Below are 288,358 nucleotides of genomic sequence, written 5' to 3' on the forward strand. Positions count from 1 at the left end.
ACAGTACTTTTCTTGCAAAGATAATCTACCAGACGTGGTGAAATACTTGGCAAAAGAGTCGCGGATCCCTCTGGCCAAATCTCCCGGTTTTCTGGCCACTTTCTTGATGCTTGTGAAGGATGACATTGCACTCTGGTCATTTCTCCACGACCCGGGACAGATTTCTCCATCTAATTCGCTGTCAAACGTACCAAGAGGCGTATAGGATGATGACGACGATAGGCTTCGCCTCATCAAGTTATGTAGCAAAACGCACACCATCGCAACGTTGGTGGCTTTCTCTGTTTCTAGCAGCATCGGTTTTCTAAGAACTTGGAAAACGGATGCCATTACCCCGAAAACGTTTTCGACGACCCGGCTCGCGCGACCCAAACGATAATTGAAAATTCTCTCGGCGCTTCCTTTTTCCAAGACACAGGAGTATGGCTTCATCGTATGCTCTGTTAATGAAAAAGCAGCGTCACCGAGAAACACGTACGGTACAGTTATATCAGACGAAGGGAGCGTGCTGGCTGGCGGAAGCTCTAATTGTTTCGCTCGCAATTTCGCGAAGAACGAGAAATTCTTATAAACATCGCTTGTTTCACCTTGGCATCCAATGTCCGCGAAAGTAAAACAATAGTTTGCGTCCACTACAACAAAAAGTATCACAACATTGGGAACAGCCGGGCCTGTGTTCCTTGGACGTTGCACTATGATCTGCTTCCCGCCGATAGCACCTAAGCAATTGGGGAAATTCCAATGGTTTTCGCACTGCTTGGCAATGTCAATCCAGCCATTTTTACTCGTGGGCAACTGAAAAATATACAACGACATAGGATCATTATCACTCTTGATTGCAATTACAAAAAAACGATTTTTAGGCCATTTCAACTGCAGCATAACTGATCTCCCAAAAAATGTGTAACAAATAAATAAATTACTGCTGTAATAAGTACTGATAAGGTGATGCGTGCATGACCCCTATATTGAGGCTCCTCCATAGTAAGTCTCATCCCGAGTTATCGCTGCAGTCACTCCGAGTAATTGTGTTTGAAATTTAAAAAAAAAATGTCCCACTTTTTCCCGTATATATTTTTTATTCTTTATTGAAAAAAAAAAAATCAAGGATTTTCCCAACTTTTAAATTTATCTTATTATTAATTGGTCATTTGTTTTGGTGCAGTTTGACCTAATTGGTCTTTGTGCCAGTAAAACTATCCAATCCCAACTGATAAATTTTACAGGATGAACGAGAAGTCCGGGCAACATTTTTAAAATCAATAAAATATCAATCAATTGACATAAAAAGGTGAGATTTTTTTCACTAAAATGCTTATCATAGCCTAGAGTTTTTTTCTAATAAAATGAAAGTTTTATTTACAGGCAACGCCATAAAACGAAAACTCGACGTAAGACATAAAATGCAACACAAACAGTGCATAATTAATGTTTAATGACAATTCGCGTTACACATAAAACTTCCATATTTCAACATAAGCAAGCACCCATCACCTATATAGTTGTAGCTAAAAAGGACACTCATATTGAAATGTGAGTTTTATGCAATGCTAATTGTCATGTTTTAATTACGCACTGTTTGTATTGCATTTTATGTGTTAATTCGAGTTTTTTTTCGTTTTACAGTGCCACCTGTGAACGAAATTTAAACTTTTTTTAAAATTTATTAAAAACCAAAAGAACTTCAGACCATGGTAAAGCAATTTTGTGCAACACCTTCTTATGTCAGTTGGTTGGTAATTTTTAGAATGTATCCAGAACACTTCTCGTCGACCCTTTATCAGGTCGGTATTACACTTTAAAACCGGGTTTTCTCCTACGAGCAGGGTTTTCTGCTCCGCGTGAAGGGGCCATATTTCACAGAAACGTGTAACTTCATCACGCTACGTGTTTGTGTTTTTCTAGCCTGGTGCATCATCTCTTCTGTTCTTTGCACATCCAAATACACTGCTCAAAACAAGTAGGGGAGCAAGCAAAAAAAGTGGAGAAAACCGTGCGAGACAGCCACGTATTGGCATACAATGGATAGTACACGCGTATCAATGCGCAATACAGAAAAAAGACGTAAAAAAATTTGGAATTAAGCTTTAATTATTTGAAAATATGGAAAAAACATGAAAAGATGATTTAGGGCAACAATTTGGTTACATGTAAACAATAAAAAAAAGTACGGTTTAGACATGATGCATGAGTTTTAATAGGGCGTGTGGTCTCCTCGAACAGCTAAGACTGCTGCATACCTGTTTGCCATGGATGCGATGAGGTTATCGATCACACTTTGGGGAATACTGTTCCACTCCTCAAGAAGTGCAATCTGCAAGTCTCGGACAGTAACAGGCGGCCTTGGTCGCGCAGCAATGCGTCGTCCGAGCATGTTTGGGACATGTCAGGTCAGGAGAGCACGCTGGCCATTCCATACGCTGTATTGTTTCAGCTTCAAGCATGTTCTCCACCAGACGAGCTCTATGCGGTCGGGCATTATCATCCTGGAAAACAAAGGAATCTCCAATGGCTCCAGCGTAAGGGATGACATAAGGTCGCAGTATCTCGTCTGCATACCTTCCGGCCGTCAAAGTGCCATTCCGAATGATATGCAGGTCCGTACGTCCGCCTATGCTGATTCCACCCCATACCATCCAACCAGCTCGTCTGTATTGTGACCTTTCACGAACGAATGCGGGGTTATTTGGAGTGCCCCTGTCCCTCCATACCAGAACACGTCGGGTGTCACACTCCAGACTGAATCGGGACTCGTCTGTAAACAGCACTTGGCTCCAATCATGTTGCTCCTAATCTCGATGTTCAGCAGCCCATCTTCTTTGGGCCGCACGGTGGCGTGGGGTCAACGGAATGCAGACCATTGGCCTACGTGCATAGAGCCCTCCCTCATGAAGCCGATTACGTACTGTTTGGCTGGACACCCTTCATCCTGTTGCCAAGAGCAACCGTCTTTGCAGCTGCGTAGCATTCTCTGTTCTGTTTCGACGGGCTGTTAACCGTATATACCGGTCATCGGTTGCTGTAGTGACGCGTGGCCGACCTTGCCCTGGTCGACGTCTAACATTTCCTGTTTCTTGGAATCGATTCCACGGCCTTGTAACAACACTTCTGGCGACTCCAACAGCGTCCGCGACACTACGTTGTGTTTGCCCTGATTCCAGTCTGCCTATAACACGCCATGCCATGGATTCCGGTAAATCACGTTGTTGAGACATCCTCAAGTCAGTGGGCCAATCCAGGACGCCAATCACGCCCGGCGTAAAGCGCTGCCGTGTTGCGCTCTGTAGGAAAACAGTCGTGCCGCTTTTCCTATTGGTGAGTGGACGGCGTGTCGTGCTGGACGATTCACGTTGCACAGAAAACCAGCTCCTAGAAAAACCCGGCTTAAAAGGTGTTCTAAAAAATTTCAATCTCATCATTCGCCATATCTTTCGTAGAATTTATTTAGAGTCATTACAATGTCTAGTGTTTCATTTCCCGCCATTGGTGATTTTAAAGACATTTTAGTAATAAATGGCACCTTTAACAAAATGTTTGGTCCCGATTTCCCGAATTTTTCAATATGATATAGGATTATCCTGGTCATGTACTTTTTTTTTCTGAAAAAAAAAAATTTAATACTGTAAATTTGCCTTACACTAGCTCTATTTCTAACCCACCCGCAACTCGATTTTTTATCAGGGGCGTACAACCTTTTCAGTTCACAAGCCAGATATGCAGTATTTCTGCCAGTTCTGTGGTTCCCAACTTCGAGGCAGTGCCGTCTTAACGAATGGGCCCACCCGGGCGCCTCACCAAAATAAGAACCAGTTAAAATTTTCGAGAATTCGCCTGGTAGGGCCGCGGAAAAATCACTTGGCCGGGGGCCCATGATGTTCTTAAGACGGTCCTGCTTCGAGGTGCAAATGCGAGCCGATCTCCCCATTAAAAAGTTTCCGCAGAGAGAGAGCAACAGGCCTACAAAATAGTACAAGTATTCCGTCATTACACTTCACTCACTTTTGAAATATAGATCGCAGCACTGAAAAATCAAACACAACACTAGATACGCACTCAGACTGTTAGGTACAGACACTTAAACTTCCGGCACAACTCCCTAGGTAGTAAATTGTCCACGGCGATAGACCCGAGTTGTGCTCGGTTTGACAGAAATAAAAGAAAGTATTTCTGCCGCTCATGGGACAGAAGCTTTTGCATACAGGGCGACCATATAACCCATATTTTACGGAACATCCTCGTAATTTTAAAGCTAATTTTGTGTGATTTGTGGCACACAATTATTGCAATTTATATTGCAATTTTTTTCAAAATGTCCCATTTTCCCCTATTTTAAATGCAAATGCCACAACAGACAAACTGCCCAACGAGGTGGCTGAAAAGATGCCCGTAAAAAATTTGGATGTCGAATACATATGCCAAAAATACAGCAACCCAATAAGAACAATAAATATAATTGTGATAAAATATACTGCCCATAAACAAATTATGGTTGTCTCATCTAAGTACGAACACTTGTTTATTTATCGTATTTCTTTTTCAACTTGTCAATTGCGTTAGAATTCACGATCCCCGGAGGTGAGCTATTCCATTTATTAACAATCCTACTGGAGGAAAAACCTTGCTGAGTAACAACACACCCTAGAGTTGTCCCTTCCCAATCGAAAGGCTGAACTAAATTTGTGGAAGTAAAATTATTTTTATAACTTGAAAAAAAAATGCTTTATGAAGAAAGTTATGAAGATGCCAGCCCAATATATATTATTGATAATATAATAATGAATTGAAAAGTGATAGAAATCCAAGCAGACTTCGTTAAAATACGTGAAAAAAAAGGGACATTTTTTTTACAAAAACGTCAGGATGGCCAAAATTACGTGAATTTCCCGGGAAGAACAATCACACTATGCATCGCCAAAGTGAAAGTTGGCGCTGTCGTATCAGCGTGGCGACTAGGACTAAACACCTAAAAATTCAGAACGGAGTACGATATACAGTAGAACTACATTTATAACTACAATAGACGCGCATGAATTCGACACACAATACAAAATTACGTTTTTGACGACGCGAAATGAAACCGGCTATGTATTTTTAAAAAATATCGCCAATGAATTTACCCCATTGATGAAATACTCTCCGATATCATTGGTATTACGTATACGTACTTTGACTCGTTGGTGAAATGCTCCGATTAAAGCCTCGCACACTTCATCCACGCATAGGGAGATCGTTTGGACGGAGAATTTGAATAAGCGCGAAAGGCTGTCGTAGCTCTCCCCTGTTGCCAAAAAGCGAAGCGTCACCGCGAGTCTTTCGTGCACCGGAATGCACTCGGTGGCCATATATGTATCGTCATCGCTTAATGCTGCTATTGAGGGAGCGATTCTGCTCAGTATCTTCTCGAAGTCGCTCGCCGACATTCGACACAAATATTCGAATGTGCCGAGTGGCTCCATTCTCAAGTTGTCGAGGAACTCCCTGCAAATAATCATTACATACGCAGTTTGAATTCGATCATTTTCCCTTCAATGAGCGATGCATTAAATAAAGAATGTTATTATTATTATTTTTTAAATATTACCTGCTCTGGCGTTTACTCAATAACGCCATCCTTAACCGCATCCTGCGTTCAGCTCTCTTTCTTTTTAAATACTCACCACATAAAATTACGTTGAATGCAGCAAAACACGCGGCCATCGCATTCCTGTCCATTTTGAAATAATGATCCACTGTTTATTGTACAAACCTTGACTCAAGACCACTGTTACAAGCACTATTTAAATTTTTTTCACTTCGCCATTGACAAACTTCCCGCTTGAACTTTTTCGGGCCCGTCTAGGAATTAGGAAAAAAGTATAGTAAGAAGAAAGAAAAAGGGAGCTAAGAGAGAAAATACACGCATCCGAACTTGTGCTGTCATCTAGTGATCAGTATTTGAACTTGAGTTTCAACCACTCTTTAAATATCTTACCATTATTTTTCGTAAAAAATGAGAGACACATTTCCTCGAGGAAAAGCGGAAATACGAGAAATAGAAATAAGTAAGCGAAGTCGCCAGGGGCGTAGCCAGAAATTTCGTTCGGGGGGGGGGGGGACCACCAAGGTGACAGAACAATGGATTTGGCCATCTTTTTCCCTTATTTTCGGTCATTTTCTCACATTTCGGGGGGGGGGGTAAGTCGCCAATTACTGCTAAAATCCTAGAAAACTTCCCAATCACGGAAAAAAGGAGCAGCACTACTGCAAATTGTAGATTACGATGACTTTTATGAAATAAAACGTCTAACATAAAAAACATGAATTTTCATGGGACATCCATATTTGTTATGGGCATCTTTTTCTCAGCCACCTCGCTAGGCATTTTGCCTGTTGTGTTGTATTTGTATTACCATAAAAGTTTGGAAATAATTTTAGCCCCTGATTTTGAGCCAACAATACAATTTCAAATGGCTTTCTTGAAAACACGAGAGATTTTAACAGAAAAGTGGAGACGGCCAAAATTACGTGAAAATACAGGAATGTCCCGGCCAGTACTTCTCATATGGCCCCACAAGGGTGGAGCTGTCAGGGCCCGGGATAATTCTAATTTTCTACGTTGTAAATTAACTACAGAAAGAGACCGTGTAAAGTCTGTCCCCCGGGAGGGGGCCCTGCACGAGCATGTGGGGCCATGACTTCTCTATTTTCAACCTATGCCACCGAGCTTTACTCATAGCTCGGTGACCTACGCACTTCAAGTTTTAGAAGAGCTCTTTTATAAAACTTGAAAAATCCAACCAAGCGCATCGGTAACATTTGCTCGAATGTAACCGATGCACTTTATTGATTGGATTTTTTGTTTTGTAAAAGATCATTTATCAGATTTTATTTATTATTAATTAATCTCAGCTCGAGGGGAGGGGCGCATTAACTCTCAAAATTTCTCTGGAAGAGTTTCCATGTGTTTGCCTTCCCCCCCCCCCCGAGAATTAAAGCTCTAGGTTCCCGGCAAAATCTGCTTGATCATTTCCTGTTAATATGGGAAATCTCTCTCTTCTCTTTCTTGCGTCTTTATTCGACACTTTTAAACCTCTTCAAAATTATATATTTTTTCTTTTAAAGTTTTGTAAACAGACGTTGAGCAGCGATTGTTTTTTACGTACAGTGCACATTCCTGTTATTCCAAGACCATTAAATTTCTCAACTGCATGAGTAAAATTCAAGCAATGAAAATAATGATTACATATACAGTGTAGTTAAGTTTTTTTTATTCATCGTGTCACACACACAATAAAAAAGAATATTTTTTTATTCACACAGGAAAGTGTCTATCGGGCAACTTTTCTCAGAAGCACTACTACTTAACCATGTATGCATCTCATACACATTCCTGTGCAGAATTTGTAATGGTGCATTTCTAAATCAGTGCATGCCAGAATGTGTGTTCTAAGTGTAAGGTGTGGCCTCCAGGGGTGGCTTATGGACAATGCTGCCCCAAAAGGGCAAAAAAAAACGTTGTTGTCCAAAAAAAAGTATTCGGGATACGTCAGAAATAGGTCCCACACGGGTAGATTCTTTCTTGAGGCGCCCCTGGAGATCTTTGAGGTATTTATGTTGTCAAAGTTGCGCTTGTTCCATGTTCTTGCTGGTGCTGCCATCTAACTTCCATAGTGGAAGTGAAGATGATGAATGCTTGAATTTTCATGTTAAGTATCATGCTGTAGGTCTACCTGCTCTCTGCGGAGACTTTTTCAATTGGAAGACCAATTCTCATTCGTCCCTAAAAGTTGAAAAACCTCAGAAAACCAACTTCAGCCAACCACCACTGCGTCGCCAACAGGGTTTGAACCTGGGTCCTCACAGACCCGCTAATAAATTATAATTAAAAAGACAATACACATTCTGTGTCATTAGATTAACCCTTTCAGATCTTGGTGTCGCAAATGAGCGGGTTGCTTTTTTTCACTGCAGAATTATTTCTTCTGACCTAAGGGAGTTAAGCCCCGACTCAAAATTTAAAGCCTTGCTAACAATACAATTCTGGAAAAAAATTGTATGTGAAGATGAATATACATTGCATTTATCTTGGCTGAAAAATTTTGAACAAAGTGAATTACCTCTTAACAAAAAAAAAAAAAAAAAAAAAGATTTGCTGACGTTCATTTGTTTAATGCATTTTTCAAGTATCAAAAATACAAAAACATTTTGAAAATTCCAAAAAATAAATGCTTGGATCTGAAAGGGTTAATTAGTCACGATTGTCAGTCGGTCTTAGTCATCAATTGATATTTTTTGTAATAATTTATATAACAACTAAATTTAGAATAAAACGAGCGAGTAAATGAAACAAGAACAAACAATAAATGAAAGAGTCACTTGCCACACAGCTCTAAGTTACTAAGTTTATTTTCCTCTGTCTGACTAGCATCTTCCATAGGTTCAATATATATATATAATTTTTTTTTCTTTTGCACAACCAGATGAACAGGCTGTTGAACATTTTTCTTAAATTCCCATTAATGAACTAAATCTATTTTGTGCATCACAAAAACAAAAAAAAACCCTCATATAACATTATTTCACAATATTTCTTCATATCGCACGCTTAGACATTCTTTCCTTTTTTAAATATATTCATATATTTCCAGAACACTTGACCTCATCGATCCAGCTAAGGATACGTGCAAGAAAATTTATTAAGGTTTGCTTTCTATCGAAACAAGAAGCACTCCGTTTCACTCATACGAACACACACATATACACAATATATATATATGCACGCTTTCAAGTTATCACAATTTCCCACAAACTGCCCCCCATTCTCATTCACACGCTTACATCAATTATAACCGCGGCAAATTAAAAAAAAATTACATGAAATGCTTGTTATAAATTAACCAATTGTAAAAAGTTACTGATGTATTTTTACAGAATAATTGAAAATATTAAAGAGAAAATATAAATCCATGCTCGCAACATTAACATCAGAATTAAAGCGGAAGTTACTCTAAGCAAATAGCACATTTTCGCTTGTCAATACATTAGATAGTGGCTCTAAGAGAAAAAATATCACGCAATACCACCCAAAGGAAGAAAGCTCACACAGATTTCTGAAGTTTTTTAGCAAACAAAAATCAAGACAAATATTGAGGTATTGCAATCAAACATGCCCGAACCCATGAGAATAAGATTCATGAATGATTCAAAAGTTCACAAAATCTCGCATCATTTTATTTATTGCACTAAAGATTTCAAAATGCCAACAAGAAATAGAAAATTGGAGGCATTTTAAACTGTGTAATAGCATGTCAAAACATAAATTACTGAAATCCCTAGAGAATGGCATGATGCGAGAGTTATAAAGAAAGTAGTGGCAACCCGGGCTGGACAAATCTATTGCCCAACATATCCAAGCAGTGTTATTAGAGAATATAATTTTTAAGAATAAATTTTACTCCTCTGCAATATTTTAAGGAGTATTTTTGTGAAAACAGGGGGATTTACAGTCAGATCCCCGATGTAACAAATTCTGATTCAACGAATGCTTCGATTTGACAAATGTTTTTCCAAAATTCTGGTGAAATCAGAGGTCACACACACCCCCATTTAACAAATAAAAATCCTTGTTTAGATTTCAGAAAATAAAGTCACTTCCTGTCTTGAAAAGCAAAGAATGGCGGGTCATCTGAAGAGAAAACTTTTTCAGTTAGTAAAAATAATAACAATTTTGACAGAATTTGATAGAAATGTTGACCTTCCCATTATTATTCCAGAGAGATTTTTTTATGTATCCTGATTTTACTTTTAATATATACAGTGAAACCTGTAGAAAATGGAACGTCAACAGACTGAAATAATATTCAGTCTTAGACAGGTTTCACTGCATATATATTTCAATTGTTGTCAGAAATAAATTGTAACAGCAATTCTGAAACAAATAGCTTTAGAATTTGCTTTTTTCGAGTGTGTTTATGCTCCTGATCAATTTGACCAGATTCAAAAATTTCCTTGATTTAACAAGTAAAATTGTCTTTTTTTTTCCAATTCGTTAAATTAGGGTTCAATTGTATTTTTTTTACCAGTGAGAAATAACCCTCATTTAAAAAAATACATGAAATTTGGAGTATATATATATTTTCACTCTTCAATGAAATTTGGAGACATAAAATTGAGTTTTGATGCATTAGTCACAGATGTATATGCGTATTGGTGAACACTGTCTAAGCATTTATCTTTTCAACCACATGCTCAATGCTAGCAAATATTGATTTAGGCATGTGAATTTCCTGGGACCAGGATGTATTTAAGAGTACCAATTTTTTCTATTACTAAACCGTAAATATATGCATCCCGTAAACATTCATACCCATTTTCCTATATGACAATGCCTCTTTCTTTTGGTGACTGAGCTTTACCCGAGAAGGACACAAGCTTCACCCGTTTTAAAGAGCAACCGAGAGGATAGTGTTAATTAATCAGAGATAAGATCTTGCAATCAATATCACACTTCTCCATAGTGTTCTCCAAAATTGTAGAAGCCTATATGGCCCATATAAGGCATTCCCATCATATTTAGAGATTAGCCCTACATAAATCATGGCATTGATTTGAAAATTAATAGACAATGATTCAACATTGGAAACTCACCGACAACAATTTGCCGAAATGCAATTCACAGAAAGGAGAATTTATCGGCAAACAATTCAACAATGGTTAGTGAAGTGCACACACACACTTACATACTAGTAAGCAAGCAACTGTGTGTGTGTGCCAATGATTGCGAGAGTGAACAAGTGAAGGAATGGCTGAGCTCGCTTAAGTCACAGGCTCATTCAGTTGCTCACTAGCTTAATCACTCCATCATTCACACTCTTCTATTCAACTGTTGACGGTGTCAATGAATTTTTCGTAAATCATTTGGGAGGATAGGTCATGTCAAGTGTCTACAATCTCTCGTTTTTACCCTGCATGCCCATCAATGATCCCTTGTATCATATGTCTTTGGACACTTGACACATTTTCCTTAAAAGAAAGATGAAATCTCACTGACATAATGGAAGCATTCAAAATTTGGAAGGGTGTAACAGGGCCGAAATTTGAGGTGGGGGGCAAATTCCCTAGGCAGCAAATTTTAGGAAAGAACAAAAACACCATTTAAAATCATAGAATGTAGCAGTGGTGGGGGTGTGGCAAAAAAATGTTCCACAAAAATCAAAATCATAGTTACAGCCTTGGGTATAGATAAGACGAACTACAATATCAACCTATTATCAATCAGTTTCCTCAATTTTTCATTCTTATATATTGCTCCCTTCATAAATTTTTTTCTTTTTTCTCATTGCCCCCAACCTAGACGATCCAATATTAAACTCAAAGCTTCTACCCCCCCCCCCCCGGAACATTCCTATATCTTTTGGGGGGGGGGGGGCAATATTCTACACTTTTTGAAACTGGTATAGACCAATGAGTTATGAAATGAGGGGAACTGTTAAGACCAACTAAAGATAGGTCTAGACCAGTGATTCCCACTGCCCCCCTTCAGAATTTTCTTTCTCCCATCGCCCACCAATGCAATCTAACCCCCAGAATCCTATGTTATACTCTCAGCTTCTACCCCCCCCCCCCGGGGGCATTAACGCCCACGTTGGGAATCACTGGTCTAGACTCTGTTGTGGGTGGGGGGGGGGGGTTCCCCTCAAGCAGGACAGTAAATGATTGGAATAGTTTGCTATATAATATGACAGACTGCCAGTCAATAAATATATTTAAAATAAAGTATGATGAGACAACCAACAGGAGGACCAACAATCTTTAGACAATTAGGGAGAGATTTGCCTGTGTTTAATTTTTCTTCAGGGAATTTTGAGGAAGGGAGGGACAGTTTTATGTATAAAGTCACCTAGCCAGACAAATGACTTGAGACTACACCTGTGTCTACATCCACATACTGTGCACAGTTGTCAAATGGTTTGCTAAAATTCCCCATCAAACATGCACAGTTATCATGAAATATTTCATTGTCAGCCAAACAACACACACACTAGATGAATGTCAAACTTGGAATGATATACAGATGGTTAGCACATCAAAGAGATTTTCGTTGAGTCTCTTGGATTTTGTATAGCAAATGCTGTGATGCAACCGGGTTGTGCATAGGCGGGGGGGGGGGGGGGGGGGAAGCAAAAGTCAGGCATATTTTATTACTTCAAGGTCAAAGAGAATGAACATATGTAGATGTGCCTTTAAATATTGTATTAAAGAGAATGTAACTAATATCTGCAGATTGACAAAATAAGTATCATTCATGTGCGAATTGCCACTACTTTTCTTTTTAAAACCCTAGGATATAACAGAAATGCATTAATATCCAGAATTTTTTTGTTACGAGTTTACGAGTTTCCGCATGATGTAGATACAAACCTCAATCCATACAAGAAAGAAAATGTTAAAATTTTACGTAAATTATGATATACTAGAGCTGTTGTCTCAAGCAAACGAATGATAATTATGAAATGAAACCTGAGAATATTTTCCAGTTTACACCAACACCTATTCCATCCTATAGATCAATTAACACATGAACCTTCAAATACAGTGGAAGAAATTTTAATCACTCGGGCAGAATATTATTCTTTTTCACCAACATTTTCATGAAAGTGCCTTTTTTCTTTGTTTTAGATTTTTCTTTCTTCAAACTTTTATGTACAACATCACACAAATACACATATACACATTTATATAATATTATTTATAAAGAAGGCAACTTTCCCCAGAGTCATTAAATCAGTTCTGAGAGAGAAAAAAAACATTCACAAAATTATACGAGTGAAGTCGAAAACAAATGTGGTAAATGAATTTCTGGTCATTTTCTGAGACGACTCAGCACTTAAATACAACAGTCTGTATGTACACAAAAAAAAGCAAAAAAAACACATTATGATCATATAAATAAGATTCAGGATGCGGTAGAAACTTCAACAACACACACAAATGAAATTTAAAAAAAGAATCAACTGGAGAAAATTCCAGCAGCAATTAAGAACAACTATTTTTCGGTTTACCGTCCCACACAACAGTTTTTTCTTTAATATATTTTAATCACAGACTCTCTGTTCTTCACATCGGGCAACCGCAAAAAATCATCATCTTACAGGTCATCGATACATCACTTCAGTGTACATATATATATCACAAGGGCACATTTTTATTTTTAAATCTCACAGTATTCTTCTTTATTTTTGCGCCCACCCCAGCCATCCATAAAAACCTTGGCATTCGTGCCATAAAAAAAAAACAAAAAAAAAACTAAATATAATGAATGCAATATGTCTGTATGCCAGAGATAAAGGGTTCCATGTCAAAAAAAAAATTTTTTTACAAGAGAGAAACTTGAAGATTTTTTTTCTAGTATGTCTTTCTATGGATCCTCTGTCTTTCTATGGATCCTCGCTTGTTTCATAAAGGGGAATATCTGTTATTTACTGGAATAAGATTTAGTATACTATGTCTATGTGTAGTGTAATGAAAGTACTGCAAATTAATAACATTATCCCAATACTGACGAAAATGGAAATAGTGCCGTTTACCTCCAGCATACAGATATGAAGTGAAAAAAGTATTGTGATTACTGTAAATATTGAATTGAAAATGTTAACGGCAGATTTCTTCTAGGAATTATATATATATATAATTATATGTATTAATGCAGAATGTACACATATATATTCATCTTTTTTTAAATGTAAAAAAAACCTTATGAAGAGCATTACCCGCTACATAAAATAATATTTTTAGAACTAGTTATAAATGAGTAACTTTTGATGTCATTGGCTCAATATGATTTGAAAAGGTACCACAGTAGAGTCTCAATGTATTAATTGTTGCCATAGCAGGCTTGATCCCATAGATATGATGTTGGAAAGACAAAAAGAGCGTTAATCACTTTCTTCATTAGGTTTTTTTTTTTACGCTCTGCTGTTACTATGAGGGTTTTGACAGCTGGCTGATGCGAAGATAAATCCAAGAACAAAAATTCAACTATTCTTGCGGAAATCAAGCCAACATCCTCTCACTGGTTGGGTGAGCACCCACGACAATTAAACTATAAAGCCAACGAATCCTCTTTCCTTAAGCTTATGTGTGCTGAATAAACATCTATAGCAGAAAGCCTCCACACAAAGCTTTGATGTCACTGAAGATGTTCATTTCTCCTGTAGTCATTGGATAAAGCAGGCTGACGCATGAAATATCTTTACGTTTTTTTGCAGTATATCTAGTGATTATAGGTGAAATGGACTTCTTCAGAGATGTCACGAGCTTCATGCGGACGTTTTCTGCTATAGATGGTAATGGCTGAACGGGGCTTTACATGGACAGCCAGACTTAACTCAGATCAAAGCTCACATTGCTGACAATGCCACCAGATGGTGACTTATCCAATGAGACTGTCCATGCATGAGGAGAGAAATTAATTCGATTTAAAAAAAAATTAAGACCTTAAGTGGACTGTCATATTTTTATTTATCTCCATAATATCTCGTGCCACCTAGGGTGCCGGGACACACCGGTTGGGAAACGCTAGTCTGGAGGTTCCTGATTATCTGATGTTGGAATTTTACAAAATTCCTTCTCCTAGTGCTTTACATATTACTTTTGCTTGATTTTTCCGATGCATACAAGTTATTTCAGTTTTAAGGGGTTTTTCGTAAATAGTCCTATAGAAAATTTGCAGTGTAAAAAAATATATAATTCATATCAGCCTTCCCTTTTAAAAAGTTTAGTCTTGGCAGATAATCTTAATGAACTAAGCCAATGGTTCTCAAAGCGTGCATCGCAGGGATGTTCAAGAGTGGACTGATTAAATTTGATATTTTGCCCAGGCCTGTGGGTTACTAACCTATACTACTAAACCACACACACCTCGTACATATTCCTCTGTAGAACTTCAAGCAAATCGGTACATGCTGGAGTGTGTGTGTATACATGTTGTGAACCTATTTGCTTCTGTGTAATGCTTATGGTGCTACCACAATTTTATTTTTTTGAACAATGAGTGAAGTGTAATGATTGAAGATTTCGCTAAGCTATACTGCACACGTTATTAAAAGTGCTCTGTGGGGCACAGGTATATTGCCATCCATGCATTGAAAACCCCTGGTTTAGTGACCTCTGCTTTGAATTGTGGATATTTTCTAACCTATTCTAGGGAGCCGCGGGTGAAAAAAGTTTGAGAACCGCTGAATAAAGCATTGAATTAGGTAAAAAAAGACAGTAAGTACTTCTCTCTTCCCCTATAAGCTGTAAAGTTAAATGTAAAGTTCACGTTCAATTAAAAAAAAATAGTTTAAATAGTTAAAAATAAAAAATAGGAATAAAAATTTTATTATTCATTTTTTTTTTTTTTTTTTTTTTTTTTTGGATGATTGGAGTCAGATCAAACTCAGCTATCAGAGTTTTCCTCAGTCCCATTCACCTCAAATTATTGAGAGACTACTGTATCATTATTCATGTTTCCACTGAAGAAAGTTCTACAGAAGGTATCGAAACAGCGGTCTGGTACCTTTTCAACTCATTTTGAGCAAATTATGTTGGAAGTCACTCATCTATATTATCACCATGATATTCACACATACCAAAAATACCCCTTTCTGAATATTCTACTTAATGTTGTTCTCACTACTTCAACCAATTTAAATTTCTATGGTACCAAATAAAAAGTATTTCAGTATAAATAATTAATTTAGGAAAACTCATTTTACACCAAAAATTTAAATGGCTATCGGAAAAGGAGTAGAAAAAAGTCTGTCAACGACTAACAAGTTATTCTGAGATTTTGAACTAAAAAGCAAGTGAATACTCAATTTTGTTATTTGAACAAATAACTCTAATTAAAATTAAGTAACTTGGCATACATAGCATGTATCTACATTTGATCAATTCAAGACTCTTTGTAGTACGACCTGTCTGACCTAACTGAGACCAAAGTTCAGCCAGTTAAGAAAAAAAACCTGGGTTATTGAAAAAGGATATTGAAACCAATGTAAAATTTATCATGCATGTACCATTTTATATCAAACTGGCAGAATGCTTCATCAAGAAATATTGTATCAAATGAATATTCAAAGGAAAATAAAATTGTTTCATGGAGCTAAACGCACTTCCATATTAAAAATTACCATATTCCCCTGCACTAACCAGCATGCTGTAGAAATCAGGACACACCAGCATTTTGAATGTTTTGAGTTCAGTGACACGGTGTGGTTGGGTTTGGTTTTTGAAGCGGAATGTTGGACTTGTTGCTATTCCCAAAAAAAAGCAAGGTTTAATGGGGATTCCAGAATATAAGACCGATATCAGTTTATATTATATACTAAATAAATAGGAAAAAAATAAATAGTTTTTCACTATAAAAAACATGTTTTGCCCAGGAATTCAATAACGATAAAGAAAACTGAGCGTTTACTTATTGCTCTAATTCAGCAAATCTCAATTTTGTTTACAGAGCACTTAGGGTTTTGCGGCCAATTCAAGAATAATAAAATAAATCAGTGAATACATAAGAAAAAGAGGCCAAAAGAGCTACTAAATATGAATGATTTTAAAAGGGCTGTGCAAGTGAAAAAGGTTGAGACCACTGCTCAAACGTCATTCATTAAAAAAAGGGGATTTTAAAATGCAGAAAAGAGACAAGGTTCAAACTAGTCAATTCAATTGATTCTTAAGAGTCCAGATATTTAAGAATTATTAGGAATCTGACTCCAATTTCCGGCATGCTTGCTAATGTGGAGAAATATGGTAAGACATAGATTGTAGAAACATAATTGGATCACTTATATTATAAGGAACAAAACTTTTTTAAAGCTTGTTGAGAAACATTCTGGTTCAATAAGGCCCATTCAGAGAGCTTTTCTTGTACTGACTGTATCAATTATAAGACAGATCAAATAAAATTAATGGTGCATGGTACATTTCTACCTATACCATAAATATCAACACCTACAGCCGAATTTTTGGTGAAATGAAGACAATGATGAAGGAAAACCAACAGCTACCAGTATTACTTAAAAACTAAATAAGAAAAAGTTTTAATACAAATTTAAGTGAGAAAGGGTTGGAGTTTTATAGTGTTAATTACATCACAAATATCTTAATAAATTTTTTTCTTTTTAATGTAAAATGATATTAATCAAAGAAAATTCATGTCAACATGATTATGGCATCTTCCCCTATATGATATAGGTAACACTTGATATTAGTGTACAACCCACAGCCTAAACTATCCAATTTTTTGAAAAGGCACAACATTTCCATAGTATGTATTTGAAAATTACTGCCACAAAATAGAAAAATACCTGTTAAAAAAATATTGCAGAGATGCATCTCCTTGAATATGACTCTTTATTACTTTCATGTCCGCATTTTATTATTAGGAATGCAAGCGGAAAAAATATGTCAACATTAGCGACAAAGAGAACATTTCAGAGAGGCAAAGATGAAATAAATAATATGTAGCAAAATAATTAAATAGCAAAAATTTTTAGCACTTGATTCAATTTTTTTTTAAACCTGTAAGAAATAGAAATCTATTTCGTAAATATATAAAGTGGTGTTTTGTTTTGCGGTACTTTCTTTTAAAAAGTACAATACACAACCACCAACTTCGTGTTAACTGCGCATCATCAAATAAGCTACATACATAAATATTATTTCAAAAGTGTCTGAATGTAAAATTATACTACGAGAGATAGATATTTCTTAAAGGTGCCCATCTTAGTTTTACAAGCTCTGTCGATATACAACACGGGTATTATACAAATTCGAGTTAATTCTGGTAATAATAAGATGAAAATTCTATGTACTTGTGTTCTCACGATTAAATTTCATACTTGCGCATACACACACACACTCTATAACATTTCCAACACTACACATTTGGTCATCTGCATATACATACATATATATATGTCATTTGTTATATTATTAACTGCACTTTGCTCAGCTGTTTGCCGGAAAAAAAAATTAATTATTTACATCTACAGGCCAGTGATTGTCATCATGGAACAATTACATACAATTTCATGCAAACAGGAGTAAATAAAAAGTTAAAACGTTCTCCTAAATGATATAATTACCTTAAAAATTACTATTAGAAAAGCACCAGTTCCTTTAACTAAGAAAATAATTAAAAATAATTTCCGTTCCTTCCTATTGAAATAATGCTTCATAGTGATTAATTAGTCTCTTCAAATAGACTAGTTAAAAAACCTCTCTACAGCGACTTAACCTCAATGTTTCAAGTTTTATTACTATGCTTTCTTTAGGTGATGAGTAGTTTATATATATACCTACATTATAAAGAAAATAAAAACCAATATTTTACTGAAATGCCATACTTATGAGTATGGATGCATGTTTTTTACCAAGAACATTCTGTAATTCTAGACACGAACTAGAGCAACACAACGATAAAAAAAAAAGGATGGCTAGGGTGATTTTGCAAAACAAAACCTGAATTGCTAATTTTTTCATTTGTAATACAATTTCTTCTTTTTACTGGAACTTAAGAGGTGATGAGCCAAACGAGGCTGCCGAGGAATTGAGGGGAAATATAGCAGAGTCCATGGCGCATGACCCAGTGCTCGAGTGACTGCCAGAGCTGGACCGGGAATGTAAGGCTGTTATTGAGGAGGTAATCGACTGTGAAGACTGCGACTGAAAAACAGGAGGCCTTATTTCACTATTTCTAATGCTGTCACTATTAATGGAGTCTGTTTGGTTATTTTCTATCACAGCTTGACTCAAAGCAGAAGCATTAGTTTTCTGGTCTTCTTCTGCGACTGGCTCTTTCTCTAGTGGGTTGTCTCCTTCCTCATCTGCCATTTTAGGCTGCTGCTGACTATCTCCTTCTTCATCCGGTTTCACTTCCTCCTGCTCCTTCTTGGCAGATTCTTTCTCGCCGTAAAGCTTCAATGCAATCGCAAGATCATGCAGAATTTCTGTCTCTTTTTCATCAACGATCTTGAATCGATCATTGAACAAAGTGAAATGGGAGAAAAGACAATTGAGATGCGCATGTAGGTTTAGTAGTACTATCTCTTTGAAATGAATGTGGTATATGTGAGCCAGCACATGGAAAAGCAGCCTCTGAATTTTCTTCACTATTGACTCAAATGATGTCGGGAAATCATGGTCTGAAATACAAAAAAAAAAATTATCATCATCAGTGCTGAATTTTAACACAAATCGTATACAACATTGAAAGATTTTTCTGGAAAATAATTACATATGAAGAAGTTAAAGTCAGAGAGCTGATTAATCCTCATTTTGAGAAAAAGTAGGTTTCACTAGAATTTTTGTCATGGGTTCCCATGTTAAAGATTTTGTGATTCCACAATCTAGTGGCAAATTATTGAAGTTGAGACTTAGGTCACTTATTCTTTCAATAGTTTAGCACTTTGAGATTTCATTGCTAAACTTAAGTCAGAAATGTTGAGAATCTTTTACCCCCCCTCATATATTGATGAAGTATAGTAGAACTTCTCTACACCAGCCAAACTTGAACCAATTGCCAGCCGACTAAAAGAAAACCCAGTAGAATATTAAATTGAAACCAGTACAAAATTAATTATGTATGTATTGCATATTGAATTTCTTTGGAACTTCAAGAAATATTGTGCTAATTCTCCCGAGGGGACACTCATAGACTCGATCAAAAAAAAAAGTTCATAAAAAAAAAAATTCGAAAAACAATTTTTTTTTAAATAAATAAAGAAAAAGTTAAATTCTTCCCCCCCCCCAAGGCAGGTTCTGCATTGCCCTGAGAAGAATATAATTTCATGTCAGTCTTTCCATGCAGAATAGAGAAATCACATCTACATAATGTTCATAAAGTATAAGTGTTTCCCATGGCCCCCACATCCTGGAGCAAGGCCCCTAGGATGGAACCTTTGGCGGGCCCCCAGACCAGACTTTTCACGGGCCCCTTTGTAGTGAATTTATAGCGTGAAAAAACAAAAAAATGATGAGAATCGTTCCGGGCCCCAGGGCTGGAACCCTCTCAGCCTCCCCCTTGTGGGGGCCATGGTGTTTCCTTTCGTGGATGCTATCAGTGATTGATAATCTTGGGTATATGAATTCTTAAAAGCTTATAGCTGTATATAGTTTAAAGTTTTATATTTCTTTTCTGAAGATGTTTAATAGGAAGAAACAATTTTAAAAAATTCAAATTACAAAGCTGCGGACGAAAAAACGTGTTTACCGCACAGCTGTTAATGGAATACAATAACGATTATACAGGAATTTCGGCAACCAAGGTCATACCCATGATAAATGATTGCCGATAAACGCTACGAAAACGAAGTCGCGTCTTTGCCAGTTGCTTAAATGTAGTCACAGAGACTTTTTTTTACGGCTCTCCTCTATGGGTGTGTTCCCTAACGACGACGGTAATCATTGACGCCACGACAACATGAAAGCTCGCATAAAATCTAATTTTCTGCCAAAATCCGGAGAGCGGGAGGAAAGATGAAAAATCCGGAATCTCCCGCCTAAATCGGGAGAGTTGGCAAGTCTGCAATAGGCTTATAAACTACAATTAAAAATTATAAGACTATTTTTAATTAATACAGCCCATATGATTCCTGAAAAATGTGATATGCAAATCTAGGATGAAATGAGTTTGATCGAGAGATGGTGTCACAGGATATCTAAGAGCAAAACTTTAAAGACATTGTTGTATTATGAAATTTCTGGAATGCTATCAGAGTTGCAGCAAGATATTTGGAATTGTTATTTCATTTCCAAGGATGCCACAAGCACAAAGAATGTCAGCTATATAGGAATAAATACAAGAAATTACTGAACCCACATGAACCCCCCCCCCTCCCCCATTACTGCATATTAAAATTTTTTTTTTTTTTTTTTTAATTTTTTTTTTTTTTTGTCAACTTCACATTCATTTCCCAAATGTTTCGCAGATTTTAAATTCCGTTTTTTAAGTTGGTGCTTAAATTTCACAACTGTACTTCTCTGCCTATGCATGTGTGTACATACAGTGAAATGCCTATATAATGATACTTAACAAATCAGGAAAAACCTATCATTATAAAAGAGTTACCATTATAAATGGAATATATCAACGACCCGAGAAGTGCATCGGGACCAGAGAGCGCAGTGATACCTCAGCCTACAAAGATTTTTTTCTAATTTTTCTGTCTCCGCACACAAACATTTTTGTTGATATGAATGCAAATGCTAGCATAAAACAGCCGCATAGTGAGCAGAATTTTAGTGACAATCATCATCCGAGAATTATTGTTATTCAAGCCCAGTTAACTCATATTCACCTCGGAATATTTTTCCCGATGTACCTCCACTTCTCTTTCTGAACTTTTTTTAACCATTTCATTTGAAATAAAAGATTCAGCTAATAGACAATGCATTAAAAAAGAAGCCCTCATTTTTATAGCACACATTCTTTCAGTGCAAGAACATTAACATTCAACTAACTAAACATTCTGGACATTGTAGGAGCTTATCTTTTTCATCCACATGAATGAGACAGAGAAATGGGCTATGGTGAACCTACGAACCACAAAGCAGAATGTTTTGTCTTTTTCTGCAACAAGCCCTTGGCTGACTAGGAATGTTCTGCAGTAAAAATCACCATAATAGTGCTTTTTACACTTTTCCTTGCAATTCTTCTAGACTGTTCTGCAATAGCACTAATTGTTCTGTGATGTATGTAGCAGATTTAGACATATTATACTTTGGGGCTATGAATTTAACTGGGTTGTGTCAACACTAGCTTTTGTAAACTTAAGCTGGTGTTGGTTGAGTGCATGGTGTAAAATAAAAAGATCTTCAGTATTTTGTCTTCCTTTAAATTCTCATGTGTTAAATTGATGAATGTGTTATTATTTAAAGCTGTTCATTTTAGCCTTTGGTCAGTTTTTGTCAGATTTCTTATAGCGCTCCTAGACGTTTTAAAAAACTTATCTTTAAATTTGGCTAACAAACTATGATAATTGAATGAATTATATTCATTAGGCAAGGCATTACTGTAATATCGTTATATAGGATTGGCACTATATAATGAAACGATATATATATTTTTTTTTATTCTATAGATCAGGGGATTTGAAGACCCCCCTGAAGTGAGGGCCACTACCCAAATTCTTCTGCTATTGTTGTAAGCATCCATGTATTGAGGTAATGCCAAGCCAATTTTTCTCGGATAAAAATCCTCTTATTTATCTCCTTATATATGTATTATTCACTTTGTGAAAGTGAATTCTTCAGTCAAACGGATCAGAGGCTGGAAATATGAGGGCCAAGAAGAGGTGTTTATCAACATCTATTCTCGTGTTCTTATCACTAATTTTAAGCCCAGTAGGGTGCAGATGTCAGAACTTTCTGAAAGCACTAAATCCGCGAAAATAACATGGTCTTTTTTTCAGTTTTACTGATTTTTGTTTTACTTTTATTTTTGGGAGTAACTTCTTATTTTCTTGGTGTGCATATGTTTTGTTACAAAACACAGTGAAAAAAAATTACAGAACGCTAAAACTTCAGTAGTTGGAGAAATCATTTGAAATTGTACAAAAGTTAATAAACAATATGAATAATATTTATTTTCTGTTATTAAACATTGATTCCTTCGGTTTCTAATGGGACCAATATATAATAGCTACATCTAAATTTACACATATATCGAGTAGAGAAAAATTACTTTTTGGGCGAGACAATATACCATGGGAAATTGGACTAACTTAAGTTCTCTTATTATTTTGAGTCAAATTAAATTGGTTTTCCCTTAGTATATCATATATCGAGGGTTTCATTAAAAAAAAAAGACCCAAAAAATAAAATTATGCGGTCTATTCTAGGGAGCTAGTAACTGCAATATAAATCAGCAAGACAGCATTCCGCGCATTTACTCTTGGGTCATATACTGTTTGTATCGATTTGAAATTATTTCAGCACATGAGAAAAATTTGGTATCAGAAGGAAAGAAAAATAGTCCAAGTGATTTTCTAGTGTCTTTTCGAAAAACATCATCAACATCGCGGAAAAAATAATGTAACCACCACTCTGTACTTTTTGTTTTGTGCGGTATTGTTACGAACAAAAAGAAACCACCTTTACTTCCTTCTATGGAAGGCAGTAACTTTATGTTGATATATTCAGTCCATTCTCAAGGAACATTCTAATACTTCAGCTTTTAAAATCCCATTGACAGGGTGTTACAGTTGTCTTTTCAGTTCCCGCCTCTGACAAGAGCTTTCAGCTTCTTCCCCGTTGTTGAAAAAAGCCTCCAAAACATACCCATACCCTCTATTTGGGCCGACTTCGGGCGGTTCCGAGCATTCATATGCTCGGCCGACTTCCGCTGATCTGGGCGCTATAGAGTTCAGACGTGCCAACTTTTGGAATCCAGGAATCCGGAGATTCTCCCGAGGGGGTACCGCCCTCCCCGACAGACCCCACACGACCCAGGCTCTGTCCCTCCTGGGATATAAGCCTTTTGTCGTGCTGGGTCGTAGCACTCATAGACTTAATCAAAAAAAAATTTTTTTTTTAAAAATCAATTAAGGCAAAGTTCCATTATTTCCCCCAGGCAGGTTCAGCATTGCCCCTGAGCAGAATATAATTCCATGTCAGTCTTTACATGCAGAATGGAGAAATCACATCTACATACTGTTCATAAAACATGAGTGTTTCCTTTCGTGGATACTATTGGTCATTGATAATCTTGGATATATGAACTCTTAAAAGCTTTATATAGCTTTATATAGCTCAAAGTTTTATATTTTCTTTCTGAAGACACATTTAATAGGAGGAAACAATTAAAAAAATTTCAAAATACAAAGCTGCTGATGAAAAAAACTTGTGTTTACCGCATGGCTGTCAATGGAATACAATAACGATTATACAGGAATTTCAGCAACCAAGGTCATGATCCTTATAAATGATTGGCGATAAATGCTACGTAAACAAAGTCACGTTTTTGCCAGTTGTTTAAATACGGTCACCAAGACTTTTTACGGCTGCTCTATGGAAATGACCACAGCTGTCCTGCGAGTGTTTTCCACTAACGACGATGGCAGTCATTGACGTCACGACAACGTGAAAGCTCGAGAAAAATCTAATTTTCTGCCAAAATCCGGAGAAATTTTTACAAATCTGGAGAGCAGGAGGAAGGATGAAAAACTTGGAGTCTCCTGCCTAAATCCGGAGAGTTGGCAGGTCTTAGAGTTGAATGAATTCCAGAATAATTAGATTGAATTATATTCAACTCAACGAAAAGACGTTTCCCTCCTCCACATCACTACATTACATATGTTGTTGAGAGCAATTAGTTCTGGTGGTTTTCACTCATTAATATAATGAGTAAGTAACATTTGTTGTTTATGAGCAGAAAATAAAGCCTGAAGCAGCTTTTCAATCATCAAAATTTCATTCATTAGTTTGGTTTCATTATTATCAAACTTCACAGTTTGGAAATGAATAGAATAACGTCTGAACATTCTATGTTAGTTTGACCTCTAAGTTTTTTTTATATTCTTCAAATAATGTTATTCAGAAGAAATAAGTATTTTGATTGATATATATCTTTTTTATAATTCTATTATTTATTGACTCATGATTTTTTACCTTGGATTGTGGATTCTCGTCTTAACAGTTTTTAAAGGGATGCATCAAGTAATTAATTGCAGAAACAAAAACTGATTCATTTCCACAATGATCTTTTTATGTACATAACTTCTGAAAGTGCTGCTACAATCACACATTTCTCAAAAGTTCTATTTTGAGGCATGCATCCCAAAGCAGAATGTTTTGCAGTGATTATTCTGCAGATTATTCCAGCTTATTCTGCAATGAGCCCTTGGCTGACTGGAAACGTTCTGCGATAAAAATTCCCACGATGTTTTCTACACTTTTCTTAAAATTCTTCCAGATTGTTCAGCAGTAGCACCGATTGTTCTCTGTGATGCATATCACAGATTTCAGCATATTCGGTTTTGGGGAGCATGCAGCGCTTTTGTTAATGAAAGCTGAATGTTGATACTACTCAGTGTTCAGGATATCTCACCAGCTGTCCACATGCAACTTTGAGATAAAACAAAAAGTCAAGGACTTTTATATTATCAAAAAGAAAAATTTTATAAAAAAAAAAAAAAAAACACTATGAAACTAATTTCAGATCTGATCAGGAGATCTTTTGACAGGCGCAGTTTTTCTGATAATTTCAGGTGTTATTATGCAATTTTTTGCTTGTGCAACATTCCTGGTTTCTTCAGGACATTAAGACAATAAAAAAGAATGCTAATATGACGTCACTTTTGCTTTAAGTATGAAGAAAATACTTTTTTTCGAAATCATGTGTAAAAAAATAAATTTGAATTTGTTTTCCCATGTGATGAAAAATAGACGAGAAATCTTGATCTTACCAAATTTTGTAGGAAATATAGATTCATCATACAGAGTCCTTTGAGTGAAAGTCATGACATAGTCTATATATTGAGGAGCAGCAACTTTGCACTTCTTGCCCTTTTCATCAAACCATAGGTATTGCCTGTTACCGTGGAAACAAATCATAAATTTAAATAAAATGAACAAACTAATTATTGATAAAAATGCCAAAGTAATTTTTAAAAATGAAAAAAAAAAAAAGGAAGATTTTATTTAACAAGAAAGAAAAGTTATAACTACAATTTATTAACATTGTGAAACTGAATCTGGATTCAAGTCTAATTGAATGTATGTGTGTGGTGGGTACGAACTTCTAAAGAAATCTGTGCATTGAGGATTAGCCAAATCAAATTAAATTACTTTATTTGGCAAATTTCAATTGGCAAGCCAATTTTCAAAAAATTTTAATGCTTCTTATTGATAATATATATTCTATTCATGGTATATTTGCAGTAAGGACAAAGATATGAGGGAACCATGTTGATTGGTTGTTACGGTGCAGCAGCCTTCTAACCAATGTATCAAATTTATCTACAAAAATAAAAAACTTTGGTGGGCCAGACATATTGGGACACTGTTCATAATTGGATATTTTATGCACAGAAGTGAAGAGGCGCAGATTCTGTTATGGGGGTCTGATAGAACCTCTAAGCATTCCAAAGTTTGTCCATCTCTCACTAGTATAAAAAATTTTTTCCAATATAACCCTAGAATACTAACTACAATAAAAACTGTGAATATTACCTATATGGCAGACTACGTTTTTGAGATGCAGAGTAAGTATTCTAGGGTTAATAATTTCAAATTTAAATAAAAAAAACTGGTTTGAACAATATATAATTATTGACATTAACTTTGTACAAAATCATAGATGTGGAAAACTTCCATATATATATGCAGTTAAAGCATGATTCAGCCCCAAGATAAAACTGGAGCTTTTATTAATTAAATTGAAGATAAATGTTATATTGGGGTTGAAATCAACGCATACTGTTTATTCACACACAGGGACTTTAAAAAATTTATTAAATCAGAGTTTGTTAGATTATGTATATGATTTTTATCAACCTCTAAGACATTGGGGAACTATACTCTGTAGCGTAAAGATACTGTCTTCCTTTCTCTCCAATGAATCAGTACATGAAAGAATATGTGTGATGAGTGTATGTGTGGGCCTAACATTTACATTGTCAAAATTGAGTTCATTTTGTGTTCTTGCTGGTGCTTTTGCCATCTGACTTCCATATTTTGAAGTGAAAATGGTAAAAGCTTGAATTTTACGAAGAGAGCAGAAGGCATGCCTGCTCTCTGAAAAGAGACTTTTGCCAATGGGAGATTGGCTCGCATTTGTGCCTTGAAGGAAGGCACCAGCACAAAGCTCACACAACTGCACACAGCACCTTTTATATTCACTGCAAACTTAACCTCTAAGTAGAGAAAAGAGGGTAGAAGAACAGAGTAGCACAATAGATCTGAAGCAGCAGAAAATAATAATTACCTCCCATTCGGGCCATTCATATCTGGACAACCAGACATTGTACAAAATTCGGATATGGTTCCATACACTAAATTTGTGTGGTCGAAAAATGCTATAGCTGGAAGGTGAAACAAATAAGTTGTTATTTTTGTAAAATATAACATTCAAATTTCAATTGCACATAAACAATGAAACAAAAGGCAAATAAAACATTGAGGCACTTGGTTGGAGGAATATTTTAAATATTGGTCACATTTAGACTCCAAGAAGAAAAAATTAAAAGCTTCAAAAAAAAAAGTTAGTCATAAAGGGTAGAAAATTAATTCCTTGAACCTCTAAATCTCTTATACTGTACACAGGATATACAGGGTGCATAGTAACAAGGCGCATAGCATTTTACTGGCGAACAATTGTTCTTAGAGGCATACTTGCAGTTGGAAGAAGTATCAAAATAGTGTGTATTACTCATGTGTTATGTTGCAAGGGGTTGTTGTTATTAAAATATTTACTCTCTCCTGATGCCAATAAAAAAAATTCATGTTTCTAGGTTCAATATTCACTAAGATATTCAAATTTGAAAAATTGAGGAAATTTGGAAAAAACAGCATTAAATGCAGGTAAACTGTTTTACTCCCATTTAATGCTGTTTTTTCTCCGCCAGCAGTGTTTGTCCCTTCTTGAAAATTAACTGAAATATTCAATCCCATTAGAAGCCAAATTCGGCATTCTTCTTTCCCGATTGGTGCTTTTTTTCTCCATGTAGTGCAATAGTATAACCTTCTTATTATGTTTGGCTTACGTGCAATTGAGTGTTAGCTTCGGTAATCATGTTGGTGAATTTATCACCAGATTTGTAAAGTGTTAGCCAAAAAAGATCTATTTGAAATTTTTCTTAACCAAATCAACAATTTTTTGCCAAAAGGTGATAATTTGTTTTCCTTCATATTTTGAGGGAAGGTGCATACAGTGCTTAGTGTTTACTATGATCGTTTACTTCGATCTTTTTTTCTGTTTTTTACAGTCTTTTGAATTGAATCACACGTTGGTCAATAAAACAGGGCAATGTGTTTTGAGGAATTTTAAACTTTCATCAAAATGTTACCCATAAAAATTTTCAATTAAGAATGTGAAAATTGTAGCTTTTTGACGAAAGTGTGACTGGTGGAAATAGTGAAATAATAATGGTTCAGTCAGAAACTTTTAATCAAACTCATTATCTGAAATTTCATAGATATTGTAACGGTAAAGTAGCAAAACTAAATGGAAGGAAAACTGGAAATGAAAATGAGATACTAACTGTGTGAAGCAAGCCATTCATTGTAATCTAGCCCAGGTGGGAGGTCAACTACTTCTCTTAGTCTAGATTCAGGGACCGTGCATTCTAGCACAGCCTGTTCGAGGTAAAGTTTCGATTCTTCTTGGGGAGTGGCAACTGCATCTTTCTCTTTTCGTCGGGCCTTCCTGTAAGCATAACATTCTTTGATTAGCGTGAATTTCTCAAAAGCAAAGTATGTTACTTCAATACGTAATTTGATACTCTTGAAAGAACATGCAAAGTGAAAACTAAATTATCAAGACTGATGTAGGGCCAAATAATTGAACCCGCGAATGTAGCACACGTGTTGCATTCGCGTTTCAGTCACAACTTGGATAGCGAAACAAGGTATCCAAACAGCTAATAAAAAAAAAGGAAAATTTGTACATTCGTGATTCTGTCATGCAGCAGATGATATCAAGTTTCACAGGGTGACTTGAAGAGAATCACCATATTTCAAAATTGCACATTTCTTAAAAATTAAAAACGCAATAGAATAAGCGATATGTGGATATACTGGGGGGATGTGTCCATGTTTTATGAACAATTTTTTTAATGGTCAATTTCAAGTGTAGAATCATTTTGAAATCGAATGATTCTTTCTTAATCACCCTGTATACGAAAATCAAGGACCATACGCCTTGCTACACTTCCATACGGGACACTAAGTACATCAAAAAACAAAGTAAAAATTTATGATATAAAAAAAATTGAATACATTTGGAAGTCAATATCGCCTAATCGAAATAAGCGTTCCGAAAAGGGTTTTCGGGACAGCACGTTTACTGGCAAAAGATTGGAATGTTACAGAAAACTGGGACATATCGTCAGCCCATGTACGGGGTTGAGGGACATATAGTCAGCCTATGTAGGGGGTAACCAATAAATTTTTGGTCAAGGGGGTGGTCGTGTTTTTGCGCACCACTGCATTAGAGTATAGGCATTTCCAAACAAAGCTTGAAAAAAAAAATCATTGTGGAGGGATTTATTGCTATATAATCTAGTATTGTTGTAGTGAGGTTTCATTGTGTCTATTCTTTATATATGCTATTATAAAGTATACTATTACTATTCTTTATTTTGTACTATTCTTTATATTTTCCTCTAAATTCTCAAACTCAAAACTATCAACAAAACACCATAGCTGCTAACTTTTGAAAATGAAAATTCGGGAGATTTTCGCGCAAACCCGTATTTTATGCTAAAACCACTCCCTAATAAATATAATAGGGATTTTTCCAAATAAAATAGGGATTTTCCAAATATAAAAGTTAGAGCGTAGGGAATAAAATACCTACTCAAAAACTGAAGTCAAATTAAAATAGGGATTTTACACACATGGAAGTTAAACCCTTGGGAATAAAATTCCTACGCAAAAAAACAAGTGAAATTGGAGGCCAAAACTTCAATGATGTAAAAATAAATAGTGTTCAATCAGAAACGCTGTGAACAAACATTCTGAGCGAATGACCCCAAAATCATCGGAAGATGAAGGAAAACACCGTCAATTTTTGAAGAACACTGACTTTTTGTGACACTTGCTTGATGTTTTTTTTTCACTTCACGACTGATGATGGCAGTCTTTCCATGACCGATGTTTATGTCCGTAACACAACTTGTACAAAAAGGAAAAGTCGGCCCTCTTCTGGAACGTTTGATGAAAGGAAATTCATCGGAATAAGTATCTTTAAAATTGATTAAATATGTTTTTGCTTATCAGTATTCGTGTTTTGTTATATGGCACGTTATAACAAAAGAAATTTTGACCACATGCGCGTGACTATAATCTTCAATTATTATCCAGGACTATTGGCTGCTAAGCCATTTCCCTGCACGATAAGACAAACAACTTTCTTGTTACCATCAGAGGGTTTGTAAAACTTCCTTAAAAAGGGAATTTCCCCATTTACGACGTGTGACGTCATTTCGAAAGGGAAAAAAAGATGCCCCACAAGAAATTCCTTAGGGATTGTTTTCATAAGCGGGGATTTTTTTTAATGAAGTAGGGAATTTTAAGGGACAACTAGGGATTTTTGTGATTTTCGTAAAAATTCGGGAGATTTAAGAACTTTTCGGGATGTCGAGCGATGAAGCTAAAATTCGGGAGATTCCCGAAAAAATCGGGAGACTTGGCAGCTATGAAACACACACAGCCTCTCTTTTCTTCCATTATTGTTACTGTTTATCTATAGTACTAGTTGTTACTGGTGGCTTCCCTCCCGTGAATTTGGTAATCGGAAAATTCTTCCTTCAGACCCCTTTAGGGAGTGAATTTTGAGAAATCCCTTCTTATCGAATCTTTGCATCATAAAATGAAGATACTGACCAAATTTCAAATTTATAGTTTCAGCGGTTTTCACTCGGTATGATTTCTCTGCATAGCATTTCAATCCCCTTATGACCCCCCCCCCCCCCACAGGGATCGAATTTTGAAAAACCTAGAGAGTCTTTGTCATGAAATAAAGCAACCGACCAAATCTCATAAATATAGCGTCACTAGTTTCGGTTAGGCGTGATTTCTCTACGTAACCATTGAACCCTCTTATGACCCCATCTGGGGTAAAATTTTGTAAAACCAATTCTGAGTCGGTCTTTACATCATAAAATAAAACTACTGGCCGAATTTCATATTCATAACTCCAGTGGTTTCGGCTCGGCGATGACGAATCAGTGAATCAGTCAGTCAGGACATGTCATTATATATACAGGGTGAATAAAAACCGGAAAAATAACCAAAATAAAAAACGGTTTGCAAGGTTAGCATCGCTAGGTGAAGAGAATTTTTTTGACAGGGAAAAAAAAACAGTTGATAGGTGGCGCTGACATACACAAGTCAAAGAAAAGATACGCAAATAAGGAACAAAATGCCTCCAAATCGTTTATTACAGCAATATGTGTTCCAAATGACCAAACCACCACCACAGAGGATAACACATTGCAGGCGAGTTACAAATCCAGCAATGGCAGAGTGCAATAGGTCCACATACACAATTTATAACGGTGAAGTGGTTGTGGATTAGGAGAGCAAGTTCTTATAATCGTCAGTTAAGTTAGCGCTGCTAACAGTTTTTTATTTTGGTTATTTTTAAGGATTTTTATTTGTTTTTAAAGTTTCTACGGACTTTTGCCTATACAGATTGCATTATTGGAATGAATGTATAACACCTTCTACCATTAATGACAGGAAGAGAAGAAAAGCAGTATGCCATATAAGCTACATGAACATTTTTTTTATCTTCTAGCAATGTTTTTGGCTATGGTGTTAGAAATGTAGTTTTTTATAGATTTGGTCATACCATAATACTTCAAGGCACTTTGCTGTGAAGTGAAGGATATTCCTGATAAAAACTCAATAAAATACTGTAAAATATGCATCGATAAAAAAAGCGAGGTCCTTATAATTCTGATATACATGTTCAGAAACAAGAAAAGTGTTCCACATGATTTTAAGACATCCTTGTGATAAAGTGCGAAAGGAAAGAAAACAGGAGGGATCGAAGAATCACGTGGTTTTTCCCAACAAATTGTTTTCCTTTTCTTCGTGACGAAAAATGTGCACATGTTCTCCCTCCCATTTGAATACGTGTCCTGAAAACAAAACAAAGTGAATCGCATGACGACGAGAACCGATTCGTGGGCAGCAGAGCGGCATGAAGTAAAGGAAAAATAAAATAGTAAGTTTTTCTACTATTCCAATGTACACGACGAAGACGTTCTCACCATCATGCATAAGGTCTCCTTTAACGGTGCACGCACGCGCTCACATTTGAAATGCGGAAGAGGGGAAGGGGTAAAAAAAAGAAAGAAGCCATTCTTTCTTCTTTCGAAGAGTTACCTCATCTGCATATTCATGTAGCAGCAGCAGGCACCTTTGCATGAGAAAGAAAATAATACTGTATAATAAACTGAAATTGATGAGAAGACAGAAGACAGTCTTCCCTCGGAAAGAAAAGAACCAGTTTCCGAAAAAGCGGAGCCCATTTGTGAAAGATATCGGACTAGCCCGGGGCCCGACGGAAGTGGGGCACGTGGAGCAATTAAGGTTGTTAGAATATTGGCACAGACAGGCGGACGTAAAAATAAAACACTGCACCAGTTCAAACGATCACTTTTAGTCGATTTTCCCGCAAAGCATAACAAACGAAAAAACAGTTATCCCAGAAGCGGCTCGCTGCAGTGTTCAACAAGTCGGAATGCGAATGATTATCAAAAATAGGTTGCTACTCTCAATTAGCAAAGACTGGCAATTATCAGATGTTTAAATTCTGTACATACTGTTCATCGATTCAGCAGCGTAAGGGGTTGTAACATTGTCGGTTTCAGGTTCGAATCCCCACCTCACTACCTGAAAACTTTTTTTCCTGCTCTCTCATCTACGGGTTTTTTTTGACGCCGTTTGATTTATTTCTCTTCGTAATTTTTTTCAAACCATTGCACAACTGAAATGAGGTTCACTCTTAAATGCTGGCGTAACCAAGTTTAGGTTCACTAGTTCTCAAAGCTGATATTAAACGTCTCGACATCCCGGAGGTGGGATCACGATGCGCTTGCTGCGTGGGGTGACGGATTAGAGAGCCCGCCGCCCCGCGAGAAAGTTCGAGCTGTCATGACAACTAAAAGGATAGATAGATTCATTTATAATTACTGTACTTATATTCGGGGTGATGGGTCATGATGCGTTTACTGGGTGGGAGTGGTGGAACAGCGAGCCCACCGGCGCGAACCATCAAGAGTAATGACAAAATAAAAGAGAAATCGTACCGCCCATAATTTTTTTGTAGAGCGTTCATTCATCAACATTGTTTATTTCAGCGAAATCGCCAATCAACTCTCGCGTTTGGCGATAAGTTGCCAATCAAAACACACGTTCTACAGTGAGACTCGTGTAATCAATCACACCGAAAGCAAAATATGGACTGATTTACAGCTCTTCCCCCAAGGAAAGAAACCAACGTCCACACAACAAGGGTCTCGCAAAGATACACACCGTCTCACAAACTTCAAATCAGCCTGACAAGGACAACTTCATAACTTGTAGTCGCTGAGTGGGTATCATCCACAATCATACCTAATAAAATAAAATTATATTCATTAGGACTTGTTCATTTATTTTCCAATCTCTGAATGACTTACATGAGACTACAGTACCTTAACGATCATTTTCCCCACGGCCACCCTTGTCTTAACTCTTCTATAGCCCAAATGTTCTTCTTGCGGTAACAGTTATGCGATATTCGGGTATATATCGAGATATCTGGTATAACTCGAACACCCACTAGCCACCATGTAGGTGAAAAAGTTTGGGCACCCACCAGGAGCCACGACGAGCATTTTGGGAACCACCGCCTTAAGGCAATAAGCCGATTTATCACAGAAGCAATCACTGCATTCACAATTATGGTTACAATAAGATGTACAATCAGATCAACCTTTGAAGCCGATCTTGAACGTTTAAATAAATTCCATCATCTATTAGATTTGAACTCTGATGGTGAGGCAGTGCTACTCATTATGATTGCTCTATCTAATAACTTAAGTGAATAAAAATATTTCTCTTCTTTGAAAATTTCAATTGCAAAAAATTTAAGAAATATATTTTGTGAGGAAAACGCAGCTTTGAAGAAAAATCTGGTGCATTGTAAAAAAAAAAATCTGAAATTCTAGCTTTTCTGTTTTTGGTGGAAAACAGATTAATCCAGTAGATTAAGATGGTTCAATAGTTGCTTTATTTGGTACCCCCTCCCCCGCTGCTGCCCACAGATTAGGCCGTATCTCTCAGGCGGTTCGTATGGATTTGTGACCTTCAAAAGTCAATCACTCGCACGAGGGCGGGTTAGAGAATATTAATGTTGATAAAACTCATTCTGGAAACAGGGTTTAATCCCGCTCTGGAGCGCGAAGATTACGAGAGCAGCAAAGAACGAACCACGATCACGCAACCTCGAACTCGTAACCTTTGCGCGATCGCCTACTTACATGCGGTATGAAAAAGGAAAAAAGAAAAAGAGCTCACGCCCGAACGAGAGAAACGCCTCTTCCCGTCCATTGTTTCGCCTACTAGTTACTTACCAATTTGAACTCTACGTGTGGATCCAGTTATTGGACATAGTCGTAATGGAAGAAAGCTAAAACAATTGAGAGCAGGACACATATATACAATATACGTACATTTACAAAGGAATAATACATATGGCGCGATGGGGGGGGGGGGTCTTGAAGGCATGGCTCTCCAGCTATTCAATTCACCAGAAATTTACCAATTAATATCGCTTGATGGTACTCAATATAACTAGTACATTAGAACGTTTGGAGCTGGTGACCAGAAAAAAATTGATATTTTCAATGTGTCTCGCACCGTGATTGAAGAGACCAATAATATACCCCCCCCCCCCCAACATAAGAGCATTTCTTTTCGAGTTTAAAAGCAGAGACATTCGTCCGGGAACCCATACAAGAGAAGACAATCCATGGAATGTGTGTTTCAGAACGAAGCAAAAGAAAATTTTAGAAAATCTATACACCCCTATCGAGAGCGACTATGACAGAGATGCTTGACGTTTCCGAAGTCGGGAGCACCGTTTATATCCAGTATCAGAAGAAGAGCACCCATATATGTGACTCCTTCACATACTTGTTTTACAAATGCAAGGCCACAACACGAAAAATGCCCAACGAGGTGGCTGAGAAAAAGATTTCCATATCAAATATAGATGTCTTATTTCTAACACACAGCAACCCAATTAAAAATGCCATTATAAAAACTAAAAACGTTCTCTAGGGGTGCTTCAGTGAGTACCGCGAGCAATTGGTTGAGGATACATTTTATATACAAGTTGCAAAATTAATTTAATACAATGCCCATAAAAATTATTTATGGTCGTCTTATTCAAAGTATGGAAAGCTTCTTCTTGATTTACCCTATATCATGTTTATCGTATTTATTTTTTAAACGTGTCAATTGCGTTAGAATTCACGACCCATTCCATTATTAACAACCCTATCAGAGAAAAACCCTGCGACACCACAACCTGGAGTGGTCCCTTAGCAATCGATACTGATGTTCCCTTGTCGAGACAGTCGATTGACGGCGTATTAATAATTCATGATCCATGGTATCCATCCAATTGAAAATTTTGAACACTTCGATTATACATATGGAAATGTCCTCTCCACTTGTTAATACAAGATTCATTGAAAGACTGGTTATTTGTGGAGATGAAGATTAAAAGGAAGAAAATTCATCACTGCCCCTACGAGGACACGAACCCTGGTCTCTCGCTTGCAGGACGAGAGCACTCGTCCTTATCTTATATCTTCGTTAAATGAAGAAAAAATCTGGATAGAAATCATTATTGTTTTAATCAAAACCAGTCATTGACAATTTAAGACCAGAATTACACTATATTTATAAAAGTTATTTTAATATTAATAAAGTTTTATAAAAGTAATTTTATAAAGTTATATAAAAGTTATTTTGTAAAACTTTAAAATGCAACCAATAAGCTTATTGGTTACATTGGAGCAAATACAACCGATAAGCTTATTGGTTGCATTTGTCTAGTTTTTTTTATAAAAGAATATTTGAAAGAGTTATAAAATAATATTTGTGTCTAGTTTTATAAAACTTTTATAATTTAATCTCGGCTTAGAGCATAATTAAAAGTTTGCATCATTAATTTGGCTCATCAATTTACATTAAATCGAATTCATGTTAGAAAACTATTGCTCACATAAATATGTAGACGTGTGTGTTAAAAATACGAATTGTTTTTGTGTCACAAATCAGAAATAATTTTTCTACATTAACTACAATTTCGTCAATCGAAACTAATATCAAAAATATAGTTTTTCTATCTTGTCACGGCCTGCACCCAGCTGTTGGCCACCCCTGGGGTGGCTAAACGGCCTGCTATATAGGCTTAAACGGCCCGTGGACTTTCTTTCCCCCCCCCCCGACATTTGCCACTATTTCTATAGAACTTATAGAAATACAGTCAAACCTCGTTAGAGTCACTCTTGGGAAAGCAAAAATATGACTTAGTAAGCGGAGCGACTCGTTAAACGAAGTAAGCTATAGCTGTGCCAATTCCTGCCTGAGGACAATTGGGACTTCCAAAAAAGTGACCCAGTGAGCGGAGTGACGCGTTAACTGGGTGACGCACTAACGAGGTTTGACTGTATATTGTCTGAGAACCCCCAATATTTCTGAATCCTCACAATAATTCAAATGACTTTACGCCTATGAGATACTAGGTATTATTCAATGAGGGTGTTCATTTCGGTCATCGTAACTATCGTATAATGATCCGAAAGAAAGATAGAAACGGACTGGATATCCACAAAGCGTTTTATATACCACAGCAACTTGGACGCAGGTTGGTGGCACTGAAAACACATTATTACAAAGGGAAAGGAAAAACATGAAAGATTATTTTATTTCCTTGAAAAAACCGCAGAGAAAAAAATAGAGACGTAGCAAATAATACTGATAAAGTATGAAACATGACCAAAGAGGGGAGGGATACACTCATTTTTTAAGAGAAAAACTGAAGGTGGAAAAAGCACGGAATCGATTTTTTTTTTAAATTCCCCTCGAGGTTTTTGACCGGGTATAGGTAGAACGATAGCCAGGTAAGTGCTTTATTATTACACCCAAAAAACAAGAGTTTCTCCCCTTATATTTTTCATTATTATCCTTTGCATCATCTTTACGAACAAAAACTTTTTTTTTTCTCATCTCTATGCTTTCGCGAATTAAATGTTGTGGAACTCGACCATTGTGATGATTCTCGAAGGATATCACGAATGAGCAGATGGGAAAAGAAAATTCACGCACTGCCTGCCAACGAAAAACAAGACGGAAGTGTAAACAATAATGGTCATGTACACCATATAATGCATTTTATGGCAACTTGAAAAGATGGAGGAAGGGCGATAGATTTAATCTCGTCATACTTTCTCTCAGAATGTAGTATAAAAAAACTCCATGATAAATATTGTACAATTCAATCAACCGACAAAAAGCAATTTCGGAATGGCAATGGAATACTATTAAAAAACAAAGTAACTCGGATACGATCAAATAAACTTCGTTAATCCCTCTTCTCTACTGCACATCCGTTTGACTTCATATTCATCACCTTCACGAGAAGTAAATTTTGGAATGCATAATTATCTCTTATAAACAGCAGTCTACATAAGCGTTATACAAGGAAGTCACTGGGTGAACATGGACCAAAATTTTAAATGATTCATTCACGATCAAAACGAAAACTTCGAAATACCCCAAAACAGAATGTTTTGCGATGTTCTGCAAAGAGCCCTCGGCTGACTGAAAATGTTCTGCGGTAAAAATTCACATATACATAATAGTGTTTTTCTACACTATTCTTAAAATTCTTCCAAATAGTTCTGCAACAGCACTGGTTACTGGTTGTTCTGCGACGTACGTCGCACATTTTGGCACATTCTGCTTTGGGGTCGAAATATAACTAAGTATTGACTCGTAGTTACTAGTTGGATACAGAGGTAGATGAGGCTTGTTCGAATCAACAGAAATACGACTGGAATTGAATTCGAGTCTGTCGATATACCACTAGATACGATTATTATTATTTTTTTATTTAAAGCCGTATTCCCATACATGACAGCCAAGTATTTTAAATGCCCTTATTCACGGGAACAAGGGGTTTGAAATTTAGCACCCATGCAACTGTCCTCACGGTCGAAACCAAGCCTCACTTCAGATTAAGATTTATGAAAGATTAGATACACAGCATATAGAATAATACAACGAAATTCAACTGATATTACCATGTAAATCACAACGCGATTATTGTTCCGATCACTTTCACACACACAAACTTGTCTCGGCAAACTTTTCTAATTTTTTTCACCCAATTCTGCTAGGACACGTATTTTATCTGTGCAAAAATTATTTTCTCGAAATGAATTCGAGGATGGTCACCGTGATACTATGGAGAAATCAGGACATCGGAAAAAAATTTGTATAATATATATATATAGTATATATAAAGATGAAGTGTGCATATACGCATACCAGTATTGCGGAAAGTATGGCGCCCTAGAATGGTTGGAGCAAATCATGTGCAGTGTATATGTTTCCGCTCAATTATTTATAACGCCAGACAAAACAAATACATTATCCCGAGAGGAGAAAAAGGGGGGGGGGGTATCAAGGAAAAACAAAGACAGAAATAGTTTCATTTTGGTGTCTACTTTTCTTGGAATTCTTTTTTTTTGGGGGGGGGGGGTTCAATGTTCGAATTAAAAAATATATATAAGTACATAAAGTATGAATAATTCTGGAAAAAAAATTGCCTCCTCCAATTAAGATCCGAGAACTGTTTTTAGAGGAAGAAAATAAGCAGTAATTTGGTTCGTTGCACTTTCTAGGGATTGGCCGCCATACGTTATTTGCTCTCGATGCCAAAGATAGACATTCGACATTATCTGCAGATAAGAAAAACGGAGTGTCTACAAAAATATTTGCTGCAATTACACAGTTGAATGAATTCGAAATAACAGTGCAGCAAGCCCTATAGTGTGTTTATTCTTTAAAACAGTTCTTTAAAGGAAAAAAAGCGTGTTTAGTTTCACTGGATGCTTACGGTGATAAAGATTCGCAAAACTAACTTGTATATATATATGTTTGAAAACTTGAATGTTGGACATGTACTGCTAATATTATTCAAACAGAGAAATAACCCAGCAGTTTAGGCAACACAGTAGCTTGGAGACGGGAAGAGTATGGCCATTTCATTGGACATTCAAGTCCCAGTCGAAGGCCTAAAATGTTTATCCAAAAGAAAAAATCTGGCAAGTACTGTAGACCGATACCAGAACCGTCTTAAGAGCATCATGGGCTCCCGGGCCAAGTAATTTTTCTGAGGCCCTACCAGGCAAATTCTTGAAAATTTCAACCAGATCTCATTTTTCTGAGGTGCCCGGGTGGGCCCATGCCTTAAGACGGCACTGACCAGAAAGAGACAATGGCAGACATCCTGCGCGATAGAAAGGTAACGACGATGATAGCCGAAAAAAAGGAAAACTGCAACCAAGATTTCAAACAACTGAACTTTGGTATTCGGAACCAATAATGAAAAAATTGGTCGTAGACAAACTGGGCAGGCAATAGGAATACGTAATAAAAGTGGACGAGGAGGTAAAGTGAATTAAACTGAAAATTGATAAAATGAATAACGAACGAATTTTCTGTCACCGATAAAGAAAATTCAACATGATATAAAATATCACTTAATATAAATTCGAAATCGCCACTTTTGTCGGTTCTTCATAAGCATCGGCTTCTATGATAAGCCGAACAGGGCGTGGGGAAAAGGGCTTAATTTTTTGGCAACTTGCCCTCACGTCTATCCTATCAATGGCGGTTCCCCCTTCTTCCGCTCTGCTCTCCAGATTAATCTTCTCCCTTCCAAGTTCAGACTTGACCTTGAAAATACCAGATAAAGGGAAAACAAGAATCGTCGATCGATATAACCGTTATAGTACACACATACGTACATGGATAGCTCTTTCCTTCAATTGATGATCGTCATTTTCTTAAATATAGAATAAAAATAAAAAAACCCCTTCCGCAGACACGGGCATAAATATTCCTACTGAATAAGAGCAAATCCTCTATCGCAATAATTCTTGACCTGTATTAATTATTCATCCTTCAACATGACGACGAAACTCTCCTCGTGAAAACTTTTCACAACCAATAACATACAACGCATCGAAACTGGTTTTTTCCTTTTTGCAAAGACTTGAAGTGGAAGAAAATCGCCTCATTGGCAATAGAGAAGGGTTACTGGTGGTCGAAGGAGAACTCATACAACTTGATGATTCAGATATTTCTTCTCAGTCTACGTGAAAATCAAATCAACAAAAAAGACGCTCTTTTACGATTTCAATGATCAAGCATTTCGTTTCCATGTCGCTTCATTATCTGGCAGGAAATAATTAAAGCCGAGTCCAATTCGCAAGTGTACTAGCGATCGATGGCACGTGCTGCCTTCCACAGCGCCTGAATACTTCAATCAAGTTAAAGCGGTGACGGGCACGTAGACAAACAAATGGAATGTAGGTGTACGATTCGCTTAAGGAAAACATTCGAGTAAAACTGTGAATGCTGAACCAATACGGCGAGTCGAAATCGAATTTTGTCGGCGTGTCAATTCAGACACTCGTATCATTACGGCAGAAGCATTACAGTGTAAATTCTAATACCGAATACTATATTGAGATACGTGACCGGCCAGAACACTGTTTTACATTACCAGTTGCTAACAAGAGTTAGCTGCAAGTAAAACTAAACTTTTGACGGGTACAAACTCAGTTCACTCAGCCGGGTACAAAACCATGTTCTGAGAAAGCTTTTGATTCGAACGACAGGGTACAAATAACAAGAGGCATTTGTGGAACTACCATAGTTTCTACATGCACTGTAATCGATATAGCACAAACTCCGATACATTCTCCCTGAATATAAGATCTTATACTGTTGTCGAATAATTTTTTACAATATTTTCCAATCGATAGAATACAAGTAAATAAATAAAAATTCACTTTTAAAAACACGTGTGGCATATTCAGCAGGTTTGTGTACGCCCTAGTTTCGCACTGCGCCGCGCCTCTTTGAAATAAATAGCTAGCATGACTAGCAACCACCAACATCCATTTTAAATACCATTGGGCGAACACTATATATATTACCACCATTTTATTTTATTTTTTCTGCATTTCGATTCTTCCCCCTGAATAATTTGGGTCAGCGTCCCAAATCTCAGTGGTGCGATTTATTTTTTAAATACAGCGGCTTACAGGAAGTGAAATGAATAACGCTTTGACTTTCAACTTGTCACTAAAGAGAAGAATGGGAAGGAAACATAAAGAACGCCTAACAACGAAACAATAGCCGATGTAAAACACAAGTAACCGATTCGTACAATGTCTTCTCGCATTCGCGGCGAAATCCGTGCTACTGCGTGCTGCGGCCACCACTACTTTATTCATTATTTACTACGCAGTCATGCTCTCGACGTTTACTGTCAGAGATGGAGAAGACTCAGGTAGGGTGGGGGGAAATAATCCTTGCTTCCGCCTTTCGAAAGTGAAATTAACGAAACATTGTGAAATATAATGCCAGATAAAAAAGACAGCACATAGACTTTTGAGAGCGATTTATTAGTACTTGGGAAAAAACAGCTTCGTTATAAATTCGATTTAATGGGAGAAAAGTACTCAACCATCAACAGCACATACTCATGAAAAAAAGTTTTTCGAGATTTTAATGTTTTCTATTAATTATGAAATTCTATGTAATCAGAAATACATGAACCAGAGAAATGAAGATAACAATAAAATACACAAAAAGAGTCCTCACATTTGAACCAGTATCGATTAGTAAGAAGCAATGCGAGGTTATGGTGTCGCAGGGAATTTTTCTCTAATAGGGTTGTTAATAAATGGAATAACTTACCCCCGGAGGTAGTAAATTCTAACACAATTGACACGTTTAAAAAAGAAATACGATAACATGTTGGGGTAAATCGAGAAGCTATCTATACTTAGAATAAGACAACCATAACTATTCTTTATGGGCATTGTGTAATATTTTATCATGTGTAAATATTGTTTACAATTTTTGTTAATTGCATTTTTAATTGGGTTGCTGTATTTTTGAAATATATGACATCCATATTTGTTAGGCGCATCTTTTTCTCAGACACCTCGTTGGGCATTTTGCCTGTTGTGGCGTTGTTTTTGAAATTTCAGACCATAACTAGAATATTAGTATTATACCCACAAAACACTGGTCTATCCCCATTTTAACGACGACTTTGATTTTTTTTAAAACAAAAAATAATGAGTGGAACCACTTCCACCATTTATTGGCAAAGAAAAAAACTTAAAATTTAGAATGTCAAATTTTCTTACCAACCGGCGTTAATGAGCTAAGGTAGTTTACTACTGTTTCTCCCTCGAAAAGGTAAGTTTGCATCAGAAACTGAAAAAGCCTTAGTGAAAACAGGGGGGGGGGGCGTGAAGTCCCGCCATTCACCACTAGAGGTTGCTTCTACGAAAATTGTACTAAACTTAATTTTTATCAAACTGCTCAAAAGTTTCACAGCAGATTATTTAATCATCTTCACTAAAGGGTATGATGTTGAAATCTGAGTTTTTTGCTAGTAAAAGCATTGTGAACTCAATGATTTTGCACCAAAAGCTATGGCGAGACTTTCCTAAAGTTTCATGATTTTCTGATCGGTAGAACGGCTGCAGACAGCTCAGAATACGTCAGCTTTAAACATGGCATCCTGCATTTCGGCGTGGTACGTGTGGGGGGGGGGGGGGATCACACAAGCACTTTCTCTCTCTCACATACATTATAAAACTTTTCAAAATTTCTTATTTCAATTTCATTAGAGTTAAAGGCTAGAAACAGCCAAATAATCAGAAAGAATGCTAAATGACACAATTCACCAAACACGACAATTATTACCTTATTACCACAAAATTAGCATTGTTATTCTCTGACGAATGCACATCACTTATCGCAAGTGTCTATTTGGAGCTCACTTCATACACAAGTTCAATGTGCACTTGACCAATACTTTCCAGAGGAGAGAACCTTCTGCTCTAGAAGGTATTGACTTAATTGACCTGGAAGGATTGCCACTCTGGTCGAAGACTTATTTCCTGGGAGAGTAGCGCAAACACATTCAATGATTGAACACACCTATCTACAACAATCTCGGCGCCCACTCGAGGTCGGAAGGCAAACTATCACGATTTTCACCAACCTACAATACGATTTGAAAACAACACAACAATCGACATTCTGGCACACATAACGAGGGAGAAGATGTATATACGTATTACATGGTATGCTGCTATTCACCTCCTCTATCAAAGGAAATAGCCATTTTTACTACTCTATCCTCGCTAAACTAAATAAATGTCAACTGATTTCCCTACGTGTTCCCACAGACAACCTTCAAAATGTTATTCATCCAAATAAATTACACAAGCATGAAAAAAAACAAACAACCTCAACATGTGCAGAGCGTTTCGCGCGAAATATATCATGCACGATAAGCCTAAATATGAAGGAAGAGATGTTTATATTTGCAAAATTCAATATCAAATTTTGAAGCATTCATTGAAAATATAAATAAGCACCCCCAAGGTAAAATTTGTACTAATTTCTAAAAAACCTGAAAGACATCTACATAGCGTGCTAATGATGCTTATTGCATATAGAAATTTTATTAAGCTCTAGGACGGACCGAGGGGTTATGTCCTAAAATTAGGTCCCTAAAAGCCGTTACACAACTACTCTGACATGACGTGGGACCACGTAACGTCATCCCACGTCATGTCAGAGCCTTAATTCTCAGTCTCATTCAGCGGCTTTAAGAGCTGCATATATATAAAGTGTATGTATTATTTTTGTTGCATTCTTTTTTTTCTTGCATTGATGTGATTGTGTCGTTTTTGCAATAAAAAAAAAATTTGTTAGGATGCATCAATTCACTTCAAGTAAAACCTCTGTTTATATCAAGGATTATTTCGAAAAATAAAAAATACGAACAGGCATATTTACTCAACCAGGTAACTAGTCGTAGAGTAGTTTTGTATGTGTGACCGGCAACTAATTAGGGCGCAACAACGATAACCCAGATTTCTGTATCCACAACTTGATTGAAAAATGGCCACAACTCTTTTCTTTGTTTCACCCTTTATTTCCCCACATACAGGTGGAAGTTTTCTTTACCGCTTCATAAATCGTCATATATACTGTATATAATTTACCAGTTCGATATCATCCCACCCCCGCTGCCTAACAGTGCGTGTCTCGTTAAAGAAACTAAAAAAAATAAGGACAAACGTACAAAAAGAGGAGGATACATTAAGAGAAAGGGTCAACCTCATTCCTTCATATACATACGAACATATCTTTTTCCCTCTAATTTGTAAAGACGAAGCAACATGGGAGAACAACGGTCATTTTATTCGTACGGATGAATTCGATAAAGATCGGCTGCGAAACGGAAAATCTCTGAGGCTCATGAACGATAAAAAAAATTGCCAATGGTACAAAAGAGCATTAGAAATTTATTTCGAAGTCCAAAGACATGTTAATTTAATGTACAATTAATGCATTTATAATGCGATGTGAACGCATACATATAGGCAGACCTTCAAAATACTTACATGACAGGGAAAATCAGGCATTTGCCATTTTCACTTCAAAATATGGAAGACATGTGGCAGCATCACTCGAACTCGAAATACGCATAGCAAATGTATTAGAGCCACACATATACTTAGAACACACACACATTCTGGCATGCACTAATCTATATATATAAAATTGATTTTCTGTCTGTGTGTGTGTGTACGTTCTTTCTATACAAATCTACAATTTTAGATAGATCGTCACCAAATTTTGCATATATACCAAATGGGACCCGACTCGAACGATAGGCTACTTTAAAATTTTGTCAGAGCAGGGCAAGTGCCCCAAATGGGCAAAAAACTGTCGGGCCACAATGGTTTTTGGGCCTCAACAATCACTTTCGGAACGTTTACTTTGGTTACCGTGGTTCCCTAGCAATGCGTTTCAGACGTGTATATGCCTTTACAACGGTTTGTCACTTCTTTAATCCTGTTAATATATGTATAATAGTTAATGCCTTTATAATGATTTGCCACATGAGGCTTTTTGAATGACGTCATAATAATCATCATCAGCATCAGTTTGAGGGTCAGGCAAAGGTTGATTCTCATAGAAATCAGTGTTAAAATTGCCGATTTTACTGTAGAAATGCGGAAATTTGGTGGGGTATTACGCCCGATCAATAATTTTAAAAATTGTATTGAATTCTCGATTTTTGAAATGTTCAGTTCGCTTAGATATATACGAAGCCCAGGAGATTAAATATGAAGTAATTAGCCGGACCTACTCTTGAGTTGGATATCCATGCAATACCATTGATTTCAACTTTTTATTTACATCTTCTCAAGCATGAAAGTTAATGTCTCTGTATTGGCTTTTGATATATATTTGCATAAATTCATGTGGGTTAAGATATTTTAAAATTAGTTATGAGCCCGTAAAAAGTGCATCGAAAAATTCCACAGCTTAAACTAAGCATTTTTGGAAGCTGGAACAGGCAGATGGATAACTTGAAGTTCAGGAGGAGGGGGGAGGGTTTATCGAAATACCTAGCGCCTCTTAAAAAAAGAAAAATATGTATTCATTTCTACGTTTCTGTAAATCTAGATTTGTTTATTTCATGAATCGCGCAGGAAGTCGTCATATTGGTTAACTTGGACACGGTTTGTATGTCCCTCAAGAAAAAAAAGAGGGAGATATCACGTGATCAAAAAAAGCCTCATTGAAGAAAACCCGGGCAGCGCCGGGCATTATAGCTAGTTCTTTATAAATTCTCCAGAGTATTGTTTTTGAGGTGCGTATACCATAGAGAAGAAATAGTGTGAACTCGTACCCTTTCGTAAAAATATAAGAGAATGCAGATAAGTATATTCACAACACGTATTTATTGTGAGGCTACATCGTCGTGAGAAAAAAATATATAGTGCGGGTGTAGGTATTTAGGTTCTACAGTCATATTGAAAATAAAAAGACGACACACATCTGAAATCATCGGGCAATATGCATGTATTTTTCCCGAAAATACGACTGAAATTTGAAACGAATGTGCTTGTTACCTGCACAATCAATTAATCCAGGACGAACGTAATAAAAAATATTTGATCATCATTTATACTTGTTCAGATCGATTCGCTGAAGAATTCCGATTATTTGCGGGAAAAGGGGGCAGCAATAAGTTGCTTTCATGTACAGCAACCCGCATAATGTGATGGGGGAAAAAAATGCAATTTTCCCAACCAGCGTAACGGACACGTTTCAAGGACATGACGGGCCGTTGCCGCTTGAGAACGAGACGTTGCGTCGCCATCCATCATCACATACGATTACGCAATCCACAGATTTTTTGTGGCAAAATCACCCACCGAATTTCTCTCCAAAATACCCCTTATAAAATTCACGAGTATTAATTGTACTGAAATCACTAAGGAAAAAAGTGGACATGAACATACTAACACAAAATGAACCGGAACATGTATCAGTAAACTTCGGTACTTGCAGAAAGTTACCGATGTAAACACTTGAGAAATGACGAAACTTAGTTGGAGAAAGTGAAATCACGAAACTTTTCATTTTCTTTTCCCCACTAAATGAAATAAAACCTGTTTGAGATTTTTCAGAACACAGGTGGTTTTATTGTGAACTCAAACATCCTCCTGGAAATCTACTTCTTGTTGGAACTCGATTCAAAGAAATTGACACGAACGAGATCGATTATATCTGTGCTCAGATGGGTAAATGATACGTCACTTCTCCCAAAAAATTGAATTGTTCGCTTTTCGGAGTCTCGGTTGTTACAATTTTGCAAGGTGGAAAATTTTCACCTTTCTTTTTCAGTTTGAGGAAACAATGTGGGGCAAATTGTAACAAGTCAAAAAGTCACAAAAAACAGTTACATGTTGGCAAAATATTATTTACAAATTTCCCATCGCGAAATTTTAAAAAAAGCAGGGTGTGGAAAAAAAAGGGGGATTTTTTTTTTGATTTACTGCTTATTAATTAAAACAAATCTTGTTAATCACTAAGAGTGCATTTTTTTACCTAATCTCTCAAATTTATTTCAGCATTAATGAATAAACTATAAACAATGAACTACAAGTACAAAATGTGAACACCAAAAATATTTGTTTAAGTAACATGAAAAACTGTGAGCTCGAATCAACTTCGTAGATTAGAATTTTTCTTGTAGAGAAAAGTGCTTTATATTTATGAGGACCCTTCCTTGAAGTGAATGTCTAGTGGCAACTCAGTATCTTACATATTGTGCAGGTTTCTTCATTGACTCCATGTACAACCAAAAGTCCATTCAACATCAACTAAATAAACAACATCCTATTGACAAGACTGTTTCTTGAGCAATTGATGGATGCATATAGCACGATTGTTTCCCCACTTGCATGGTATTGCTTTATAATTTATACAGGCTTTTTTATTCTTTCATACATTTAATGAGTTTTTGTAAAAAACGAGTAAACTCGAAATTTTAATACGAAAAGCGAAAGTCTAAAAGTCGACGGTTTTAATGATGGTACATCTATTATTATTTTGAATCAGCAATTCATTCAAGCATAAAATTTTTCAGCATAGAATTCAAGGCTTTAAACAATTTTTTTTTTCAATCGGGGGAACCATAGTGCCACATTGTAATGCATTGAAAATACTTGGTGCAGTTTAGCTCTCTATATTTTTTTGCAATTTTTTTCATACACAAAATCTAGAAACAGAATAGCTTTTTCTTCTGCATTGTATCTTAGGGATTCAAGTCTGTATTTACGAAAGACCTCTTCTATACTTATTTTAATTAAGAACTTAACCATCCATAACATGAATACTATACCAGGTCACTTTTACTTCAATATCACTGTAAAGAAAAAAAAAATGAAATTTAAATTTTGTGATTTAAATCAATGATTTTAAAAAAAAACCCAAAGTGATTTAAACCAAGCTGATTTATAAATCGGCATATCTTGTAAAAAAAGGGACATAACATTTCGCCATCTCAGCACAGACATGATTTGACACCACAAAATCATCATACAACCAGCCTTTCGGGAAAGCAAGGAGAAAATTTTTATGTGAGAAATGCCAAAAATCATGCTCTTTCTGGTAAATACACAAAGAGGATCTTGTTTGCTATTCCCTGTGCGGCCAAGATAGATATCGTCGTGCCCTGAGTGACCAAATCCTTCTCCATTCTTTACTTGGACAAATCCTTTCTTTTGTGATACCTTGGTGAATAGAGTAATCTTTCGATTGGATTTGCTTTCTTCCTTTGTATTAAAACTTCCCTCATATCACCAATATAGGTGGTGGTAGGAATAGAGTTTATTTATACGACCTTCTTGAATATCTCCTTTATGGTGATTATGATTTTCACATTTATAAGAATGCGACTTTTAATGCTTAAAAGTCGTTTGAATAATATTCGCCGCACAAGTTGGACGTATGACGTCGCTAACAACAGAGAACAACAACTACGACGACGAAACTGGGAATAAAAATTTTCAACGTCAACTGATGAACTCAATGCTTGCCTCAAATCATCAACACTCTGGCACGAAGCTAAAAAATTATCATTATCCACCAACATGACCCTCAAAGTCGGAGCACCTATAATGAATGCTTTTAAGAAATTTGGAGACACCGATACTCTGCAATGGCAACAGACTCTGCGTGAAGAAATTGCACAATTACATCATTGAAGCAACGATTTTAACTTGGATGTGCCAAAGGAGAAGACGTCTTCATTCCACGTACCCCAATTATCACTGAAGAAATGGCATTCACTTTCAAGCGATTACAGTTCCCGATTCGTTTAGCTTTTGCCATGACGATCAACAAAGCGCAAGGCCAGTTGTTAGTAATGGCAGGTACCAACCTACATGAGCCCTGTTTTTCCCACGGACAGCTTTACGTCGCCTGTTCGCGTGTTGGTAATCCCAAAAAATTTGTACATGTACACACCAGATGGACAAACAAAAATATTGTGTATTCACAAGCGATTGCCTGAAGTTTTTAATTAAAATATTTAAAAATGAAAGTAATTTTTTCTTACTTAATGCAGAAATATTTTGATTAAGAAATAATTAATGAGCTATATATATGTAAATTTTTTACAGGGCGGGCAACGTCGCCGGGTATCAACTAGTTAGTTATAAACCGGTACTGTCCTTTGAAAAAAGAACGGTTGGCCATCTTTTATGAATATTTAGCAAAAAACCTCTGTTTTGCACTGGATGATACGAGTGTTTAAATGTGTTCAATTCAGTCAGGTATCTGATATTTAAGACTTATTTACTCTGAAAATTAAATTCACTTGGCACTCTGCGAACGTGCTCGGCATTGTTCACGAGGTTCCACAAAATTGAAATGTAGGGATGAGGGGGGGGGGGAGTTCCTTTTTTCAAATTAGAACTAGAACTTTAGTTATTTTTCCTTGAAATTAAAAAAAAACAAAAAAACAATAACGACGCTCACATAAGTAAAAACTAAATAATTTCAATTGAATGGACATCTTACTATTGGTTGGATATACTGTCATATTTATGTTAAGTTTTCACAAAACTGTAGCGACTCTTAATTGTAATGACTAATGACTGAGTTTTATCTATTTTATCGAAAGAGATGGCCTTTAGCGAATGTTTGTGAAACACTGAACGTCAACATCTCACCGAAATCGTCAAATATGACCGTATTTTAAATATAACGGTTAATAAATTTTCGACCCACTTTTTTACTAATTTTCATCAAGTTTTTATACTACCGCAAATGTCTTTGGAGTCTAGTGCGAGAACAGCTTGTCAAACGACGTGATGGGCTGAATTTTAAATATTGTGTTCTACACAGGAACTTTTTGGTGTGCGAAAATCCGAAGTTATGAAAAGACTATCTGAAGAAGGTAGCGCGGCAACCCTTTCTGATATCTAAGTACCCTAATTAACGCGACACATCGTTGGAAACTACTATCTTAATTGATATTACAGCCATACTTCGGTATAACGCCTCCCCCCCCCCGGGACCGAATAAAAATTACTTCATCAGCGGGGTCACTTAATAACGAATAAAATTTTTTATAAATTGTACTAGCAGGACCAAAAAAAATGACGCTATAGGCGGAATAACGTTAAATGGTCAACGTTATACTGAAGTCTTACTATATAATGTTACTCTCAAAATGTTTCGTATCACCCTGAAAACCCTGTCAGTGTATTTATTATCAATTGGATATCCAAGTTTTCGTCTCGATTAACTAAATTAAATTAGTTCATACAATTTTGATACGGTATAAAAAAATATAAAAACGATTTTAAATAAATTAAAAAGAAATTTTTTTTGCTTCCATCACATACTAAACTAAATGTTACATAATCTCTATAGTAGATTGATTACAGAAATAGAATAGCAATTCAATTATAATGCCACGACATGAGAGATGGCCCCTTGTTGTGGAAGTGAACAATAGAAAAGGATCTGGTCGCACAGGGTACGTATATATAACCTCCCAGAAAACCTTTCTCTCTCCAAGAGGAAAGAACAACAGCGAGAATGTACCAATAGCGGGAGGTAACAGCAGCGCTATGTTATTGATTTCTCCGGGTCTTTTCTCGGATGACATTCCATCTGAGCCGTTTTAAAGGAGAGAAATGGATTGCGAAAAAACCGTGCATCATTCACTGACTAGCGGCTAAAAATCCGACATTCCCTAGTGAACTCGACCAATCACAGAGGAGCGGGAATGAGTTACTCTCGAACCATAAATTTAGCGGCGTAAACACTGTAAGAGAAGTGTAAACAACAGATTGAAACCTTCCGAGCCGGAGAAAAGTTAAAATAGTTCCAGAAGGAAGTGGTTGGGCCGTAACTATAGGCCGTTCAAGTATTACTTAAGCAAAATTTTATGGGTTTTTTTTTTATCCCTCCCCCAACCCCACTTGTCAGCAAAATCAAGTAAACTGGACCAAAACCTTCTAGATTAGTACCGTTATTAACCAAGGGGACTTCGGCTGCCCTCCCCATTCTCGAGAGATACGCGGGGGGGGGGGGGAATATAATGATATATTGTATAATGGGTGACCCCAAGTGATAAAAATTGAATTTAAAAATTTAAATTCAAATAATTTTAATGAAATATCGTATAACAATATCTACTGTTTTCATTAATTTCTGTAAATTTAAAATGTTTTTTGAAAGCTTGTGATGAGAGGAAATATTTTACCCTGTACCCCCCCCCAGGTCCTGTGTAAGCCCCCCCCCCCCCGGGCCCTCTTTACTTCTCTTGTTGATCCAAAGCTGCATTAAGAGTCTTTCAAGCGGCTTTGTGTTGATCTGAAGCAACCTAGTAGAATAGATGGGGATTTCAGGACATTGCACTGCTGAGGTGAGCACCTCTACCAATCAACAAAACAACCATCAATTGACATTGTGCTTTATAATATTTTACTAACATCTTTTGCCAGCAAAACTAAAAAAATAACTTTTTGATTCCTTAATAGTGCATGTACATTTCGAATGCCCAGAAGAGCATCGATCAAGTTGGTTTCAAAACCCCTTTCATCTAAACCAGTGTTTCTTAACCTTTTTCAGCTCATGACCCCCCCCCCCCCCATGGATCACACTTTTTTCTTGTGGCCCCCCTGTCCTATCCAGGGCCCCCTCTACCCTCATCCAAGAGTGAGATACTCTTTATTTTTTATTATGAATGAAATTTTAATAAATCAGATCAATCTCTGGAATCCTGGCTAGGCACGGATTCAAATGGTGGATTATCATCTCTCCCAGGAGTCAAATTATATTGTAAAAAACGGTCTGTGTGAAATACAGGACCATTCAACGAACAAGCACGATAAATCGACCCTACCAACACATCAACCGTTGTTCTGGCGGCCCTCCATACTTAGCTTTAAGTAACATCTTACATATGAAAATCATAGTAGCAGATCCCATATAGTGCAGTCTCCCTCCCTCCATTATAGACATGAAGATCCGGGTCATGCCCACATAGACCCAAGGGTTAAGACGCCCCCTTCTATGGACGAATCTGATGGATTCTGAAAGTAGTAATATTTTTCAACTATGTTTCACTTTTAAAGTTTTTCTCTTCACAGCTCTCTATGACTTCACCACCTGTCATGTATCACCTTTCTTTTGATTTTCTCCCTTGGCTTTCCCCCCCCCCCACTAGAATATCCCAGGACTGCAAGGGGGTCATAAGGTCCCAGGTTGAGAACCACTGATCTAAACAATAATCTTCAATGCATGGTTTGCTGAGCTGTTTACTAATATGTGTAGCATATCTAAGTGCCCTGTGAGTTTCATTTCATTAAAATGTCAAATGTGGTCAAAATCTGGTCCAAGTACTGATGCATCATTTTCCAAATCACATATCAATGCTTTGATTAAAAGGATGAAAAATGATTCTATTAAAAATCTATATCATTGCGATGAATGCTCAATTGACAGGAAATTTTTGATAATTATGTCTTTAGTAGTATGAGATACTGTATTAGATTTGGTTGGAAATGAGGACAGGGCTGCAACTGGGGGGAAGACAGGCGGGTCTGGTGCCCTGGGTGCTGAACCAGAAGGGGCGCCAAATTCACTCTTTAACTGCTTCCTCTACATGCAAGAGGCGCCAAAATTCCAGCTTGCCCTGGGTGACAAAAGTATCTAGTTGCAGCTCTGAATGAGGATACAGTACTGTATGAAGAAATTCGCTCCAGAATCACTTTTGTTTGTTGAAACACAATTTCCCATAAGTTTCTATGGAATATTGTTTCATTTATTCCAGGTATGGCTCAAAATTTAAAATACCAAGGAATGTTATAAAGACGATAAAAACTGACCAAACGCTAAAATGAATAGCTTTGAGAGCTATAAATTAGAATTTATAGGAGTGTAAGATACAGATCTTTTTATTTTAAACTATGCACACAAACACCAGCTTTATTCTGCTTAAGCCAGTGTTAACACAGTCGAGTGTGTAGGTGTCCCCCATCCATTTGTGTTTTGGTACATCTGGAGAACAGATTACACAAAAGGGGATGTGAGTAAATCAATGTTCAAGTGACATTCTGACAATGATTAGCTTAAATTCATCTCATGATGCAGCTGATTTATGTCATTGCTTGCATTTGTATCAAAGAAAATGTTCATTAATCACATTCGTTAGCCAAGGCAGAAAAACTATGAAAAAAAAATTGTTAGCCAAGGTACTGTAGTTATATATCCTCGATAAACTGATATATTCAATTTTCTTCAAACCCGATTTGAAGAAAGCCACGCCAATATGTTCTCATCCAAATGCTTAGATAATCTTCATTCCAATCCCTTCCTTCCTTGCTATTGAAAGCAAATATAAAACCCTATTTTCCCCTATTGGTGCTTACGTAATATTTGAAAGGTTGTGAGAATAACAGAAATGTACAAATAATTATACACAGTGAGAGGGAAAAAATTTTTGAACACGAAATTTTTTATTAAGTCATGTTATTGAATGGCGTTTAACATAAATAAACAAAGTTGCACACACTATGTCATAGTCCCAAAGGCAATTAGAAATAAACACGATTTTATATATTTTGAAATTTAATTTTTTTAAATTGCTGCTTGTATTTCCATAGATTGAAAATGCTATTTTTCATAGTATTCTGTAATACTGTGCAGATGTACGTGGTGTTTTGAATTTTTATACATTATAGAATAAGAAATTTCCTGATATAGCAGAGAGGATCAGACCATCAAAATCAATACGAGATCAGACATTCTATTACGTTGAAGATAAACATATATATACAGTAGATAAACAGATATAAACTGTAGAATAAACAATTATTCTAACAGCCGAGCGGATAAGACCATCAATAAGACATTGCAGACACGATTCTACAATATTAAAAATAAACATGATCATGAATTAAATTTTTAATATTATAGACCGTGTTGCTCTGCCCAAAGAGACCTTTTTACCCTTTTAGTGGCAATCCTGAGATATCTTGTCAAACCTAATCTGCTTTATTTCTGTCACCCCGAAATATTTTGTCTTCTATTAAAATGCAGTGAAACTGTTTTTACAATAAAATGTTTTCCATTCCCCTCCAACCAATCAACTGTTAGTGGGCAGAGTTAGCTATTGTTCTAGGTTAGATAAGAAGAAGAAGCGAGAAAAAAAAAGAGAAATATATGCTCAATATATAAATAATACAAAAAGGGTTCTCTTCATAGAAAGCCACACACATAATGGCAAGGTTTTGCAATTCCAAATGTGGCAATTTCAAATGCTGATCAGGAAAATTTCAAAAACCACTTAAAGGGTTAAATGGGAGTTTGGCTTAGATTTGCACCTTAAAATTGAAAAACCAACTTGAGCTGACCATCCCAAACAGTGGGGCTAAAACAACTTTTAATAACTTACCACTAATCATGAGCTAATCCCAAAATATCGGTCTGAGGATGTGTTGTATCCACAGTGTGTACCAAGTCAAGAAAAACCTTAAGGGTTGTGGAAATGATTAGTTTTCTAAATTCAAAAGTCATAAGCTTGTTGCAAAAGTTCAGAGATACAAGCAGAAATTGTAGTAAACCACTTTGAAAGTGCTCGAAAAATGTTAATGAATTTAGACAGCTTTATTATTATTTTTTTTTTTTTGGTTCCTTTTTTTTTTCCCACATTGAATAAATCATGGAAACGACATGCGCGAAGAGACTTAGACATTGTAAATTCTATTTTATTTCATCCCAAAGATTTCTTTAATTCTATTGATTCATATTTAAAAGGGGTTGACAGAAATTAAACATATAGTTAATTACAGGAAAGCATAGGTGTACGTAGAATTTTCTCAAGGAGAGGATTTTCAGATTTTTTACCCTTCTTTGCAGGAAAGTATACTTACTGTAGAAAATATAATTACAAGAAAATGTACTTAATATGCAGGAAAAATAAGAACAGAAAGGTACATGTAGTGTAGGAAAAGTAGTTACAGGAAAATGCACAATGTAGGAAAAATTACAGGAAAATGCACAATGTAGGAAAAATTACAGGAAAATGTACTTTTAATGTAGGAAAAATTAAAAAAATATATACGTAATGTAGGAAAAATAATAACAGGAAAATGTATTTAATGCAGGAAAAATAATAACAGGAAAATGTATTTAATGCAGGAAAAATAAAAACAGAATTATACACAATGTAGGAAAAATAATTATAAAAGAAAAATCAATTAACCTCAAATACATGAACCCAAACCAACAGGAAATTGATGAAAAAAAGAGAACTATGTAGAAAATATTGATGGAAAAAAATAAAGATGAGCCAGAAAAAAAATGAGAAAAGAGCGCAGAATATTACAAAATTACGGAGAACGCGCTTGCGCATTGTAAGTTCCGAACAGTTTCCGAAGTATTTTACACGAAGTAACGACCAGTTCGAGAGTAACTCACTCCCGTTCCTCTGTGATTGGCCAAGTTCACCAGGGAATGTCGGATTTTTAGCCGCTAGTATTCACTGCTCACTCTATCGGCTTCATTTGCCAAACTAAGTGCAGCTCCACGGTCAAGGTCATAAAAATGAAGAACGACCTGTGCGCTCCGAAATGATTACCAAAATTTCCAAGGTCTGCTGCAACACGCAAAACAAGAATAATAATGTTAATGACCGTAAAATGCGTGAATTTACGATGTACGTAACGAAACAATTGATGCGATTCCGCAGAAAAATGGATGTCATTGGGATAAAACAGTGCCTATTTTTTTTGAAAAACTTTCATGCTTCACCTTCGAAAATGCAGTCCGATAAGTATTGATTCAGACTGCTCGAAATGTAGATCAGGCGAACAAACACCGATAAAATTCCCAATCCCAACTGATAGCGTCCTTCACGAAATCCCAAATCGTGAACATAAGCGAACCTAAGGTACATCTACGCTTCATACAGTCGATTGTCGTTTCAAGTCTCATACATCAAGCAAATGATTAGACCTTCGGAACTGATACGTGAATGTACACCAAGGACTCAGCCACCGGACTTATCCCGCCGCAGAGATCTCTTCCTGCCCAGCTTCGTGGCAGAGTCCGAAACAGTGTGTGTATGTGTACTTAACAGTTTGGGTGTGTATCTAGTGTTGTGTCTGATTTTTCAGTGACCGGAATTTCGCCACAGTGGTGGTCAGCTGAAGTTGGTTTTCTGTGGTTCCCAACTTCGAGGCGAAAATGAAAGCCGATCTCCCCGTTAAAGTCTCGCCACAGAGAGCAACAGGCCTACAACGATACAATTATTCAATCATTACACTTCACTCATAGTTAGAAAAATGGCAGATGGTAGCACTACACATAACAAGCATTAAACAGAACGTTAGGTTCACAACATGTACATTCCGGCATGTACCAACTCATTAGAAATTCCGTAGATGATCGTGCACGAGGTGCATGTACGTTGAAGTAGTAGTAGTGATCGGAATTGATACAGGAAATTTCGCAGAATTCCTATCATTATGAAACGCGGTTGACATTTTCAATGATCCCTAACCTCAGTTGAACGGGTGGAGAAATAGTAAACTATTGAATACAGTGTTATACAATCGTTTCACATGACTTTGAAAAAAGAAAAAAAAAATTCACATTTTCTCGCGCAGAATGAAAATAGTGGGTAAAATTTCCCACTGAAAGCGAAAAAGTCAACTGCCACCCAAGACTAATAATAACAATCGTTCTAAAAGGTTCGAGCGCCCGGTTCCGTGGGAGCCCGAAAATCTTGGAAAGAACGTCATGAGAATAAAGCAGCCGCACGTACTTCGGCCATAGTAAAGGACGGCGAGACTCTCCACTAAAGTTGGTCGGTAGCGTGTTCCAAAGAGCATTAGTCTGCCATTAGCATTTAAACCATTAAGAAAGCCGATGTCGACGCAACAGCAATCAGGGGCTTCCTGGAAATGATCTTCGAACACGGAAAGCGTTTCGCTTATTAACTAACATCTACGCAGCAAGAGACGGGTAAGAAAGGGGAGGGGGGATGCAGAGAAATCACAAACTGACTGTAAATGAATATACACGCATCATGCTATTCCGAGTTGAATGTCCAGTCTGCAAAATCGTATACTAATCAGGAAGAGATGAAAGGGGGAATCTACGAGACAAAGCCCATGACCCTGTGGACCGAAGACCTATAACAACTTCATTAAAAACCAAGCGCTTCTTCTATACCCCCCCCCCCCGACAAAAATAAATAAAAAATGTACAAGAGCTGATATTGTGTGTGTCTAAACAACGTCCGATTGACAACGAGATTGTGTATGATTTCTAAGAATCGATTGATTCTCATCAATCAAAAGCGAACTTACGGAGGAAAAAAATGAATAAAAGGAAACCCAACACTCTTAGGTCCGTATCACACTATAAAAGTTTGATAAAATCCCTTTTATAAAACTTGAAAAATCTAACCAATAAGGTTATTGGTTACATTCTAAAAAATGCAGCCTGTGACCTTATTGGCTGCATTTTTCAAGTTTTATAAAAGGACTTTTATCAAACTTTTATAGTGTAATACCGGCCTTAGAGAAGAGGATGATATAAAGAAATTCTGAAAATGGGAAAATCTAATCAGTTTATGAAAAAGCAAGAAAAAATGAAAAGGTTAATACATCTTTCATGATTTAAAAAAAAAACCATCAGTAAAAACTAGATACTGTATTTAAAACACCACCACCTATCGTAGCACTATAAAATAAAAAAAAAAAGCTATTTCTAATACTTAAACGTTGAATTACGCAAAAAGGTTTACTTACTTTAAAAATACTTTTCGTAAACGCCAATCATGCAAATATAAGCAGAATAAAAAGGCTTTATGTAAAAATTAGGGAGATGCAAATATTAGAATATATAAAAAAAAAAAGATTGAAGAGTAAGTTACGTCGAATTTGAAATGCCTTGATAGTTGGAAACAGTGCACGCAGGTTGCCAATTCTGCAAACCGGCGTCGTTGTTGATTGGTTAAAAACCTGAATTTCTAATTTTTCAACTAATTCGTAATGGCGCCAACTCGTAGAATCGGAAACCAGCGTTCACTATGTTCGTGCCCATACGTACAAAAACGAGAAGCGTCCATACACTTTACTTACGGTAAAGTTTTTAGAGAAAGTATAAACCCACCGATATCTCGACTGCAATCCAACAATTTTAAATTGTTCGACTATCGATGAATCGACAAAGATACGAAATTTATACTAGGGATAGGACGCATATCAATCTTCTTAAAATTCATAATTATAATTAAAATTTTTGTTTATGATTGAAAATACGATTATTGGTATTTTCAAATGCTTGATAATGAATTTTAATTATGCAATTTATTTAAATAAATATTTAAAAAACTGGTAATTAAAAGATTTTTCATTGCCATGATACTGACAATCACATTTTAACGATGAAATATTATATTTTAATATTACTTATAGAATAAATCTATTTTTTAACACTTGTCAGAATCTCACATCTAATCAACAAAATGCCAACCATTATTTACTGTGAACTAGTACTGCATCGTATAAAATTAACGACTTATTTTCTTTTTTTCCTCTTTAGATGTTCTTTGCCTCTTTCAGTCACTCAATAAGTTCGTCTATAGGTACATCCTTTAGGTAGTGAACTTGTGTAATTACAGTAGGATTCTATTTTCAGTTTCATGTTTTCACTTATCCAAAATTTCACCCTGCCATAACCCTTTTCTGCGAAAAATTCCAATTAATATCATTTTTAAAATTAGTTTTTATGCTCAGATTTCGGCCAAATAACTAAACATTATTCTGCAAAAGGGCAGAATACTAGCGAATATATGTCCCATCTCCAATTTACACTTTAGTACGTTGTGAGAAACATGGTGCAAATTATGATCGTGAATTTCTGCACTTGCTCGTCTAAGCCTTTCAACATTGAATTAACTAGAAAAAATATTTTTCACGAAAGCACTTTTATATTCTTGAAGGGGTGAAAATTCGCATTTCAATAACAAAACAAAAATCTTATTCATTTCACACAGCGCTCATGACATAAATTTAATTTTTTTTAAACGCTCTATTTTTAAAAAGGAAACAGTATTTTTTTCTCATGTATTTTTCGGTTGATATCTCTAAAGAATCAGAAAGGGAAATAAACGGGAAAAATTATGAAATCTATCCAAATCTGAATTCAGCCTGTAAAAAGTTAAATTCCTTGAATATACTCGTCTATATATGGCGATTCTATTACTCTTCTTGCCGCATTTTACTGGCGAACTGTTGATTCTGGAGGAAAACTTCTAATTAGAAAAGTATTCAAATAACGACTACTACTAAACCATACATGTACCTCGTCCGTATTCCTCTGAGGAACCTCTAACGAATTGGTAAATGTTGGAATGTGCGCGTACGTGCAGTGAACCTGGCGTGAAGTTTGTTTCTGTGTAATACTTGTTATGTGTAGTGCTGCCATCTGCCACCAGTTTTTTCTTACTATGAGTGAAGTGCATTGATTGAATAATTTCCAAATAACGACTAGAACTTGGATGCGTAATTCATTTTACAAGGGGTTGTACACTTATTTATGTATGAAAATCAACTTTTTATACGGACACCCTCAAGCCTGTCATTTGGGGGATAGAAGGGAAGGATTTACAAAAATCTTAAAAAATACAATAGAAATGGACAAACAAGGTGCAATATACTCCATATATATACATATAAACATACTCTGCCCCTTCCCTCGGGAAAAGTTGCCTGGACATTGTTCTCAAAACCCTTTAAAAAGTTGTTGTGTTGTCTCTTTTGAGATCAACACACACAAATTACACATTACAAGCGAAAATATCTGAATTCCAAAAGTGGAGGAAAGTTGTGAAAAAACATCAAAATAACGTTCTCCCCCCCCCCCCCCAGCGCTGTTCTTTCTCAACTTTTCTCCCCATTTTTGAATTCAAACACCACAGCGAATATTGTACTTAGAAACGGGGAATTTTCATCGTTGACCTCCGGAGAGAAAGGCCAGAAACTTTCTAACTGGGTTTCTGAAGGTTGGGTGCTCGTATAAAAAGTTAATTTTTGTATTTTAATAACCGTTCAACCCCTTGCAACATAAATGGCGTATCCAAGTTCTACACGTTATTTGGATACTTTTTCTAAATGGAGGTATGCCTCTAGGATGAACGGTTCACCAGTAAAATGCGACCAGAGGATATGAAATCATCCTATATATATACAGATGTTATAATCCTTCAATTCCCTTTGTTAAATGTAGTATTAAATCAGATGGATCTCTTGCAACCACACAAAAACAAGGTGCACGTTCTCAATGGAAAGATTTTTCTGTCATTGCACGACACTCGGCAGTTTAGAATTCTGAACTTTGCACGAGATCTTGGGATGCCTGCCAACAACGACAACAGAGAAATAAAGTAATGAATGAAAGGTGCGTGTAGTAGTAAGCAAAGAAAGTAAGGAGGGAGAAAACAGTATAGAACGTCGGCCTTTTCTGGCTTGCGCCATGTTTTTCTCGGTGGCGGTTAAAAATATTGAACGACGCACACGCTAGAGGAAACTAGCGCAGGCCCTTTTTAAAAATCCGATGACTAAGCGAGATAGATGCGTTTCGTAGAATTTTTTGTAATTCGTGATATTCATCAGCAGAATTACTAGTAGGTGGAAATCGAAAAGGTTGACGACCGCCTCCCGCGTGGCATAAATATATATATAAGTTCAAGACTTTATTCAAGATGTCCCGTGCGACATTGAAAGAACACAGTAAATAAAATTTGATCTTGCGTCTTCGAAGAGAAGAGAAAAATTTGATCTAAATTGGATTTTTTTTCCTTCCGATCTCTCTTCATCAAAATCCAAGATCATGCGGCTCGAATTCAATACACGCAACCCCACAGAACTGATCTGTGCGAGTAGTTATATTTCATGATGCATACGAATACACTCTGTGATTCTACCTAGCTATAGGTGTATACTAATCAGGCTTGTCTTCAAGTAACTGGGGGAAAAAAATCAAATGAATCAGAATTTTGGAAGTTAAAAAAAAATCTACTACTGCTCAATCAAATACTGTACTTATCTTTAGATTTTACAAGCTAAATAATGTAATTAATTTATAGGAAATTTGTTTTCTGGTTATATCTTCTGCATTATTTTATCCTATGTCTACCCCTAATTACACAAACAGAGTGAGGAGGGGGGAAGGACATTGTATATAATGGTGCAACAGCTAATCAGTAGCCGCAGGTGATTCATTGCGCGTGTGCTTATTTCTTATCTCCATAAAGACAGGAAAATGACGAAGGGAAGAAAGTTGTTTTACTTCGTTTTTTCTAACTTCCCGGATATATATAAATAATGTACATTAAATTTTAAAACCCACCGAGAAAATTAGTTTTTAAAAAAGCGGAAATTTAATGAGCCTGCTTCTCATCGAATTTCCTCCTAAGGTTAGTTTTCCATCGACTAACTTTGCTAACTTGTATTTCTGGCAATTCATTTAAAATGTGAGACCTCACCTCGATCCATAAAATACAAAACGACGGGGTAAAAGATGTTTTTGCTTAGACGTATGTGTGACAAGTCCCCCCCCCAAAAAAATGTCAAATTTTCCCTCCAATTCCTTCATACTTTCGCACTCAAATTGTTTAATACTTGCGGGAGATGTCAAGCATATTTTCATTTCGTAGGTCTAATTTTCTTTTTTATAATGTTGTTGTGCTGTGTGATATAGTCAACTCATTTCTCTCTTACTCACATGCAGATGGAAAAGATAAGTTCCTAGAATGACCACACTGTTCAGTTTGGTATTAAGAATTGCTATATGCACTAAAACCATTTAAGTCTAAGGCTTCATCTAATGCATTTTCTCTTAGCTCAATCATTCATTTTACATATTTTATAATGGCTCAAAATCTTTCTGAAAGAAAAGCGATTCCGAGATGGAAAATAGTAACCACTTTACGATCAAGGACGCAATATTGCGTCCAAACGCCAGTGGAATAAATTCAAACAAGTTTTCTTTATCACGAAACTTTGTTGCAACCCTGTGAAGAAAAAGTAATTCTTTTCATCTCCGTGATGTGTGAGGTAAAAAGCTTCTATTCTGAGGTTAAATAGATTCTATTATATACATGTGCATAAGAGGGGGTAGATGAGGGTGAAAAGAGAAATATACTTCATACCTCTACTACCTCTTATCTGCAAATATTATTAATAAAATAGAATAGTAATATACTATTTTCCTTTCATTTGTTTTTTTTTCTTACTTTTTTCCCTTCCTTTTTCTAACATACCATTACGTTAGAACAAGGTTATCGAAACTTGTATCGTATTTATCGCCGATTCGTCAAACAGAGATCATCCGAATTTCTTGCCAATCACTTGTGAGCGAAGCGGTTAATGTGGCTCAAGTGATAGTTACTTATCGGATTCATTTTGATTGGCACGAAAATTTTGTTCACCAAGCGATTGTTTTATGAGAGCTAATGCATCCATAACAATTAAAATGCCTGCTATCCGTATTCATTAGCCGAGATAGAGGAACAGAAAAAATTATTTTTTGTTAACTGAAAAGTTTGAAGCCGAGGTATCACTGTATCTTGCCTAGGAATATCCTTCAATTAGTGAACTTGTGTATATAATTCATACTCATTTCTACCATAGCAGGAATCTATTTTCAGTTTCACGTTTTCGTTTTCCTAGAAATTCACCCTGATATAACCTCTTTCACGGAGGGAATATACACCATATAGTAAAATATCTGTGGTGTTTGGTCAGAACACAACTCCAAAATCACATTTTTGAGATATAAGCATTTTCGTTGTCATTTAAAAAACAAAAATGAAGCATACATATAAATACCATACATCAGCATGTTGTTTAGCCGCACGCACGTATTTGTGCATTTATCTCACTTCTAATTAGTTATAATTAGCAAGACTTATACTTTTAGATCAAAAAGCCATTTTTTGGAGGTATAATGTTCTGACCAAACACCACAGATATAATCAGTAAATTTTTTAATTTATGGGATGTAAATTTTCGTTACAGTAGAAAGCGAATTCACCTTTTCGTATAGCTATACTATTTGACGGACAAATCACTTGAGAGGGAGGGGGCGGAGTGTATGTACATTTATTTGTAAATATATTTCAAGTTTTTGGTTAATTTTATGGTTTTTCTGCCTTTCAAATCAGCATGTAAATAATGCGGAAGTTTTCAAAATTGTTCGGGGAAAAAAAAATTTCTCCAAAATACTGAAAAACCCATTCTTCTCTATTAATAATATATTAGATATATTGTGCATCCAGCGTATTCTTTGTTGTTATTTTTTTAATATCACTGGAATTCAATGCATTCAAAGTATAGACTAACGCTTTGAAGAAATTTCATGTCAATGAATACATTACGCAACGAAGCAGAGTCTTTTCAAGCATGCATAAAGATATTTTTGATTGATGTGTAAGAAAATGAAGGCCACTATAAGAATTCTTTAAAAAGTACAACTTTCACACGGTAAGCAAATTCGATGAGAAGGTGCCAAACTCTTCTTTCAACGAGCATTAAATGTATAAATATTCAAAGGCTGAATGAGTTTTTGAATGAGATTAAAACGAACGTTGGTTTTTGTATTTATTTTTTTCTTTTACATAAGCTCAGAGACTGGTTTTCCTCTTTTTTTTTTGCCCAGAAGGTTGTTTCCTACGTGCCACTCGCGGGTAAAAGTCGATAATGCAAGGTTTGTGTTTTCCTCAGGAGGCCGCGAAGCGTGACTGATTTGATGTCATATAAATAGGCGAGCGCGAATTACGAGCTCGCACCGAACTGCCGTAAATATTAGGAGCCAGTTCGCCTTTTTTTCCTCCATCACGCCGAGCCTGTCATATCAAACGCCTTTTTCTCGAGATTAAAATAAAGGTTTACGGAACCGTTTCCAAGATGCCGCGACTGCCAAGTGATAATGCGGTTCAAGTGATGCGTGAACACTTTTCTTTCTACAACAACCTTCTCCTACTCTTTTCAATCTCCTGCCACATTGGAATTCAAAGGTTGCAAAATATAACTGCCTCTAAAAAAAGAAAGGAGGAAAAGATAAAGAAGCATTTCCAATCATTAACTATAGGCTATGAGAAAAATCAAGAGTAAATTACTTTCCCTGAAAGACCTAACTACTTCTTAGAAAGATGGAAACGCACTAAAAGTAAATAAATGAAAATAATGCGCAATATAAACTGCGTCTGATTGTTCTGCATTTTCTTTTGAATAATTCTAGCCTCGGAATATAGCCGATGAACGCTCATCTTCAAAAACAAATGACACACGTAGAATACACATTTGTAATACAAATAAAAATGTGTACGATGAGAAGCGAGGCATTGTGAGCATTGACGTACTCAGGAAGGGGGGGGGGGTTAGGATTATATACCCCCTCCCGAGATCATAGTGCTATTTTGCAATAAAAACCGTAACCCCTCCCCAAACTTCAAAAGACAAAAAAATTAAACCCTCCTCCCCCGATCCCTTTAGAAAATCCTGCGTACGTCTACGATTGCGAGAATCGACAATAAAATTGTGCAAATCGAAGTTCTGGAAACTTCTTTGTTCTACAAGTACATGCATCATCTGGAAGGGGTTATGCCGTATACTTTGGACAACACTAATGTTAATTATCGGGCAAACATTATATCATCAACAAGCGAGCTAACGAACCTTTCTCGTCACAATTTCTCCAACAAACTGAACGGAGAACAAAGAGGAGATGGCATGCAACGTAAGGAAAAACTGAGAAGTTGGTGTATACAATTTTTAAAAATTAAATCTGCAAGATTTTTCTTCATTCTTGAAACAGTGAAATGTTCTCTAAACGTCTTCCGCCATGTTGCACACACACGGAAAACAAGATTCATCCATCACAGCATATAAAAGAAACGGGCCACGAACTCGTTACGCGCGATGAGAAGAGAAACAGGTTTTTCGAGAGAGAGAGTTGGTTCAGGAGAGTCATAGGAAAACGTACAACCGCCCACAGCAAGAGCTGAACCGAGAGGACAAAACATTCAAGCTTTCTTTTCTTTTTCCACAGAAAAAAATTAGAAAGATTCTCACGGGCACTCTTAATAAAACTGAATAAATAACTTAATCTATTCTCTGATATTACATTAAAATATAATTTGCGATAATCAAGTTTAGCAATATTCAGTCATATGACGATTGGTCCTCTTTATGAAAATACAAACACGGTCGATAGGAAATTCAATTTGTTACCATCAAGTCAATATTCGAACTCACGACAGGCCCCTTAGCACGAGAGAATCTAATCATATTCATCGATTCGTGAAGTTCATTTTTTCGGGGGAAAAGAATAATCGATGAAAACAACTTCAGAATTTGCGATTAAACGAGTTCAGGTTCAGCTCTTCTTCACCCAGAGTAAATATGCAAGCATTTACAATTTTCCTTACATGTTAATTTGAAAAATGGGTGAAATTAACGGGTAGGTACCTATTCTATGCATGTTAATTTATATTGAAAACAAATTTTATTATTTCTCTTTCGTTACGGCAATGCTTATGGAGCGTCAAACCAACTGATAATTTATATCAATAGTCATTGAGATTAATTTGTTGTATTTTGTTAAAAAATTTATTTAGTGGTACCTCAGCTTTAGTAATAAGTTGCGCAAGTCAGAGTAATCTTAAGTCGCTAGCGAAACAAAAAAAAACGGAGCTACCAAACGAAGCAACATGATCACGGGATTGTCCTAAGCAACGTTCCCCCTTTTTATAGTGTTCCCCTTTTTTATAGCATCGGGGAGGGGGTAAAACTACAAATCAAACTATAGTCGTCCCTCCGCATTCGCGGGGGTTACATTCCAGGGGTGAACCTTCCACGGTAATTAATACTCGCGAATACAGAAAATCTGCGAATAATCCAAACCCTAAAATTTTGTTCTTTAGGCATCTCATTTTTACAGTACATATTTGCTTTGCGTGGAAGAAGGGGGTCCACAGTGATTCAAGGCGATGCTTTCTGGAAAGAGCAACATAATGTCTGTTAGTCGTTTCTTCTAAATTTCAGTTGATTTGTTGGAGTATAGTAACAAGGCTTTCTTTACCAATTTTTCTGCATGTGAAAACGTACCACAGATGGGTCTATTTCATGGAAACAATCCATTGCCGAGTTACGAAGCCTTTGCTATGTAGTTACCCAAAGCAGAATGTTTTGCATTGTTCTGCAACAAACCCTCGGCTAACTGGAAATGTTCTGCGGTAAAAATTCGCACAATAGTGTTTTCATGCACTTTTTCTTAAAATACTTCCAGATTGTTCTGCAGTAGCGCTCATTGTTCTGCGACGTGCGTCGCAGATTTTGGCATATTCTGCTTTGGGGATGTTGCTCATAATGAACTTTTCTAATTCTCAATCTCGATCATCTTCATAAGGTATCGCTTCGATTTCAGAAGCAGTCAGCTCGATTAATCCCCCCCCCGTCCTTTTCTGAATTGCTATTAATTAATTCTCTAATTTCTTTTATCTCTACATCAGTGAATTCTTCTCCATTAACAATCCGGGAAAAGTGTTTTCGTAGTCCAAGCTTTTCCATTGTTTATACAAAATACAGGGAGATGAGACATTCTTTTCATCAATACCCTACGAATTTGCAGATTAAATTATGATGGCTATCTGTTATGTAATACATAACTTGCATACCTTTTTTTATCGCACCCACAGAAAAGCACTTTCTACATGAGAGACGCGGATCCAGTGCTCTAAGTAGCAGGTGTAACTACAGCAACGGCTGATCGAATTTTAAGTTCTTACTTCTGGATATATTTGACTGTTGACTCATTGATGCCCCCGTAATAATGGGAAATTGAAGCAATGAAGCTAACCTTTGTCAATATTTCGAATTTTTCTTGAAAGTTTTTCACTTTTATAGAAACATTTAAATAAGTCTTGCATAAATATTTCAGAAGCACCAGAAAACCCATTTAAGAGGGATTTTTTAAACTTTTATTTAACAAGTGCAACCTGCGTTTTGTTCCGACACGAGAATTATTACCTCAACAGTAGTCTCCGAAAAAAATTAGGGAAGAAACCACGAATATCGCGGGCCGACTGTATAGTATCTGGTCTTCCAGGGTGCGGGACCCTACAACAGTACTCCAAATTTCCGGTGGAGGAACGAGTTCTTGCAATTAAAACAAGGATCAGGCCTCGTCCTGACAGGATCATAAAGTATGTCCGGATAATGCCCGATGGAACCAAATTTCTTAGACACAATCACAAAATCTATCTTAACCTTATCAAATGCCACAAAAGCGATGTCAGATGAATAGGGCCGAAATCCTCAGCATCATTTCCATTCACCTACGCGGTAACGTATCGAAATAAACGAAACGTTTCGAAACTGACCTACATAAATATCAACGAGTATTGCAGCAAAATCACAAATGTCGCAACGCCAACTACTACTACTATAAATTTAATTGCTTCAACCACACGTGCGTAAGCAAGAGTCGACGACATCCGGAGCGTAGATTGAAAATGATGCGCGAACACAACACACATACATACCGTAATGCTTGGTCACATTTTCTTATCTTCCTCTCTTAAGCAATAATAATGGAAAAAAAAAACAAGTTTGCTGTATACACAACATCCGACACATTTGAATTCAAAAAGCGCTCTCCAACACTTGAGCAACGTCTCTGGTGCCTTCTGGTCAAAAGCGACACACATTTTGCAAACAAAGCTTTATAACTTTCTCTCTAGTCGCATTGCGAAATATGAATCACCGTAAGTAACATCGGTATTGAAAGTAAGAAACGAATTTCGTATATATCAATACAAAATAGGACGGGAATTTCTTTCAGAGAGATTGTCCTAAAAACTGCCGATTAGAGATGGGACGAATAATGCTTAGGTATTCGGCCGAATATCTGTGCAAATCTAAGCGCAACAAACTAATTTTAAAAAATTATATTAGTTGGAATTTTTTGCATAAATTAACAATTTACAGATTATACTTTATTGTGTCGTGCATACCTATCCCTTTCTGTGGAACAGGTTATGTCAGGGTGAATTTCTAGGATAAGTAAAACATGAAATTTAAAATAGAATCCTACTGCAATAATGTGGAGAAAAGTGAGCATGAATTACATAAGATCACTAACTGAAGTATGTACCTAGACAAGGAAATGTATTTTAAGCTACTGAAAGGGGCACAGAACATAGAGAGGAAAAATAAGTTGTGAATTTTATGATGCATTAATACTTGGGGAGTAAATAATGGTCAGCATTTTCTTTTAATTAGACGTAAAATTGTAACAATTGTTGGAAAAAAAAAATTGATTCTGTAAGTACTGTGATACCTTGGCTAATCGTTTTGACGATAATTTCTCAGTGAAGCCTTGTGCGCTAATATTAGGTTCATATGTGCAAACAAATACAGTCCTCTCTAATCATTTCTACTCATGAGAAATGAAAAAAAAAAAAAACGAATGTACTGCGTTGACTCAAATGTGCACATTTTTGAAGTACCAAGTCTATGCTCGTTAAATGTACATTTTCCCATATTTAGCTTTATTTGTAAAACGATTCTTCTCCGCCCACGGAACTGTTTCAGACTCGGTCAGTTATTTGCGTAATATATCAACTATACGAATAGAAGGTGGTTGAAATTAAAAGAATAATCGAAGAATTAAAATCACACTTATTAAAAAAAAAGATTTTCTATTTCTAGCTCTCATTTTTCATATTTATAATTAGCACATACATTCTTGATTGTGATTAATTTTGCAAGGGTTTTCAAATCAAAAAAGGAATCGCATACAACTAATTTATTGCATTTGCAAGTTTAGAAAAATTACCGCAGATCCGTGCTGTTATGTAATACACGGAAGACTTATTCTATATATTGAATATACTTAGCAAATCTATATCTTAATACGTACCAAACGAAGTTGATGACGAACATGCCGTTGAACCAATACTTCATGTACTTCCAAAGCTACCTTAATAAATCCTTCTTTTCAAAAAGCTGCAGTGCAGCGCAATCTGAGAAATGGGATCCCTCACAATATTATCAAGTGTTAGAAACGATAATAAATGAGAAGAGTATCGGCAAACTTTCCGGTCATTACTTGTATGTATCCTTCAGCGAAAAAAAAGATTTTCGATTCAAGAATAAATCGATATAACCTTCACCATGGAAAAAAAAAACCATTGAATCTCTCTCGACAACAACAGCTGTATATATTTTTACTTTTAACTTTATGTGGGCTACGATATATTATGACACCACGCAACACACACACACACACACCTTCAGTCGGAAAGAGCACACCTTTCAGCTCTAGCACACACCGTGTACTACAGCTGGCTTCACAAACAACTGACTGGCTGACTCTTGTGACGCGTTTGTGCGGCGAGAGCGCAACCAACGGTCGTCATAACAAACGAAAGCAGACAGCTGTGTGGCGATCAGGACGCCACCTGGTGCTACAAACTGAAACTCGAGAACGGAACAAAATGAGCATTTTTTGTGAAAGTTTATTTTCCCACTCCAGAGAATTCTGATCGAATTTATAAACGCGCACGATCTTAAATTAACAATATAAAAATTTGATCGACCAAAAAAATTCGGGGATGATGTCATCGATTTTTAATGCAATAAACCCCCCGTTACCATAGGCGGAGATGGACTTGAAAGTATGGGGGGGTAGCCACGATGATGTCAATTCATATATACACATATACATTAGATCAGTCGACTCCATCTTTGACGCTGGGGGGGGGGGGGCGTGTCCCCGTATCTCCACCCATGTTATGAGCATTATCAACATGTGCGATATAACGAGGCGCGATTAAAAAAAAACTTTTAAAGGCCGAATTCACATTTAAATTGAATTTTCGCATTTTTTCTCTCTTTCATTCCTTCTGATCTTGCAGTTGAAAAATTATCAACCGAAAAATCCCTGAAAAGAAAGCAGCAAAGAAGAATTTCATTCTTCCTAAAAAAAAATAATTGGGAATTTAAAGAAATTAAATTCATGACGTAAGTGCTGAAACGAATGAAATTTTTGTTTTGTAAATTAAGTTTGGAATCACACCTACAAGCAAAAAAATCAAGTGCAAAAAAATCTATTCCCGTTCTCATTTCTTGAAACCACAACATATACGAGCACGTTTCTTATATATTTTTTTTTGCTCTTTTCACCCATGTGAAAATAATAATGTTCTAGAAATGACACCCTACACTTTTTCTATATCAAGCATGGTCCAGGACCGTCGTAACAGCATCACGAGCCCCAGGGCCAAGTGATTTTTGTGAAGCCCTACCAGTCGAATTCTCGAAAACTTCAAATAGATTTCATTTTTGTGAGACCCTCTTTTCGCTTGAGTGACCCCTGGCCGTGCCTGGGTGGGCCCATGCGTTAAGACTGCCTCGGTCTATCACCATTATGGGCACACACAAAAAAACTTACTCTATGTTTTACCTCTTTTCAAGAATAATAGTTGTGCCGAAAGTGTGTGTGTGTGAACCTCCTCCTTTCAAATAATTCTCTAGAACAGTAAGTAGTTCCCAAACTTTTTGAATCGTGACCCCTACATAGGCTGACCATATGTACCGTTTTTCCGGAACAATCCCGACTTCTTGTTAGCAAACGTGTTGTTTCAAGCATTTTCGGAACGCCTTTTTCTTCCAGTTTTAATTTGCGCAATTACTGATGAATGAAATCAAATTATCTTTCAATATTGTGCTGTATGCTGCATTGCAATAATGGTGGTGTTTTATTATAAAATTAGAAGTGTAGGGTGGAGTAAGTTCCATGATTTCTATATACAGTGTGATTCAGAACGAATCATCTAATTTCAAAATGATTCTTCGCTTGCAATAAACCATTAATATTTTTCAAAATACATAAACGTTTCACTCTGAAATATTAGCATATTATTATTTTTTTAATTTTGAAAAATAATGCACCTATATAATCTTGAAATCTGATGATTCTTTCTAAATTACCGTGTATGAGAATTAACTTGATATATTGATTACAAATAAATCCGATAAAAGTGCATCATATGAAAAATGGTAGTTCAGTTAAGTAAAAGCAATTTTTTGTTTTGACATATTTTTACTTATGCTGCGAACGTTTTTATTTTGTTCGAGAATCTCTATCGACTCCCCCCCCCCCAGTTCATTCCCGTGATCCACATTTTGGGAATCACTGCTTTAGAGCATTACCAGAATTATTTGCTCTGGCTGAGGAAAGCTGGCATGTAAACTCAGAGTGTCAATAAATCTGTTCCTCCCCACCCCACTCAAAAAAAATAAATAAATGCACGAACAATTTACAATTCAGTTCGAATGCAGATTTTTTTTTTTTTTCGAAATCAAAGAAATAAAATAAAAATTCTTTCAAAAACAGTCCAAAATCTCGCACCTAGCTTTGTGTGAGATCAGAGAGAAAAACTAAATTCCATTTCAAGAGAAAGAAATATTTTCATTTGTGATCCGCTCAGAATGTCTGATTGCGCAATTGCGTACCATACTCTATATTGCGCAGCAGCACTTAATTACACCCTAGTTGCTGGAATGACTCAAGGTGTCAAATTTTCACGTATTATTGTTATGTATTGTTACTTATTATATCTGATTGCACAAGCTAGACTGCGTTTCGACTGTTTTGAATCCATGATTATCTTTGTTTTCTAGCGGAAAGCCTTATCGGAAAGCATGTTCCGGCGAATTTTCATTTTATTGCAGGTCAAAGTGCGGCAGAAGGATACGCGATAATGATTCACAAAGAAACATTTGCAACGAAAAGTCTAAGGCTGTTTTTTATGGGTTTTTTTTTTTCCTTTTTAGGACTATCTTTTGAATGCCTAATCGAAAAGAAAACATCAGAATAATAGCAACGCAAATCTTGTTTACCGTTTAGATAATTTTGCTCAACAGAGAAACGGAAATGATTAGGAGATCCGGGACACTTTTCAAGAACACGCATAAATAATTCAAAGTGATTTTTTCTATTTTAACAGATTGGTGAATTCTACGAACGATAATAATTGTTCTTTCAGTTAACAAGAGGGGGGGGGGGGGAAGCTAAACGAACTCAATGCGAAAAGCCAGAAAACATAAGAAAAAAGCCATTGGCTAGAAATGGGACGAATATTCGGCTGCTATTCGGTGTTCTGCCGTTTTGCCGATTATCCGGTTTAGCCGAATAATTCTTAAGTATTTGGCCGAATAATTCTTAAGTATTTGGCCGAATATCTGTGTAAATGCAATCAAAACTAACTTCAAAGAATTTTAATCCGGAAGTTTAATCATAAATTAAAAATTTACTGATTATATTTTATTGTGTGGTGTATATTCCCCCTTTCTGTGAAAAAGGTTACGTCAGGGTGAATTTCTAGGATAAAAAGGAAAATAGAATCTTACTGCAATAAAATGGAAGTGAGCATGAATTACACAAGTTCACCAACTGAAGGATGTACCTAGACAAGATACGTATTCAGCTACTGAAAGGGGCAAAGGACATCTAAAGAGGAAAAATACGAAAATAAGTCGTAAATTTTATGATGCATTACTAGTTGGGAGTAAATAATGGGAGAGGCATTCTCTTAATTAGATGTAAAATTGTAACTAGTGTTGGAAAAAAAAATTGATTCTGTAAAAAATATTAAAATACAAATACACGAGTACCATCGTTACATTTGATTTTACCATGGCGATGAAGATCTTTCAATAATCAGTTTAATATCTATTTAAATAGTAAATTGAATAATTTAAATTCAATATCAATCATTTGAAATTACCAATAATTTTATTTTCAATCAAAACACCAATTTTATTCATAACTAGCTATAATACCCGGCGCTGTTTGGGTTTTCTTCAATTATTGGGAGGATTGAAAAAGCGACAAACCATTATAAAAGAATAAACTATTGTACATATTACTGACAGCATTAAAGCAGTGACAAACCATTGTAAAGGCATATGCATGTCTGAAACGCATTGCTAGGGAACCACGGTAAACAAAGTAAACATTTTAAAAGTCATTGTTGAGACTCAGAAAAAACTGTTGCCCGTCAGATTTTTTTTGCCCATTTAGGGCATTTGCCCAGCTCTGAGGAACTTTTAAAGTATCCTGTAAGTACCCATTTAAGTCGAGTCCTGTTTGGTAAATACGTAAAATTTGGCGACGATCGGTCAAAAATTTTAAATTTGTATAGAGAACATACATACAGAAAATCAGTTTTATATATGAATCGTGGTGAATATCAAGAAAATTGATATTCGGTATTCGGCCAACGAATATTCGTATTCGTTTATTCGAAGAAATCACTTTTAATCCCAACGATTTCATATTTTAAGCGTCAGATTAAGTTTAATCTGACAATACTAAATGGCTCCAATCGGATAATATCATACTCAACTGCATTAATAGCTTGTAACAAATATATCGACGGCCCAGTTCAAAAAGACAACTCGAAATTCTATGTTTTGAGATATCTGAATTTTAAAGATTAACTTTGTATGGAACTGAATGGGAATCAATTCAGATTTAATTATGCGCACACTGTGTAGTAGAGAGAGTATAAGCGGAGTTGAGAGTTGTTGCTGCTGTTTTGCAATAGGATGTAGAGGCATTTTCAATTCTTATTATTAATTTTCTGAGTTGCCTTTTGAACCGGGCCGTCGATATTGATGAAAGTATCAATTATAATTGATAAGCAAATTAAGGGTTAAATAACAGTAGTCTACAAGGTTTTCCTAACATGAAAAAAAATTTAGCTGTTCTTGATTAATTTTTGGGTGCCGACACATCTAACCTTAAAAAATGGCCATCACGTCTAGTTTTTTTTATTACATGGTATTTAATTATGAATATCTTTCAAAATTTACATATTAGGCTTCTCGTGTGAAGTGATATATACTAGAGAAATCATACTTCTATTTTTTCCCTATCTAAAACTTGAGGAATGGCAATACTAATTTGATCTCTAATTGCAACCGGATTCTCCATTTTTTTTTTTAATTACAAGAGACACACAGGATTTCTTTTTATGTAAAAAAATGGAACGAAGTTAATGTCACAGATGCATTCCAAATAAGTTGTGTTAAATGTTTTGCTGCCACCACTTCACATTAAACTGGGGCTGATCAAAGGTGTACGGGGAGGGAGACTTGACGCCCTAAGACGATCAAAAAATAAATGTTTGGAAAAATAAGATATCGAAAAATTAAATATGAAAGACAAATAAAATATCTTTATCTAGCTATTTTAATTAATTTCTGTTAACTTAAATGTCTTTTGAAGCCCCAAAGCGAGTCCTCGGCTGACTGGCTATGTTCTGCAGTTCCTATAATAGTATTTTCTACATTTTTCTTAAAATTCTCCCAGATGGTTCTGCAATAGCACTGATTGTTTTGTACGTCGCTGATTTCGGCATATTCTATTTTGGGGGGTTTGAAGGTTAATAACTACAAATTTATCTGGAAAAAAATCCTTATGAACCCCAATTCTTCCTAAGTTGATCCTGCGTACGCCCCTGAGTCCTAGGGCTGATGGAAAAAATGATGAACGCTATGGACAAACCTGATCCAGGTTTCTCGCACCTAAAGAAACATTTTCCGAAATCAAATCAGACAAAACTTAATATTTTTTAGGTCCTCAAATAAGGAAACTATCAGGTAATTTTTCTCATAGAACTCGATGTATGGCGATCATTTACATCTGCGTAATGAAGGCGATTTTATGGAACCACAAAGAGGGGAAATTATCAACAGCTTATTTAAGACTTCGTATTCGTATTTATTCGACTCTATTCGTATTTTTGCACGAACAGAGCAGGATATTGAGTAACTCCAGAAATCTATTTCGATTTTTTCCCCCGATAACCCGTAAGCAGTCAGTGATGACAAAAGAGAAAGGTTCCACCAAGACATTCAAACTATGGAGGAGGCAAGTGAGCCCCTGAGCCCCCTCAAAGATGAGTGATTACTTTACTTACAAGACAACATGATACATATATAAGAATATGCCAACTATCTCTATTTTCAAGATGTGTAAATTTTCATAGCGTATATGTATTTCAAAAAACGACCATGCTTAAAGAAAAAACTGTACGTGATGGGGAATTTTTATGATCACATTTGAATTTAGCAACCACAAAATAGTCTAAAAAAACGTATTCTACTCATGTTATAAAAAAGTTAAAAATTGTTGACCCAGTCTAATTATTTAACCCTTAATCTGTGGGGATAATCGCAAATAAACCTTTCTGCATGCACAACAAAAACGAAATCCCCCCCCCCCCCCACGTATCACAAATCAAAAATTGATTTAAGAACCCACTACGCTCATCTATCGCGATGGAAAGAGTAGTTCAAGGATTAATATGGCTAATTTTATGATGCCATAATATAATAATGCATTTTGAAGAAAATTTGAGTTCTCGGAGATAATAAATGATTCAACATCCACCATCAGGATGGTTAACTGAAATAACACAAAATAACAATTTTTTCACGCACCATTTTATTCATACCCCATACTTCTCACCCAATTTTACATCGAAGAAAACTGTTGGAAGTTCTTGCGATGTATAAATATGTGCGTACAATACCAGCACGCTGAAGAATGTTTTTTACATATTTTTTTTTTTATAATCGAAATTCGAGAGATTCCCCAGATTCTAAAAGTCATTAAAACACACTTACATACATGTTTTGGAAACTGTATCCGAAATGAGAAGACTTTTTCAGAGGATTAAATCGATTGACAAGAGGAGAGAAAGACGTCCAGAAGTAAAAGATGAACAAATAACTAAACGGAAACAGTTAAGAGAATCGGGGGGGGGGGGGGGGTTGCCCCCGTCAAGCCGACCAAAAACTAGAAGGAACAAACACACAAAATTCATGTTTCGGTGAAAAAATTTAAATGTCGAAAGAATATATCTTTTATATGCTGTATTAACCAATTTATTTTAATTTAAATGTTTTTTGAGAGATAACTCAAAATTTCTCGAGAAGAAAATTTGTGGCCCCTCAAAGGTCGATCCTGTGTACGCCCCTGAAGAGAATAGAGATAAAAAAATAAAACGCGAAGCTGCTTTAACGTTACAAAAACAAAACAAAAAAACTATCAAGTATAGAAAAAATTAGTTCTGGCACTGCAATGTTGTTTTCAATTACGTTTGCATGCCACCTGTTTAATTGTACATCATAAGCACTGGGCTCGCATTTGAGCCGTCACTCCAATTTTAAAGCGCCATAAATCAGTAGAGACTGACACACAATCACTCGAAAATAGAGTTCTCTAGCCCTTCATGAACAACAAACGATTAATTTATTTGATAATTTAATAACCACAAAGAACTGATGATGGTACGGGTCTGATTGAAATGATAACCAAAGCGCGAGTGATTAATTAACCGAAAGCGACTAGGTGGTGTGAAAATTAAATACTGTACCCTACGTATTATGTAGTATAAGAATTTGTTTCTAATCAGTAGAAAAGTGGTTATTTTTCAATAACAGAAGAACAGTGAAGCACCGTTGATACGTCTCTCACGAAACAAATATGCAACTTCAATGCAAGTGTGAAATGAGAATCATTTACGGCAAACCTGACATGTGCGATTATATAAAATATTACGAGACCATTATTTCAAGTACAGTAGTTTCTGAATATTATTCATGATAATATTTATGTATTTATTTTTTAAAAAAATTATCAAAAAAAGGAATTTTTGAACTGCTAAATACAAATAATTATTTTAAAAAATCCCATTTCAGTTCACTATCGGTTTGAACGAAACGCAATTTCAGGCGCGTCACCAAAGCATCAAACAAAAAAAAATATGAATTATTCGGAGAACAACTGCATAAAATGTTTATTTCCAGCAAGAAAGATTGGCGGATATTCTCAATCCATGAAAAGAATGACGTACGATCGGAAGTCGTGCATTTTCACTAGACCGAACCCCAGTGAACTTGAATTTGCACCTCTTTAAATAACCGCGTCATGGAACGTATATTTATACAAATACAAATACAACGCCACAACAGACAAAATGCCCAACGAGGTGGCTGATAAAAAAAATGCCCATAAAAATATGGTTGTCATATATTTTAAAAAAATACATAGCAACCCAATTAAAAATGCAATTAACACAAATTATAAACAATATATACACATGATAAAATATTATACAACGCCCATAAAGAATACTTATGGTTGTCTTATTCTAAGAATGGATAGCTTCTCGATTTACCCCAACATGTTTATCGTATTTCTTTTTAAACGTGTCAATTGTGTTACAATTTACTACCTCCGGGGGTAAGCTATTCCATTTATTAACAACCCTATTAGACAAAAATTCCCTGCGACACCATAGCCTTGCATTGTCCCTCACCAATCGATACTGGTGTCCCCTTGTAAAAGCAGTCGATTGGCGGTGTACTAAAAGTTCACGGTCCATCCTATCCATCCCATTGAAAATTTTGAACACTTCGATCATATCTCCTCGACACCTGCGTTCATCCAATGTAAACATATTCAAAAAAGGAAGTCTCTCTTCATAACTCAAGCTCCGTGTGCCAATAAGGACACGCGTAGCTCTTCTCTGCACCCCTTCAACCAAGTCTATGTCCCTCTGTAGGTATGGTCTCCAAAACCTTACAACATACTCCAGTCCAGGACGAACCAAGCCTCGAAAAAGCGGAAGAATGACTTTAGGAGAACGCGAAGAGACCTTTTTGAAAATGAGACCAAGCATTCTATTCGATTTTTTGACCACCGCTGAACAATGTTCTGAAAACCTAAGTCGCACGTCAATGAGAATTCCCAAATCGGTGACCCTAGTTGCATCCGGGATAGTGACACCATTCAACTCGTAAGAGAACCGTGGGTTGTTCGAACCAAAATAAGCGACCATGCGTTTATCTACGCTAAACGTCATTCTCCATTCATTTGCCCATGCTGCAACCCTGTTTAAGTTGGTCTGGAGCAACTCCCTATCGCTTTCATTCCTGATTACCCCCATTAGCTTCACATCATCTGCGAATTTGCTAGTAATCCCATCGATACCCTGATTGAGTTTGTCGATAAAAAGTGAAAAAAGTATGGGGCCAAGGACACTTCCCTGAGGAACTCCACTTGTGACGTCTGTCCAACCAGAGAATTCCCCGTTCACTCGTTGCGACCTATCTCTTAACCACGATTCTATCCAATTCAGCAAGTTGCCCCCTATTCCAATCTCGTGTAAACGCTTCAAGAGTTTGCCATGTTGGACCCGATCGAATGACTTCTGGAAATCAAGGTAAACAACGTCGGCATTTTTGCTCTTACCCAAAGCCTTAGTCACGTAATCATAGAAGCAAAGAAGGTTAGTTACACATGACTTCCCCTTCCTGAACCCATGCTGATTATCCGACAGTACATTATTCTCGTCTATCCACTTCACAAACTGCCTTTTGATGATAATTTCCAAAATTTTCGAGAGGGAGCTCGTCAAACTCACTGGACGATAATTTGACACCGCTTCTCTACTACCCTTCTTAAATATCGGAACAACGTTAGCCAGTTTCCAATCTCTCGGGACGATACCCTCAGCAACACTACTCCTGTATATCTGTGCCACTGGCCCCAACAATTCATTAGCACATTCCCTGAGATAGATATCATCCGGTCCTGGTGCTTTGCTTGCACATACATTTCTTAGAAGATTTAGGACCTCCACGTCTTCTACTTCAATATCGTTGAGGGTTTTATTACCCCATGCAACACCCGTATATCGAATATCATTATCTCCATTAAAAACCGACGCGAAAAAGTCATTGAAAGCACTACACATGCCTACATTGCTCTCTACCCTAGAGCCTCCTATCGAGAGGGGGCCAACTGTCTCCTTACATCCATTATTGACGTATCGAAAAAATGATTTTGGGTCAGGGCCAATGTTATCTGCCAACCTAGATTCAACTTCCTTTTTACTATCCCTCATCGCTTTCTTCAACAGTCTTCTTTTATCAGTAAACAATGATAGGTCACCTCGTCCACTTTTATACTCTCTGAATGCTCTTTTCAAGATAAAGGTTTCGCACGCTATCCGTGAACCATAGAGGGTGCGATGTGCAAACACGCTTTTTTCGAACAAAGGGTATGACGTCGTGCAAAACAGAGGACAGCTTCGTACTAAATTCTTCCCATTGACTTACCACCCCTACTGATTCCAACCGGTCTTTGAAAACTTCCGCTAACCTTCTTCTCAAAACATCAAAGTTAGTTCTCCGAAAACAAGGAACCAGTCTTTTGTTATCAACCTTACCCGAGGAAAAGTTACAATGAAATCTGACGATACGATGATCACTGGAAGAAAACTCTTTCCCCACCGAAACATGTTCAACTAGATCCTCAGAACTAAATCCAAAATAGCAGTACCCCTAGTGGCTTCTGATACATGCTGATACAAAAAATTTTCGAGCACCAATTTAAGAAAGTCTCTTTCATACTGATTTCCAGATTAAAGGTTCTCCCAATCAATACCTGGGTAATTGAAATCCTCTAGTATGAGAACCGTCTTTCGCTTACACATGTAGGAAATTTCATCATGCAATTTGGCGATGTAGTTTTGATCCCTATTCGGTGGATTGTAACAAACCCCAACAATAAGTTTATGACGTCTTTTGTTCTCAAGTTCAACTCATATGGTTTCAATATCACTTCTCTGCACGTTACACTCTCTAGCCTTCAAACAGGATTTCACGTATATCAACACTCCACCCCCTTTCCTATCAGATCTATTTCTCAAAAAAGTATCGTATCCTGAGATGTGTAAGAAAGATTCATCCCCATCGTTTGCCCAAGATTCTGTAATGGCTATAAGATCCAAGCCCTCCACAACTATCATAGTTTCTAAAAAATCTTTATTACCCAAACTCCTGGCATTTATTAACACACATTTTAATTTGCCTGGTGATTTAGTGTCAATCGAGAAGCCATCCAAGTCAGAGGTGGGTAATTCCCTGTCAGTACTGTTGTGATTATCATTAACTAACCCACATTCCCGACTACGTGAACCTGACCTAAGACTATCGTAAACCTCCCAGACTCCCCTCTTATTTAGATGGATCCCATCCGAACGAAGCCACCTATCGGTAAATGCGGGAAGTTCCAAGAACGTGACCCCAAGTGAGGAGCAAATGCCCTTCAGGCCTATATTGAATTGGAGGATCCTACTCCTATATCCCCATATGGCAGTTATCACCTTCAAAATTGCAATATATGCATTGTCTTTCAATATATGCATAAGTATGGCTTATTTTTGTCTGCTGCTTAACCAACATTTGCTTCAGAACAGGGTTTCCTAAACTTTTTGTTCTATCGCCCCTCTTTTACATAATTTTTTTTTCTGTCATCTCCCCCAACTCAAGTCAATCCATAGGATCCTGTTATTTCTGTAGCTTCTACTATAACCATTGAACCATTTCATCTCACCCCTAGTTGCGGCCCTGCCCCCAGGGAGCGATATTGCGTACTTTGGGAAACACTGCTTCAAAATGTGTTGTTCACCTATCTAAAGGATACGTTTGGAACAATGTTTCGTCAAAAATGAAATCATGAAAAGATTATATATATACTTATATATATATATATATATCGATAAATCATTATTGTTATTAAAAGTAATACAATGTTTCTTCCTCCTCCACAGATTTTTCCCCCAAACTCGGTCAATTTGATTTTAGAAAATCGGGAGAAACCTGGTTGTAACGCAATAAAAACAATAAATGTAATTTTATTGAATTTTAGCTGTCTATGCTTTACTTCGTTTTTTTTACATACACCAAACAAATATAGAAATAGAACAGCTATCGTTCTGTACTGTATCCAGGGATAAGGTGATTAGCAAAAGCCTGCATTTACCGGGCCTATTTCTTTTAGTCACGAAATTTATGACCTTATCAAATCACAATAATGAGCATATTATACTGGTTTATTTGATTCAGAATATAATTAAAGTTAAATTTAGGAAAACAATTTTAATTTCGTGATCAACATCAATTACTTAAAAAAAAACGATTTTCAATCACGAATTAAAATTCAGCTGATTTAAATTTGCTTGATCTTTTACAGTTTTTTTCGGTTGTTCGACCCAGTGTTTGCCAATACAGATGCGTATTTCATGCATCAGAATTAATTTTTACCACTCAAATTTTTCAAAGGAGTGAAAATACTCCTTCAAATTTAAAAAAAGGTTGAAATTTTTTTTTTAATATTTTCAAAACTATATTTCTGTATAAAAAAAAAGATGAACGTGCGTTAAAAAACTTTTTTTGACAAGAATACCCTTAAAATTTGAGAGAGGGATGAAATTACTCTTCGTAATTTTCGAATAACACTGGTTCAACCCATCTCAGGTGATAAGGACAAAAAAACCACTGAGCCGAACTTTTACTCAAAAATAATAATGAACACGTAAGTGAGAGAAGATTTTTTATTCCAGAGAGAGAGGCACCGCGGAGGTAATTTCGCCGAATCCAAGGAGCAGCTGAAAAAAGGGCAGGTAAAGAAATCGAATGAATGACACCCACGTAAAACACACAGGTGGAAAAGTATACGTACAGCTATTTTTCAACAATGTTACAGGAATAGTAAAACAGCCTCGAAGGAGCCCAGATGTGGGCGTGGAAAATCACACCACCTGCTTCGTGTTTCGATCGCGTCGGATAATGTTAAGGGTTATTTTATACGAAATGATACAGGTGTAAAAAGAAAAATCCGATGCCAAGGTGAAGTATATGGTATTTCTTCCCTTTTTCTGTTTCGATACATAGAAAAACAATTTGATAAGGAACTGAGGAAGTCTATTATTTGTACATGATTACATTACGTTCTACTTGCAGGTAATGGGGGAAAATATTGTGATTAGGAAAAGAATTGAGAAAATAAAAATATCAATTTTTCTTCAAATCTTCAATGAACTGGAATCACTGTCCCAAACTCAATTAAACATTGAAACGAATGTAAGGGTGCAAACATAGTATACGCTGGTCTGCAAGTCCCCGACATTACGGATTGGTTAAACAACCTGGAATTCAAGTTTTTAACCAATGCTTAACGGCGCGGATCTGCAAAATCGGAAACTAGCGTGCACTATGTTCACACCTTAAGGCCGTAGCGAAAGAAGGGTGTCTGGAATTAAAATGTGAGGGAAAATTAGTAATTTTCATGGAATCACGTGGTTAAGTTTAATGTGCTATCAATTTGATCTCCCCTCTAAAAATACCAGTTGTTCTCTGAAAAATTTTCTGGCGACGGCCCTAACCGTAAATGCGGAACGAAAATTGTTAACAATGTAGAATGATTAAACAGGAAGCAAACATTTTTGCATTAAAATATCGATTATGACGTCAATCTGGAAAGCCTCATTGATTCACTGCATCTGCTATTACCATATTTTTGAATAAAAATATTTTGATGCAACAGAAAATCGAATTGCGGGTTGAACACAACATCTATATAAATAAAACTGTTTTTCTGAAGGTCTGTGCGTTCCCAATATGGGCCTACAAATCATCAGATCGATCGTCACCAAATTTTGCATGTATACTAAATGGGACCAGACTTCAACGATAGGCTACTTGCCCGAAATGGGCAAAAATAACTGTATGGCAACAATGGTTTTGGGGCCTCAACAATCACTTTCGGAACGTTTACTTTGGTTACCGTGGTTCCCTAGCAATACGTTTCAGATGTATATATGTCTTTAAAATGGTTTGTCACTTCTTTAATGCTACCAGTATATATGTATAATAGTTTAGGCCTTTATAATGGTTTTCCACTTTTTCAATCCTCCCAGTAATGAGAGCTTTTTGAATAGACGTCATAATCATATCAGGCCAAGGATGATCCCCATAGAAATCAGAGTTAAAATTGCCGATTTTACTGTAGAAATGCGGAAATTTAGTGGCATTTTCCGCCACATCAATAATTTTAAAAATTATATTGAATTCTCGATTTTTGAAATATTGAGCTCGCTTAGAGATGCGAACCCCACAAAATTAAATATAAAATAATTATGCGGACCGACTTTTGAGTTGGAGATATCCATGCAATATAACATTCATTTCAACTTATGTATATCTTCTCAAGCATGAAAATTAACGTCTCCGTATTGTCTTTTAATATTCAACTGCATAAATTCATATAGTTTAGGTTGTTTTAAAATTAATTATGGGCCCGTGAAGTACATCGAAGAAATTCCACAGCTTTAACTAAACATTGTTGGAAGCTGAAACAGGCAAATGAATAACGAAGTTCAAGGGGGGAAATCGAAATACCTAGCGCCCCTTGAAAAAGAAAAAAAAATATTTTCATTTCTACGTTTCTTTAAATCTAGATTTATTTATTTCAAGAGTCGCGTAGGAATCGCCATATTGGTTAACTTGGATACGGTTTGTATGTCCCTCAAAGAAAGAGGGAGATATCACGTGATCCAAAAATCCTCAATGAAGAAAATACGGGCAGCGCCAGGTACTATAGCCAGTATATATAACATAAAATTAATTTTGTGTGTGCTCTTTATACAAATCTACAATTTTAGATCGATCGTCGGCAAATTTTGCATATATATCAAACAGGACCCGGATTGAAAGATAGGCTACTTTAAAAGTTTGTCAGAGCTGGGCAAATGCCCGAAATGGGCAAAAAAACTCTTGGGTGTGTATAGTTCCTGGGCCTCAACGATCTCTTTCGGAATGTTTACTTTGGTTACCGTGGTTCCCTAGCAATGCGTTTCGGACAAGCATATGCCTTTACAATAGTTTGTCACTTTTCAATCCTTCCAATAATTGAAGAAAACCCGGGTAGCATAGCCAGTAGCCTATATCGCAGGGTATTTATCTCAAATCGAACGGTACCGCACCCTGGTGAGGGTGCTATTGCGATCTGAGCTGGTATTTCAAGTTGTGAACCACTTTAAACCTTAAGGGTGAATTAACACCTACACATACGACAAACATTCTTTGGCGCATAACCAATGAACGTATACATATCTATCGTATCGTGGCTGCTCCGGCAGACATTTTTCTGTTAAAGAATAATTTCCGTGTCTGACACGACACTGTGACAGTGTCTGTTGAATCCACCATAAAACGTTGTACACCAGCGTATCCCAAGGTGGGCAATACCACCCCCCCCCCTTCATTCCCCGGTGAGAGGAGGGCAATAGAACGAACTGGGGAAGTGATGATAGTCACGAATGCAATACAGGATACTATAAGGAAGTCAAGGGTAAAAAAATTTCTGGGGGGGAGGGCGATGAAACAAAGTTTTGGAGACCATGCTGTACACCAAAAGCCTTGTCAAAGCCTCCTAGATAGAAACAGTAGTATCTAAGGGAAATATAGAAATAGCAGTATCTAAGAAGCTTTGTGTGCGGTCTAGGGTCTCAGGTACAATATATAACAGCTGTGGGTTTACTTAAAGAAGCCTCATTTCCGAACGAATGATAAGAAGTTAGTTTTCTCAGATAAGAGTGTCCTCAAAAGATAACTTGATAAATTTGAAGAATGAAAGAAAGAGGACGAATAAAAAAACAGAAGCAAACCTTAGAGTTTTTCTGATTGTCTCCACGACTGTCACCCGAGGCACCTTGTTGATGACTTTGCTCACGATTCGGTGTACTCTGTTGGACGGTGGCAAGGGGCAACTCCGCGTTTTATTATGCCACTGAGTCATGTAGAACGATTGACCAAAGAAACACGGCACAGCCAGCAAAAGATATCCGCGCATGAACTGAACTACACTTGCTCTATAACAGAATGAAATCGAGTCGAACTGGATTGTCAGCTAAAAGAAACAAATGAGTTATGAAACGCGCCCTTGTGTGACTCAGTCGAGAGAAGAAAAAAAAAGTGCCGAGATGAGAAAGCTGCATTCGGTGAGCCGCCGGTAGCTGCTGCCTTTGACACGAACAAAACCGTCGTCATAATCTTATCGATCAGCACTAGATAGCCGATGATAAAACACATAGGCAAGGTGACTTCCAATGTATATGTGTATATATCATTAAAAAACAATCTGAAAGAGAGAAGTGAGCCAAAAAAGAGAAAAATAATAAGGCGTCACATGGGAACCATTCATCGCTTCAGTGACGTGTAGAAATGAAACATTCCACAATGTTCAATCCGTATATTTCTCTGCCGCACTTTTAGACCGCGTATTCCAACGGATGACATGGCAATGGCCCATGTCAGCAACCAAAAATGGTTTGAAAAATCGACTGCGTACTCGTACATCAACAACACAATCCAGAACGATAAAAACAGAAATGATCCAGATCAGTGTTTCCCAAAATGGGCGATATCTTCACAGGCGATGGAACAGACCAGGGAGTAGTAGCTACAGATACACAATATGGGATCCTATGGTGTAATTAAGTCTGACAAGGAGGTCATAGTGAGAATAATTTTTTTTTTCTGTGGGTGGGGGGGGGGGGGGGAATGGGGCAAATAAGTTTTTAGGACTCTAATCTCATAGATGCACCAACTCTCAGCAAATATGGCCCTTTCTAAAATTTCATTCGGGACGAAGAATATAAAAATATTTTATTATTTAGACTAAAGAGGTGGCACGACCCCTAAAGTAGATTTTTCGAAAATGACATTGAAAAATATTTCATTCGATTCCAAATCAAATGCAAAATACTTCATGTCAATCGGTTAATTCGTTCCTTTAAAATGAAAGGAAGTAGTAATGAATTGTAGTACAAATGTATAGAAGAAAAACAAAAAAATTTTTTTGAATCCGATTTGCTCAGATTTTAATTTTGGAGTCCATCCGTAAGATAAAAAAAAATTACTGCACCAAAAACTGAAATTTTGCAGAAATTTTTATTCTACATGCTTTAGTGGAATGAACCTCGAACTTTGATATCTGACAATTCATTAGACTTCTATGACTTTTAAATTTTCAAAAATATATATACAGTAAAACCTCGGTAAGTCGTCACCTGAAGTTACCGAAAAATTATGACGACTTAGGCGGAGTTCCGTCAGTTTTAATGTGCGATGTTATGAAAATCTTATAAATTTAAAGTAATATGGCATTTATTAAAGTATGAATCAAAATAACAATGTATTAATAAAATTTATAGATTGCGAAAGAAAAAATAATAGCAATTTCTTTATCTTTTTTATCTCTTATTACTTAAATTATTGTGGTGAAATGTACTGTACACTTTGAGTTATACTAGTAATTTTTAATTTAGACTAACAGAGCAACTGTTTTAATACGTAGCTTTTCTTCATAAGAGCTTTGTGTGCACGTAGCTTTGCACATTAATTTTACATATACATCAAATTTAATATTTTAGTATTTTAATTCTTCATCAGTAGTTCATGATGCAACTACAAAGTAATCTCGAACACTTTTGACTTGGTGGAGGGGCCCTGGGCAGGGAAAAGTAAACAGAAGACCTCAACTTGGGAAAGAATGCCTAATTCTTTTAAGAAAGAGATTTTGTTTAAATTTCAAGCCCTAAATTAGTAGAGTCCATGCTTTCTATGATTATTTATTATCAGTGCCCGTTGCACTTTGACTTTAACTTGATTAATTTGATTCTTCGATTTACGTAATTTTTGATTTCCTTTCACTATATGTAATCTTTGACATATCAATAATTTTTGGTTTTGCCGGAGATGCTCTGCCCCCTCGGGGGGGGGGGGGGGGCGAAGTGCTTATGTTGCTTCTTGCGACAGAGCTTGAATGTCTCGCGGTTTGTCCAGTTTCTCCAATGGCAGAAATGAGATCTAGCCTGAACAGTCCCCAACGTTCCAAAAACCTTATTCGGCAAATGAACTTCCCCAGCGTAACTTTCGTTACTTAAACTGTTCCGTTTGGGTATATAGGATTTTATGGTGACTTTTAAGTATATGGCAATGCTATTAACAAGCTCTTTTTTTAATGACAGCCATAAAAATAGTCTGTTCCTCTTGCTCATACTTTTTCATAGTGACGACTTGACCGAAATTAGCGACGAATAAACAAGGGTTTAATAACATTGTGGTCTATGAGAGCTGGAAGGGTCTGAAGAAAAATGATGACTTAACCGGAGTGACGACTTATCAGGGTGACGACTTAACGAGGTTTTACTGTATATATAAATTTAAAAAATGGGAGAATTCAACATTTTTTAAAAATACTTCCCATAGTCAATTTCTAAACAGGAGGTTCGTTTTACAAATACACGTCGAATAAACATTCAAAAATTCAGAGACTACAGATTCAGAGACTACTATTTCAGAATTTTTGGTGCAGTATTTTTTTTAAACTTACGAATGAGCTCAAAAGCTGTAATCCAAGAAAATCGCGTTCAAAGTGGTTTTTTTTCTTTAGTATATACATTTACACTATAATTCATTCATTCTTTCTTTTATTTTGAAATAAATTAACCGATTGACATGAAGTTTTTTGCATTCGATTCGCCATCGAATGAAATATAATTTCAGACCATTTTTGAAAAATCGACTTCAGGGGGTCGTGACACCCCTTAAAGTAGCAAAACTCTTGCATTACTGTTACCAGATTTCGCAAATCGGTCTTTTATATGGAATTGTTTTTTTCAATGGCCAGTTCGCCTGAACAAATTTAATTTCATTCCATAAAGCAAATAGCATTCCATTTTCTACTTAATATATATTTTATTTCATTTCGAAACACGCAGAAGTTAAAGGGTTGCAATTGGCGCACATTGGCAGGGACTGTGGTGTGGAAAAGGGAACAACAGTAATACGCGGAAAAATTACAATACAGTAGAACCTCTCAATAACAGATACACTCAAGATCGAAGATTTTGTCCATTAACAAGGAGTGTTCGTTAATGGATAGTAAAATGCATTGACACCCGTCTACATAATTCAAAAAGTTCTTCGTTAACGGGAGTTGCCCGCTATAGGAAGTTCCAGACTATATACATCATATAAAAGTTCGTTCCTCCTGATGAAAATCCTGGTCACGGCCCTGACATTGGGATTCATGAAGCAACAGGAAGTTTTTAAGGGATTGTATGGTAAGGAGGAATTTCTTTAATCATATTAACGTTTATTTTTGCTTAACCTTTTCAAAACCTGGTACTACAAATGTGTGGGTTGCTTTTTCTCACTAGAATTTTTTTCTTTTGACCTCAGGAAGTTAAGCTCTGCCTTAAAGGATCGTGTGAAAGTTTTGAGTTGCAAATGTGGTGAATGTGAACTTTGGGGGCTTCCATGAGAAGGTAGCACTTCAAGTTGAACTTTCAGGGTTTTTTAAGTCGGCTTCTCCAGGATAAAGTACCTCCGGGAAAAGTGTGATTTATTACATAAAATTTAGCAATAAAATTCTGGAAAAAAATGCATGTGAACATGAGTATACTATGCATCATCTTGGCTGAATAAACTTGAACGAAGTAAATTATTTATTCACAAAAAAAGAAAAGAAAAAAAAATTTGAAGGAAAAAGATTTGCTGACATTTATGCTTTCCTTCATTCTTTGAATATCAAAAAAGCAAAAACATTTTTAAAAAATGAATGCTCGGATCTAAAAGGGTAAATGTGTATAAGGTGAAAATAAATACCGTATATTTATGACCTGGAGATAAGTGATATCGATTTGTTGAAAATAAACTGGACCCATTTAGGAGCAACAAAAGTCAGTCATGGCTGACCTCGCAATTTACAGGAAACATGCAGACTGCGGATACAGGAAGAGTTTGACCCAACAAACAAACAAAAAAGTCTCAGAATGAGCAAAAGTGTTTGCGGTTGTGCGACAAGTTCAAATCAACAAAAGAAAGAATGGAGCCAGATAATTATACTCTGTACTTGCTCGAGGAGAGCCAGGGGAAACCATTCATACAATTCTCCCTTTCCTCTCATATGCTCAGGATAGGCTCGTTTTGCTCTGCACATCGCGCTCTGATTAACTGGAAGGGGGAAAAAAGAACAATAGATAATCTGTAATTCACTGTCTCGTTACAAGTAGCTTTAGATAACTATAATAAAGATGCTGACAACATTCGTTATACTTTCACACGAGTACCAATTTCCCAAACCGAACCAGCCCAATACCAAAAAAAAAATTATTAAATGAAAAATCCTATCATATTATTGTTCGATACATCGATACTGAATCTAATGTGTTCTTCATTCATTCACAGCAAAACGGAAACATAATCAAGCCAACATTTGTGACGTATACGATCATTTTTTTTCTGGAAAAATTTGAAAAATTAGAGGTCTGTGTCATTACCACAGATGCATTTTTCCCTCGGCGAATACTAATCTGCATTTTGTGTTTCTGCATTTTTTTTTTTACTATTTTATACATTTAGGTATTACAGGTATATGACTAACGGCAAAGTATGAAATTCGGCGATTTAAAGAACACTGTTTCTGATTCGTTGGGCCGCGGCCCGGTACCGGAACGTGAAATCAATCATACGGTTAGATATAATTATCTTTATTTAAATGATTATCATACATTATTTAACCCTAGGCTGCGGAATAGACGGAGAAATGTTGCTCTCAGTGCGGCTGAATTAAAAAAATGCCCTTTTTTTTTCAGTTGACTTTTGTGATGGTACTTGCAACTCGTACGTTGCAAATACAGTGATACCTCGGCTAACGAAGGTAATTCGGTCCTGAATCACGTTTGTTCGCCAAAAACTTCGTAAGCCTATCTAAGACGGACACTTTAGGAGACGGAATCAAAAAATAGTCCCTTCATTGATTAATGCTTTTATGTGTGCACCTTTATAAAATGGAAACCTGTCAATGGAATATTATTTTCAGTTCCGTTTCGTACAGGTTTCATTGTATCAACCGAAAAAAAAAAAGCGTGATGCAAACAGGGAATTGGGTTCGAACCCGCAATCACCAACAAAAGTGGTCGAAGGTGGCAGGCATTCTACCACCAACTAACAATGTACAATCACCCTACATAGTACAAGCAAACCTATTAGAAAGTAAAGAAATAATTAGAAAAAAACCCAAACTAGACTACATTTATATGCGTACGCCATCTATACGTCATTTTAAGAACTTTATGTTGAAAAATTTCTTTGAGGGGGAAAAAAAAATCGAGATCATCCTCAGATGATAGAGCACGCTGAGGGTTAATATCTTACACTATTTTAATGATTATACCAACATCACATCAATTAAGAATTAAGGTGTCGGCAAAAATTATTTCGCCGCTTTTAATCAGTTAATTAATGTGATGTTAGTTAATAATTATTTAAATAGTGCGCAATTAATGTAGTAATTAACTGTTTATTGTCGTGTGAAAATAGCCTTTTCGGGACCGGGGAACTCGACTCATAGAAATCTAATTTACCGGACCGCAGTCTCAAAAAGGTTGAGAACTACTGCTATAAAATGTCTGAGTTTTTAGGCAAATTAAGAAAAACTAGTTTCTAATATTAATTAACGCAAAATGGATAGTCTATTATGCAAACGTTGTTATTCACATATTATATGAAATATGAAATGTTCATATATTATGCATATCTTTTTTTTTTCTTGCTTCTTTGGTTCTAATCGCAAATGCTCGTATTTAATACTTTGAAAACCATCGGTCATTCTACGAAATGTCGAACACCATACTTTGCTGGTAACATTTATAACCACTGGCGTATACGAAGGTGAGCCGAGATTATGGTGTATTTTTGCAGTAAAAAAACTTAACTCACCCCCCACCCCTTCCCCGGGAAGAAAAAAATGAAGAGAAAATCCTGCATACGCGCTACTGTATAAAAGTCAAATGCAAGAACAATATTGCTCTAAAAGGAAGAAAAGCATTGGCAAAAGTAGTATATGAAACGATACGACCACGTACAAATTGAAATGGATATGCCCACCTCCCACCACACATGCTTTATGCAATTTATCCTTCAAGAGGAAAAACCTCATAAAAAAGGCACAATCTGCTTTTATATAACTAATAAAACATAGAGAAAAAGAATTATTAGGGAGTCTATTTTTTGCGAGAAACGCCATTGAGGTTCTGAGAAAAAATATTCAAGAGGTGATGCAACAAAATAAAACAAACGCTCTCGTACAGAAGCGGATAAGAGAAATGGGTAATGCTTAAAGTAAGAAATAAAAAACTAATACAGACGAAACTGCGACCCTAGCAGGAACTCCTTGATAAAAGCCACTTCTATATTAAATCGCGGATGTCGCCAATGAAACACAAAGAGCACAAACCACCAGACTCGATTTTGCAGACAAAAGAGAAGAAGCCTCTTCAGAGCGTAAGCACGAGGAAATGCACACGCCAACACCTTCATACAAACCAACATGTTCCGGCAGCGAAGAGGAGAAAGAATTAATAATAACTGAGTCGAGTGAGTGCTTAAAAAATTGGGGGAAAAAATGTATATGCTGTTATATTGAATAACGACGCGAGGACTTTAGGAAGAATAACCCATTCTTTGTATGGCAGTTCGATCTTTTTTTAGCGCGACATACCATAACCGAGCCCTAATAAGGGAGACGATTATGTACTCGTTCAATGACCGAAAATGAAAATCCAACTTTTTTTATACTTTCTCGTAATGGAAGAGTAATTAAGGTTGATGCTTTCGAATCGGCGGTTTCGATAAGCACCGTATATAATCACGTTGGAGGATGCTTTTGGAACAACAAGAGATGGCCGCAATTATTTTTTGTAATTTACACGCACGGTGGATGATTCACTTTGTTCGAAGTCGAAACTTTGAAAGTATGACGTGATCCATAGAAAATAAATAAAATGCTATACAGGCAAAAAAACCCGTCAATAATGGAAGGAAAAATCTATGAAAATCCGATACCAAGAGAATGATAGCAACATAGATCTGCTAGAAGTTACCGATAAATACGTATATCAACGCTAATTTTGCCTGCGGTACAATTAATTTGAAAATACTTTCGTGAACAAAAAAAAGGTGAAAGGTAGAAACAATTAAATTGTCTAAGATTTTAATTAAAAATAATTCCAACGCAATGTATGTACACACACAATGCTGTTACGAAATTCCATAAAATAAATCACGTTTTCTGTAGTCAATCACGAACACGATATCATCAGTGCGCAACACCATGATAATCTATTATACATTTACAATGTCTCTAAAAATATTTCAACTATACTTTGAAATTTAGAAATAGTAGTTTAACTGCAAATTTTTAAAACTGTGATCACTGTGTGTGTGTGTCGAATTCACTAATGGGCACGTGATTGTTGGTAACTCATCTGAAAAAGACAAAAATAAGTAAATCACTTGTTGTATCGAAGGAACGAGCTTGGTTCGCTTCATTACACCGCAGTAACAATTTGTGCAATAAAATATTGATAACATGTACTAAAATTATAGTATAAACGCAGAATATCCTGCTCTGAAAAATTAACACCTTTAATTATCGCCCAACCTCAGTCTTCCAAGGAGGTCACATCATCTCCTTGCCCGCCGTCTCATATTATGTTCGCCGCTGTAGTGGACAAAACGTGTGGCATCGAAACAGTTCGACCAAGGCATAGCAACCAGAAAAGTTGTAATAATTAAGCATTATGATCATATTCAGATGGAATTAAAAAAGAGGGAAAACGACGTGATTGTTCTCGTCATATCTGGTAACGATATGATCAGCATTAAAGGCATTATTCATAATAAATCAACTTGATTCAGAGTTTTTACCCCAATGACAAAAATTATAAACCTCAGCGAATGCTTTTAAAAGAGCGAGAGGAGGATAGAAAATCATACTGAACGAGAATTCGAAGTTGGATGATAAACATTGAAATAACATACGTCGTATATTATGCACACCATAGTATAAAGGCGGAGGGTGGGGGATAGGGAAACACGACATAGCATTTATACACGTCAATCACTTAAAATACCATCGAGATAGCGTGAAATAAACACTCCGATTTATTTCGACCTCATTGTTACTATTATTATGCTTGCGTGTTTCCAGGCCTTGTTTACGCTTCATTACAGCAAGAAATCGACAGATTCTCACAATTTGTTCCTCCTTTAAAATAATCTCACCCAAATATAACAAGCGAGTGCTTTCCTCGAAATTTATAAGTGAAACAAATTGAGTTTGCATCCTCTGGTTTTTGTGGCAGTGAACCGAGTCTGTTCAAGAAAATGTGTAGAGGAAAATAGCTACTCCCATTTCAAATCATTACAAAAGGGAGTAATTCAGATTTATGTACTTATATTTCTTATCACACTGAAGCAAGAACTAAAAAGGAAAGAAAAGATATTTTCCTCTAGCGAAGGAAAATCTCTATCTCCTCTGTAGCTTAGTGGTCAGAGCACTCGTCCGGCAATCGAGGGACCCAGGTTCGACTCCCGGTAGAGGCAGAGATGAGTTTTTTTCCTTCCTTAAAAAATTAACATCTCAAATAATAAATATCTTCACAACATCCAGTCTTCTGTATATCTTGTATTAACAAGTGGAGAGCGACATTCATGTCATATATATAGCCCTCTGGTGGCTCGTCGTCCATGAGCTATTAGCTGATCGGTTTCACCGTCCATTGCACGGTTCCGTTCGGCATATATACGCTCTAGCGAAGGAAAATCGCTATCTCCTCTGTAGCTTAGTGGTCAGAGCACTCGTCCGGCAATCGAGGGACCCGGGTTCGACTCCCGGTAGAGGCAGAGATGAGTTTTTTCCTTCCTTAAAAAATTAACATCTCAAATAATAAATATCTTCACAACATCCAGTCTTCTGTATATCTTGTATTAACAAGTGGAGAGCGACATTCATGTCATATATTGAACGATGTTTATATCATAGAAACTTTGGAATTACGCAAAATTAGCGGCAGGTCGCCCTATCCAAAAATAAATTTTTATTCCTCGCATTCATGCCTTGATGATGATAATTTTGTCTCTTTTATGTTGTATATCTCTCTTTTTTTTAATGTTTCTGCTCATGTCGTATGTTTTATATATTTTATTCATTAATTATCATGTAAATTTTTAATCATCCGTAACAGGCATCACACAGCCTCTGGATGATAAATATGTTTTTTTTTAAACTAATCTAAATCTCTGTATGTTGGAAATGAATAAACTTGATTTGATTTAATCTGTAAGTCGCACGCACAGATGGCACATTTGCCTAGGAAAAGCTACAAAAATTTTAGTTCTGATCTCGGTATATCGTGTCCAGAGATCAGAACCTCGTTCGTCATAAACAGCGGCAGTTGCCATTAAAGAAAAAAGATTGTTAGAGGCGTTTGAAATTTCTTACGATATTCATTCATAAAACGGAAACCAAATTTTAGCGAGAACCAGCTCCATGAATCGAAACGAAATACGAAACTACCAGAAAAACTGCATCCTGTTTAAAACAAAGCACTTAATGCTTCGTATAAATTGAGCGTGGTGAATATTTTTTTCCTTCTCCCAACTACTACTAAACCAGACATGCACCTCGTCAACCTTATCCCAACTGCTGATGCATTTTACAGAATTTAAAAAAAAAACAAAAAAAAACAACAAACACACACGTTCCACTGAAATGAGATTTATTGAGGCAAACAAGAGACGGGGGCGGGCATTTAAAGATTGAAAGAAAGAAAAAATAGAGCCAGAAATCTTATTTTGCCGGATACTTCTTTTTAAAGAGAAGAGAGATCAAGAGATCTTGACGTTTCAGCAAATGATTGCAAGTTTATTTTGTGCCCGACTTTTTGAAATGCAATAAAAACAAGTATAGAAAAATAGGAAGGCACAAGTAATGAACATCGAATTTCGCACATTTACATAGGTGGAACAAAACACAGCACGGAAAAACAAAAAGTACCTGCGACTGCTATTTTCTCTGAAGTAATTCTGAGAATTCTTTGTTTTAACAAACTAATGAATGTAGCACTCACCTGAAAGTAAAAGAAACACATGGATTAGCAAGTGCATGCAAATACTGTACTATGTGTTATGCAAATATTAGGCATACTGTGAGGAATCATCACATATAAAAGCAATTTGACTCGATCGAAAACATAAGGTGAACATACCCGCTACTGGAAAAGTCATAAAAATAAGCTTATAAGTTTTTTAAGGCATCCCATGAACTGACAAAAAACACGTGTTTGTTAAGTTTGTTTGTTAAATTTATAATCGGTTTGGAAATGAATTCGAATACTGTAACTTGAAATGTTTTTTCTGATATCAGTAACAAAGTTACCTCATACGGCAGGTAAAGATCTGGAAACTATGGTTTATAAATTTACGTATAATTACGACGAAAAAGAAAAATGTTTTTGCACACTTATCGAGCATGCGTGATAAAAAAGAACGCGTGATGATAATTCAGAAAGCTCACTTTAAGCATTAGCTTAATTCATTCTCGAAGTCTAGGTGGCTCACATACGGGTTTGCTTCATATCGACTAACTTACAGGATGCAGGTTTCGAAAAATATACATACGGTGTGCAATGCACACCCGTAATAAAACAGGAATTTTAAAAAAACTGCACGGAAATATAATAACGGATTCGGCACACGAGCTGAATTTCACGCTCGACGGCTCGTCCTTCGATAAAACTATACCTGATACAGTAGCTGTTGATGGTGTACAACTTCGCATCCAATGTTATAATCATGACGTCTGATGTGTCTAAGGCCATCAAGTCATCTTTTTTCATACTCATTTGAATCGAAACTGAAATCGCATAACCAAATACTACGCAGTACGCAATCTTACATTGTAATCTCCGGTGCATCGGGCAACCTTCAAATAGTCCATCCAAGCTTAACTCATTCTATTTTGGGCCGTAAACCACCAGCTAAGTGGGTTGGAGTAAATAGGTAAAAAAAGAAAACAGCCAAGCAGATGGAAGTGCATGCAAGGTCAATCAGATCTCTACTTTCGGGACAAAATTACAATATAATCAACAATAGACCAACCCACAAATGATTTAAATTTAACTCGGAACAGAAAAGGACGTATAACAACTCAATTCCAGAAAATGCCTGGTCATTTTCATGGTTGAAACATTTTTCATTGTGTTTCTAGTCGTTACCTTCATGTGAAATTTATAAATGTTACATGAACGCTGTGATGAAAATTACACATATATTAATAATGATCCGAAAATGTTTAAGTTATGCGTATATATATATATATACTATGTTAATGCCGTAATTATATTACGGCCAAAACCCAAAATCGGCTAGTTCACCCGACCAATGTCCGAAATTCTGTGGGCATTAGGACATCGGCTGAAAGTGACTGGGGATCCCTGTAATACCTATACAATTCCCCTAAGGAAAGGGATTACACTATAAAAGTTTGATAAAAGGTATTTTACAGAACTTGAAAAAACAACCAATAAGCCTATTGGTTACATTCGATCGAAAGTATCCGATACGCTTATTAGTTGCATTTTTCAAGTTTCATAAAAGAATTTATGAAAGATTTTATGAAACTTCTATAGTGCACAATCCCGGTCTAAGATATTGATATTTCGATTCCTTTGATCGTTAAGGTTGCCATAGTTAACCATAATTATAAATTTCCCAAATAATCATAAAACAAATACGTAAACTTGGCGATTATCCCGAATTATGCCGTTTGGTCATGGATCTCCAGCCACTCGAACTGGCTGGCCAAAGCCCGAATTTCGAACATTGGAAGGGCGAACTGGCGGATTTCGGGTTTCGGCTGTAACATATATGGCCTATCCTCACGAAATTGAACAAGCAAAAAAATTACCAAAAATAAACGTGAACCAAAAAATCCAAAAAAAAAATTGTGGGGTCACTTCATTACTTGCTAATACAAATACAACGCCACAACACGCAAAATGCCCAACGAGGTGGCTGAGAAAACGATGCCTATAAAAATATGGATGTCATATTTCAAAAATACAGCAACCCAATTAAAAATGCAATTAACACAAATTATAAACAATATATACATAAAATATTATACAATGCCCATAAAGAATACTTATGGTTGTCTGATTCTAAGTATGGATAGCTTCTCGATTTACCCCAACATGTTTATCGCATTTCTTTTTGAACGTGTCAATTGTGTTACAATTTACTACCTCCGGGGGTAAGCTATTCCATTTATTAACAACCCTATTAGAGAAAAATTCCCTGCGACACCATAACCTTGCATTGTCCCTCACCAATCGATACTGGTGTCCCCTTGTAAAAGCAGTCGATTGGCGGTGTACTAAAAGTTCACGGTCCATCCTATCCATCCCATTGAATATTTTGAACACTTCAATCATATCTCCTCGACACCTGCGTTCATCCAATGTAAACATATTCAAAAAATGAAGTCTCTCTTCATAACTCAAGCCCCGTGTGCCAACAAGGACACGCGTAACTCTTCTCTGCACCCCTTCAACCAATTCTATGTCCCTCTGCAGGTATGGTCTCCAAAACTTTACAGCATACTCCAGTCCAGGACGAACTAAGCCTCGAAAAAGCGGAAGAATAAATAAATGAAATATATTCAGTAATGAAGTTTGTTAAAAAAATTCACGTTGAAAAAAATTAATTTAATTTTAACCATGTCAAGAGATAAAACTGTGTTTTTTATCACACTGATAAAAAACTAAGCACGTTGCAAATATGTGCTTTTCAGAAATAATAGATGCCTTTGAACTAGAATCACATGTGGTGAAGTGAAAATAATTTTCAATTACATATTTGTCACAAAAAAAGTAGCCAGAAGAAATTTAATAAATTTCTTTCTCATCTCTTTTTCCTGAATATACCTCATTTGTGAAGTAATTTACAATTCTAATTGATTTAAAAGGAGGTTCAAGTGATGGCTACATACTTCTAAACCTTCTCAACAGAAAATTTCATAGGTGAAAACTGGTGCACGACTTGAACCCAATGTTTTCCAAACGTAACGAATGAAAAAAAGCTGGAGAAAGTTTTCGTTTGGCTATAAATTATTGATAAAAAATATTTAGAATTATAAAAAAGATGAAAAATGAAAGTATACTGGTCCTAAAAAATATATAATATCGAAGAAAAGAACATTTTTTTTTCATAAGATAGACATTTACCATTTCAAAATGGGTTGGGGACAACCAGGAGAAGGACATTTCCTTAACAAATAGCAATTTGTTTGAACAAAATTTTAAAAACCTATTGAGGAAAAAGTTAAAAACAGAATGGCGACATTTCAGAAACTGGAATGTGAATAGAAAATAACGAAAAAAAGTTGTGTCAAAGATATTTAATGTGCTGGGGACACAATTTGGGCCAATTTCGCACGAATGGCCCATATACGAACCAATAATTCTACATCAACACAAATTAAGTAAGCCTATTAGGAGGTGTAAACTTTTCAATAACTATTGCAAATTTGTTTACTTATATATCAAAAATTTGTGAAAAACAAGCTTTCGATTTCGACGAGAATATGATAACGCAGTTTTGAAATCAGACCACAGTTTACCAGAGGAAATATTTCATCGAAATTTATAGACACCCCCCCCCCCCCCACAAAGCATTATAGTAATACAGGGTTTGGAAAATCCCAGGTGCTAGGTCATTATAGCGACTACTATACTACTTAACCGTACACGCACCTCGTACACATTTCCCTGAGGAATTTCTAACGAATTTGTCGAATGAAGTGCTACTTTGTTCACTTTTGTCGCACCACGGGCACTTTCTTCACACGAGGGCTAATTAAACCGGGCCTACAATTTATTGCCGTTCGACATTTTGCCTTTTAACGAATTGGTAAATGTCAGGATGGGCGTTCTGAATGTATGTCTTACCCCTAACGCATTTATATTGTCAGAATTGTGCGTGTTTCGTGTTCAACTGGTGTTGCCATCCATCTTCTATATTTTGATGTGAACTGAGTGCAAGTCTCTGAATTATATAAACGCGTTGAAGGTCTGCCCGCTCTCTGTGGAAGACCTAAAATTTTGCATTTATACTGTATTAGCACCTAAAATTTTCTATTTCTATTGGAATCTGAGAACACAAAAAGAAAAAGTGGGGTCAACAAGTTCCGGAAAAGTAGAAAAAAAATTTTTTTTCTGTCCGAAATATAGAATATTTGGCTCAAAAATTTTTGCTGGAACCTGATTTTTATTCGATTTGTCAAATCCTGTGCAGATTAACCCCTTGAACTGCAATTTATTTTTAGGCAGCACTGCTCAGACAGACAATTTGATGGCGAGCTGGACTTATTTCTATTGAAGGGGTTAAGAAAATGACGTCTCACAATGAAATTGAAGTGACTATTGTATTGATTGACTAGGTAAATTTTTCTGTAAAATGTTGCTAGTAAAAATTCGATTGTGAAATTATATTACTCAAGTCTACTTCTGGAAAGTACATTATTTTAATGTGTGCTAGAAACTCACAATCAGGCAAAAGTTCTCTTTTAAAACATTGCAAGAAAATAAAGACAACCCTTTCTCCTGCACCCGAAAAATTCTTTTTATGCCACTTCAGGAACAGAACTTAGTTCATTAACACGCATGAACGATGAGTAATGAATAGAAAAGTAGTACATAAGGTATGTTTAAAGCTATCATGAGCTAAAACACTGCAGTTCTGAGTAAACTACGAACCTAAGCAGTAAATAACGGAAGCTTCTAGAGCCTAAAATTTCAATACTCAGAGCGTGTGATAAAACATTCGAAAACGAATGTTAGGGATGATGTGCAGTAGGCAGAGACATTCTACGCTACGAACGGCTTCAGTGCACAGTGAGCCCACATCTCATGATGATGCTAAGGGAGGCGCGCGTTTGCCGAGAATCGTATAAAAGAGAAGATAATAAAATATACGCATGCACAGAGCCGTATAAACCATGTCAAGGATAGTGAACGGCGGTTGAAAGACAACAAGGAGCCAACAGCGCTCGCTTATAAGACTTACTAGGGTATTGTGCGGACCGGACTCGTAACCACTTGTAGAGGCAAAAAATATAGATGTTTACACCGAGAAAACAAGCAAAAATGTATAGGAAAGCACAAACATACGAATGCCAAGATAGGAAGAACATGAAGGAAAATAAAAACCGGAGCGGATGACAGATGTGCAGCTATGCGGCCAAGGACTCGCACGTACACACACAAATGGTGCTTCATGTACGCAATCGCGATGATTGACGGTTGTAAAAGCAAACGGAGTTTATGTTTCAGAGAAGCCATCCCCAGTTGTAGATAGATTGAGAACATATTCTTAACCGAACTTTGCTCTAATCCTTCATTCGTGTGCAGCAAAACATTTAATTTCTTTCCAATTTGAAAATTTATTTATTGGCCGATTAACAAACTTTTAACACGACATCGTCTTATTTTAATTGGATATTGTTTTACAAGATACACTACCCAGTTTTGTAGAAATATCAAGATTTGCTTGCTTGACCGGATATTCTGTAGCACGGGGTTTAGCATTTGCTAATGTAGGAATAACCAAAAAAAAAAAAAAATCAACGAATTTTACTCCATTTAACTATCCTCAAAAATACGCATGTAAAAAAAAAAAGAAAGATTCGTGAAATAAATTTGAGAAATGTGTTCACAAAAGCTGCAAAATAAAAATTTCATTGAGCTTCTTTCATAATAGGAATTTTACCGGGTTTTTTTTCCCTCCCAGCGAAAGTGAGTGATCTCAAACCTGACGGAAAAAGTCAAAAAAAGTTTTCAACGAAAAATAATTTCAAGGGATTAGATTCGAGAAACCGAAGAAAATTTTTTCGGCTGATAAGTTTTTTTTTGCATCACTCCCATAAAAAAAGAAATTTCAAGGCAAGGAAGTATCGTAATTTTTACGTTTGTTTATCGACAAAAAGGGAAAAACCGACAAAGAATTTAAAAAAAAAAAACGAACACGTCGTTAAGGAATAAGTCCGTAAATAAAGCAATAAACACTAGGATTGCATCTGAAAAAAAAAAAAAACCAACCCAAACAGATAAAGCGAGTCTACAAAAAAGAAGTGTTTAAAACTCTGGCTATTTTGACAAAAGAAAAGCGGAGGGAAGGAATTCGGGTTTGGAAAAGATTACGTGACTGAAGTACGGAAAAGAAAAACATTTTTTTTTTCTCATTTTGATGCGTAAGAAAAAAATAATTGTGTCCGTAAATACAAAAATAAAATGAAATCTAGATGTAGTAATGGAGTAAAAATAATTAATTCCACATGAAAAAACATAACTATACGATTGGGATTTTGAACATTTGAAACCGCGAAAACAATACATCGAAATCGAATAGATGCCCAGCAAGACACTTTATTTTGAATCTTTAGGTGGTACAATCAAACCTCGTTAAGGAGTCACTCTTGCGAGAGCCAAAATATGACCTATCCACGAACGGAGTAAGCCCCGTTGCATCGCTGCTTCATATTCTCCATTGAGTACATTGAACCAATTTTCCGTTATTCAAATCAGTTCAGTCTTAGAAATTTATCGATTCAAGTCAATTATATCAATTTATATTTATTTACCTTAAATTTTTCTTCCATTCCAAGATCGTGGAATTTCGCAAAAGCCCAAGATCAGGTCATTTTGACTGTAGTAGCCTTTTTAAGTTTTTATGCTAAAATCTACTCTAGTAATTAATAATAGAAAAATAGTTCAAGGTCATAAAATTTTATTGAAAGGAATAAAAATTTATACTTGTTCAGAAATATATATATAAAAAAAATTACGATTGAATCAGCTATCCAGGTTCACTAAAAAACGCAGAGTGTTCAAAGACTAATTTACGTTCATTGTTTTGAAGATTTTTAATTAATACTCTTTTGTAATCATTTTTTGATGAAGGCATTGGTAGATGGTGGATGGCAGGAGGAGTCACGACACCTTTTATAAAAATATCTTTCATTTAAATGTTATACGGCAGGACTACATAGTAAATTAATATAAAAAAAACTTTCCTCTCTCAACAACAAGAGCGGCAATTCATCAGCGCGTTCCAAAACCAACGATGTATCCTTGACGATCTCTCCTTGGACGGCTTTAACCGATTCCCCACAAAATTACATATTGCAGTAACAGAAATATCGATAATATATGAAAAAAATAATTTTCATCATTTTCACGTGATTGTCTAATTCAACGTTTTCGAAAAAAAGTCAAAATTTGACTTTAGGGTCAAACTTGCTGGGTTGTTTGTCTCAACGCATGCGCCCATCTGGCCTGGAGCAGCTTCTAAAGCAGACTAGCACCTTCTGCTTTAGAAGGTGTTGCCACAAGTGAATAGAGGCCTCGTATATTAATGAGACCAAAATTGCGTACAAGATTCTAAATAATCGGTGACTGACAATTAGAGTTAAAGAGGGGATGTATGAACATAAAAACTGGGCGTCTCTGTCACTCATCTTAAAGACGGGATGAAGGTAATTGAAGATTGTGGGCCAATCGTATACATTGTATGAAAAGTTTTCGATTTCTACGAAAATTTGCGAAGGCTTACTTTCACAGTAAACGAAGAGTGGAGACTCATTATCAGGAGTTCAATAACATAAGAACGTCATATAAGGGAATCATTATTTCAAAAAGTGACCCGGTAATCGAAGTGACGAGATATCCGGTTGATTCACTGACAAGATGAGCATTAGCAAGGCACAAGTGTTCGCCCTGTCAAATAATTCCACCTGAACTTGAATGTTCTTTTCACGGTCTTTTGCTTAGTCTCCCCCCCCCCCACTCCTACGTGAAATATAAAAGTAGAATCATAAGTACTTAGCGATACCTTTATTTTGTGATTATAGATAGGTCCATAATTTTAAAAGTTTGTTTTGCATATTTACTTTCTCACCTTTTTGAAGTTTTGAATGTAAAATTGAATACCCTGATGAAGATACAAAGTACAGTCGAATGCCGTTGTGCGAAAATCTCATTTTAACGAACACTTTTCTAATCCCCTTGATAAGTTTACATAGGAACAATGCAAAAACTTGGAATTCCTTTATAACGAAATTTCGTTATAACGAAGTGATTTCTCCGGTCTCCTGGAGATCGTTATAACGGGATTCGACTGTACTAGTACGCAAATGCCATAGCATACTTCAAAATTTATTTTTATAGTACATAATTGATACATAACAATAAGTCTGCCAACTATGGATCAAAGAACGCAACATACAAAGGGGCCCCAAAAATTCATTTTTGCCCAGGGCCAGAATTTAGAAGGAACGGTGTGGTAACCACACTAAAATGCCTTATATTGTAGTCATGGCCTTCCACATTTTGGAGCCAGGCCCCTCTGGGCAGGATTTTTCGCGAGCTGAGTGAAATATTAAAATAATGAATTAATCAAAATACAGTGATACCTCGGCTAACGAATACTTTCGTTGATAGGGCTGCACGCGGTAACATAAAACAGCCGTGTCGTGAGCTGAATTTTAGCGCTAAGCATGACACACATACGCACATCAGAATTACTGTCATTCGAGCCCGATTAATTCATGTCGACCTCGCAATATTTTTCCAGAAATGTACCTCTACTTCCCTTGCTGAAAGTTTTCGAACCATTTCATGTAAAATAAAAGCCTAATAGAGAATGTAAGCTTCATAGAAATCAGTTGATAGAAAATGCATTGAAAAAAAAAAAAAAGCCAATGCTGTTATAGCACGCGTTCTTTCAGTGCAAGTATCTTAGCATCAAACTGAACAATCTGGACATTCTAGGCGCTTATTTTTCCCATCTGTATGTGTATCCCCAAAAAAGAAATATTTTTGAACCCCCCCCCCCCCCCCCACGAGAAAATTCTGCGTACGCTTATGGTATCAGATATAGAAATGAGTTAACCAAATCACAAATGGATTGGGACAACTACGAACTCGCCTGGGTTGTGTTTAGTACCAGCTCCAGTAGACTAAAGCTGGTGTTGACGCAGTAGTTGTTGGTTATTCACAGTGTAAAATAAAAGATCTTCAAAGTATTTCATCTTTCTACGAATTATTACTATTTATCTAATTCTTAAGCTTTTCATTTATTTAATCCTTCAATTTTGCCTTTATAGCGTTCCTTAATGTTAATGTTTTGGGCAATATCTATACAACGAACTAAATGATTTTCTATAGAAACCTATGGGAAATCGCGTTTTGGCTAACGAAAGTGATTCTGGTATTGATCATCTTCGTCAGTCGAGGTATCGGTGTAATGGGATTCATCACGGATCCCGAGCTAGAGCCCTGTCATATCAGCACCCCTTCCTAGCTTTATGTGGGGTCATGATAGAAGCATAGCATTATACAAGTACAAAGCCACAACAGGCAAAATGCTCAACGAGGTGACTAAGAAAAAATGCCCTTAACAAATATGGATGGATGTTATATATATGGTATGATTTCATATTGTATTTATTTTAAAATATTATTCTATGAAGCTAATCTTTTGCTTCCACCTTAGGATAAAAGGTGTTCATGGAAAGTTAGAAACCACTGGTTTAGCACTACATCAATTCTTTTACAAACAAGGATACACGTTGTTACCTTTGAGAAATCTTACTTAACGGAACGGGAGAATCGGGTTGTGCTGCCATCTAACGACGAGAGAAAGTTACAGAATCGAGTTCAGGATTCTTAAGTTCGGAATTAACACCAGAAAGACGAAAAATTCATAGAAATCGAGAGAAAGAAAAAAAAAAAAAATGGAAGGATTTCGAGTAGTCAGATCATCCAGAATGAGTTAATACCTCTCCTTCAATTTTGTCATTTTAAAACAGTGCTACTGTATTCAAATGATTTTTTAGTATTTCAGTAAAAATCTTTCGGTATTCCGAAAGAAAAGCGAAATCATTTTACAACAGAAATAAAATCAGAAAAAAAATCCGAATTCTCCATAAAAACTCGTAGATCGGCAGCGTAAATATACAGTAGTCCAGTACTGTATATGCGCAAGTATAACAAGAAGCAGCAATGAGAAACAAATCGTGCGAACGTGTGGCTGTTAGACACGAACTCGCCCTCCCCTATCATCTACTTCAGCACCCGAAATAGTAGCTAAAAATTGCGGCATAAATCACCGGATCAACGACCTCATTTAATTCTCCAGAGCCTGTGACGTAGCAGCCATGTTCTGCCGTACATACCTCCTGCTTCTTACCCTTCCCCCCCCCCCTTCCTTTAGGAAACCTACGAAGGATTAAACTAATCTGCTTCTGGGAAAGTAGAGCGCAAACACGGCGGACTAATAAGGCAAATGAAACGGAATCCTCGAACAGGTCAAATTGATTATCAGCGCGAAGACTGCTAACCAAGTCCTGAGCAATACAAAAAAGCTAACTAGGTTTTGCTTATAGAAATTAGCAAATTACGTATTCGTTGTCGATATTAGTAGCCAATGTTTGTGCAATTTTCTCGAATCGACTATTGGCGGTAAGGAGGACCTTTAACACGGAAGCAACTTCAATGGCGAGATCAAATTAGCGATCACCTCTGGAATTCGAGAAAAATTTCGACATACGTGATTTCCTCCGCAGCAATTAACATTGACAGTTTACTTTCCCTCTGAGAAATAAATATTATATTCACTAAGTATAAAAAAGTGCCTAAGTTATACAGGTACTAAACCACATTGCTAAGACCAATAAAAACAACGATTTAAGAAATTCTAAATGTTCCGACATTCTTCAGTTCCTGACTAGGTTTTGCAGCTGTTGCCCGGTGAATAAAAGTTTTTTGGACTAGGCCTTTGTAGATTGGAATTTGCAAAAAAAGTTTAGTCCATTCCAGTGGTTCATCAGATGTTCAGTTCCATCAGATGTTTTCAGATTTTAAGAGTTTGCATTTATTCACTCTAAGATCCGGAAATATTGCCTGATGATACCAACCATTAGATTTGGGGAAACGTTGAACGCAAACTCCAACTTAACCGTCCTATAGTTCGTTTCAGGTTAACTTTGCAGTGAAAGGGAAGCTACGAGGGAACCGCATCACACGTTGCTATGACAACGAAAGCCTTTCAACCAATGTATCGATGCGCAGTCGCGGTAAGGTATAGCTGATTCTCGCCAATCTCACTGAGAAAAATCTTTTTTTTACGCATAATGGTGATCATTTTTTTTTTCTATTTTAAAATTCTTAAACGAATAAAGATCGATTCAGAACACTATTTTTTCAGTATTCATTTTCAATCATTCAAAAAATTGAAATATTCTGCATAAATGATCATCGTAAGCCTCCGATATATGGGAACTATATTTTGCGGCGAAGGAATACACTCTCTACCTTTCTCTGCACTGCAAAGTTAACCTGAAACGGACTATAGTATAGCCCAAAAAACTTTTACCTATTCTTCAGTCTGACCGATACGTTTTACTTTATTTTACGAAATGAATTTTTCTTCAAACCAGAGTCTCTGGGAGAAAAGTGAAAAATGAGAATCAGAAAATAGCATTCACATAGGGATGAGAATTCCACAACAATTGTGACCATGATTGAATCAGGGAACAAAATAGGAAAACAAGGCACGGAGGGTAAAAAAAGGGGGGAAATATGTTCGAGAAAAAGCGATATCGGTTCGTTCAACGCCATTCGCCTTTGAAACTGCAAAACTAATTTCATCCACGGATGGAGGACAAACACCAAAAATCCGATTTTTGTAGGTAAAAAATTGAATTCGTTCACCGAAAGAATTCCACAAAATTTTACAACACAGAATCTCGCGAGCAACACGATTTCTCACGACGTAAACGTCAATGTTAACAAATCGAAATTTATGAACACAAAACCTTATAAAGTGTCATAAAAAATTGCTCTTCACTTTCATTGTAAATTTACTACTTTTATGCAACATATAAATGATCCGATTTTACGAATCTCTTTCCCCCATGATTTATATATTAATCTCTTAATAATTATTATGATTGCAGTAGATTAATTGCATCTTATCATAATTGACTGATACCACCCACGATTACTTCTATCAAAAAATCCTTAACGTAACTTAAACGCTATATCTAACTGGTGTACAACTTACAGGTCTCCCACTCAAAAAAAATTAGGGGGTTTTAAAATTTTTTTTAAAATTAAAATTATACTTTTTTTTTTCCACAGCACTATTTCAGTATTCTGTAAGATTGACTCGAGCCAAAGCAAAAAGACAGAAATGATCTGGTTACAAAAACAATTTTTGGCCAAAACAGGGTTCTAACAACCACAGATAATTTTTTTTCTCTCTCCTCACAATATAAATTACATTCTTTTTTGGAGTCTTTCACAGTCCAGTCTATCAACTTTCTTCGACAATGCTCAGCATATTATGAAGACATGTTTAAGAACGATGCTTTTTCGAGACCACTTCTAAAAGCACAGGGTAAATTGCACAGTCCTATGTAAATAGGTCAAGGTGAACCGGATGGTTTCACTGCGTTGTCCATCCTTTTTTTTAAAGGGATTTGTTTGAATTTTACAGTTCAATGTCAGTGTAATCGTTTTTGACAAATGAAGCACTTTCATTTCTAGCTCTTTGCCGAGCATTGTAAATATTGTTTATGTCTCTGCATGTCCTAAAAATACAACAGACAATTGACTGCTACAAACCTAAATAGGCCTATGTATCCAACTTCTTTGTTATCAGAACTATTGTTTCATCTATACACAAAATGTGGACCATCATTTTTAATGATGAATGTTGCTGTCCACGAGAGACACACCATATAGTAAATACAAAATTATTTTTTCCAATCCAGACAAGCGTTTAATCACTACTCTACTTGTTGAACCCTCAAATTAAGCAAAAGAAAAATTAATAAACCATATGGTCCATACACACACATACCCTTCCCCCTCCAAATAACCTTAAAAAAGATGCAATTTCTGCCATAGCAGAATCATTAATTGCAATCTACAGCATTTCTAATATTTGGCAATATATCTATGACACCCTCAATTAAAATCAATTTCACAAATTTTGTTGATGGGATTTGATAAAAAAAAGTAGGACAAAACTACAAAGTAGGAAAAAAGTAGGAGCCCTGCTTCTCAGTATCTGAAAAACCGTATGAATAACAAGTACAAAATCTCACTTAAAATTATCTTATTCAATCAATTTAGATCATATTTTCCCAAACATTTTGTTCCATCGCTTCCCCTTCTTCATAATTTTTTTCTATCATCGCCCTTAACTCAAGCGAACCCATAGGATCCTGTGTTACACTCGTAGCTTCTGTCGCCCACGGACCATTCCATCACTCACCAGTGGGGCGATATTGCCCATTTTGGAAAACTCTGATTTAGAAGTTGTTATCAAAGCCTGTCATTTTGAGAATACCTTGGAATAATTTCAGCCGGCCTTTGTTGGAATCTCCGTGAAAACTTCATCACACAGAAATAAATGCCTTCAATTTTGTTTTTTACCAATGACATACGACTATACTCTTGTGATAAACGACTCCTCTGTCATCGAACCTAAATTCTAGCCACGCTCTCTTAAGCTTCTGAAATTTGGGATTACCACACTTCCAGTCACATCGATATATAAACTCGAATCTCTACGCAACAAAACCTTCCGTCTTATTTATGAATAACTATTATTACACCACACATGCACCTCGTCAATATTTCTCTATAGAATTTCTAACGAATGAGTACATTTTGGAACGTGCATGCTGTGTTATAAACCTAAGTCGAAGCTAGCTTCTTGAGAATGCTTGTAATGTGTTCAAGTAGTGCTGCCATCTGTCTTCCGAATTCGGAAGCCGGTTAAGTTTGCTTGTTGTGATATGTGAATTTTTAAATTGTAGACATGATTGCTCTCTCTGGAGAGACTTTTCTTTAAACATGAGATCAGCACGCATTTACACCTTAAATTCTTTCCATTACTGCGTGAACTTGAACTATCAGACAGATACCCACGTTAATATTCCTTACGGAACCTCTAACGTAAAGGGTATCTGTTGGAAAAGTAGCAACACCTTCCCCAGCCCATCAAATCCCTCCACCCAACCCGATCAAACATGAGAGCACTTTTTCAAAGTACATGGGGGGGGGGGGGGAATTAAAATATATATAGTAACCACAAAATAATGTGAAAATTAAACATCTGTGGTAAGCACAATGCACGTCACAGTCCGAGAGAAGGAAAAAAATGTGAACGCATTTTTACAATTTCAGCGTAGTCATTAGATTTGGGGTGTCGATACTGATCTGGTCATCTTCACCATGGTGAAGACAGGGATGTCTTCACTACTCTCATCAGATTCAGAGAGATCATCTTCATTTTTGCTGTGCAGTAACGACAGATTTTCCTCTAGAAAGTTGATGAAGAGAGTTGAAAGTTGATAAGTTTAATGATGTCAGCCCAGTTTTTAGTTTTTATTATTTGACGTTTCCAGACGTGGAAATGTTTTAGATTAATCGGGGGCTGATGGTAGGATGCAGTGCTAGGACACGACCAAATATAGTGAGGAAATGTTCCGATTTTCCCACAAGCAAATAATTTATTTTTAGATATTTTAAATCTCCTTAGGTAATACGGAACAGGGCCATGCTTACTATATTTCCATTACTGCTGGTCCTCCAGTGCTTTCATCATTGACCTCAATATCCACTCAATCTCTTGCTATTTATACTTATAATTTGACTCTCCTCTCCTCTTTTAAATCCTTAACGGCTTAATCAATATTGGCTTCCCAGTTTGCTATTCACTCTTATTCATTTTCTTCAGATTCAACTGAAATTAAAAACAATCTTTACATTCACACACCGAATGTTCCAAAAATAGTTTTTTTTCCCCTCGTAAAATTGTTTAATGGAATGCTCTTTCCCCTTTTTTGTCATTGAATCCACTACGTTTGATATTTTGGTCAATAACATACAACATCTGAACTCGCTTATGCATTCTCTCACAGAAAGGGAAGTACTACGTACCATAATCTCTAGTGGCAGAATGCAAGCTACGACAGAAATCACGGCTGTCAAAGAACGTGAACTCGAGAATGAAAGCTTTTTCGAAATCGCTTTCTACGGCAACCTGTCTCCCATCAATGTCAAGCTGTCTGACACTAAGTAGAAGAAACACTCCGTTCTAGTCGAGAAACGGTGGGAAGTAGTGGCACGAGCATCTGAAATTTCACTTTAAAACTAAGACTGGACTTGAAAGTGTGCTTAGCGAAGATGAGCGTTGAGTTGCTCTCGAGAAACATCCTTCATGGGGAATATATCCTCAAAATAGAATTTCTAAGTAGCATTCATTGTTCTTCGCAGGTGGAAGACAGCCGGAGAAGCTTGGGATCAGAAACGTCAGTTGCGCCGAGCTGATACCGTAAATGGAGGAAGATAAGATGCCGTGTACATATGCACGAAGATGTGAGAAAATATTTTGTGGACAAGCACAGAAATATACCGTAATTTAAATTCGACTCAAAAAAGCATAAAAAAAAGTATATAAAAACATTTTGGTCAGTAAGGTATGGGGAGAAACTAAATGATAATCACTATGGTTCTCTATAGTGAATCTGCGACATCAAGAACATAAGCAGTTCAAGGCTTTTTTTCAAATATTTTATTTTCAAACAAAACAAAATAAGCGTTTCGAAAAGCATTAGTAATTAAAACTTCATTGCCAATGAGAAACACACCAGTTCGTAAATGGGAGAATGGCTCCCGAGAAAGATCGGTTAAATGAGCTGGAAAAGCCTAGCGTCACTACTAAATCTCCGAAAAATTGCAAGAGGGAAAAAAAAACCAAATAAGAAAAACATTTTTTTAATGACCGCAATAAAAACGACACTACTCCGAAAAATAAGGTTCAGCGTATGACTATTTCCACACAAAGTAGTTTTTAAACACCTCTGCGAAATAATGGGCTTACGGCAAAATGACGCTTCTACAAAATTCTCCTTAAAGGAATAATATTCAGCAAAGCACAGAAAAAAAAATAAAAAACGAAAACGTTGTTTTCAACGATGGAGCGTTTATTTAAAAATGAAAATTCATTAATATTTTTAATGACGCGAACCGATCGGTCATTTGGGAAATTCGAAGTTATCTTTCGCGACGTTTCTTGTCTCCAGCACCGTTCCGTATGCTATATCATGGGGATAACTTTACCAAATTCCACGAGTCTCTATACCAGCTGTTTTTCAACTGGGATTCTGTGAGTCATCGGTAAGGGTTCTGCGAGAAATACTGAAAAGCAGCCAAATAGTTCAAGCCATTTTCTAGCGAACCACTGCATTGTACACACGTGGCAAGAGTTCTTCAGAGAATCCGGGTTTAATTTCAATTCCTTTTCGAAGCATAAATATTAAGAAACGCTTATCTAAACGTTGGTAGCACATCTGGAAGAATTATGAAAGTGGCACAGCAATCACAAAACCAAGAACAGAACGGCGTAAAAAAGCTGTAAAGTGTGTACTCAGTTACTGGGAATAGAGATTCATTCGAATGAAAAAAGTTACGAAGTTATTTTGAGTAGACTCCACAAATTGCAGCACCATATATGACCACCTCATTTCATCTAGACATCATGATATTTTCCAAATTTGAACTCGGACATGTGAGCTCAATCAGAAGTTTTGAGAAACTTCTCATTCAAATAAGAGACCATGTCAATATTTATTTTCCCTACATTTCGGATTAAATTTAAAACTTTTTCACCTTTGGTCCAACTTATTTTAATTTGGCTCAAAAGAAATTATTTCTCCCTCGTAGGGCAATAATTTCGTTTCATGAGTGGCAGCTCCAGCGCTTTATTCCATGTTATATGACCTAAAGCTCATCAGTAGGAATGTTGAATGCTTGAAGAGATGGTGCTTATTTTAAATAGTCTTTAGGGTGTGAAACAGTGCTCAGATATAAAACACGTTTTACGAAATTATCTATCCATAATAAATAAGGCCATCGTGATATAAATTCAAAGTTGTAGATTGAATAAATAACAAAATAAAAATTTGCGCTACACTTATTTACGCCTTTCTTGTACGCACCCATATCTCACAAAAAATATGAACTTCTTTATTAGAATAAATTCCTAGACTAAACTTGAGTACTAATTGCATAGACTGTGAATTTGGTTGAATTGTCAAGTGACACGTATGAACACACCAATCGACACGGCAAAGAATAAACTGTTTATGCCGGGGCCTGACAAATCGGGGGGGGGGGGGAATTAGACGCCCACAAATTCCTTAGGGAAGAAAAGCATTTTCCTAAGAAAAACAGTCCCAAATAGCCCCATTTTCTCGAGACTTGGTAACCCCTTTCTATGATAATACGGACTAGACACAGACAAAAAAATTTAGAAAGTTTTGTGTAGTTCTCAGACTCCCCCCCCCCCCCCCATCAATTTCGATCCTTCCTGATTATTTTTTTAGAAATGATAATCACTGAGAACGATCCATGAAAAAGTAAAAGAATAACCGAAGGCAGAATATTGTTACAGATATTTTTACATATTTATTACCCTTTTTTTTTCTTGAGAACGCTGAAGCCAAAAAATTCTGAGAACATGGATTGTGAAATATGGCCGTTATTAAATGGTTCGTGGGAAATACATAAATCCGTATTAAGTGAGGAAATCGATTTCCGAGAAACGGCTACAAAGCACAGAGCGTCAAAAGATGAATGTGAATCATCGTTCTATTTATATAACTTTCTCTACCACTTCGGTTACAAACATTTCAGCAAGCTCGTCCTTATATTTTCCTGCAAAGAAATGCGTCACAATCAATATTTCGAAATTCGAACAATTTCATTTCAGAAAACTTCGCTTCCCTAATATTTCAGCCATACGAATAACTAAGCGGAAATTCAAGCAGAAAAGCAGTCTAATTTATTTGGAAATTTGAGAAACGTCGGAGATGGGAAGAGGAAAACAGATATTATGCGTAAGACAGAATTATACCACTTTTCTACTCTTCCCCCCCCCTCCGGCTGATTGATTCACACTCCTCCTACGTGCTGTGGAGGATTTCGCCAGCGGCGGTCGTCAAAGCAACATTTCCGCAGAGAAACGTTGGAAAAATACCGAAGGATCGAGCTCTTTCTTCTCCAAAAACTCTGAACAGCTGTCCGAGAAGACACCTTATTACTAAACTCTCCTGTAAATGTGTTTTCTCAACACGGAGGGTGTTGCTCTGCTGTGAAACAAGCTACACGGGTTGAGAGGAAGAGAAGGAAATTCCTTCCGGGGCAGAACAATGAATGCAATGCTCCGCTAGAGCAGTCGACGGTATAAGGGCGACGGCAGCAGAATATCGACAAAGTACACCTGCAGAGGCATGATCAGGTAGCGGAAAAATAGATCGATACTATGCCACAAGAGAAAGGACAAACAGGTAACACAACACAGAATTGTGTAACCTTTGGCAAAAATAAAACAGGAACAGGTACGATAGAGAAAATATCAAGGAATTCTATCATTTTTCTTCGTGCCATCGCGGGATTTGATTGTGGAACGTGTGTCGATATTCGATTTGACCTAGCAAACAATATTTAAAAAAGTTTTCTTTAAGGCGACTGCCACATTTTACATTGTTTCAACATTGAAAACAAAATAACTATTGTATTTCCTTCTAAAACAATTATTAAACGAATTTTTTTTTTCCATTTTTAGATATCGAATGTTTTTAGTTTTTAATGCAGTATCTCAAATTAAGAATGTTTGCAAGGTACATGTGTGGTTTTGTGTAGTTATAGTTAGCTGAGAAACCTCATATTTATGAGAATACATAAAACGGTCAGCGAGCACATTTGATTAATATTGTGTTTAAAAAAATAACGTTTATTTACTTAAAATGTGGGGGGGGGGGGAACTAAACAAACAGGAAGAAAATATCTCAAATATGTATTGGAAGGATGCGTCAGACTAGAATGAGAGGAAAATTGAAATTAAAAAAAAAATCAATCAAGACATTTCAGACAACTGTTAATATTCAGTGAAACCCGGTTATAACGACCTCGGTTGTTGCGATACCTCGTCTACGACGTCAATAACTGGCGGTCTGGATTAATTCCAAGAATAGAAAATAATGTTAATGAATAACTAAATCGGATATATATATATATAATTCGAAAAGCTATCCATAGTTAGATAAGACCACCATAACTTTATTAAGCATTGTATAATATTTTATTGGTTTTTATTATTCTTATTTTTACGGACATCTTCTTTCAGCCACCTCGTTGGGCATTTTGCTTTAGCGGCCTTTGTATTTGTATAATGAACCTTGCATATAACGTCAATGAGAAGCAACCACCTCGGAAAAAACCGACAAATTTTTCGTCACTTTTGTTCCGTTTCAATGACGTTTTCCCAAGAAATTCTTAACATTAGAGCTAATCATATCCAGGGAATACTTTTCTGTTGTTTCATTTATACTTAACGTTGAAAAAAAAAATTCATTGCATGCTAGAAGTTTCGATTCGCTCATTGACATGACCACTACTCGAAACTTTTTCAATTTTTAATTTCAAATTTATTTTACAATTTGTATGAATACATGTTATATGATACTATTGGCAACCAAGGAGACGAATGTCCCATACTGGTTGTTACAATGAATGTTTATAAAATACAGTACAGTGATATTATTTTCAGATCTATGGTGGAAAAAAAGTACAAAAAAGAAAGATAGTAGTTACAAATAAAAAGAGTATAATTAACAAAAAATAAATAAAATATGTTAAAAATTGTAATATAAATAATAAAGGATATTCTCATGTAACGGCGGAGGTGCTATAAAAACTACATGTGAATAATATCAACATGAATTCTTAATATAGACTTATATACTTGACCCCAAATATACAAACGAAAAAAATAATATAAACATGATATATATGTAGCCAGCACATAAATTTATACAGCATTATGAAAGGTGATTTAAAGATACGATTTAAATAAGCATAATGTTAGAGGATGAAATCAGAAATGGGACTCAATGTTAGTGAGTTCAAGCAGAAAGTTTGAGGCGTGTTTTAAAGGGAGTAAATGTAGTAGTGTCAGCAATTTCTCTGGGTAGATTATTATAGAATTTCGGAATCGGAAAGCTGAAGTGCTTTTTAAGAATATTTTTATGAACTAATGGCAGTGAATAGATGGCATTTAGACGAGCAGAAGTACGTGATACGTTTAGAGGTAAGGAAGTATTTGTGTTTTTTTATTATTAATAAGGATTTATAAAAGTATAGGTAACGCACTGGGAGAATTCTTAACCAATGAAATTGATCAAATAAAGGGGTAACATAATCATTAGTGATGCATCTGATAGCTTTTTTTTGGAGACAAACAATTGGCTTAATATTAGTTTGATAATCTCCTCCCCGAACTGAGAGACCATACAGTAAATATGAATGAAACATTGAATAATAGAATGTTATGAGAAAGTGGTTATTAATGTACGGAGCCGAGTTTGAAGGTATTTAATATGCGAATTCAATTTCAAATTTTGGTCAATATGAACGCCAAGGTATTTAGTGGATGTTACTTGTTCAAGACACTGGCACGTGCATGAGGAAGTGCGAACAGACATGTAAAGTTATATATCATGGTTGATTTGAGGAATGGATTGAAGAGAAAAATTAATAAATTTACTTTTTGTTACATTTATTTGTAGATCATTACATTGAATCTGATTTCTAATTTCGATGAGGTGATTGTTAATAATGTCAGTGAGTGCCAAATACTCCGTTCCTGAATAAAGCATGACTGCGTCATCAGCAAAGGTGATAATTTTACCTACTAGGCCGAGGTTACAAAGGTCGTTAATAAAGATATGAACAGTAGAAAGTTATTTTGTACCATTGTATGTTCTGCGAAACACAAATGTTTCGCACATATCAACTGTTTTTTTTTTACAAAAAATGCCCCTTTTTTTCAACGAAGCTAGTTTTAGTTATCAATCTTTACTAGAATCAGGAATGAAGCTAATTTGCATTATTTACAAATTGAATATGACTAAATATTCATCCGAAATACTCGGAAAAGTTCATTTTTTTTCCCGTGAAATACGTGTCAGCAGATTTGATATAGCACTTTTTTTTTTCTCACCAAGGGTTATTTATAAACAATACTTGGTAATTTCATTAACATTTGACAACATATTTGTCGAAAATCAGCGATGTCACGTATTAATTATTTCAACCTCTTGTATTTTTCTCGAAAAAATTGGTCACGCTATACATAAAGAAATAAAAATTTCATGCAAAGTATTCGATTGCGTTCGACTATATTTTTCGTCAAAAAAGATCTTAAAAACGTCAACCTCGGTTGTAACTTCACTTCGGTTAAAACGACAAAACTTTGTAGGATCTTCGATGTCATTATAACCGAGTTCAACGGTGTTAATTATTGAGCCGGTTAAAAAATAGGACTTCTCTGAAGGTCCATACCCGGACAGCGGCCAAGTTCCTACGGGTACGTTTTTGGTGTGGAATGTTTTCTCTATTATAGGTCGACATCAGTTTACCTCCGTAAAGAAGGCACTTCTCTGAAGCATTGCCTCCATAAAGGTAGGATTGACTGGGCCCGGAACAATTCTCATAATTTTTTTCGTTTTTTGAAGCTATAAATTCAATATAGAAAGGCCTGTGAAAATCCTGTGGTCCGGGGGCCCCACCAAAGATTCCATCCAAGGGACCCTGATCTAGTATGTGGGGGACAATGCTCTGAAGGGTCGGTTCTCTGAAAAACAAAGGGTCTATACTCGTAGTATTTTTGTTGTGTATTTCTTTCCAAGTTCAAAAACTATTAAAAAAAGACTTGGCCAAGCAACTTCACTTCCTTAGACATGAATGGACTAATTCAGAGCCAAGAAAATGTACACGCAAGAATACCTAGTGATTCATTGGAGAAGAGAAAAAAGTTTAACGCGTTTCATGATCTTCAGCCGATTCACTATGAATACCACCCCCCCCCCTTCCCGGAGCATGACGACGAAAGGCCGAGGTGAAGTTTAGTGAACAGCGCTTTTTGCTATAGAAGAGCGAATAACCCCAAGAATATTGAGAGATAGATGTAACAGAGTACCGCGGAAGTCCTCCTTTATGCATTAGTAACGCGATCCCTTGAACTTGCTGACGATGGCTTGGTATCGCAGTGAATAACATCTTGAAAGAAGAGATGCTGTAAGCGAAGAAAAGAAAGCATAGTATTGCTAATGCACATTTCTGGCCAATCAACAGCCAAAATACAAAACCAAGATTTTATGAAGAAAAACCTTTGATGAAACTATCGAAATCAACGGACACCGTAATGTAAATGAGAGGAAAACGAATGGAAATTGATAAGCTTCAGTTTGTTTATTGATCAATGAAAATCTATGAGTGAAATAAATCTTCTAATGAAATAAGACATCGGTTGTCACGAAATTACATCGAGAACACACATAATCCTCAAAAAGTTAATATTCGACAAATTTCTTTGAAAAAAAAAATACTGTAGGGAATGTGAAGAAAATACTGAATACTTACTTCGATTTGCACGCGTTAAAAATACAACGAATAGATTTTTGTAACACACTTTTTTCCTTTCATGAATCGTATAATTGCGCAAGGCAGGATTTGCGAAAATTACATTGCTATCTAAATACTTTGAATCGAGTCATAAACTGGAAAAATGAAAAATTCGATGTGGAATTAGTGAAGAGACGTAGCACCCGTGGTGATGTTCGTACGTACTTCCTGCTACGTAAGAAAGTCGTCGGTTGGTATTTAACATAAACAGTAAAAATAATAATAGATTTAACAATAAGTTTAATGAATTTTAAGTGATTTTAAGTAATTTTGTGAGACTAGTAGAGACCAGGGCAAGTTGATTCAGCGAGATTCGTGAAAATGTACAAATAATCAGAGTTAAAGTCGGAGAAATTTATAGATGGTTAACGATAGACTGTATATGCTCGAGAACAACATTTTCCTGATTAGTTTTGTTTTTATGTACATAAAGCGATTTTCTCGATAGTTGTTTCTCGTTTTACGTTAATATTTAGCAGTAATTTCCCCATGACGAAATGTTTTGCTACTAAAATGTGAGAAAACTCAGTTACTTTTTATTTCTTCGCAAACGTCATATTACACGCTTTTTTATTGTATCAATAATAGTTGTAATTTTCTTTCATTTCTTGGTTACTGCCTGTACAAAATTTGTTTTCGAACCATTATTTACTAACGGTTTTTCCTTTTTCGTTCTACTTCATTTAAACACTCACATCACTTCAATGTTGCAACAGTACCCGATGGTAATAAATGGGATATGTAAAAAGAACTGGGAATCCCCTTGGGATGCAGTAAAACACGTTTATCAGTTTTTATTCGATATAAATCAGCGCATTGTGATATATTTCATTTCTCTTATAACTGGCAAAAGCCGTTCTGCGATTGGGCTTGGACATTTGTATTAACCGAACTTTTTTGGTTTACTCGAAATGTTTAAGCACAATTATTTTATAAAAATCGTAATATTTTTAATGTTCTTCCACTATATACATATATATTTCTTATTCTCATCACGAAAGCCCCCCCCCCCCCCACTATATCGTGCTTATCGGGAAAACAGGCGTTTATAACCCACTGAAAGCGTGATATAACAGAATTTACCTATGTTCTTAGGGTGTCCGTATTTCCGATTCTGGAAACCCACGTCGTCTTCGATTGGTTAAAAACACGAATTTCAACTTTTTTTAGTTTGAAATTCGGGTTTTTAACCAATCGGAGACGACGCGGGTTTACAGAATTAGAAATACGGACGCACTATGTTCACACCCTTATGCTAGTTACATTTTTAACAGCATTTTAATAGAATGAACGAAATATCCAAATCAGCGTTATAGAGCCACGATGTTAACGAGCAGCTACCAGGGTACGACGATTTAAATCATGATTAAAATCAGGATTTGAATTAGGTGCTTTTAAATCAAAGTTAAAACTGGTTCTTTTATTCAGGATCTTCTGAATAAAAGCACTCTTCTCTATAAAAAAATGTTAATCTATGAAGTTAATTTGAGCTGAATGACCTTTCACGTTACATAAACACAGATTTTTGATGTTCATATTTTTTGCTTGTACTTCGTTTGTAGTTTATTCATTAATGCTTAATTAAATTTGAGCAATTAAGAGAAAAAGCAGTTAGGTGATATGAAAATATGCATTCTCTTAATGATTAACAAGATTTGTTTTAATTAATAAGCAGTCAATTTTAATAAAAAAATCCGATTTTTTTAAAATCATGATTTTTTCATACCCTGGAGACTATTGTATGACATTTTACTTTATCAATTTTTAACCTTTAACCTCTTCACACCTGAGCCAAAATTATTAAAGAAAAAAATGTAATTGATTTTTGTTTATTATGTGTCAAGATGCCCTTTAAAAAGAAAATATATTTTTTAAATTAATTTGGGTCGATATCTTTACTAGGACCATTTGCTTAGTTAGGTACACGTGTGTAACGCAGGTCTTGAAAAATTAATCATTAAAAATTATTTAAAACCGTTAATAAATGAGGTACACATGTGTACCCCTTCTGAAGCGAAGAGGTTATGAAACTCCAATTTTCAATAATTAAGGTAAACTAATTTTCCTTTCCTCTGTGATTATTTCATGTCAAATTCCCCCCGATGATGTTAATATTGTGTCAACAAGTCATTGGGGAAATAAATGTAAGATTCAAAGGGTTAAAGCAATAAAATGGAAAAAAATCGGCGCGATTAGCATATTATCCTGATATATTTTCATGCTCTTATAACAGATTCAATTCAATAACAAAAAAGGGGAGGGGATTAAAAAGCCATACGTTGCTTCAAAACTTTCTTCTATTTCGAATAGCCTGGTTATGAGAATAATCTTTCTGTGCACATACAAACCAGATATGGTTTTATATATTATACGTAAGAAACTATTATATGCAAGGGTTTTTTTCTTTCCCTGAGGCGCATGTATTTTTTTAACTCGCTTTCCCACAGAAACTTTCCCACACAGTTGTGGGAACGGAGTTAATAGATTTAAGGAATAGAATCATTACCGTCATTCGAGGGAAAGGGGGAAGTTTTCTTTTATGGAAGCAGAATTGTTCTTCCTTCCCTCTTTTGTTTTCTCATGATGTGTTCGGTGGGGGGGGGGGGGGACTAAATAAGTTTTTCTTTGAACTGTTCGTTTTGGACATATAATTATCATATGAATTACAGAACGGATTATCATTTAACTTGTTATATTAGATCGCAAATTTTAAAGTTTTTCCCCCTGGGAAATGTTTCATTTCCAATAGCCACATTTTCACGGTCTCCTCAGTGGCCGTTGTTGGGAGGTTTTACTGGATAAAATTGTGAAGTATACACAAAAGGAAGTTACGGTTGCTATATATATATATATATATATATAGGGTATTAAATGACAAATGATTAAAAAATTTCCAGTCAAAATCTTAAAAAGTAGCCAATAATCCGGGCGATTACCACCCGGACCCGCGAATACCACCATTCAACCTAATGTATAGCACCTGCTTGTGCGGATGCGGAGCCAGCACAAAACCTAAGTTTTGACATGTGCACCCCAAAGCAGAATGTTTTGCATTGTTCTGCAACGAGTCCTCGGCTTACTGGAAATGTTCTGCAATAAAAGTTCCCATAATAGTGTTTTCTAAATTTTTCTTAAAATTCTTCCAGATTGTTCTGGAGTAGCACTTATTGTTCTGCGACTTAAGTAGCAGATTTTGGCATATTTTGCGTTGTGGCATGTGCGGACGCCATCAGGGCGAGGGCAAACACTTCCGAGTTGCGGGCGGCATTCCGCATCGTCTGAAAGGCTCCATTTGTACCATACGTTAAAAACTAACCCGAACCCGCATCAGCTCCGTGTGAAAGGGCCTTACGTTTCGATGACCCATCGAACACAATAACTTTTTATGTGTGTGTGTCAAAATCAGCTTTCTCTCTCTGGTTTTTTAAAAAATACACTACACCATTATAATATGTGCACCTACGATCGCAAATATTCATGAAATAAAATGTACGAAGCACTTTTATGTATACGTTAAGCCCCCAAAGCCAGAAACCGGCCAGTTCACGAATTGGCCAATTTCGTTGAAAATCAGCCCGCCAATGGCCGAATTTTGGGATTTGGCTAGCCAATTCAAGAAGTGGATGGAAATCCTTGGCCAAAGTCCAAAAAGAAAAGGCATGATTCGGAGTCATCGCCAAATTGTCGTATTTTTTAGATATAATTATGGCCACGTTAGTTATAGCAACCCCAACGATCAAAGGAATCGGAATATTGACATCTCTACCATTTTATGATACGACTTACGTAACGACTTACTTTTTTTTTTCTTTTACGTCATTTATTATCACGCTCCCATCGTATATTACACGTTTCAATTATCAATTCTTTTGTTTTCTTCAAGCTATCGCACTACTAGTCAAAGGGGTTTTGGGAGGGGAGTGGTCCCCCCAACCGCGAACGTGACGAGACGGAGGTACCACGTACGTAGAACTGCGAGTGTAGGGAGCGGCCACAGCTCTCGAGACATTATAGTGATTATCTTTATATTGATTCACACAAGAAACAAATATCACTGTCATGATGCGGTAAATTTGTCTCAAATTTCATTTTTCTCTCCTGTCGCTAATCCGATACCTTTTATAACCATGTAGGTTATATGTATCACACAAGTTAGCGATGAAAAAAAAATGGATGTGGCGCCTAGTGGATCATCTTACACATCAAAGTTTGGCTAATGATCTCCAGCCACTTTGTAAATTGACCGGCCAAAGAACGAAAAAAAAATTAGTCATTTGAAAATCATACTCTCGGCCAATTAGTGAAATGGCCGAACTTCGACCGAAACATGTACATAAAAGTTTCTATTTTCGTTTTTATCTCAAAAAGTGAAAAAATATTGCACTGAGACTGTTTCCAAAATGTGGTTTTCCGCAATCTGTTGCGGAGTTAAGTTGATACTAATATATTTGATAATAAATACGAGTAATACAAGCGTATATAAGAGGGTCGAGCACGGAAGGATTAAAAAAAACTAAGATCATTGAAACCAAATATATGTATTCCGTAATATGCAATCAACAATCTAATAGATACAATTAACTCACAATCACGGAAAGTTCACGTAAAACAAACCCTAATTCAAGGTCAATTCAATTTTTCATCCATATTGGTCTGTATCTGGCGGCCCGTCGTCCAACAATCAGGAAATCGATAAGTATCTGTGAGGTGTGCAAGCATTTAGTACTTGTTCTATTATACAATTCAAAGAAATGACCTCAAATAACTTTTTTTTCGCCGTCCTTTCCTGTGGAACCAAAATTACTGGAGCGGTGATATGAATGAGTCACTTTTTTGTTGTTGTTGCAGAGGGCGGCGGTTTCCAGACTTTGACTTCCGAAAGTAATGGAGCGTCAGTTATGTTTCCCTCTATTGAATTCTTTACCGTGCCATTTTTTTTTCTCCATTTTTTTAAATTTGTTTTTTCAGACTATGATTTCATAGGTATAAGGTTATCGTGATGCATGGCTCTGCTTGAACGACAAAAGAAAAAAAAAAAAAAACTCCCACGCGAGAGTGGTTTTTTTCCTCTCCATCACTGAAAAAGCAGTCGACACGAAAATAGTTGCTTCTTCGGCTCCATTGTTTGGCCGAAGTCAACAGAGCGGAAATATTCAAGTTTCAAATCAAAGAAAGCAACTCCTTCATTTTGTTCCTTTGAAAAAAATTCAAGCTCATCAAAAGAAAAAAAACCACGAATCTAATCGACTATTTGATTTGTATTGCGACAAACTATTATTTCATGTCAAAAAATAAATAAGTGCAACAGAACCCCCCCCCCCCCACCCATCATCAAAACTACATTAACGGCACTAATTATGACATGAAAAGTTTTGTATGGAAGATTGAGCGTGGTAACACAAAATCTACTTCTTCACAAAATAGAACTACGAGTTACAACAACAATCAGCAGTTGGTTCTAGAATAAAAGTCAGTTCCCGTTTCAATGAGCTTCTCCACAAAGAGCAAACATATCTTAAACATGATACTTACATAACATGAAAATTCACGCATTCACCATCTTTACTTCAAAGTATGGAAGACAGATGGCAGCACCAGTAAGATCACGAAATAAGCACAATTCTGACACCAGAAATATGTTAAGGCCACGCATATACACAACACGTTCCGCATGTACCGATTCGTTAGAAATTCCTCTGAGGAATGTATACAAGGTGCATGTGCAGTGTAGTAGTATTTTTTTAGAGGAATAAAAATTTCTTCTAAAATTGAATGAGGTTTTGATGAGTAACTAGAGATAATCTGAGGACGATGATGTCACTCTCCGCTATCCATACAAAGGTTTTTAACAGCTGGTTGATGCAAAAGATATATTTTGGAAAGAAAATTTAACTCCCCTGCGGGGAATCGAACCCCCGTCCTTTCATTTGCTGGGTTAATGCCCTAGACCACTAGACTACAAAGGCAACGAATATCTCAATCTTTCCTTGGAGCTCGTGTGCACTGAACAGGTCCGTCTCTGGTGGTCTAGGGCGTTCACCCGGAAAGTGAAAGGATGTGGGTTCGATTTCCCGCAGGGGCAGTTGAATTTTCTCTTTTTCCAAAATATATCTTCGCATCAATCAGCTGTTAAAAACCTTTGTATAGAGATAGTTCTGTCATAATAATAGTTAGGGCTACCTACCAGAGATGCAAGGTGATAATTTCGTTTTATGCTGTATATTTACAGTACGTGATTTAAAGCAAAAAAAAGGAGGGGTAAACTTTGCTCACATGAAAACTTTTAAAGCACAGTATAAGCACATTAAAAATAGAAATCAGATTTTTGGTAAGGTATTCATCCCCGCCCCCCCCCCAATCTCATTTCAAAATTATTAACAGTTAAGAAGAGTGCAAGTTGTGAAGCTGTCATGAGCCAAGCCATCATTCAACTGCTCACCTCGTTTCATCACCACCATGTCATTTCAATCACTGACGTGCAAGACAAAACCTTTTTTTCACCCGCCTCTCTACACATCTCGTTAAACTTTTGCCTCAGCTCTCAACACTATCACCTGCCAAGATCATTATATGACAACATCCAGAGAACAGGTTAGGAGGTGGAAAGAATTCAGAAACTTGCGCCAACATCGAATTTCGCAAAGCGAGTGAGCACTTGCATTTCAATAGACAGCTGAGCTCACTTTTTCTAACAGGAAATTGATGATAAAACTACCACATGTATATTCTCTGATCCTTCGCTATCATATCTTCATTATCTATATAAAAATAAAATACCCCTCAGGCGAGACGTGAAACAAGAAAGAATCGGCCTATGCTTTACAGCCATTATAAAAGAATGATCCTGTGACATTTCCAGCCATAAATGTTTATAAAGAACATCGTCGACTAGGAAACCTGAGAAAATATGCCTTTGATTCGAAATTTACACTACTCAAAACAATCAGGGGAAATGTAGTTTTTATTTAATTGCGATTTTTTAGCATTTTAATTAATAAAATATTGACAAAGAACATTATTAGGTAAGATACTCACAAGAGTTCACACACTCACAACTAAATTTTAATAAATTCTAGAAACTTAAATAATGCATGCTCCCGAATTGTTTTGAGCAGTGTAGTACTGTTTCAAGTATAGTGGAAGTCGTCGTCGTCCCCCTCGTTGAACAAAAAATTGTATCATTGGCGTAGGTGGGCATTCGAACATTCCGTTCACTATGCACTCAGTGATTACTTCACCCCTTCGGTACGGAGGAGTCTATCCACTAGCTTGCTTAGAGAAGTATCTAATGGCAAATGAAACGGGACGCAAAAAAATATTTTGTACAGTAGCAGAGTACGCTGGGAGGGCTTGTGCATTCCCCCCACCCTCCGACGATCAAAAATTAAAGTATCAAAATAAAATACATTCCTATGCTATCTTAATCAATTTCTGTTGATTTAAAATGCTTTTTGAAGTTTAGAAACTTCAAAATTCTCTGAGAGATTCATTGAGCTCTACCCCACCCCCGCAAATCTGATATGCCTCCTCCGAAGGTCAATCTTGAATAAATCCCTGGATATTTTCATGCATAATGGCGATGTTCTGGCACGGGCGCAACTAGATGCTTGGTTACCTGGTGCAAGTGCGCATTTTGGCGTCCCTTTGTAATGTTGAAGGAGAGGTTTGAGAATAAAATTTGCGCCCCCTCTGATCCAGCGCCCGAGGCGCCGAGACCCGTCTACTCCTTCCCTAGTTGCGGCCGTGTTCTGGTCAGGGTTGGCAGGTTTTTGACGGTTTAAAGTTTAAACCGTCACGTCAAAAACCTCAAATATTGCTTTTCAATATAAAAAGTCCCATTGGAAATACACACGTTAATTGCATGTAATGTTTAAAGTGACTATGTTACACGAAGAATAATGTTACAGTCACTTTGTTACACAAATATTCAATATGATTGTAAAATAATTGTCTACTCTCTACAGAATTGTTTTGGACAATGTGTTTTTTTTTCCTTATAAAATATACAATTTGAATACAGCATAACATATGAAGGGAAACTATGGAATGATTTGACATTCTGATTCAAGATAATTCTTGACCTTCCAAAATTTCTTCAACTGCTTATTGATATAAACCATCTGCTATACTATTTTTACAACAGATAAGTGTTTAAAAAAGTTCATTACATCATATAGGCCTATGTGATGTAAATTTCTATTATTATTAAATTATCTAGATTAACACTGATACTTAAAACGATACTCTCATTGAGCATAACATTGAAATATATCTAGCGATCAAAATACTAAATTGTAGGACTGAAATGCCATTCAATTTGGCAATGCTAGCTTGCACATGAAGCTTAAAAAAATGCATTTACTTATCCTTAGTCAAAATTAGTTATTCTTACTTTTGCGCATTGATATGGTATATATTTACTAGCATTTATAATGCAACGGTTTTATAATTGAAGCCGTATTTAGCATGCAAAACAAATGCTTTGAGTATCAAGTCCTGCTCTGCTTTGATTGAAAAGATTATTTAAAACTGTGAATTTATACACCCTGATCTAAGAAATTTTTAGGTGAACATAAATGAGTTTAATTAGTGCATTAACGGATGCTGCGTGGGAATTTTTATATAGAATAAAATTTTGGGCAGATCAGAAAATTTAAAATATCAAAACAGATATTTTTCCTCAGTAATTATAATTCTGAATATAAAACCCTTTAATCTACATTAATCTACATTAAAAGTAAGTGTTTTGTTATTTAACATATATATCAAGTTAACAAAAACTATTTGACATCATTAACAGTAAGATTTTGATAGTTTTAATACCAAGTTAGTTTCTGGGGTCAAAAACCTAACCCTGATGCCCTATCATACATATTTTGAATAAACAGCTCTATTCTGCTTAGTAAATTGAACACAAGTTAAGATAAGCTTAGATAAATAAACTATAAATCTTACTATATTTTATATGTTCTAGACTCTTATGTTGAAAAATTCAAAATTGCAAATTATAATTAACATTTTGTTTTAATTATTGTAATAAATTAATGTTTGAAAATAAAACATTGTAATATGCAAAAAAGTTAGTTTTTCATCATGTTATATAGCTATTGTGTTCAAAACATTATCAAAATCATTTAGGTTTTTGACAGTTTTAACCAGTTTTTTACGCGTCGTCATGTCAAAAACCCAACCCTAGCTTTGATACTAGCAGATCATTCATAAACAATGGTTTTTGTGCTGAAATATTTTCAAATATGGCTAAACGTTGAACAATTAGGAATGACATTAAATAGCGCATTCAATGCGAGATAGGCAAACACAAGCAGGAGATGTAAGGTCACTACACTCGTTAGTGACATAGTGAATTCTTATTCGTAAGAATTCTGTGACGTGGATAGTTATTCAGAGCAGTGTGTAACGGCCTGCGGATTGACGAATGTTTTCGCAAGGAATGATACCAAACTCTAGAAATTCAAGGATTGAATGAGTCACAAATGGTTCTGTTATATAAATTATGTTTTGTGCATATGCTCATGTATTGACTTCTCAAGTTGATCAATTACATAAATTCTTACATCTCATGGTTATTAACAGAGAAACTGCTGGGTTTTAGTTGACAAGAACTTCATCCATCAGGATCCTCACACCATCAAAATATGCAAGTGAACGAGAACATCAATTTTGCAAAGAATGAACATTGAATTGACAAAATCAACTAGGATAAATGCATGACATTGCGCCAGGAATTATCTATAATATTATAGGTATTTGGAACGGTTAGGCCACAAACCCATGATGACCACATCAAATGAGTACCCGCGTTGTTTTGGGCGATCTCTTACGCGATAATGCCTTTCTTGTAATAACAACAAGGCGATAAAAATGGACACATCTACTAGATGAAAGTTCAATCTACCAACGCTATAAAATTTTCCACTCGTTGAAAGACGCGCACGCATGAACTTCGATAACCGGACGCTATTTCACGGAAAAATACGATAAGCCACTTGCAACACCCAAAATAAATCGAACTTTGAAACATTTAATAGAAAAACCCAGCTCTACTAGACTTCCTAGTTCTATAAGATAAGAGAATGGTCTCCTTGGATTTATCAGTTCCTTTCACTAACGAAACGACGAATTTCTTCCTCTCTGTCAGACGCTTTACCAGTACATTCGAGATAGGTGCATTATCAGGAAACAAAAAAAAAATATGAGATGTGTATCAATGCTTTGTCTTACAAAGTAATGTGTTTTTATATCGCATGGTATTTAATTATTGCACTCTCGGCATCACATCTGAGAAAACAAAAACATTAAACGCAAAAATATAAACATCTGCTTTTTCTTATCGAAAAGTTGAAAGTTTTGAAGCCAATAAAATTGAAGCAATATTTGTAAAAATTTGTTAAGAAACAAAATAAAAAATTACAGTATATAGAACATTTATAAATTCAGAAGAGCTCTCGGAGTGTCAATTTTACTTGTGTTATTCAGGCGAGCAGACACCCACAGAGACGCATCACAAAAATATCAAGAAATGGATTGGCACTCAAAACTACATCTCAACACAACACAAAGGTTGCAGAATATTAAGCAGCACTGGCACGTATTCTGATCGGAGCGGTTTTTCGCTTGGCACGACAGAGATCGCATTGTGAGACAACACGAGAGGAATTTGAAATTCACATCGCAGTCGCACGAACCACGTTTCAAAACTCTTTTCCTTGTAACGTGCATGTCTAAACTTAGAGCCGAAATTCTTCGCTGTTGTTAAAGGTGGTTTTGGAATGGCACCAAAGTTATCCCCCTTCACTTTGAAATGTTTGAACCGGCCTGAAACAAAGACGGAAAAAGAATGCCGCGATATTTGTGGGAGGCAGGGGAGGAATGAATGATACGAGGAGGAGGGAGAATATGCAGTACGTACATGTATCTATAGCGACGAAGAATATTTAAATGTCAAGACTAGAGAACCTTCGAGGAGAAAAGGACAGAACGTTCTCAAAGTAAACTCTGGCAGCGGCAGGCGTTCGTCGAACCGCTCACTGGGTCCCCTCCCCTCCTCTTTTTTTTTCCTACAAAACCGTCACGTCAGAGAATTATTTTTTCTTTCGTAAATTGACGGGTTTCCACTACAAACATTTAAAAGTCTAAAAATTAATTTAAAAAACGTACCGAAACGTTCCATGGAAACGGCCGCAATAGGTTTCGAATCTAAAACTACACATGAAAGGTAATGAACAATTCTTATGATGGGCAGTTTATTTTAATTTAGAATTAACCCCTGAAAATAAACCCTTTAATTGAAACGCATTTTATAGAATTTGTTTCACGATGCTTTTTATCGCCGACATGATTTACAGTTTCATTATTTCGCAGATTTTTCTGGACATAAATTTCATTTAAATTATTGAAAATTAAATTTTCAATATATGAAAATTAAATTTTGAATATTAAAAAATATTGAAAATTTAAATTATTGAAAATTAAATTTTCAATATATGAAAATTAAATTTTGAATATTAAAAAATATTGAAAATTTAAATGAAATATATGTCCAGAAAAATCTGCGAAATAATGAAACTGTAAATCATGTCGGCGATAAAAAGCATCGTAAAACAAATTCTGTAAAATTCGTTTCAATTAAAGGGTTTATTTTCAGGGGTTAATTCTAAATTAAAATAAACTGCCCATCATAAGAATTGTTCATTACCTTTCATGTGCAGTTTTAGATTCGAAACCTATTGCGGCCGTTTCCATGGAACGTTTCGGTACGTTTTTTAAATTAATTTTTAGACTTTTAAATGTTTGTAGTGGAAACCCGTCAATTTACGAAAGAAAAAATAATTCTCTGACGTGACGGTTTTGTAGGAAAAAAAAGAGGAGGGGAGGGGACCCAGTGAGCGGTTCGACGAACGCCTGCCGCTGCCAGAGTTTACTTTGAGAACGTTCTGTCCTTTTCTCCTCGAAGGTTCTCTAGTCTTGACATTTAAATATTCTTCGTCGCTATAGATACATGTACGTACTGCATATTCTCCCTCCCTCCTCGTATCATTCATTCCTCCCGTCTCCCACAAATATCGCTTAATACACTTCATTATTATAGTATAAAGACTTTCTTCCCCCCCCCCTCCACAGTATCAGATCTCCAGTACTGATATCGTCCTTTCACCCCCAATTAATGAGAGAAACAATCGCTATGAATAAATAAAATAATTAAATAGAACTGCGGTGGATAAAACTATTTATGAGAGAAGGTAGAATGAAATACTCATTAAAATGTAAGTTATTCTCGAATTCCATTACGCACTCTGACAGTAGACCAATAAATTCACAGTATTTTTGTGACACAAGGTTTTGTAATTGTGCACTTTCCTTCGCGATCGAGATCTAGTAAGTACTTTCATACTGACTACGAAGTGATGATGCGTCTATACAACTTTCGTGCGTGCATCATATATCATCACCATTGCCCATCAATTATTGAACCACAGGTTGAGATATTACCAGGCATGACAAAAACTTAAAGGGTTCAACTGCACACACAGAAGGGCCGGTACTTAGAGGTGGGGGGGGGGACTACCCCTGGAATAAAAAGTAGAATAAAATAAAACATTTCGAACATGTTAAAAAAAATTGATAGAGTTATGGAGTTTTACAGAGGAGGGAAGGGGCGACAAAATCAAGTTTATTTCTCCTAACAAAAATCCAAGTTGAGGCAATGGTTGACCTTCCTCAGAGTTCACTCGATTAGGTTAGGTACTCGAACTTCACGGTGTACCCGAATATAAATAGAGAGGAGTTGCCAGTTACTATCAGACTGGTGCCTGAGTGGCATGGTGGTAAGATACTCGTCTACCATCGTGAAGGTTGTTGTCTGGGTCCCGGGTTCGAACCCAAGGGAGAATATAGATAAGATATTTTCCCTAACGAACTCGAGGCGACCACCGATAGACAGCGCCTTCACTTCCAACCCATCTCACTAATGGCAGTAAATTGCAATATAGCGATATGGCCAGAGTTGGTGTTTGGTGAAGTAGTTACTATCAGACTGCATCATTCATTTCCGTTAGCGCAGATGCATAACTATGTAATATATTCATAATACATGCACATACAACATTCAAATCCAACCACCTCATATACCTTTACGGCTTATCTCCGTTTTTTTATCAATAATGCATAAAACATGATGAGTATTATAACGTGCGAATTTCTTTTTTATGAATGAACATTACACGTATATGAAAAGAAATAATTCATAGGGGAAAGGGTACATTTTGGAAAACAATCTTCTGAAAACAAAATATTTTCAACACTGACATACCGCGCAATGATGGGTATTTATAAAGAAAAACCACCAGAATTATACAAAAACACTGCAATATGACTGGAATTCTTTTGATCATTTTTGTCAACACTACGCTCATTTTATGCACACAAGGCCCAATTAGACCATGACCTACAGTTTATAACCGATTCCGAAAGGCGACGTTCTCCCCCCCCCCTTTTTACGGGGGTTTTTCACGAAGTGGTTAGTGTGCTAAACATTCGGTGGGGCAGGAGGGGGTAATTTCATGATGTAAAAATCACGATTATTTCATGACCGATTCTGCTGTACCTCTGCGTCAGCAAAGATGCGGACAAGGACTGGGCAAGTATTAAAATCGCAGCACCCCTATAAACATCATTTAGTACAGTAGGTGAGTTATCAACCTCGCTTCCGCGTGATACAAGGAGATCATTACTACGTTATAAATTGATAAGGAAAATTAGGATGATGAATTTATCTCTACTGACCATCATTCAAGAAACGTTTTTCGACTCCATGATTTTTTTTCTCGATAAAATGTAAAATATACTGTACTATATAAAATAACAAGAACTGATTTCACAACCTAATTTTATAATAGTTGATAATATACGCAAAAAACAACCCTACTTTTCATTTTTCTGGAATTTCGCACTTCACTGCTTAATGGTGTTCATTTACTCTAATAAATATTAACCTAACAATAAGACTTCCGTGAAACCTCCAGCTTCAGCAGAATTTTGAACTCGTTTTTCATTCGAGTTATGGTAATAGCCGAAATAATCCTTGTTAGTGAACTGCTTTTCTAGTTTCTAGACATATCTTTCCCAGCCCTCATCAACCGGGAAAAACCATTAGCCATTCATTCTGTTTGGATATATGCCACGGATTTCCATCCGTTTCCGGATAATTCAAGTAACCCTTTATATACCGCTACGGAATCAGATTTCTAGTTTAGAAGACAAGGAGACTTCAAGCCTTGTGAAAATATGTATCCTCAGCATATCTAGTAATAGATAATACCCCAAACCAGAATGCTTTGCATTGTTCTGCAACGAGCCCTCGACTGAATGGAAATGTTCTGCGATAAAAATCCCCATAACTGTGAGTTATACAGTTTTTCTTAAAATTCTTCTAGATTGTTCTGCGACGAACGTGGCAGATTTCGGCATATTCTGCTTTGGGGATATAATAATATACGAACCAAACTATCACCAGAATCAAAGTGAAAACGAAAAAATAAATCGGTTCATACCATCTAAAACTATGAATCATCGTTGCCATATGAAAAAGACACCAATAAATTGTTATACAGCAAAGAAATTTTGTTTTAATTTTTGAACGCGCATCTCTTTATTAAACTAACGTATTTCTGCAGCAAAAATGAGAAAAGCCCGCAAAATGAAGTTTAACAGACGCTCGTTCTTGAGAAAGGTAAGATTACCATAATTCTCCAACCGGGGGAGAACCTTAAAATTACAAATATCGTAAATATAGGCGCTTTATGAAAAACCGAAACGATGTTCAGGGCCGGTCCCAAGGCATGAGGTAACGTGGCAGCTATCTAGGAGTGGCATGTTCAACGGGGCGGTATAACGATGGTTATTGCCAACTTTTAATTAATTTGACGGATTGAAGAGAATCAATGATATTATAATTTTGAATGTTTAGAAAGCAAAATACCGTGTAAAAGTTGAATATTAAATTTCCTTCTGGACGTCAAGCAGAACTTAAAAAAATGTCTTTTTTTTTTTTTAATTGTAACTAGAAGGAATGGATGTTTTAATTTTTCTCTTGTCGATGATTCAATAGGACGGCTCATATTGAACGAACCTGAAAAAGTAGACCTAAAAATGGAAAATATTTGCGAATTTCTTCCACAGAAAGATCGAGTCTCGACTGAAACAATCAGAAACATTTTCAATTTTTGCATGGCAATACCGGGTGCTAAATCTGAAGTCATGTTTAAAACAATTGTAAAAATTTTCATGCATAAACAAATTACACTGGAGATTGTACGATGTTGATTTATTCAATTGTTGATTATAATTTATTCTACTAAGCACCAGTAGTGAAAAAATATTATTTTATGGTAGTAAAAATTATATTTTTAAAAAGATGGTTAACTGAAGTATTCCCGAGTGCGTTTGACAAAAAATCTAATTCAAATCAAATTTTGAAGTTACATTTGATTTGTATGTTTTTGTTCATATCTATTTAAGTTTAAAATGCGATTTTTTTTTTTTTTTTTTTTTTTTTTTTTTTGCATTTACCCGATTCGTTCAATATACAATGTGATTAAAAAAACTTTTAATATAAAAATAGAACAATGGGACACATCAAGATGTACAATATTTGCAAAGGATCCCCAGCTACACACTATATTAACGTTACCAGAAAAAGTCGGGTAGCACAATGTATAGTACTGGGTATGGTAGGCCTAATCTTAGGTGAAATCGGCCTATCAATAGGTAACCCAGATATAGGAAATTCTATAGATTTTGAGGTTTATATCAAAGCAATATCTTCCGATAAGCGTACGATGAAAAACAAAAAAAATTAAAACCTCTCTATTTTCCATCAAACATCATAAACTTGATTCAGAGAGAACAAACGTGCAAATAAATATGAACTGAAGGCGAAGACTGCGTTTATCTCACAACAAATAATCGTATGTATGACATTTGAAAACCAGAACAATACAAAGAAGAGTGTTGTAGGCTTTACTTCAATTAAGGGAGAAATATGATACAAAAAAAAAATTTTTACACCGCTCATGTTGAAAAAGTCTTTCCAGTTCGACGCCTTGGAAAATTTCGTTTTCAAGATGGTGAGCGATTAGAAAGCTATCACATGCACGAGCATAAAAAGGGGAAGAGAGACCTTTAATGTGAAATGATTGAAAAGGAATTGTAAAGGGATAATCATAAAAACTAGTGCCAGCTAAAAAGAAAAGAAAAAAAACCCGAAGGAACGACTTTTTCTTTCTGCCACCTCTTCTCGGAGAGAAAGAGCAAAAAAAAAAACACCGGGACGGTTCTGGCAAGAAGCCTGGGTAAACTGACTTTGCCAAAATCGAATAATTTAAGTACACGTACAAAGGGGAAAGAACCGATATCAAAAATAAATGTTATTCCATTATACGTAGGCGCATTTTCTGCCCACTCATCTGAGAAAAACAAAAAAGTCATTTTACTAGGAGGGGAAACGTATAACCACGGATATACTCATACTAAACGCCAAAGCCAACACAAAACCAGATTCCGAAAACTTACGAACTTATTAGTCAGCGGCAAACTATAATAAGGCAGTAATTAGACTAATGATCACAGCATACACTATACTCGGATCCAAAAATATATAATATATTCATGCGCATTCCATTCCCCTCACGATGACAAGTAATATTCTTTACAGTTTTGTAAACATATTTAAGATTTCAACAAAATTCACCTAATTCCAACAAAAAAAAATTGAGTTTGTTGCAGAAAATAAACACAGCCATCGATAATTCTGTGACATAATTTCACTTAACCATTTTCGTCCCACTATTTTGTGCATAAGAGGGCAACGCGATTTTGAGGAGGACCGGACCCTCCCTTCTCTCGCTACGGCCTTGTAAGGGGGTTAATTAGAGTATTGGATAAAAAGAAAATCTCAACTTTTGTAGGAAAGGATTATATACGGGTATGAGTTCTGAAATGCATTGCGATTTAGAATTCATACGACAAACTTTGAGGGGGTGATGCAGCACGTTTAAACAAGCATTTTCCGCCATGGAATGTGTGGTCGAAAATGAAAGGTTGAGGTGCAAACACTGTAATAAAACACATTGATGACACATAATTTTGGCGATGAGCTCCTCGAAGGTTCTAATGAGAATTGCATACACAATGCCAAGAAATTGAATCACAAAAACAATAAAAATAAAAAATTAAATTAAAAACCCTTGGAGCAGAAACGTAGTGTTTGAATAATTCTGTATTTCACTGAAAAAATGAGCATTACACTGCAACCACATAAATCCTTGGATATGGATTATAGTTTTTATTGGCGAAGGGACCATCAAGGTGATGCTGCACCAAACAGTTACAAGCGGTATAATGACTTGTGGTATGACTGGCATCACATATTGAAGCAAATCCGTAGGAAAAATATGGTATTTGCAACTAGTGAAGTGCTATTCTGCGCTCTCTAAAAGCAACTTCTTTCGCCTTAGAATATGCGGTTGAATCACAATAGCAATGACAAAAAAATGCTTGTTTATAAACAAATTTGTCTTATAAACAAATCTTATATATAAGTATCTAACCTCTTAAGTTTGTCCTATGAATTTGGACCCTGTATACATGAACGGGAATTCAAAACTGATTAGGTGAAGTTGAAATGTAAATATTTTATATTTGAGACAACAAAATAAAAACTGATTTCCTGAATGAGTTTCTACGCAGCATTTTAGAAACCACTGGAATTGCATTCCGAATTCATTCAATGTCCATAACATCAGTTCAACCATAAGATTCAATTCAAATTGTTTCTAATGAAAGTGAACTGATTGAAGTAAGGTGTGTTGCAAACCGATAGAACCACGTGTATATATTTTTCGGAATTTTTCAAACGCTAGCGCAAAAAGCATAGTCGTCCAAAACGCATTGAGCATCACAAATAGCAAAAAGGCTATTCCGTTGGGCGGAATATCTACATCAGCGGTTCTCAACCCGTACCTTACGGAGCCGTTGGGACTACGCGGACGCTCGAAAAAAATCAGTAAATTTGATTTTTTTTTAAAAATGGGAGAGGCCTATGGGCTGGCTCCGCCGTAGAAATTATATACAAAAAAGGGCGGAATTATCTACATCATGGACTGCCGGAAAAATTGTTTAAGACCGACTGGATACGTCAGTCTAAGAAAGACCGTTACATGCACAAGAAAACAAGAAAATCGTCGTAAGGAGAAAAAGGAGGATTCCCACTTTATTCTTTTAAAGGTCAAATCGAAACACTATGGGGAGCGAAGCTCTTGCGAGAATCCGAAAGTCGGCATCCGGGATACCCAAGGAAACGCCTCTGCATCCAATCAGCGAAACTGACGATGCCCGGCTACGAATTTAGTAACGGTTAATGAAAATTCCAGATCGACGAGACGCTAACAGCTTTTCCGACAAGAAATATCTTTATTTCCTTCTGCGGTGATTAAATGGCGCATGCTCCAGAATGAATAAAAATAGAATTACAGCTTCAGAAAATATTGAGGCTCCTATATGTTATCAGATTCCAACCCCCCCCCCCCCCCCCAGTAGCACGTGAAACCGTGATTTTCGCCAGAGCGAAGAGTAATATTCACATTCTTCCGAAATCCAAACATACAGAGTAAAAAAAACCCTGTAAGTTCCAAAAAGGCTAGGTCTGAGGTAACTAACTAATGAGTTAAAATAAAAAAGGAGAACAAACGTAAAATGCCTTGCACATAAATGTTGAAGCAAATATTTACTATCGATATCATCTACCTATCACAAAGCTAATTTCAAACGCGCGAGGGAAAGAAAAAAAAAGGATTATATTAAGGATTTAAAAACGTACTTTTTCCCATTACGGCTATTTCACACACACATTAACACCATTAATCGTTTAAATTCGATTCCGAACGGCGTAATCGTTGGAATTAGAACACAGAAATTGCTGCACGAACAACTCGGCAAAAAAAAGAGGTACAAAGAGGTACAATAGAGGCCTATCTACAAATTTTCCTTGAAAAAAAAACAAACCTGAAGAATGTTCCAAAGACAACAATCAAGATGCACTCGTAAATCTTATAAAGTAGTGAAAACTCGTCGAAAACACAAAAAATATGAATTAAAAAGGCTTATTTAATTATGTGAAATCGAATAATATTCACACTTTATCAATAAGAAAAATAAGAAATGCAAAATAGCACTCATTAATCCTGAAGAACTATACCTGTATGAAAGAATTTTTTAAAATAGTTCTATAACTCATAAAACATTTGAGTTTGAAAATAAGTTCATACAATGAATGCATGAATATCTCGTTATCAATCACCTCAAGAAAAATTCCATAAAAAGCATTCATTGTCTAATTTTGAGTAGAACCAAACCATCCATTTGAAACCCTGAAAACTTATACAACTTTAGCATGATTTAAATTATCTCTTTTTGTGTGTATTCATTTCTGAGTCAAATTTGAATTAAATACACACACCATCACATTTCATACTTTTCTTTTTTAATTTCTATAGATATTCGTTCATGTGGACGGGGGGGGGGGATATAATAATGAATGATTGATCATTCCATTCGGAAGAAAAATAACAATAAGATGAAGGAATTAATATTGGAATACATTGTGAAAATATTGAAATATGCGGCTAGCTAGCTCATAAGTGAACACGGGAAGGCAACTGTTCAGTGAAAAAATTGCATGATTGTATTATAAGGCGAAAGGGCGAATTCGTTCCCCGCTTGTTCAAGGAGGCTATATCCGCTTATAAAGACTAGCTCTGCCATACTCAAACTTCTTGAAATTACTATATTCTCTGTAGCCTATATATTTTACACCAAATCAATTTGATCTTTCTTCACGTTTATTACAGTAAGAAATACAAATGTTACAACAGGCGAATTGCCCTGAAACGAGGACACTGAAAAAATGATGCCTATAAAAAATATGAATGTCAAATATAACCAAAATACCGCAACGCAATACAAAAGCATACATGCAATACATGCATATCACTAAAAAATATATATAATACACTGCCCATAAAAAAAAGACTATGGTTGTCTTATCTAAGTACGGACAGCTTCTCGATTTATCCCACTTATGTCTATACTTCTTTTTTTAAATATATCGATTGTGATAGAATTTACGACCCCCGAAGGTAAGCTATTCCATTTATTAACAACCCTATTACGGAAAAACTCCCTGCAACACCACAACCTGGAATTGTCCCCTTGGTTGACAGTTCATTGACGGTGTATTGATAACTCATGCTCCATTCTATCCATCCCGTTGAAAAAATTTTAAACACTTCGATCATATCACCTCAACATAAGCGTCCCTACAATCAAAACATATTCCAAAACTCAAATCTTTCTTCATAGATCAAGTCTTGTGTGCCAACACGAGCACCCCCCCCCCCCCAACCAAGTTCATGTCTCTCTGTAGGTATTGTCTCCAAAATCTTACGGCATACTTCAGTGCAAGACAAACCAAGCCTCGGAAAAGAGGAAGAATGACTTTAGGAGAACACACTAGAGACCTTTTTAAGAATGAAATCAAGCATTCGATTTGATTTTTTTGACCATCGCTAAACAACTTGCAGAAAACCTAAGCCACTCGTCAATGAGAATCCCAAAATCAGCGACCCTAGTTGCATCTGGGATAGTAATACCAATCAAAACTAATAAGTAAAAAGTGGGTTGTTCAAAACAAAATGAGTAACCATGCACTTAGCAACACTAAAGGTCATGCTCCATTCATTAGCCCATGCTGCAATCATATTCAAGTTCGTCCGGAGCAATCTCCTTATAGCTTGGATTCCCGACTACTCCCCATTAGATTCACGACATCTGCAAATTTGTTAACAATCCCGTCAATAGCCTGAACAAGTTTATGGATAAAAAGTAAAGAAATATGGGCCCACGGAAACTTCCCTGAGGGACTCCATTTTTCACACTTGTCCAATCAGAAAATTCCTTGTTCACCATAACATGTTGTGACCTGTCAACACGATTCTATCCAATTCCAGGGGTGGAAAATGAAAATTTGATTTTTTTTAGCACATCAAAATTTTGGCAGTAAATAAAATATGGTTTTATATACATATATGTAGTATTGCGTACACACAGGATTACTTTTTACTTCAAAAAACAGTGTTATCTCAGCTTAGAAGCAGGAGGGTGATTCCCCCCAAGGCAAAAAATAGAGATTTCCTCTAGAAGAAATAATTTTTTTAATTTTTAAATCATAAAAAAATCCTTGAGAGACTTCTTGATATTTATATATATATTTTTTACATTCTCTACAATATCAACAAATGAGAGGCTAACACATGGTATTTCAGATACCATGTGTTAGTTTCAAATTATTTTTCAGATTCGAAAAATAATTTGAGAATGAGTGTTTTTTAGATTTAACTGGTAGACTTAGTAATCACTAATTTAAAAAAAAATCACTAAAAGAGAGGCTTGAAACACTCATTAGAAAAGTAATTATTTTCCTCGTTTTTGCCGCTGATGCGAGTCTAAGTTGTGCTTTAGTTCTCTTCCGTTTCAAGCCTTTTTAAACGTTTGATCTTGTTCTTTTAAAAGAATTTACCCATTTCATATTTAGAATGATGTTTCTTGAATGAGTTCACTCTTGATCATTACCTCGGTTTGATTCAACATATTTGGAGACGACATTTTTTGCTGGGTCTTTCTTACAATATTTATAGAAATTTAATAGTGATTAAAAACTATATAATTAAATTATTTCTAATTTGAACTATAGAATAATGATGTAATAATTCTATTAAAATTCATTAATTTTCACAAAAAATTCAATCCGAATACATCTGTTTTCATTCCCTATTTTCCACTGATTTTTGATTGCTTCATGTATTTTATTTTATAAACATCTTAAATAGATTTTCAGTCTCTCGTTTTGCTTTCATGTTTTCTATTATTCATTTTCTACTATTCATTCTCTTGATATGCCATTTCCGTTTACACCATTCACTGGCATAATTAAGTGTTCAATGGAAAATGGTTTCCAGGTAAGCATTACTTAGAATTACTTTGTCTAGACCACAGAGTAATAATACTATAGAGTGCGCGCGAGGGGTTACAATGTGAAGCAAAGATCCGGAGTCACGTGACTCCGGTCAAAAGGCTGGTCAGGGAATCTCGCTGGCAATGCTTTCCTTATGGCTATTCGTATGACGATCTACACGCGCTGTCTTATTTTTGATTAGAATGGTCAACACTTGCGCAGCTTTCGGATGTTCTGAGCGGTTTAGGAAAGGGGGACCAGTATCCTTTCACAAGGGAATACTTTTTTGCTTATTCCTCTTCTTATAAATTAAAAATTGGAATATTAAATTGACGATGCAATGGATTTCTGACGTAGTCTCAGTTTTTAACGACTCCATTTTTGATTTAATTCAATTAAAGTTCCAAGTTTTGGTAAAATTCAAATGTCATGAATCATTATTAAATGTTTTAATAGAATTTTTGGCAATAAATGATTGAAATTGTGAGTTTTATGAAGTTTTAACTGAAATATACGTCTCCGCAAGATTTGGCGAGATTTGGCGAGCTAGTGAGTTCATTCGAGTTTTGCTCAACTTGGAAGAAAATACGCTTTTCAGAAGGAGAAATTTATGAAAAATATTCTATTTAAATAGAATGTGAGGAAACTTCCCCCCCCCCCTCTAGACAATTGCAGTTTTGCATAAAAATGCATAACAACCTCTAAAAATAATAGTATTTTTACCCCTCTTCACACCTGACATAAAACTATTACAGAAAAGAAATTTTTTTATTCATTAATTTATGTTTGTTGTATGTGAAATTGCCGCTTCAAACAAGAAAATTAATTATTCAATTGATTTTTTGAGTCAATATTTGTACTAAGACCTGAAGTCATATATTGTGTACCTCAGATGTTATCTTGAAAAAGAATCATTCTAAAAACGATTTAATACCTTAAATTAAGATTAACATATGCATACTTTTGGAGCGAAGAGATTACATATGTCATATATATATATATATGTGACATGTGTAAATATTATGTTATGTATATGAAATATTATATCCTAAAATATTATATATATACACACACTTTAAATTATTACATATATACTCTACATGGAATTTTAATTCTTATAATTTAGAGAAATTGATGATGAGATTCTGTAATTTTCTTGAGTAAAATCTATTTTAATCCTGAAATATTATGTAAGTGTTTACAGTTTTGTGTGATGAGGTTATAAAAGGTTTTTCAGGAATGTTAGAAATGAAACTTTTTCTTATTGTTTGAATATTATTTCATGACTGAATATGGTATGAGTGTGAGTTACATTACATAACATAATATGATGCATTATAATTAATTATACATTAATTATGAGTATATAGAGTAATTGTAATGTTCTGGAAAGATATATTTTTGTTTTAATAACCCCTAATTTTCGAAATTAAAAGCGACAAAGTGAATGAAGAGAATATTTAAAAATATAAATGAATTAGGCTTTACAACATATACGTTGTTCCGTTTTCCAATATTTGTTTATTTTATAGAATTTATTTTTTCAAATCTGATACTCCCTAAATATTTCACATAAAAATGAGTGAAATTCATTGAAAAAATGAAGGAAAGTTTTCATCAACTTGATCGAATTGAGTCAAATTTCGTTACAGCAACATCCTAGCTTCTGCGAAAACGCGCCAAATGTAATAGCGCAGAACCTGTTCTTTCCCCGACAATACTGCTCATCTTTTCTTCACGTTCGACAAGTTTTATGAATAGCGTGCGCGGTCTATTTATATCTTAAGTCTATGGTCTAGACCAGTGATTCCCAACGTGGGCGATGGAATGTTCCTGGGGGGCGGTAGAAGCTACGTGTATAACATAAGATCCTATGGGTTAGATTGCGTTGGGGGGCGATGGGGCAAAAAAGGTTGGGAATCACTGGTCTAAACCATGGCCGTAGTTGGTTTAAAAGGGAGATAAAGATAATGCATGTAAGTGTTGCGCTTATTATGTGTACGTGTTGCCATCTTTCTTTTAAATCAAAAATAATAATGAACATTTTTTCTGCGAATTTCAAACTGACTGTATCGGATGGAATAATTTGCAAAACTCATTGCAATTTCTGATTCATTTCATCTAGCTCAAAATACAACTCAGGTAGTAAGCAATAAATATGTGTAAGTTTATGAAGTGAGTGAATATAAATCCCAGGATAAGAGCTTTAATGACTAAACTGCCTATGTTATCTCTCACCATATTACTCATGGCGTATACAAAAATCTACGAGTTTCCCCAAATAATTTTACTCATGCGGTATATATGGCAGAGGGGCACCAAAATTATGTCTTGCATAGGTGAGGAATAGTTTTTTACTCAAAAAAAGTGGAATTCAGGTTTTTAACCCAATTTGAACCACTCCATAACGGTGCGGTCTTTCAGAATCGAAAACCAACCACAAACATGTTTGTACCCGAAGTTGAAAAACTTATTTTCAGCCAACACCAATGCACGATAACGGGTATCAAGAAAAGCCCGATAAGAGGCCATGGTTTTCTAGGATAAAATCGAGCACAGGAATTTGCCTGGAAAATCCAAAAATAGATTTTAAAAAATCTGCTACCTCTCTTATTTTGTGACCTTTTTCTCATTTCATTACTTTTCCGGGATTTCGTCCCTTTTTCATGATCGTAGACACCCTGAATTACTGACGGCTTTTGCGTCGCAACTCCTGATGGTGAAGACGGATTCATCATTGTTGTTTTTCCAGTGCGATAATACGTTCTTTCGTGAACTTTTCCGTTCTCTTAAAGCATACACGAATTTTTCGTAAATACAGAGTCAGCGAAAATCGACGCAATTAAAAAATAATTAACGTAAGGAACGCATCAAAGGAATCAACTTTTTTTGTCGGAAAAAAATAGCTGGAAACAGCGATTGAAGGTTTTTGTTGTTGTTCTGCAGATGAGCGACAATTCCTTAGTTTGCCCTCATTTTATACGTTGTCGGAACACTGGGAGAGGGGGCTCAAGCTAATTCCATTTGTGGCCCCAAGAAATAAAATTGCGGGGAGGATAAATGACGTCATCGGAAAGTCAGCTTCTATTGTGACGCAACTTCAAAGTTTCCAAATTCCGAGGACCCTAGGATGAATATCATCTGATCCTGTTGCTTCGCTTGCATACATTTTTTAGACGTTTTCGGACTTCTACATCTTCCGTTAAGGGCTTTATCACCCCATGACACATCTGTACTTTGGATATCACCTTCTCTATCAAAGACTGACGAGAAAAGTTATTGAAAGCACTATACATGCCCTCATTACTTTCTATCAAAGATATTTTTATTGAGGGGAGGGGGGGGGGGGTGGCAACTTTTTTTTTCGGAAACTATGAATTTCGATAATTCACTAACGCGGTGAATAACTTCAGTTAAAGCAGAAAATCATTTCTAATTTTCGATCCACCTCAGGAAAAAACTGCAAATCCATATAATAATGGGACCACGTGCACGAAAATACTGTAACATTGGTACTTGCCAGAATGCCTGCTCTATGTGGTCAGACTTTTTTGAAGTGAAGACGGGATTGAATTTGTGCCTCAAAGTTGGAAAATCAAATAAATTGATAACTATGCTATCATGACACTAGCAATAATGCTTCATTGACTCACTGATGTATGCCACTTTATGAACACAAAAATTTAGTTTATATTATACAGTGAGATCTTCCGTAATCAAACATTCCCTGTCAGTAGACACCTCGTGTTAACTGACACTTTTTCAAAAAATTACGTCGATATGGGCTTCAATTCATTTTACTATCTATTAACGAAAACTCCTCTTAAGCGGACAAAATATTCGCTCCCATGGGTGTCCGTTGCCGAGAGAACATTTTACATACCATAAGTGTATTAAAATAAGAAAATTTTTCAAAAACTTTTCTGAGCTATAAAAATCTTCAAATTTATATAACCCAATTTGCTTATAACTACAGGAAATATACTTCATAATTCCTTTTAACAAAAGAAATGTGTCTACGAAAAAGTTAAATGCAAGAATTCTAATAAGTTTAATGTTTAATGGCTGCTTTCATTCTTCTATCAAAATATTATATTATATGGCTGAAGTAACTGCCCATAGCCCCAATATACCAAGTCTATGCTCTGAGTATTGACACTACATTACATTCCAAGCATGCACATTCATTTGAAGTTTGAATGTATGCTTTTAATCTACTTACACAGCCAGAAAATTCTAAATGGCATTAAAAAATGTAATATAAATAATTGTAAAATTTACTTTGGATTAAAACAAAATTAATTTTCAACAGCTATGAAAAGCCCTCTATAAGTTGTTAAGGCAACACATCTTTATATAGGCTTATAGTAAAGGATGTTTAAAAAACAACTTAAAGCTGCATAAAATGAGAATGTACACTTCATGAATTAGAATATACAGGAAGAACAATGCCTATATAGGACTAAGAAAACACATAGCTTCTTCAAATTAAAATATTTCCTCGCTGGTTAAATAGAGTTGCATCTTGCTAAAACAGGGGGTCTGTCCAGACCTTTTTTTGTAAGTTCCTGTTTTTGTGAAAATTTTCTTTATACTTGTGAAAAGGATATCATTAATTTTGTGAAAAATAATTTTGTAGGAAGCAGAATAATCTAGTGAATCGATAACAAAAGAAATAAAATTTCAAATTCATGGTTTCATCAATTTTTATTTTATAAACGGTCTGTTTTTTAGATCTAGAATTTTGTGAAGGATCCGGAAAACAGACCCAAATTTTAGCCAAAATTACAGGGGACAGACCCCTGTAAAAGGAAATAGCTTAATATAAAATTTAGTTACTACAAAACATAGTTGATGTTTTGGACTTTCTCTTAAGAAAAGGTTTGACTATACTAGTACACTTGAAATTATGACATTAAATGAGAAAAATACCATTTGTTTTTCCATTTCGAAATCTTAAAAAGTTAATAGTTATAATGAAAGATCACACTTATAATCGACTAGTACATTTTGTAGGTCTCAAACTACTTTTGCCGTTTATATGAGAAAGTTATATATTTTGTTCCCAATTAATTTTTCTTTATGCAAGAAATTAATCATCATATTAATGCACAATTCACAAAAATCCAAACGTTTGCTTACTTTCTAAAACTTTACTTCACTCTACTTTTACTTCTTTACTTATCTACTATTTTACTAAAATTTACCACTTGTAAACTTTTACTTAAGCCTAAACTTACTTTCCATTTCAAAGCTTGTTTGGATTCAAGTATAGTTTACTGAAAAACCATCCGTTATCCAGGGTAACTGTTAAGAGGGTCAGCTAATAATAATCTAAAGTTGTTTTTTTTTTCAGCTTCAAGTATTCAAAGAGCGCCCACATCATCCTCATAATTGAAAATAGTTTTTTATAACTATGACCTACATAATATTTTTTATAACTGTCAACATACCTGTCAAGGTTTTCATAAAGGCGAAAACAAAAAAATCCTGAAATTGACCAGTTAAGATTCCAGCAGATTTTCACCATTTATAAAAGTATATTTCACAAACATTTTACAAAACTATGTGGTTGGAAGAAAAACTGCGAGGATCAATATCCAGGGAATGCATCTTATCATGATCAACAATGTGTCAAGGTGGTAGGTGATGAACAGCATATCTTTTGTCTTTTTCTCAAAAATTACCAGCACTCGACGAATCACCATAGCAACTAAGAAATTGGTACCTAAAATTTCTTGTGTGTACCCCACAGCAGAATGTGCCGAAAACTGTGAGGTACACCGCGGAACAATCAGTGGTGACAGAACAATATGGAAGAATGTTTCTTAAAATTATTCCAGATTGAATTCCAGAAAACACTATTATGGGAATTTTTTCCACAGAACATTCCCAGTCAGTTGAGGACTCGTTACAGAACAATTCAAAACATTCTTTGAGGTGTGTGTGATTACTAGCTTGGGCAAAAGAAATATGCCTGGCTCCTAAAATATTTTATCTGGCCCTAGATTTCTTGTAATTTGTCAAGCCCTGCTCATTTCTTTATTCACAGCTGACGTAGATGTATGTAAAGCCTTTGTAATAAATCTGCAGTTTTAAATTTTCTTAAAACAATAAACGTTTATATATATATGCTAGCAAAATTACATAGGCTCATCAGTTTGGAATGGTACTTCATTTGTTTTGTTTTTTTACTACTTAACATCAAGGCCTGACGATTATTCAAATTAATAATATTGCTTATTTCTTGCTTCAAAAGTTAAAAGCTATGTTTCTCACAATGTTTTTCAATTTTTGAATAAGAGTATTGCTTTTTAAGCCTAAACTTAATTTTTAATAAGAGCGTTTTTAATGAGCTTTTTCACTCATATAATATAATGCTATTTTTATTCTAGTTATTATTTTTAATTTAAAATTGAAGCCATTTCTAATGTGTGTGAATACTTCTGTGTTTCACAATGTAATAGAAGATTTCATCTTGATAATGGATGGCAGTCATTAGACAAACGTCATAAGTGTAAATAATTCAAACATTAACATGCCATTATATCAGTAAAAAGTGCCAAAAGATATATAGGGCTGCAACTAGTATGTCACCATATTGAAGTGCCTACAGATTGGGCAGAGATGCTGTAAGATATTTAAAATTTAATGAGGGTGCCAAGAACACAAAAGTTTGGGAGAAGTCACTGATCTACTCCCTATATATATAAAAATGTGTGTGTGTGTTCTCTATACAAATCTACAATTTTAGGCCAATTTTACATGAAGCAGGACCCGATTGAAAGATAGGCTACTTTGTGGTCAGAGAAGGGCAAATGCCAGAAACAGGTGTGTGTGAAAACCATCAGACAACAATGGTTCAACAGGTTTGTGGGCCTCAACGACTTTCGGAATGTTTACTTTGATTACCATGGTTCCCAAACAGTACCTTTCACTCATAAATACTGCTTTTACAATGGTTTGCCACTTTATTAATGCAGCCTGTATATAGCTCTATACAGGGTGGCCTGTAAGTGATAGCACGGCCTTTATCTCATCAACTTGTATGTCGTAAAGGTACAATTCCGATTCAAAAAATGCTCAACAGTTGTTCAAAAATTACACTGTACCAGTTTTGAGAGTGAGAATACAGTGTGTCACAAAATAAGAAATCTAAATTTTTAAATGGTCCCGGAACCCTGTTCCCAACAGAAAGTTGTTGCCGTCTCTCCTAATGCCAACAAAAAAAATCCATGTTTTTAAGTGCAATATTCACAAAGATAAGAGATATTCAAATTCAAAAAATGGAGGAAATTTGAAAAAAACAGCGTTAAATGCGGAAAAACCGTTTTATACGTTTTGACTCTTCTTTCCCAAATTTTCTTCATTTTCTGAATTTGAATATCTCAGTTAATATGCACTTAGAAACGTAGAATTATTTTTGTTGGCAGCAAGAGAAACAGGGTGACAACTTTCTAATTGGAAGTTAGAGCAGTTTTTATTATTCTGTGACACACTGTATTCTCACTATCAAAACTGGGACAGGGTAATTTCTGAACACCTGTTGAGCATTTTTCAAATTGGAATCATACCTCTACGATGGACAGTTCATGAGATAAAGGCTGTGCTAGCACTTACAGGACACCCTGTACACTGGCTGAATCTCTAGATAACCCAGGCAGACCGAGTATTATATCTAGTAACAAATATTTTTAAATGAAATGCTTGACAGTTTTGAGTTGGATTGGCTATCAAAACCTGAGAAGAAAAAAAAATTCTTTCTCACACAGCATTTAAATTTGTAGGAATTTCTTTAAAAAAAAAAATATATATATATATATAGCCAATGGAACACATGGCAGGCAAAAGAAAATATGATGAAATAATTTAAGATAATGAATGGCAAATTTCACATATGTGAATCTCTTGAAATGTGCTAAATTCAACAGAATAGAATTATGAAATAGCTTTTTACTGTGAAACTTTGATTTACGGGCATGTTGGGTCTGTGAGCATGCTTATGATTCAAAACGCTCATACATATCAAGCAGCAAACTTTTCCCATAAAAAGAAATACTGTAAATCCAAATTATTTGTTCAACAACCATCTTCTTCATACCAGCCATGATTTTCAAAAATAAGCGACAGGTTGTTTTTATTGTATATTAGTCTATTTTTACTTATTTTATACTGAATGCTCTGGACACAGTAAAGCCCAAGTTGATAAGATACTCGCCCAAAGTAACAAAGAATGTTTAGAGGTTTGGCAAGTTTGATATCTGGTTTGTCATTGTCTTTCCATTGTCAAGAAACTTTCCTTACACAGGGACACGACAGAAATGCCGACATAACCACAGAAAAGATTGCTACCTCAGGGAGTCCCACACTGAGGGGTTAGCACACAACCTCTCTACGAGTATAAAAAAAAAATGTGGTTTGGAATCTGAATTAAAATTGTCCCGGTTTAATTAGCCCTTGTGTGCAGAAAATGACAATGAATGAATGCCAGAACTTTGCCACTTGACTTATACCGTTGCTGAGATCTCTTCCAGCCCAGCTTTGTGGCAGAGTCTGTAACACTTTATTTTGTGTCAAAAAGAAAAATAAAACAACATACAAAATTTTTACAACATATTTTCCCCGGACAATCGGGTACTGTTGCGATTAACAAATTTTGTGGCGATTACAGACGAGATGGGATTGGGAGAAAATGCAGAAAATGACAGTGGTACGACAAAAATGATCAAATGACCTGAATGCTCTGGTATTTTCAGAATGATAGAAAGGAAAAGATGTTCGCTTCACTTTTGAAATCCCTGCTTATATTAACCTATAGCAAGAGGACAGTCTTTCACAGGCTTATGCTATGAATCGCAGATGCACAGTCAGTGGAGTCTTGATGAATGGGCTCAGTCAAACACAGGTTCCAAAACTATTGAAGGTATTTATTAATATACCTTCACAAAAAAAAATTACAATAGTTTTTACTATTACCTTTTATTAAAATAATAAAGGCAGTTGCAAAGAATGTTTTGGCCCAACCACTGAACTTGCTTGTGATCATGTGATGCTCAAAAGACAATGCAAATATGAAAAGCCTCTTATAAACTGATATCCATCTAGGAGACTGGTATGGGAAGTTTGTAACATGAGAGGCCAGTGGATCACCGGTGGAAGCCCTATAGTGGGTCATCGTCCACCTCAGTTAAAGAAAATGTTACAATATGTGCAATAGGCCCTATGTTTTTAGTTAAAAGTGTCTACAAATGTGTTTATAGAAAAAATAAGTGCAATATTTATCTCATGCCGATCTTGGACCATGGACTACTGTACGATTTATAGCTTCATGCAAATGTTCAACATGTCATAGGCCTAATGTTGTAGACCCTAGACAGGTTTTCAATGTTTACGATTGTCTTGTTGCCAGATTCTGAATGCCATGATTCTGCAATATCATTTTATTATGTAAGTATGCAAATTAGATTTTGTCTGCCAAAAAAATATTATGCTGATTCCAGTTAAGTCTCGAAACTGATTGGTCCCTGTGATCATGTGGGATGGGAATTTTCCTTTATATACTAGCAGTGTGCTGTGTACAGTCGTATTTCCTTCCACTTACTCCTGTGTGCTCTTAGAGCCATGCCTTGATAAACCAGCAGTACTTCTGTCGCCCGATCTGTTGAGTCACTGTACTTATCCTGGTGACCACCACCCCGCCAATTTTGAAGACTGGAAAGTAATTTTTTCCTTGTAACGCTTGTATCGCACCTCTTACAGTGATGGGATCTTGCTGAGGATGACCGGGAGGTGATTGCAATATCCCCGGACTCTCAACGCTGTTCCTGTGGGACTCGCATCTCAACGAGGTGCTCATCTGCTTGGAGTGTCCAACTGAATAATGTAGCACTGGTTCCTGTGGAAAAAGGACATCCTGAAAAGTGTCTAGTCGGATCGATCGGGTGAGACCATTCCAATAACTGATATTTTTAACGCTAAAACCCCCCACAAAATTTGCATCATGTTGTTTGGACTTAAAATAGTTTAGTTCTAAACTTTTAAATTTTAACATTGAAAATAAATGATTCAAGCGGGGAACTGTTGTCATTCTTTATTCTGATATTCTTTGAACAAACCTTGTACCTACTTGTATTGCGAGAAATTTCTCATTTATTAGGTGTGTGAAAATCTGTTGAAACTTTTAAAATTGTCACCGTTTTGAGAAACACTTGTAAAAACTAAAATTACTAATAGCCCAAAGCTTTACTATACTTTCAATAGAAGTAAACTCTCAATTTTGTTCACCAAAAATTACAAAAGAAAGATAAATTCCCAATATACAGTATACCACTGCTTGGTGACTATTTTTTTAAATATTTGGCATTATTTACTAGAATCACCAGCAGATTGAAGGTAACACCTAATAAAGATGGGCACACAATGGTTAGACAAGACAAGCTTAGTCATTGCAGTTCACGTTGATTAGTATGGCACATTTCAATTTGTATGACTAACGACTGCACCATGCAAATCGACATGAACAACAATGACTAAGCTAGTTTAAAGCTGTCTTAGTTTGTCTAACTGGTGTGCACCCAGCCAAACATTTAAAAATGTGTCATGGACTGGGGTGTTGATGACATATCGCTGCTTTGCTGTAGTCAAAATTTGTGTGACGATACACTGTATATTAGAATTAACCACAAGACAAAGACACTAAACTTTTGGGGTGACCCAATATTTGTGGTAAAATGTGTTCAAATGGTCAAACTTTGTCCTTGAGTGGAAGGTGTCCCTCTGAAAACAGGCATTAGATGCTCTCCTGAGTAGGGTCCAAGATAGGGTGGCTACAGGGCTGGACAAATCTATTGCCAGAGGTATGTAAACATTCTTAACGGGCATGTATTTTTTTCAACACAGACACGCAAAAAAAACTTTTTGTTTTTGATTATTGGTGGCAATGCAAGATCAGTCATTTTACGACCCAGGTCCTTGCGCTGAGTATACCACCGTCACCACAGTGGTGGTCGGCTGAAATTAGTTTTCCGTGGTTCCCAACTTCAAGGTGCAAATGTGATCCAATCTTCCGTCAAAAAGTCTTGCCACAGAAAGGAACAGGCCTACAATGGCTCAATTATTCAATCATTAAACTCCACTCATAAATAGAAAAATTGATGGCAGATGGCAGCATTGTGCATAACAAGCATTACACAGAAACAATCTTCATGGTAGGTTCACAACAAGTACACAAACATTCCGGCTTGTACCGATTCATTAGAAATTCCATAGAAATGTGCACGAAGTGCATGCACGGTTAAGTACACTGGTGTAAGAAATTAAGAGAATTTGCAGACTTGGTCGATTATCTCTAGAACTACTGTACCGATTTTAATGAAATTAGATATGTACATACATTGATGCAATACAAAACAAATAACTATTTAATAATTGTAATACACACGCATGATCGTGCGTAACACTCGTTGGAGTCAGAAGGTATGAAACAGCGGTCGCCCAATAAACAAAAAAGTGGGTTAATAGGGGGTATGGTCTCCTCTTACAGATATACAGGTCTCGCAGCGTGATTTCATACTTGAAATAAGGCAGTTTATCATTTCCTGTGGCAATTGGTCCCACTCGTTCAGCAACGCTGTTTTCATTCCCTGGATGGTTTCCCGGAGGGGGGGTTGCAAGTTGCAATTGCCCTTCCCAGAGCGTCCCAGACATGCTTTATAGGGTTAAGGTCTGGAGATCTGGCTGGCGAATCCATCAGGTGAATATCCTCACTCTCTAGAGACTCATCGAGCAGAAGAGCTCTATGTGGCCTCGCGTTATCGTCCGTTAAAATGAACTCAGGGCAAAATGCACCCCAGAAAAGGCGAACATAGGGTTCCAAGATTTCATCCCTATACCTCACACCAGTCACAGTACCGACATGGAGAGGTGTGCGGCCATCCAACATGATGCCTGCCCAGACCATTAAACCTCCTCCGCCATAATGGTCGATTTCGCGGACATTGGAGGGTAGGTAGCCGGTCCCTGGTTCTCTCCATATGAACGTACGGCGAGAATCGGTGCTTAGGCTGAACCGGGACTCATCAGTGAAGAGAATGGTCGCCCATTGATCCATACTCCAATCTCTATGTACCATGATAAACGGATTCTCCTGTCCGTAGAAGTGAGCGGGACGTAAACAGCAGGTCTTCTTGCAAACAACCCTCTCTCATGAAGTCTTTTGGAAACAGTCACCCTTGATACACGGGTTCCTGTGGCTGCATACAAGTCACGAGAGAGCTGAGAAGCTGTAGCACTCTTGTTACGCCTCGCTATAATCGACAAATGGCGATCTTCTCTGGCCGTCGTGGCTCTTGGACGACCTTGCCCAGGCTTTCTCTCGATGGATCCGGTATCTTGGAACTGTTTCCATAAGTTACACACGACGCTGGGCGTTAAATTGAACTCTCTATAAATCTAGACTTGAGATTGGCCTGCTTTTAGCCTCCCCACAATTCGCCACCTCATTCCATCATCTAAACGTTGGTGGTTACTCATTTTTACTGTTACAATTTGAAATTAACCGATTGCTGCAAAATAACACCAAGAAATTCGCCGAGATGTGCTAGCGAACGAAATGCGTCTTAACTTATGCGAGCTTATAAAGCCTGTTTCTCTACTACTACTTCACTAAACACCAACTCTGGCCATATCGCTATATTTGCAATTTACTGCCATTAGTGAGATGTGTTGGAAATAAAGGCACTGTCTATCGGTGGTCGCCTCGAGTTCATTAGGAAAAATATCTTATCTATATCCTCTCTTGGGTTCAAACCTGGGACCCTGACAGCAACCTTCACGATGGTAGACGAGCATCTTACCACCGTGCCACTCGGCACATGTTTCTCTACTGGCTCCGCCTACACAAGCATATACGCTTACGTATTTGACGTACAAGATTTGAATTTTTTGTCTAGAAGCAGTGGTTTTACATTCAGTTCAGTTCTTTTCACGAAATTTGATAAAATATGCAAATTCTATTAATTTATTTCACCAGTGTAGTACAAGTAGTCATTTCAAAACTCACTATAACAACTGTATGGGTGCGTAATAAGGTGAATATGGGGTTTTTATGGCATATAAATAGAGCTTGTTAAGAAAGCTTATTGGGGGAAGGGGGTGATAGACATATGTAAAATCAACGTTATTTGAATCCTTTTCAATTGAAGGTATTTTTCAATTGCCGGTTAAGAAGAAAAAGGCTTCAACAAGGACTTCCTGTATAATAAGGTTTGTTCATGGTATTTCCTAAATAATTGTTATTTAAGAGCTACTAGTTATTCTTATTTAGCCGCTAGGACTACTGTTATTCTTTCCGCTAGGACTTTGTTAAGCAATTGAGATGGATTATATAGTCAATGTGCATTTCTATTACATTTTTACAGCTCCTTAATATTTTGCGGCCTGGTGTTGCTCTCATCTCTTGTACCTGTCCAAGTCCAGTCCTGGAACATAAATTGGCTATGAATCCATACCAGGATTTGTCCCGGTTTTGCAGGTACCACATCTAGCCAACTTAGTAAAAGATGTGAGCATGAATTACGACTTCAAAATAATGAGAGCCCTAGGCAAATGATTCACTTACTCATGGGGGAAACCAGACCCATCTGTGAACACGAGTATACTAAAAAAACTTGTGTGTGTGAACTGATACATGTGTTAAGCCTGAAACAATGTTGAAATGGATGTTCAATGCTGAACCTGAATGAAGAAAGGCGAGGGACATCTCAATAGTTATATCAGTACTCTGTGAGCTCATACTATCATGAAATTTGGGGAAAAAGTCCATCTTTAAACACCACCACTACCTGTGCGGAGATAACTAGAGCGGAAAATTTTACATTTTCCCAACAAGAAACAACAAATAAACGAAAATAAATTGTTTCTCTCCTCACCCCATAAACTAGTCCATGGTATTCTGAATATATTTCTGTAACCTATCCAGGCTACTAACCTGATACTCCTTGAACAAACAAGAAAAGCTTGTGTCGGATTTCGTGCTTGCAAGAACTTGATTAATGCTTCAATCAAATATTGCGTAAAAATTTCTTTCAAGAATTACAATCATGCAGATTTCGGGCATGCATAATGTCAATGCTGCCTTAATGGTGCTTTTCGCTTGATAGGCTGTGCTTGCAACCGATGAAGACTCCTGCTTTAGAGCATGTGAGGACAATGAATGGGATCGCCATATAGTAAGCCTTTTCAGCTAGTTAATAACTCTTAATGACAATGGCTCCCAGATGACCACATATGGAGAGATATCATCAGGGCTGAATTTAAGTTTGATGGGTTGGCCCAACCACTATCTGGAGGCTATTGTCATTAAAAGCTATTAGCTGAGCTAAGAGGCAACTAACCTCTTGCAGTCCGGATGAGTGCATTACGACAGGAATGTTCTTCACTTAGAACAGTGATTCTTAATATTTTTGAGCCGCGGCTCAAATCAATAAGATCAGCTTCACAACCTATAGGACTGTTTGTTTTTCGAAGTTAGTGAAGCCAATGATGCAATAACAGCATTTATAATAGAACTATAAGGGGATTTGTATGGTTAATATAAGAAGCCCCTGTGAATCAAGGGTGCGTTTTGACAAATAGGTTTAGAAACCCTGCCTTTGAGTGCATGTGAACATTGAACGGGACTAGAGAAACTATATCACGTTCTGCTGTTCATCCAAGCAGAGATGAAGTTCAGAAAGAAAATTTGCATACCTCTGCTGGGAAATGAAGCATTAATCCCTTGCAGTTTAGACAAGTGGTCTACTCATTTCTTTACGAACTTCATCTTTGCTTGGTATCCAGTATTTCGTACTTTGTATGAAAAATGAAGAGTGACATCGGTTCCCCTATAGATGGACTACACGCAAAATGCGCCCTGGATCCATTACCAAACTTCGTCTTTAGGTGGGAAGAGGGAACTCCATAAAACGGGCATTAGATGCTCCACCCAGAAGGGTCAACGATATTAACACGTATCATTTGAATCTTCAAAATTATGAAAGCCTTGGGCAAATGTCCCACTTGTGCCATAGGGGAAATCAGACCCATCTGTGGACAGTGAGTTTACGGGAAAAAACAACAAAAACTTGTATGTGCTTGTAAACTGATGAATGTGTTAAGCCTAAAACAATATTAAGATGGATGTTCAATGCTTAACATGAGTAAAGAGTGGGGGAGGCGGAGGGTGTTTGAATAGTTATATCAGCACTAATGTTATCATGACATGTTTGGAAAGGCTTTAAACAACGCCACCACTACCTGTGTGAAGATAACTAGAGCGGGAATTTTTCTTTTATATTCTCAACAACAGGAAACAATAAGTAAACAAAGGAAAAAGGAAACAAAATTGTTTCTCTCACCCCATAAACCAGTCCACGGTATCCCGAAGATATTCCGGTAACCTATCCAGCTTGCTAAGAGTTTGTTTGTTGTTGGGGGGAAGCAAACTAAATAAAAGAAACTGTTTCCGTAAGTAATTTTCGGACACTTCTTCTTCGCGCACTAATTAATATATATTTTCCAGCTGTTTTGGTTGGAAAAGAAAACAACAACAACAACGGAGAAACTGAAAAAGTAAAGGCACCAACACACACACCAACGCCACTCTATTTTATAAAAAGAGACACCAGCCGATGCGCGTGTACGTATGTGTCAGCCGCTCGCTCTGCCACAATGTCAACACAAGAGCGGCGACCTTAGCAAAACATGGCCGACGAAAAAAAATTATGCGCATAGTCTCGCGCACTCGATCCGCTCCGGGACCGAAAGGTGGCGCTCGCCCGACCATCGCGATTTCCTCTCTTCTCTCTCTCTCTAAATAATGACTCCCAATAGATGGGCCGGACTTCGGTCATTTTGCAGATCTGTAAGAAAACAGGCCAGGGACGGCTCTAGCAGTGCCACCTTAACGCGTGGGTCCGCCCGGGGCCTCACTAGAAGGAAGGGAGGGGGGGGGGGTGCCTCAGAAAAATCACTTGGCACGGGTGCTCCCCACAACGCTCTCAAGACAGCTCTGGGCTCTATCAGTGACATCGGAGCCGGGGTTGCTCGAGCACCTACGGTAATTTGTGGCATGGGTCCAAGCATCCCCCCCCCCAGAATTGATTCATAAATCAAAATTTCCTATACAAAACTAAAGACGAGCACCCACAGGTTTCGACGACTTCCCTGGGCTCTAAGTCTGAGAAGAGCTATTATAAGAAGGGCCATGCATGGCCCCATATCCTGCAGCTGGGGCCATAGGCTGGACTTTTTACAGGTGGAGGGGGGGGGGTACAGAAACTAGATCTCGAAATTCTCTAGAGTAAGCCAGTGGGTGTATTTACTGGGGGGGGGCGCCCTTAGCGGGCTATAGCTAGTCATGGGGTATCGAGACGGCCGCCTAGGGCGGCATTTTTTATGAGCGATTTATTTTGACGATGTCTTCACTCTCTGAAGTTTTTATGCATCGAAATAATCTTGAAGGGGAAGCAAGAGTGAATAAATAAGTGCATGTAAATGCAATACTTTTCAGTGTTGAAATGCTGTTCAACTCTTTGCTATTCAATGCTTATATCTCACTACACCTTCTTTCTTCCACTTCCAAAATGTGCCACCTATATCTAAAGAAGCTGGTTTGTGAAAAAAATTAGGTTCCTTCTCTATTTTCTTTGTTAGGGATCTTTTTCACTCTTTATCAACATTTTCCAATTCCTTTCTTTAGTCGAATCCCCCCAACATATAAGTTTGGATTCCTTGTTCATCTTCCTCCCTGCGAGGAACTATTGATAGTTATAAGGCTGATCAGAGGAACCCTTGATGATAATGCATAGGCGGAGATAAACTTAGAAGTCTGGGGAGCACGATGATGATGATGTCAATTCATATATACATATATGCATTAGATCAGTCGACTCCACCTTTGACGCTGGGGAAGGGGGGGGGGGGCAATGCCCCTCCACGCTCTCCCCCGTATCTCCGCCCATGTGATAATGAGGCTGTTCTACAGAACTCAAACAAATTTTCGTACATTCAATAGAAAAAATGTGTCTCTACTGCCGTCCCAACAACATCATAGCCCTAGAGCAAAATGAAAGAGGGCCTAGTAGCATATTTATTGTTATAAATCATTGAACCTGGGCCCAATCTTATCGTAGAAGCTCCTATTCAACTCAGGCCCCTGCATGCCCCCCCCCCCACAAAGGGAGTGGGTCTGCCAGGCAAAAACCAATAAACGGGTAAAAATAAAATTTCATCAGCAATAATGTCTTCTAGAAAATATTGAAAACAATTATGCAGTACAGCATTATATTACGTTAAAAAACATCAATGAAGTAGAACCCCTTCTGCCACCTATTAAATAAAACTGTTACAATTCTTTGATTGAAATTAGCAACCGGATATTGATCAATGTACCACAGGAAAAAATAAATAAGATACGATATTAATTAATATTTTAAAAGCTATAATATTAGTTAAATTGTCAAGTTTACCTCGAAATTTTAACATTCATTATTTGTGTGTGGTAAATTAATATTATTAAAAGTCGCAAAAGATGTTTCCATATTGCACATTCATGAGGCAAAAGTTCGAGCCGCTAAGGCTGCAGGACTTCTAAACAGAGTCTGTTACACACGCTCTGCACTTAGCCTCAAAAACAAAACCATTATGTACAAGTCAGTCATTAGACCAATTATGTGCTATGCAGCACCATGCTTTTCCACAGCGAAACCCTCTGTCATCAAACAATTACAAGTGCAGCAAAATAAAATACTTCGGCGATATACCGGGGCACAATGGTATATCAGAAATCTTGACATAATGAAGGATTTGAACATTGAAACCATACATGACTACTTAGTCAAACTATGTAGAGGATATTTCGATAGAGCTGAAACATCAGAATATCAGCACATAAGAGACATCTCGCCTTATCCTGCGGTAGAGGTGTTGAGGTTTCTTCGACCTAAGAACATACTGGTCTGATATGGCCCAATGAATTGGTTTAGTTTTGTAAAAAGTGTAAATAGTTCTAATTCTCTCTTCATTGATTGGAAGCATAGTGTTGCATATATACTGAACGCCTACCAATATTTATCGCATTTAATCTTGTATCCACGTGTAATCATATATATTGTATTCACGCCATTTATTAGAATGAACATATATATACTCTTTTGTAACCATTAGGTGCGGTATTCCACTTTTTTGTCAATTATTTGCTGAGATAATTGACTGATTTTGTAATTGTGTATAAAATGCGTTCTTGAATTTTGATACTTCACCTCCTTCGGACATAGCTCTACAAATTTCAAATTTCTGTGATAAGTAAGCCACAACTTACCGAATTCATTTTTTCTAATATGATCTGAATTAATTTGACGTATACTGACTCTCTGAGTACAGCATGGGTTATAAATTTTATTATCTTTTATTGACACGCCTCTTATACACTTACACTCACACACTCAACTATCACATACAAACAGCTTTTTAACTTCTTCATCCAGCTCGTACGGAGCAGCATCAAACAGGGAAGCTTATGGGAGTCTTAAAGACTCGGTACGCCCTGAGAAAATGTATCTACCTCAGTCAGTCAGTCAGTCAGTTTCCATATTGGTTTTAGATTTTTATCATAGAAAGTTTGAAATAACTCCTTTTACAAGTTTTATTTATGTCTTTTTACCACGTACAAATACCAACTGTTAAAATTTTTGAGTAAAACCAAGATATATATATGCGAAACGAAAACCCTAAAAAAATTGAGCTTGTCACGACAGTGAAAAAAACATATACATATTTACAACTATGTAATATTGTTTTTATCATGGGATGTTTATGCAACAGTTTTGCACTCATTAAGTGAAAATGAAAAAGTTCGATTAAAACCTATATGATCCTACTTCAATTCATATATATTGAGCAAGATTCATATATAGTCAGAACTTTTTCCGCCTTTTTTTCATCTTTGAAAAGTGCTCAATTACTTTTTGAATATCAAGCTCATTGGCTAATTTCCTTTCTATCGACGACGAAGCCAATCCCGCTAATCTTAAATAAGATTTTGATGTCGATCTTAAATAAGATTTTATAATTTTAACCTGCTGAATGATCTCAGAAGAGCTGCTGATTGGTAAAGTTAGATAAAGTCTGTAGAATTTTTCATGTTTGGAAAAATTGCGTTCATTCCGTGTGTAATTCGTGGCGGCATAAAATTCGGAAAAAAGTAATTCGGACTCTTCGGGAAAAAAATCATCCTATAGTCCACAGATACTGGGTGTTCACTCTCACTCCGTTGTCCAATGGCAATTTCCTGAACCGTTTGCTTTAGAGACAATTTTCAATTAGAAAAAATGTTTCAAATGGTGTTTAAATGAAAAAAATTGTTAATAAAAAAGTACAAAATTTCAATTTTTATACAGTTCTCCCGTTTTCTAATTTATTAGAAAGTTGTTGCCCTGTCGCATTACCGGGCCGTCTCAACCAATACGGATGGATGAGGGAGGGGGGGGGGGAGAATGCCCCAGTGTCAATTAGGAGCGTCGAGCGATCCAATGTAAGTATGTGCTGACATCACTGTGGTGTTTATTCCCCCCCCCCCAGTCAGGGCCACAACTAGGGGGGAGCAGGCGGATCAGGTGCTCCGGACAAAAAGAGGCTCAAATTTCACTCTCTAACTCACCTCCTTGAACATTACAAAGGGGCACCAAAATGCGTGCTTGGCCCAGCTGACTAGGTATCTAGTTACGGTCCTGCTGTCAGCCCATCAAAACTCTTTATGCTTATGGTTTTGACGAGTTTGAGTGCCTGCCCCATTCCTCTCCAACCCGATTTTATATACTGCGAAACCTCGATATAACGATACTCTGAGGACCAGGGAAAAAATATCGTTGTAGAGGGATTATCGTTATATAGAGAGGCAACATTATCATCGCATGTCATCAAATGTATACTGTTTTTCTCCTCTTTTCTAAATCGCCATTGTTAGTATCACTAGAAAATGCGCTTTTATGTGTTTATTCGTTGCAAAACATTTTAATTGATCAATAAAATTCAATTAGATGCATTGCTCCCATAAAGTTGTTTATCCCCTTTTTATTATCGCGACATACACAGAAAGTAGCAATACTAATTACTGCTTCAGCGGTTTCGGTGATCTTGTGGTGCAAAATACCAGTGTAATAAGACGCATTCAGAAGAACGGAAATAAGTGGCGGAGTTAAAATCAAATTCAAAACTATTTTGGGCAAAAATAACATTGTAGCGGTTTTGAAAGATCTTAAGAAATATCGTTATAGAGAGATTTATCGTAGTAAAGTATATCGATGTATCGAGAGGAGTTTAGCATTAGACTACAGGCAAAGATCACTACTAAACAAGATCTGAAAAAATATCGTTAAAGAGGGATTTTTATCGTTATATCGAGTGTCGTTGTAGCAAGGTTTCACTGTACCAGTTTTTAAGAGAGAGAAAGTTGGCATCCAGAAAAAGTCATAAATAATTACAGAATATACAGAAGTGCTGAAAAATCACATCCACATAAAAATACATGAGCACACTAAACGAAAATATTTATTTGAAGAAATAATTTCAGAACTGAAGAAATTTTTGAACTAATGAAAGAAATAATTTCCTAAATTTTAAAAAAAAAGCATTCAGAATCATTCTTAATTGTTAATAAGTCTTCAATAACTTAAACGTCCTTTGTTTCATCTAGGGCCCCGGGCCAGGGCCTGCTCAAGATACTTGGTCAGCCTAGCGAGCACACATTTTGGTGCCAAAGTATGTAAGGGGCACTTGCAGGCTCCACCCTAGTTTCACCCCCTGGTGCTCCGGTTAAGACGTCTCTATCAACATAAAACTTAAGAAGTTCTCGCTTAAGACGTTTTCCATTAAGTAGTCTTATTTTCGGAATCCCGGTGTTTTTTCCCTACATCAAAACATCCTTTGTTTAAGAATTCTTTCAGCTCAATAAGTTTATTTAAGAATGCATTCTTCACACTCATCGTAATGAGAATTGATGAATTCAATGTTGAAAGTGTGATTGAGGTATAAATTCATGAACCCCTGCGCCCGCAGGAGACACTGTTTTGACGCAATACATTAGGTAACTTTATGCTACTGTATGGGGAGGAAACCAGGGCTGAACGAATCTAGTGCCCGACAATCCTGGGGCATGCACAAATTTTAAATACCCGACTATAAGTGAATGCAGACTCCTCTAACGGGCGGGGGGGGGGGGGCGTTGCGAATCACCGAAATAGCGTGTATAGTGAACGGGAGCGGGTGGCGACGTTTTACCTCCACCCTGGCCACCTATGTCAATAATACAATTTTTTTTCACTGAACAGGGAGAGGTGGTGATCGTCTCCATGCTCCTCTTTCACTGCGTACATATGTATCCGAAGCTAGTACATAAAATATTGACTCAAGCATGTAAATTTTTGGAGATTTGTCCAGTCCTGGAGCAACCAGTTCCTGGTGTTATTTTAACTACCATTTTCAGATACCGATGGCAATAATGTCTTGTGTCAGAATACGATAAACAGTGAATATATCTGCAACTGTTTTTCCAATGCATACATATATAGATTTTGCAAAACCACTGCTCCTGGTATACAGTATCAACGTGATATCGCTTCGCAGGTCTCAAAAACTATACAGTAGACTCTCACTAATCCGGCGAATATAAGACTAGGGTTATGATGAAGTACTGAAATCACCGGAAGGTAGTTGAAAAAAAAAATTTAATGAGCTGCAAATTTCTGTGCATAGATACGAACAAGCCCCGATTTCCGCATGGGCAGATGAATTGATGGATGGATGACTTAAGTTGCAAGAGTCCCATGATTTCTGCTTTCTCCATGGCTCCTCATATCAAAGCCGGGCTGTGGAGAGGCTATAGCAGGGTTTTCACTTCCAGACACTAAAGTCAGCCCGAAAACGCCACATTACTGGTCGAGCCAGACTCGTGCTCGGCCAGTTTATGGAGGGAACTGCATTACTTAATACTGTACAAACAAATATTAATAGTAGTAGTTTATATTGTATGAACACGAAGAAAAAATATGTGTTCAAAAATGTACTCACCAATCGGAGGTACTAAGAAAAAGAAAAAAAATCTAGAAAAAATATAGATCACTTGATGAAAAAATAATTTAGTACTCCACTTAGGGTATGAAGATATCAGTATTGAAGTGGTAGAGAAGCAATGATACTATAAAACGAACACAAACTTCTGGAAGAAGTCATAAGCTTTGCGACAACTGCAGTCCATGTATTCTGAGCCCTCTTTTTTCCTCAAAAACTTGCTTTTATCAATTGTATAATGTATGCTTAATTGTGTCTATCTTTGATTGTATACACACGGCCATCAAGTACATACGGGGAAAAGAGATATGAAGGCACACACATCAGTAATTTCCTGGGAATAATTTCTTCCAAGTTGTGCTGTCTGAAGCCGCTCATCCCCTTGGGAAAAATGATGCCATTTTGACACCAGACCAATTATCTACTGATTTAATCTAGAGTGTCTGTCGATGGATACAACGTTTAACACACAGTTGTCATTGCAATCATTTAAAGGCGCACAACAACATGGACGGAGATATGGGGGGGGGGCATTGCCCCCCAGCATCGAAGATGAAGTCGACTGATCTAATGCATATATGTATAGATGAATTGGCATCATCATCATCGCGTCCCCCCCCCCCTCCCAGATTTCCAAGTCTATCTCCGCCTATGCACAACAACTTGAGAACTTCCAGGCCTTGGAGCTCTTTTACCTGAGGACCCACTTTCCATTTCGTGAACAAACCCTGTCGTTGTGTTTGACTTCGAGTGTTTTATCTCAAGAGCACCGAATCCCCCCCCCCCCCACTGACCCATACATAAGCTGACTCTGACTCACTGCTGGCTTCCAATAGGTTACAGCACATCACCTTATCTTTCCAGTGCATGCCTGTGAAAAGCTCGGTTTACCGTACTGCACCAGTGTTTCCTTACCTCAGTAAAATCAACATAGAACGATAGTAAAAAAATCAGAACTTGTTTTTTTGTCGCAATTTTTGAAGACTTCGTTGGTCATTTTTGGGAAGATAGGCGCGCCAATATTGGCAGAATTTTGATTGGGAGAGCGTTCGCTCCCCACTGGTTACGCCAATTGGTAAAACCATAATGCAATTCTGAAGTAAGCATGTAAATTTGCCTGGTAGGGCCTCTGGAAAATAACTTGGCCCCTTTGAGGCCCGCGATACTCTTAAAACGGCCCTGTTTAGAAATAAAAATTTCCAGCGTAAAAATCAAGACCATTCACAAGTTTCAAACATTTCCGCACCCCTGTCGATCTTATGCTGTATGCTTTGTGTGTGTGTGAATTCTTTAAAACGATAAACTTGAAAATTAGAAGCCAGAGCTAGAATGCTTGCGATTCTGGACACACACACAGTATATTTTCTCCCGTGTTGCCATAAACTGCTGGAAGACTTTTTAATGGGTTAAAACAGTCAACTTAGCATCCTCCTCTGATTAAGCATCTGGGCACCAGACCCCCCTCTCCCCCCCGTCCTACCCTGGTTGCGGTCCTGAAAGCATCACGAAGTTTTTGAAAGCACCAGAAATAGCGCAACAGGATTACCACTAGCGTTACGGGACTGCTCATAAAGTATAGTACTCCCTATATATCGAATGTAGAAAATATGGTCGCAGTCGCGTTATAGAGAAAGCTGCCACTCCGCTCGTTCTTCGCTCTAATGAACAACCTCCTACGCTATCAGAATTTCAAATTGGTTCCGCCCACAGACGAGCAAATGGAAAACAAGCGAATCGAAGTTTCATATCGGGATTGCTTGAGAAATATTTGCTCGTATATTTCATTGAGATGTAACCTCTCTTGAATTTTATCTACTCGATCAACCCTTCCTGTACATGAAAGAGGCTTATTTGAGAGCAGTCTATATGCACCGTTGCTTAAAAAGAGTGATTCATACATGCTATACATACAACATAAGGGCATCGTGAAAAAACTTTATTGAATGCAATATGAATTGTGTCGTCTTCACTCGATCGGTTGGAAGTAAAATTAAACAGTCGCAGCACAAAGTGCAGTGGTTAACTATAATTATGTCCTCCACCCCACCTGCAAAAACGGATTCTAGTCCAATTTTATTGACAACACCCCCCCCCCCCCACACACACATTTAAATACGCCTCATCCCAGTTATTTACGTTCAAAAACCATTTAACCGAGTTTGCGAGATATCTCGGCTCCTTAAAAGCGCGAACACTTTTCGCTATATACCCCCTTAGTTTACACTTGCTGAAAATCGGGAGGAAGGCTACTTCATTAAAAAAAGATATATTTTGAATTAGATTTACTGATTTCTGCTGTGCTGCTCTCTTTAGGCATTTCTTTTCAATTAAAATTTCCATTTTCTTAAAAAGGTACTACTTAAAAATATAGCAATTTCAAACAATCTGGGACACACACACACACAGCCACCCCCTATGGTCTGCGAGTCCGGACTTTACACTATAGCGCAGTGGTTCCCAGTGTGGATCGTGAAAAGCCTCCCAATCGCCCCCCCCCCCCCCAGGGCGAGTGTCTCCAAAATGAAACGTTCAAACCAGAAATTTTTCATTTCTCGTCTCGTGCGCGTAACATACAAACAAAAAATTCCTTCACTTAACTGAGCTACTAACCATTTATAATGCGATTTCATCAAATTCTACTTGTAATCAATATACAGTGTATATAGTAGAGTTAATACTTGTATTGGGTGACTCAATCGCATATTGCTGTCCCACCCCAGAAGCATACAGCGGAAGACTCAAAGAATCACCTGATTTCAAAATTAAAAATACCGAATGTGACAAGTAATATGTTAATGTAAGGGGGGGGGGGGAAGGAAGTGAACGTCTAAGTACTATGAACGATATTAATTGTCGATTTCAAGCGAAGAATCACTTTGAATTTAGATGATTTTTCCTGAATCAAAATCAAGGGACGTAATAGACCTACGCTCCCAATTTCACAAAATAGTACTGCCTACTAAATATTAAAAAAAATTGTTTTCATCATTAATTACGCAAATCGGAACCGAGAAAAAAAAGTTCCGAAAAATGATTTCGAAACGCGCACATTTACTAACAAAAAAAAAAAAACGCAATGCCTCGGAAAGAAAAGACATGGTCACCCACGTAGAGGAGGAGGGTGGGGGTAGCCGATAAATTTGTCAAAAAGTGGGATCGAATGCACTCTAATTTGCTTTTTTAAGAATGCTTTTGACCATAGGGGTGCTTACCTTCAGCTTTATGCAGGAATTTTTTTCGATTTGTAAATTAATTCCAGGAGTCTCAGCACCTACCGAATTAACGTGGAAAATTTTGAATTTTTAATCAAGACGACCACCCACGATTTCCAAACACTTCCGACGCCCTTGGCTGCGTGTTCCTTTCCGTGAGAATACAAATGAGCTCACGCACAAACATCATTTCAAAATTATTAAGTCTTCACGAGTACGCGTCGGCCTAGCAAAGTAGCTATACGTAATAGGTCTTATGCAAGAAGGAAAACTCGTTCTACATAATTTTGGTAATTAACGTGAACTATCCAAGATGTGCCATCGAGTTCTCGCTACTTAAAAAGAGGTATCTAAACTCCCGTGTTTCTGGAGGTTTCAATTAGATGGACAAAAATTTTGAGCAACTTCTGTCTTCCGATGTCACTCAGATATTTAAATAAGTTTCCTGCCACTGTCACAACAGAGCACAAAAATTACTTCGGAAATCGAGAATGCTTTGTGAACTCCCTACAGCTAAATACTGCAATGCAATAGAAACCCCTACATATGTAGGCTATAGCCCAGGGCAGCAAATTTGTGAAAGGGGAACTATGAGACCCCTGGCCGCGATCAAGTCCGCTCATAATTTAAGATGGCCTGAAGATGCCAAATGAATGAAGTGCATTCAATTTAAAGTTGTATCCCTTTTATTCCGCATATAAACGAAAAACCTAACAATGTGTCACCATATAAGCACATTAATACATATTCTCATGTTGCTTGTGGTTCATCTGTTTAAGTTGGACACATTAATGTTCAGCTTCTTACTAAAATAAAAGGTAACTAAATCACTGAGTAAAAACTCAAAAGCAATTGAAAACTTCAAGTTTTGCACACACCCAATCACAATGAGATCACAAAGTACACATGCAAAAATGAGTAGGGAAAAATTGTAAATACTCATGTGCACAGTGAAACACATTTTCACTCTGTAGCAATTGAATTCAGACATTTATGGCAGTGTGTTGTAACACTTCTTTTAATGATTCTAACAGTACGGTACATCGCAAGTCAGTGTTATGTTCATCGTGTACATAAAAAAAAATTGAACTAACACTGCGAATATTCATAAAACAGAATATGCTGCATGTATATTGTCAAATCCATTGATTTCATACAAATTAAATAGGAATACATTTTTTTCTTCTTTCTTTGCAGCTTTACAGAGTTATTGTGGGGAAAGGAAGTAGAAAATTCAGAAATAACCTTCAAAACTGTACATCCTAACAAAAAAAATACAAAAGGAAAAACAAAATATTTCTCGCAAGCAAATAAAAACTTCCGGGAATTTTTTTAAACTTCATTCAAATTGAGAGCAGCAAGCTCGGAGTAACACACTATAAATGTGTGATATATACATATATACTGTATATCACATATTTAAGGGTGTGTAGATGTATTTAGTGCTCTATCGTTCTAATACATTCACATCATAAATTATAAACCCTATTTGCAATATATCACCATTGATTGGCGCTGTACAAAAACTTTGTGCACTGTTCAACAGGCATAAATATAAAACAACTATATACCTCAACACATGTTATTCATCAAATACTTTTTTTTTGCCATCCAATAATTCTGCGCTAAAACAGTTTTATGTATCCATTAACATCGTTAAAATTTTGAGTCAATGTCCAAAGCTAAACTATGAACTAAAAAATGTTCCTGTTCACATGTAGATGGAAATCTGGAGACAAAATGTTATTGACATTTATACACACACACAAGTCACAAAAATAACCGAAGTTTTCTTGATAAAAGGCACCAAAGATAAATTCAACCAGCCGCTTTTGATTAACAAATTTAAAAAAAAAAGAACAAAAAATAGAGTATATAACAGCCACTAATTTTTTTTCCAATTGGGAAAAAAACTTTGGTGAAACAATTCTTAATTTGCCGATGAATAAAAGATTCCAACTGAAACTCTTAATCCACACTTCAGATCCAAAGCAAATTAATCAACGGTTTCTCTTGTTTGAAAACATATGAATGTGTGGAATGTATTTCAAAGAAAATGGTTTCATGCACAAATTGCATTTCTTTCCCCAGTATGAGCTAAATCAAGTACTTACATTTGTCAAAAAATTTACAAACACCTTTGGGTATCCTAATGCTAGCACAATAAAAAAAAGTAACAGTATTTACACAACAATTACATGAGGGTAAACTTCACCAGCAGAGCACATCAAAAATGAGCGTCGAAAAGACAATTAAATGACTAGGAATGGGAAGAGGATATGAGATTAACCCTGAGAACAGGGGATATTGTTCACAACTGATTTTTATTTTAATTGTAACACACTGGAATATATAGAGATATATAAGGACAGGACAACTGATCTAAATGGATCACAATTATATTACCAGAAGAGTGTCAACATTCAAAAACAATAACCAGAAATGGGAATTAAACTATAATATTCACAAGCATACTTAAATAAAATATGTTTTGAAACATTCAATTTTACTCATAAATTGATATGCAGCTTTAATTTTAAATAGCAGCTTAATTTTGAAAAAGTTCAAGCTCCTCCAGAAAAAAGAAAAGCTGAAATTTCATTTCAAGTTGACATGCTTCAATTCTTCATATAAATTGAGGGATACTGGGTTACTTCAGATAAATCAGAAAACTTTAGGTGGCAAAATAGAAACAAAACATACTAATCACATTCACCTACATGAATCACAGTAACATTTCAAAAAATATATTTTGCAGCGAGTAACTTGTTTTGCTATCTTTAGAACATAACACTGACAGTCTGTTCAGTTGGAAGGTAGTGAACGCATGGGGTAAAGGATAAATAATACGTAGATAATGTATATATGGAGAAGCAGCAAAAATAAAACTCAGAATTTCAAGAGGGGCAAAAAAAAAAAGTCTGGCACAAACATTGAGTATGCATGGTTTCACACCTTTCTACATCAAATCAGTTTGCCTCCTGCAGCAAAGAAACACATTATCAATCAGGCTATCTTACATAACAGACACTGGGTTAAAAAAAATCCAATTGCACCATTTCTAAAACTGGTCTTGAAGGAGAGCACACAGTTCCTGCGAAACAGTATCCTTGCTACTACGAATAGTTAGACGATACATCTGAAAATAGAGAAAAAATTAAACTTTGAATGAACTCAAAGGAAAAACAACTGAAAAACATCAAAACTATTTTGACACACAAGCATAAAAAAGTCAGATTTTAACACATTGCTTACAAGTGATGTGGTGAGTGATTTTTTCTTGGATTTTCACTTTTTTATGTGTTAATAACTCCTCACTAAACATGTGAGCAATGCCTGCTCTGACCTGCATAAAATGTGTTTATTTGCAAGATAAATGCACGATAAACATATACAATTATTGAATGAAGTTTAAAAATATTCGAACCTGCATTATAGGAATAATTTGTTCGGTGAATGTGCTCCCAATTAAAAAATTTGTGTATCAAATTAAACTTTTCCCCCATCAGAAGTAATGATTCATTCCACAAATGCCTCCCATCATGTCGATAAGGATTCTTTTAGAAGTGTGCAGGTTGGTTCCATATTATTTTTACTTATTGTATATTAAAGGCTCATGTATTTATGTAAAAGAGCAAGGGGAGCTTCATTTTGAAATTGCTGATTGCATTTACTTATAAAAAGATGAGTCTTTCATGGGTTGGTGCTATGAAGAAGCCCATAAAAGGCTCAAGACCCTGCTGAGATCAAACTAGTGCCTTGGACCTACTGAAGGTTTTCATTAATACACATATGCATTCTTTTATAATATGGTCTTTCATGAATGAAGATATATAAAAAAAAAAAAGCCCAAGTTTCTCATTAAGCTGTGTTTGTTGCAATGAAATAAAGTGACTGTCTGCCTTTCAATTGTGAATATGTGATAGTTGACAGACAATGCCAATATTTAAAGGTTCTTATAGATTAGTTGTCATCAAGGAAGCTTTGATGTAGGCACATATTAATAGCAGGACACAATAGCCCAAGTTAAGATACTTGCCCTACTGTATCAAAGGATGTTCAGAGGTATTTAGTATTTAAGTCTGATACCAGATTTATCCTTGTACTGCTGTTAAGATTCCGACAACAGAAATGAGCGATTGGATTACCAAAGAACGTATTGCTACAGCAAAAATTCCTCAAACAATGGGTAAGTCTACCAATCAAAGTGAGACATGCATGAAAGAAAAAAAGACAAGAAAATTGAACACTGCTGCTGTTCAGAATTGGCAACAAACTGTAGGCCAGTCTAATTGGCCTTTGTGAACAGAAAATGACCATAGAGCAATGGTTCCCAACCTTTTTCAGACCATGCCCTACCAAAGCGCCTCTGAAATCCTGATGTCCCTGTCAGGGTAGTAACTTGCCACGAGGTATAGAACTTTTGTCCCTAGTTCTGTCTTCCCTCATTTCTTTTTATTCAAATAGTCCTATTCGCGTTGAGGCAGCCAAAAAGTTATTTACTTAATTAAAAGCAGAGGTAACTAAACACGGGTCCTTGGAAAAACTTCAGGGGGTCTGTGAGCTTGAATGAGAACAATTAGCTTTTTATATTTTGCTACACACAGAATATTTTTTGTAAAGGGGTCTGCGGCTAACAAATTTCTTTTTTTGACACAAATTGTTTGTGGAACACAAAATGTTAAGCACCCTTGGTTAAAAAATTTCCAAAGAAAAAAAAGATCATTAAAAGTCATCATCAAAAGAAATTGCTTAAAAAGTATAAATTTGAACTGATAAAAATTTAAGGGTTCCGCAAAGTTCCAAGTCTTAACAAAAAAATAATCATTGTCATATTGTCCCCTTGTAGGGCATGGATCCCATGTTAGGAATCACCATCATAGAGCAACAGAAATGATCAAATATTTATAGCTTCAAGTGCTTAGAGTTCGTTTCCCACAATGGAACAAGTGGTATTCTGACACACAGATGCTTAATATGATGCTTGAACTACCAATCACGATTAGAGCAATATTTTGTATAAACATGAATAACATACATACCTGTGCCTGCTTGTTTGGCTCTAAACGCAGGAGAACACCCACCTGGAGTGAGCGTGAGTGAATAATACCAGCACAAACGAAATTCTCTGGATTTGGATCAATGCCTTCCAGTAATTGTATGCCATACCCAATCAGCTAAAATATTTCAAATTGGGTCATTTAAATATCAAATATTTAATGACAGCAGATAGAAAAAAAAATTTAAAAAAACATTGACAACATATCACTTTCTTTGGATTAGAATGTTGGAAAATGCAAAACCTAATCTGAAGTTCTGTGCTCAGACGGCAAAATGTTATGTGTCTCTAAAATTTCATGATGACGAATTTGTAAATAATATTTTGCCAACATGTGATACTGTGGCTTTTTGACTTATTACAATTTGCCTCTGTCGTTTCCTAATAAACTAAAGAAAAAGATAAAATTTTACTACTTTCCAAAATTTTGAAGAACGAGATGCCAGAATGCGAGCAACTCAATTTTTTGGGAAAAGTGGCATAACATTTTGCTATTTGAGCATTGAGTTTTTCAGTTAAATTCAAATGTGACTACATAAAAGCATCTCACCTTTGTCTTGGCTGATTCACATTCAAGTGGATATTTGGCTTTAAATATTTTTTGGGCTTCCTGAGATGGGCTGAAATCATTGAAGAAAAAACCATTAAAAACTTTTCATGTTTCAGCAAAGTTAAAGTAGCTGTATTAAATTTTTTATTTACGCTACTCACTTATTTAAATTCTTCCATCTTGTGAAGAATGATTCAGAATTCATAACAGTTGGCTCAAAAAACTTATTTAGCGTGATAGGGAGCTTCAATGACAATTTTTGCAAAACATTAGAATACCTAGAGTCAGAAAAAAAAAATTAAACTATCAGTCAAGTAGATATTTGACCATCCAATAATCACAATATATGTATCGAAGATGCTCGTGAAAGAACAAGCACTGGTCTATAATTTCAGAGCTTCCAATACTTATACCTAAAGTTACTTATACACTGTGCATGCTATGCACTATATTTTAGTGATTTACTGAGCTCCTGTATAATGCAAAAAGTGACATGATGAATACAATGCTATGATTTGCAAGAGAAAACAAATGACTACTCACAGGATCTGAACGATGCATAGTACATCAAGACTCCGGGTATGCTTTTGGAATTAGTAAGTAATTTGTGCTTGTATTGGGGAGAAAATAAAATAAAAGCAAAAAAACCAGGCATATTTATGATCTCCCTTCTACCACTGCTACAAAGAACCTTTGACGACCAGACACACCCAGCTTCTCATCTCAGAGAGATATTGAAGCGTTCCCGAAGGACGGGTGTATCCCGAAAGTTTTATTATAAACAAAACAATGTCGCCTCGGACAATGGCAACAAAAATAAAATATATATAAAAATGATCGTCCATCTGAGATCATATAACATAATTAAAATCGAAACAACAAACACTGATAGGCAATCAAAATCATAAACAAGATTACACGATGATGGCTTAGTATGACGACATTCTCATAAACAATCTAGTAATCGTCAGTTAATCTACCGATTGTCAGCAATCTAAATTTAATGATTGTTAATAATGAATATAAAATAATTCTAATTTTGCTTTTTTTGTAGGAAATTTAAGATATAATTTTTGAACTCTAGATTATATTAGAAACTACAATGTAACAGTTTACAAAGTGAGCAATATTGCTCCCTTTGGGTGATATAAGCTCTGAGTTTAATATAGAATCCTGTGGGTTGGTTTGGGGGCAATGAGAAGAAAAATTTCATGAAGGGGCGATGGGATGAAAAGTTTGGGAGACTGATGTAAAATATATGTACAGAGTAGGAAATATACATACGTAAATTGCACAGTGAGTAAAGGTCTTTCTTCAAAGTCTTCTACACATTCGATGTTCAATTGTTGTTGAATTTGTGCTCCAGCTTCAATGGTTGGCTCTACGGGCTTGAACTGTATGTTTAACTCTAATCAATGGTCAAGTAAAAATTTCACCGAGTTATTTCCATAAAAACAGCAATAGCTGGTTAACCATACATAGTGTACATACCACTTTATAAAACTAAAATTCCCTAAAAAGAACGAAAATTACAAAAACTAATTACTAAATTTGTCGTTCTTTTGAGAAAATGGCATGGAACAAAACAATACAATTATTTTTGTTACTAGTCTATTATACTCTTATACCTCTTGGTTGCCACACTATGTGCACAGCCTTATAGCAATAATTGGCAACTTTGATTGCTTTACATATTTGGCAACCATTGCTGGTATCCTGTACTTAGAATCCTAATTTCTCATCTTTTCTAAGAAAACATGGTCAGCCTCGGATTGCAAGAACTGAAAGAGTATTTCTTTAGGGATTTTTCAACTAAAAAAACATGCAGCAGCATTTAAAAAAAAATCAAAAAATCATTAATTAAAATTTGGTTTATTTTCCTTTCCTTCTGACAGTTCTTAATACTTTTCAAAGTTAAGCAGGGATTTCACTATAAAGGTTTGATAAAAGATCTTTTACAAAACTTGAAACAACCAATAAGCCTAATGGTAACATTTGCTTGAATTTACAAGCAAATTTATAAGCACTTATTGGTTACATTTTTTCAGTTTTATAAAAGAACTTTTATCAAACTTTTATAGTGTGATCTTGGCCTTATTCAAAAATTATATATTAATAACAAATTTATCTCCAATTAATTAGCTTTCTAAAACATGTTTTGTATCTCTGTACATTAAAACCTCACATAAACATAGTGCTAGCTTTATTTCTTCTGCATTATTTATATTAAGAAATCAACTATCTTTGAAGAATATTTCGTACTAAATATATCTTTACTATATATTTCATACCAGCACCTTAAAAATTGACAATGATTTAGAAATAGTAAGATGCAAATTTATGGTCACACACAAATCAAAAAACAATCTGAACAGATAATCAAGAAAAAAACATTTTGAAAAAATTAAAAGACTACTGCAATTTATTAATCAGAAGGATACTTTTACTTAAGGCATCTGGACAAGAGATGTTTGGAGTAAAATTGCTAAACTGAAATGTGGTTTTGTTTCCATAGAATATACTGATGCGGCCCAAGTTTTGTCTGAATTCACTTTTTATGCCAACTTGTAAAAGATCATTCTCAAATAGTACACCATTATTTTTGCATACCAATCTAGAAAAAAATATATGCATGTAACTAAATGCCTTGACATTTCATATAAATCAAAAATGTTTTACAAATTAGCAAAAAAATACCAAAAGTGATTTTTAGAAAAAAAATTAGAAACTTTACGCAGTCAAGTTTTAAAAAATAGCCAAAACAAGTAAATTAGTAAAAATATGAAATTCTGGTATGTTTTAATGTCATATCTTTCCCCCTCCCATGAATGTGCAAATTTCCAAAACGAGGGAAATGACATTTGAATGTTTACTCTACCCACAATGACACTCAATGTCATTTCCCTAAAATACTTTAACTCCTGTTGAAACACATGTTACAAAGATTCACGTTTTTGATAAAACTTTGATAGCAAAATAAGGAATCCAACCACAGATTATGAACACAAAAAGTGATCATTTCTACATTTCTACTTTTGGCATGAAAGGGACAATATTATGAAAACACATTTGTTTTCCTTTTTTTAGATATTATAAATGGTCAATCCCGAGACACTATTATATAAAAATAATGAATATGAAATAAATGGCTTAGTTTATATATATATTATATAAAGGATTTTTTCACGTCTTACTTGTAAAGTCCTTCCTCATTGCTCACAACTACAGCTCCAGGAGCAAGTGGTGGCGGTGAAGCAGCATTATTGGTTGTGGGAGGGGGAGCTATACCTCCAAACACATCAACAAGCAAATCACTATTAGACGTAGCCTGCATGGGTTTAGATGGAGCAGTAGAAGTTGGAGAGCCAGCAATACCCAAGAGGTCAATGGTTGCTGAAGATGGCTGTTAAAAAAATTCAATACATAATTATATATATTACGTATTTCTTAGAATTTTTCATTACATGTTCTTTGAAAACGAAAACTTTGGAGCTATGGTAATTAGAAATTTTACATCTAAATATCAATATAAAAGAATTGAATATTAGGATTATATGAGCACTATTCTTGAAAAAAAATTTGAGTGCCACTAGAAGAAACAGAAAAGAAAATTTTATGAACTGAAATTCAAGTTGTTTCAACAAATGAAAATATTAAAAAAGTACAATGAAATTAATTTTTTTAAATGTAGATGCACAATGATGAAAAAATTACATCTGTGCAGAAGAGGAATAGAATTTTTTTTTAGGAATTTATGGGTGTAATCTAAATACCAAAAAAAAAAAAAAATTAGTGAACTCTTCTGGTTATATTTTTCAAAATTGCCAGAAGATTTTCAATTCAGAAATTTCAGTAAACATCAAACGATATTTTCCTTTCTTATCATACAATTTAAAAAAAAAATGGCTGCATGATATTCAGACCAGTCAGATCTTAATTTTTTCAAGAGCAGTACAATAGAAATCATTATACTCAAGTCACAGAAGTGAAAGACATCGCCACCGTTGAAATTAGAGCGGACGGAATGGTCAACACTGACAAGAAGGAACTTTTCCAAAAGATGAACCCAGTTGACGAGCAGCTCTCAAAGAGGACATTGGAGCTAGTAAAGAGAATTCAAGAGCCTACGTTTTCTGCGGATGCTCATCAGGTCCTACCAGTCATAGCTGATGTCACCTGGCAGAATATCAAGTTCTTGACTTACGACGGAAAGATGTCGTGGTCAATCTTCAGGACACAGTTCGAGATGATTGCCTCCATGAATGGATGGAACTGGGAATCAAACCCACATCTCAAAGTGAAAGGATGTGGATTCAATTCCCCAAAGCCTGGTAAAACCTAGGCTTTATCAAAGTGTGTTGGCAAAAGCTCAAAATATGCTCACAGAAGTTTCATTTCAGACATTTATAAAGTCAAAGACTGTTTTCAATTAAAAAAAAAAGCAGTTAACCATTATTAACTTATTAAAAACGTTTTGTTCCTGCCACCAAAAGTTAATTATTTAATTAATCAATCGCCTAGGACTTATTAGTTCTCAATGCCAAGCAATTATACTTAATAAGCAGCAAAAAGTTCATAATGGCTAATTTATTCATTAAAAATAGGTTTTGACTTGCGAAAAGCCTGAAATGAAAATATATTTCAGGCTTTTACTAATGCTTTTATTTGCTTTGGTAAAAGCATTTACCAATGTTTAAGGTTTTTACGGTAACGCACATATACATATAATAAATATTTCTCTTTATGCCATGTACTGTAACAAAAAATTACATGCTTGAAGTCTAGCTTTACCAATAAAATATGAATCCAAAGATGCAATAATTTTGACTTTGAATATGACTAATGTTTAAGTTTACTCACAGCATTATTTGTGTCTACATTGTTAGTAACTGCATGATTAAAAAGAACAGGCATGTCTTTAGTCACAGCATTTGGTGGTAAGCCTTCTGTGACACCAGGCTTCTTTTTCTTCAATATGGCTAATATGGACGATTCTCTTTCAGGGAAAGGAGGCATTTCTTCTAATACTGTGGCCTTTGAAATAAAATTGTGATTAGATAAATTAAAAAGTCAACATGAAAATTTCTATAAAACACTTGGCATAATATATCAATGGACCATGCAAGGAAATTTAAGAGGCCATTCAATACTACAAGTAGAAAAATGATACACATATCATAGCTACCAATTATTCCAGATTTTTCGGGAGGCTCCCGAATTTCTACTCCATCTCTTGGACTCGCAAAAAATTCTTTACATCGCCCGAATTTTGCCCGGATTGTAAAAATACCTACTTTTGGGACAAAAAGTTATTCCCAAAGAATTTACTTGGAGGAAAAAAAAACCGTTAGTTTTATTTTTAATCCCCAAATGACGTCACAAACGGAATATAAATTGTTGCTATTATGCCAAATCACAATTTTTTATGATTTGTGGGGGGCGGTGGGTGCTAAATAAAAAGAATTCAAACCACCAGCATTAACTAGACCTTTTGACAGCCAAAATTGAAATTTATCTGCTTTGACCAAGTGCAGGGCCGCAACTATATACTTTGTCATCCGGGACAAGCACATATTTTGATGCATTTCAGTATAATGTTAAAGAGCAGTTAAAGGGTGAATTCAATGCCCATTCTGGCACTCTGGACCAGAACCACCTGCCACTCCCTCGTTGCGGTCCTGACCCATGTTTCCATTGAGGTTGTATGTCTAGTTTTTTGGGCCTAATAGCGATTTCTTTGTTTGCGAGATTTGATTTGAGAGTAGTAATGACAGGTAATTTTAACCTACTGCTTGGCAATAATTGACGACTTGGTGCTAATCGCTGATGGGTTGCACGATGTCATGTTCTTGCAAAGGAGGCTAAATTCCTACAATTTTACTAGTGAAAAATCCCTACAATATTTTCAAAAGTCCATTTTATATTGATTTTTTGTACTGAATTTGGATAAGTGTGAAAACCTCCCTAGCATGCGTGCACACACATATATCAGGCTATAATAAAATTCACTTTTAAATTTATCCACTTAATGATGTTTTTACTGGAACACTAATTTTAAATTTCTTCTACATAAAGAATTATTTCTCTTTAAATGAATTTTCAATGGAATAATTGATTGCACTATATAGAGACTCGACTGAATATGAAAACTTAGTCAAAGATTGGTCAGTACTTACACATTATCAGAAACCTGAGCCAAACCACGCGATTTTTCACAGAAAAAGACATTCCATTAACCTTGTGATCGCCATGTTGACGATATGCCAATAACCTGACAGGATCACATGATACATAGAACAGTAATACTTGTGGCAACCCTAATGACAACCAGAATCATGGCGTTGATCACAAATAGTCTATATAATAATCAAGGATTTTCATCTCTTTATTCTCAAAATTTATTATTATAATTGACGATTAGGAAACGCGGTCATATTTGCCAATAACCTATGTCAAAAGACAGCTTTGACTTCCAAAGCATTGATAAAATATTTCTCAACTGTCTGCCCACATTTATCATGTTTGAGAAATCCCCTCTATTTTTGGGATCTAAGTAATTTCATAGATTAGCCATCTGCACCTTAGTATAAAGAGAAACATTTACCTTCCACAACACAAATTTGTTATCTCACTATTGTGACAGTAGTCGTCACTTCTTACAGTTGTGGCCCTACGGGACCACACTTGTATCGTCATGTTTGGTGGACAGTCCCCCGAAGGTTATAATTTCATAGAGTCAACCTCAAACATTGAACGTGGCGAGACAGGAACAGCCACGGCTATCACTAGTGATTATCTTTATATCGATTCACACAAGAAACAAATGTCACAATCCTATGGGAGCGTCACCCCGTACTGCCACGCTCATAATATACAATTTATTATACATATAAGTATGTATATAAATGTAATATATGAAATTAAATACATTAAAAATGAATTGTAACTATTGAGTGACATCACAGTCAGATCAATCATTTCACTTTTGTGACAAGTCCATTTTTGAGTTGATGACGTCACATGAAGCTAACCAAATACAACTACAGTGAAACCTGTACGAGACGGAATGTCAAGGGACTGAAATAATATTCCGTTTTATAAAGGTGCAAATCAAAGCACTAATCACTGAACGAACCATATTTTGATTCCGTTTAAGACAGGTTTCCGTCTCATACAGTGTCTTAGACGGGGCCTACCATCCCCCCCCCCCTGCTTATAAAGAATAATCTGTGTGACAACTACCGGTTCTCTCGGATCGTTTCACGGATACTGGAAAAAAAGAATCGTGCCTCAATCTGTGAGAAGTATGCTTGAGACCACATGACAAAAGAGGAAAATGTAGGGAATTTTTTCCCTTTCATATAGCCAATCACAGGCATGCATTCAAGATTTTTTATTTTTAGTGGCCTGTGATGGTGTTACTGGTGTTTATTATTGTTATTTGAGTGGGATAGAGGTTTGCGCACGTAATGAGTGTTTACTTTAAGTGAATTTCATTGTTCAATTCACATATTTCAGCATAAATTTCATCACAAGTGATGTTTCCTGCATGATAGTTCAGCGAAATGACAATTTGTGCCTTGATTCCTAAGAACCAAGGAATAATTTAAATTATGTTTGCCTTCCCCTGCCTTTGATTATTACAATGTATAAATAATTTTGGCAGTGGTCTGTTAAAATTATTCGGCTTTCTGGAATGTGATATTACTAAATCAATTATGATTGATCGAGGTCAGCATGTTTGACAATTTAACAAACCACAGCTCACTGGTTGATATTTTTCTTCCAACGTAATATATCTATACTCTGTATGACCATCTGCAGCAGATTTACAGCTTTCTTCATGCGAGTAAATTAAAATATGTCAATTTAAAATTGAGTTTGATCAATCGTGAAATGCTTAGCGAGTTCCTTATTTGCAGAGCAAAAATGGCATTCAGCCGTTTATAATAAAATTTGAAAGTATTTCATGTTTTTGTGATAGTATTGTGATTGTTTCTCACAAAATACAAAAAAAAATCTATTTTTCACAAGTGCAAAACCATCGTGATGGTAAAATACCACAATCCAAATCCTTAAATAGTTCTCCCCACATTTTATCATACGGAGCAAAAACGATGCTTGTTTAAGCATTAAGCTTAAGGCTGATATGAAAATTTCCCTTTTTTCCTTGAACAGCATGGATTATCTGTATCTCTCGGATTATTCTTTACGAGCAGGGGGGGGGGGGAGGAGATGGCAAAACCCTCAGGTTTCACTGTACTAGGTATAGCCATATATCCCACGTTGGCAATGAAAAAATTAAAAACCCTTTTTTGTGTTGGTCAAGGTCGTGCATATATTCATATGTCGACAAAGATTGTAACCCATTCACAGCTAAGCCTAATCGAAGATTCAGCTTTTTTAAGAAAGAGTGGCCGATTGCTTCATCATTTGTCTCAATTTTATCACTGTGTTAAACCTATTTAAAAAATATCAAAATAACAAATGAAAGTTAAAACAACAAATTTTAAACTGAAAAAAGAAACTTTAGTAAACGAGACAAAGACTCCATATTTGGCAATTATATGCTAAGATTATCGCCATGGCGACCAAACATTACTTTCTCACCAAGCAGGTTTCCAATAATACATAAGTACAGATTGGTCAAATATCTCAGTTGCGAAAATCACCAAAAATATACAATAAAATTTTGCACTAACATATTTAAAAAGAGTCAGCGGCTTCCATTTTTTTTTATAAATATATTTTACTGAGCGTTTTTCAAAAAGGTATATTACAGGAATACATTAGTACTTCAAAAAGTAAAAAAAAAAGTTTTAAAGGTTGCAATTACTTTTTGCTATAGAGCTCATAATTTGTGAACATAAGAGGAAACAAGTCATACTTACTAAAACATCAGTAGTTGCAATATTGCTTAATTGTAAGTATTCCACAGTTCTCTGCTGTAATTCTGCATCAGCACTTCTGATATTATTGTCACTCTTCAGAATCTGTAATGAATACATTGACTCTTAGTTAACCCTACAATGCACGATTTTTTATTTTGAGCTGATATTTTTTTCCATAATTAAGCATATAGAAAGCCAGGAAAAATATTTAAAAAAATCTATTCCGAATTGTACTCCTTATATAGGGTCTTAAAGAGGACGCAAAATCACATATAAAATAAATGTATTGAAGTATATAAATATTATTACTTCCCAAATACATAACTACCTTCTTTGTGATTCCAACTATAGAATGAAAAAAAATTGGGTTGCAAACTTGAACGTAAAAAAAAAATTGCAAATAAATCTTTTCGACCCTATAGTGCATGATTTACTTTTTTGACAGGTTACAGAAGATTTACATTTCTTTTAATGGAGGAGTTTTACTGCCATCAATGGCTTTTGAATAAAACAAAATGGGAATAATGAAAGTCTCAAACATGAAGTTGCCAATTGGCAATGGGAAAAGAAACATTTAAAGTAGATGTTGCCAATCAGCAACAGTATGCACTATAGGGTTAAATATTGATGCAAAAAATTTCACATATAAAGCTAGCTAATTTCTTTGATTTCTCCAATGCTTCAAGTACGATAATAAATCAAAATTTTGTTGTTAACTGAGTTACATCATTGAAATATTATAGATCTAGCTAAAAAATGCGGAGGAAAGAAAAAAACTTACCCCTTGTATTTCATTCTTTATTTCAGGAAAGAGATTGATGAACTTTATGTATGTGGTGAGCAACAAAGCTCTTGTTGGTGCAGGACACAGATGGTATTTAGAATGTAGCAGTTGGAATTGAATTAGAGGGCTGTGAAAAGTAAATAAAACAGTTTTTAATCATAGGGTAAAATAAAATAAAGATGGAAAGTTTCAGATTGAGAATTATAATAATATATGATCTTGAGCAGAATTGCTACAGCTAAACATTAAGATATTTAGCCTATGTTTTTGATCATAGTCAAAAGTTTATACTCTCAAAGTCATAAGCGTCAACTCTGTACAAGTTTACAATGATTTAATTTACAGAACATGTGGCAACACCTATATTTTTTAAAGCATAAAGTGGAAGTGTGTATTATAAATATTACAATATGCTTGGTTGTGCCCTTCAGTTGGCAGCTATACACAAGGACATGTCCCTGGATCCCTTGGGTCAATCAAAAACCCATAATAAAATTTAATTTCAATTAACATTAATTCAAGCAAGCTTTTACTGCCTATAATGGCCTTATGTATGTGTGAAAAATCAGTTTTCCCCCTCTTCTACACACCTTTCACACACACAAGATGTTCTAATTAACAGGATTCTAGTCTATATTCGTTCACCAACTTAAATTAGAGAAAGGGAAGTGAATAATTTAAATATTTTTAGACATACCAACATTCTTGTGAAGCTTGTCAATAATGATGAATGTTGTCTTGCCTTGGGGGGGGGGGGTGTTACCCCCCTAGGAAAACTATCATAGTACAATAAAAAGTCTCAGAAATTTAAATTTTCTTAAACATTTTTAATTGAACATACATTAAATACAGGACCTCGTTGGCACTGGAACCTAGAAGGCTCAGGCCAGATGACCCCCCCCCCCCAAAAGCAACTTTGAGGTCACAGAGTCCCTAATAATTCATGAATATTCAATGCAATCCCAACCTGTGTACACCCTTGTGGACCGTATATACGGACGGATATATATATATATATATATATATATATATATATATATATCAACCCTATACCCCCACCCCTTAATAGCCGTTTTCTTCATATCAGAGCAGCTCCTACAGCACCTATGACGAAATACTCTTTCTGACATAAGGTCCATAAGCTCGAACATGCACTACGCATCAGGGTTTAAGATCGATAAAAAATTCCTTTCGCAAAAAAGCGAAAATGGGGGGGGGGGGAAAGCTTTAGCAAAATGCTACGATGCTAAGGGGCCATTCAAGTATTATGTCAGCAGATTTTTAGCCATTTTTTACCCCTCCCCCCTTGTCAGCAAAATTAAGTCAGCAGCTTAGAATATTTCATATCTTCAAAAAGGGTGGTTGATGATGCAAGCAACCTTCAACCCCCCCCCCCCCCATCAGAATTCAGCAAATCCGAAACTCCCCCCCCCCCGATGCTGACGTAATACTTGAATGACCCCTAATGTAATAATTGATGGTTGGATGTCTACTCGTTGCGTACCACCTGTACGCATTTTTGCAAAAGTGACTACTACTTTTTTCGCATTTTGCAAAAAATGCGACCGTAGCTTAAACCCTGCTACGCATATGAAGCTGGGTCCAGACCCGCCATGCTGAGTCACTCAAAAACCTGTTTTTTGTCTCACAGCATGGGCCAGTTTTTGAGCATTTGGGCATAGTGGCGAGTTTAGACCCAGCTTTACAGATTGCCTTCCTCACATAGACAAAACAAATTGGCTCTACGAGACTCTTTTTTCGTCTTCTCTCAAACTCTCACACGCATATACGAATTTATTGTTATGGTAAAGATTGATGCAATTAAAAAAAAAAAAAATTAGTAACTGCACGAAATTCAAAGACCCAATTTTTTTTACAGATTTCCGTAGTATTGAGAGTATCTCCTGTAGCTCCGTAGTTTATTGTGGCTGTCCGTAGTTTCTACGTACCAGTAACTGTTTTGTAATTCAAGGTTATGTATATTTACATGTCTATATATTTTTTACTCAAATAATACATCTGAAAGATAAAACAGGCATCAAGAATCTCATTTCAAAACAATCAGTAGAGCCTTATTATGTTGAAGATATGGTTACCTTGACCTTTGATCTCCAGCAATCAGGTTGCCAAATTCTCCTAAAATGTACCCTGCTACCTTGACCATATTCTCATGACATGCAGGGGCTTGCAGGGCCTAAATCATAGTTGAATGAAACAGTGATGTTAGTGTAAAAACGATAAATTAATTTCATTATCAAAAAGTTAAAATATTACAATTTAGAAGCAAATTAATCAGGACAGGGTTATGCAATACAATAAATAAATTTTCCATAAAATTATTTTCAGGAGCCTATATTAATGCCCGAGTAAGATAATCATTTTACGATCAAGGATAAAATATTGCATCCAAAACACCTGTGAAATAAATACAAAAACAAGCTGATTTCTTTCCTCTCTATCATCCAGAGGCTTTGTCGAAACCTACGAAGTTGCTTTTATTTCTATAAAATTACTAATGACCTTTTTCCCCACATATGATGTACCCTTCTACTATATACTTATAAGAGCAAAAGAGAACAGGTTGGGTGAGGGTGAAAAGAGAAATCCACTTCGTATCCCTACTTTATTACCTATATCCCCTCTTATCTGTACTTATCTATTACTGTTTTCCTTCCATTGTTTTTTCCCCCTCAACTTTTCTCAAATATGTGGTTAGGTTAAGACAAGGTTACCATATTTATCGCCCATTCATCAAAGAGATCTTACAAATTTCTAGCAAATATTTTGTAAGTGAAGGGGTTAAAATCTGAATTTAATCAATATTTTAATTGATCTGAATATACAGTGGAACATATAGTTCATTGTAGAATACTGTTCGCAAATTTATAAGTACATGAACACAACTCATTACATATTAAGTTGGACTGTAATTAATGATGTAAAGTTTTCTAAGCAAACTATGGAGGCTTATAATTAATGGAATAATCATTTATCATTAAAAAGCTAATCTACAATTTCGAATATTCAAATTGGATGCATTGAATAATGCTTTCAAAAGTAAAAATTTTAAAAATTTAACATTCAAGAATAACATTCAATTCACTACTGAAATATCAACATTAGAAAAATCCTTTTTTGAAATCCTGATGTTAAAATAGGAAAGATCTAGGTCTATTAGTAAAATTGTGTTTCAGTCCACGTGAGAGTATAGTGAAAAAGAATTTTGTCCTATACATCTCATTTTTTTACAGCTCTGCAATCATGTGTCGTCCCAAGAACTCAGATTCGATTCTTTAAATAGCACAGTGATGGTTGTTTGAAGTTGGTTTTTCAAATTTAAGGAGCAAACATAAGCAGGTCTCCCTTCAAAAAAAGACAGCCTCTTTGCAAAAAGGCAGATCATCCACTTACAAAACAAAATACAGTCACCTACTATTTCTAATGTGGAAGATAGGAGCACATCAAAAATACATCACATACACACATAATTTTCTCTGGCATGCAGTGAATTGTTATAAAATCCTCACTGGAATATATACAACTACTGTGGTTTAGTAATAATAATAGCTCCACAAAAGCATTTACTATAAAAAAAAGACTCGTCCCCCTTCTCTATTTTGGATAAAGAAATTCCTCTTGTGTATCTTTTATCAAAACACTCACTTCAAAAACAGTCTTTGCAGCATATCCTTGCACATCTTCTCTATTAATAACAATTTGAATTACTCTATACCAAACCTGCAACAAAATTAAAGAAAAGATATGAAAAACGATAAATCTACGAGTTGAATATATGTACAGACGTGCCAACTCTTGAAATCCGAAGATTCTCCCGAGGGATTCGAGATATACAGACATCTTTCGCTCTTTTCACGATTGTGATACAGCAAAAATACAACATTTATTTTAACGATCACTGAAACCTGTGAAACAAGTTTGAAAATCAGCATGAAGTTTGATTCTTACGTTTTTAATGCTGAAAGTGAGCTTACATATTAAATAGGGGTCATTCAAGTATTACGTCAGCATCGAGAAGGGAGGGGTTTCGGATTTGCTGACTTTTGATGACGGGGGGGGGGGGGGGGTTTGAAGGTTGCTTACGTCATCAACCACCCTTTTTTGAAGATATGAAATATTCTAAGCTGCTGACGAAATTTTGCTGACGGGGGAGAGGGAGGGTTAAAAATGGCTGAAAATCTGCTTACGTAATACTTGAATGGCCCCATACATGATATATTTTAAAATATATCTTGAACATAGAGATAGAGGTTCAAAGAAATATGTATGAAACACTCAAACCCCACTCACAAGAGCTAAAAAAAACTTTGTACGTGAAAAATGACATGATTTAAGCTAGGGGTCTTCAACCACGCAATATCATTCAAAAATAGGGTAAAACAAAGATTGACAAAAAAAAAAAAGTCACCCACAGCTTCATTTATACTTATAATAAGGACAGGCTGATCAGTGTATAGCATTTAATTTCTTAATAAGGCCTTTAACACAAAGGAAATCACACCATACACTTCAACATAATTTGTCCCATCTGAGCGTACGTAGGATCAACCTTTGGCGGGGGTGGGATACACCGAGATTGATTGGAGGCACAAAAAAATCTGAGAAAAATTTAGATTCACCAACTTTCAAAAGCATTTTCAAGTAATAAATGTATATAGCAAAAAAGGTATTTTTCGACACTATAATTTGAATTTTTTTTTAAATTATTCAAAATTAATATTTGTTAAAATTAATTGAAATGTTAATTAATTGTGTTCAAATTTTGAAAAATATTACGAAATATATTTAGTTTGTGATTGTCTTTGGGAGGCACTCCCCCATGCCGCTAATGAGTGGCCCGCGGAATGCGACAAATTTTTTTCTGTGGCCCTCGAGCATAAAACGTTGAAGACCCCCTAATTTAAGTTCTTTGTTAGAGCCCATCAATCTTTCAAAAAACAAATGGGTAAAAATGTTGACACAAATTGTAATAAAAAGAAATATTTTTAATGTATAATCCACACATTATACAGGAAATTATGGTACACGGGAACCTGTATGTAACAAAAGATCGAAAGACAGTAATCATTTCCCATTTTATAAAAGTGCAAATCAACGCACAATAGACCAGACCATTTAATTCTCTTCATATCTCACACAGTGTACATCCATTATACATTTAATATAAATTTGTGAGATTTGTTTAATAATTTTTTTTCAAAACAATTCAGGAAAAAATTCCAACCCTAATTCCAATTTCACTCGTGCAGAATTCATCTCACTTTTCATATTTCCATTTTTTAAAATAATTGTTTAAAGTCGACTAATCATATAAAAAGAGGTACAACTGTACTATTAAAAAAAGGGGGGGGGGGAATTTCCAGTTTTAGAAAAGACTTCCTATAAATTGATTCCTATTAATTGAATTCTTACCTCCTCACTGACGTAGTCACCAGCTATTCGTATCAGATTCAGTATCACATCTACGTACCATGTATAATCAGAAGCATATTTTTCAGCCAGAATGGCAACTTTCAATACCTAAGAATTAATTTGAATTAGTGAAATTGAACTACAGTACAAACTATTTAAAAAAGAGTAATATTTTTATCAATAATACAAATACACTGCATAGTTGCAAGACATGCCAACATTGGCTTGAAGCTTGTCAGCAGTGATGAATGTACAGCTTTGCCATGAGGGGGGGGGGGGGTTATCCCCAGGACAACCATAATAATAGTACAATAAAAAAAATACTTAAATTTTTTTTTAAATTTTAATTTAAAGTTTATTAAATACAACACCTCACTGGCACTGGAACCTAGAAGGCTAAGGCCACATGACCCCCCCGAAGCCACATTCCGAGGTCACAGCGTCCCTTAATAACTCATGAACATTTAATGCAATCCCAACCTACCTACACCCTTGTGGGCCGTATATACAGACGTCTAGCACGCTTAGACCCCCCCCCCTCTTTATACCAGCACCTACAACGAAACATTTCCGACACAAGTTTCACAAGCTCGACCATGTACTATGCAAATAGAGCTGGGTTTGGACATGGCGATCTGAACCACTACTAAACCACATGTACCTCGTCCATATTCCTCTGTGGAACCTCTAACGAATTGGTACATGCGGGAATGTGCGTGTACGTGTAGTGAAACCTGACATGAAATTTGTTTCTGTGTAATGCTGTTATGTGTAGTGCTGCCATCTGCCACCAGCTTTTCTAGCTATGAGTGAAGTGTAATGATTGAATAATTAATCGTTGCAGGCCTGTTGCTCTCTCTGGCAAGACTTTTTAATGTGGAGATAGGCTTGCATTTGCGCCTTGAAGTTGGCGATTTGAACCACTGAAAAACATGTTTTTAGCCCCCCCCCCCAGGGTGGGGTGGTTTTGACAAAAAAAAACAACCAAGTTTTTGCACATTTGGGCATGAAGTGGAGCGGCGGGTTTAGACACAGCTTTACAGATTACCTTCCACGCACAGACAAAATAGATCGCTCCGAGTTTGTCTTCTCTCAATTTCTCTCACGTGTATACGATTTCAGCGTTATAGTAAAGATTGATGTAATTTAAAAAAAAAATACGGCAAGAAACTCAAGGACCCGATTTTTTTTAAACCAATTAACGTAGTATTGAGAGTGTCTCCGGTAGCTCCGTAGTGTATTGTGGCCGTCCGTAGAAACTACAGACAATCCATAGCGGTTGGCAACTCTGTACATATAAATTTTGCCAGCATCAGCATTTACTTAATTTTATTGCTTAGTGTGAAAGCAATTTTTTTTACACTAAACCAGACCAATTAGAAAAAATAAAGCCAGTCTATAATTAAAAATCCCTGTCTTGGCTGCAGACTTAATGTCACAACCAATCTCACAAATACAAAGAATTTAACAAAAAGGCTGATATTGCAAAGCTGCTGAGTAATCTGAAGATAATTAGGAAACAAATCTCTTCCTCTCGCATGCACAAATGCTCGCTTACCATTTCTTCTCTGATAGAATAATCAGCAGTTTCAAGGTATGACAGCATCTCTCCAACAATTTCTTCCGCATTGCTTTTGTCACACATTGCATACAATAAATCAACTGCTCTTTGCCTAACGCTCACATCTCTTTCTGTCTGAAATATTTTAACGTTCAAACATTAAAAATGAACCAAAAAGAATTTTAGAATCACATGCATAAGCAGTAATGCATTATATTCATATGCAGTTGTATTTTAATTAAAAATTACCAACCTTTAAAGCATTTATTATAGTCTCTTGATGTTTTTTGACTGCCTCATGAGAAAATTCTGATGTTGCCAATAGACACATGCTTTCCAGTGCAAGATACCTATTTCAGAAATTCACAATAGCTTAGTAATTTTTGAAAATTGAATTTCTATTCAAAATACTGTAATATTAAAAAAAACTTTCAAATTTAATAGCTTAAAATGAAATTCTTCATTAAAAATACCTCAAGTTCGTTTCTCTGTGCTGAAGGAACTGACCAAGCTGGTTACATGCTCTGACTAAAAGATTAGGCTCGCTAAAGAAAACAAGAAATACTTTATTATGGAAAATCAACTGCACATGGTTTAGTATTAAAAGTTTACATAATTTATAATTATTTAAAGACTGATGCTAAAATAACATTTTGTAACTTATCCGAAAATTAATGAACATAAATAATAAACAGTAACATATGTTGAAAACTTCAAATGCATGATACAAAAATGCAAAATTTCTATATTCATCACTAATTTAGAAAATAGATGGCAAAAACATTCCAAATGCACCATAAGAATCCATGTAGGTATCTATTTAGGCTTTAGAGGCAAAAAAAACAGAAAAAAAAACAAAGTTGGATAAATATTTAACCACCTCTTGCTTTTACATAAGTGAAAGGGAACAAGAACAAATGTAGAGAAATAAAACTCGAATAATTGAAAATGAAAAAAATACACTAGAAGAAAATGTATAGAGAATAACACTGGAAATTGACCAATACAATTATGTGTAAGCAATTTTTTTTCCCAACATCAGAACATTTTACACTAAGAGAATGTGACAAACCTGTCCATGTGAATTATTAGACTGATGGCTTCAAAAAGAACAGCATTTTTGGCATTTGAATGTTGAACTTTCTTTGATTTAGGTGGTTCTTGGGCCTTATTCAAAATAGTCTCAAGGCACTCAGTCAAACGACCTCTTACTCCAGGATCCTCTGTTGAAATTCAGTAAGAACATTTTATTACTGGTTGAAACTTTATGTAACAAATTTCAAGGCGAAATGAAGTTTTTCTACACAGCACTAAGCAAATGAAAGTGTGCAAATGCAAGCTAAGTAAAATAATGTCTCAGAGATTATATGTCTCGCAGGCTATTATATTTTACAAGAATTATTTTTCTGTTATAAAAACAAATATTCTAATTTTTGTGACACTATTTATATACATATTAATATTTAAATTCATAGATTATATTTGGAAGTTTAATATTACAACCTTACACATTCCAGAATTGAAGCCAGATAACAAACAACTTGAAGTCAGTTTTACACAAATACCTGCATGTCACCCAGAACTCCAGCAATGGAATGATATGGTTTACATTTTCTCAAGGCAATAAAGACTATTCAAAGAGTTTGTCAAGTGTTTGATAAATCCTACTTAACCACACATGCACCTCGTCCACATTCCTCTGCGGAATTTCTAACAAATTAGTGAATGTTCGAATGTATGTGTATACATTGTGAACCTAACGTAAAGTTTGTTACAGTGTAATGCTAGTTATAGGTAGTGCTGCCATCTACCATCAATTTTTCTTACTATGAGTGAAATGCAATCATTGAGTAATTGTATCATTGTAGGCCTGTTGCTCTGTGGCAAGACTTTAAAGGGGAGATCAGATTCGCTCCTGAAAGTTGGGAACCACAGAAGACCAACTTCAGCCAACCACCACTGAGGCGACGATGGGATTTGAACTCATGTCCTTTGTGATGAGAGTTCATCGTCACCATGATCACTAGACAACCACAGCGCCATTTGATAAATCCTGGGTGATGAGAAAACATTGGCACCCAAGAATTTTTTTAATTTAATTGGTAAGCGAGTTTAAAAATGACATAAAACTCTGAATTCATGGTAGTGCTTTTTTCTGCATTGAAAAGTCAGTGCAAGAAAAGTCTGAAAGTCATGGTTCGGGACCACTCTTCTTGAGAAATAATTTTTCTTCAATTTCTCAGGCCCAGCAGGTTTTGTCTATACTTGCTATTCAATATAGTTAAAATTTTTGTTTATAAATTTTTCAAATCAATAACAAGTTTTTTTTAATATGGGCAAGAAAAATATTTACCATAATAGGAAACTTTTTTCCTTAAATTTAATTTGGAATTGCATGCTTTCAGAAGGTGAAGAGAATCTTCTTAAAAGAAAAAATTATAAAATATGTGTTCCTTATGGGAAACAGACTATTTAACAGTTAAAAATTAAAATTTTCAAATTAGAACCTGGTGGAGGATAATTCTGAAGTAATCGCAACAATTTCACAGATAGCCATGGCGCTGGCACAAAATAATATGTGTAATCTTGAAGATCTGTGTAAGATGCAGTGACAATCTGTAAATTGAAAAAAAAATTTTTTTTAATGCATGAAAATAACCAAGATTTCAATCATGCATGATTTCAATTTAGAATCTAAATAAAACAAAAAATTTCAAAACTAATATTTTTTTGTCTAAGGCCCCCTTCAGTAAATCAGAATAGTGAAGGTTTTGAAATATAGTTATCTGAACGAACCCCCCCCCCCCCTTTTGTTTTGTCGAAAATGGACATTATAGTTGGGAGGGTATAAGTTATATCAAATGTAAAACATACGACAATTGTTCTATGAAAACATTTTGGACTTAACCTGCCGGTTTTTGTAATAGAATGGTAGAATGGTTGCTACGGCGTGGGCTCATAACAAATGTTGTCTATCATTAAAGATATTCCCAATGACACCACCACCTTTCTATGATTTCAAGATGGTTTCCCACATAAGAGCAAGGGTGGGAAGTGACAAAGTCCATTTCGGAGCAGCGAAATTAACTTACAAGAATAATTTTGTTACCCCCCTCCCCCCCCCACTCCTTTTTTTAAAAAAAACTGCACTATATTTTACTATCCACATCAGCTTTTGTTTTTTTTTTTGGTGTATCAGGCTTTTGATACCTTGTTTGAAAGAGCGGCTGTCAACATTTTTCACACCAGTCTATTTAAGATAAGTTTTTCTTCTTACTATTTGCTGTTTGGAACAGCAGCAGTTTGAATAGGCTAAAAACTTTCTATAAGTTTTCAATCTTTTTATACTCTGCAAGAAATTGTTGCAAAATGGGAAAGAATTTTGAAAGATTCGCCATGATGTTTGTGATTTGACACTCGTTATTTGGCAAAGTTGCTAAACTGGCATTTGTAATTCTGCAGACTTGCTCTTTTACTCACAGAATGAAATTTTTTTTCATGAAACATCTGGATTTGACATAATGACGATCAACTATAACAATTTTTGCTGCTTGCAGTGGAAATTTTTTTCTTTTTTTTGAAAAAGCACTCCTGAGTAAGAAACTTTCCTCCCATTATTGATAAATTTTATTTTTAAAAAAAAATGTTAAAAGATAAATAACTGCTTAATATTTAAATTTATAAGATGGGTTTCCCTCTTGAAACTTCAATCAGGTAAATATGGTAAGTTGTCAATAATCAAACCCTTTGGTTGCAAAAATTTTCAACAAATGTGATGAGCATAGAGATCAGCCTTAGCCTATTCTTTCACACTAATGTGACAAAAAGCGTTTATTACTTGTGCAATCCTTTACAGGGTTCATACAAAATTTCCTAAATAAACATTAAGAAGTTTTCAAACAGTTTTTAACGAGTCATGACACACTTCATAACTTACAAGTTTTACAGCAAGAAAAAAAGGTGGGGGCACATATGCAAATTTATTTTTAATTTGCCAAACAAATTTTCCCTCTTAAAAATATAGAAATAGAAGTGGTTCAGAAATTACAACTTTTAATTTGTTACCCAGCATCATAATTCATAAAATAATTAATCCATACAGATAATCCATAGTTTTCTGCTGTCACCAAAGTGTTCTAAAACCTTCCAGTTTTGGTCAAAAATCTCGTAACAGCATCACACATGAATTATAAAAATTCTAAGTGATATTCATTCCCTCTCAACCACATGCACAAAAATTCTTTAAAATTTTTTCAATTTTCCTCCTTGTTTTTCAGTTACACTCAGAAAGAAATTGTTGCAAAATCGGAGCTGCGGTTACCACAATCCAATTTTCGGGCACAAAATCGATCGCGCATCATTGTACATACTATAGAGGAGAAATATCAGTATTTCTCTTTCTCCTCTAAGGCCGGGATTACACTATAAAAGTTTTCAAAATTTGAAAAATTCAACCAATAAGATTATCAGTTGCATTTGCACAAATGTAATCTATGAGCTTTATTGGTTGGATTTTTCAAGTTTTATAACAGGGATTTCATCAAACTTTTATAGTGTAATCCCGGCTTAAGGTACATACAAGGCAGGTATAAAAGTATTTCAAGGAGTTTCCAAGTATGCAAAAAAAAAAATTTTAAAACGTGCTATTTGATGCAGAAAAATACAAAAACACTATAGGAGCAAGATATTAATCTGCTCCTATAGTGCGGAGCTGCGCAGAGTTCTCATCACTGGCAGTAGCATCATTTTCTGGCAGGAATGAAAGTTAAAACTTGGCTAACTTCTTTATTTCATTGTCAATTTTTTGACAGCACAACAAATTCTTTCATTTTTCTCAACATATCAGAAACGGGTGTGGCCACTGTAATCCAACCAATCAGGGTGCCATTATCTCTTAGCTGCGCTGGTCGCCGGCACAGCTGTTTCCACCCGCTACAGGGTGGCTTTGAAATCCCTATAAAGAAATCTTTCCCGCACCCCCGCCTTGTTTTTTTTCCTTCTTATTTTCAGGGACTTTCTTTCAGTATCAAGTACTACTCATCAACCTTAGCAGGACATATTCCAAAGTGGGGGAAAAATAGACTTTTTTTAGAAACAGCTGGAAGGATTGTAAGGAGTTTTTAAGGGGCCTTAAAAAGGAAAAGAAAATTAGTTACTTTTTTTAAGGAGTTTTTAAGTACCGTACGAACCCTGCTTTAGTTTAAAAAAAGGGGAAACTTTTTACTGCACCATCTTTTTCTTTGCTCTTTTGTTCAGAAAAAAAGATTAAATGCCAGAAATGATTCACAATGCTTGTGAAACTAAAATAATGAATTCCCACACATGAGCTGGCATGCTGTAAAACATGGACACTAGCTTTTCAAATGTTAGCACCTAATATTTTTGTGGCAGAATGGGAAAAGCAAAGGATTAATAAGAATCACAATATATTCACTACTAAAGAAATAAGTGAAACAAATCATTTAGCAAACAAGCTTAACTAGAAACATTGATAGCAAAAAAATTTCAAACTACCTGAATGTTTTTGGCAAAACAAAAGATTATAAAAGGCAAAGAACAAACAAGATTCAAATGACCAAATCTGGAATCTAATTTTCCAGCATACTGAATGGAATACTGCAGCTATTTCAAGCACCAAGGTTATCACCACCCCTCACATCATCAAACAATATAGTTTAAATATGACATAAAATTTAAGCATTGTTAGCAATGATTTAGCAAACTGAATAAGCAATGTAAAATTAACACAAACCCTACTAAGTCTTGAAACGGCAAGAGAGACACAGCCCTTGTACTCCTCAGGATTTTTCTTCACAAACGCATCAATCAAACTAACTGCAGATGTCACTACTCCCTGAAATTTAAAATAAAAAAATTAAAGCTACTTAAATCCAATCAAAACAAAACTACATAAATATTAAAACATCTACAAAAACATAAATATAACTACATAAAAATTTGAGATTACGAGTATAATTTCCTGATTGTGCATGTCAAATTAACTCAAAACAATTGCATGTTCTTGAATACAGAACTATTTTATTTTAAAAAGTCTCAAATTTCTTTCACATTGGAATATTCTTCCACATTAGTTACTACCAATACATCAATCCAAAGTTTCATATAGTATTGCTAGGTATTACAACTATTCAATTTGAACTTTCTCGTTATTTGGCTAATGTTAATGCTATAATCCAGCCAGGAAATAAAACTCTGCAACAACAAACCAATCATGGCCTCCCGTTCTGTCCCCCATATTCAAAAGAATGTGGGTCATGGTGGGAAATCTGAGGATGTTCACAGGCGTCAAAAATTCTAAATAAAAAAAATTTGTTAAGTCTACTGCCTGCTGTTAATACAGTAGAATCTCGATAACTCGACACGTGGATAACTTGACTATCCGGGTAACTCGACACCTATTATTCCCTTGGTTAACAATACTAATTTCAATGTAGGCAAAACTCTAACTCAACACATGTTTGGCTTAAATCCGCTTAAGTTGAACTGGATCAAGGAATTATCCCAAGCATGAAAACATTTTACAAAAAATTACAGACCAAAAAATTTGTGAATTTATAGATGTTGGAATGGAAGCCAAAAATTCTGTTTTAGATGCTGTTAAGATTGATTCTGCATGGTCATGAGAGCCATGATTCAGAACTGCTTCTGTCATGTTGGTTTTTGTTCTGAGTCTTTGGAAAAATTCCTCTCAGATTACGTGTGAAGAAAGCGTAAATAACGATACAGGTGATTGTATTGAGGATGAATTTGTGAACATCGACACTGATCTTGTAACTTCAGGACTTTTAGAAGACAACAATATTCTATAATCAATCAACGAAAGAGCAAGTGCTTCATGTTCCGAAGAAATAGAATCAGAAAGTTCAAATGAAGAAGTGCAGTCCAATCCCATTATAACAAACTCCAAGAGACCAGAGAAAGTACTTTGTTATAACAAAATTCCGTTATAAAGGAATCCCAGGATTTCGCATTATTCCTATGTAAACTTATCTGGGGATTAGAAAAGTGTTCGTTAAAACGATATTTTTGCTATAACAGTATTAGTTAAAACAAGATCTGACTATCTGCACCATCTCGCCTTGGTGCATTAAAAGCTATAGATGTGGTATGTCGATTTCTATGCACTCAAGAAAAAGACAAACAATCGTGGGATAAACTGAATAGTGTAGAAGAATTTGTTTTCTCTTCGGAAAAAAAGCAAACAAATGTACTTGAATTTTCATGAGGAAAATTTTTTGTATATGTTTTTATTCTATTATGAAACAACCCTGAATTAAAATTAATGAGAATTAACACTTTATTTAATGGAATTGTTCGAATGCACTTACACAAAAACGATTGAACAAATTTAGAGCAAAACCCTGCTAACTTGACATCTGCTTAAGTCGACATGTTTGACACTTTTAGGGTGTCGAGTTATAGAGTGTCTACTGTATAAACTTTTTATATGCATGCACTTATCCTCGACACGTGAACCAAACTAACAAAAAAATGTTCTTTTTATTGATTGTGTTTATTGTATGTAACAAATGTCCTTTAAAAAAATTTGGGTCAATATCCTTACTAGGACCATTTGAATTATATGGCAGCGTACCACATCTTGAAAAAAGAATCATTAAATAAATAAAATAAATAAATATTTTATTTGTTTCCAAAGTTTAATACACGAAACCATTAAAAACCATAAAAAATGAAGTACACGTTTGTACCTCTGGAACGAAGAGGATTTGCAAATTGATTTTAAAAATGCAGAAATTTTAACCATTTCCTCAGATTAAAGGCTTACAACACAAATTTATAAATAAGAAAAATTTAATTTAAGCATTTAAATGCATCAAATATACTGAACGTACCATATGCTGGTCATTCAATAGATGGATTATTCGAGTTGTCCATTCCCCACTTGGAATGATTTCCGGCATAGTACGAAGCAGTCTCAGTAAGCATAAAGCTGCACTTTGTTTGACTAAATCAATAGTTTCACTACAATTAGAAACAAAAACTAATTTGAACTAAAACTTTTCACACAATACAAGCTGTATTATAATGAAACATCTATACAACATGTAAAATATTTTTATTAAAAAATTCAAGTTAATAGCAAAACATTAAACTTCATGAACAAAATCAGAACTAAGGTAATTAAGATAACAAATTCAAGAGAATGGGTCATTTGAGTGAACTCAACAAATAAACATTGATTTTATTCAGAAATAAAAAATAAAGACATTGTAATTGATTAGTGGGTCCATAGAGTTGTTAAAAATTATTGGTCCACAGGTGAAAAAAAGGTTGAACACTGCTTTAGAACATATGGTAAAATAAAAATGAAGGGAGGGGACCCTAGTAAAACCTTTTTTTTATATGATATGACAAGTTCACTGCAATCAAGATGAATGTAAGCAAGATTTATGTGATTTTAAACTAAAATAAAAAAATATGTAAATGCTTGTTCCAAAAGTTTAAGCAACTTAATTTTTCGAAAACTCTTACTATCCATAAATGTATAAACATTTTTTTACCATAAATTAACACAATTGAACTCTGTTAACACAAGAAATGAAGTTGAGCATTTGCTCATAACATCAAAGAAAATAAAAATACATCAATAAATAATGCAATTTTACATGTAATGTAGTTTTTACTGACTTGTATGTGAAATTATATTTCAGCAAGTTTTTAATTAGCACATGGTACAGGACCCCTTTGGCTGGTGGCCACTGACTAAATCTGGGACCTCTCCAGTACATAATACTATGTTGCACGATTTTTTAGTGATTAGTCATATATTGTCTAATGAAAAGGTGAAGGTTTCTTAATTCCTAGAATATCATACCACAAACTTATTTGAAATCGTAAACATCAAATTAGGACTAACTGCTTTGAAAATCATACTGTGCTTGTATTAAGCAGGTTTAACTTCTTTTTCTGGAAAATAAAAAAACATACCCAGATACCAATAACTTTGGGATTTCTGAGCCAAATGTCTCTGCCATTTCTCTGCTACCAATGTTAGCAATGCACTGTAGGGCCAAGTTGACATGAATGGGATTACGGGAAGACAAGTCGTTCTTTATGGATTGAATTATCAGCCGCATCAGTTCATTGTTAGCATTCATGAGCACAGAAATAAACAAATAGCCCTGTAACGAAACCAAATGGTTACATTTTATTATAAAGTTTCTATTTTCTAATTGGGTAAGGCAGAAAAGTACATTAGATTAAATTCAAGTCATAGATAAATCATGAAATTTAACCACTAAAAATGTTAGCAATTTAAATTCCCTCAGATTCTATTTGATTAATTTTTGCCAAGCACACTCATTATCAGCAAGAATATTCAGCACCATATTTCTCGGAATAAGCATTACATGAGCATATGCACTGCATATTTTAAAACATTAAAATATATTTGATAGCTTAACAAAAGCACTGTATCTCTGCTGGATAAAATTTATTTTTCATGTAATCACTGTTCTCTTTTATCTAAAGAGAAAATTTCATAGAATATTTCCCAAATGCTTAGAACCCTTTCAGAATAGTTCAATTTGATTGAATTCTCTTATTAGAAAGTCGTCAGTCATTCTTTATAAAGTTTTCAGAGATGCCGCTGTACTCTAATTTACCTGGGTTCCTCTCAAAAAAATTTATCTTGAAAAAATTATGCCCCTCCCCCAATAATTCACTAGTATCTCTAGGAATTTTCTTCCAACATACCCAGGTCTTATTGAATCATCTGCTTATATTTATTTGTTGAGACTGAGCGGTGGGTCATGTACTGGGTAGGAGAAGGTATCTGTGAATCAAGTATAATTCGTTTCTAAAAACCATGTTCTATCTAAAAGAAAAGGTTTATTTACTTTCATTGTCTACTAGTAGGAAAAACTTGCAAAGAAGCTCATTAGCACAGAGAATTTAACGTATGGAATTCTGCACATATAATACATCTAAAACAAATATACAGTTGATCCCGCTTATGTTTCTCTCATTTAGAACATTTTTCCACTTAGTACCACTTACTCTTGTTCCTAACAATAAGCAATTCTTAAGATTTCCCATTTAAAGTGTTTTCCTATTTATGTTTTTTATGACCGTTTTTTGAAAAATGTTATAAGCAGGATCCACTTTAACAGTTGGAAGCACACATTTGTATATTTACTAATAAATCAATCTATAAATTCCCTTCTGATTGATTTTACATTTCGTTAAAAAAATCTTAGCACTTTCAATATCTTCTGATCAAATTTAAAGCAAATTTGATTCTCCTCAGACACTTATCTTCTGATTTCCTATTCATACTTTGGTTTTCCTGGTAAAATGATTTTATTTTCTCTCCTTGATGGTTCACCACTCTGATCTGAAGCCATTTAACTGTCACATATTTGCACACCTGAATGTAGGAGCTATGTCAGATTTCTGTTGGAGAAACTTAACAGTGCTTATGTGTGTGCGCTCAGCATTTTGCGTGTTGTGTTTGGTAGGTGGTACCATCTAGCTAGTGCTGCAACTAGATACTTTCTCAAACAGGACAAGCACATTTTGGCACACCCATGTAATGTAGAAGCAGTTATAAAGGGTGAATTTGGTAAACCCCGTCTAGTCCAGAGCCCAGGACACTAGACCCGCCTATCTCTCCACCCTCCCAGTTAGGGCCCTGCATCTATCCTCCAAACTAGTAATGTGTGCATTTAAGTTTAATATTTGTGTTGTAGGTTTGTGTGATCGCAGTGGCAACCAGAAGTTTTTTAAAGGAATAGCCAACTCAAAATTATAAAACCTTAGAAAATCACATTTTTAGCCGATTACCATTGCCCAATCGCGGGTTCTAAACCCGGATTTCTACCAAAAGCAAAATTTGGGGGTGGGTTATAAAGAGCCTCTTCCCTTCCTTTCCCCCCCCCCCCCCCGCCCTGAAGATCAAAAATTAAAAATATTTTTGTAGGAGAATTAAAATATTGAAATCAAATCATTTTTTTATATTATGTTAATTTAAAATTGTTTTCCAGTGTTCGTGATCCAAACTTTGTAAAGAATTAGATACTTGTGCCCCTTCAAAAGCCGATTTGGCGTACACACCCATGATTTTCGCAGGTGAAACGGTGACTACTACATAGCAGCTAGATGACAAAACTGGATATTCAAGGTTGAGTTTTTACAGATTAGGTTTTTTTCCCATTATCTCGGAAAAGTTGTACAATTTGAACGGACGTTTCAATCCTTTACGATTTTTTAAAAAAAATGCACATTTGCAATACTGTAGTAACAAGGCGAATTTACGCTGTATAGAAAATCTTTGAATGCTGGCAGATAGCCACAAAAGTATCGTAATTTCCAGTATATAATCGAAAGGGAGAAAATCCGCAGGGGTATAAAAACTCCAAAATTTGACAATTACACGGCCCCTCATTCAGAGAGAAGCAACTAGATATCCCTCACCTTATTCAACAACCCGTGTGCATATCAAAACAGTGTACAAATTAGTAAAACCACCTTTTCAAGGTCGAGCGATCATGATACATGGTAAAAAGGGGAAATTTAGGGAGATTTTTCTCTACTTAGAACTAGGAAAGAACGCATCCTGGAGGACGCATGAACAAAATTTTTATGGAGTCCTTTTCCGAAATTCCAGGTATTTGATGCATTATAGCACGTCAATGGCATCTCTGGTTTTAAACAAAAGACAAACGTATCTACTTTCATCAGTATATGAGCTGCAAGCTTTCCAATTCATGTTCTTAAAACATGAATGGTGCTACACATAGGTAAAAAAAATATGGTCATTATTTTTGTTATTCATAACTTAACTGCCAAGGGCATATTTATACAACTTGCTGAGTCTATGCATTAACTGCCACAGGTGTATTTATGTGTTCACAGCACGTGAGCGAAAAAAGGTGGACCTGGGGAATGGATCATGTAGGATTTCATTGGCAGTTAAGCGTTTAATAATCAATATATATACATGAGTTTCAAATATTCCCTACGAAGATATACATTTATCTATTTATATTGGTATTTTCTGAACATATTTTTTAAGAATTCTAGGGTTCAAGTTTGATTACATTAAAACAGATTAAAATGTAAACCACCATACGGAAGAATAATTTTGCAATTAGATCAACATTAAATATCACATTTCAAAGTAAGAAACTCACAATCTGTTTTTCAGAATACTTATTAGAGCTGAGAAGATTAACTGCTTCCATATGACCAAAATCAATGTCATGACCCAGGAGAAAAATAAAAAGTAATTTACACACATATTTCTTTTTTTGATAGCCATCCAGAGCTCTGTCACCTGAAAAAAGAAAAAAATGTTAATATCAAATAGAAAAAGACTTGATTCCGAACATCTGAAAAAAAAAGAAAAAGGCTTCAGAATTTCCATAAATTTTATTTCACAGTTTCCAGATGTTAGTGAGCATCAATGAGTGGGATTTGAATGTTTTATCCATATTTGTCTCATCTGCAACCCCCCTTAATTCAACCAGATGTAAATTAAAGACATGACTGTAAAAGTTACAAGTTTATTTTGAGAACAAAAATTAAAATGAAACCTCAGGATAAATTTTACTGGTTGAGACTTTTAAATAAATATTTTAAAACAAAAAATAGAGATCATTGTATAAAGCCAGGGATACAAATGACCGAAAGCCAATTTTTTAAATTTGATATTTTAAATTACGGGGGGGGGGGGGAAACACAGTCTCCTTATTTCCTCCCTTCCCCTTTATACGCCCCTGATCTCATGACAAGAATAAGTATTTACCAAGTAAATTTGCAAGGAAAGGGCGATTCAAAATTTGTCATATACATAAAGAAATTAAATTTTACTCTGAAAATTGAGGGGAAAAACGTATCAGATCAGACAATTTTGATAACTGATGAAATGAAATCCGAATTTTTTCATGATTTTGGATTTTTTCTGAAATATTAATAGGTCAGTTTAAGATAAAAAAAAGAAAACTTAAATAATTTTTTTCATAAAAATTTAATTCAGTGAAAAATCTTTTGGATTGAAGAAAATTTACATTTTCTGTACAAGGGATCAGTTCACTAAAATCAGATTTTGGAGGGAGAGAAGAGAATACACAGAACTAATTTATTAGACAACTCTTTTCATGTTAATTTATCAAACAAGATTTCTAGCATGCTTGTTAAATCAAATGTAAATAATCAGATGACCATATACAACCTCTTTGATGTGGATCCCTTATAATGAAAGTCAATGCATCACAAACCCCAGTATTGAAGGTCAATGCTCAACGAACTACCCACATCCCATGCGCAGGGCCCTTACGATAGACTTTTGATAGGCCCCCTATATTGAATTTAGTGTGAGAAAAAAAAATTATGAGAATCATCCTGGGTCCAATGGGTGAGAGACCCATCAGCCCCGCCCTTGTGCAACCATGCCCACAGGTCCCAAATCCTGCAGCAGAGCCCCTAGGCTGTAATCTTTAGTGGAACTCCTGAAGAAATTTTTCACAGACCTTTTGTATCAAATTTATTGTGTGGGGGAAAAAGAATCGCCCTCAGCCCCCTTGGATGCCGCATGTCGGCCTCGCCCTTGTGGGAATATGCTAAGCCTAAAAAAAAATAGTTTTTTTATAACTGACGTACTATAAAAAAAAAACCGGAAAACTATTTCCAGCAGAGACACATTTGTGCCTCAAGTTATAATTTTTGCAGATCACAGATTATGAAAGACTGATTTACAGTAAGAACTGACATACCTTTAAATTTAGAACGAATATTTGCTAGTTCTTTGTTTATCCTCTTGATTTCAGCCTCTTTACTTTTACCTGAAAAAAATTAACACGTATATGTATCAGAGGGGTGATCAACATATTAGGCAAAATTATTCAGAAGATCCAGAGTTCCTAATACACATGCAATGAAGTACTGAACATGACTCAAATTTACATACAAACTAAGAAATAATTTTAACGGAGTTTTTGGGTTCAATGTTATTTTTTGAGACATCACGATGAGATTATGTTTACTTCCACAGAAAAGCTCTGCAAAAAAATGATTGTTGTTCTTCCAACAGAATTTTGGATGTGCTATAAAAAATTAAACTGGAAACATAACTTACAGTTTCGAATATCCGAAATAAAGACAGCGAGGCCTCGCATTCCTTCTCCTCTAACTGCAGGCATGGTTGACCACTATGGATTCTCAAACTTTCTGCAGATTTATAAATGGGGTAAAAGCAACCTAAAATAATTAGAATTAAAGTGTAAATACCAAAATACTGAAGATGTTAATGGATATGGCTAAGTCAGCATTTAGAGTACATAAAAGATTCAATCACAGTACACTTATAGTGTGTATGCAGGGTGACCAGACATCCTGGTTCGTGGTCTAGTCCCAACAAATTTTAGAGCTGTTTCAAGGCAACATAATGTGATATCAATTTACCACCAGCAGTGCTGCCAAATTACGTTTGGTGAGAATTTGTCAAGTGTGTGTGTCCCCGACAAACCAGTCACGACCCAGGCTCTGTCCCTCCAGGGATATAAGCCTTTTGTCCTTGCGGGTTGGGTCGTGCTGGGGAGTCTGTGTGTCCCCTCCATTTGTACTTTTCTAATTCAGGGATTTTCAAACTCTTCATGTCCACTGTAACATTTGGGAATTTAATTACCTCCTAGCGCTTGCCGATCTCTAGGAACTTCCTGGCACTTCAGTGTCACTAATTTGCTGGGCCATGGTTTGGAATCACTATACCATATTAAAATGTCCAATATAGGGCTATAATTCCCAAAATATCTCATTGCACTACTGAATGGTCTCAGAGTGCAACAGCACATTTGGGAATCATTGGGCTAATTCATTGCAGCTGCCAAGTTTCTTTCAAAGTTCAGTGAAAAAAAGTAACAAGTTCGTGAAAAAGCAAAAGATGTTTTGGAATCAAAATTATCAGATTAAAAAACTATAGTAACCACTCAAATTATCTGGAATCTCCAACTTGAAATACTGATTATAGGGATTTAACTGTATTTGAACCACCCAAATAACTATAGACAGCATCTTCCTTTGTGCTAAAAAAAGCATCTTCCATGTTTGGGGATAGTTGACAAAATGATAGTTGCTAAATCTTAGATCTGCCAGTGAAAAGAAATTCTGATAAGAATGCTCTTATTCTAGTAGGCCTATACACAGAACCAACCTTTGAGGGGAGGGAGCATACTTGAGAATTGGAGAAAGGGTACAGAAAATCTCTTTCAAGGGTATTGAGTTACTTTACTAACTCCCAAAAATTTTTTAATTCAAGTTAAAAACAATGCATTTTCTTTTAATGTGTTGAACTTTTCATATTTTCAATTCTGGGGATGGGGCCGGGTAGCTATTTATGTTTCCCCTTGGGTGCTGTTTAAATCACGGGTCTTCTCAACTCCGGCCCTAGCTGCCATTTTGGAAATCAACTGAGTGATAAACCTTGATAGTAATTAATAGTTATTTTACACAAAATAGCTTTGTGAACCGTAAGATTCATTGCAGTTTCCAATGCGGCCGCAACTTGCCGAAAGATTAGACCTTTACTCAGGGGCGGCTCGAGAAAAAATCACCCTCGTGGGGACCTATTTTTGGTGCGCCCCCCCCCCCAGGATCACGTTTTTTTTGGTCGACATTTTTTTTTTTTTTTTGCCCTTTCAAATAGGATTCGGCACCCCCCCCCCTTCCTAAAGCGACAGCACGGCCTGATAGCAGCCCTTGCCCAACACCTTTTAGGCGACACATCGAATCGGTATCAAACCTCAATAATAGGAAAATCGAATTTTTCATTCATGCTAATAAAAAACCGGAAATATTCGAATTTATGAGATGCATTGACGCTATTCAAATTAGAATTTTCTTGCATCGACGTTGAGGAAAAAAGTTTTCCACGTGTCCTACATACATGGGATCATAAACGAAGAAATGGGAGATAAATTATATATTCTCTCGCTTTCCGAACAAACCTATCCACAGGCCGATTCGTCGAAACTAGAACTGAATAAGCATCGCCTAATGGATTGAGGCGAAGGGGCGGCCAGCGAATCTCTACGGAATAAGGGAGTAGAAAAAACCCCACCGAAGAGCTCATTCCAGAAAAGAGCTTTTAGTTCGCCGAAGTATGTATTTATAGTATAAGAACGATCAATGCACGGCTAAGTGCATTAAACAAAATTCCGCAACGAGCAAAACATCTTTACGGGGGAAAAAAAAATTCGATTTCTTGTATGAGATAAGTGCAATGTTGAACATTTTTCGGCATGTAAAAGGTGGGCTGAATATTCAAAAAGGGGAAAAATATAAATGAACGAAAATCCAGTCTAGAGTGTTCTGTGATCATTCAAACAAACATTAAGGTTTTGTCCGAGAAGGAACTGGTATATTTAAAACATAAAACGCTGGAATCAAATCTGGTATTCAGTCAATTGATGTGGCCCACGATCTCAAATCTGATAAAAAATTTGAGTTCGGAACGTCTGCCATTAAACATGAATCAGGGTCAGGGCTGTCTTAAGGGCATCATGGGCCCCCGGGCCAAGTGATTTTTCTGAGGCCCTACCTGGCAAATTCTCGAAAAATTCAACTACTCGTTTTTCTGAGGTACATGCGTTAAGGCGGCCCTGTGAATCAGGGTCTCATGAAAAGTTCACGAAAAGTCGGTGTTATTTGACAAATTTTTATTTCTTTTAAGATTTCGAATCCCGATTGGAACTTTTCATTTAAATTTCCACAGCGGACAAAGTGCTTCTGCTCTGCTTAACACTGCATCATAGTCCAATAGTGATAGTTTCAACGGAAAAAATGACCACCTAGACTTTATTTAAATACCATCATGAAATTTAAAACTGAAAGGAAAAAAAACTATGAATTGTATTTCACTCCATTGCAGCTCGCGACAGGTTATCAAATCACGTAAGTGGCCCGCGCATAGGAAAAAATTGAGCACCCCTGATCAACTTCGCGGGGAAAATCAAATTTTCATCTGCGAAATAAATCTTACGAGCTAATTTCAAAAACATTTTTTCAAATCTTGATTCAGTGTCCCGTTTAATAGAGATAGATCTGTTGAAACACGAATGTTATCTCCCTCATTTGTGCAACTGCACTCGAATCGCAATGCCAAAAACTACCGTAAATTGATCAACCGCATCGGCGGAAATTTCAAGGTCATTTTATTTTGCCTCGCCCGGCAATAAACGGTACACGAACTTTTCGCCATTGAAGAAAAACATGTTTATTTGAAGGAAAAAAACAGTATTTCTTCTACATCAGCATGAAAGCTTATAAATGCAAAACACTTTTTTTTTACCAAATTTGAAATTTAGACTTGGTTAAACGTTAAAATTGGTCCTATGCGACGTGGTCCAGAGACTTTTGGTTAGTCAGTAAATATATTTTGCTCACAGTTCGGGGACCTAGGCAAATGCTCCGCGTGACCATGCCAGAATCGGACCCCCGACTACACTCAAACCTCAAGTCGAAGAAATACCGAAACGCCAATAATTTGTACTAGCTATAATACCCGGCGCTGCTCGGGCTTTCTTCAGTGGTTTTTTGGATCCCGTGATATCTCCCTCTTTCTTTGAGACATACAGTGTCTAAGATAACCAATATGAGAACTTCCTGCGCGACTCATGAAAGAAATAAATCTATATTAAAGAAACATAGAAATATGAATAGTTTCTTTTTTGAGGGGCGATAGGTATTTCGATTCCCCCTTTTGAACTTCGAATTATCCATCTGCTTATTTCTGCTTCCAAAATTCTTAATTAAAGCTGTGGAATCTCTTCGATGTACTTTACGGGCCCATAATTTTAAAAACAACCTAAACTATATGAATTGATGCAGTTGAATATTAACAGACAATACGGAGACATTAATTTTCATGATTGAGAGGATATAAATAAGTTGAAATCAATGTTATTGCATGAATATCCAACTCAAAATTGGGTCCGGCTAATTACTTCATATTTAAATTTCTGGGCTTCGTATCCTAAGCGAGCTTATATTTCAAAAATCAAGAATTAAATGCAATTTTTTAAATCATTGATGTGCAAGAAAAACCCACTAAATTTCCGCATTTCTACAGTAAAATCGGCAATTTTAACACTGACTTCCATACGGGGATCATCCTTTGCCTTACCCTCAAAGTGATGCTGATGATGGTGTGTATTGAAAATGCTCCCCATTACTGGAATGATTAAAAAAAGTGGCAAACCATTATAAAGGCATAAACTATTGTAAATATACTGGCAGCATTAAAGAAGTGACAAACCATTGTAAAGGCATATGCACATCTGAAACGCATTGCTGGGGAACCACGGTAACCAAAGTAACCGTTCCGAAAGTGATTGAGGCTTAAAAACCATTGTTGCCCGACAGTTTTTTGCCCATTTGGGGGCATTTGCCCTGTTCTGACGAAATTTTAAAGTAACCTATCGTTAAGTCGGTTCTAAGTTACTGTCACTAATACAAATTATTTGAATGTTATACAATCATATGAATGGTCAGTTTCTTGGAAAAAAAATGTTTCCTGTAACGAAAATTACGATAGGCCCAGTGATATTGACAAATCTCATGCGCCAGATCCTCTAGGATATGAAGAAAACAAAAACACTGAAACCTGAAATTTTCCATGCGTGGTTAGTTACAACTTTCTTATGAACCAACCACATTTTTTTTTTAAGAGAAAACTGTCCAAAATAATTATTTACAGATTTTTCTTACCCCCTTTCTGTGTTGATATAGACAGTCTCACATAACTCACAAAAATTTTGTGCTCTCAGATTCCACTGTAGCAATGGCACACAAAGTTTTAGGTGCTAATGCTGATTTTTTTAGTCGACATGGTGACACCTACTAACATTTGGGATATTAGTTCAGTCTTTGAGTAAAGTGGCATTTCATGTCAAGCAGTTTCCCATTAACTGGGTTAAACTAGGTACTTTTGAAGTTTTGTTTCCTGGAAGATTAAATCAGAGTTAGACTGAAAAGATTGTGCACCCCAAATTCTTGACCCACACAACAAGGTCCATACTAAGGAGGGAGGGACTAGGAAACTTGTCCAGGGCAACTTTCTTGAGGATATTGTTCTTATACCCATCGATATATAAAAATGCTAGTCAAATAAAAAGTGAAAATGAGAAGTTTTGGTTTTATTTTTAATTGTTACTCTCGTGTAGATGATAATTCCCAGATTTGAAAAATCTGTAGTTCGTCATGTGATGAAAACATTTCGCTGATTAAGCAAACATGTCATACAAATAAAAGGGAAAATTAGAGATGCTCGAGGCGAACATATGACCTGTCTTTCCGGGACATTTTATTTGTAATTCTGTAATTTTGACCATGATTTTTCATAAAAACTGAAAAAATGCTCCCCCCCCCCCCCCGTGGAATTCATTTCAATTCCCTGCAGTACCACTTTGTTTTCCACCACCGCTAATTTTTTGGAAATTATAGGAATTGTTAACTTTAAAACCAGTTAAATTACAAGGACTGAGGGATTCTCTTTAGAGGTCTTATTTCTGTGAAGCACAATTTAAAGATTTTCAAGGATTTTGATAAAATCAGAAGCATGCAAAAAAAATATGGCGAGTCAAAAACTCAATATATATATATATATCATCTTTCAAACATGCAAGGTAAATTGGTGCATTATAAATTAACAATTAAGTTTGAATGGGTAATTTTTTTAGATGTTAAAACCAGGGCAGTAACTAGGATTTTTTCCACCCGGGACCAACACTATTTTGCTACCCCACAACTTTAAAATTTGATAGTTTTATAACTGTGCTCTTTGTTCCCACCTAAAATTACCACCCCTGAATTTTGCCACCCGGGGCAGTTGCCCCCCTCTAGTTAGTCCCAGTTAATACAATTTGAAATCGCAATTGGATGGATTGATTATTAAACCATCCTCTATATATTTCACAAAAACAGTCAAAACATGTGCATCATTGCACAAGCTTGAAATATTGAAAATAAAAACTGGTTCTTTGCAAGCATACTTAAACCGTGTAGTGTTGAAAAAGAAATTGTACATTCTCTTACAAAAACATTGGACATTGATGCTTGTCAAGCTTGCAGTTACTAGTGTTTCTCCATTACAAAGTCTCGCCGCAGAGAGCAACAGGCCTACAACGTTATACGTACTATTCAATCATACTTCATGCATAGTTAGAAAAATTGATGGCAAGTAGCAGCACTTACACATAACAAACATTACATAAAAACAAACTTCACGGAAGGTTCACTACACATACATTCCAACATGTACCAATTCGTTATAGAATATTCCAGAGGAATATGGATGAGGTGCATGTCTGATTTAGTAAGAGTTACATATGTAGGAGACTTTTAGGAACCAACATTGTGCTGTTGGGGGAGGGGGGAAATGAATAAATTCAGAATTTCTAATGAATCGGTACATGCTGGAATGCATGTACGTGTTCTGAATGTATGTACGCCTCCCCCCACAACTTATTTATGTTGTCAGAGTTCTGCTTGTTTTGTGTTCTTGCTGGTACTTGTGCTATCTGTTTTTCATATTTTGAACTGAAGATTGCAAATGCTTGAATTTTATTAAGCACATTATGTAAGTATCGTGTTAAAGGTCTACATGCTCTCTGCGGAGAGACTTTCTCAAATAGAAGACCAGCTTGCATTTGCACCTCAAAGTTGGAAAACCACCACAACAGGCTGTCATAAGACAAGTGCAGATCCAGGACAATACTTCAGGGAAGGTGGTTTATTGTGTAAATTAACTTAATCATCCCGTATTTTATGGGACAGACAGGCGGATCCAAATGGTACGATTGTCCCCCTATCATCCTCTGGATCCGCACCTGCCGTAAGATAGGGACAGGCAGTGTCACATTTACAGGAGGATGGGGCTAAGAGAAAAGTGAAAAATTTCATAGGGTTAATGTTTTGATCAATCGCAATCTTATGTAATTTTGACGATTTACTTGTTATATATAGTTGAATCTTGTTATAACAAACTCCAAGAGACCAGACAAATCACTTCGTTATAACGAAATTTAATAAAGGAATTCCAGGTTTTTGCATTCTTATGTAAATTTATCTGGGCGATTATAAAAGTTCGTTAAAATGAGATTTTCGCTATATTCATTAAAACAGGATTTGACTATGAATAGAATGTCCGAAAGGTACCCATTTCCATAAGGACTATGGCAAGTATCATTGGAAAGCGATGTGGTCTTGGTGCCTCCTGGCTCCAAAGCTTAAAAATCCATGGTTGAAAGTAGATTTGTGTGACTCGTCTTGGAAGTACCAACTCAAGTTTGGGTTGAGACCCATAGCTCAAATGTCTCTGGCTTCAAGTGGATTAGTGCGATCCAAGTTGGGAGCTGTAAATGCAGTTTGGATCGCAACCCATCAGTAAAGAACCCCCAATTCCCAAACAACATTAGACATGCACAATTCAATCGGTAGTAAATTGTCTATGGTGATAGACCAGAGTTGTACTTGATTAGAAAGGTCAAGAACCCTTGGCCTGTGAAAGCATGTGAATGATCAAAAGAGACAGATTGTATGAGCACGGGAGTGGCCGAAATGTATCTGCGGGAAAAATGACAAAACGTATTACAGCACAGGGAGGCAAATTGAAAGAATGAGTGGTCAAGAAAATCAGACTAGAATGGGAGGGCAAAACTATAAAATTTGCCTCTGAAGTCAAGACAAAGGCATGAAGGTTAATTTTCCATAAGCTTTGTCATTGGCAATGTGACGACTATTTTTCTTGCCCCAAAACTATCAACCCTATATCAATTGCATTAAATAACCTTTTTTTTTAAATTAAATTTTTTGTAACAATTTGTTTTCTGCATATTTTGACTGATTATCACGTTATATATTAGACTGATTTATGTAATAACTTGAATTTTTTATGTATGTGCACGTTTTCTCGGTCATCTTGAATCAACCACTGCAAAAATGACGATAACTTTGCACGGAAAAAATTAACGATGACCATGTTTATGGAAAATCAATAACAATCATATAACTAATATGAGCATATACAAAAAGCCCCGAGATAAATTTCAAACACCATCAAGTAACTTGAAACACATACAATCATACGAGTGTCCAAAACAGTGACTTATAGATTGAAGGAACAGATCTGTGATTTATGGCCGTATTTACCAACACAGTTTAAACTGCAATTGGAAATAGGGTTATAATGTTGAAAGGATTGAAAATCGAAACGGATTGGATATATTGAGGATTTTAACCAATACGTGTCAATCACTTATCTTTTAACCTGCGATTGTAGTTTAAACTGTGTTAGTGAATATGGCTGTTAATAGTGTGAGCATGGGAGTGATTGACAGAACGACCTAGAGCGTGTGTAAGAATGTGAGACACCAAAACAATACACAAGTATAAGAATGACCGGAGTGATCTAGAGATTGTATAAGCATGGTAGTGATCTTAAACGTGCCTTTTAGAAAACATGCAAATTCGTGCCTTTTTCCCCAATTTTCAATCATGTCCCAAATGCTAGGATCTTTGAACCCCCACCTCCCGTGAATATACGATAAGAAAAACAAAAAACATCTCCTGAACTGAGGCACCAACATGAAAACATTGGGTGGGCTGAAAGTCGTCCTGTATATACAGGACTTTGGTACATACAGGAAAGGTGAGGGCACATTTTTTTTCCCTAAATTAATGGGGGACTCAGCTCCCTTACAATATATATTGGGGAGGGATCAAATGAGCTCAGCCTGTAGGTTCCGGTGCCAATGATCCTGGGCCCAGTCCTTGTGGGGACAGGGCCATCTTTACACATCGGCCTACCTAGGCACCTCACAAAAATACAATCTGGTTTAAATTGGAGAATTTGCCAGGTGGGGATTCAGAAATATCACTTGGCCCGGGGACCCATGATGCTCGAGATGGCCCTGTGTTGGAGGCAGAACCCACATATTTATGGGGGAAATGACATAATAGGTTGCAACACAGGGAGGCAAATATATGGAATGAGTGGTCAAGAAAATCAGACTAGAACAGGAAGAGGGTGGCAAAATAAATTGAATTGTGGAGTCAAGGTAAAAACGTGAGCATACATAAGAAACCCAGAAATAAGTTTCAAACACCTCAAGTAACTCAGAACACATACGAGCAATGCAAGTGCACAAAAGAGTGGCTGGCCTAGAGAGCGAAAGACAAAAAGAAAGTGAGAATAAGAGTGATTTAAAGAGTAGCCTAAAGCATGCAAGACCAAAACAGAGCATAAGCATATGAATGACCGACAATGATCTAGAAATTGAGCAAGCATAGGAGAGACCTGAAACGCAACTTGGAGACGCAGGTATATTCATGCCCCTCCCTCAACCTACAATTAGCTAGAATCTTTGACGGGCCCTCTACAGTGAATTTACAGCATCAAAAAAAAAACAAAGAATAATCCTGTCAGCCCTGCCCTTGTTGAGGACCCATGGGCATATTTACAGGGGGGGAATAGCAAAATGGGTTACAGTACAGGGAGGCAAATTCGAGGAATGAGTGGGGTCAAGAAAATTAGACTGGAATGGGAGAAGAGCGGCAAAATGAAATAATAACTCGCGATAACGGTTTCAAACACCACTAATTCCTCTACAGGAGTTGAACCACTAACCTTCCGATTACTTCTAAACACCTCACGATCACTCCCCCCCGAATGAAGTCAACAATATTATACACGGACAGATGAGCACCGAATTGAACACAATAATCCCGAGAAAACTTCGTACGACGATAATAATAACAATAAAGTTACGATTTTCTCCAAAGGAATTCAATTCATTGGGAAGATATTCGGAGCGCTTCGTGAACTAAGATGGCAGCAAGCACATAATATAGATACGTCAAAGATTTCTCCCTCGAGACGATATTAGCCGACCTTTTAATTGACGGCGAATGAATTTACGAAGCGTGTAATACTCACGGATATAACAGTATTGCCGGAGGATTATCTACTTTAAAATATGAGCTTACAAAAAAAAGGAAATTAAGTATTTCTCGTCGATACTACTTTAGTGATTTCGAAGCCGCCATTTCAACGATAGACGGGTGAGATTGAAAAAGATACAACACCCACTGGGGGCATCGAATTCCGGTTCCGGCGAACAAAAATTAGATTATTGAGTCGCGACGCCCTCTATAATCATCCATATATGCCTGTCGTTTCTTTTTTTTTTCCTCTTCTGAAAAGCAAAATTAATAAATGTGCAATGTTGTGAACGAGATAATGTAAATTATACCATGTTAGAAAAATTACGATTGGATGCATTCAGATTTGTGAGATTTTTTTGGTAACTCTATCGAAAATGTGTAACTATGATGGCCATATTTTATGGCAAAAATGCGGGATATAGCCAATTATCGCCACAAAATAATGCCAAAAGTCAGCAAAGTTGCCAATTATCGCTAAAACCATTGTAAAATCGCCATCGAGCTTATATTACTGGAGGGAGTAATATTTCCGGAGTAAGTATGTATATATAGGGGTCATTCAAGTATTACGTCAACATCGATGGGGGAGGGGTTTCTGATTTGTTGACTTTAGATCACAAGGGGGAGGGGGGTTTGGATCATGCTTACGTCATCAACCACCCTTTATGAAAATATGAAATATTCTTAATGGCATCATATACGGTGCGCCAAAATCTGAAAAAAAACCTTTCGATAATTATTGGGCACCTGAACTAACAATCTCCCTATTGATAAGTCTCATACAGAGCCAGTTCAGTGATCTCACGGGATCCTTCAAGTGCTCTGAAAATGTGTTACGCATCACTCAAGTGATCCGTAACTATTCCACAAATCAATTAAGTGATCTGGGAATGTTCCGCGGGTAACTTGATTGATGTAGAACCACACTGGGGGTTGCTTAAGTGCTCTAAAACTGTGCCACATGGCACTGAAGCGCAGGGCCATCTTAACGCATGGGCCCACCCGACCCGGGCACGGCCCGGGGGCCTCATAAAAGCGAGAAGTAGTTGAATTTTCGAGAGTTTTCCAGGTAGAGCTTCAGAAAAATCACTTGGCCCGGGGATCCATATCATATGATGCCCTTAAGACGACCCTGCTCAAGGTGTCTCTAAATGTGCCACGGATCGTTTAAGTGATCTGAAAATGTGCCACGGGCCACTTAAAAGCTCTGGAATTGTGCCACGGGTCATTCAAGCAATTTGTAAATGTGCCGCTTAATTCATTTTTACAGAATTATGTTTGGGGGAGGGGGGCAAGCCACATCAGAAAACCTTCAGGGCCACATTTGGTCTGCGGGTCAAGGGTTTACCATACATGGCTTAAAGGGTGGGTCGCAATAAATTTCTTAAAAAGAGAAATGTTGAGTTCTTACCCTTCAAATAGCATTGAAATTAACAGAAATCGATTATAATAACACATATAAAGGTATATTATTCCGAAATTTTAATTAAAAAAAAAATTAGCATTAAAATTTTTTTTCGTCTGGGGGGGGGGGAGTCGCACGAGCCCCCTATGCCGCTCCCGCGTACGTTTCTGATCCCACCAGTATGCGTTAGGAGGTAGGGGGCAGTGCTGACGAAATTTTGCTGACAAGGGGGAGGGGATCAGGGTTTTGCTGACTTTGGCTGACAAGGGGGGGGGGGTAAAAAAAGGCTAAAAATTTGCTTACTTGAACGGCCCCATATAGAGGAAAAATATGTAGGCTCAGAGTGGAACAATAAATGAAAGAAGTAATTTCAGCATCAATGAGATTATTCCAAACTTAATGAAAGATAATTCCAGAATTAATGAAAGAGAATTCCAGAATTATGAAAGAGAATTCCAGAATTATGAAAGAGAATTCCAGAAGTAATGAAAGAGATAATTTCATCATTAATGAAAGGGATAATTTCAAAATTAATGAAAGATATAATTCCAGAATTGATGGAAGAGATCAGGCCCGCCATTTGGGGGGGGGGGGGTCAGGAAAGCGGTATTAAAAATTTGCTAGAAATGATATGTATACAGGGTGATCCAAATGTCACGCAACCCGTTCTAAAATATTTATTTTTAAAATGCTCGAAGAAATAAATAAAACAAACTTTATAATACGTTCGAATAAGACAACATTTGTGATACAAAAACACAGTTTGTTTCAAAATGTTACAACATGTATTCAAATTGTGAGCCTTCTGCGTGAATGCATGCGCGCATTCTTTCTGCCAGGTTTCTTTCCACTTTTTCTCAGGGCACTCACCTTTTCCATCTTCGATTGAATGCTTTTTAGTTAATCAATGAAAAACTTTTCTCATCAGGTGTCCCTGAACTTGTATAGTCATCGTACAGCTACAGTCCCCACGAGAAAAAAATCAGGGGATGACAGGTCCGGTGAACTTGGTAGCCACGCACAATCCTTTTGAAATGAGGTGATCATTGAAAAGTGTGTGGAGTAATCCATTGTCTCATCTAGACGTATGGCAGGTGGCTCCATTCTGTTGCAAAAAGCAAAAACGTTCATTTCATCCAACAGTGACTTACAAGATAATCCTTGTACAGTTTCCCATCCACCGTTTATTAAAGAAAGGGATCCAGACTTTCCTACGGCGTGACATTGAGCACCACACACTGATTTTGATCGGATGCAGAGGCTTTTCATGATAGACGTGCGGATTTTCGGTGCATTAAGTTCTGACGTTTGATCTGATCTGGAGCTTCCAACTCTGGAGCAACCCGAACACGACAGACGCTAAACTGTAATTTCTTTAGTGCTCTGTGAACAGTACAACATTTCAGCATTTTGTCCTTTAGTACACGCATTCCATGTTGGCTCAGTACAGACGGATGCCCACTTTGCCTGTGTTCTTCAACATTTAAAGTTTCTCGAAAATGGGACACCAATCGGAACATTGTTGTCTTATTGGGCACAGAAACATTTGGGAATTTATTTTTGATCGCCTCAATAACGGCTTCAAACGAATGAGTTGAAAAACATTGCTCAATCCTTTCTTTGCTTTTCTCAAAAAAATATCTTGATCATACAACAAAGAGCTACTGAGAGTATTAGTGAGCATGGGAAAAAAAACACGTCTTTCCATCTTGAACAGTATAGCGCTCATGTCTATGAAAAAACTTTTCATTTACAATTAGTTGAATTTGAGAAATTAATTTTTTTATAATGGGTTGTGGGACTTTTGGATCACCCTGTATATACACAAATATATTTATATATAAACATTGAGTATATGCACTTTACCCCCCCAGAAAAAGTTGAAATGACTTGCCTGAAAGAGATTTGCAGCATTGATGAAAAAGAGATAATTCAAAAATTAATGAAAGTCATGATTCCAAAATTATGAGAACGATAATTCCACAATTATTGACAGAAATAATTCCAGAATCAATGAGAGATAATTTCAGAATCAATGAAAGATAATTCCAGAATCAATGAAAGAAATAATTCCAGAATCAATGAAAGAAATAATTCCAGAATCAATGAAAGAAATAATTCCAGAATCAATGAAAGAAATAATTCCAGAATCAATGAAAGAAATAATTCCAGCATTAATAAAGCAAATAATTCCAGCATTAATAAAGCAAATAATTCCAGCATTAATAAAGCAAATAATTCCAGCATTAATAAAGCAAATAATTCCAGCATTAATAAAGCAAATAATTCCAGCATTAATAAAGCAAATAATTCCAGCATTAATGAAAGAAACAAACCCATAATTGATGAAAGAAATTATTCCAGAAGTAATGAAATAAATAATTTAATCTTTTTATCTTTAGAATAATTCTCTTATAATTCGATTAATTCTTTTTTTAAAATTTCTTAAAGACAATTAATTTCAGTGTTTAGAGCCTGAACTGTATATTTCAATGGGGAAATTGCCTGAATCGAGCTGTATTCAACGCGCCACGTGATTTCCTTGCATTTGATGTTGGTGCCGTCGCGGCGGCTCGATGCTCCTTCTAGTAATATAAGCTCGATGAATATCGCCAAAGATGAGAAATCGAGCACTAATGCAAATCAAAGTGGATCAAAACAAATTCTACGGAAAAAACGTTTAAACTTTTAAAAATGTCATGTTTTTAAATGTGAGATGCATATTCTTATTCATACTCATATATAATTATCATAGTATAAATTTATCAACTAAAAAGACAATTTCAATTCTTAATTAGAATGAAAAATTAAATTTTAGTTGACTCCATTTTAAAAATACGGGGAAAACAGGACATTGCTGGAAGGATGCGAAAATGCGGTATGTATGGTCATATGGAATAATAAATAGTTGCAGTCAACCCTTAGTTTACAAACGTCTCGGTTTGCGTACAATCAAAGCCTTCTACTACAGTAGATGCACTCAAAGCAAAAAAGAGGAGGCTTTGGCACAACTCGGTTCACGATCAACTAAAATTATTTCGGTTTACGAAGGTTACGAACTTGAGTTAAGGTGCCACTGAGCGTAGCACCCACAATTCAAAAATTTTTCGACTCCCCTACACGTGAATGAGGGGAAAAAATGAGCAAAGAAATATAGAAAATGAAGGAAAGCGTTAAAAAAAATCACTAATTACATTGAAAGCAAATCTAAAGTGATAGAGTGATGGTGACTCGTGAGAAATTTTCCATATTCGTGGGGAAAAAATGGCCATAATTGGTCCACGTGAGAAATTTCTGTGTTTGTATGAAATTTTATAACAATTCATCGAACAAAAAAAAATTTTCTAAAAAATAAATAAATAAATGAGTGCAATGCACTTTTCAACCGAGAGATGGCAGAGCATTTTTCGCGTGTGTGTGTGTGTGTGTGACGAGGATACCATAGCTGTTGATAGATAAAAGTTGGGGGATGAATGCTGCACACATAGTGTTGTTATCTTCGCCCTAAAGTTGATCGTAAAACGTATCAGAAAAAACGAAGATAATATACATTCACTGCAGGAAATCTGTCTAAGAGCAATTTTTTTTCCGGTTTAGTTTCGGTCTTCATTTAACGAAGAAAAAGTCGAAGTAATGATGTTAGATACTTCTTCATCATTAGTACTAGTTGCCTTGGTCCTATGGTTACTGTAAGTATAAATGAATTTTTTTTTTATCTCAATTGGTACTTTTTTTTTAAATGGAATACAATCAATCCGGATCTGCCAGAGATAAGAAACGTTTCACCGATTGACTTATCGGAAGAACGTATATACGAATCCTGTACTTGAAGAATTCTACGCTTAGCGTACACCAGAGGTAACCAACTTACGGCCAATATTGGATAGCCGTGATATTATGCCTTGCACGTGAAGATTTCCTGCAAAAATTTTCCAAATTTTTGAAGAGTATCTTGAAGATAGAAACATCTTTTTTTATCACTTTGCAAAAAGAATTTTCGGTTGCAAATGACTTATCTTTTCATGTCTATTCTACAATCCACCGGGATGAGTTCCGTGCATACTTGTTGCTGATGCAACAAAGTATCAAGAAATAAGAGTAAAAAAGTTCAATTTTTTGCATTTAATGAAACTCAAATAGAAAACTCGAACATTTCATTAATTTCCTCAAAATATTAGAAAATCCTGTAAATGAGTGGCACGCGAAATAATTTTATATATTGGAATACACGCAGTGTGTGTGTGGGGCCGCGGTGGTACTTGTGAAGAAAAGGTCTGCAGTCAGGGGAAGGGGAGTTCGCGAAGTTGCTAAACTTTGGACTTTGGCAATGACGTAATTATATTAATTCAGGGAAATTGCTCGGTAATTTGATCAGAGAAACATAATCACGAAAACTAATGAAATTTGAGTTTTTACCAGGAAGAATAAAATAATGGTATTACTTTCATCGAAAAATTTGAAATTAAACATTGCTTTGCGTACAAGCATTTCGCAACAAATTTGGATGATCTCTATTTGACGAATCGGTGATAAATCTGCTAACCTTATTTTAACCTAATCGCAAGTTAGAAAAAAGCAAGAGGAAGGGGGAAAAAAAAGAGAGGAAAGGAAAGGAAAAAATATAAAGGATAAAAAACAGGATACATGATAAAAGAGAGATTTTAGTAGATTTCTCTTTCACCCTCACTGTACATGTTCTCTTTCGTTCTTACATGTATATTGTAGAAAGAAACATTATATGGGGGAATCATTAGCATGAGCATAGAAAGAACTGAGGAAAAACAACTTTGGTTCATAAGGCTACAATAAAGCTTCGCGATGGTGAGAAGATAGGAAAGAAAACACAAAGAACTGAATTTATTCCACTGGTGTTTGGACGAAATAATCGTCCGTGATCGTTAAACGTTGCTTCATTTTCAGAGCTTTAGTATAGGCATCTTCATTCTTTCACGAGCGAGCGTTAAATCGCTTACTGAAGCGCCCAGGAGTGCTCGATACTTATGTCTGATTTCGTAATCACGAGGTATATATCACTCCCCGACGAAATACCAGGCGTGAATCAGGAAAGGAGGGCGGTCTGTCCCGTTAGTTACATTTAACTCCTATATTACACTGGTTCCAGTTTTAACGTGCTATTCTTATGATAAATGGTGCTCGTGACGCGAAAGGTTTGGAGACCCCCCCCCCCCCCGGAAGAGAAAAGATTTACAATTTTTTGATAAAGCCGAAAATAGACGGAATTTTTCGTTTTCCAGTGGAAGTAATTTGATTGGGTGAAAGTGTGCTCTCAGATTGAAACTATACTAACAAAACAAGGGTTTTATTGTTTTAGTCGAGGCTCGGGGCATTTTGTGAAAAATACGCATAAATAAATCATTGAAGAAATGTAAAGAGCTGGAGTCATATTATAAGTTCACTGCTTCTATTTAATCCAATTGATAAATATAAGTTTATATATTGCATTTGTAATAGTATAATGATTTTTTCGGTGCTTTTCACGCAACCTGATAATAATTTTGTTTTAGATGGCGACGTAAATATATTTCTACATTTTCGGATCTCGGAATTCCTGGACCTACGCCAAGTGTTCTTTTTGGGAATATAGTGGAGCTATTTATAAAAGTATTTGCTATTCATGTACAATGTTTTTTTAATCAAAAGAAGTTAACATGATTTCTGCTTGAAAAATTAATTTACAAGCATGATTTATAAATTAAAATAAAATGTGAGCTTGTTTAACTGCTACTTAACCGTACATGCATCTCGTACGCATTCCTCTACGGAATTTCTAATGAATTGGCACATGCCGGAATGTGTGCAGTGGCGTCGGAGCCGGGGGTGCTGTGGGTGCTCGAACACCCACGGTAATTTGTGGCACGGGTCTGAGCACCCCCAAAATTGATTGAGAAATCGTAATTTCCAATATAAAAGCTCAAGACGAGCACCCACAGGTTCGAAACATTTCCGACGCCCCTGAATGTGTGTGTGTGTGTGTGTGTGTGTGGGGCCCTAACGTAGGGTTACCAACCGTCCGCCTTTTTGATGTGATTTCAAGCGTCCTCCTACGTTTCGGAAAATTCACCCTTTTGTCCTTCTTTTCAAGTTTCCGGCATTATTTTTCTTTTTTTCTGTGGAAATTTTTTTCTCCACTTCGAAACATATTTCTTGTGAGTGTTTTGTGTTTTTTTCGCCACACGCATCCACCAATAGCCGTCGAAATTTCCATTTTTTTTTCTGTTTCTTTTTTTTTAGTGGTTCTGTTTTTTTAGTGGTTCTGTTTTAGAGTTGGGGAAAATTATTGTTGTGGCAGGTTCAGGTCGGAATAGTGGCGCCATCTATTGTGGAAAAAGTTGGGATAAGTGACGTCACTAAGAACGTGCTAAGAACTTTTGAACGTGCAGAGACGTTCTCCTTTCTCAGTTTTCGAATTTTTTAACCATACCCTAACGTATTTATGTTGTCGAGTTGCGTTTGTTTCGTGCGGCCATCTGTCTTCCATTTTCGGAAGTAAACATGGAAATGCACATAGTCATGAATCATGATTAGTCGTTCTTGATGGTCATGTGAATCGTGATTGATAGTCCGTTAGAAATTCATAGAGAATTCGAAAACTCAACTGTTTTTTCTTAAATACAAAATAGATTTCTGAAACAGTTTTGGAATTAAAATTCTGTTGCATTTCAACTGTAAATGACTGATTTTTGAAAGGAATGAAAATAGGTGTTTCGAAATTCTTTTAAGTTTAAAATATTTTTAATGAAATTTGACCAAGCCTTTATTTTTTAGGGACCCATAAAATGCCATGAAGAATGGGTTAGAAAATATGGTCGAGTGGTTGGGTAAGTAAGATTCGCATACATCTTTGTTTACAAAAAAGCAAGATACGAGGTTTAATTGTTTGATTTTTTTAGAATATGAGAACTAATATACATTTGAGTTGGGAAACTCCTCAAGATTCACCAAGCTGAAGAGTTGGCTGCGAAGCCCCAGATTTTAAAGTCATTTTACATTAAATTTCAGCTTTAAAATTTAGTGTAATTTTAAATTTATTTTCAATACAAGTGACGTTAACCTATCAAGTTAGTTATACCACACAGTTATTAAGTTGTTAGTTTTTCAACTTATCTTGATACAAAGGTTGTTAATATCAAATTTACATTGAGTATTAAGTATTACCATTGATGAACAAATTTTGTTTGGATTTTAAAGGGTGATTATACACAATTCCTCTTGTCGCCTTTTAATGGCGAACCGTTGATCCTAGAGAGGCATACATTCAATCAGAATAATCATTCAGATAAAGTGTAGAACTCAGATAGGTCATTCATGTTGCAAGAGGTTGTATAGTTGTTATTAAAAGTTAACTTTTTGTACGGATACCCTGTCCTAGAAACCGAATTAGAAAGTTGTTGCTCTGTCTTTCCCGAGGCCACCAAAAAAAAAAATATTCACGTTTCTTAGTACAATATTCGATGACACATTTGAAATCAAAAATCGGAGAGAAGGTGGAAAGAAAACAGCATAAACTAACGGACAATGCTTTTTTTCGCTCCTTTTCGCCGTTCTTTCCCAACTTTTTAAATACTACATCTTAATGAATACTGCACTTGGAAACGTGGCCAATTAAAATTTTTTTAATTAAAATTTTTTTAATTGGCCTCAGGAGAGACAGGGCAACAACTTTCTAATTGTGTTCTCTAGGATAGAGTGTCCGTATAAAGAGTTAACTTTTTTTATTTTAATAACTATACAACTCATTGTAACATAAACGACTTAACTGAACTGTACACTTTATTTGGATACTTTTTCTAATTGGAAGTATGTTCGTATGGTTATTGATCATTTTCATCGCACCACGGTCATTTTTTTCTGCACACGAGGACTTATTAGATCGGGACCTACAATTTATTGCCGATTCCGAAAGGCAGCATCCGAAATATTGCCTTTTTTATACTCACCGCGAGGTTGGTGCTCTAACCCTTCGATGTGAGGCTCCCTGCGGTAACAATCTTTTTGAATGATCATGTCGCCGTTTCTGTTGTACACCTCCCCCCCCCCCCCGTGTCAGGAAAGTTTTTCGGAAAAGGATGAATCGGGTATCGAACTCTAAATATCTTTTGGTACTTTAGGCGAGTATCTTTTCGACCTAGGCTACCGTGCTCTGTCCCTAGGGTCAACTGTTCGCCAATACAAGGCGGCAAAGCGAATTATGGAATCCTGTATAATTGGAAAAACCGCTTTCATGTATTCATGTAAGAGTGTAGTTTTGGATAAGTAAGGGGTAAAAAATGGTGTTTAAATTTTTTTTTTGAAAAATTTCATTTTATTTTTCAACATAGTCTTCCTTTAAGCTCCACACACTTTTTTCAATGATGTGTTAAAATTTCTTTATCCCGTTAGAAAATTACATTTTATCTAACTCTTCAAAAAAGTCATTTACAATTGCAATATCCCCTTCATTTAAATAAATAAATGAATAACGTGATCATCGCGTATTCCCAAGAGATCTTTACGATCTGTCTAGCGAATTTGTTAATGTTAGTAGACATCCATGCCCGAATCGGGATTCGAACCCAGACCTGCGCAGTCAGAAGACTGTTAGGCAGTCGAGTGATTCCCTTTTTATTATTGATATTTATCTGTGATGACCGATCTGGCTTACGCCGAACTGAACTCAAATCATGTAATCTTTCCCCAGCCCGAAAATAAACATAACATATCACTAATTAATGCGATAAATCAACATGGTTTTATGCGGGTATATGAGTTACTTTTTGCTTAAGTTTATCTACTGCCAGGCAGCAATTTCGATGAACAATTTTATCGATGAACAATAAATTCGAAACTTTCAATATTGGAAGGGGAAAAATTCATGTGGGGCCAAATCCATAGAATTTAGTGGATGAGAGATTTATGCAAAACCTAATTCTCGCTATTTGGTTATTGCAAAGGTGTATCCAGGAGCTGAGGCATTGGCTTGGTCAATTTTGGCCGTTTCATCTGCAGCTGTTCTTTTAAATTGCACAGAAGTATGGCATAATGCTCTCCAATTATTGTCTGACCCTTCGAGATAGTCTACGTAAACAACCTTGAAAATCCTTGAAAATTGTGGCAGTCATTTTTCCAGCAGACAAAACAGACTTTGCCTTGCTTGGTGACGTTTCACCACGCTTCACTATTGCTTTGGCTGTTGTTTTGACTCTGGCGTGCAAAAGTGAATCTATGTTTCACCCACACGGTGAAAAATCGGCACCGAAAGTCTCAAGCATTATGAGCCACTATCGACCAATTGTCTTTTGAAATGTTTTTAGCATTCGCTTTTGATCAATCGTGGCACCTTATCTTGCACAAAGCTTTCCATTTCCAATTTCTCATGGAGAATATTGTGAACCTGTTCTATTGAAATGCCCACAACATCAGCTAACTCAAGCACTTACAATCTGCGATCTTCCATGATGATGCCATGGAATTTTTCATTGAATTCTAAGGTAGTGGCTTATACCACCTAGGACGCTCTTCTCCTTCGGTGGATGTGCTGCCCATTTAAATTCATTTATTCAAAAATGTGGTAAAAAATGTGGTCTCCATGAACGTATTGCAATTCAGCTTTAATCTTGGCAGCTTGCAACTATTTTAGATAAAAATGTATTTTTCACTGCACGTGACACTTGCACGTACATTTTCAGAATAACTGCTACTACCCAAAATTGGTCCGACGCCGAAAAATAAACCGCAAAAGCTCTTTATGCTCTAACTTGTGATAGGTTTTAAACAATCATACTTACAGTGTAATAATTTGAAAGCGATTGCCCTGCGATCTCATAGAGATTTACATTACTTATCAAACGACATAAGTATGTATGCTTCAGATGTATTGATTTTTAACTATGGCGATTAGTGTCCCGCACAACTTTTCCTTTTGGAAACGTGTTTCGTGATCGAAAATGTTTGAGATACATTGATCTGAAGAAATTATTTTGCAATTCTTTTTTTGTTTCCAAGGTACTACTATGGAATGAAACCAATATTGCTCGTAGCTGATCCTCAGCTGTTGAAGAATATATTCATCAAAGATTTTTCAAAATTTACGGACCGAGCGGTGAGAAACAAATCCATGCATGTACTATACCCATTACAGATCTACTAGCTATAAATTCAGCAGTTGGTGATTTGAATTAAACGGAAGTTTTATCTTGATGTTTATGAATGTGTGGATCACATATGCATTGAAATTCTCTGTTAGTCAGGTACTATAGTTTCTTTTATAACTGGCGGGCAACTAAAAATCTATTACTGTATTTAGGTTCAATTCTTTTGGTTTAAAATAGGAGAAACACAGATTTATTCATTTCATAGAAAAATTTATAAACTATCTCAAGGTATAAAAATTAAAATTGCGAAATATAAATGTTTTTTTGCATGAAATTAATTTCATGCAAAAAAGCGCTAAATATGAACAAGTTATTTCTCAAAATGTTGCAGAATAGTACGATAGTTTTCTGAAACAAATAATTTTACTCATGGCATTAATTTTTTTTTAATTTTTGAAATAAGTAATAAATGCAATTTTTTTCTCTATTCAGCCGTTCGATCCGCTATTTCATGCTTCGGCGAGTGAAGAAGACAACTTGTCTGTACTCAATCTAAAGGGACAGAAATGGAAACAAATCAGGAGTGTGTTGACACCGTCGTTTACAACTGCGAAAATGAAACAAGTGAGAAAAAGGTCTTTTATATAGAAGTTTTTTTTCCTTTCCTGGAGAAGATGAAGAGCTCAGTGCAGAGCCAGGGATAAAAATATAAATTAGATGAAATGTATTATATGTATGAGAGTGTCTCTGAATTAATTTTTTTCTTCTATATTTTGTCACTTAGACTGTCTCATTAATGAATGGATCTATAGAATTGATGATTAGCATATTGGAAAAGAAAGCTGAGAATGTTGAACTTATAGATATCAGTGACGTATATCAAAGACTCACAATGGATTTTTTATCGAAGTCCGCTTTTGGAGTATCGCTTGATATTCAGACAAATGCCAAGTCATGGGTGTTGAGAGCTGCACAATTGATGTTCAATAAGCCTTTCAGACATCCTTTTATATTTCTCGGATGTAAGATGCAACTTTTTATTCTTTATTTCTTTACTTTTTTTTTTTAGTGAAATTCATAGAGCACTCACAGCTGAAGTTATTCCGTAAAGTAAATTTTTAGTTAGAAAATTGGAAATAGAAGTTTCTTGCAGTTAAAACTCTGTTCTAAATATGTATAAATTCAAGATAATGAGAGTGTTAAAATTTATCAAAATGAAATGAGAGATATACAGAGGGTAATCTCTAACAGCAGTGTGGTTATTAATACTTTTTATTATAACTAGTAGTTCCTTATATTTTAGGCTCTAAGATTCTTCCTCTTTTTCTATTCTCATTTTGTACTTTTAATAAAGCACGTAGTACCGGCGAATTAGATTGATAGTAGGTAACCGAAAAACCACCTGTTTTTCGGATATATAATAAAAAGAGACGGAAGAATGCGGTATTATATTTAAATTTCTTACCGGAATAAATGCGAATCATATTTAATAGTAGGTAATCGAATAGACATCCAATTGCATGAATTTTCACAAATCAATAAACATTTTGCTCTTCTTTTTTCTTAGTGTCGTTTCCATGGCTAAGAAAATTATCATACCAGTTAACAGTACTTGTTTTATGGCTGATGAATAAGGGATCGTCACCGAGTGAGAGATTGGAGAAAGAATTGAATAGAGTGCTGGAGCACAGGAAGAAGCATCCAGAGGTATTATATATGTACGATCTTCCTGCATATTTTTCGACGTAACCCTGACATGTGTCAGAACAAAAGAAACGGTCAGAGTCACAACCATGAATTTCAACATTGTGATAGACGAGCAGTTTTGTTTCTTGAATGTCTAAACGTACATACTTTTATTTTTCAATCGCAATAGTGCAAAAGTTATTTGAAAGAAACTGAGATTTGATGCAGATAAAATAAATCTTAAAACTTTCGGAGGGAAAAGTTTTTTTACTTACAATGGCAAGTTGAAACAATGTGATGCTTATAATATAACTGGAATTTTGCTGAAAAGATGAACATGATGACCGCCTCGGTGAAATTTATGTGTTTCCATGTTTTGATACAATTCATGCTTTTTTTATTTTATACTTTTTTTTTGTTTTTAGTCAGGAAAACGAGATCTTCTGCAGTTGATGATAGAGACCAAAGTGAAGATCAACAGTATGGACGTTGATGTAAGCCGCTTGGAAATAAGAAGTAACGAAGAGTATAGAGAGTTAGCAGGTAATTCTTGAATCCAATTAGTTTCTTGAGAAGTTTTTAAGGGTTTTAAAATCGTATGGGCAGCAAATCATCCATATTGTTTATTAAGCTTAATGAACTGTACTTAATTACTATTTAATGAACATTAACAATATACGCATTGCAATATTTGTGGAAAGTATTTCGCTGTAACAGAAGAAAAATAATAACAAATCGATAAAAACTCCGAAGCATTCGGGAGGTTTAAATTTGTAAAGGTCATGTGTCAGTGAATATTCTCCAAGAATTTGTTTCAAGCGATATTCTGTGGAATATTTACGGCGGGGGAGGGGGGGGAGCTGAATGAGCTGTAGCCAAGGGCGATGAGTTCGGAAAGATGGTAAATATAAGTAATTGGGGGTGAAGAACATTATGCATATAGAAACGTCCTCTCCACTCGTCAATACAAGATTCATCGAAAGACTGGTTATTTGTGGAGATGAAGATTACAAGTAAGAAAATTCATCACTGCCCCCACGGGGACTCGAACCCCGGTCTCTCGCTTGCCGGACGAGTGCTCTACCATCTAATATTCCATCCATCTAGCATTCCATAGCTTAGATGGTAGAGCACTCGTCCGGCAAGCGAGAGACCGGGGTTCGAGTCCCCGTGGGGGCAGTGATGAAATTTCTTCCTTGTAATCTTCATCTCCACAAATAACCAGTCTTTCGATGAATCTTGTAAGAACATTATATTATAACGTGTGAAGGGCAGCAAAATTCGAATAGCCCGGAAACAAAAGTCATAAAACTGAAGCTGGTCTACCACGATTCTTATTATAATTTTTTGTCTTATTTTATTTTCGGAAACTCCAAAATCACCAAAATATTTTGTTTAGTGTTTGAAACAACCTCAACGTCTCATTTACGTGTTTTTTTTAATAATAGAAGTACAATCTAAAGCTACTAGGAACATGACTGATGGAGAAATAATTGCGAACGCTTTTATAGTATTTCTAGCAGGGTAAGTCACATAATATTTGCATTTTGGAAAGATCATGTAGAACTATAGCTACTGAATATATCTGTGTGAGGTACAATGTACAAAACACCATTATACAGGGTGTTTCAAAAAGAATCACCCGATTTGAAATGTGTATATTACGAAAAGTATTGAACATAGACACTTAAGATTAATTTTATATTACATGGCTTAGCATAAAGGTTTTTTACAAACCAAATTAAAGTTGCTCAATATGTCCACCTTGAGATGCACGGCATATGTCTATACGATAGTCAAACTCGTCCCAAACTTTTGCGAGCATGTTTGCATCCACTGCGAGTGGACTTGTGTGGACTACGTGCGAAACTTTGTCGGATGCGCTCCACATTTTCATCTGACATGCTGGGACGGCCAGGGGATTTCCCTTTACACCGATAACCCGTGTCTCGGAATTGTTTATACTCTGAGCGGTAGGAAGTCGTTCAACACCAGGATATTGTCGACGAAAAGCACGATGAACAGTTGCTACAGATTCACACTTCACGATTGAACACAAAACGATTTCTGTTGTGCAGTCACCATCTTGACAAACACTGAAGTGGCGGCCGAAGGAAGATCGTTAGCGCTACCTGTCGGCAACTGCGTGAAACTCGAGATTTCCCTCTTTCTACCTACACATTATTCGATCAAACGAATTAAAAGCGGAATAGTTATAATTTTTTTAAATCGGATGATTCTTTTTGAAACACCCTGTATATCCGCGTTAGAATCAGCTTAAAAAATGTCTGAAATCACAAATCACTGGGTTTTAACGAAATAAAAATTAAAAAAGTTCCCTTCTTCTGAAGGGGAAGCGAGGGGGATGAAGATAATCGAAATGTAAACATGTTGGGGTGGGGGGGGGGGGAAACCATCCAGGAAAACTGAAGATACAGGCCTATATATATATCAAATACGTGATTTCTGACTCATAAAACCTAAATGAATTTCTAGTTTCGACTCTTTGAGGACAAAGTATTGTTTTAAACTCTTGCCGTTCCACTAAAATCTATTCGCAGTAATAAAAGCCTGCACGTGGAACATAACCATTTTATATGTTGCGCAATTGGTGCTGCCAAGTATTGTAAGATCTTACAGCTGTTGGTTAGTTTTTTTTGTCTACTAATGGTTTAGAAGAGTTTTTCTTTTTGTGTTCCTCGTTCTCAAAAATGACGTTTATTTATTTACATTCGTACTGGATTATCCGCGGTATTAAAAACTGTTCGGTGAATAAATGTAGTAATTGAAATATTGTATTGGGCTTCCATGGCCGGCGTTTAAGGAAATTCATGCAGTTTCTAGATTGTTAGACCATGGTCTAAGAAATTTACTTCTTGAAGTTCCACCTATATCTATATACGGAAGAATTCGACGGGAATCAGATACGACGCTGTTTTCGCTTGTCACAGAGACTCACGTGTTATCAAACGCCCACGAAGATGACTGAGAATTGATACAGATGCGGGCGAAAGGTCAGGAAGTAAATTTCTTGGACGATAACTTAACAACCCGCAAACCACATTTCAAATTTAGTAATTATTTATGTAATATATTTTTGTAAATATCCCACGTGGGCTTATTTCACTGCCATTCTTCAATTATTTCACTGCCATTCTTCAATTATTCCACGAGCAATTGATTCGTCAAAAGTTTCTTCACCCTTGAAACACCCTGTATATCATCCCATGAGTTATATTTTCATTTGTAATCAATATAAAACAGTGAAAAATGTTTTGGTAAGTTTTATGTAATATATTTTTAAATAGGTACGAAACTACAAGCTCGGCTTTGAGTTTTACATCGTACTTACTCGCTAACAACCCACACGTACAAGACAGACTTTATGAGGAGATAAACGAGCTCATCAAAAAAGTAACTGCCATTTTCTAGTTTTTATTTTTTTAAGTATAAGATTGCTCACACATTTCGGGTAATTTGGAAAATATAACTTTTATTTTTCCGATTATTCCAATTTGAAACATGGTAGAAACCTGAAACCTGTATTTATATAAAATTTATTTTCTTGTCTTTGTATTGACAAGTGGGGTTTAAAAATAAGTATTATAACTATGAAAAAAAAAAATTAAAAAAATCATTTTCGTGGGGTAATGTGGAATGGTCGAGTAATACAAATACAAGGCCACAACAGGCAAAATGCCCAACGAGGTTGATGAGAAAAAGATGCCCATAACAAATATGGATGTTATATATATTTTTTTAAAAATACCGCAACCCCTAATTAAAAATGCAATAATAAAAACTAAAATTATGTATATATATATATCTCGTGGCTCCTTAATAATATTCCAGGACTTTGTGCCCTCCCCGTTCTCCCGAGGTTGAGAACCTCTGTCTTAGACGATACGCTCGTGAGTAAAGATATCACTAATGATCACTCAGAAATATCAGGTCATGTATGAAAATTTTCGAACATACAATGATAAAAAAAATCCACCGATCTCATTCAGTGATAAATTATGAGACATCGGAAAATAATCGTATCAGTTAAATAAACAAATGGGTGCGTCTCTGGAAGCATACATTTATTATTATAAAATTTGTCCATAGAAAACTGATTTTTTGTAAAGTTCACAAACATATTTGCTACACTCGTAGCTACACACACGCAGCTGACAAATATCTACTCCAATACTATCAGTTGTACAATTTCACTAAATTCTAGTTAATATCTTTTAGTTCCACAGTTATTTCACTTAGTTTTTACTCTTTCCAGTTATTAAAATATTATAACATCAAACTGATCAATTGAATAGTTTTTGCTTTGTTATTCACGTGAATACGTCTTTTAAATCATCTGACGATACAAAGCCGCTGCCCTGATTCGTAACTAATTGCTTTCCGCTATATTTCGAGCAGTTCATAACGAAAATAGACGACATTGGCATCATTTGTTAGCTATTGATGAAGCCGATGCCTATCATTTGAAGCCGATGATAATGACATAATCTCGTTATTTTAAGGAACGAACATCGCATTCACGTCATAACTTGCGGCCGTGTCTATGAGACACAGCCTACCCCAATCTTTTTTGCATATATTATGTATACTGTATAAGTTTTTCCTGATTTCTTTTCAGGGTGAACAAATAGAATATGATACTATAAGCAAACTGTCATACCTGGATAAAGTTTTTAACGAATCTTTGAGGATTTATCCACCAGTTTTTCTGTAAGTAACTTTCAAGAAATCCCATACGTACCGTTATAAATCTAACATATACTTTGTATTTACTTTTTTCAATTTTAAACAGTCTGGCATGTAAAGCTACAGGGTGGCAGCACCGGGTCGCTAAATTTTAGGGCCACCAAACGGGATAAAAATATTTTGATTACATTTTGACTTTAACGTTTTGACTTAACGTTAACAAAGCAAATAGCTTAAAATTTTGTCCAAGACTAAAATCCAGACATAGAACCCCAAATACCCCCCCCCCCTCCGCGTACTTTCGATATTCATTCTCGGGTGGCAATTTAAATCTGACGTGCATCGGGTGGGGGGTGTTCATGGACACTGTGTTATCAGAAACCCCGTTTTGGGGGGGGGGGGGTCACAACATTTTTCCATCCGGCCGCAAAATATTTAAGCCCGTCCCTGCATACCTATGATAAATATTCATATACTGAAGATTTTTTTAATACGGATTCTTTAGTTAATTTACAAAGTTTCTCGTTTGTCTCTCAACGTAAAGATGGCGCTATGCAACTTAAACGTTTATCAAGTTTTTTTCCATTGAAGATGAATGAAAAAATGAGCCTCTTAAAATTATCTTCCCCACCCCCCGACTTTCTAGTGTTAGTGAAGTTGGTCAACTTAGCAAATATATACGTGCATACATGTTGTGTATCTACAAACGTCTTCATCATCGTGCTCCCCACCCTCACTCCCCTGCTCTTTAAGTCTATCTTTTCGTCAATAAACTCAATAATTATATAAACTGAAGAACCAAAAAAACTGATACGTATGCAAATAAAGAGATATGGAACCAATCAGAGTACGGCCCTGCGGTCGGCAACGCCTATATAACATAACAAGTGTCTGGCATAGTTGTTAGATCGATTACTGCTGCTACAATGGCAGGGTATCGAGATTTAAGTGAGTTTGAACATGGTGTTATAGTCGGCGCACGAGAGATGGGACATTGCATCTCCGAGGTAGCGATGAAATTTGGATTTTCACGTACGACCATTTCACGAGTGTACCGTGAATATCGGGAATCCGGTAAAAAATTAAATCAACGACATCGCTGCGGCCAGAAAAAGATCATGCAAGAACGGGAAAAACGACGACTGACGAGAATCATTAAACGTGACAGACGTGCAACCCTTCCGCAAATTGCTGCAGATTTCAATGCTGGGCCATCAACAAGTGTCAGCGTGCGAACCATTCAACGAAACATCATCGATATGGTCTTTCGGAGCCGAAGGCCCACTCGTGTACCCTTGATGACTGCACGACACAAAGCTTTACGCCTCGCCTGGGCCCGACAACACCGACATTGGACTGTTGAGGACTGGAAACACGTTGCCTGGTCTGACGAGTCTCGGTTCCAATTGCTTCGAGCTGATGGACGTGTACGGGTATGGAGACAACCTCGTGAATTCATGGACCCTACATGTCAACAGGGGACTGTTCAAGCTGGTGGAGGCTCTGCTATGGTATGGGGCGTGTGCAGTTGGCGTGATATGGGACCCCTGATACGTCTAGATAAGACTCTGACAGGTACGTAAGCATCCTGTCTGATCACCTGCACCCATTCATGTCCGTTGTGCATTCCGACGGACTTGGACAATTTCAGCAGGACAATGCGACAACCCACACGTCCAGAATTGCTACAAAGTGGCTCCAGGAACACTCTTCTGACTTTAGACACTTCCGCTGGCCACCGAAATCCCCAGACATGAACATTATTGAACATATCCGGGAACATATCTTTTTGGCTCTTCAGTGTAGAATAGGGCCTATACAATAATAAAATTCACGATGTAGCCCAAGTCCCACTGACAAAAATTAATGAATTTGTTTTGCAATACGTATTTTTTGAATTTTTTTTTTTACTTTTTGGGTTAACCTTTTACCTTAAATTATGTCTCGAAAAATCATTGCAATCTTCTTAATACTCTCATTCGAACGCATAAGTTTGTCATCTCACACACATCTCTTCACAGCGAACAAAAATATTTTTAATACGACCAGAGAGAGAGAGAGGGGGGAGCTGCTTCCGTTTTTCTTTCTTTTTTCGGTATTCGATTGTTTAAAGGGCACGACTTTGTCTGAAGAGTTGTCCTGTAAAGTTATAGCCTTTGTTAAAGTAAGTGAGAGTGGGCGTCTTCCTAATAAGATAAGGTCAACGATGTTTGATTAGTTAGTAAATGCAAATACAATGCCACAACAGGCAAATTGCCCAACGAGGTGGCTGACTTCATGGATCCCCGAGCCATTTTTTGGAGGCCCCACCTACTACTGCTACACCACACATGCACCCCGCCCGCCCGCGGAACCCCCCCAACAAACTCCAACGAATCGGTACCTGCGGGAATGTGCGTGTACGTGTAGTGCAACCTGACGTAAAGTTTGTTTCTGTGTAATGCTTGTTATGTGTAGTGCTGTCATCTGCCCCCAGTTTTTCTAACTATGAGTGAAGTGTTATGGTTGAATGATTTACCGTTGTAGGACTGTTGCTCTCTGTGGCGAGACTTTTTAACGGGGAGATCGGCTCGCATTTGCGCCTTGAAGTTGGGAACCACAGAAAACCAACTTCAGCCGACCACCACTGTGGGGTTCGAACCCGGATCCTCGCATCACGAGTCCGGCACTATAACCACTCGACCACCACAGCGGCCACCACAGTATACGTTGTTTAATTTGAAGGCCCCTATATTGAACGGGGTCTGGATTTCGCTTATACAGAAATCAGGCCCACATTGTGTTGACGTAAGAGAAGAGTGTTGAAGAATATTTTTGCCCGTAAGACAAGTTCGTATTTGTTCAACCCTTTGACTACAGATTTCTTCTCATTTCTCATTTGCTTTCCAAATGACATTACGTTTATTATTTGAATATTTTTAGAAGATGTGGTGTAAACAGGTCATTCCATGACTTAGGTCGGTTTGAACTAGTTTTTGGGTGATATTTGTATCAATAGAAATTTTTTGAACAAGTTTGATTTATGAGATCAAGTAACTTTTGAATGCGTCGTATATTTAGAAATTCACGAATCACAAAACTTATTTTATAGCCAATTTTTGATCAGGAGCCATTCAAGTATTACGTAAGCAGATTTTCAGCCATTTTTGACCCCCCCCCCCGTCATCAAAAGTCAGCAAATCCGAACCCCCCCCCCCCCTCGATGCTGACGTAATAGTTGAATCACCCACTACGCCAATTCAAAATTTTAAATTTGTACATGTACTTTTCATTTTTTAGATTCACCAACAGATTTGCCGCTGAAGACGTTCATTACGGCTCACTGAAAATTCCGAAAGGCATGATCGTTCAGGCGGATGTTCATTTGATGCATCATGACACCGATTACTGGGCCGATCCCGAAACGTTTGATCCGGAAAGGTAATCGGAATCTGGTTTCAATTTTTCTCTCTGCAGCGTTTTATTAATTTATATTATTTGTCGCGCCGAAGTGACTCTTTATCTAGAAATGATTGGATACGCCCAAAAAATACTGTTTTCATACATGCATAACTTAATTAATTTTTGTGATTACACAATGTGCTTTATACTGCTGTGCTCTCTATTCTTGATGTTTTTGCTCTTATGCATCATAATGAAATAACGTTTGTGAGTATTTTAAAAGAACAAAAATCGAAACTCTTTTTTTGTTAAATTAAGAGATGCTCGTTTGATTGGATTGGAATTTTTTTCTATTATCGGGCAAGGACTTATATGCTATGCTATATTATATAATGCTATGATGCGCCAAAAATGACACTAAATAAAAACACAATGTCATATATGTTACAACAAAATGGTTTTCGGATTGAATGCAAAATACACGTTTACTTGATCTATTGGTTGTATATGTTCTTAGTTGGGGAGAGGGGGTGTGACTGTACTCCTTTTTATCATTCAGCTATATCACCACCATCTATAGCAGAAGGCCTCCGCGCGAAGCTCGTGACGTGACTTTTTCTTTTAAACCGAGCACAACTCAGGTCTGTCGCCATCTATGGTCAAATTCACTACCCAGTGAGTTGTGTCGGAAGTGTAAGTGTGTTTACCTAAGCAGTATGAGTGCGTATCTAGTGTTGTGAGTGATTTTTCAGAAGTGAAGGGTAATGATTGAATATTTGTACTTTTTTTGTAGGCCTATTGCTCTTTGTGGCGAGAATTTTTAACGGGGGAATCGGCTCGAATTTGCTCCTTGAGTTGAAGTTCGGAACCACAGAAAACCAACTTCAGCTGACCAGCACTGTGGCGACAGTGGGGCTCGAACCCAAGTCCCCGCGATGCGAGTCCGTCACTATGACCTCTCGATTTCCATAGTGACTCGTGACGTTATTGAAGAAGGTCATCTCATTTATTGTAATTGAATACAGCAGGAAGACGCATGCACCATCTTTACTCTTTTTTGTAATATATCCAATGGATATAGGTGAGATGATCTTCTTCAGTGACGTCACGAGCTTCGCGTTTAAGCCTTCTACTATAGAGGGTGTTGGCTATACACATTCCATGTTAACATTTCATTATGACGAGTGGGTGGTGTTTTTGTATTTTGCTGAGCGCATGCAACCCTGGTGTGCCATGGGTGGGGATGCGGGGCATGGAAGACATTGTCCCCCCCTGCGCCGCTGGAAGGTGGAACCGACTGATCCAATGTATATACGGATATATGAAGTGACATCATCATCATGCCCCCCCCCCCCAGACTTTTAAGTCTATCTCCTCCTATGTAGTATACCACCATAGAGGCGATTTAACATCGTTTAATATCTAAAGTGGATGGCCAAGTTGTAATTAATTATTGTGGAACCTAACCGTGGATTTACGTCTGCTTCTTACCTCTCGAATAGAAAGTGAAAATACTTGTGTCCTAAGACTAAAATTTATTTGAATGAAAATATCTAATGTAAATCATACAGAGTAGATGAGAAGTCTACCCTAATATGTCCTAGACACATTAAAAAAAATCAACCAGTTGGCATGAAAGGTGCACAGTTTGCACTAAAATACTTATCATAGCCTAGAGTTTTTCCCTTCAAAAAAAGTTCAAATTTCACTTACAGGTGGCGTTGTAAAAAGGAAAACTCAACATAACACATAAAATGCAACACAAATAGCATAATTAATATTTATGACAATTTGCGTTACATAAAACTACCATATTCCAACGTGAGCACCCTTTCACCAATTTAAATGCAGTCCGAGCTAGAAAGGGCGCTCATATTGAAATGCGATAGTTTTTAATTACGTACTATTTGTGTTGCATTTCATGTGTAGTGTCGAGTTTTTTGTTTTACAACGCCACCTGTGAGTGAGATTTGAACTGTTTTTTAATTTATTAAAAAAGAAAGAAAAACTCTAGGCCATGAGAGAGTGAGAAATATTTTATATAATGCAAACCACACTTTTTTTTTTTTAAATGTCGGTTGATGTATTTGTTATTAATTTTTAAAATGTGTTCAGGAATTCTCGTTCACCCTGTATAACTAGCTAGTGTAACTCTGTCGTGGGATTTTTTTTCGGAAGGGAAGACATTCTTTCTTTCAAACCAAGCACAACTCAGGTCTATCGCCATGGGCATATACTGTATATTTACTACCTAGCAGGGACGGATCTATCCCAAGCGAAATGCGATAATTCATGAAATTTTCGGAACTTTTATATAATAATATTAGAACAACAAGTTAAACAGCAAATTCAATAAAACTTTGACTAAAAAACGGGTAAAACCGGAACATTTTTGAAAAAGTCAGACATTTGGTCCCATGTTGAGGCTAATTTCTTAGCGATTTGTAAAACTACCTCTACCAATAGCGAGCTCTATATATGATCCGCCCCTGCTACCTAGTGCCGGAAATGTAACTATGTGTACCTAAAAGTCTGAGTTACGTATCTGAGTTTTCAGTATATTTCAGAAACGAAGTGAATGAAAGTGTGATGATCAGGTGTGAATATTTGTACGCATGTTGCTCTCTGTGGGGAGACCGGCTCGCATTCGTCCCTTGAGTTGGGAACCACGGAAAACTAACTTCGGCCGACCACCACTGTGGCGATGGTGGGGTTCGAACCCGGGTCCTCGCGGTGAGAGTCCGTCATTATGACCACGCAACCACCACAGCGGCGGTAGGAAGGTATTTGCGTCTCGAAGCTGGAAAAACTACAGATAATCAACTTCAGTCGTCCATCACTGAGCCGGATTGTGGATCGATACGAAAACATTACGATACCCACACACAACTACTGCAAAGTGGCAATCAATGCTGTTGTACCAAAAAGTTGAAAATAGAAAAAAAAAAAAAAACCATTGTTCTTAATTTTCATATGAAATTTCTCATGCAACGTTAATTAAATTAAAAGAATTCCTTTTTTACAATTAATTCTAAAATAACTTTTTTTTTCAGATTCAGCACCAATCCTAACAGTGACGGTATAACGTTCCTACCCTTTGGTGTTGGACCGAGAAACTGTCTGGGCATGCGATATGCTCAAATGGGAGCTAAATTGGCTTTGGCTCATTTGGTTCACAGATTTCGAATCACTAAATCTGATTCCGGAGAGGCAAGTCACATGAGTAATAGCTTTTCTATCCAGTTCATTTCTACATTAAAGGTATATTGTTAAGTTTGTATCCTTACAGTCAAACTCAGTAAAAATGACCTCGGTTGTAACAACTTCTCCGGTATAACAACAAGAATTGGTTGACCTGGCTGATTCCAATAAAGAATAATGTTAATGAGCCTTCCTTATAACGTCAATGAAATTGCTACGACGGATATGACAACAGTTTTTCAACGATTTGTCCTCCATTTTCATGGCGTTTTCTCAAGAAATTCCTAGAACTAGAGCAAATAACATAGAGGTAATGTTTAAATATTGTTCTATTGATACTTTAACGCCGTTATCCTCAAAGTGTACGTCGCGGCGAGCTGAAGATATTGATTTGCGCTACCATTTATGCTTTCAAGTCGTTCTTTCATATGGGAAAATATCTATCAAATTATTCTGGAGAGCCGCAGATAAACCATGAAGTGGGCAAGGGAGCTGCGGGTGACTAAAGTTTGAGAACCGTTACTTTAACGACGAAAAAAAGACGGCTTATTGCATGTGTGACGCAACAACTTTCTCAATGGTATGACCTCGTTTATGGGACATTTCCGTATTTTCCGCTAATTTTGAACGGCTTTTATTTTTATAAATGAAAATACGATTGGAAAATCAATAACATTATTCCTATTCACAAATCCGTTCTACTTTTTGACCCCCCCCCACCGTAACTTCAGGCCAATATCTATTATTTCATCCTGTTGTAAGATATTCTAACATATTTTAGCAAAGGAAATCCGTACCCATTTAGACTTCATTAACTTTTTCTTTCCCGACCAACACGGCTTCAGACGATCTCTTTCTACTACATCCCAACTGTGCCTTTTCATCCATGACCTTTCCAAAGCCATTGATAACAAGTTGCAAACCAATATCATCTTCTTGGATTTTTCTAAAGCCTGCGATAAAGTTCCTCACAATAGACTTATTCGATTCCCAGCCCTAATCATGACTCACCATTTGCCACTGTAAATTCAGCTACTCCTCAAGGAGCGGTCCTCTCGCCTTTATTGTTCTTAATATATATATAAACTATCTCCTTGAAACCCTCAACTGCACTACTAGATGTTTAGCTGATGTGACTATGTAATTCCCCACATAATTGATCACAAGTTCGATCAACAAATTCTCCAACGTAGTATTTTTTCCATCTCAGAGTGGTGGCATATGCCTAGCAACCTATCTAAAGCAGTTTTCATATGATAGCTTCTCTCTTCCTCAAACCCTCATACTTGATCAATAACGTAAACATATCTCAAGTTTCTTAATTTAAATATCTGGGTGTCACATAATCTTGGCTGAACTCCGTTGGAATATCATATCGTTATTTTGTCTACCAGAAATGTCTCAACAAACATTTTTTCCTTCGCCGCAAGTTCGCAAACAAGTTCGATCAACAAATTCTCCAACGTAGTATTTTTTCCATCTCAGAGTGGTGGCATATGCCTAGCAACCTATCTAAAGCAGTTTTCATATGATAGCTTCTCTCTTCCTCAAACCCTCATACTTGATCAATAACGTAAACATATCTCAAGTTTCTTAATTTAAATATCTGGGTGTCACATAATCTTGGCTGAACTCCGTTGGAATATCATATCGTTATTTTGTCTACCAGAAATGTCTCAACAAACATTTTTTCCTTCGCCGCAACTTCAAATATATTCTATTCGTGACGTCTTACTTCTCTGCTACCAAGAACTTATATTTCTCCCGTTCTTTCTTATGCAGCTGAGATCTGGGACCCCCACACCTCTATTGACATCAACAAACTTGAATCTATCAAAAATAAATTCGCCCGCTGGTCATCTCTCAGTTCCGTTTCCGATCTTAAACTAGGACTCAATTTCCACCCACTCGCTGCTCACCGACTTATCTCTCGCTTAGCCAAACTTCATAACATTACTCATGGTCATCTAAATTTCTATCCGTCCGATATTCTGACTAAGGCCGGTATTACACTATAAAAGTTTGATAAAAGTCCTATTATAAAACTTGAAAAATGCAGCCAATATGGTCAACGGTTGCATTTTCTAGAATGTAACCAATGACCTTATTGGTAAGATTTTTCAAGTTTTATAAAATGGATTTTATCAAACTTTTATAGTGTAATACCAGCCTTAGCCTTCCTATGTTTCCAACAGAATTGACCACCCCAAAAAATTATAATATATTTTTGCCTCTACAGATCGTTTTAAATACAGTTTCTTTCCTAATATCATAGTTGAATGGAACAAGCTCTCCTCCACCATTGTTAACTCCCCCACTATCGCTGATTTCTTGTCAAATGTTACTGAACATCTATGTGTAACTCTACCGCGTCCTCTTGTAAAGGCCAACAATATTGCATAAATAAATAAAAATGTCCCGTTTTTAGTGAGAGAAGCTTACTTTAATTCAACCTTCACTAAAATAGGGGATGGAAATAATCTGCGTTATAAATAAATGAATTAAATTAATAAATTGTGTTATAAAAATGAACGTGTGTAGGTATAAAAACTCATCTCACATATTTGTCATGTTCAACTTTTTTATTTCCTTTAATACATTTTTATTCACTGCAGACTTGCCGTAGCATTTTACTTTCCGCCAAGGGCGATTTATACGCGATAATTGACAATTTCGCTGAATATTGGTAATATTTTTGGCGAGAATTGGCGATGTCTCCCATTTATCTATGTTTTTCAATCTATCAATTTTCTATATTTTTCTGGCGAAAATATGGTCAACCCAATCGAAATAAAGAAACCAAGTTCGAGTGTAGTATTTCATTGCATCCGATTAGTCCATTTTTCATTTTTGAAACGTCTTCGAAACTTCAACTTCGGTTGTAATGACAAAATTTCCTAGAATCTTGAATGTCGTTATAACAAAGTTCGATTCTAAATTCACACGTACCAAAATCCGCGGGAAAAAAAAAATTACAAGAGCTATGTATCACTTCATAACCCATTGACAACATTTAATGACAGTAATAATTTCGTAATCAACGAAAATAAATTCAGATACCGTTACGAAATGAAACGACACCCATTTTTCTGATTAATTCAGTAATTCCGGCTAGTGTATTTGAAGGCTGAATGAACCAATCGAAACCATTACGTGATACTTAAATATAGCCCCATCGAGAGGAGGAAATTATTTGTGAAGTTCCGGCACGTGTAATATAGATATTCTCTCTCTGATTATCCCGTGTATGCTTAAAATGATCGCGTCGAGATAAAATGATTAAAAAGCCTAACTGAATGAACATATGCTTAACCTTGAACCTATTGGTTCTTTTATTAATTAGGAAAAAAAATATTTTCCATTCATGAAAGCACTTGATTTTTTTTTCCCTGGGAGAGATGTGAGACTTCAAAAAAATTTCATTCATTTAAGCATTTAGATCGGTGATTCCCAACGTGGGCGTTAACGCCACCTTGGGGGCGCTGGAATGTTCCAGGAGGGCGGTAGAAGCTACTTGTATAACATAGGATCCTATGGGTTAGATTGCGTTGGGGGCGCTGGGAGAAAACTATTTCTGAAGAAGGGGGGCCATGAGACAAAAAAGGTTGGGAAACTATGATTTAGATCATAAATTTAATTTTTTTTGAATCACCTAATTTTAAAGAAAAATTAAATTTTTTTATTTTATCTTTAATTTTTTAATGTTGTTTCTATGGACAGTCCAGAAAACGTACAGGAAATTTTCGTCGGACCATCAGCCAACTGTTGAAAACCTTTGTATGGATAGCGGAGAGTGACATTAGTCTCGGATAAGTCGTCATCTGGTGGTAGTGTCAGCAATTGTGAGCTTTGCCTGAATCAGGTCCGACCGTCCATGTACGTCTCGTTCAGTGCATAGGAGCTCCAAGGAAAGATCGAGATATTCGTTTCCTGTGTAGTCTAGTTGTCTAGGACGTTCACCCGACAAGTGAGAGGGCGGGGTTCGATTCCCCGCATAGCCGAGTTGAATTTTCTCCCTTTCCTAAATATATCTTCGCATCTACTAGCTGTTAAATAAAAAGTTGCTGTCCTGCTGCCAGCAAAAAAATTTCCACGTTTCTTAGTGCAATATTCACTGAGATATTTAAATTCAAAATTCGGAGGAAAGATGGGAAAGAACAATAAAAACTAACGGACAACGCTTCTTTCCCAACTTTTCGCCGATTTTTAAATTGAAATATATCCGCGAATTTAGAAACGTGGAAAGTGTTTTTCTGGCATCAGGAGAGACGGGGCAAAAACTTTCCAATTCGGTTTTTGAGCGCAAGTTGTCCGTATAAAAAGTTAATTTATTCATTTTAGTAACTATATATCCCCTTGCAGCATGAACGACGCATCTGAAATTCGTGACTTCGCATATTTATGTTCCGCAAGAATGACTCTTACCTTTTTCTTTGCTATCCCATTTTTAAAACCGTCAGTCGATTGTGGGACACTCTGTATGATACTTCTGCAATTTTCTTACAGTAGTGAAAGTTAAAAATGAGATGATGCAGTTAACATATTGTAGACTCGGTTTTTTTTAAGGAAAAGCTCACTCACATCGCACGTATGAAAACACAACTCGTGACCAGTGAACAATGTGTTAAGAAAAGTCTCATAAAAATACCAAAGTTAATTTTATTTATATTATTTTTTTCAGGAAAAGCTTCGGACGACTATACGGATAAGGACTGTCAGTGCCAATTACGGTGTTTACATTAAACTTCAAAAGAGGAGGAACTGAATGTGATGATTCGAAAACATCAAGAAGTGGGAGTTATAGATGTAAACATTTATCGAATTGTTATTGTAATTTTGTACATGACTCTCCTCGGGTTTTATTAATTTGTGTTAAAAATTTTGTGTTCTCGATTTACATCTACCATGGAACCAAAATTCAAAGCATTTTTTGACAAATATTTTCTCTCTCCTAACAGTTTCATTATATTGAAATACTTCTGACGAAAAATGTTCCTGATTCGTGATCTTTTCAGTATACAAGTCAATTTTCATTTCGTGAATGCTGAGATAGTAACAGTTCTTATAAGAAGTAATCTCACAGTATCGCACGTTATTTATCTCCAGAAAAAATATTTATCTGAGAACAAAAGTGAAATTAAAAGTTTTCATTCTTTTCTCTCGTATCCATCATGGGTTCATTCCTTCTCTTTAATGATCACGTGAAACATTTGATTTCATGGCGCATGAAGTCGATCATTTCTGTAAGAAAGTTGAACGGCCTTCTTTATGATGGTGAAACGCATTTGATGCCAAATTTTTCTTTTATATTTCGAGTAATGAAGAAAAAACAATAATGGTCTCACAGAAAAAAAAAATTCTTTCATATTTTCACACAAGAAATAAAGTTGAAGGGAATCCGAGCTTTTTGTTATTCACCTCTCGTTTTCATTTTTTTATTGATCTTTAACATGTTTCTTTTCCTCCCTATTGAATCGATTTTGAGCTACCGACCTATTCCGGATCAAAACAAAAAGGACCCGGCTTATCAAGAAGTTTTCTCAACAAGGATATTAAAATCCCCCAAAAAAGCTTTGATCATACGATGAACCACAGTAATTTTGAGCTTTAATACGCAGAAAACGTTTTGACGAAACATCAATGACGAAGGCGTTTTCAATAGCATCGTGCATTATATTGAGCAGTATATAATCATCATTATATATTTTTTAATTTTTTTCGGAACTGGTTTCGAATCCACGAAACCACTATTTACTAACTAGTTAAGAGAGATAGTTAAATAAATAAGATATTTGTGTTTGAAATAATTATGTGAACGACCCCCTACTTATCAGCAGTAACTTTTTTTTCACATGTTATTGCATAAAGAATTTTACTAGATACGACTTGTAGGACCCAAGACAATTAGGGGCAGGAAAATACTCTACTACATACTTAATTATACAAGCGTCGCGAAAGCATTCTTCTGGAGAATTTTTGAGGAACTGTTACATGCCGTAATTTGTGTTCTCAGTGAGTGACCCTAATGGTTGGTGTCAGAGGTATGAGTGTTTAATGTTCTGCTAGTGCTGCCATCTGCATTCTATATTTTGAACTAAAAACGACAGGTGCTCGAATTAGGAACAAGCTTAAGAAATGGAAATCAAGATGCAGGAAAATATATTGCATCTTTTAAGTGATTATACAACGTGACATAATGTATACACTACACATACAGTGATACTTCGGTTAATAGAGATATTTCGTTCCGAGTCTGCCGAAGACTGAGATGAACAACTTTACAGTTGGATAGAAGGTGACTTCAAAGCAAGAGGGCTTTCAACACGTGGCCTAAGCGCCACAGGCGGCCCTCGAAGTTTTTTTCCAGAATTCAACATCAATGAAGAAATGTATTCCAGAACTGTAAGAAAAAAAAGTAATTAATAATTACTTTTAGAAAACACATGTCAGAATTAATGAGAGAAATGCAGAATGATCTTAAAGGTAACTCGCACTGTGATATTTTAATTAAAAAGATTAGAAAATATACAGTGGTTATTTACATAATGAAAAACTTCATCGATAAAATTTATTAATGATTTATCTTATGCATGAATATATTGAATTATTAATTATGCAATCAGTGCCTGGGGAGGAGCATATTACGAGAATATTCGGAAATTAGATAATACTCTATATCTTTGAGACTAAACTTTCTATACAGTTATCAAATTTTCACAGTTGAATGAAAAAAACTTAACGAAAAATCGAGCTATAGAACTACCAATAGAGAGAGAGATGTAATCTAGTTTATCAAGTGCCAAAACGTAATAAAACGTTATATAAACAGAGCTTTTCCTACACACATTGTCCCTAAGATATTAAACATTTTTCACACTTACATTGACATTTTCTCATTACAAAGAGTTATTAGTTGATTGGCTGCCGCCGTCAATGTACGGAGCCTTTCAACATATATATACTCTCCAAGATCGAAATAATCTATCTTTTTCCATAGCTTAGTTGGTAGCACTTAGTTTTAGAGCACTCGTCCGGCAAACGAGAGACCAGGGTTCGAGTCCTCGTGGGGCAGAGATGAATTTTCTTCCTTGTAATCATCATTTCCACAAATAGCCAGTCTTTCGATGAATCGTGCATTAATAAGTAGAGAGGACATTTCTATATATATATATATATATATACTGTGCACTTATTTTCTGGAAAGCAAATTTTTAATGATAAAATTTTAATTTTACCCCTTTATTGGTTACGAACAAAAGTGACTACGCCTCCATTTTTTCATGGTGTATAAGTTTGCAAAGTATGGACGTTTAGAGTCTGAAAGTGACTGAGAATGCTTCCTTGTACACAGATGTACACAGAGTTTTTTGCTGAGCAGAGAAAAATTCTTTATAGTGTATGACGTAGCATTTTATTTTCGTCATTTCGCGCAGATATCGAGATATCAAAACTCTGTTCGCAAAGAAACAACAGGTCTCTGCAGGTGAAATAAAAGAGAATGTGCCCTTGCCCACTATTTAGGAAAAGAAAATGTTAGAGGGTACATTTAATGCAGGAATAAAGTTTTCCCCTTTCTCCCGCTTGATCTCGGTGCTCACCCATGCCCTCTTTCATTTTGCCTGGGGGGGTTATGATACTTATGAGACAGCAATAGATATATTTTTTTTTTTGGGTAAATGCAGTATTCAAATATTTGTTTGAGTTACGTAGAACTGCCTCATCATCATTAAGAGCGTTTAGCCTTAAGGGTTTCGCGAGAGACTTTACGTTGGAAACACAGTATCACTTGTTGGCCTTCTGGTTTCATAGATTTTTTTTGGGCTCACCATGCGTGGAAGGTTGAAGACCCCCTGCTTTAAAGGAAGATTAGAAACAAGATATTTTTTATTTTACACTACGTACACAACCTAGTCGAGCCGTATGTGTCCTCCTATGTGATGTGGTTGCCTCATATATGCAGATAAAAAGATAAGTTCCTAAGATGTTCATAAGATGTCAGTTTGTGACGTTGAGAGTCTTGCTGCTTGCACCGAAAACATTGAAGTCAAGGCAATTCCCCCTTTTTTAAATTTTCTCTCAGCTTAATCTTTCATTTTACATGAAATGGCTCAAAAGCTTTCTGAAAGACGAATACATAGAGGTATGTCGTGGAAACGATTCCGTGAGAGGAGACAATACAAGTGACAATTTCCACTCAAGTGATATACAGTGAAACCTCGATATAGCGATACTTTGGGGACCAAGAAAAAATGTCGTTGTAAAGAGATTATCGTCATATCGAGAGATAGCATTCTAATAAGTCACCACCAAATTTATGCTGTTGTTGGCATTTTTTTTGAATTGCGTGTTGGTACCGTCATAGAATGTATTTACAAGCATTTATTCGGAACAAAAAGTTATAATTGATTGGGAACTTCAATTACACATTCGGACGGTAGATAGCACAAAATACCGATGTCATTAAACATTCTCGAAATAATCGCTGATGAGGGATTTAAAAATAGATCGAAGGTGAGTTTGAATGAATTATAAATAGTATCACTGTAGCGGTTTCGAAATATCGTGAAAAAATATCGTTATAGTGAGGTTTATCGTTGTAAAAGATTTCGTTCTATATCGAGAGGAGTTTAACATCAGACTATAACTATTCCAAACAGGATTTGAAAAAAATATTGTTATATCGAGTATCTTTATCGATATAACGATTTTAACGATATTTGAATACACACCGTGTGTGTATCCAACTATTTTAAAATAAGAAAATAAGTACTGATACCAAATTAAATTATAGTACAGCGAAATGTATGTGAATTTACATCCATATTAGTACTTTTTCGAATTACGGAAATATTTTTAAAACAGGTTTATTTGAAGAAAGTTATGAAAATCTTTTGAATACCGGACAAGCAGCCATCATCGAAGCGATTCAAAACACGGAAGACACGTAAAAGGTTCGTTTTGGTGGCCTGATTATGTCCCTTTGGTGCCACATTAGTAATAAAAATGAATGAGTGATTCGATTCAGTCCGATGTTAACGCAAGCTTTGAGAGATGTTTTTAAAAATGGAAGGAGTAACACTCAAATAATGAATCCCTTGTTTTTCTTCGCGATCATTTTCGGAGATGAGTGTAACCATTTCTTAGATTGAAACGAATTTGTTAACGAATCTTGTTTTCGTTTCCGCATTTATTGCCTCCCCCCCCCCAACTGACACCTTTCTTCGATTTTGTGTGTGTTTGCTGCTCATCCGAGCTTGAAAATGAAAATATATATAAATGATAAACACCCGAATATCTCTCGTAATCTGGCAGCTTTGCCCTAATCTGTCTTAATATGAAGAGTGAAAGAAATAAAAAATTGGAACAGTGAGAGATCGAAAAACCGCCATCGTCGTTACAATCTCGTAAGACATAACGTTAGTGTGGCGTCGAAACCCGTTACAAAAAGGAAATGTGGTTCAAAGTTCCAAGGGGGGAAAAAATCCACGATTGTGTGTGTGTATGCGCTTACTTCATAATGATCAATGTGCATTGATTAACAAATACAGTCGAACTTGATTGATTCGAAGTCCATGTTTAGATTCACTGGAAGAAAGTTCTGACTATCCAATTTACTTATATTGAATCCGTAAAAGTACTAAATCCATTAATTAATCATCAACATTCACATATGATAATTGTTATCAATTATTAAAATTTTATCATCGGTTAAGAAACTTCCCAAATTTTAATAATTTATTAATTGTAATATAATTGAACTTATGCATTTGCTGCTACATTGTTTCACTGTTCTGGAGAGAGAATCGGTATCACTGAAGAATTTCTTGACCATGCTCAAAGCTTGATTTACGGACACAGTTCATGATTATCAGTTGCAAAATTGTTTCCTAAATTATGCTTATCATTCTTATGATATTAATGAAATATGCTTTCATTAACGAATAACAATCTGAACTTTCCGATACTTTCTATACTATTATTAACGACAAAAAGATTCAGATTTTGAATGTTGCACTTTGATCTATAGGTAGAAAATCATAATCGGTATTGAGTGGTAAGGCCTACAACGGTACAAATATTCAATCATTCCACTTCACTCATAGTTCGAAATATAGATGTCAGCACTATAACAAGTATTACACAGAAACAAACTTCACGTTAGGTTCACAACACATATACGCCCGGCTTCCGGCATGGTGAAGGTCTTCATCGACCACCTGCTTATATCTTTGCATTCAGACAGAGCGGCGGGCCATGATCTGGTTAGAAGGAGGTACTAAATGGTACAGTTTCAATGCACTTCAGCTGAACAATGTTGAAATGTGCATTAAATTTTAAAAAAAAGAGCAGGAGAAAAATATAGTTTTCAAACTTTAATTTACCTTTAAAAATTTGTTATTCAACAACGTCATCGAGAAAATCAAAGTTTGGGGCTTGCTTCGTGTTTTTTTTCCAAAATAAATTTGCTCATACAAAAATCATGATTTTTTTTTACTCCAACTTCGAATTATCCAAAAAAAAAACAAGAAATTTTAACATTAAATTAGATAGAAAGCTCAAGGGGAGTTCGTAAAAATTCGAATTATTCAAAATTCGAGTGAACTAAGTTCGAATTGACCAAGTTCTACTGTAATGCGACTTTTTATTCTGTACGATGACTATGAAAGGGAAAACTCATAACTGTATGCATGTTGAGGGTAATTTGAAGATATAGGGTTCTAACAATTAACTAAAAATTGTGAGATAAAGTAGGTTCCTAAGTTTCTCAACATAAAATTTAGGCAGATGGTTGCTAGTTATTCATGAGAGCGTTTTTACAGCTTCGAGTTTTTTGTAACTACGTTAAACGGAAAGGCATGATTTTTTTTTTTTCAGTTTGGGATGGAGAAGTTGGTAACATGATCTGAATGTCTAACTGGCCAAGAAAATTATGTTGAAAAGTAGTTAATGTTCAATTACAGTAAAACCCTCTCTTAACGGTCATTCCGGAGGGGGGGGGGGATCACCCATATTTTACGGCCAAATAACAATTTCCCGGCGATGAAACCCCATTTGAATTATGAATTTCGAGCCCCTGCTTAATGGTCCCCGGACGCTATTTTAATCATTCATTCTATTACGATAGAGCCCTTATCCAGACACAATTATTCTTTGTTTGAATATTTCGCCTCAAAGAATTTCCCGTAACAAATCTGCGGCTTATATATATCTTCAAAAGTTATTTTTTAGTGCTTGCGGCTTATTCAAACCCACGTTTTCTTTTGGCATTTTTTTCTTCTTATTTCGGTGGATTTTCAAAATTTTTATAAATAATTTTGTATGTTCTTATTTTCATTTCGCTTAAAAAATATTTTTTTATTCCATTATAATGCCTAATATTTAATCCTGATATTTAATTAAGGGGGAAATTGATAGAAACTCATTGAAATGGGAGCGAAGAATGGATCGTAATTGGAGGGTAATTGGCTTTGTTAAAATTACGTTTGGGTGCGAGTTTGTAAGAAGGGATAGAGTAACGAAGAGAAAATCAATAAATGGGATATTGTGATCTGAACAACCTTCGAAGGTGTAAGTGTCAAGTCTTCGGTTAGAGGTGGCGATAAGATCGAGGGTGGAGCTGGAGTGAACAGTAGTTCTTGTTGGTATTAAGCTTATAGAAGACGTCCGAGACTTTATTGTTGATTCAGTGGTTGCCAGACAGCGATTTCAAATTTTTCCAATCGATTCCCGGGATGTTCCAGTCTCCTGAGATAAGCAGGGAATGCATATTAAAGAAACTTTCGACGATTGATTCGAGTTGGACAAGCAAGTGAAAATCGGAAACCGGCGGTAAATAGATAGAAAATAAGGCCAGAGGAAAGAGTTAGCTTGGCACCATTCAGCTTCAACGATTTCTAGGTCAGAATCTAAAGGGATTTCAGTAAGGGGGAATAGAATTATTGAAAATTAGTGCAACACCCCCCCCCCCCCTCCCCGAAAGTTAATGTTTTTTCGGAAAGCATTGAAACCAGGCGGTAAAATTGTCATTATATGAAAACATTTTGGACCCATCCTACCGGCAGTTGTAATGGAATGAATGCTATAATGGGGAGGGGGGGGGGGGCTCGTTACGAAGAGCAACGATTGTATTTTAAAACCCTCAAGGAAAACTTTAACGATGAGTAAAACGTACTAAATTAAGTTTTAACAGCAATTAAGCACACAGACAGATTTAATGAAATTTCATGAATGTGACGACTTTCTTTCAAATACTATATGTAACTGTTCATACATTGAAAGAGTACAGCATTATAAATATCTTGGAATCATTATTTCATCTAACCTAAAATGGAAAGATCATACTGATCAAGTTGTTAATAAATTACGAGCAATCACAGCAATGACGTATAAATTAAAGGCTATCATCTCACACCAAAGTTTGAAAGAAGTATTTTTTGCATGGGTGTTCCCACATATTTTATATGGACTACAAGTTTGGGGGGGAACATATAAAAATTCAATCCATACTATTGATAATCTTTATGACTGTTTGCGACGTGACATTATACAAACTAACAGTTCTGCACGAAATAAAGTATCATTGATCCAATTTAATATACGGCAACTTTATCTGTATAAAGTTTTAGTATACATCTATAAGAATCCTGATTGGTATCCCAGAGTGAATATACAAAGAAGAACTATGAGATCACAATATTTATATCAAATACCATTACCTAAAAAAACAATTTTCAAAAAATCAATATGTTTTCTTGCTCCGAGAATATGTAGAGAATTTGATGATATTATTAGACAACAGCAATCATTTTATATGTTTAAAAAGACTATAAAGGATCGTATACTGGAAATAGCAGATATGGAGCGGTTCGTTTCGTTCGATAGTTAATGAAATTGCAAATGATATAAGGAGTAAAATTTGTTTATATTTTTGTTGTGTAAGAAAATATATCTCTATTTCGACATATCAGACTATAGTTCAACATTTTAAGGTAATATAGTTGGTGTGACTTGAATGCAGCAATTGTAGTAAAATATATCTATGTATGTTGCCAGAAATTCTTTATGTAATGTATCAATACGACCCATGGAAGGTTTCTTATATCCCTTTGGGTCGAAAAGTGTTTGTTTAATTTCTTTTTTTGTCTGTTTTGTCCATTGTGCTGTTTGTTTTTGTTTAATTGCTAGGTTTTATTAGACTTTGAAATACTGCAGGCTGTACGAAATTTATCCGGAGCTATTCTTTTTTCAGGAAATTTATTCCAAGATCTGCTTACTTGCAGAATAGACTTAAGGGGTGTGTGACAGGTTCGGTCGCACACCACCGAGCAACGCGGTTTGGAGGGCCCCGAACTTACGGCAATAGAAGTGAAAAAAAAAATATTTGATCATTTTTGTTGCACCACGGTCATTTTCTGCACGCGAGGGATAATTAGATCGGGACCTACAATTTGTTGCCGATTCCGAACGGCAGCTTTTTTTATACTCACCGAGAGGTGGGTGTACTAACCCCTCGGCGTGGGACAACCTCGGTAGCAATTTTTTTCTGTGGTACCAAAGGATGTTTAGAGGTGTTGCGAGTTCGATACCCGGTTTGTCCTTGCCGATACTTTTCTGACGCAGGGGTACAACCGTCGTCGTCGTTTTGATTGTACCCCTGCGTCAGGAAAGTATCTGGCAAGGACGAACCGGGTAGAGAACTCGCGACACCTTTAAACTTTCTTTGGTACTTCAGGCGAGTATTTTACCTGACCTGAGCTATCGCGGCCGTGGAAAAAAATATACATATACATATTAAAAAATAAATTTTTTTTTGTAGTAAATAAGGTGTCAGCTTCACAACTGATTTGATTCTGGAACTATTTTTCTCATTAATTCTGAGTTTTCATCAATTCTGCAATTATTTCTTTCTTTAATTCTAAATTTTCCTTTCTATCTTTCTCAATTCTGGGATTTCTCTCTCTCATTAATTCTGAATTATCATGATTTCTGGGATTATTATTTTTCTTTGATTAATTCTGAACTTTCATTGGTGAGTTGATATGTTTCAATATCCTTGTATATTCTGTGATAATGCATGAATCTTTAGATACAGATTTCCCTCCCCACAAAATATATAAAATCGGGGCTAAGAAGCCCTGAAATTATTTTCGCACCGGCCCTCGCATCTAATAAGGGCTGCCCTGATTTACAGGAAACTATATTTCACTGCATAAATTTAATTTTTCACAAAAGTATGTACAATACTAGTTCTAACACACTTTTCCAAAAAATTGAGTTGTTCACATTCTGGAGTCTCGTTCGTCAAAAGTTTGGAAGGGGGGGGGGGGCTAAATTTCGTCCATCTCTTTCGGTTTATGAGGAACCGACGGAGGCAAATTGCAGTAAGTCAAAAAGCCATAGTATCATATTTTTGATAAATATTGCTTACAAATTTTCCCTCGTGAAATTTTGAAAAGTGACTTGTTACATTTTGCCATCTGAGCACAGATTTAAAGTGATTAAGGAAAATTTGTCTCATTTATCAATCGAAAAACTAATTAATACAGCTTTAAAGGCAATCGCTGTGACTCAATTCACATAAATTGAATCGATCGATCTGAATGTTGAAATACCGAACGGTTAATTGTTGATCGACTGGGGAAGAAAGAGACGTTTCAAAGAATTACATTTTGCCCTGTAATCTTTTTTTTCCTGGATTTCACAAAGTTTCGTTCATGTTTCGAAATTTTCTAGATAATTAGGAGAAATTATCATTCATTTTTTATGAGTAAATATTGAAATGTAATTTGAAAAACTCGAATGGAGCAATGAGAAATTGTGTTTTGACCAAAATGATTATGATTCGATAAATTGTCCTTTTAGCAAATACTGTATAATTAATTGAGTGATGATGATTTATATTCTGAGTAAATTAATGTTTCGTTGATTCACTAAGAAGTTATTTATCAACTGACTGGGGAACAAGTGAAACAGGGTGAGTAAAAGGATTACGAAGCAAATAATAACATCAGTTGTGCAAACAAATTGCAATATTTTTTTTGGTTTTAAGGTTGAGAAAATGCATGGAAAGTTGTAAAACAAAAAGCTAATGACGCAAGGCTATAATTCAGAGAATTTAGTCATGAATGGATAGTTGTTACAATAAAAGGAGCAACATGATTTAGTGAAGTCTATAGAGTGGAAATACAGCATGTGCAACATTAATGAACGGGGTGCAGCCGTAACTTACGGGTGCAGCAAACTCGGTTTGAACATGGGAAAAAAAATTAAATAAATGAAACACAAAAAATTCCTAAATACACCATAAAAATGTACACGATGAAGTCAAAATAAAAAGTATTCAAAGCAGAGTGACGGGAAAAAAAGTTAGTGAATAGATCACGTCTTTTCAAATAAGCCGGCAGGGGCAGCCCGAGAGAAAATTTTCACCTTTGCGAAAAATCTTTTGAGTGCCCCTCCGGCAAATAAGCCGCACCTTAAAAATCTGTAAATGACACATATTTTCATCCATACACCCAACTTTGGCAAATCTTACATTTTACTCCATTCTCTCAACACATTCATGGTTTGAACTTTAACTCTGTGTAAGCGACAGAGCAAAATCACTATTCCTCCTGATTTTATAGGGGTTTTAAATTGGATTTCTTTCTCTTAAAATAAATCTTTAAATTAAAATACGGCAAGGGTAGTTATGGAATCACCCTGTATATTATAGTTCAATAAAAAAGGAGAGGGGGGGGGGGAACTTTTGTTTTTTGTATAATAAATATGCGTAAGCATATAAAAATAAAAATGAGGAATTAAAATGTTGTGGCAGAGTGATCTTTTAAATGGTTGTGATAAATCTTATATAGCTACACGACAATAAAATTTGACGGATGCAGAAGAAGAACAAAAATCGGGTTTTTTGTGCGTCTGGGCATCAGCAGCAGCAGCAGCAGCGCTCTCGACTCAATAGCGTTAGAAAGAAAGAAAAAGCTTTTTTATTCTCGTTGTTGACATCACAGTGAGAGGAACAACCATCGGTCGTCGCGGGATCCGCTCACGCGCTCATAATACTATTTCGATGCGCCTACCGAAGTGGCATTTCGCACGTTTTTCGTATTCGGATATTGTTCGTATTGTGTAATGAGTGACTTGGTTCGGCATGGGATCTGGACTCTCAACCACGTCACGTGCGGTCAAATTGAGCAACGACAAATGCTATAAGACCGACTCGAACCGCAATCAGTTCAAGTAAGTTTTTACCATTTTATTTGATACAAAATCCCTCTTTTTCATCTCGTTTTTTGAAATTACAATTAATTCATCTCCCCCATCGATGGAATCTATTCACCTCTTTTGAGTTTTATATATATCCGAGCATAGTTTTTGTTTATTCTAAAAATAATTTCATAACATAGAAGCAATATTTAACGGCCGAACACGGATAGAAGCGGTGCAGTCAGACGTCGGTATAATTTCAACATTTGAATCCACTCATAAAAATGATTTTATGGGTGGGGTGACTCCCATTAAAAACATTTTTTTTGCAAAAACATTGGTGTTGTTAGCGTATTTCTAATCGAAACACGCATCGAAATACATCAACACAAGAATTTGATTAATTGGAGTGGATTTTTCAATTAGCTGAAATGATTAATTGGCAAATTAATGGCTAAATGGTTTAAAATATAGTTTGCCTTTATTTTAATGTTATCTATAAACAGATAAAATATTTCTTAGCAAAGTTGAATTGTTCTTATCTTGAATTTTATTTTCAATTCTCTCAATTCTGTGCATTTTTATAAATCTATGAACACGTAAAATTTCAACAGCTGTCAAAAAATGACACTAACAAGGAATCGACTCCTTCTAGATAAAAAAAGTATTGCACTTATGCTGCCGTATTTTCTACTGAAATGACACCAAAGATTTACTCTCTAGAATAATAATAATATAAGAAAATTGAAAACTGAAATTGGTGCAATGTTTTTTTTTAAACCATGTGTCTGCCATGTTTTTTCGAATATACGCGAGACCATAGAGGGTTATACAACGAAAAAGCTTATAATCTTCTAATTTCCTGAAAAAGACCTTTAAGACAGACGTTATAAACTGGATGAACCTGACATTTATGAAAGTTATATCTTAGGTCTTACTAAGTAAGTAATAGAGTGAAGATGATCGCTTTGTTTTTATGACAATAAACACTCTCAGATTACCTAGAGAACGTTTCTTTTAAGAATACCGATTTTTATTTCCTGCTAACATAATTTCGAAAATAAAAAATTTTTAATTTGTTTTTATTAGCCATTAATTTGAATTGATAATTTTTGTCGAACCACGTTCATTTTTTTGAATACGGGGCTAATTACATCCCGGTAACTACAATTTATTGCCAATTCCGAATGGCACTTTTTATTTCATACTTGCCGAGACGCTTGTGCGCTAACCTCTCGGTGTGGGACTCCTTTCAGTAGCAATCTTCATTCAATTTTAATCAATTTTTTAAAAGTTTTTAGAGGTTAAAATGTTTTTTCATAAATCATACTGTAATTTGAATACTATCACTAGCTGCAGCTTGACCGTTCAAGTACCAGATTGGCGTTTACTATATAAATTTTATGCTAAGAAGCTATAAATCAGCAATTAGTATTGAATAAGGTGGTTCATGAAATTTAAAATATTTTTTACCCGTGAAAAGCATGAATAGGTAATTGCATATTTATTAAAAAATTTAGTCCTTTACAGTCTGTCGAATAATAATCTTATAGCCGAAATCCAATGAAAGAGACTACGAAATAACTCCTGAGGAGAGAGAGAGAGAGAGAAGCACCAGATATTCAAATGTATTCAAATCTACAGTGCATTTTTAAAGGTTTATATAGACTTGCATATGGTTTTCACTCATTCGGAAGATTTTCCGATTCCCTCGGTTTTTGAAAATTCGGTACATTTTTGTGAAAGTGGGAGGAAAAAAAATTTCTGCTTTGTGTGTGAAGTTTAGATGAGTGATGGAATAGTGATTTATGTGGGGGAATAGATATCATATAAATTAACGAAATATAGATTATATATATATATATATCGACTAGTATAGGGTGTTTCATGAAAAGTTTGTGAAATTTTAAAATTTAAATAAAATATAAAAAATATTGGGAAAAAGAGGAAAAATGTTGTGGTAGTTTTCAGTCGTGCAGCTTGCGTAAAATAATAGTTTTCCGTAAATGATAAGTAAACTCCGTAATTTGATTATCGGTGTACAACAATTAAAAGTTTTAGGACAATCGAATTTTTTTTAACATCGCCTCCCTCAATGAAACAGTAAGAAATTTACAGATTAATGTTGGAAGGAAAAATTTGTCGAGATATTGATAGTTGCAATTCTTGATTTTTGCCACATTATACGTCTATGTCGGTACTCCTTTTGAGGTGGTCAGTTTTGCATAATTTCAGTTTTTTCAATTTCGGTCACCGATATTTCAACAAATTTTTATTTAAAGGCAGCAGCATTATTATGTTGCTGGCTCTTACATAGGGTTCTCATTGCGATGTTGATACTGGTGGACAAACTCTATTGATGTTGTTTTACCTCGGCCACGGTAATAAAAAAGATTGAACAAAAGTTCGGAATTCTGTGATTTGCGTTCGTATCACGTCCTCTAGCCACAAAAATTTTAACTGTTTTTTTTTTCCTGTACCAAAAAATATCTCCCTTGAAAAAATAACTTTTTCGCAAACCGCATCCAAATTTCACCAATTACTTTGATTTTTATGAACTATTTACGAATTTATGTGACACCCTGTATTTCACTTTAATTTTATAAGCAACCACAGACAGAGTCAACCACGTGTGTTATCACTGAAAAGCGGTAATCTGATAACACGGGAGATAATGTAATTATTGCGATGTCTTCCATCACCTGATGGAAACTAATTTTTTTCCTCTTTGGAATACGATGTAGTAATCGAATGTAGAATACATTAAATTTTATTTTTTGGGTAAATGTGTAATATTTTATGGTTCTTAGTTTGAAACTAAAATCGAAAAACCCTGTCCTAACTAGAATAATAATGCTAACCTTGGCAGAGCAGATAATGTATTATCTGCCATTATATGAAGATATAAGCAGATCTAATATGTTATTGCCCTTTGCATTAAATCTTTCGGCTGATTTTGCATCACGTATCTGTTTGTCATGAATTGTATATCACTTTGATTAAGTTCGACTCTCGACAATAACCCATCATTCAGATAAAATAAATTCTTCTGTCCAATTTCACTAACAAGCGTCGCAACCACACAGATGACTTGGTACATTTTTTTCCTTCTTTAGATTTCCGAATCACCTTGTAAATATTATGTAAAAGATGGGGTTAAATTTTTTTTTCCGTCTCGACGTCGTCACCCAAAGACGCCGAGAATAGAAGCTACCGAGTTCATTTCCACAAGCCTGGGGACGTTTTTTTGGTCTGTCTTGTACGTATTTTGTCTGGCTTCTTATGTCTATATCGAGCAAAGAGCCATTGGGGCAAGACAAATAAGGATTTGGATTTGAAAATGTTTTTGAGCTAGTCGTGCGTTAAGACTTCGTATTTATTCAGTTGTGTTTGTATTGATCTATACCCTCGATATATCCGGAATCGGGTTTTATTTCTTCTTCTTTTTTTCTTTTCAATAAAATTGTGGGACCACTGACCGATTTCTCCGAGAATATAACAAGTAGCAACGATTATGTGTTTTTCCAACTTACTACTACCGGTGACTAAGACATATTCAGCCGGTAGCTGTGTGAATGTTTATGTAATCTATTCCAAAACAATAACAGTCCTAAAATTTGAGAATATTCTTAAAAAATGAAAACCAATAAATGAATCTATCGAATAATAAAATCAAATTCCTCAGCAAAAAAATATTTTCCATAAACTCCGAATGGATCTTACTGCTCAAAATTATTACATCACTTGAATGTGTGATATTTATACCAGTTTTTTTTTCCAACTTATATTGCAGAAGCATGAAAAGATGCTTCACTCACAAAATTGAATCACAGTTTGTTTCTAATAGGTATATTTTTCGAGACCGAACATGAGTCCATGAACAAAGATACATAATGTTTTTATTAGATTAATGTTGATTCGATTCTGGTTTCATAATCTTTCAACGCGAATGATTAAATCTTGAAAACGATGATTTCCCATTGTATGAATGCGTAATAGCAAGTCATACAGAATTGGATACATTTCTAGTTTCAGCTGATCTCTCTGAAATTCCTGTATCAAAGCAATTTATTTATAAGGACCAATTTTTCATCATTTATAGGAAAAACTAAAAAATTTCTGTCCTACCCCATTATTTGGTATTTTCTTCGGCTTTTTATGTTTTGCACAAGAAACGTGTTTACTTGACCGCGAACTTATTCTTTAATTCCTGGTGTTCTGGCTGAATCAATCGATTTAAATTCGAGAAAAACCCACCCTTTTAGTTTCGGCAGACTGCACTAAAATTTCCTTCATTTCTGTCGCGGTGAAAACCCACATTACACAAAATTATTTTTTCTTTGCTTTTTATAATAAGTGTGTGCGTAGACGTTTCTTTGGCTGCAAGAATACAAAGGATTCAAATAAAAATAAGAATATCGAGAGTTTCTCGAAATCGCTTTGAAACTTGAAAACTCGGGAAGCACTCAAACATCTCTATCGATGTCTCTATCGACTAAACATGTCTATTGATGTATTCTGACAAGAACTCTCATTGCTATTCACCAATAAAAATTTTATTTTATGGATATTGTACTCCAGGGCTTGACGAATCGAAGAAATATTTAGGCTCCAGCCACATTTCTTAGCAGCTAAGAATTGCTTTTGCAAAAGAAAAATGGTCCTAAATGATGTTCTTTTCCGATTTTTCCGGGACTTGAAACTTCTGTCCGTGTTGAAAGTGAATTCAGAAAATCTTTTGTCATCCTTAGACTCTGATTTAGCCATCATATATGAAAAATGTAGACGCCAATACCATATTCTATGCCATGGTGATATAGCACACAACTGATGCATTTTTAAGCCATATTCTCCCTACTTACGGGTTTTCTACTTATGGGTTAAATGGGGAAAGGGTGAATTTTAGCTTCACTTCGGGTTGAATTAGGCTTGAAAAAAAAATTGCCTTTGAATTTTTCATAAATAATTTTTTATGCCACGCAAAACGTCAGTTTTCAATTCGAATAATCATAATTAAAAATCATATTCAATTTTGAAAGGGAAATTGTATTCGAAATTCCGGATTAAAAATTCCAAATTTTCGCAATGATTCGATGAAATAAATACAAATGAACGATTAACGTTCTTGCGACAGACACGATGACAGAAAGATCCCGTTGGCCTTTTCCTCATTCGTCATTCAAAATGATAAGATAAAGCGCATTTTGTCGAACATCTGATGATATCACGCAATACATTCTTCTTCACCTAATATCATGATTCTTACGTATGAATTGCGAAATATTTCAAGTGCTGGTATGTCACCACTTCTAATTTTTCTTCACAACATTTGATGGTACGACAATGATTCAATATACACGGATATTATTGAGAAATTATGCGAGAAAACATAAAGTAGGGTGAGCGGGACTGTTCTTCGTTCGTGTTACAATTAAATATTTTTATCTGCTGTCACCCACATTTCATTTTAACTAAAACAGGTGTTTTTCCCCATTTATACAATTGTTTTTATTATTTGAAAATGAACATTAAAACATACACACACATCGAATATCATGCCCTAAAGTAAAATCTTGCGTATCCGGAACAAGTTAAAAAATTTTTTACATGATCCACATACTTTATGTGCCCATTATACTCTATTATATGCCAAAACTCCATTTAACTTTTTTTTTAAAAATTACATAAAAATGATAACATGAATGAAATATGAAAAGAAAACTATAGGGAAAAAGTTTAATTGAATTGAAATTATTAAAAAATTAAATTATTTTCTAATTAATTAATGATTATTCATTAAAAATTATAGAATGTTTTCATTGGGTTTGTAACGTTTACAGCAATCAGTTCAAAATTTAGGAACAACAATCAAAACTGAAAATTCCACTGCTAAATTAGAAATGAAATTAAGCATCCCAAAAAAAGACACAATGGTAAATAATTGGTTAAAACACGTATGTGCTTTTAACTTTAAAAAAAATTAAACTATGCAAACAGGGAGAGAGTGGGGTGTATGCAAACTTCTGGGGCTTACGCAGGATTGACTTTTGGAGGGGGGAGCACACCGGGCTTGGGAGGGTATAATGACTTTATTACTGAGAATTCTATGTTAACAACCTTCAAAAAGCATTTTGAATCAACTGAAATTGATTATGGTAACATATAAATGTATTTTCTTTCGCGATAATTTTGTTTCAATCATTTTTCGAAGATATTTGAAAAATATTCAAATTTTTTTATCGTCTTTTAGGGGGAGGGGGTGGTGGTGGCACAGGACCCTGTGCCCTTCCTTGCGTACGCCTCTGATCAAAGGAATAGCGGAAATAGTTTTTGAGCGAATTATTATTGGATGATTTATGAAAATGAAACATGCGAATTTCTGCCATGTTCGACCCTTTCTAGGCTTTTTCCTTTCAAAGCTATTTTGGCCTATACGACAGTCGACGCTCGATATAACGACCCCACGTTATAGCAACCAGTCCATTATAACGACCGGTAGAATAAGTCTAAAATGTCTTCATTTAACGAGTATCCTCCATGTTTTCCTTCTGATATGACGTACGTTTCCGACATAACGATGGGAGTAGTTATAACGAGCGTCGGCTGCATTTACTCACATAAGAAATGGGTTCAGCCACCACTTACTAGAGAATTTCGTAATATTATCTAGTAGGTGTTGGTTCAGCCCCCTTTTATTTCGGAAATCGGAGTTCCCACCTTAACCTCCATTTATAAGAAATTGTACCACGGTGGTTGACTTATCTCGAAATTCTCGAACTTTGCGGTTAGATACAAATAAGAAATTTCTTCCGAAGAATTCAATCAATACAAGAACTGTGTGTATTGGGTCACTCTCCCCGTGATCTACATTTGTCATGCCCCAAAGAGACACTTTCCTCGTTACTTTGTGCCGAAGCGCTGAATATGTAATGGGTAAATAAATGAATCAAGTAATAAAAAGATTGTGATGTGTCAGTTTTTTTTTCTCTCTCTCTCTATTTTTTTAACGATTTGTGCTGGTCAAGAACCTTCAAAGATTAAACTTTGGCAGAGGAAGGAAAACCTGTCCGGGCGTCTGAATCAAATGAGATTACTACCGACCCTCTGGGTAAACAGAACGAGGGCTACCTGTCAATAACTGATTTGAATGTAACACTGGCACACAATAATAATAATACTCTTTTCTGTTTTTCTTTCTCCAAACACTCTCTATAGCTATTTTTTTTAATCGCCGTCAGGAATTCTCAGATACGATCTCGTCAAGTTCGACGTCCTTTTTGGATCGCTCCATTACGGGTTAATAACAACTCAATGTCGCCATTTGAAATAGATCAGCACCAGAAAAAAAAGAAAAAGGAAAAAACACTTTTATCGACATCAACGCCTTCCGTTTTCCACGGAACAAAGGGGTTTTTTTTTCTTTCCTTATGTGTGAATAAGAATATCGGAAAGAAAAAGTTTTCACTTTGTATGCGCGACGTATACAACCCTTTCTAACAATATATGTATGCAAAGTATTCGAATATAATCATATCTTTTTTAGACTATTACATTCCCTCGAGATTGCTACAAAGTACTTTTCTGCTTTTTTATCTATCTTTTGAATCTCTCTTTCTTTCTCCCCAAAATTTCTCTATCATCAAAAATCTCTTTCATCAAAATTTGAGGAATTTCGTATAATACGGTCAAAGAAATAATATATCTCATGCAATAGTAAGACAAAATTCACTATGTACGATTATCTTTTCCTGTAATGTAAGATTTTGATGCTCCTAGAAGTGTTGGACAAGTTTATTGACCGTTATGTCCGAGGCGTGTAAAAACTTTGACCGGGCATGTATTTTTTTTTCCGACTACATGCCCAACCGGGAGATGAGAAAAAACCAAAAATATAAAGACTTTAATTTTTTTTTTTCATAACCACAATCATGCTTGGAATGCCACAGAATTTGTTAAGCAGTCCTGATAAAACATGCAGTCCGGGTTGTACTTTTGCGGCAATGAACCTCACATCCTGATAATGGGCCCCCAGGTCAGCATATTTACAGGCCTATGTGTATAGTAACTGCAGTATATAGGCAAGAAATAACAAAGGGATGCACCATGGTCCCCGGGCCCGGTCACTTCCCCTCCTATGTGGTAATCATGGATGCTGCTGTTCCCTTCACTCCTTTCCCAAGTCCAGTCGTATATGATGCCCGCGTGGTGGTACGATGCTCGTCTACCACCGTGAAAGCTGCCGTTAGGTTCCAGGTTCGATCCCGTGGAAGAATGTAAATAACAAGATATTTTCTCTAACGAGCTTTAGGCAACCACCGATAGATGTCGCCTTCATTTCCAACCATACCCGTTAACGACAGTAAATTGCAGTATATCGTATATTCGTGAGTCAGTGTGTGGTGTGGTTTCTGAAGTAGTCCTATGGTAAGCCAAGTAAGTATGGTAAAGCGGTTCCATACCGCTATAATTCCATAAGGTTTCACCTAGCCAAGGAACATACCCTTACTACTCTGTTGTGATTAACATAAGAAACACGATCATTATTACAGTGGAATCTCCCACAACGGACAGTCCTGTAGTGAACACCTCCCCGAACGGACGCATTCTTGAATTACATTGACACACGAGACTCGATATATTTTGCTGTCCATTAAGGGGCACTCCTCGTTAGCTTACTAAAGTTTCGGTCCCACGGGTGTCACACACACATTTATTTATTTTGTTTATTTACAATAACCTCAGAAGGCTTAAAATGCACTGACACTGGAAAAGTTAATTTATCTATCTATCTGTATATATATAAAATTGATTTTCTGTGTGTGTGTTCTCTATACAAATCTACAATTTTAGATCGATCGTCGCCAAATTTTTCATATATACCTAACGGGACCAGACTTGAACGATAGGCTACTTTAAAATTTCGTCAGAGCAGGGTAAATGTCCGAAATGGGCAAAAAAAATAAAAAAAATAAAAAAAAACTGTCGGGCAACAATGGTTTCTAAGCCTCAGCAATCACTTTTGAAATGTATATTTTTTAGTTACCGTGGTTCCCTAGCAATGCGTTTCAGACGTGTATATGCCCCTTTACAATGGTTTTTCACTTCTTTAATGCTTCCAGTATATATGTATAATAGTTTATGCCTTTATAATAGTTTGCCAATTTTTCAATCATCCCAGTAATGAAACTTTTTGAATAGACGTCAGAAGCATCATCAGTATCAATTTGAGGGTCAGACAAAGGATGATCCCCATAGAAATCAGTGTTAAAATTGCCGATTTTACTGTAAAAATGCGGAAATTTAGGGGGGGGGGGGTTCCGCCTTATCAATAATTTAAAAAATTATATTGAATTCTCGATTTTTGAAATATCGAGTTCGCTTAGCGATACGAAGCCCAGAAAATTAATACCTAGCGCACCTTAAAAACGTAAAAAAAAAATATCCATTTCTATGTTTTCTTCAAGTCCAGAAGAACAGAACTTAGGAGAACATATGCACAGAAAGCATATGACAACGCACGCTCATCACACTTGCGGTATGCCGCACATAACATGTATGAAACTCTGTTAGCTTTGCAGACTATGTCATGATAATGATCAGTAAAATCCAGGATGCGGCTCATTGAAATACCTAGATCTACGCCATGTATCATCTAATTGCTGTAACGTTTCATTACCTAGTTGATAATATTCAGGATCGGTGCGCCTGCCTAAATGCATTGATCCGCTTTTTGATGTTGAAATATACTGACAATTGCACTGGAAAAGTCGTTGGCGTGCAATTTTTGGGCCTCTGGTGTTTTCTACTGGAGAGAATAACTTCACGTCATCAGGGAATTGCAAGAGAGGGATGGGTGATACAGCCTGAGTGATATATATCGTAAGTGTATAAATTAAATAAGACCGGGCATAACACTGATCTCTGAACTACTCCGATTGGCACCTGACATTTTCTGAACAGCTACGCGAACCTGACGAACCCTATCTGATAGAAATACTTGAATTATCCTCACAATCCAGAGTTCCTACTGCAGAATACAACTTTGAAAAAGCTTCTGAAATACGTGTCGTTTTGAAAAAAAAAATCCCACAACGCCAATAGGACAACCGCTTTGTTATGTTCCCTTTCCAATGAAAAATACCGAAGTGAATGAACAAGGCGGATATGTTCCCCTTTTTGGTAGACACGACTAACTTTACATTATAATTTGCACTAAGAACATTCCCGACAGAGCTCATCCCAAAGATTCAGAAACCGTAGAAAAGTGCATTTCGAAAATAAGTGGAAACGATCCCTTTTGAAAATAAGTTTCCCCCATTTGATACCTTCATATGCAGTAATTTTGGTTCATTAGTAGAGATTTTATACATTTTTATTCCCTCCTTGTCCTCCATACTCACACAGTAAGTATTCTCCTAGTACGTATAACAGGAAAAACATATGTTTATATGTGATGGATGGATAGTCAATTCTAGGAATTGTATCCACTTATTTTATCAAGGAATCTATCGATGTTTTGATTGATGGCTTTCTGAATGAAGGATTTGAAAGGGGGAAAAAATTCTTTCACTTTATGAAGACTGCTATTCGACTGTGGAATGCGATTCAAAAGATATTTAATGAGGCAAAATGATAGAATTTTGTGGAATATTTGCTCTGCAACTGAACAAACGAATTAGACCGCGTCTGTTTGTTCACCAGCAGGTTCCGGTCGGAAGCAATCAAATGTGCATCGAGAGTGTAGTTGTTACGGTTTTTTTGGGGCTTCGATAAAAAAGATTTACTTGCCATGAAACTAACAAGATTTATAATTTATTAAAAGTTAGAATTTTTTTAAACTTATCAAATTGGCTGTCTCTTCAACTTTCATAGTTGAAATCACTAAACCTCGCTCCTTAAAATACCATATCTTTTTTATAATGTCATTCGTCATTTCTCAGCCACCTCGTTGGGCATTTTGCCTATTGTGGCATGTTATTTGTATTTTTATTTTCAGTAGGTGCAAATAAGGGGGTTAGAAAAATGTTTTCCATTGATAAAAGCAGCTTTGCAAGATATATCTCGGCTTGTGATTGCTAAAATAATAGACGTTCAAGAAGATGCGACATTTCGTCAAAGCCGGGGAGGGGGTTAAAAAAACTTGTGCATATACTTACGTACTCGTTTATATTAGTTCACATTGCAGACAATGGAAACAATTTTCATTTAATCAGAATTAAATTATATTCTAGTCTGCTTGTGGACCACTTTTCTTTGCGAACCACAGTTTGAGAAATGCTGCTCTATGGGAAGCTTCCCAGAACGCAAATTATTGACGTTATAGCCGAAGGGTCGTTATAATCAAGTTCGACTGTATCTGATAACGGCATTGAAGTATTGAAGTCTCCACCTTTACGTGTTTTAATCACCACTCCGTTACACCGTTTCTGATAGAAGAAAATGATCCATGACTTGAAACATAACACACATGAAAGAATCGTAACCAATAGGACCCGGAAGTTCTCCGAAGTCTTAATTAATTTCTGTTTGATTGTCTTTTACGTGTAACATTCTATAAAGTTAGGTAAGAAAGAAAGAATGCATGGGTGGAAGAAGAGACCCCCAAGTTCAAGACAAATTGTAAGGATATCGAAAAACGCAAGGTCGTTTTATTCTCTCTCACTAATGATGAAAGTGCTCGTCATGCATGCTCGTTGGTTGGTCTATTGTTGTTGACGGGACGGAGGCATATCTCTATCTCGTTGCGTCATCACCGCCTCCACTTGAATTCGCAATCGAATAAATCTGTACCGGAAGACGTTGTTGTCCTGTCAGTAGTAAATAGAAAAGATGTTCTGGCATTCAGGGAATAAATACTTTGGTCTTCTTCTTCCTTCTCTCTCTCTGTGTTGCTAGGAGCTTCTTTTCTTTGCACTCGACACACTTGGATAACGCACTCAGTCAATCATTTTAAAACTAGTTTCGTGCGAGCTCACCCATTGTTTAGAAACATTTCTCTCACATTTTCATTGGAATTTTTCCGGACTATGATTTCCGATATTCTATCAGTTAGTTATTATTCCTTGGAAATACAAAACTCAAGTAAATGATTCGCGCAATCTGCTTTGAGCTCAAGTACAATCAGTATACAGAAAAAAAATTAACAAGGTGTCTGGTTGAAATCTTCCTATTTTTAAGCAATGCTTACCAACCCTGTTGGACACATTTCGATGTTTCCTCATCTGAAAAAAATGACCCTAGAGAGGAAATGAGGTTCACCTAATCGATGAGAGTTAACACCCCCACAGAAAATATCAGCTTTCTCCTACGATGACACCACTTTTCTCATTGTTTGCTCGTAACAATGGCAGCGAACGTAATGAAGCTTTCAAAAAATTTGTCGGCAAACTAAAAGTTGGAAACTCAAATTTATCTAATATCTGCATGTGACAATATTAATTTTTGCATTACGAATGCCTCTACTTCAGTGCCTCCTGCAAAGGTGTGAAATAAGAAAGGCAGGGCGTGTCTCCAGTTTTGTAGATGGCAGCACGTTTCCCCGGCATGCAAGAGGGCATGAGTTCGAGTCCCGGTGGAGACCATATGATTTTTCTTTCCGAGTTCACCTCGGCATAAAATCCAGAAAACATCTGTTTCCTTGACGTTACTAATTTTGAATCGCTGTTTCAAATTACGGACATTTGATCCGGACACCCTGAAAACAATATAATACATTGATACTGTTATTAAATTGCATTCAACGTGATACTTTTTTGTTTATCTATTAAATCATTCGATCATTTTTGCCACACCACTGTGATTTTCTGCACACGAGGGCTAATTAGACCGGGACCTACAATTATTTTGTATATTTTGCATTTATTGCCGATTCCGAACGGCAGGCTTGTTTTTTATACTCATCGGCAGGTTGGTGCTCTAACCCCTCGATGGGGGACTCTCTGCGGTAGCAATTTTTTCTGCGGTCATGTCGCCATTTCTGTTGTACCCCTGTATCAGGAAAGTTTTATGACAAGGACGAACCGGGTATCGAACTCGCGACACCTCTAAACATCCTTTGGTACTTTAGACGAGTAGCTTATCGACCTGGGCTATCGCGCCCGTTTATCTATTTAATTAGAAGATGTTTTGGAACTGGTATTCAAAAATTGACTGACGAACCACTACTACGAGTATTTAACCGTACACGTGTACCTCGTAAACGTTCCCCTCGGGAATTCCTAATGAATTGGTATATGTAGGAAAGTGTTATGAGTGTATGCATATATATATATATGCACGACTCTAACGTATTTATGTTGTCGTAGTTCTTTTTCTCAGCTACCTCGTTACCATCGTTGGCTACTAGTGCTGCCATCGGTTTTCCATGTTTTGAAGTTAAAATGGGAAGTGCTTGAAGTTTTATGAGATGTAAGTATCGTGTTGAAGGTCTGTTTGTTCTCCGCGGATGCGGAGAGACTTTTTTAAATGGGATATCCGCTCACATATTCACGCCTCAAAGATGGAAAACCGATATGAATTCTATGTCTACAATGAGGATCATAAAGTTTATTTTTTATTTTATTTTTTTTGCTTTTTAAAGAACTGAAGGGCATTTCTTCTAGGAATAAAATCAAATCACAAAATTTTGTACGAGAGAAACTGATAGAAATAAAAATGATAAACTTGTTTTTTCTACACCGTAATTGAATGAAATACTGATTTTCTTTAATTTGATGAAAGAATTAATTTAATTGAAATGAAAGAAAAGGATAAAGCAATCGCATAATAAAATACACTTTAAAATAGATATGAAAAAACATTCATAATTCCAATGGAAGTAAAATTCACCTTTAAATTTCCTATGTATATGCTAGAAATGTTGTTTACATGAGATATGTAAAAGCTGTTGTTCAAACTCGATTTATTTGATCATTCCGTAAGGAATGAATATTTTACTTTGAAATAAATGTGAATTGTTGTTTGATAATGTATTGCAATGTAATGAGCCACGTTCAGACAATAAACTATCTATTTATCTAATAAAAATTTTACATAATAAATTTTAACTGAATGTTTTTGAAAATCAATTCGCATCGGAATAAGTAAGAATAATAAATTTCATGATTTCGACGCAATTTATAGAAACAAATTCCGATAAATAGCATTTTAGTTAATTTAGCCGTGTTTAATTTGATTTGTTTCTTCGATAATCAATAAACGGGACAAATGAGTTCGATTTCTGTAAAATAGAAGAAAAATATATTTCATGTGAATCCCCCTTCCGTAACAAGCCGAGATACATTTCACACATATTCATGCATCTTGATGATATTTTTATTATAATACAAAGACAAATGAGATCTTGTTGATGCAAGAGATATCATTTCACTAATTTTATTTAAGGTATAGAAAGGGCCGATCCTGAAAAGAAAAAAAAAAGACGTTACAACCGCTCGTATGAAAACGGACACTGTTACAACAAGGCTATCAAAAGTTTCAGAATGATCGTAGAAAATAAATCTATGAGTAGTACAGTAAAACCCGTCTTAACGGTAATCCCTCGGTTCTCATGAACGTCTGTCCCCTTCCTCTCTTGTTTTACAGCCAAGTAATAATTTCCCTTATGCAATAATAAGTAAGAAAATAAGCAATAATTCAAACACTCTGATTTACGGTCAATTCGGTTACAAATTTTTCATCCCGTCGGTGTCCGCAAAAGAGAAGTTTTGCTGAATGTGCTTTTGTTACGATGTTTTCCTTTCATTTCAAATTTCTGATAATATTTGAAATTGATACTATCCATCGGTAATCGGTTACGTTGTTCATAGCCGAATGTAGCTGAAAACGATCAGCCTTTTTTCCATATTCTTCTTTTTCTAAAATCCTTTCACTTTCTTTGATGAGCTGTTAAGTTTGAATATTTGAAGTCATAGTTCGTTTGTGAGTTTGCTCCCAACCGATTTGGATTCCACACTCGGAAGAAACGCCAACGAATATCAAACGGAATGGCTAGGTGTGTTTGCTCGACTTTCTCTCCCTCCCTCTCTGTCCAGAACTATTATCTTGGTCAGGACGGCGTGAAGCTCTTAAAATGCCAGCAATCTACATACCCTTCGGTAGCTTCATTTTTTTTTCTTCGCACGAAGTCTTCGTTTGCATTTATTATTCGTACGAAAAATGTGTCTTCAAGAGACAAGAGGAGTGAAAAAAATAAATAAATGAATAAAATCGTGAGAGAAGTGGTTATTTGTACAGCAGGGGTACCGCGGTATTGGAACATAGAAAGAACAAATTCAGGGAATCAAAGCAGCGTGAAGAAAGAAGAGTCAAATGCAAATAATAGAGGTGAAAAATAAAAGAACATGAAAGAAGAAGACAGAGAAGCCAACACACAGCAGGTTCGTTGCACCGACTGATGGCAAATGGAAGAAACAACAAAAAATAAATAAAATCTATTTCTAGTAAAAAAGAAACAGAGAAGAAAACTTCTTTATGGAAGGAAAGTGAAAGTACGTACTACTTTTAGTATATACGTACCTGCATCATTACCTGCATAGTTTTAGTTACCTTTCAGTTCTTGGCCTTGAACCCTTTATAATAAAGCGCGACTGACGTACCTTCACGGCAGTAATAGTAGTATCAGTGGTAAGAGAAAGCTCTTGACGTCCGTCTCGAACGAAATATGCCGTAATGGGGTCATTGATCCGACCAATGTCTGCGAATGTTCTTCACAAGGCAAACGTCCGCGTCGTGTAAAGAAAGCATCCTCTGAAACTGCTAACCTCGAATTAGTATATTTATGCGAGATCACTATCGAATAAGCCTAATCTATCGATGTGATTGTTGACTATGCGACTCGTATGTCCGAGTCTCGTACCTCCAAGAGAAAGGCCGTCGATGATGTTGCACTCAAAGTACTTTGTATATGTGTTACGGTAAATGTGATAAATCGGTTATTCGGTTGTTATGTATACTTACCAATCGTCTTGTAAAGTTTGATAAATTTATTACTTTTACCGGCAAATTTGCATAGCCTAATACCCAAGCGTCGTTGGTAAATTTGATAAATGGGAAAAAAATGCCAATTGACTATATGTGCGATGTCTGACCCCGATATAATGATAACAAATTTTACCATCGCAACCCCATATAATGATACAATAAAACCTTTCTTTTGCGGGCACCGACGGGACAAAAAAAAATTCGTCCGTAAAAGAGACGCCCGTTAGCCAGGGGTTTGAATGCATACTTTTATTATACAAGGGGAAGTTAGTATTTGGTCGTAAAATAGGAGTTCCACCGTACATATATGGACTGTTATATATAGTTTATCATGTAGTACAATTTGTCATGCTTACCAATAACGCGACGCTTGGTACTATGCATAATCGCCTTTAAAAGTGCTCAGTTTAGGGAAAGTTTTTGGGAAAAACTTTAAAAATTATGGAAATTTTCCATTATATAGATATTGGTAGAGATATTAGATATATATTATATAGATAGATAACACAAACAAAGTGGTTGTTTTTTTCAATTTTTGTAGAAAAAGAAGTTTAAAATATATTTATTGTGTAGAAAATTGTGAATTGCCGGGTTGAAAAAAATGTGGTTTGCGAAAAAGTTGTTTTCACGATGAAGGTTTTTTGATCCAGAAAAAAATTAATTTGAATATTTATCGATAGAGGTCACTGCACGAAAACGAACCACTGGAAATATTCAAATCAGAGTCATAAAATGCAGGATGTACGATTAGGGGTGAATTTAGCCACATACCGCCGGATGAAGCTTTACGAACGTTTCGGACCCAGAAGAGATTAAAAAAAAGGTTCAGGTCCAATCAGGTCACTCCTGCCGGACTGGTTTCGCTGGCCCTCCATCGACAAGAATTTGAACTCTTTTTTTTTTTTCCTGCACCAAAAAAAAAACGATTAGGCGTGATTGGTCAAAGCTTTTTTTCTTTCGTGAAAAAACTTTTTCGCAAACCGCATTCAAATATATCGATTTCTTCAGTTTTTATGAATTTCTAAGCTATTTACGAATTTATGGGACAACTTGTGTTTCTGGTGGTATTCACCAGGGTGTCTTCTGAAAACACAATTTTGAAAATTTGGTAACGCTTACGATACTGCCGCAATTGCTTCAATTTTGTTATCGAAGAAAAACAACAATGGGCATTATCATATAAAATGTACATAAATATCTAGTAATTAATTTTTATTTCCATAGGGTCACAAGACGTCCTCCTTTTTGATGTCATTTCAAGCGTTGGGAAATTTTTTTTTACTCTAAATAGTATTATATCTCTTCATTAACATGTGTTTGTGTGTGTTCCCCCACACACACACACTTATGTTTACAAGCTTTGACCAATCACCGTCGAAATTCTCGGAATACAAGAACCTAAGTTTCAAACAAGACGGCCGATAGTCTATTCTAACCACGGTCCAGCTGGCTCCACGACAGGGCCGCAACTAATGCTTGGTCAGCCGGGTCAAGTACGCATTTTGCCTTCCCCCTTGTATTGTTGAAGCGTGGAATTTGCGCCCCTCTCATTTCATTTTTCAGTTTTCGAGTCTGGTAACCCTAATTTTAGAGATAGTAACTTGCGAAGAGCAAGCATTTTATGACAAATATTTGTGTATAATCGAAGAATATATATGCAACTATATGGAAATGAAATTCTATCCAGAAATAGTGAATGGGCGGCGCTTACGTTAAACACTTTTCTTTTTCGACGCTTACGCCGAAGAAATACGGTAGTACAGTATTTTATTTTCAAGAATCTTCATGCGCGGTGAGAAATAAATTTTGCTACTCGTGCGCGAATACGTTTTGACGAATGACATAGAATCGGTAAGCAATTTCTATTTTCCATATCTTCAAGGAAATGAGCATTACACCCTGTGCTTAAACTAAAATATACGCAGCTTCTAGTGAGCATCAGCCAACGTAATGCTCCATACAATATTTTCACAACCGAGAGCTCATGTCAGACAAGAGTTAATGTGAAACTTTATGGTAGTCTATCTCCACGATGACAACATATGACCATTTGCGGTGCTCTTCGCCACACGTGACGAATGAATTTTGTATCAGATATCGGAATTTGCATCAACTGAGACGCGTAGAAGAGAGGGCGGACTCATCGTCCTCCATCCATGAACAAAAAACTGGTTTTGTTGCTCCAAGTGACGTCTAACTGTTGAAAAGAAGACGGGGTAGGGAACATATAGCGTTGATACTATGGCTATGGCCAGTCGATTAATCCAGGCCGATCCATCGTCCGCCATTAATGCGCAGTGTGACGTCAATATTATCGGTAAAGCCAATAGATATGTCTCCCATAGCGTTTTTTTCTCCTTTTTTATTGATTGGACGTCACTTTGAATTGAAAACTGGTTTTTCTTTGCTACCCTCGATGAGCCCGCTAGGGTATACAGTCACATTAACTACATAGCTATAGTGATAATACTGACGTCATCCTTCCTCGAAGATGGCGGATGAGTCTGCCTAGGGTTTGATAGAGCTCTAACATCAACTAAAGAATTTGGATCGGATGGTTGGTATCCACTGCACACGATGGCCACTGGAAAAATAATTTTGCATTTCAAAATTTCAATATGCTAAATCTATTTTTCGAAACATAGATGTGCTATTTTTTTTCACGAGAGAGATATTGCTTTCAATCGAATATTTTAGATCATTTCAATTGTATTTTTTTTTCTTGTAGACTCGAACCTGTGATAATGAATAAAAGTGAAGTGAACAATATTCTTGATGAAGACACTCACAAGCCGGGCACATATCTGTTATACGAAGACCTGGAAAAGGATAAAATGCACCTCGCGTTCAAGTAAGTTGTTCGTGAGTTTTGAAGCTATGGATCTGTAAATGTGGTATCTGACAAGTGTTATTAAACAATCTGTTTTTAGAAAAGTAGAAAGTTCAACACACACTTCATAAGTACTTGAGACGAGTCTTTATGGCGAGGAAAACAAAGCCCAGATTAATTTATCTGGAAGTGAATGAGTGAAGAGTGAGTAGGTCTTTCATTAATATTATTATTATTACGATCGCCACATAACAAAGGACGAAGTCATATGGTATCAGATAACGGAATTGGTTGAAAGTGATTTCTGTGTGAAGGACCTCGATTCACGTTCCTTGTGAGTCAGGTCGTACAATGTCGTATCGATAGATCGTATTTTTTGTGCCTTGTTGTCACGAAACCGCAAACGGATACGAGAATGTATTAGAATTAACAAGTACGGAAAGCTCGACAAGGAACAAGATCAGTAAATCAGAGGCACGAGAGTCTGTTTTGAATTAATATGCTGAATATGAATACATTTTTTACCGCTGTCAGATTTTTTTTCTGACCGACTTCGTTTATCTAGCCGAATAGCTAATCACAATTTCACCGATTTCATACATATACAGTGCACGCCGCATGATGTGATCACATCGGGACTCGCGCTGATAACAATAACCGATTGACAACTATATCCGAAAAAACCCTGTTGTTAGTACGGTAACCGTTTGGCCAAGAGGGACGTATGGAAACGGGGCAATTAAATTTTCTCTTTCTCCTGTAGCAACAGATTTCAGAATGTAAAATCGTTTTGTTTTTTTTCCCCTTGTTCTAAAAAACAGGATCCCCCCCCCCACCTTTAAACTAAGAAATAAATTCTGAAAAAAATAAAATTTTTGTTCACACACACACACAGAAATTGTAAGAAGTTACAATGGAATTGTCTCTAATATGAATTACGAATTACGATACTTCTTACTATGGTACGTTGATAGTACGTTCCATAGATCCTTTGTGCAAGTATTTCGGCCGAGGAACTGTTAATATCGTCAGTCACAGTTCCTCGTTAATGTCGTCATCAACTAAACTGGTTACCAGTTTAGTTGATGGTCAGATCTCAAATGACCACCTTTCCTGACGTGGAGGTACAATAGATACGCGACAACATGGCCACAGGAACCATTGCAAAGGCAACTTCGCACGTTCGTGAATCATAGCTTTTATTACGGCCCGATTAGGAAGGACACTATGAACTGAGTACGGGAAAATTTTTGTCGATAAGGAAGCCTTCTGGCCTTAATCTTGCCATTTGGTAACGATGCCGCAAAGGGAGAAAATGACCTTGGTCCAATCTTAGCTTCAAAGTATGCAAAAAAAAAAAAACCCCTTTCGACTAAAAAGAAGCGTTTACTATAGTATTTCGCAATTCTCTGGTCGGAACGTTTTCAACGATTAATTATCTAAGGAATGAGAGTTATGACTTGATAAACCTTGGAATTTTGTTAAGTTTTGTATGTATTATAGGATGTGAATGGTCATAGAGACGGACTCACGTCGCGAAGTTCGCAGCACAGAAAAATCTGCTTCCCTACTTCGAGGTGCGAATGCAAGGCGATCTCCCCTTTAAAAAGTCTCACCACAGAGAGCAACAGGCCTACAACAGTAATATCTTCAATCATTACACTTCACATATAGTTCGAAAAATAGGAGGCAGATGGCTGCACTATAACAAGCATTACACAGAAACAAGCTTCACGTTAGGTTCACGCACATTCCAACATGCACCAATTCGTTAGAAGTTCCACAGAGGAATATGCACGAGGTACATGTATGGTTTAGTAGTAGCACTAAAAAATCAAACACAACACTACATACTCACTCAGACTGTTTTAGGTACACGCACAGTTACACATTTTCAGCACAACTCACTAAGTAGTAAATCGCCCATAGATGGTGATAGACCTGAGTTGTGCTCGGATTGGAAGAAAGAAAAGAAAGGATGTGATGCACAATTTTTCCATACGGTCATCGAGCATCTATCATATCTTAATCCCGTTCCGAAACAACATAAATGATAAATGCTTGGGACAGAACCAATGATGCATGGTTTGGAAGATTGTCATGCACCAACTGCGATACCTTAGTCTAGAGCGTAAAAGGTATTTAAGGAAAATTTACTTGAAGAACAGAGCACGGTTTTCGATGTTGCTCTGTTTGGGTTTGACACTTCAAGCTGATATTTTTCTTTCACTATAAATATTTACCCCCCCCCCCCCCAACTCCATTCCCGAGCCGAGATTATAGTGTTACTAGCTGTAATACTCGGCGCTGCCCGGGTTTTCTTTAGTGAGGTTTTTTGGATCACGTGGTATCTCCCTCTATCTTTGAGGGACATACACACTGTGTCCACGTTAACAAATATGGCAACTTCCTGCGCGACTCATGAAATAAACAAATCTAGATTTAAAGAAACGTAGAAATGAATATATTTTTTTCCTTTTTTAAGGGGCGCCAAGTCTTTCGATCCCCCCCCCCCTCCTGAATTTCAAGTTATCCATCTGCCGATTTCAGCTTTCAAAAATGCCTAATTAAAGCTGTGGAATTTTTTCGATGTACTTTTTACGGGCCCATAAGTAATTTTAAAATCTCTTAACCCACATGAATTTATGCAGTTGAATATCAAAAGACAATACGGAGACATTAATTTTCATTCTTGAGAAGATGTAAATAAAAAGTTGAAATCAATGTTATTGCATGGATATCCAACTTAAAAATGGGTCCGGCTATAATTACTTCATATTTAATCTCCTGAGCTTCGTATATCTCTAATCGAACTCAATATTTCAAAAATCGGGAATTCAATACAAATTTTTAAATTATTGATATGGTGGAAAACCCCACTAAATTTCCGCATTTCTAAAGTTAGAGTCGGCAATTTTAACACTGATTTCTCTGGGGATCATCCTTTGCCTGATCTTCAAAGTGATGCTGATGATGATTCTGACGTCTATTCAAAAAGCTCTCATTACTGGAAGGATTGAAAAAGTGGCACACACACACACACACACACACACACACACACACACAAACCATTATAAAGGCATAAACTATTATACATATATACTGACAGCATTGAAGAAGTGACAAACCATTGTAAAGGTATATACACGTTTGAAAGGCATTGCTAGGGGAACCACGGTAACTAAAATAAACATTCCGAAAGTGATTGTTGAGGCCCAGAAACCATTCTTGTCCGACAGTTTTCTGCCCATTTCGGGCATATGCCCTGCTCTGACGAACTTTTAAAGTAGATTATCGTTGAAGTCGGGTCCTATTTGGAATATATGCAAAATTTGGTGACGATCGATGTAAAATGGTAGATTTGTATAGAGCACACACACACACACAGAGAGAGAGAGAGAGAGAGAGAGAGAGAGAGAGAGGGAGCAGGAAATACCTCCCTCCCGTTCAGAAGAAAAAAAAATTATGAGTCCCCAAAATCCTTGAGAAAATTGTGTGTACGCCCTATGCGCCCACATTTCTATGCACTAAATTTCTTTTGATATTTTCCTTGAATTTCTTTTTCCGGTCTTAAGCTATTTGGTTGCTACAAAGGAGTTAGCTATATGTGGTTTAGTTTCCCATTTTTTTCCAAGTCTCTCTATGGAGTGCACGCAGCCCAGCAACACGATACTTACAAAACACAGAAATTGATCAAGGCATCTGGAACTTCCACCTCTTTAGCGTGAAAGATAGCTGGCAGTACTCCTCTAACTCAAAACATACATGCCTGACACATCATAAATAAGTTAGAGGCATACGTGAACATACATATTTCGGCATGAACCAATCCGTTAGAAGTTTTTGCGATGATGCTACTACTACTATACCGCTCGCCAACTTTAGCCGTATCGCTTTGGGGCAATCTACTATTAATCGAGTCTGGTAGGAATGAAGCCGCCATTTACAGGTGGCCACGTCAGGTCCGTTTTAAGGAAAGAACTTATCTATGTTCTATCTCCAGGATCGAACCCGCGAACCTGACGACATGGTAGGCAGACGAGCATCATATCACTGCACAACTCGGGCACTGATGCGCGATGCTGGCTTTCGGTTAAGCTTAATTTGTGAGATGCCCATTAAACACAATATTCTTCGATATTCCCAAAGCTAAAAAAAAAATCGAGAAGTGCGCCATCTGTCTTCTATACTGGAAGTGAAAGTGACAGATCCCTGAATTTGCGTGCTTATTGTAAGTATCATGTTGAAAGTTTATGGATGTATAAACTTAATGGATGTACTTTGGAGCCAGGAAGAACCCAGATCACAGCCATTGCCTAAACGGACAGGAGTGCCTCTGGAACATTTTTTATTCAAGGAATATTCAAATATAACAAGTAAATTGTCAAAATTATTTAAGATGGCGATCCATTAACATTAACACTCGTATAAAGAATCATTAAAACCAAATTAATTGTACAACAGTTAATTTATGTAGCACTGCAGTTTTCCAGATAGCTGCTGGACTTTCTCATCGCGAGGATCCAGGTTCAAATCCCGTTCTCGACGCAGTGGTGGCCGGCTGGAGTTGGTTTTCTGCGGTTTTCCAATTTCGAAGCAAGAACGTAAACCGGTATAAAATTTGGAAAAAACTGTCCGCAGAGCGCAGAACCGTCAGCACGATATTTACACAGCATGAAAGTTCAGTCATTTGAAATTTTCACTTCAAATATGGATGGCATCACCAGTTGATCCGGCCAATGCCCGAAATTCGGGCTTTCGCCGATCCCATATGTCGATCCCTATACATCCCTATGTATGGATCACGAAGATATCAGTATTCAAATTGTTTCGATCATTAGGGTTGCCATAGCTCACCATAATAATTATTGATTAGCTGTGGCCAATTATAAATGCCCATTATTGTCACAAAAAATACGCCAATGGTGATGACCCCGAATCTATATAACACGACTACTTTACCGCACACCAACTCCGGCCATATATCGCCGTACGGCAATTTCCAACCAGTGGAGTTGGGTGGGAAATGGAGGTGCCATCGATGAGTGGTCGCTCCAGGCTTGGTAGGTAAAGAACTTGTTTCTGATGTTCTTGCCCGGATTCGAACCGTAGACCTTGATGGCAACCTTCATAGTGAAAGACGAGCATCTTACCACCGTGCCACTCGGGAAGAGGCAGGTATATCGGGATCAATGTTTCTCAAATTTCTGCAATTTTATGCAGAAACTCGAATGCATTGTTTTGTACTATTTCGATATTTCAGCTCGTATCTGAATGTGGAAGAACATCATACTGGATATTTATCATGACAAATATTAATTTTGTTTTCCTGTTCTATTGCTTTCCATCGTATTAGCCCTTTACGTGTCGTGGAGGAGATATCTCGCTTTCTTAAGAGCCTCTCATTTTAGCCAGATATTTTGTAAAGTTGATTTTTCAATGAAACACTTTATACTCCTTTGTTTGCACCTTCTAAAAAATGGGAAGGAACTGACTGGTAAGAAAGGATGGGGGGCTAGATGAGAAATTTAAGTTCGGACGAATTCATTTCCGAAAGCAAAAGCAGGTTATTTTCACGGGCCTTCAAGTATCCTTCAAGAATCGGTAAAAGGTTAAAGGGATGTCCATTGTCTTTTAGTGGCTAATGTTTCAGCTAAACCTTTTCTTCTTTCTTTTTTGTAACCAAATAAAATTCCATTGCTTCGCGAGTATGCACATGGAATTTCAGAACATTCTAACTATGGTTTTTATTTCAAACCATTCGGAAATTAAAACTTTAGTTATAATCACCCCATATATCACGCGTTCACACGAAATTAGTCTTTTCAGGTTTTGACAGAAATGTTCCCAGCGCATATTTTGAACTTCACCGTGGCTCTCAATCAGTTGTTTAACCCATAAGAAATTTGAGCACATTCTCTTCGTAAGAAAAGAAATGGAGAGGGGGGGGGGGGAGATTAAAAAAAAAGTGAAAAGAAAGAATTGGTTTTCTTTGAAGAGACGTCATTTAAGTCAGTGCGAGAGGGGCAAAGAGCGTTCCTTGACATCACCAGCAACCAACTAGCCGTGAGAGGTAATTTCCGCCATTGACACCGGCTTCTCAAGAAAAAAAAAAAACAAAAAAAAAACCAGAAGTAAACAGGTGCGTAAATTCCTTTATAGTGAAGAAAATGAGTAAGAAAGAAAAAAATATCGTCGTAGGAAATATACCGGTTTTTATATGTAATTACAGCTCGTCATCCATTTGTTTTTCGTGATAGAAAAGCCCGTTTTAAGTTTCCTCAACTTCATATTGAATTGTGTTAAAAAAAAAATATTATTATATTTTCGCAGTAAATATTTTCATTTGAACCAACAAAAAAATTAATACAACCCACGAAGCTTAAAATCTATTTAATTAACTTGATAGGACTGAATAGTTTCGATGCAGTTATGTCTCTTTATGCGTGTGTAATTATTGTACACAATCAAAACCGATCAAGGAAAAGTAATTATACACCTTGAGTTATTCCCCATTTGTTTTCAGATACGTGCTTTCAATCAACCGTGAAAATGAATGAATTTTCTGACCAAAGTGATTGCTTTAGTGAGAATTTTTTTACTTTCCAACGAGGAAATGGAATTGACGTAAAAAAGAAATTAAAAAAAGAAAATTGACTCGAAATTTCTTGATCATGCATCGAACGATGATTTGAAATTGTTTGAACATCATGCCGTATTCCAAAGTTTTGATTTTGAGAACGAAATCGATGTGAGAATATGAATATTATTTAAAATTATTTAATTTTATTGCACGATGTTTGGATGTTATCCACCATGAGTCACAGCAACAAACTGCCGCATCTAAAGCACTTTAACGAGTATAAGGAACCCCTTTTTGCCAAATTTTTGGCAAAAAGGGGAGAGTGGATTTCTTATGCATGGACAGTACCGTATTATAAATATTAACAAATTACTCAATTCTTTACAATTTACGATGAGAATGACTCTGATGATAATAATGAACTAGAGTTGATGAGCTGATTGTGATGTATCAGGTAAGAGCACAAAATAAAATAAATAAACGAATAATTCTTTTTATTTGATAAAAACTCACAAAATTTCCCACAAATGCCGAAAAATTCCCCCCATTTAGCGAATTTTTCCCACAAATTACCATCACCGACACCGATTCAGATGATTAATCTACAGCCACACACCAGTGTCTGAAGGGCTAGTATTTTTATGGTATAACAGCTCAATGTCATTGCTGATTTTTTGAAAAAATCTGAATTTCAGGATTTTTTACCAATCAACAACGACATTTCAGTGTTTTAGTGCATAAAAATCCTAGCCCTGAGAGCTCTCGTCAGAGGCGGGAACCGCCAAAACCAGTCTGAAACGGAATTGAAATAACGAGAAAAAAATTTACTTTTTATCGAAAATCATGAAAATATGCAAAATATGCCTTAAAATTTTGAAAATATGCTCTATCACGTAAAAATAGTGAAATATGCAGACATGGAAATCCGAGCCTTAGTCATTATACACCGCATAATCGGAGCATATTTGAGTGCATGTTTTTCAGCATTTTTATATGCTCTGTAATCGTGTATGACTTCTCCGATGTTGATTCCCTCTTTCCAGAGTCAGGGCTCATTTGGGGCCTCGAGTTTTTAAATGCTTTAAGAGGACCCAAACTCATGGACGTTTTTTAGTATGTATATTAAGCATTGCCTACACGACACAGAAAGCTTATTCCGATTTAGCAAATTAACGCTTGAACACGTAATGCTGTTTGCGAATGCATTTAAGCTGGCAAACAGTGATGCCAAGGAGAGACAAAGATGATGGATCTATAGGGAAAAATCCTTAAAAACCGTCATTTCGTCGATCAGCTGATTTTGATATTACTTCTGCCAAAAAAAATACAGAAAAGAGAGGTGAAGTGTCATATTCGTAAGATAAATTTTACAATACAGGAATGACATTTTTCTCTCTCTAAATTTAGCTTCGTAATCCAGCCATATTTACATCACAAGTTAGTGAAGAGCATTCAATTTTTTTCGCGTGTTATTATTCTTTTCCTCGGGCGACGTGCGATGTGTTTATACATTTGCGTATTCTATCCGTGATCTATTGTGCATGAATTTCCTCCTTTTTTACTTTTACGTATACATATATAAAACGACGTGTTAAATGTAATGACCTTGGATGCATTTTTATTAAACGTCGCTATTGTTTGGAGACGAAAAACGTGCGGTCGTTCTTTTTTATTGCGAAGGTTGAGGATGCTCATCATCCATCTTTGTACGAGGAATGGATAGCACCTGCCACAGCTTTTTCTTCTTGTTTTAAGGTTGTTTAGAATAAAAAAAAAAAGTCAATTTTAGCGCAATACGCCAATCATGCAACCTGCATGTCTTCTCTCACAATAAATGTTTTCGGTTTTTACGTAATAAATGAAGTTTGGAAACTTCCATGTACAATACGTGCGTTCCGTTGCTGATGGTATAAATCGGTAACAACAACAAAAATTGGTTTTTTTTTTCCGTTAGAAGTCGAGACAAAAAAGTTTCGACACTTCGATCCGAACAAAAATAATGCGTGCTTTTTACCATAAGGGCAGTTTAATGACGTAAAAAAACGAATTTTAGCACTTCACGTTGGCTTAATTCAAAATGTCACTAAAATAAAAATTTTTAAATATGTGTTGCAATACACTGAAATTCGATTATGACGACATCGAAGATTCCATGAAGTTTTGTCGTTATAACCGAGCTGTAGTTACAACCATGATTGGAGTTTCAAGTATTGAAAATGCAAGGTGGATGGAAGTCTTGTGAAAATTATTAATAAATCAATCAATCGACGTAAAAAAAGTGTGAGGTTTGCATTTGAGTACTTATTGGGGCCTCTAGAGTTTCCTTTCGATAAATTAAACAAATTCAAATTTTCCTCACAGGTGGTGCTGTAAAACGAAAAGTTTGACATAACACACATGAAATGCAACACACAGAGTGCATAATTAATGTTTATGGCGATTTGCTTTACATAAAACTATCTAATTTCAATATGACCACCCTTTTTACCTTGTTGTACATCTAAATAGGGGAAAGGGCCATGTTGAAATGTGGCAGTTTTATGCACCGCAAATTGTCATAAATATTAATTATGCTGTTTTTGTTGCATTTTATGCCTCATGTCGAGTTTTTTGCTTGACAGCGTCATCTGTGAGTGAAATTTAAGCTTTTTTTTTTTAATTTATCAAATAAATAAATAACTCTTGGCATATAAGCAACTCTAGCAATATATAATTTTCTCTAGCAATATAAGTATTTTAGTGCAAACCGCACCTTTGTGTGTCAATTGGTTGATTTTTTAATAATTTTTCAAATGTTTCCAGGACTTCTCGTCCACCCTGTATAATTAGATGCAATCGAAACAAGAAGTTGTTATGGTGACCGTATGTTATGGTGATTAAGGTGACCGTATTCAAGTGAAAAAAATACGGGAAATCGGGATCACAGATACGGAACGCATATTAACAAACCTAACATTGATACGAGTAGGAAGGAAATTTAGCTTCCCATGATTGGTCGCAATGAGTGAGGCAGGAGAAAAAGCATTACGTCACTTTCGGCAGAGTTCTTGACGAAGTTCAAGATGAAGTTAGAATGACGACCCCCCCCCCCCCCCACGTCCACTTGTACCTACCATTGTTTTCGTCCCGTGGTTTGCAGGCATTTTCTTTTTTTGTTGTTTTAAATTTCACCGTCTCATTTGTTAATTCATCGAAATACTGAAATTCATCAAAAGAAAGTGCCTGCCACCTAGCGAAAAAAGTAAAAAGTGTGATTATAAATGTCGCAAACAACATAGCCAATAATGACGTACTGCTTTTTTCATAGCTCGTTGCGACCAATTATTCTGTTACACGTCCTTATTCTGTTATACAAATTTATATAGATATATACACATATACTTATTTAATAAAATTCCGGATGCACCCATCTTTCGGGAACGCTTTCGATATCTCCTTGAGATGGGAAGCGGGGTGTGTCCGGTCTTTCAATATTCAATGCGACCAATCACGAGAGTCTACATTTTCACTTCACTCGTACGAACGCGAAATTTGTTAATATGCATACGGGTCGTCTCTAATTTACCCCAAAAAATTTCACTGGAATTGTCACTTTTTATGTATAAATAGTTCTTGGTGGGCAATAATGTGCTACAGCCTGCGGTGTAAATTACGGTTTCATCGACGTTATAAGCAAGGTTCGTTAATATTATTATATCTATGGGAATCAGTAGGGACCGCCAATTATTTGACGTTATAACTTAGATTCACCGTACTTAAAAAACGTGTAGGTCCATAACAACAAATAACTAACTTACTAACACATTTTAAGTAACTTATAGTTGATATACTAAAAAAATAAATTGTTTACTAAGCATTCAGCTGTTCAATTTTTAGAGACAATGATTTTTCCAAGTATGTTCTGTTTCCTGAATATGGATTGATTTTTTTTCTCTTTTATACTATTTGCAGAACTTGTGATGGAAAAGTTGTTCACTATCCCATCATCAAGATGAACGACCTGTACTACTTCAATGATTTCCCATTTCCGTATCTAGAGTCCATAGTGTTGTATTACAGAAAATACAAGTTTAAGGATACGAAACTGACTAACCAGGTAAATAACAATCTACCTTGTCTATATCAGAGTTTTTAAATCGGAGTTTATGTAGCGAAACTTTACGAATCTACGCCTAAAACACATTTGGGAAATCGGGGAACTTCTAAGTCCATTGAACGTATAATGCAGAATATTGTAGGTTCGAATACACATAATTTGCATGTTGGAGAAAAATAAAGACACACTATTCAAATTATATATATACAGAATTATACGATGTGGGTAAATATTCACACATACAACTAACAAGTGCCAAAATTTGTATTATGAACATATTTGGCTTGGGAAATCAGGAGCGGCTTCCAACAGGGCCATCTTAATAGCACCATGCCCCCCCCCCCTGAACAAAGTTCCGTTGGAGGGACAGGTTATTCTGGACGTCCATTAGCTGGAAGCTTTCAAGGTTTCAAGGTCTTTCTGGAGTGATAATACCAGTCTATCGATTTACATACTTTAAAAATCATGGCATCACATCTTATTATCATGGGAGACAACTATCATCAGCCCGCTGGTTATGCCCAAAAATGCCAGGTCCCATGTTAGAAAAGATAGCCCTGCATATACATGCCTCTCTGGGCCCTCTCTCCAGGCAACAGCCATGGCTCCCCTTCCATTTGATATTTTTACTCACACACACACACACATGCCCCTCTGAGAATATCCCATAGTATCCCAAGAGAACCATATGGCCCTCTTAATAGGTTGAGAAAAGCGCAGCAGGGCGAAAAAATATTTTTAAAGGTTTCTTAGAAACCGCATATAATTTCAAGGGTTCTTCAACCTTTAAATACACGCGGACTGGCCAAATCAAGTGAAAAACTTCACGCACCGGCATTAATGGGAGAAATAATTTGCGAACCCACGAGAAAAAAAAAAAAATGATAGGAGGAAAATTTCCCAACATTCTGACAAATATTTCTACGTATTCCGGAGGTAAACGGCACCCTATCACAAAAGGGGAAATTTTATAGGAGAGCCATTTAACTGATGAAGCGCTCCCACATGATGATGATGAGCGAAGTAGTCTCCTCAATCCTCCTGTGATGATTTGAAGTGTGTTTTTCTTAAAGTTGAAAGTCTTAAAATGACGTATAGATGGTGTGTGCGCATATATATATGGTCTAGTTCTTTTTTTTATTTCTCTAATCTGACAAGTTTGCTTGTACTGTATGGGATGAGTGTGCATGAACTGGTGTAGCTGTAGAGTGTCGGCACCCGACATTTAGCCTGCCGATGGCAATGAGTTCTGACCCAGATTTTGTGTTCGAATCAACCCTTTTTCCCAATTGAAAGCACTTAATTTACCATGTCTGAGTTTGATTGCCATCTATCTTACACAAAAATTGGAAAAAAATATTGGTTTTTCTTTCGCTCCCGCAGAGAGAGAGATATATTTCTCCGACTATATTCCCGCAGCCAAAAAGTTCAAAGTAGTTGTCTTGGTCGTCCACCGTAGTAGCAAAATTACTGCGACCAGCCTCGACCAAAATATCGGTATATCGTTTAAAGAAGTGTCAGTCTAATGCAACGTAGAATGCCAACCAACCTGCCATGTAAAAATTTAGAGATGAATACTTTTGTTTTCTGTAACAAAGATTACGATGAATTTTTGTGTTCGAGAGAAGGCAGAGAGAGTATGGTGAGAACTATAAATCATTTTCTTCACTAGAAATAATGAGCGTAAGTATTTTGTTTATAAAAAATTCTGCTGTTGGAACCTTTAGCTCAATGGATGATCAGAAATTCAATTCAGTGCACAATACTTTTACCTTGTCAGGAGCCACACAAAATCACCTTGCGAGTCAGCTGTTGGTCACCCCTGCTATAGAACATGAAAATTATTTTAGTAATTGCACAAGAGAAAAGAAAAAGCTTGAGAGAAAAAAAACAGTCTTTACTCTAAATTATTTTCCCGAATATATATATTTCAAAGTTTTTAAATTTACCGATTTCTCACTTGTTGGCCTACATATACATTGCACATACTGTGTCTTTTCTTTCTTATATATATATATATATGCAGGGTGATTCCATAATTCCCCTTCCCACATTTTACTGGTGAACCGCAGGGCCGTCTTAAGGGCATCATGTGTTTGTGACTCTTGGCCATGGTCCTCTGGATCAGCGCAATATTTTTACAAGTGAATAAATGAATAAAATTACAAAATATTGTGTCTCGTTCCATAATTAATATTCACGTGGAAATCATGCTCGTAATTTAAAATCATTACTTGCTCAATTTTTTTTTTGTCAATTCCTAGGCGTTCTTGGATCCATATTTTCGTAATGAGCAGCCGAGTCGGAAGTCATCCAAGTCACTGAATTCTCCGTCCCCGCAACAGCACATTACAGACTACAGCGAAAAGGCTTGGACTTACGGACATTACAAAGCCTTATCGACGAGGTTGTGAGAAGATTCTCTGCCTGTGATTGTGAATAAAAAGAGGCTCGATACTTCTTCGGGATTGATGGACAAATGAGACAATTCTCACCAGGAATTTCGTGTTAAGTGGGAGTGACCATAGAGCTTGCGTTTGTATAGGTTTGACAAATAATGACTCGTCACTGTAATGCCATACTTTTGTAAATAAAACGTGAAGCAGTATTATCATTACCATGCAAATACGAAATTACGTATCCTTTTTTTGCGTTTCAGTGAGATTCCCGACAAGACATAAGTTTCACAAGGCTTTGATTATTGATATTATTTTGATCTACATTGAGAAGACAATTCAGATATAACACATCATCGCAATAAATTATCTCGATCATATCATTATGCATTCATTTACCATTCATTTCATTCATTTATTATGCATTCATTTATCTCATACGGAGTTTTCAACTGCTTTGACGCCGAAAAGTAAAAATTATACTCGTCATTTAATCTCATTGCATTCGACAAAAATGCATATATTCCGTTCTATTCGTTATTATCGATGACTTCACTGTTATTTAAGACCTCGAAATTAAATTCATTTACTGTCAGCAAGTCGATGATGAGATTTCATTTCGCTTGATATTTCATTTCGCTTATGGGAAGTCGTCGTGAATTTTCGTCAACAAGTGTTTCTGTTTGGAACAAATGTGACGACACACTCTATACGACCACTGATTAACTTTTCTTTCTTTAAAACCGAGTAAAACTCAGGTCTATCACCATCTATGGGCGATTTACGACCTAGTGAGTTGTACCGGAAGTGTAACTGTGTTTGTGTGTGTGTGCCTAACAGTCTGAGAGCGTATGTAGTGTTGTGTTTGATTTTTCAGTGTCGCCATTTATAATTCGGAAGTGAAGTGAGTGATGTGTTATGATTGAACTGCATTTGTAGGTCTGTTGTTCTCTGTGGCGAGATGATTTTGTATGAGCGAGCAAATTTAGTTTGGAAAAATTCTACAAGAAGCCAGACTTTGCTTTTTTTTTGCTCGATCAAGTTGTTAAACAACAAATTTTTAGACAAAAGTTTAAAAAATTCTGTTTCTCTCACTCTTTTTTTTATATAACATTGTTCAGCTGGAGTGCACACACACACACACTCATCGAGAATATGTACCACTTTATACCGATTATGCTTTTCAACCTATAGATCAAAATTTGAATATTTTTGTCGGAATTAAGGTTATATGGAAAGTATCCGTAAATTCAGATTACGCGTGTGTGTGTGTGAAATATATTAATGAAAGCATATTTTCTTGATAGCATAAGAATGATAAGCAAAATTCGGGAAACAGTTTCGTAAGGGTTGATCTTGAACTGTTTCCATGAATCAAGCTTTGAACATGGTCAAGAAACTCTGCAGTGATGCTGATTCCATAATGTAGCAGCTGTGTATACATATTATAATTATACAAATTATTAAAATTTGGGAAATGGTTTCGTAAATAATGATAAAAAAATTTTAGTAATTGATAATTATTATCCTATGTGAATGTTAATGATTGAGTTGAAATTCGTGGTCATTTTACAGATCAAGGATAGATTAATTGGATAAATCGAATTTTAGGTAGTTCGAACTTTTTACCAGTGACTTTGGACTTTGAATTAACCAACTTCGACCGTAGTACTTAACTGTGCATGTAACTGGTACACATTCCTCTGCGGAAATTCTAATGACTGCCGGAATGTGTTGTAAGTGTGTGTATAGCTCTTATGACGCACTTATGTTGCAGGGTTGTGCTTGTTCCGTGCTCTTCAGCCGACCAAATGCGAATGAATGATTTTTGGACTTGTTTTTCAATTCTTCACCCCGAGATCAAATCATTCGTAAGAAACTCACGAATATACAGTATATCCTGAAACAAGTATTCATGTTATTTACTTGATCGGAATATAATATGTTGAATCGAATGATTGAGCTTTGATTTAAGATTGAATGCTTATAATAAAGTCTTTTTCACAGTTAAACGATATTTCAGTGGGAAAAAAATGCTGAATTGTTTTTGACTCTATTCGAGTTTCGCGAAGAATCCAGACGCGACTGATATGCAATTCCCTATCTTCACTTGAAAGCTTTCTGTACAAGACAGACCAGTTTCCGTGAAATATTCACTCAATTAGTCGAGGGTTCAACATCCTATTCAAAATCTATAAATTTTGAACGTTTCGCAGTAAGATTTGACGACATTGAAGCTGTCACACGCTCTAATGCACTAATCAGGCTCTTCCGTGATCTCCTAGAGAGACAGATGGGTATTATTATCTAGAATTGAAATTTGCATAGACCGGAATTTTTTTCCTTCTTAAAGTAAGCTCTATTTTGCTTCTCTCCTGTTAAAAAACGTTGGTAAACTTTCCGCTGCATATAATTCACCTTAAAATATTTACAAGAAAACGTCAGTTTTTATTTGATTCATTTTCCAAACGCGATAGTTTTTATTTGGATTCTTATTCTGTTTCATTGCAACAACAACATTTATGCTTCGCCTGGACGTCATGTGATTTAGAGCCGTATTCACCGACATGGTTAAAACCAAGTCACAATTTTTGGAAGAGATCAACATAGATTGGTTAAAAACCTGAATTTAACCAACCTCTCCATGTGGATCTCTTATCAAAAAATTGTGACTATAGTTTATATACTTTATTATATACTTTAAACCATGTCGCGGTGAATACCGTCCTTAGCAATTAACCTTCGGGTATTGAAGTGTGGTTTTTGAATCCCAGGATAGGTGCAAGTTGTATCTAGAGTTTTGCAGCAACAATTCCTTCCCGCCCGTTCTCGGGAATTTTTTAACGATTTCGTTAAATCTTTGGTCGGGAAATCAGAAAAATTGCTCCCTGCATTCAGTAATGCTAGCAATGGAAAATTCATGTAGTTCTTGTGATTGTCAAGAACTGAATCTGCAGTTATGACACTGTCTGCAGATCTCCCACTTCGAAAGTCTCTCCGCACAGAGCAGGCAGACCTACAACATGATAATTATATAACACGAACATTTAAGCATTTACCATCTTCACTTAATGCCCCTTGGGGGTCATATACAAATACAAATACAACGCCACAACAGGCAAAATGCCCAACGAAGTGGCTGATAATATAGTGTACATTTGTTGTATGCATATGTATTTTTTTTGTTTTGTATTTCTTTTTGTTTGTTATTGTTGAGTATTTATGTAATGCGTATGTGTGTGAATCTTTTGAACAAAAAATATGGAAGACAGATGACAGCACTAGCAAAAACACGAAACAAGTACAACTCTGACAGAATACGTTAGGGTCATACATACACTCAGAACACACATTTCCAGTACGTACCGATTCATTATAAATTCAGCAGAGGAATATGTACGAGCCTCATGTACAGTTAAGAAGAAGTAGAAGGTGTGGCATTCGACTTCACTTCAAAATATGGAAGACAGATGGACAGATGGTAGCACCACTTGAACATGAAACACGCATAACTCTTTTTTTTTCTTTCTCATCGAGCACAACTCCGGTCTATCGTCGTGGGCAATTCACTACCGATTGAGCTGTACCGAAAGTGTGTGTGTACCTAACAGTCCGAGTTCGTATATAGTGCTGTGTGTGAATTGTCAGTTCTGCCATCTATATTTCAAATTGCGGGGGAAATATAATGATTGAATATTTGTGACGTTGTAGGCCTATTGCTCTCTGTGGCGCGACTTTTTAACGGAGAGATCGGCTCGCATTCGTGCCTCGAAGTTGGGATCCACAGAAAACAGCCTTCAGCCGACGACCACTGTTGCGGCGATGGGGTTTGAACACGCATAAAACTCTGGAAGCGTATATCCGTTATTGCACACATTCCGGCATGTACCAATTCTTTAGAAATTCCCCAGAGGAACGTTTACAAGGAGCATGTATGGCTAAGTAGTACAAATTTGTGACACTAACAAGATCAGATGCATAGAGACCTTCTATGAAAACGAGATATAGAGTTATATGGTTTTCGATAGAAAATATGTATATTATTAGGCTGATTCTTCTGGGCAGATAAGGGACCCCAGGTCATCAATTTACCAATTGGTAGGCTGATTCTTCTAGGTAAGTACGGGCCCCAGCATATCACTTTGTCCGAAGGCCGATGATGCTGTTTAGGCGACCATGAACCTTCTTTTGCCAGACGTACGTGTTATATGTATATATATATATATATATAGAAAATCGGGATAGGGGAATATGCGGGCTAACCAAAAATCCCGACCTAACACCAGCTCCGGGGGTTAAGAGGAAGAGACGCTGCATGGCTGAATCATATCTTCGCATAAATAAGAAAGATGATTCTTAGAATTCTGAAGAATACTCGGGAAGTACGATTCCCGAACGACTCAAAATGTCGATAATTTAGAAACCCTAGTTGTCTCTATCTAATCGTTTGGAATCGGCTCTAAACTGTAGATTCAGATCTAATCACTGTTTAGAAATATACGTCTCTAACGACCGCAGTCCTACAAATGAACAAACTCGCATTCATTATTAATAGCTCTTTCTCAAAATTGAAAAAAACAACAACAACATTGAAATTAGTTGCTCTGAATTGGAAACACGAGTGTCTGCAAATAGTTGATGTCACGTGTGTTTCGGAATTTTTTTCCATAAAAGTTTTATTACACGATGTTTTCCACCAAAAAAAGCATGAATTTCG

At 36.0% G+C, this 288,358-nt stretch overlaps 4 protein-coding genes across 5 annotated transcripts; 2 read left to right on the forward strand and 2 right to left on the reverse strand.

Moving 5' to 3' along the window:
• Positions 1–15,395: 15,395 nt before the first annotated feature.
• Positions 15,396–155,249, reverse strand: Mob2 (MOB kinase activator 2). 2 transcript variants are annotated; one of them, XM_089255564.1, is made up of 5 exons: positions 154,904–155,249; positions 28,227–28,390; positions 26,951–27,047; positions 25,431–25,555; positions 15,396–19,169 (listed from the first exon to the last, which is right to left on the reverse strand). In XM_089255564.1, the coding sequence occupies exons 1-5, from the start codon at positions 154,906–154,908 to the stop codon at positions 18,529–18,531; spliced, it is 1,032 nt and encodes a 343-aa protein (XP_089111690.1). In that variant the 5' UTR covers positions 154,909–155,249; the 3' UTR covers positions 15,396–18,528. The 2 variants fall into 2 exon arrangements, with proteins under 2 accessions (XP_089111690.1, XP_089111689.1); XM_089255563.1 differs by lacking the exon at positions 154,904–155,249 and adding an exon at positions 68,905–69,375 and having other exon boundaries at positions 17,147–19,169.
• A 10,577-nt stretch (positions 155,250–165,826) lies between these two features.
• AP-2alpha (adaptor protein complex 2, subunit alpha) lies at positions 165,827–211,227 on the reverse strand. Its single transcript, XM_089255565.1, has 25 exons — positions 211,074–211,227; positions 201,219–201,340; positions 200,857–200,925; positions 199,276–199,418; positions 196,070–196,263; positions 194,974–195,103; positions 192,852–192,953; positions 189,607–189,715; positions 188,172–188,322; positions 187,573–187,644; positions 187,353–187,449; positions 187,097–187,234; positions 185,539–185,646; positions 183,772–183,846; positions 182,205–182,302; positions 180,106–180,235; positions 179,325–179,426; positions 175,294–175,467; positions 173,628–173,836; positions 172,875–173,047; positions 171,718–171,841; positions 170,595–170,711; positions 170,434–170,503; positions 169,867–170,001; positions 165,827–167,963 (listed from the first exon to the last, which is right to left on the reverse strand). Exons 2-25 carry the CDS (start codon positions 201,280–201,282, stop codon positions 167,886–167,888), a joined length of 2,862 nt encoding a protein of 953 aa, XP_089111691.1. The 5' UTR covers positions 201,283–201,340; positions 211,074–211,227; the 3' UTR covers positions 165,827–167,885.
• A 4,757-nt stretch (positions 211,228–215,984) lies between these two features.
• Positions 215,985–240,451, forward strand: LOC149086453 (cytochrome P450 3A8-like). Its single transcript, XM_089255566.1, has 14 exons — positions 215,985–216,175; positions 218,012–218,108; positions 219,273–219,325; positions 222,489–222,585; positions 223,070–223,201; positions 223,362–223,599; positions 224,145–224,284; positions 224,689–224,806; positions 225,712–225,787; positions 227,572–227,677; positions 228,903–228,994; positions 232,250–232,390; positions 235,405–235,561; positions 240,234–240,451. The coding sequence occupies exons 1-14, from the start codon at positions 216,120–216,122 to the stop codon at positions 240,315–240,317; spliced, it is 1,587 nt and encodes a 528-aa protein (XP_089111692.1). The 5' UTR covers positions 215,985–216,119; the 3' UTR covers positions 240,318–240,451.
• Positions 240,452–251,537: 11,086 nt separating this feature from the next.
• On the forward strand, positions 251,538–283,878 carry LOC149086454 (uncharacterized). The gene is made up of 4 exons (XM_089255567.1): positions 251,538–251,788; positions 270,465–270,587; positions 281,101–281,245; positions 283,510–283,878. Exons 1-4 carry the CDS (start codon positions 251,700–251,702, stop codon positions 283,657–283,659), a joined length of 507 nt encoding a protein of 168 aa, XP_089111693.1. The 5' UTR covers positions 251,538–251,699; the 3' UTR covers positions 283,660–283,878.
• The last annotated feature ends 4,480 nt before the right edge of the window (positions 283,879–288,358 follow it).

This window comes from Pholcus phalangioides, unplaced genomic scaffold, assembly GCF_987345545.1.
Source record: "Pholcus phalangioides strain wild (caught in Gottingen) unplaced genomic scaffold, Ppha-v1.0 ptg000004l_1, whole genome shotgun sequence".
Lineage (NCBI taxonomy): Eukaryota > Metazoa > Arthropoda > Arachnida > Araneae > Pholcidae > Pholcus > Pholcus phalangioides.

Coding starts and splice junctions, on each gene's coding strand:
- Mob2 (XM_089255563.1), bottom strand. CDS start 68,948: ATGAAGTATTGGTTCAACGGCATGTTCGTCATCAACTTCGTTTG. Junction 27,048..28,226: donor TGAATGGCTTGCTTCACACA/GTTAGTATCTCA, acceptor TTCACCTTCCAG/CTATAGCATTTTTCGACCAC. Junction 19,170..25,430: donor TATATTTCCTACAAAATTTG/GTAAGATCAAGA, acceptor TTTGTATTTCAG/ACCATGATTTCCCGACATCA.
- LOC149086453 (XM_089255566.1), top strand. CDS start 216,120: ATGATGTTAGATACTTCTTCATCATTAGTACTAGTTGCCTTGGTCCTA. Junction 216,176..218,011: donor GCCTTGGTCCTATGGTTACT/GTAAGTATAAAT, acceptor ATTTTGTTTTAG/ATGGCGACGTAAATATATTT. Junction 228,995..232,249: donor ATTTATCCACCAGTTTTTCT/GTAAGTAACTTT, acceptor TTCATTTTTTAG/ATTCACCAACAGATTTGCCG.
- AP-2alpha (XM_089255565.1), bottom strand. CDS start 201,282: ATGCCTGCAGTTAGAGGAGAAGGAATGCGAGGCCTCGCTGTCTTTATT. Junction 187,450..187,572: donor CACAGAGAAACGAACTTGAG/GTATTTTTAATG, acceptor TTTCTGAAATAG/GTATCTTGCACTGGAAAGCA. Junction 173,837..175,293: donor ATGTAGACACAAATAATGCT/GTGAGTAAACTT, acceptor TTTTTTTAACAG/CCATCTTCAGCAACCATTGA.
- LOC149086454 (XM_089255567.1), top strand. CDS start 251,700: ATGGGATCTGGACTCTCAACCACGTCACGTGCGGTCAAATTGAGCAAC. Junction 270,588..281,100: donor AAAATGCACCTCGCGTTCAA/GTAAGTTGTTCG, acceptor TACTATTTGCAG/AACTTGTGATGGAAAAGTTG. Junction 281,246..283,509: donor ATACGAAACTGACTAACCAG/GTAAATAACAAT, acceptor GTCAATTCCTAG/GCGTTCTTGGATCCATATTT.